The sequence below is a fragment of the Tenrec ecaudatus genome, chromosome 14 (genome assembly GCF_050624435.1).
Source record: "Tenrec ecaudatus isolate mTenEca1 chromosome 14, mTenEca1.hap1, whole genome shotgun sequence".
NCBI classification, from domain to species: Eukaryota; Metazoa; Chordata; class Mammalia; order Afrosoricida; family Tenrecidae; genus Tenrec; species Tenrec ecaudatus.
The window spans coordinates 70,483,227-70,702,427 of NC_134543.1; the positions used below are offsets into that span (position 1 = coordinate 70,483,227).

Below are 219,201 nucleotides of genomic sequence, written 5' to 3' on the forward strand. Positions count from 1 at the left end.
GAGTTTTTAGAAGTCCTCTCACATCTGAGCCCCTTGTTAGTCTATGTTTTGGAAAGTCCCCCTCTTGTTCCATCAGCCCTTTACTTTACCAAGCAGGATGTCTTTCTCTAGGGACCAGCTTTATGGCCCTCCTGACAACATAGTCTGAGTACAGGAGATCAAGTCTCACTTTTAAGGAGCATCTAGTTACACGGCCTCCAATAGTACCCATTTTTTGAGCACCTGTCAGGGCCAGACCTCTGCCGGTCCCACTGTGTCCATTGCTGTCACTAAGCTCTCACCACACTGGCAGGCTGGGTGGCATTGCCCCCTTCTTACCAAAGGTCAGAGGGTGACGCTTTCTTCTCAAGGCTCTCTGCTGATAAAGGGCTGATGCCAAGCCCCACACTCTCTGCCCTACACCCGTGGTCATGATCACTGATCCCCGCCACGTCATCAGTCCCCACCTGGTAGAAAAAGCAATGCTGCTACGGGATGTTATAATAGATATATACTTGCTTGGTCAAACTAGAAGGGATCCATTAACACAAAGCCAAACCTGTTCCCATTGAGTTGATTCTGAGTCCTAGTGACCCCATAGGACAGCGTGGAGTGACCCATCGGGTTTCCAAGGCTGAAGATCTCAATATCAGCCACATGCCACATGCGTCTGCCCGGGAGCAGCCGGTGGGTTCCACCAGTCAGTTAGCAGCCAGCGAAACGCTCCACCTCCGCACTCCCAGACAGAGCTCGTCACCACAGAGGACAGACGGATGCTTTGGAAACACATGATAACTCCGCCTTTTCCACCCTGGGCTTCTTTCTGTTAAAGCCACACCACCTGTCGAAGGACACACGCATATTCTCTGTGCAGGTCCTTCTGTTTGGGACCTAGATCTGGTCGCTTCCCTAGTTGACACACAAGTGTAACTGAAAACTCTAGAGACCAAAATCTGTGATGGTCTCTATTTCCCATTTCCCTCGGCTTGAGCCCTCGAGGGGTTAGAGAACCAAACCAAACAAGCACACAGTTTGATCCTTATGGGAGAGAACTGTCTAGCTCGAAAGCTACATGTTTCCCGGACACCCAGTGACATCTCCTCCTCCTGAGGCCATCTTGCTGTGCTCAATTCGGAGGGGCTGAGAAAACACCAGGAACAGAAGGTACAGAAGGTTCGACAGCCCCTCTCCTCTGTTCTTTTCCCAGTCCTGCCCAGAACACCAGGTTCCAGTTGATACGGATGCAGTAAAACAAACCAGAAAGGAAGTGTCTGCCCCTCCCATGCAGGCGCACTGGGAAAGAGGCCAAGGGACTACAAACCAGAAGCTGCTGCTGCTTTTCCCCGCCCCCACCCCCAGAGACCCATTTATTAAGTCTTAAACAGGACAAATAAAAATCATCCGGACAAGGGAGCCCATCGGCATGAGGTCAATGGTGTCCCAAATGGGAAGCGTCTGATTCCTGTCTGCGAGGCCAGCGCTGGACAGAGGGGACCTGTATCCGCAAGAACGTCGAGCAAGCAGGCGTAACCCCTATCACAGGGACTAACGTCACACAGGTGACCTGCAGTGCCCGAGAGTCCCACACGTTTGCGCCTTCCAAATATTAAACCTCGGGGGGGTGGGGTGGGGGCGGGGGGGGTATGGTCAAGATCCTCCTTCAGATCAGCCTCTGTGGTGAGAGGATTCTCTCAGGATTCAAGGGACCATCTTCCGGTGGATCTCAGCAGAGAAGACTGAACCAAACCCATCGGTTCAAAAATGGGCTAGCATTTCATTCATTCAACAATTACTGAGCACCCACTGGGGGCCGTGCACTGTGTTGGGCAGGGGCAATACTGGTGGCAGACCTGCTGGGGAAAAATAAGAACCAAAAAACCCTGCCCTTCTGTCATATATACATATATATATAATTTTTGTTGTTTTTAAAAAATATTTTATTCTGTTTTGGTAAGAGTTTACATGGCAAATTAAATTCCCGTTAAACAATTGCTGTACATATTGTTCAATGACATTATTAAATCATTTTACTGGGGGCTCGTACAACTCTTATCACAATCCATCCATCCATTGTGTCAAGCACATTTGTACATTTGTTGCCATCATCATTTTCAAAGCATTTTCTTTCTACTTGAGTCCTTGGCATCAGCTCATTTCTTCCCCTTCCTCCCTCCCTCATGAACCCTTGATAATTTTTTTTTCATGTCATACACTGACTGATGTCTCTCTTCACTCACCCACTTTTCTGTTGTCCATCCCTCTAGGAAGGGGTTAAAGGTAGACCATTATGATCCCTTCCCCCTTTCTACCCCACCTACTCCTTCCTGGTAACCCTACTCTCATTATTGGTCCTGAGGGGTTTATCTACACCTGTGTGCATGCTCTGGTCTAGCCGGATTTGTAAGGTAGAAATGAGGTCAGGATAGTGGGGGGATGGGAGAAGGAAGCATTAAAGAACTAGAGGAAAGTTGTCCCAGTGGCTGACCGTCCCCAGCTGCCCCACCAGCGAGACGGGGTCTGCTCCTGTTCTGCTCTGAAGTTGGCTAAGCTGCAAGGGGAACGCAGGCCAGCACTACCCTAAGTGTGGCAGGGCCCTGGGAGGGCCATGTGAGCAGGTGGTGTGCACTGGGGCCTCTGGAGGTTGTGGGGCCTTGCCGGGGACACTCTGGCCTCAGAATAACCTCTGTCTATGTCCACCTTCCAGACTTGGACAGAGCCTGGAATGGCTCCCAGGGCAAAGAGAGTGTGTCTACCTAAGCCTGCCCAGCTAGCTCCCCACGGAGGAGGAGGCCGGGGACTGGCAGCAAGTGGTATGGGCCAGGGGGCGTGGGCAATGGGGCAGCAGCCAGCGGAGGTCTCGGATGCGCAGGGGTCAGCAGAGGCCGTGAAGCCCGGGCAGGGGTGTTCCTCAAAAGCAAGCCCACTTGAAACGCATCGTCGGGGACAGCTGAGCCCTGTGGTCACTTTGGATGCCTCTGGAGGCTTCCGTTGCAGAAATCCCCGGTCAGTGGGGCAGCTGCTGGCCGGAGATGTCCAGCGCCCAGGGGAAGCCAAGTGGCCCTGGCAGCTTTCACTCACCGGGCCTGCCTGGACTGCCTGTGACCAAGGGGCGGAGGGATCAGCAGACAAGTCTAAGGAGAGGCAACCCCGAGGCCTCTGCTCGGCTCCAGAAACCAGTCGTCATGCAGGCCTCTGTCTTAGCTCAGTTGCCCTCTTCTGCTTGGGTTCTGGCCTTTTGCTTTTCCTCCCAGTGGAGGGAGGGAGGGAAGGAGGTGGGGAGTTGAGGCACTGCCAACAAGCGGACAGGCTTGCAGAAGACAAGAGCCTCGGCTGGAGGCAGCTAGGAGCCCAAGCGGGAGTTTCCCAGTTTCACCATGTGGTAAACACCATGGGGTGTGCAGGCCCCAGGGAGGAGTCCAGGTCTTGGAGGAGCGCCAGGCTGGGCGGTCCTGGCTCCGGCTGAGAGCTTGACTTAGAATCCTCGCGGGCATGTATGGCAGGTCCACTCCAGCCAGCGTCCCATGGGAGGGAAGGAGTGGCCCAGGGTCATGCAGCTGGGCTCTGGTGGAGCCAAATGGGCTGAAACGCTTAGAAAGGGTTCTGGAAACCGGCTGGGACCTCGGTGGAGAATGCCCGCCACTGGCCTTTGCATTACCCTGCAATCCTGGGGACTTTCCCGGGATCAGGGCTGCCGCCAGCTGCGGCAGCTGTGTGCTGAGCGGTGCCCGGGCCTAACCCAGCCTGTGCTTTGCTGGCTGGGGCTTTGGCCATCTGGGCAGTGGGCCGCCTTTCCTAAATTGTACAGAGGTGCCGTGTAGGGCACTCTCTGGTGCCAATCAGAGAGCTCCAGGGAAAACTGTTATGGGTCCTGGCTGTCCGGATAGCTGCTGGCCTGGGGTGCCCTTCCCCCCAAGGACGGGCCTCAGCAGAGAGGGCAGGAGTTACACTAGCAGGGTATCTGACCTGGGGCGTGAGCACCTCTGTGTCCTGGGACAAGATTCCCCCGCCCAGGAAGCCACCAGCAGGTCTGCGGGCCAGGCCCAGCTATGTCCTACATTGTTCCTGCCTGTGTCCATTGTGGCAAGGTGATCTCACCAAACCTGTCACATTTCAGCCCAAGGAGCTTCAGTCACTCAGGGTTGGAATGAGGGGTGGGGAGGTCCCAGGCAGGAGTCAGCCCATAGCTGAGTTTGATCTGATCCCTGGAGGCTTCTAGAGGGTAAATGGCCCTCATTAAATGAGTGCCTTGGGGCAGGACCAAGGACTTAATTCCATGTCTGCGCTCACATAGCTCACACACTGCTCTGATGCCTAATATGTTTTTTTCAGAAACAGACATGGAGGCCCCTCTGCTCTGCTCGGGATCAGCAGACACCGCTCAAGTCCCCCCAGGCCCCCAGACCTCAGCAGGGAAGCCAAGGAACCAGCCCCCGCTCACCTGGAGCTACATTCCAGAGGGCAAGAAGGACCAAGAAACAAAAACACACTCACCCCAGAGCACTGCAAGCTGCAAGGCAGCAATGTGGACCGGCGGCATGCCGTGGCTGTGAATAATGGACCTGCGGTCAGCGCTCACGACATGGCCCAGCGTGCCTTCCCTCATGTCTGAAAGCCCATCACGGGAAATCCACCCAATCCTACGTCGGAGGAGAAACAGCTGCCAACTGCCCGCACTCCACAGATTCTAACAGAGACCCAGCAACTGCCCTGCACACCTACCCCAAGGGGCAGCTGCTCACAGAGAGAGGGGCCAGCTGGCCAGGAGGGGCTCAGACCCCCTGAGGGATCAGGGGTCGGGGGACTCCATTCTCTGGGGAACAGGTGAGGGAGCCGAGGTTGGTTTTGAAAAGGACTCTGGATGAGCAGGTCAGGACGAGGGATCCACCCCGGGCCCCAGGAGCTGCTAGGAAAGGGCCCAGTGGGCAGCGAGACCCAAGCCTGGGCCTGGGTGGCCAGACTGCGCCGAGGGGGAGGGTGCCCCATTCCTTCTCGTCCCTGCTGTGGATGTTTCTCCTGCTCCTGCAGGGCTTTCCCACGCCTTCAACCTGGCCAAGGTCCCAAGAGCCCGAGTCCCTCAGGGGCAGGTCCAAGTGGGGCACCTCCGCAGGCCTGGCTGGCCACGCTCCATCCACACAGAGGGCTGTTGTGGGCCTTTCACACAGACCGTTGGCGCCTGGAACTGAGGAGGGCAGAGGAAGCAGTTGCCCCCTGACCCGGGTTCGCCCCAGGTGGCATGCCACTAATTCTCAAACAGGATGGCGCAAGAGCCCACGAGGGGTGGAGGGGCCTGTGAGCCTTGGCGTTGAGGGTGAGATGGTTGAGGATGGGTCTCAGGAATGTGCAGTTTCAACAACACCCTGCAACTGTGGGGCAGAGCCCTGAAGTTGCCTCGAGAGGATCCAGAGGCTCCAGGTCGGCTGGGAACAGGTGGGCCACACAGAGGGCCAGCGGGAAACTCCAGAGACTGGGACTCTCCCTGTGCCCCGTCTCCACCACAGGCTCGGAGGAGGCTTCCCCCCAGTAGTCCCAGCCTCGCAGCTGTCAATGGGACTGAGGTGAATATTCCAGATGGGTAAAACAAAAACAAAACCTCAAAACCACTGGGCAACAGCGAGAGCACACAGCTACTGGGAACCTGGAGGCGCTGGAGTGGGGGTGCATTCTCGGCCCACTCTCACAGCTGGTGGCTGGAAATGCAGCAGGGAGGCCTGGCATCCTGGCTGGCAAGGAGGCCATCGGGTGGTCCAGGTGCTGTCTCACCGGGTTCCTGTCTCCAGGATCAGAGGATGGCCAAGTCGCTGGCTTGTTTGGGGGCAGAAGAGGCTCTTTGCACATGCTTTGGGGCCTCAGTTAAGATCCTTAATCACAGCCCACCCTCTGCTTCCCCGATCCTGAGCTGTATTGGTGGATTGGGGGGAGCCCCATGTTGGGGTTCATCCATGGGGCTGCCCCAAGATGCTCACTGAGCATCTGGACAGCACAAGGCCTCTGCCAGAGCTGTCAAATGGTCTAACCATGGAACGTTTCAGAATCCTTCCATCACGCGAGGCTGGGATTTGGCCCTCCCCAGCCCCACACCCAGCTCTGCACTGTGGCCTGCATCCCACGGAAGTGGTCATGTGATGGCTTGGGTAGGCCTCTTCCCAGCTTCAGGCCGGTGAGACACATGTAAACTTCCTGGCAATAGCACCCAGCAGGAGGCTAGTGCGTCTTAGAAATCGTAAGGCGAAGTTACTCTGACTTGCTCCTTATTTGCTCTATGCCACCTTTGTCCTGCCTCCTGATTTGGAGGGTTTGATCGGTGAGAGTTGAGAAAGCTTCCCCTGCTCTGTGGTTATGACTGCCTGGTCACTGTCCATTCTAACCAGTCACTTCCAGGCTCATCCAGAAAGCTGAGCCAAATCAACTAGGCTGTGTCTCTTAGGGACTCCGGGTAGCCTCTGGGTTTTCTTACCTAGGTGCACCCTTAACGTCTGACTTGGAATCTGAGGTTGGGTGAGAACGCTAAAACTTGGAACTAATTGTGAATGACCTGTGCTGGGTTTGACTGCACAAATGGCAGGCAGCATGTTATGGTTTGCAGCAACTGTGAGCCAGGTGAGGTCACCACTGAACCCCAAAGAGACGTGGCTTTGAATCATCACTTAGCATCTGCATGACCTTCGCCAGGTCATTAATCTCCAAAAGACTCGGGACTCCATCTATCAAATAGGCAGGAAATCATCTGCCTCATTGAATTGCTATTGAGAGCGTGCAAGGAGGCTGCGCTTATTGCTGCTGCATGATAGCCAGGCGTGTTCTCCTCCCTCCTCTCCTCAATGACGTACAGGAAACCTCAAGGATGGCATTCCGTGCTTAGACCTCACGGGTCACCATGGAAGCAGCAGTGACAAGACGAGGAGGCCCGGGAGTGCGAAGAAATCCCAGCAGACCCTCAGTCCAGAGACCTGTGGAGAAATGGGAGGACTGGAGAAAGCTGTTGGAATCAGATGCTGTAGGGTTGTTGGTGTCAACCCATTAAGTCTCAGTCACCATCTACCCAGTCACCCACCCTCTCCCCATTCGCCTCTGGAACTGGCAGTCTATTGGGGCACTCCTGCTTTATCCTTACATACACGGGGAGCACCCCATAGGGACTTTCATAGATCATCTTTCTCAAGTCACAAAAAGCTCCTTGCCCAAGGCTCCCAGGCTATTCTGTCTATGGGGCCATTGTATGGTCAGGATTTCCCACCCTCTCCCTGTCCCTAAAGTTCTCTCTGCCCAGGACCATGGGACATAGAAATATTAGTCCGTGTGTCTTCACTTTCTGCTTCCACCAGTGCAAAGAGCTTCGATGAAATCAACAAAGATCTCAGAACCTACACTACCTCTACTGTAGTCACACACCCTGGTACTGGTTCAGTGACCGGCACAGAGACCCATGGACCAGAACTGAGAACCCAAATGTAAATCCAACTGCCTCTGGACATCTGATTATTGACAAAGGGCAGAAATTCACTAGTCTAACTAGTTTTCAGTACAGGCAAAACTAGATATCCATTTGTAGAAAAATGAAACTGGATCTTGCACTTTATACGAGAAATAATTCATGATGGATTAAATAACTAAATCTAAAATTATAAAGTTTGTGGAAGGAAAAATAAAGGCAAATTTATGGGTCTTGTTTTGGGCACAAATAGTCTATCAAACAAAACTAAAAATTCACAAAGTTCAGAAGAAGATAAACTAGATGACTAAAACCTCCTAAAAATTAAAGAATTATGCACAGCAAAAACTTCTCCAAGGAAGTAAATACAGAAACTCAAACTGAGCAACCCCCCCCCCGAAAAAATGTAACAATATCGCAGATACAGGACTCATCTCTAAAAACGTATAGAAAACAAAAACATAAATACAATCCAATTAAGAAATGGCAAAGGACATGAACAGATATTTCACCAAAGAAGAAATTCAGGTGGCCACTAGCCATTCCAGACCAGAGATTCAAATCACAACAATGAAATTATCATCCCCTCACCCCCTTTGTAATGTTAGGCGTGATCAAAAAGCCTGAAATACAACAGCAGAAAACAACAAATGCTGATGAAGGTGTGGGGAAATTGGAACTCTCCTGTACTGCTGGTAGGATTGTTAAATGGTGTGACCATTGTGGAAAGCAACATGGTCCCTCCTTACAAATTTAGAAATTCAAAACCAAACTCACTGCGATTCTAGACATGGAGGTCAACAGAAAGAAGTAGGTCAAGTGTCATTCTCCCTAAGGGTTATCAGCCATCTAGAGCAAGCAACTTGTTGTTATTCCACAACAAGTAGGGCCAACTCCTTCTGATAAGGATAGTAGGAGATTGGTTCCCTGAAGGAAAACCCGGGGAGGTCAAGCCCACTCAAGGGTGACCAAGGTTAGGCCGCCATCATGAATCTAGGGTCCGCCCTTCTTGTCACATGTATACTTCTAGTTCCACCCCTTCCTATCGTGTCCATTCCTAGCTCATCCCCTTCCTGTTATGCTAATGCCCATTGTACATCCTCCTTTTGCTTGCATTGCCTATGATACAACCCCTTCCTGTGATGTGTGGTTACCTGTAATCATGCCCCCTAAGTAGATATAAGCCTTAGCTAGCAATAAACGGGGTCTCCGGCCAGCCGGCCAGCTCTCTCTGGGTCTCCGCCCCACCTCGCCTTGCTTTCTTGCCCTTGGCCCATGCTGTGCGTGGACCTGGCTGGTAAGATCATGGCCATCCAGGAAGTGAGCATGCTACTATGAAATGTGTCTGATTCCATTACTTCAATCTCTCTTCTATCCCTCATGCTCTCTATGACTTTATTGTAATTTTTATGTATCTCAACCGTACAGTTGCACCCATCGAACCCGTGATTTGTTGGGGGGCGGGAGCTGGCCTTTCTCCCCACAGTTGGAGGGTGAAGACGTATCTATGGGCTGCCTGGTAGGAATCAGCTCCTGGCTGATGTGGATTTGGATACTCTTCCCCGTATAGAGGCAGAGGTCAGGAACCGCCTCCACACCCTTCTTGCACATATAATCCAGCAATACCACTGTGCGGTATAAAGCCTAGAGAAGTAAGGGGTATGACACAAATATATCTGCATACCCACGTGCATTGCAACGTTTTTCACAATAGTAAAATATGGAAACAACCGGAGAGTCCCTCAGTGGATGGATGGAGAAGCCAATTATTAGGATACATACACGGGGACATGTCACCACCTGGACGGACCTGAAAGACATTTTGTTGAATGAAATAAGGCCATCACAAAAGGACAGGTATTACATGAGACTGCTGCTATAAAAAGGCAAGAGAAAGTTTAGACACAGGGGAAAGATCTTCGCTGGTTACCAGGGAAGGAGGACGAGGGAGGGACAAAATCACCAAGTAGCTCTCAGACATGTGGTCCCTCGGGTGAAAGGAGAGGCTGCAAAGGGGTGGCAGCCCCACAGGACCCTGCAAGAGGCAAAGGCCACAGCTTGCTGTAACAGCAATAACTTACCCTCGTTTTTAAGTTGATGTATTGGTGGATCTATATGCCGAACATAATGGAATTTGGGCGTACACCCCCAGCAGATACAGGTTTGGCAGAGACTATTTCTATGTGGCGTTTTCATGTGCTGCAAATATACCCAGATGTGTGGTAGAGCACACCGATGCCAAAGCTACTCCAACTTCTTAGCCATAATCGGACACCATGAGGGACTGAGTCACTAGGCTTAGGGGCTTAGGACCAAAGTCACACAGGACCTCAAGGTCAGTTGGCATAAGATAGTCCATAGAGGAAGGCTCTGCAGCCCCATTAAGATATGCATACAACTATTGTTCTCTTCGTGTCAGGAGCAAAGAGTGAAGACAATCAAAGACTCCATGAACCGATGAGTCCAAAGGCCTCGGGGCCACACGCATGCACCTCTGCTACCCGGAGACCAGAAGAACTAGGTGGTGCTCAGCTCCCACTACAGCCGGTTGGTATCACAAAAGGCCAGACAGAGTAGGGGAAAGTACAGGTCAAGTTGAGGATCCTAAAAAAGACCAGACTTTCTGGTCTGATGGAGCCTGCTGAAACCCCTGAGCCTGTCGCCCTTGGGCACCCCTGAAACTTGGAACTGAGCCCACTCTCAGGTTCACCTGTCAGTCAAACAGAAGACCGGCCTATAAAATGAACAGTGACGCCCACCAGAATGTGCTGCTGAGAACCATCAGTTATCTGAAACCAGAAGATGGAGCTCAGAGGGCAGGAGGGCGTAGAAGAGATAGGAGAATGGAAACGGAGAGCCCAGGGAGGATATGAAAGGGGCTGCCACACCATCCACGTCAAGAAACAAAACTGTGTACAAATGGTTGAATGGAAAACAGAGGAACTCGGTGACGTTTCATTCAAACCACAATAAAATGCTCCAAAAGGAAATAAACAGGGAAAACCAAAAGCTAAGCATAAACTTTAATGCATGCAAGCATCGCACACAGGTAACCTACTTTAATATATGCGAGCATAAAAGCATCGCTACTTGGGTTTCTGTTCATACACGCACGGGTCTATTATAAACAAAGTATGTTGAATCATGCCTCTGTCATCAGTGACGGCTGCAGGTAAGGTCTCTCAGCAATGCACTTGTCTTAGACTTGTCAGAGTGCCTTCCCAAGGAGATCCGATCCAAACAGTGCCTTCCAAGCAAGGGGCTCTGCTGATCCAGTTACATTCAAGGCAAAGAGGCCGGCTCCAAAAGTTAGGGACACTGTTTGGGAGCACTCTCCAGGGGTCATCTTGATGGACTTTCTCAAAGGACACAGGACAATCACAGGGGCTGATGAGGAAGGAATTTTATGAAAATGAAGAGCTGCATTGATTTTTAAAAGGGTCCGGAAAGTTGTGCCAGGCTGTGCCAGGCATCACAGCCCTGTACCTGCTCCTGCCTGGAGGGCAACAGACTGTCCTGGGAGCATAACCTGGGAGAACCGACCTCATCCCCCACAGCCTTGCTCTTGCCTCCTCAGATTCCCTATTGTTCCCCAGACGCAAGTGCACTTAGGAGGAGCGTTCCTTGAGGCCCTCAAGGCTGGCCAAAGTGCCACTTGGACACGGAATATAAATGGAAGCGCACAGAGCTCTTTGCAGAAGGGTTACTGTCTTCAGAGGTATGAGGGGGTACCCCCCCCAAAAAAAACGGAATTTTTTTCAAAGCTATGTATTTAATTTTTTTCTAAGACAACCTTATCACCTTCAAAATACTCTTCATGACACTTAATGCATTGGTCACATCTGTGATTCCATTCTTGGAAACCTTTTTCTTTTTTTTTTGTGGAAACATTTCTCAAACTGCTCTGTTTAGATGACTGACAGCACCTCCCTCATGTCTTTCTTCAGCTCTTTTTCTATGTTCTCAAATCGCTGTCCTTTCCTGTCTCTCTGCACTCGCGGAAACAAAGAGAAGTTGCCTGGCCCGATGAGTAAAGTGCATGGGCCAAGAGAGGCAGGCTGTTCTTTGCCCAAAACGGGTACACTGAGATGGGTGTGTGAGCAGGTGCATTGTCATGGTGGCAAAACCAGTCCCCCGACTGCTATAAATCAGGCCTTTTTAGTCACACACTGTTACACAATCTTTTCAGAACTTCTAAATAGAAAGCTTGATTAAAAGTCTGACCTGGTAGAACATGAACTCCAAGTGCACTGAGTTGACATTTTCACCCATTTGGGAAGTTGACGGATGTCCAGAATGAGGTCTGTCAGCAATTGACATTCCACCTTTTTTGAAACGAGAAAACCACTAGGACACTTGAGTTTTTCTCACAGCCCTGTCCTTGTAACTGTGTTCAACATCACAATACTTTCTGCGCATTTTTTCCAGAGCAGGAAACAAGACTTCACACCTGCGCACTGTTCTCTTAAGTCAGCCATCACATAAAATGAGGTCCGAGGGAAACTGGTTTTTCCAATAAATTCACTGTGAGAGGATAGACCCTTACCAGGTGATACCCCTGGGTGCACTAACTCAGAGCGAGTTGCGCACCTATCCTCATCTAGTGGGAAAGATGCGTACTAAGAAAGCTTCCTTCTGCCCCCCCAGTGCAATTCCGGTTTGTATGTTTGTTTGTTTGTTTTGGGGGGGTATCCCCTCATAGATAAACTTAGATGGGAGGCTAGGAAGAGACAACAGCTTCACATGTTGATATTTTTTGTTTAATAAAAGTTTCTATGATTTTGTAGCAATTCTGTTCAACGTAGCTAATGCAAGCCACGTGTGTGCATTACACAGGGGAAAGACAGACCTGGGCGGATCTGAGGCTGGCTGGCCTCTCCCTGGTTTGTGTCCCCCAGGTTCTTCCTGTTGTTCCCAGGGGCACAGGCCGACCTTTGCCTCTGGTGCTCTCTACGGCACCCACTGAGCCCTACGGGGCTTGTTCTCCGCCACCCCCCACTCCTGGCCAGAGGAGCACAGGCCTACCTCGTCCCACCTCTCAGGTCCCCCCACTTTCGATGTTCCCCCTCTCAAGGGCCCCACTTTCAACGTTCTCCCTAGGTCCCCCACTTTCAATGTCCCCCCCACGCCCCAGGTCTCGTCACTCTCCACACCCCCCACTCTCCATCCCCTCCCTCTCCAGGTCTCCAGGAGGCAGTCTGTAGGTTGCCTGGGCAACCCCAGGAATAGATGTGCAGTACTCGGGTCAAGAACACTTCCCGCGGCAGTTTTGGGAAGAACTGGAAGTCACCCAGAGGCAAGCCAAGGGAAACCAAGGAACAGGAGGCCATGAGGAAGGGGGCAGACCTCTGGGCCAAGGGTTGCTCTCCACCAGGGTACACGGTGCCCTGAAGCCCCCGGCCTCGTCCAAGAAGCAGGGGAAGCAGGCCCTGGCTCAGCCTTTGTGCCTGCGCTGACCTACAGAAGAGCTTGCCCAGCCCAGGTCAGTGGCTGGATGAGGAGGGGCCCGCACAGCAAGATGGGGAATTCCCACTGTGATGCTTCTGCCCCAGAGGTCGCTCTGGGGTGGGGGAGGGGGTACAAGTGGGGCAAGGCCACCCCAGTTCCATATTCTGGCTGAATATGGAAGGGCGCCTTGCAGGGCAGTTGGGGCAAATGTGGCTGGACGGCTTCAAGTGAAGGGAACCAGAGGCCTGGCCTTTGACCGTCCACTTTGCTCCTGGTTTCTGGAACTGACTTGACTGTGGGCCTGTGGGTGGGTGGGTGGGTGTGTGTTGGGCGGGGATGGAGAGGTAGTTAGGAAATCAGGCCAGACAGACCTGTTTTTCATCTAGAGGAGGCCCAGCAAGTCTCCCAAATCAGCTGAGAATCTGAAAAGACTGGGCCAGATGGGCTGAAAGAAAGCAAGCTTCCTCCCACAGGGTAAAGAGTTTAATGAAATTTAAGTGCCTCATTAGGGCTGAGATGCAGATATTTGAAAGGTCAAGCACTTCGGAGGAGCTTTAGTGCTGGGCCTGGGCCTTGGGAATAAACCCGGTCAGCCTGGTCTTCAGGGGTCTCTCACTGAGCCCGTTGGGGAGCGCCCGGCCAGCAGGGAGGCTGCTCGGCTGCAGAAGGCAAGATAGGAATGCTTCGGCCACTGCTCTCCTCAGTTTCTCCCGGGAAGCCTGGCTCCAGGGCGGCCTTCCGTCTCCAGAGCAGGAGCCTCCAGCCCTCTGTGCCCAGGAAGGTAAGAAGACTCCACCGAGGCGTGTCCTCTGGCCACTTGGCTGGTTGCCCCGCAGCCCAGTGCCAGGTCCAGAAGGCCTCCCCGCCCTGTGGGCCTCGGTGCGGGGAGGAAGGAAGGAAGCCGGCCGATAGGGTTTGCCCACCCCAAGCTCTGCAGGCCTCCTGGCTCCAGGCATCTGATAAGCAAACCGGTTTGTTCACTGAGCTGTAGATTTCCACAGGTGAGCAGCGCCACTGGGAGTTTGCACAATCCCTTCTGGTTGAGTGAGCCCCATTAGGCCAGAACCTTCAACCAGGAGGTGGGGAGAGGGCAGGACACTCTGTAGGGGCTCACTCACTCCCCGTCCCCCAACACAGGCCAAGGCAACAGAGGGATGTGGCAGTGTAGATGTGTCACTTCCTCTTCCCTGCAGCTGGCCTGGCTCACCCATTCCCCCAGGTGGCACCCTGTGGCCTCCTCCACCTACTCTGCCTCTTCCCCAGGGCTTTTCCAGAGGCCCCCCTGGGAAGGCAGGCTCTGGGCACAGACCAGCCCCGTGAGCCAGGACCACCAGGGCTCTGGAAGGCACGGCAGGCCCCAGAGTGGTAGATGACCTTGTAACCAGGTTGCCCCTCAGAGCTCCAGGAGACTGCGGGCTCAGGAGGAGGGTCGGATGCCCTTGAATGTCCCTCCATCCAGAAAGAGCAGGGCGCTGTGACAGGGCAGAACCCGGAGCCCTGCGGGGAGGTGGGGGGTGGGGGGAACCTGTGGCCCGAGGACGTCAAGGGCAGGTGAGTGGTGGAGCGCCCAGGGAAGACCCTCTCCATCCAGGAAGCAGGTGTGCTCCCCGGTGGAACCACAAGCCTCGGGCAGTGCCACAGGGCCATGGCTGCTGTGCGCTGGCTGGGGAGGGTGAGACCTTTTAACCCCAGTCTAGCTTCTGGCTTAGAAACCCTGGTGGTGGCGTGGTTGCGCCATCCTTGCGCCATCGGTTGCTAACTGCCATGTCAGCAGTTTGAAACCACCTCGGGAGAAAGATGGGGCTTTCTACGCCCATCAAACCTTGCAGTCTCAGACACTCACCAGACAGTGCTCTCTGTCCCGTAGGGTCGCTGCGCCAGCACTGATTGCATTGCAGTGACTGAGCTCATGTCTTGCTGACGCGCCGCTACCCAGGTGCAAACGTCCTCGGGAATCCTATTTCAGAAGAGCGAGATGCTGTAGGAACATAACAATGTTCAAGGTCAATGTTCAAGTTACCCTCTGCCCTATTGCTGTAGGGACCGTGATGGTGCAATGGTCAAGCGCGTGGCGGCTGACCAGAAGGGCAGCTGTTCCCTGGAAGAAAAGACCTGCACTCTGTTCCCATAAGGCCCGGGAAATCCCCTGGGCAGCTCTCCTCTGTCCCCGAGGGACGCTGAGTCCGGATCAGCCCCACAGCACACTCCAGCACTGTCCCCACAACAGCACCGTCCTGTTGATAGGTGCCGGTGAGTGGGTTCCGACCCATAGAGACCCTGTCTATGCACAACAGAAGGGAACTGCCTGGTCCCGGGCCGTCCCCACAATTGTTCCTGGGCCTGAGCCCACTGTTGCAGCCACTGTGTCAATCGAGCTCCTGTGCTTTTTCTTTAAAAAAAAATCATTTTATTGGGGGCTCGTACAACTCTTTCCACAATCCATCCATACTTACATACATTGTGTCAAGCACATTTGTACTTTTTTTTTTACATTTAGAACATTTTTTAAAACATTTTAGTAGGGACCCATACAACTCTTATCACAATCCATACATACATCAATTGTGTAAAACACATCTGTACATTCTTTGCCCTCATCATTTTCAAAGCATTTGCTCTCCACTTAAGCCCTTTGCATCAGGTCCTTGATAATTTATAAATTATTATTTTGTCATATCTTGCCCTGTCCGATGTCTCCCTTCACACACTTTTCTGTTATCCGTCCCCCAAGGAGGAGGTCACATGTAGATCCTTGTAATCGGTTCCCTCTTTCCAACCCACTCTCCCTCTACTCTCCTAGTATCACCACTCACACCCCTGGTCCTCAAGGGATCATCCGCCCTGGATTCCCTGTGCGTCCACCTGTTCTTTTTCTAAATGCTTTAAATGCATTGTCATTTAACCTGCACATTATCCTTTTGAGGTGGATCCTATTACACCCAACTTTTAGAAGGGGAAGAAAGGAGGCTTCCAATTGCTCAGCAGGCTATTTGTTAGCGAGTTAGCAATCCCTTGTCTATGAGCCTAGCACTGCAATCCCCCGGGAAGGCAAGTCCTCTTCCCCATACCTCTCTAGTCACCTGGGTCCCCTTGAGGATGGGTTAAAAAGGGAGCAACTGCAGAGCTGGCCCTTTGAGGCTAGTCTGCATCCACAGACACGCTTGGGGAGCAGGCTCCTCCCCGCCCTAAGCTCTGCCTTGTTGCCTTGTCCAAGGGCCTGGACAGGGGTCCAGGTGCCTTTTTTTTTTTCTTCCTCTCTGGAAATCCCCTCCCTCCAAGCCTGCAGCTCCCCACCCCTCTGGGCAAGATAGGCCCAGTGCTGGGTTGGTTTTTTTTTAAACTGTGAAGCCAGGGCGGTGAGCATCTGCCGCCCTTCCTGCTTTAGAAGAAACAGTACAAACACCAGGTTACGAGGATGTTTTGTTTTTAAGTACACTTCACAGAGAAAAAGGAACAAAAGGCCCAGAAGGGACACCCACTGCAGTTAGTGACAGAAAAGGAGCCGATATGCCTGCCCCTCCAGGGAGAGGCCCCTAATGGAGCCCACTGGGGCTGCTTTTAGACAAGCTGCTTAGTGGCCAACCTGCTGCTGAGCGCCACACTGCTGGATGCGGACATCGGGCCGAGATGCAATAAGCAGCTCAGCTCACCTCACTATGAGGTGCTTGGTGACGGATGCAGGGGCCTGCGCTCTTGGCCTTGGGGTGACTTAGTCCAAGCCCTCCTCTGTCATCACTTCGGCCCCAGGCCCTTACACAGGTCCTGGCCTCTAGGAAGGGTATACAAGATCTTTTAGCTGATGAATAAAAAGAGCAAAACTTTCCCCAAACTGAGCAGCTGCTACAATACCATGCTCCCCAACATAGGATTTCTGGCCATGAACGTGACCCAGGCCAACGAGGTTCTCTCGTGGTGGCTGACTAGACAGCTTAATCTGGCTGGTGAGGGAAGTGCAGCTCCAGGCCTCTGTCCCTGGAAAGACCCCGTGAGGCTGAGCACTCTGCGGCTGTTAGCTGGGGCTCCCCCTACACCATCCCTACACTGCCAGGGAAACCAGGTCTTTCCTGTTCTGCTGCTGCTTCTCCTTTTAGCCTTCATTCCAGAGCCTAATGAAAGCTTCGCCAGGTCACCGCAGCTCTTGGTCAAACCTAAACAACTGGTTCAACCCTGAAGTCTGTCGGTCACACCTTTGGCAATAAGGTCTGAGGTTGATTTCTGGGCCGAGGACACCTCTAATCTGGACCGTCTTCTCCTGGTAGCTGTTTTAAGAGGAGGGGCGTTGGTGACTTCACTCAAGTCTACACATCATTTGGCACCTAGGACCACAGAGCAGCCCTTTCCTCGAAATGTGAGTTTCTCAGTGCGTCATTCAGATCCCTTTGGGTGGAGGAGAGGCTTCTCGCTGAGGAGTCTGCACAAAGCTCGGATTCTTGAAAGGGAAGTCCCCCAGGATGAGGTTGCCACAAAGATGGTCTGCTGAGAAGGGCTACTTATTATACATTTACACATCTTTCATTTTCTTAATTACAGGGCAGTGTGGTGGTCAGTGGTACAATTTTCACCTTCTCTGTGGGAGAGCTAAGGAGCCCTGGTGGCATAGTGGCTACTTTTGGGGGCTGTGATCTTCAAGGTTGGCAGTTCAAAGCCCCCAGCTGCTCAGTGGGAGAATGGCGGGGCTCTCTACTCCTGTAAAGAACTACACAGAAGCAGTTCTACGCTTCCCTCTAAGGTTGTCATGAGCTGGAATCCACTCAATGGTCATGAGAATTTTTAATGTGTGAAATCTCGGTTTGATTCCAGGCCAGTGCACGTCATGTGCAGCCACATCTGTGAATGCACTGAGGTTCATATATTGATGTTGGTGCTAGTCAGGTTTCAGTGGAGCTTCCAGACTAAGGCAGGCTGAGAAAAAAGGCCCGCCTAGTGATTCGGAAAATCGGTCAAAGAAGCCCCTATGGAACGCAAGGGCACAAGACCATTTGTGGTCTGGGCAGCATTTTGTTCTGGTGCGCACAGATTCCCCAGGAGTTGGAGATGGCTAACAGCCACGCCCTTTCAACTGACTTGAGAGGTCAAGGATGAGGTCAGCAAAGGCGCAGATGACCTGAGCCTAACACATATGGGTCGCTTCAACTCCTCGACACGTTGGCAAGCTGACCAGCCACCAAAGTAGGGCTGGGATGAGCCTCAAATGCATGCCACCTGCATGTTACTTTTCACCGTGCTCTTTAACCAGTAATAATCACCAGATCTTTCTGGGGAATGTTCTCAAATTTGATAGATCAGGGTGGGGCCTAGCTGGTGATCTTTGTAAAAGTTCTCCTGCCCCTTCTGATGTGAGCATGGATGTGGCGTCACAAAGAATCTAAAACCACAGTGAACTCGGTGGTCCCCTTGTGTGGACGAGTCGGGGCGCATCGTCTTTTTGTTATCCAGGAGACTCTTTCTGAGTCCTAACCAAGCACCTGCACACGGGACTGTGCCCTAGAGTTCAGGCTAAGCTGGGCTCACACCTGATGCCAGTCAGATTGATCACGGGTGAACAGGATGAGGATGCGCACAAGGGAACCCTGTAGACAGGGAATTAGAATCCAATGGAATTTCTGTGAACTTTGCTCTTTGTTTTTAAGAAACAGAAAACAGCCTGACGTAGAGGCAGACACTCTTGGTACCCATTGCCTCTTTTGGTTCTGTCCCAGTCTGATGGCTCAATGGTGCTCCGAGTGCTCCGTGCACTTCCTGCTCTTCTGAAGCTTCACATCTCTGAAGTCACAAAGCCGGCTGGCTCAGTGTGGGCAAACCAAACATAGTGGCAGCTGGAACAGGTGGTCAGTGCCCTCATCTCCTGTGGGCATTTCTGGAACTAAATGTGGAGCTCGCTGGAGCTCGTAAGCAGTATGTAAAATTCAGTGTACGTTAAAGAGAAAACTAAAAAAGAGTGTTTGCTTTCATCAGATACCCATGAAGCTGGTGTCCAAGGCCGCCGCCACCAGCAGAGGAAACATGGAAGGAAGACAGAGTGCTCAAGTAAGAGGTGATTACGGAATCTGATGGCAATACATTTCTGGATGGTGGGGAATTACAAATGCCGGGGGTTTAAAAAAGTTGGAAAAATTCTATTTTCTTTTTTTCATTTAATAAATCATTTTATTGGGGCTCATACAACTCTCATCACAATCCACACATACATCAGTTGAGCAAAGCACCCTTATACATTTGTTGCCCTCGTCATTCTCAAAATTCGCCTTCCACTTGGGTTCCTGGAATCAGCTCATTTTCCCTTTTTTCCCTCCCCGGTCTCCCCTCCCCCATGATCTATTATCTTTTCATTTCATTTTCCCATCAACTTTTTGAAGTCCCTTGTAATTTCTAAGTAAGAATTAAAAAATTCTTTAAGTATTTAAAAATCAAAGTACCCTAAATATCTAGCAAAAGAAACAGATGAAGAAATGTTTCCTGTGCTGCCATCAAAAATATTTTAAAACATTTAAAGGCACTGAAAATTATACCATAATTGAAGTGAGAAAACAAACCAAGTATGAGATGCTATATAACATCTGTGATCTTAGCAATGTAAATAAAACATGCATAGGAAAATAATAAAAGCCAAATGTTCATGGTAGTTACGAATAATTTTTCTCCATTTTAAATATTTTTTCAAAACAATCCTTAATGACCAGATATTGCTAAAGAGTCAGAGCAGTGAAGTTCTGGATTTTTTAAATCTGAAAAGCAGAGTGTGGATTTGTGACTTTAACATCAGTCTTCTGAGTAAACAGGTCTGACTTTTCTCAGTAAAATACCCAGAGCTGGCTTTATCTACATGGAAGCGTTTGTGCACACATCCCATGGCAAAACTGCCAGTCCTGCTCCGTCCTCACAGCTGTTGCTGCTCGAGTCCATCCTTGTCGCCAGTGTCAACCCACGGGCGTGATGGTCTCTTTCATTCCCAAGATTTTCTGATGGAGATGAACCTTGCTCAGCTAGTCGCAATGCCAGCTGGTTCAAATCCTCTGTGGGCCACTGTGCCTTCTCATTTCTAGACCACAAGGAACCCCTAGCCCAGAGGACCCTGAACTCTGCATGCAGGGGGGACAAAGCCCTCACTAACACATGGCACAGCACCACGGAAGGGCAGAGCAACCTGGTGCTTTACTGTTGTACATCAAAATTACTGTGCAGACATGTTTTATTTGGAATAAACCTGTGCATGCATGCACTGAGACCCTAACAGCAATACTTCTTGACTTACCCGCTTACTCTATTGTAGTCTAGGACAGCACCCTGTTGCCAAACACTTTGAAATTCCTGCAGATGAAGTATAAATGACTACCGGTTCAGACCAGCCACTGATGTTCAATGTTTATAGTTTCCCGCATTTTGGAACTACGTATAAACAAATCACTCACTGCTGTGGTCGGTTGTGACTTAAGAGACTATAGAACAGGGTAGACTTGTCCCTGAGTTTCTGAGACTCTTTTTAGGAGTAGAAAGCCTCATCTTTCTCCCATAGAACTTAGTGGTTTCCAGTTGGTAACCTGTGGTTAGCAGCCCAACATGTACACGCTATGGCACCAGGGCTCCCGATGAGCAATGAGACTCACGTTAAGTCCAGCAGAGATGTTTGAAGCACTGAGCATGGGGAGTAGGGACTAGAAGTTTGTTAGGTGGTTGTCTTGGTTTTCTAGGTGGACGCTAACCAGCAAATTATAATTTCAACCACTTTTCAATACCTCCTAATTTACTTTTTATGGAAACTGTTAATTTTAGATTTTCCATTTGTAATTTGTGAGGTATGCTGTCAAAACATATTTAGCCTTAGATTTTTAAGGTACATGAAAATACCTTATCCAAAAAGCTCCACATGCATAAATATCTAGTTATAATACTTTGACAATACTTGCCCGCATTCTTCTATTTCTTGGTAGTTTATCCCATAATACCCTTTGGGTAAAGCATTTTTAGATTTCTGCATCATTGTTCATTCTAGGTTTGTTAAACACAAACATAATTTTGAGTATTTTGTTTACCCCCTTTTCTGTTTAAAGTATAAATAATATAATTCAAAACGGGTTTATATGTAATAATTCATCTAGATTATGTATTGCAACGATGTAAAATTTTCTAATAAATTTAGACCACCCTCCCACAAGTTACCTGCTAGTCTCTCCTGCATGAATCCAGAAGGCTCAGTAAAGACTCTAAGGACACCAAAGTTGTTAGGGGAGTAAGAGGTCCCACTTTCAAAATGATGGCAGCATCACTATAGAGCCTAATGGATTAGGACGGGTCTTCCCAGAGCAGCAACCCCTAAACAAAGAGCCCTAGGAAATCTTACTTATGACTCAGCTCTCAAGAGGATGTGGTTGATGACATTTCCTGCTTCTACTGGTCACATGGCCTCCCGACTGTGGGTCTGGTGGCTGTGGAACTAGGAGCAACTCTGAGTCCAGGGATTGCTATGAGAACAGCAGCCACTCACCTGTGTGAGGCATGTCAACAGCCTGGGTCTCACCCAGCACAAATGAGGACATGACATTTGTCCACCTTAGATGCTCCCACATTTTTGTATCATCTGTCACATTACAGGTTCAGGCCACTGAGGACAACTAAAATCTAAATCTAAAACTTAAAAAACAAAACCACTACCGGTTTTTAGTACATTTATAAAGATTATTCTGTACATACTATTTAATCTTTTCCCTTAATTATTCTGTTATCCACACACTTCACATCAAGCCAAGTACTTAAAGATTAACTTACTTAATTTTAAGACAGCATGGAAATTACAAATAGTCTACAACTTTGTTTCCTGAAAATAACAATTTCTCTTCATAAAAATATTGCTTCAACAAAATATAAATTATCAAGGGTTCATGAGGGAGGGGGAAAAATGAGGAACTGACTCCAAGGGCTCAGGTAGAAAGCAAATATTTTGAGAATGATGAGGGCAACGAATGTACAAATGTGCTCGACAGTTGATGTATGTAGAGATTGTGATGAGTTGTATGAGCCCCCAATAAAATGATGTAAAAATTTTAAAAATCGCTTCTTGGTTGAGTTCACATTAGTGATTACAAGGGGGAAGATAACAGGACATTTTCATGACCTATCTGAACATCATTGTGATCTTTCCATTGTCTGTGAAGCCTTCAATGGACGTGAACCAGGAGCTGTACAATTATATGCCAACTTACAAAAAGGAGAGTTTTATTGTGCTATTTACTAATTATGCTACATAGCCAGACTTTGAATTTTGGTTGTTAGAGTTCCCAAAGCCAAGGAAATCTGTATGTCTGTATACAAATGAAATAGGTTTTCATTTCAGGGTAGCGAGCATTTAAGTTTCCTTACTACTAAACACCAGGTAAACAATGAGACAGGCTGCCGTTATTTTCCAAAAGCATTGTTTTTATTTATACAGAGTCCTAACCACGTCAGGAGTAGGCGGAGTGGAAGAGGTTCAACCCAGGGCCTCCACAGTGTTGGTTTGTCGGTGGCAAGCACAGTGGAAGGCGGCAGCACAGACTGAGTAACCCACGTATGTCTAGTCTCTCTCGGCAAGAGCAACAAGGTGGGTGTCAATTTCCGCTTCTGTAAGAATCCTAGAAGGCAAACGGGAAAAGAAAAACCTTTTTTAAACAAAAAATGTACTGCTTTGATATTAAATCCAAAATTAGGTTTTCTGAAAAACAAGCACATAAAACGCTCCAGTTGCAGCGAAAATAGAAACTATTTAACCCGAATAATATAAAGCCAAGTATATAAAATGCATTCCATTTTAGAACCTACGTCACAATGCTTTTATACCTAATATTACTTCAGTCTATACAAGCTAAGAAAATCCACTGAGGAATTTAAGTGTATTTCTTTAAAAAGGAAGAAGCTGCCCAGATTTAGCAATAGGAATCCATGAACATAAACTTAAAATTCTTTAAATAGTCTAGTGGCAAAAAGGACTCCATGACGAACACGTTATTTTCTAAAAGTTTGCCCAGCGTTGAACCAAGTGCTTGGCGACCTTGTTATTGGGACCTAGTGTCATCTGACATTTAAAGTGAAATTTGCCCACAAGGAGTTCTGGCGCAACCAGAAGCACTGTAAGTCATTTATATAGATGTTAAATGCTTACGCAAGATAATCTAGTGCTTTTGGGGAAATAGGGTCTTTAGTGCCTACCCTTGTATTCAAGTAACCAATGAAAATAAAAATGTTAGTGGAGAGCGAATGCTTTGAGAATGATTGGGGCGGGGAATGTATGGATGTGCTTTATACAATGATGTATGTATATGTATGGATTGTGATAAGAATTGTATGAGCCCCTAATAAAATGTAAAAAAAAAAGAAAATAAAAATGTTCAGGTTATCCTAGGAGGCCTCCGGAGACCTGGTGGAACTGTGGGTTAAGCAGTGGGCTGCTAACCATAAGCCCATTGGCTCAAACCTACTAGTTCACTCCTGGAAGTATGAGGCTAGCTTTCTTTGCTCAGAAATGCCTTAGGGTTTAGACTCAATCTCAGAAACCTGAAAGCCTTCTACTCTGTCCTATTTAGGGTTGCTATGAGTTGGAATAGACTTAATGGCAGTGGGCTAGGTTTTTATAGGAGGGTCTCCTGCCTTGGTGGCATCGTGGTTACGCAGTGGGTTGCTAACCACAAGGTCAGAAGTTTGAAACCATTAGTCACTCCGGAAACCCACAGCGGCAATTCTACCCTGCTCTACGAGTTGGAATTGACTCAATGGTAGCATATGGTTTGGCTTTTCAGACTAGAAAACAAAAACTATTTTCCAGTAGTTTAGAGATTTGCAAACTTTTCCTATGGAAATTCTGCTAAATAGAAAAGGAACAAAAGCAGCGGGTGGGAAGGGGTGGGGGGAAGACCAGCCTTTTCCTATGGGAAAAAAGGCAGAAAGAGTGGACTCAATTCTGGTTGCCATTTCTTAAAGACTTAAGACGTGTCTATTTATGACTCAACCAGCAGGTAACAAAAGAACTAAGAAAAAAAAACATATTAAAAAGAAGTCTCAAAGTCTGGTTAAACTTAGTTTGCTATCTTTCCCTCCTCAACCATGCCCTGGTGTCTGTCCTTATGGTTTAAGAACAGAACCCAGAGTAAGTAAAATGCCGGCACCTGTGGATTTAATGGACCACTTTTCACGATTTCCCAGAGCCTGTTGGCCCATGGTATACACCCGATCTTCCTAGGGCTGCTAGAAGGACGGAGTAAGCTGATACACACGAAGCACCCAGTATGGACTTGACTCACAGAAGCTGTACGGCTGATGTGTGGGAGTTTGTCTCTCAGTGAGTAAGAACAGACCAGCACCCAGCTTTTGTAACACTCCATTAGCGATCATCCAAACTGGGGTTTCCCACAGGTCTCCAGATAAAGGTCTGATGTATACCAGTATCTTATAGCATTCGTCAGAGCTCCACTAAAGCTCTACCTGAAAAACTTGAAAACGATTACTTTGGGTTTTAAGTTACTACTGATCTTAAAATTAAAATAATTTATGCTTTCTTTGTGGCTACTTTAATGTCACTCTTCATGATAAATAAAAATCACTCTGAAATGAGAAAAAAACTTACGTATTTCTTAAAGCAGTAGTTCTCAACCTTCCTAATGTCGCGACCCTTTAATATAGTTCCTCATGTTGTGGTGACCCCCAACCATAACATTATTTTCTTTTTTTCCCATAAAATTATTTCATTGCTATTTCATAACTGTAATTTTGCTAATGATATGAACCGGACAACCCCTGTGAAAGGGTCATTTGACACCCAAAGGGGTCACAACCCACAGGTTTAGAACCACTGTCTTAAAGAGACATTCAATACATTCCAAATTTTATCTTTTTAAACACACCTATAATCATAATTCAAGAGTATTTTTCAAGTAGGGCGAATGGACTCCTGTTGCACGTGCCTCGTGCGGAACTTTAGCGTTCGCCGCTGACAACGTGACTCACCTGAACTTAGGGTTTTCGACAGTCACTGCTCCAACTTCAATTTCTGAAGGTTTGAAGTCAATTGATAGCACAGTAGACAGACATGTGATTGCAGTCTGAAAAAAATCACACCAGGATATAGTATTTTCCAGAGATTCCCGGACTTCTCATTCCCTTTAAGTTTATTCAGATAGTATATGTTAATCAGAAGTGATAGGTGCGTCAGTGCTGCGTTCTACAGCCATGTTGTTAATTACTAGACTGCTTGCTTTAATAGGTCCCCTGACAAGGAAAAGAAGCTGGTTCCTCCCAAGTCAAATGAAACCAAACGGATGAGTTTCCAAACCAAATGGATGACTTATACAAAACAGTCTGATTGCTGATCAATATTTAGTGGGTCTAAACAATGCCAGCATTTCAGGCTGAGAGAGAGTGAGGGGAGGAGGACAGGACGAACACGAATCTCTGCCTTCAGGGAACTTTCAGTATGAGCAATCCGAGAATGTTTTGAGTGAATTACTATCTGATATGCTATGTACAAATTATGAACTGAAATTATTAGGAAGACAAAAAATATTGGGATAGTACCTTCTAGATGAGAACTCGCTTTATAGATTTCAAGTTCAAAAAAGCTCATGGAAAATTTCATTAACTTTACATTCTAGTTCGAATGAACTTTTTGAAGCCACGTCATAATGCCGACCAAACACAAAAGGAGTGTTCCCTGTAATTTGCCAAAAGCATGCTGGTAAACCGCCAGAATGGCCTCATCCCAGACCTTATGTTCAAATTATTAAAATTCCATTTTTAATAGATTGTCTAAGAGGCTTCTTTACGGTGCAAAGTAACCAAATATTTTTATTTAGCTTGCCTTTTAGTATAAAACTTTCCAACAATAATGACTAATGCCCCCAAGAACTCTGCAGAGCCATCTTAGTAAATCTTGACCAAGAAGCTGAAGTCTCACCATAGCAACACCTGTCTTGTCTATGAGTCTGCTCTTGAGAGTCCTATTCCCAATTATATTTTACCATTTTGTTTTCTGTTTGGTTGATGGCTATTTCAAATATATTAGGAAATAAGTGAATAAACTAGTCATTACCGGCCCCATTCCAGCTGAAGGACATTGATTTTACTGTTAAGTTCACATTACCTAGAATTCCCTTAGAAAGTCAACTATGCAAAAATCCTCAATATCCTATATACATAACATAAAAACACCAGTTCCTTTTTGCCAACTTACTTCAACTGTCTGTTCAAATGTCCAATCAAATTTCTTCTTCACTTTTTTTTCCAGGAAGCTGGTGGACTCCGTTTGCTTCACCCCTGCTGCGGTGGCTTTGAACCCACAGTAGTAGCCTGCAGGGTCACACTTGTACACCTGAGGGCCTTGTTCTTCATCTATGCCAATCAGGATCATGCCTACGATGAAAAGTAGGGCTCTCAGTAAACACTGTGGGCATCGAACACAAAAGCTTCCACTTTCATGGTGTCATCACCTAGGTGCTTACAGATGCTATTAATCATTACTCTGACCATCAATTCTCATAGGTTTTGCTTTAAGAAAATTGGTAAGCAAAATACCAGTTATCATAGGTGAACTAGGTTATAAAAGCATTTCTTTCTCACAGATTTTCAAGACGGTATGAAATATACAATATATACATATAAAACATATATGAATGATGCAGGGCAATGTAAATCATTCCCCAAGAGTGTGACATGTACTTTAGTTCCCTGGAATCTTAGTAGGCCCTTAAGTTGAAGTCTTTATTTAAGACGTGACTATTACGGTGGACACATTTAAGGCGGGAAGCTGCCCTTCATTACTGTGATTACTAAATAGTTCATACAAACACCAAATTATGTATATACAACTTCTCTACTATGACTAACGTTATCAGACGACAAGTCAAATATCTTTCGAATCAGCAGACCATGTACCAAAGCATTTAAGTAAGAAATGGTCTATCTTCTGCTCCCTTATATTCTAGGTGTGATCTTTTTTTAAAGTGTCCTAAGATTCAGTATTAACCAACTACTTTATTCATATTTATAAATGTTTCAGAGTTTACAAATGAGGCGATATCAGTTTTATTTCATTGATGGGGGCATCAGCTTGGTAGAGAGTTCGTGACAAAGAGGCAGCCCCTCTCTGAGATGGACCGCCGTAGTGGCTGCCTCAGTGAGATCAAACATAATGGAGAGGAGGGCACGGGACCAGGCAGGGCTTCAATCTGCTGCACACAGGTCGCCATGAAATAAGAAAGAAACCCTTCTTTGGTGCACGGTCTTGCAAGAGGAGGAGAGCAGGAAGGCTGAGTAGGTGGTAAGGGCATGAAGGGTGAAGGAGGTAAAAGGGACAGAACACAAAAGGCACTGCGCATGAAAGGGCAGGACACACTCCGGGATGACCGGACACCTGTAGATTGCAAGGGCTTGAGATCAAGGGGAACACTAATGGCAGAGAACAATGGGACTAAACTGGGAAGGACCTTGTACATCACAGTAAGAAGTTTGGAACATACCACATAGCCCACGTGGAATGAATATGTTTAGGGAACAAGAATAAAAGCTAGCTTTCAGAATGGCAGCTCGTACCCATCTGGAGGACACAGTAGGAAGAGGGAGGGAAGCATCAAGCACATTAGACCTGCAGCCAAGGAAAATCAAAGAAGTGATGGAAAGGAATGCGTTTATGCTTAAACTATCTGTGTCTACTGATGACTGAGCTAAAGTTAATCTGGAATCACTGACATGACGACAGTAAATGGAGCCATGAAAGGGGTAATCATGTTGACAGAGGACTCAGCAGAGAACCCCCATGAACCACATTTAAGGCATCAGCAGGAGAGGAGGAGCTGAGAGAACTAGAAGGGGAAGAGAGTATTCTGAGATAATCAAATGAGAATGAACTTTTTAAGTGAGAGGTAAACGGAGTCAAAGATTACAGAAAGACCAGTTCTTGTCAGGGGCCATCGAGTTGGTCGGCCCATAAGCGTAACAGCAAGAATCCCTGCCCGGCACCAGACCACTCTTACAACTGTTCCTAGGCCCGAGTCCATTGATGCAGAGGGCCTTCCGCCTTTCCCCTCGACTGGACCAAGAATAATGTCCTTCTCCAGGGACTGCTCTCTCCTGACAACATCCCCAAAGTATGAAAAACAAAGTCTCGCCATCTTTGCCTCAAGTACAGCACTCTGGCTGTACTTCTTCCAAGACACATTGATCCTTTGAGCAGTCCACGGCACTTCCAATATTCTTCCCTCGCATCACAAATTCAAATGCATTGATTCTTCTTTGGTCTTCCTTAGCCAGTGTCCAACTGTCATATGCATATGAAGTAACTGAAAATGCCATAACTTAGGTGCACCTTAGTCCTCAAAGTAACATCCCTTGCATTTCAATACTCTACAGAGGTCTTGTACAGCAGATTTACCCAATGCAAGGAGTCTTTTGGTCTCGACTGCTGCTTCCAGGAGCACTGATTGTGGATCCAAGCAAGACAAAATCCTTGACAATTTTAATCTTTTCTCCATTTACCATGATGTTACCTTACCTACTGGTCCAGTTGTGAGGATTTTTGCTTTATTATAATCACTGTTATAATCCAAACCTAAGGCTGTAGTCCTTGATCTTCAGCAGCATAAAGATTATGTCACATGATTGATGCTTCTAAGGAGCACTTTGGTTGTACCTCTTCCAAGACAGATACGTTGGCCCCTCAAGCAGACCATGGCACTTCCACTGTTCATCAACATTGTAATTCAAATGCAGATTTCTGATGGGTCTTCCTCATTCAAGCTCCAACTTTCAAAAGCATATGAGGTGACTGAAAGACCAGGGCTCGGGTAGAGCACATCTTAGTCCTGAAAGTGACATCCTCATTATTCAGGTTGCTCAAGAAACAATTAAATTGATTGTCAAAATGTCTTAAATTAAGCAATTTGTGGTAGTTACATACTTTCATATCATCTTGAAAATATATTAAAGTGTACAGGTAGAGTTTAGCCTGTCAATCAGGTCTGATGGTGACTCTTTGTGGGCGTGGGCCTTCTCATAAAGAGGGCCATGGAGCCTCCCTTTCTCTGTCTTCACCTTCGTGTCCGCGAGTCACTCTGAAACCTGCCAGAGCCCTGGAGATGTGTCCACGCCATTGGATCCACAAGACTTTGCACCCACCAGCCGGTGATGATGATATTCCTGCATTCGGCATCATTGTTTGCATGAGTCTGAAGAGGGACTTATGGCCTTGAGTTGGACTTGGCGGGGGTGTTTTTTGGATATAGAATTACTTCTTGATATAAAGCTCTTTCGTAACATATATGAGTATCACTGGATTTACTTCTCTAGTTAACCTGGTCTAACACATTTTTAAAGACCCTCACAGCCATCGAGTTGATACCAAATGGCACCAACCCTACAGGAAAGGCTAGAACGACTGTGAGTTTCCAAGACTGTAACTCTTTAGGGAGTAAAAAGCCCCATCTATCTCGCCCAAAGTGGCTGGTACTTTCAAACTGCAGACCCTGCCGCATCAGGCTGAACGTGTAACCACTGAAGCACCAGAGCTCGCTCACAGACCCAGTGATGTAGAATTGCAGGAGAGCACATCCATCGCCTTTCAACAGCCGCATATGCCAGAGTCTTGGCTCTTCCAAACCACACATTCCCAAACAGAATTATCTTGGTAAAAGCCCACTAGCGGCTAAAGTTTCCAGAGTTGCCAGGTGAAATGCAGAATAGGTAAACCTAGAGACAGTAAGTGGAGTAGCAGTTCCTTGGGGGCAGGGTAGGAGAGGTAGTGAGGAAATGCGGAACTCATAACCATGAAGACACGAAAGAAGAAAATGTTCTAGAGTGGTTTGTGGAGATGACTGTGCAAGCCCGGTTAGCAGAATTAAACCACTGAATTGTACACTACGTGAGCTATGTGCCACAAACCCTTAAAAATAAATCAACAGGTGCCACTTGGGCTCACTCTAGGCACTCTAATTAAAAAAAACTTTCCAAGAACATTAATGTTATCAAGGCTATCCTTCATCTCTGACTTATAAAAAGACTTCTTCACCTTAAATAATCCACCAATTGTAAATCAGAACCCAAGTGTTACTTCAACAATTTTTATATGCTCTTTTAAAACACCAAAATCCATCAGTTATTTTGGAAACTCCACATACTTACAACAACCAAGAGGCCTCATTTCAGCATTCTGTGTGTAGACCTGAGAAATATCTGCAATTCTTTTACACAGCATGTCCACAGGAATTTCATAGCCATACTTGTACTTCCAATTAGCTGCCTCATAGCGAGCCCTCTGTACCTGGGATCTGCTGTCAGCTGATCACATAAAAAAGTAAAGGGTTACTTCTTGAGAAGGAAAGGATGAACCTCAAGGTCAGACAGTGTTCCCACCAACCACATACTAATCGTTTTTGAATTAAGGGGAAAAGAATGGTCTACATTAGCCTTTTCTCCCATCAATGACCTAGCAAAATAGACGTCTTAAAAAAAGGAAACCATATTTTAAACGATTGCACTTTATACACTATACTGTCCTTTTATGCTGAGCCCTTCACCTGACACCAAAACATTTCTACAAGTGTTGAATAAAGTCTCAAAATTGCAAACTTCAAGGAGAATTTTTTTGGGGGAGGGGGAACTTTACGGCTTGAATTTGCCTTTATTTCAGAAATAGAAGTATAAAGTAATTCTTACAATTCTTGTACATTTCTATGAAGTGTCATAAATACAAGGTTTGAGATAATGAATTATCCTAAAAAACTCACTGCCATCGAGTCAATGTCAAGTCAGAGAGACCCTAGAAGACAGGGCAGAGCCACCTCTCTGGGTTTCCAAGCCTGGCACTCTCTGTCAAAGCAGACAGTCCTGCCTTTCTCCTGAGGAGCAGGTGGTGGTTTTGAACTGCTGACCTTACTGTTAGCAGCCCAACACGTAGCCACTAAGCCATCAGGGCCCCTATATTGAGTTAAGTCCCCTAAAATTTTTAACACCATCTGAATTAAGATAAATCAGTGTTCCCGATAGTGGCAAAACAAAACAAAAACATACTAATTACACTACATTTATAATTCCAAAAACGTTCACAATACTGACTCTTGAAAGACTGCAAAACTACTTACTCATTAAGTCACTAACGCCAAACCCACTGCCATTAAGTTGATTCCAACGCATAGTGACTCTATAAAGGACAGAGTATAACTTTGTTCCATAGCGTTTCCCAAGACTGTGAATCAATGGGAGAAGACAGCCCCATCTTCCTTCTGCAGTGGGGCTGGTAAGTTTGAACTGCTGACCCTGAGGTTAGTAGTCAGTGCTAAACCCATAGCATTCCAGGGCAAAGGGGACTTTTAAATGAAAACAAAATGTCAAAAATAATGGAAAGTAAGTAACACCATACGAGTGGCTTACCTGTCATGCCCGTCATCACACAGCCGATGTTCTCGGTGACCTTGAATAAGTGAGTCACTGTGCTGCAGTCCAGTAATTTGTCCTAACAAGCAGAGGAATCAAGGTAACGTACCAAAGGACACAAAACCCAAGAATCCTTTGTTTAGCCCTTGAAAAAGACACAGCTATGGACCTATGACAAATGAATGTCCTAAGACATAATGAATGTCTTCTATTTATTTTATAATTCAAATCAATTTAAAAAAAAAGAGGAGCCTGTTTCCCTGGATAAACAATCTGTTCCCTCTGAGCGAGCGTTGTATCTCATGCGAGCTTGTCTGAAAGCTTGTCTTGTCCCTTTGGGAAAACACCTGAGATCCCACTGTGCTTGTAACTGTTCACCAATGTTCAAGATATTAAACTGCATGCTGATGTTCACACATTGATTATACTAACTAAACTGCAAGTAGACATGCCCAATACATACTTCTCCCGGGACAGGAAATACCGTCCAAGCAAGCACATTTTTAATTTATATAGGCAACAATACGTCTTTGTGCAGACGCAAGAAAACTTCTTCTACTACGGTCTCCAGGAACTGCCCGTGTGGACAGTATTACTTACAGGGACTTTCTTCTGTGTGACAATAACTGCACAGTCTCTCCCCCTGACAGCTACTGATGTCAGGCCACCTTGATTGATAGCCTTAAAGGCATATTCTGAAAAAGAGAACAGCAGTTTTTGTTTTTAAAGATGATATGTGTGTACACAGCAAAATGAAAGTCATTGAGAAGAACGAGGCAGACACAGTGGACTGATACGGTATGCCAGGCAAGAGAAGTTACCCACACCAATGAAAACTATACTCTTCAGGAAAGAGCATCGACATTGGCAAATATCTATAAAACAAAAAACGTTGCTGCTTTCCTCTTTGTATCACTTATGATTTGAAAACAAAATTCTAACACCGTCTTAAGGAATGTCTAAGTATGTAGATGTATCGTAGAAAAAGAGGGAGTAAATAGACTTAAAAGATCTCAGGGTATGCACATTTTACATGAAACATCTGTTCCTGTCTCCCTCTCGCTAGCTCTACCCAGAAAGTGAGTGGCTAGCTGGAGAGGGAAGCTTGAAACTAAACAGGATCAATTTGCCCACCAAGGACTATTGGCCCACTGGTACCCTAGGGGAGAGTTCCAGAAATTCGATTTTAAGCGAGGGGGTCTGTAGGTTGTTCTACAAGGCTTTTCTTAAAGCACGCATACTGCATAAGCATGTTAAGAGAAAATTTTCAATAGCCACCAAAGGATATATAATGGCAGTCAAAAAGTACTGTTGCAATTCATGGATCCCTTTATTAAATGAAACATAAGTGAAGTGAATGTTTTCTGACATACCCTCCCACCTAGCTCTAAACACTTCTGAAAGCAGTGTTTCCATCTCTCTAACTGTTCCTCAAAGAATTCTGCACTTTTGGGATTTATGTGCTGTCAAAATCAGAAGCGTAGGCATTCTTTTTTATTTTTTTAACCATTTTATTGGGGGCTCATACAACTCATCACAATCCACACATCCATCTACTGTGTTAAGCACATTTGTACATTTGTTGCCCTCATCATTCTCGAAACACTTGCTTTCTACTTGAGGTCTTAGTATCAGCTCCTCATTTTACCCCCCTCCCTCACGAACCCTTGATAATTTATAAATTATTATTATTTTGTCATGTCTTACACTGTCCTACGCCTCTCTTCACCCACTTTTCTGTTGTCCATCCCCCAAGGAGGAGGTTATATGTAGATCCCTGTAATCAGTTCCCTCTTTCTACCCCACCTTCCCTCCACCCTCCCGGTATCGCCACGTTCACCACTGGTCCTGAAGGGTTCATCTTCCCTGGAATCCCTGTGTTTCCAGTTCCTATCTGTACCAGCGCACATCCTCTGGTCTAGCCAGACTTGTAAGGTGGAATTGGGATCATGATAGTAGGTAGAGGAATAAAACAGGCAGGATAAACAATCTGGAGAAGCAAACCACAGGACCAATGGTTCCAGGGGGACACGGGAGAGTAGGAGGTAAGGGAAAGGAAGTAGATACAAGTATCCAAAATCGGTGTTGAGACGGGTGTAAGAGGCCTGTTAGGGCTTGATCAAGGGCAATGTACCAAGAGGAATTACTGAAACCCAAATGAAGGCTGAACATGATAGTGGGGCAAGAGGAAAGTTAAAGGAAATAGAGGAAAGAACTAGGAGGGAGGCAAAGGGCATTTATAGAGGTCTAAATACAGGCATGTACATATGTAAATATATATATGATGAAGGAAAAATAGATCTATGTGCATATATTTGTAGACTTAGTATTAAGGTAGCTGATGGGCATTGGGCCTTCACTCAAGTACTCCCTCAATGCAAGAACACTTTGTTCTATTAAACTGGCATTCCGTAATGCTCACCTTGTCAACACAATCGCTGAAGACAAAGCGGGTGTGGTGAAGAAAGCTGATGGTGCCTGGCTATCAAAAGATGTAGCATCTGGGGTCTTAAAGGCTTGAAGGCAAACAAGCGGCCAACTAGCTCAGAAGCAACAAAGCCCACATGAAAAAACACACCAGCATGTGTGATCATAAGGTGTCGATGGGATCAGGTATCAAAGAACAAAAAATCATATCATTGTGAATGAGAGGGAGTGTGGAGTGGGGACTGAAAACCCATTTGTAGGCAAGTGGACATCCCTTTACAGAGGGTCACGGGGAGGAGACGAGCCAGTCAGGGTGCAGTGTAGCACCTATGAAACATACAACTTTCCTCTAGTTTTGGCATTCTTGAGGGGCTCAAATCATGTTCCTTTGGAATGTTTTAGTTTGGGGAATAGAAGTCGAGGGGCAAGATAAGGGCTGTCAGGTGAATGGAGTACGGTTTCCCATTGAAATTCTCTTGGGACAACCCTTACTATCCTTGAAGAATGAGCAGGTGCATTGTCCTGATGGAAAACATGTCTTTGGTGTAACTTTCCTGGCCTTTTTCTCACCAAGTTTCCATTTTCTTAAAACTTCTTCCCAATAAGCCTCATAATAAACTTTGACAAAATCTATCAAGATATCCCTTTGGGACCTCAAAAGGTGCCAAAACAGTTGCCACAACTTTCTGAGCTAACCCCTTTCTTAAATTTAAGTGGCCCAGCAGAGCCCCCCTAAAGTCACTGTTTGATTCCATCTTTTTTGAAGGTTTCCTAACAAAACTAAGGAGCCCTGGTGACTTAGGATCACCTGTTGAACTACTAACCACAAGATCAGCATTTGAACCCACCAGGTGCTCCTTAGGAGAAAGATGGGGCTGTCTGTAGCCACAGAGATTTAAAGTCTCAGAAACCTGAAGGGCAGTCTACTCTGCTCTATAGGCTTACTGCAGTCAGAATAAACTCAACGGCAGTTGGCTGATGAAACTAAGACAAAGAAATGTATAATTGAGAGAATTTGTCTTCCAGTCATCCACTAAAGATTAGACATGAGTTCTTCCTCATTATTCTGGGAGCGACCACTCTCAACAGTTTACAATTAAGGTCAGTATTCTAAATTTAAGTCTCCATTTTTGAAAATCAGTTTTAGACATTAATTTTGTGAGGCCCATCTATGAAAATGAATCACATGATCTTTCCTGTCTCCCGTTTTTGTTATATTATCTGTCCACTGTCAATGATTTTAAATAGCATTTATGCTTGTACACATATTTCACTAGAAGACTCAAGCATGGATGAACCCTTAAAATGGAAATAGTTCATGTCTACATAGCTATTAATCTAATATACACCCAAAATGTGACCTGATCAAAATATGGTAACATTTAATGAGCACCAGTATAGGACACTAGCCCTCTACACACATAACAGTATTTAATCCTCAAAACTACCCTCTAAAAGGAGGCTTGTAAGACCAACTTTGCACATAAAAACTAAGGCTAAAGTTAAATAACTTGCACCTGGTTTGTGTCCATGAAAACAAGCAGGGATCTAAAACCAAGTAAGGTTCTGGGGCCTCAACTCCTCACCCCTGTAAAGCTTGCTCCTCACCCCTGTAATGCTTGCTCCTCCCAGGTACTTTCTTTCACTTTCTCTTCCCTAGCAACATCGAATTCGTGCCCTGAATAGCAATTCAACAAAGAAACCTTAAAATCTTTCTAAACTTTTTTCCAACTACACGGTCTCTTCCAAATCTTTATATGTTATTACTCTCCTTATCTGAGAAGTATTAAAGACTATGCTTTCTGACTGGATTTCACAGTCAATATACAAAAGCAAAGTGTAGGTTTAAATGAGACTTTTCCTGTTCACAAATTAAAAACTAGGAAATATATATGGCCTATAAAACTCTGGAATAAAACACTATCCTTAAAGATACAGTTCTCTTTCATCTTCGATCACATTTTTGAGAACAAGTAAAAAGCATTACTGAGTTATCCAATAGGATTTTGGAAGAAATCAGAATAGTGTTTCTTGCTATGTTACATACAGCTGTAGCATACAGTGGATCCCAACATTTTAAGTTTCCAGGTAATGAGCACTTCATTTATAGACCAACACTCTACTTATGATTCTCAAGCACAAATAAATTACTATCGTCACCAAAGTCCTGAGATGCTAATCTCATGCAAAAATAAAAAATAATGGGCCAGGATGTAAACTGGACTCTCCTAATACTAAATTCTCTGTGGCAAGAAGTCTAAGGTCTAATTTACAATCCAAAACATGACAAAATATAGTTACAAGTAACTGCCAACTAGCTTAGGATTTTAAAGCTGAGCTTCGGTGAGCAGCTAGTTCACCTCTCATCTAGAACTCAGCACCAGCCTTGAAAGTACAAGAATTTCCCTGCAGAGGGGGTTTTGAAAGGGGGTATAAATTTCAAAAGATGCTCTAAAACTGAGGGCCACTCACTGTGAGCCACCATTTCCCCAAAGATGTCCTAACCTCTGCAGATACTTTAATTTTGGCATGTTCCTTTTCTGCACGTGTTTACTATCTGTTATCCCCTTTACAGTGTGAGGGTCATTATGGGAGGGGTGTGACATTCACCTGTGTATCCCTAAGACCTACCCAGGGTCTGGAACACATAGGCTCTGAACGCTTGTGGGGAATGAAGCCGACATGGAGGCCCTTGCCCTTGCACAAGAGGAGAAAAGGGAGAAGAGGCGTTTTAGTTGGGACCTCACGGAACCAATTAACCTGGACTTTGGCCTTGTCCCGGGCTGGAATGGAACCCGGAGCCAGGCCTTCCCGCCCTAACTCCTTTCATCTTTCCTCGTGTCCTACAGTGCGGCTGCTCGCCCGACGAGAGCTAGACCATCAGTCGTTGGGTGTTCGATACCCGCCTCCACTCAAGGGTGGGGAACCGAGGCTCAATCCGGACTCGGTTTCCCCCAGATCAGGTCCTGCTGCGGCCCTCGATCAGACCCCGGGCCGCGACTGCATGCTCCAGGCCGCACCATGACAGGGCAATTAGGACGGCGCACAGGTGTCCCGCTTCACTCACCGACTTGGTAGAGGCGGCCCTCGGGTGAGAAAATAGTAATGTGGCGGTCAAAGCCAGCGCTGGAACCTCGGGACATGTTGCTAACACCCACTACCGCAAGCACCGGCTCCCGGCCCCGCAGCTCCCACACCAGGCAACAAGCCCCTCCCGGAAGTCTCAGCAACTGCTTCCGGGGCACTCACCGGACTTCTTCCGCCCTGGCGCACTGCGCCCACGTCGCCAGCGTCCAGGCGAGCCCGAGCCCGAGGCCCCGCCCCTGTGGGAGGGCTGAGGCGGTTGGCTTCGCTGTGCGCCTGCGCGCGAGCTGTGTCTGCGCGCCCCCAACGTGCCGATTGGAACGCGGGTGGTGGCGACTGGGGCTTTCTCGTCGTGTGTACCCGCAGCAAGCGCGGACCCAGCTCTGCGGGGCCCCAGCATACTGATTCTCCCTTCATTGTGAGCGAAACGGACCGTGCATTCGTTGAACAAATCTGTCGTTCGTTTTGGCAACGGCCCACCCAGCTGTGTCTGGACGGATGGCTGACTGTCCTTAACCTCTTCTTTAGGCTAGCACTTCGTTGCAGTTAGGAAGTGGAAGTCGACCGCAGCCGCCGGCGTAGAGTGAGGTACAAACAGGAGAGGACGCTAACAAGAACGGAATTTTCATTTGGCCAAGCAAGATCTAACGATGACTGAAAGTCCCTACAATATTTTTATTTTTAAAATGGTACTGAGCATGAAATATGTGTGTAATAAGAACATTGCTAAGTTAAGCAGCCTTGATTGGCAATGAACAAAACCGGGAAAAATCAGGTTTAAAGCAGGTTAGTGTTAGATGGGTTAAGGAGATTCATTCCAAGCAGACCCAGTGACTCCCGGTGAACAGCAGATGGCTTTTCAGATTGTAGCTGTGCACCTATTTTCACTCCTAGGCGGAACTCCATTGAACAAATATAGAATGCAAAACGACCTTAGCTTTTGCCAGATAAAGATGGTTGTGCACTAGGAAGGCCGGATTACAGCGAGATTTCTGGCACTTTATTAATGAAATAGAAATTCTTCCTCTTTAATGTAGTTTCCCCTGAACTTTAGATTTTAAAGAAAATAAATACTATAAGAGCCTCCTAAATAAACTCCAGTTCTCAAGAGTGTTTTTGAAAAATATTCCTCTATTTTATTAATCTAAAGAAAATCTAAAACTGAAATCTATTTAACAAAAATACTGAATGCACTTAGTGTCTCTGGTACATACGGTGGTACTTTGAAGGGCTAGCTAATTCCCAAGTCAATCAAAGTTGTCCCTTGTCATGGATTCAACTGTGTCCCCTCAAAATACGTGTCAACTTGCCTGGGCCATGATTCCCAGTGGCTTGGCAGTTACATACTGATAGAATCATTCCCCCATGATGTGCTCTTGTGTGAAGTTGACAAAGATGTCATTTCACTTGGATCCACAATCAAGGGTCATTGAAACAGCAGTCAAGAACTCAGATGACCCACTGCATTGGGCAAATCAGCTGCACAAGAACTCTTTTAAGTAATAAAGAGCAAAAATTTCACTTTGAGGATTAAGGTGAGCCTAAGCCAAGCAATGGCATCTTCAGTAGCCTTATGTGTATGTGAAAGCTGGATTAATGAACAAGGAAAGACCAGTGTATTATTGATGCATTTGAATTATGTTGTTGACAAAGAATATGAAAAGTGCCTTTGACTGACTGAGAACAAACAAATCTATCTCGGAGGGAGTACAGCCAGAATGCTCCTTAGAAGTGAGCATGGAGAGACTTCGTCTCACATGCTTTGGTCATGTCATCACGAGGCATTAGTCCCTGGGCATCATGAGTGGCAGAGGGTCAATGAAAGAGAGGAAGACCTTCAGCAAGATGGGTCGACACAGTGACTGCAAACACAATTTCGAATGTGGCACAGGCTCAGTGTTTCGTTCTGTTTTACATGGGCTTGCTATGAATCGGAGCCAACTCAATGGCACGCTAACCTAAAGGGTGATGGCGCTAGCCTGCCTAGTGGGGTTGCACAAGAAAGACCTGTGGCTGCACTTTCGTAAAGACTACAGCCAAGAAAGCCCTCTGGAGCTCACTTTTCGTTTCTAACACCTACTCTCTCATGAATTGGATTTGGTTCCACAGCAAATGGTCTTCCCTACGACCGCATGCAAGCCTGATCCCTCACCTCTCTCTCCTTTCTTTCCTCGTATCATCATAAGTGCATGCATTGTTTCCCAGTTTCTCCCTTCCTCCCACCCTCATCTAAGCTCCAGGGCAAAGATCTCTGTTTTGGTCACTGAGGCAGCTCAGACAACTCGCACAATGCCGCCATACATTGAGTGCTCACTAAAGGAGCCCTTTAATGCAAGGATGGGGAACGTGCAGCCCACCGGGGCCATCTACTCAAACACCCCAACTCACTACTATCATGTTAATGCTGACTCATCATGACCCCATAGAACAGGGTAAAACTGCCACTGTGCGTTTCCACGACTATACGTCTTTACAGGAGTAGAAAGCTTCGTCTTTCTCCCTCTGAGCTGGATGGTGGTTTCAAACCACTGACCTTGCAGCTAACAAGCCAACTCATAACCATTATACCACCAGGGCTCCAGTGGGCCCTATGAGGCCTGTGAAATCATGTGGTCTGGCCCTGGCAAGGGAACCATAAGTAGGACCTGAAATCCAATAACTCTAGGAGGCATGAAATAAGAGGCAGTGAAGTGGTTCAACTTAGAGAGTTGGGTGGGCTGGGCTTCCTCAAGGATGGCAGAGCGGAGCTGGATATTTTTTCTCTCTGTATTATCCACCCATCCGGCATGAGTTTAATAAACGACTGTTACATTGAGCTGAAAACTGTACAAAGGGAAACAGGATTCAACTAAGAAATGCTTTCTAGCTGGAAAGCACCTGTGGATATTCACTGGCTTGCAGAGATGGGGTATTTCTAATTCCACACTAGGCACTGAATGAATTTACATACTCAAATAAGCTCTGATCACTTCTTTCAGGGTGCATTTACACTGGGTCTTCAAAGAGGCACACAGTTTGTATGGTATGCATATTTTAATATTAATAAAGATACACCCTGGATGATAAATTATTTGCAATACAAACACAAAGTAAAAGCTAAAATTGGAACATCGGGCTTCTTGAAGGCAGTGGTCACTTCTGTTTTGTTCACCAGTGTATCTTCAGACCCATAGTGCCTAGCATGCAGTGCTCAGACCACTCACCAAAAACCTGTTTCCTATGGGAGTTGATCATTGTGTTTTCTATTTGAATGGACTGAGAAGCCAATTCAAACTCTCAAAAACCCAAGCACTCAAAGAGGTTATATTAGATCTTTTCTTTTTCCCAATAGGCAAGTGGATTCCTGTGGGAAATCTTTCAGAAAGACAAGCCCTTATTGATTGCACTGCAAAGGGAAACTCCCTAGTTGCAGACTTCATAAATATGTGCGATAGGGTGCCAAGCACCAGCTAAACTATTTACCTAGGTGGACTTCCCCTTGGGTCAGAGAGGTTGGCTTGAGTGAAAAGATCATTTTCACCAAGGGGGGGGTACCAACCCTCCTGGCATTCTTGCACAATCCTGGGGCACAGGCTTGATGTGTCTGTCTGGAAAGTTTGATCTTCCTCTCTGTGGGGCCACCAACTTAACTTTTTGAAATGACTTTCTGGATTTTTGAAAAGTTTTAGAGATGACTAGACATCTCGTGAGCCTTAGAAAATCTCTTGGGGGCCTCCAGTTGGCAAGACCCACATTCTCCTCTGGGGGTGGAGGTAGGTGGAAGGTAGGGGTTACCCACAGGCAGAGGTTAAACAGTAGCATTGTAGATTCCCAGGGACAGCAGATGTTGGTGAATCACATGGTGTTAAAAGGCAAGATAAGAATTTAGCCCTCAGTTTTAAGATCCTCTGTTAGCAGTTTCAGTGAAGTAGGGAATGTAAAAATGATCTACCTGTATCGGTGGCCCCATGTGATCGTAGCAGATATTGAAATGCAATGTCTTGTGAGTTGGCCATAAAGATTGATAATAGAATATCTTTGGAGAGTGGAGAGTCCCTGATGCTAAGGAGGCAGCAGCCCTGGTGGCATAGTGGTTACAGGAGGCTGCTAACATTGAGGTCAGCAGTTTGAAACCACAAGCTGCTCAATGGGAGAAAGACTGAGCTCTTTACTCCTGAAAAGAGTTAAAGTCTCGAAAACTCACTGGGGTGGTTCTACACTGTCTTATGGAGTCACATGAGTCAGAGTTGACGCAGTGGCAGTGAGTTTGGCTTTTGTTTGATGGTCCATAGGGACTAGGGAGCCTCTATAGGAGCTCAGATGAAGCAACTCTGGCTGAAGAGTAAAGAAAGTCCAGTTCCCTGACTAGAGTTTGTGAGTGTTTCCTCCGCGTTCTCTGGAGGGGAGAACCTATCTCAATTTGCATCTTTCCCATATTTGTCTCTCTCAGACCTATGGCAGTCCTGCATTCTCCCTGCATCCCAGCAGGCCTAAGAGTTGTCATTTGGGCTGAGTTTGCGGGGAAAGGAGAAAGGGTGATGTCGCGGTAGACGTCCTACAACTTATAGGCAAAGGGGCACCAAAAGGGAGGTCGGTGTGGCATTATTTGTGCTTCTACTCACTTGTACGCCCTTCCAACTCTTTACCTGTCCAGGTTTCAATCCTCAGCTATCACATCTCGGGTGGTTCCCTGACCCTCGTGGGTTCAAGTCCATCAACATAACAATCACACAACTATTATAATTTCCCTCTGCTCTGTCTGAAACTTGTCTCAGCTTGACACAAAGGACACTCAATGAAATGATTCAAGAGCCCTTTCTATAGTGAGAACCCTAGAGTCTGGCCTTTCATCCTAGCAAATTGATTCTTAACCTCTTCAAACTTTGTAGATTCTCGTTTTCCCAAAGCCCTCCTTAAACGAAGACCCAAATCACCGGTAAGATTGTACTTTTGGAAACTAAGGGCGTTGAGAAGCCCTGAGAATTCCCGTGGGTCTCTAGCATACGGGGAGAGGTAATGCCGTGTCCCCAGCTGGCTCAATCTTAACCGTTGGTGGTTTCTAACACACAACTTCCCCTTAGGCATGATAACACAGGAAGTTCCTCATAGCTTGAGAGAACAACAAATGCTCCAGTGAAAAATAAGACGAGGAAGGGAGGGGCAAAGAAGCGCCAGTGTCTTTAGCTTCAACATGGCCACGTTCTGCACTGACAGTCAAAACTGCTGTAGACGACCTGGTGACCAATGGCGTGGTTGTCTTCCAGACATGTGAGTCTGCTGTGTCCACCCCTAGTAGACTTGAACTCAGCTTCCCTCTGTGAAAGGAGGGGCACGGGAGGGAGGGGAAATAAAAAAAAGAGGACCTGATGCAGAGGACTTAAGTGGAGAGCAAATGCTGTGAGAGTGATGAGGGCAAAGAATGTGCGGATGTGCTTTATACAATTGATGTATGTATATGTGTGGATTGTGATAAGAGTTGTATGAGCCCCTAATAAAATGTAAAAAAAGAAAAGAAAGGAGGGGCACTTGGTAAATAAGGACAGGGATGCTGGCGGGCGTGTGTGTGTGTGTGTGTGTGTGTGTGTAGGGGCTTTAATCTACCCCTAGCCTAGAGCAAAACCTCCTTTCCCAGGTCTTAGGATCGCTATGGATTTTTGGCCTTTATTCACTTTGCTACCCCGACAATCCCTGGTCCCATGGAGAAAGGGAGGTGCCTGGCTCTAAATGACTTAGTCAAGGACAGAGAGGAAATAAGACTTCAGTCTTCTCCTCAGTCCAGAGACACTTCCTCTTCCTTGAGGTTTCCTAATTGGCTTTCTGTAATTCCTCTTTTGTTACCACAAAATAAAGCTAAGAATTTGATGGCCCAAATTTTCTTGGGGTAAATAAGAAAATAATGAAGTTTCTGATTACTTTAACCAATATTTTCAGTCACCAATTTGGGAACTAGTCCTTAAGGACCCAATTATTGATAGGAACGGAAGAGGATTCCCCTCTTAATTTGGGGTTGCTTTGAGATGACTGAGTCGCTTAGTGGGTTATGTGTTGGGCTGTTTTAAGTTCAGGGTCAGCAGTTTGAACCCGCCAGCAACTCCAAGGGGAAAAGATGAGGCTTTCTGCTCCTGTAAAGATTGCGGCCCTGGAAACAACTCCCAGGAGCAGTTCTACTCTGTCCACACGGTTGCTATGAGTCAGAATCGCCTCTATGGCGAGGAGGTTGATTTGCCAAGCCTTATCTGAGATCTTCTTACCTCACCCAGAGTTCATTTCATCCACTGTGACCACACAAAGGCAATTTTCAAAGATCAACCACAGTCAGCACATCCAGGCCTTAAACTATTTCAACGATTTAAAGCACACACACACCTGTTGCCAACCCCAAGGTCGTTAAGACAGCTCCAAGTAGTGGTGACCCCAGGTGTTAAAGAGCAGAACTGCTGCATGGGACACTCTGGGCTGTACTTTTCACAGAAGAAAATCTCCAGGGCTCCCTCCCACAGTGCCAGTGGGTGGGTTTTAATCATCAAATTGTAGGTTAATGCCAGTGGTGGGTTTCAGCTGGTGCACACCGGTTCGGTAGAACCAATACCTAATTACTGGTTGAGTCCAGCGAACTAGTTGTTAAAATTCTCTCTCCAATGGGCAGCGGAACAACTGCCCAAGGTGGAAATCACATATGCGCATTCCTTCCTCTTTTTAATGTTCATCTGTGCAGCGGTGTACTCTAAGCTACCCATGGGTATTAAACATTAGACAGAACCGTGCTGGTAGTATTTACGTAATCATTTCATAAAACTCATTATACTTTTGATGAGACACTGCATTTTTATTCCCTTGTATTTACTTCATTAAACAAACAGAACTTAGAGAAAAGGTACCAAACAATCAGTGAAAAGATGGTTAAGGATACACTGCACAGCAATGATGCTCAGATAAAAAATAAAGAAGCAACATAGAAATATCTTAAACAATAGTCATTAATTTTTGTCAAGTATTATTTAATATCTTTTCATACATATCTTAAAACTCTTTTTATAACATAATCTAGTTTGAGTGCCTCTTTTATTGTTCTTAAGTATTAACTATTTGAAATATTAACTATTTGAAATAATGAATTACCTTTCAGTATATCATATTTTTATGTTTAAAACAGATAATAGGGCAGCAAACCAGTTGTTATATCATTTAAATCCCACCTTGAGTTATTCCCTGTGGCCCTGAGTCAATTCCAACTCACAGTGCCTCTAAATAGGGTTTCTACAGCTTTGTAAATCTTTACGGGCACAGCCAGCCTCCTCTTTCTCCCGCTGAGCGGCTGGTGGGTTTGAACTGCCAACCTTATAGTGAGCAGTCCAATGTCACCAGGACTCTTCTAGCTGAGAAGAGAAAGCATTCTTCGCCACTCAGGGGCCTCCTTAGGCACATAACACATGCTATTTCAGCTACTACAGTGCCATGGACAGAGTGAATACTAATTAAATAAGTAAATATTTAATACGTTTGAGCCATGAGAGGGATTCAATGGTATTAGAGAGGGCAGAAATGAAGAGTGGTTGTTGTTATTACTATTTTAAAAATCATTATATTGCGGGCTCATAGTATAACTCTTATCATAATCCAAACACCCATCCATCCATCGTGTCAAGCACATTTGTATATCTGTTGCCATCATTATTTTCTTTTTCTTTTTTTCATCATTTTAAAAACATTTTCTTTCTACTTGAGCCCTTGGTATCAGCTTCTCATTTTTCCCCTCCCTTTCTCTCCCACCCTCCCTCATGAACCCTTGCAAATTTATAAATTTTTTTCATGTCTTATACTGCTCAATGTCAGTATAAGATACTTCACCCACTTTTCTTTTGTCCATCCCCCTGGGAAAGGTTTATAGGTAGTTCATTGTGATCGGTTCCCCCTTTCTCCTCTACCTTCCCCTTCCCCTCCTGGTATGGCTACTCTCAATATTGGTCCTGATGTTATTTCTTAAGAACCTACGAGGCACCAGACACTACAGACTATGTTCCTGGGCTAGTCAGTTCTTACACATGCAAAATTTACCAAGGAACAAGAGGGGAATTCTCTCAAAGGAGAAGTGAGTATTACAGGTAAAAATAAGGAAGACATTTTCAAACAACTTCTCCAAAATCGTGCAGCAAACATTCATTGAGCTCGTCCTCTGGGCAAGAAACTGGACAGAGAGATGAGGCAGATGAGGTTCCCACCAGATGTCAAGACAAAGCATAAGCGAAAGCAGCACTAATACAAGGCGGCTCATGCTACTTCTGGAAATGACCGTGGACCGAGCGAGGTGTCTGTCGGGAGGACACGGGGGACGCTGAGAGATGTGGGTGCAGGGGGGTCGGCTCACCCTTAAGTTTGGAATTGCCAAGGAAAGCACAGGAGGGCAGAGGGGTGAGGGCATCTGGTCTGGCTGAAACCAGCCCTGAGGGGATTGCTTTGAGAGAGGGGAGGAGTGGGTGAGAACACAGTCTATGACCACTTACATAGCACCACCTGTTCAACACGGATTTCCTCACAGAAACGTCCTTTGCCATGTCACATAAGAAAGTTATTCATTTATAGAAACGGCAGCTCTTCCTTAGCCAGCTCTTCAGAAACGTGGTCTTTGCAGAGATTATTTCCTGAGCTATTGGAGCTCAGAGGGCAAACCTTGGAAAAGACCCATTTCATCAAAGATTTGAACATGCCGGCCAGAACAGGACAAAATGTCTAAGGAAATGACCTCTAACTTGAGCCAAAAGCAGTCATCGCATTTGGCAGCTTCTTAGAACACGAATTTCCTTCTGAACACAAGCAAGTTTGAATAACATTTTGTAAGTATAAAACTTAACAAAACAAAAAACAACCTCAAACCCATGTCTTTGAGCCCATTCCGATCATAAGGATGCCGTATGGTGGAGCAGAACTGCCCTGTGGGCTTCTGGGACGGTGAATAATTACAGGAACAGACAGCTCCAGCTTTCCCCTATGGATGGCCTGGTGGTTTCAAACCTCCGACCTTGCTGTTAGCAGCCCAATCCATCACCCTCGAGGCCACCGGGGATGTTGTATGTCCTTCCTCACTAATTATGAACTCCTGTTGCCCTTGGGTGGATTCTAATTCATAACAGCCCTACAGGAAAGGCTATCATCTTTTTTTAAAAAATAGTTTTATTAGGGACTCATACACCTATCACAATCCATACATACAGCAATTGTGTAAAGCACAGTTGTACATTCGTTGCCCTCATCATTCTCAAAACATTTGTTCTCCACTTAAGCCCTTTGCATCAGCTCCTCATTTTTCCCCCTCCCCTCCTCCCCCTTCTCTCTGAAGCCTTGATAATTTATAATTATTTTGTCATATCTTGCTCTGTCCCACATCTCCCTTCCCCCACTTTTCTGTTGTCTGTCCCCCAGGGAGGAGGTCACATGTAGATCCTTGTAATCGGTTCCCCTTTTCCAACCCACCTCTCTATCCCCTCCCAGTATCGCCACTCACACCACTGGTCCTGAGGGGATCATCCGCCCTGGCTTCCCTGTGTTTCCAGTTCCCATCTGTACCAGTGCACATCCTCTGGTCTAGCCAGGCTTGCAAGGTAGGATTCGGATCATGACAGTGGGAGGGGCAGGGAAAGGAAGCATTTAGGAACTAGAGGAAAGTTGTATTTTTCATCGTTGCTATATTGCACCCTGACTGTCTCGTCTCCTCCCCAAGACCCTTCTGTAAGGGGATGTCCAGTGGCCTACAAATGGGCTTTGGGTTTCTACTCCGCACTCCCCTGCTCATCCACTATGGTAAGATTTTTGTTCTGATGATGCCTGATACCTGATCCCTTGACACCTTGTGATTGCACAGGCTGGTGTGCTTCTTCCATGTGGACTTTGTTGCTTCTGAGCTAGATGGCCACTTGTTTAGCTTCAAGCCTTTAAGACCAGACGCTATCTCTTTTGATAGCAGGACACCATCAGCTTTCTTCACATTTAGTTGTTTACCCACTTTGTCTTCAGCGGTCGTGTCGGGAAGGTAAGCATCATAGAATGCCAATTTAATAGAAGAAAGTATTCTTGCCTTGAGGGAGTACTTGAGTGGAGGTCCAATGTCCCTCTGCTACCTTAATACTAACCTAATAAATATATGCACATAGATCTATTTCCCCATCCTCATGTATAACTATGTTTGCATATGTACACGTCTTTATCTAGACCTCTCTAAATGCCCTCTGCCTCCCAGCTCTTTCCTCTATTTCCTTTGACTTCCCTCCTGTCCTACTATCATGCTCAGTCCCCACCAGGGTTTCAGCAATTCCTCCTAGTTATGTTGCTCTTGATCACGCCCCACCAGGCCTCCCACACCCTCCTCACCACTGATTTGGATTGCTTGTTGTTCCCTTGTCCCTGGGTTTATTAACACCACTACCTTTCCCCCCACCTCCCCATCTCCCATGTCCCCCTGGAACTGTCGGTCCTGTTGTTTTCTTCTCCAATTGTTCATCCAGCCTATCTTATTCAGACAGACCTGCGGAGATAATAACATGCACAAAAATAAGACAGAGTACAACCAAGCAACAATATACAACAAAACAACAACAAACCAATGACAGAAACAAAACACAAGAAAGAAAAGCTTGTAGTTAGTTCAAGGGTTGTTTGTTGACTTTTAGGAGCATTTTCCAGTCCAGTCTGTTGGGGCACCATGCCCTGGCCCCAAAGTCCACCTTCAGCATTCCCTGGGGACCTTGCCACTCCATTCCCTTGCTGTTCTGTTGCACCCCCTTAATGTTTCGCCTCGGTGTGGCGGGATCCAATCAGGTGCAATTCCTTCACTGTGTCTCTGGTGTTGTCCCCTGTAGGGCTATGGGTCAGTGAGAGGCTATCATCTTTATGGAAGAAGACTGCCACATCTTTCTCCCACAATTAAGTATGACTGGGGATAAAATAGCACTTTTTACTCCCCACAACCCCAAAATTCCATATACAAATTATATCAATCTCGTATTACCATCTGTGGCAAAGGAATGATTAGGCAAGCCAATTAATTGATGTCTTTGAATAATAGTATAAAAATACACTTTCAGAAAATCAACAATTCAAAATAGGATTAAATTTTTGAAAAGGGTATTTTTAAAATAATAGTTTATATATATATATATATATATATATATATATATGGTATGCCCACACCCAGAAATACCTATCTTTCAATTACTTTTGCCCTCTTCCCTAAAATTGAACCTATAAAACATAGGTGTGTTAAGCCAGGTAGACTAGAGAAGCAAATTCAGAGACACTCATATATATGTAAGAGAGAGATTTATATATCAAGAAGTATTTACATATCAGGAAAAATCCCAGCCCAATCCAGATCACGTCCCTAAGTTCGATACTAGTCCACAACTCTCTACATAGACTCACGCAGCCACAAGCAATAATGCAAAATGCAAGACGATCACAGACTGGTGGGTGAGAAGTTGTGGGTCAAATGGCTGTGGAAGGATCATAGGGCTCGGGAAGGGCTCTGAGTGGTTTGTCAGCAGGAAGGCAGAGAAAGAGTGGCCCGCCTCCAAAGAGCTCCTTCCAAATGAGGTAATCAAGCTGGGACCTGATTGGCAGGCTAAACTCTACCTATATCTTTTTACAGGTACCATGTTGACTATATATATAATCACAACTTTGAAGTTGCTCTGCTATAAACGCATCTACCAGATCGGGAACATTAGCATAGGGGCTGACAATATCACTATTTAGTAGGAGCTCTTTGGGGTTCATGTCCTCTTTAGTGGCTATGCATACATACCAGCATACATACACACATAAATACTTATATACATATAATGAGGAAAGACTTAACTGCATTTTCAAATTCGAAAACAGATACCAGAAAGATGTTTTTTTTTTAAAAAAGCCTCACCACATGAGGAGGGTGTAGGAGGCCTGGTAGGGAGAGACCAAGGGTAATGTAACTGAGAGGAATTACTGAAACCCAAATGAAGGCTGAGCATGATAGTGGGACAAAAGGAAAGTAAAAGGAAATAGAGGAAAGAGCTAGGAGGCAAAGGGCATTTGTAAGGTCTAAATAAAGGCATGTACATAGGTAAATATATTTATATATGATGTTGGGGAAATAGATCTATGTACATATATGTATAGGTTTAGTATTAAGGTGGCAGAAGGACATTGGAGCTCCACTCAGGTACTCCCTCAATGCAAGAATACTTTGTTCGATTAAACTGGCATTCCATGATAATCACCTTCCTGACAGGATCGCTGAAGACAAATGGGTGCATAAGCAAATGTGGTGAAGAAAGCTGATGGTGCCTGGCTATCAAAAGATATAGCATCTGGGGTCTTAAAGGCTTGAAGGTAAACAAGCAGCCATCTAGCTCAAAAGCAACAAAGCCCACATGGAAGAAGCACACTAGCCTGTACAATCACGAGGTGTCAAAGGGATCAGGTATCAGGCATCAAAGAACAAAAAATGTATCATTGTGAATGAGAGGGAGTGCAGAGTGAAGACCCAAATCCCATCTGTAGGCAACTGGACATCCCCTTATGGAAGGGCCATGGGGGGGGGGGAGACAGCCAGTCAGGGTGCAGTGTAGCAACATACAACTTTCCTCTAGTTCCTAAATGCTGCTCCCCACCCCACTTTCATGATCCCAATTCTACCTTATAAATCTGGCTAGACCAGAGGATGTACACTGGTACAGATAGGAACTGGAAACACAGGGGATCCAGGACAGATGATCCCTTCAGGACCAGTGGTGTGAGTGGCGATACTGGGAGGGTGGAGGGAGGATGGGTTGGAAAGAGGGAAACTGATTACAAGGATCTACATATAACCTCCTCCCTCGGGGACGGACAACAGAAAAGTGGGTGAAGGGAGACATTGGACCGTGTAAGATATGACAAAATAATAATAATTTATAAATTATCAGGGGTTCATGAGGGAGTTGAGAGTCGGGAGTGAGGGGGGAAAATGAAGAGCTGATGCTAGGGGCTTATGTGGAGAGCAAATGTTTTGAGAATGATGAGGGCAATGAATGTACAGATGTGCTTTACACAATGGATGTATGGTTTTTTTTAAAAGTCTCACCACCATAGAGTCAATTCCAACCCAGAACAACCCTGACAGAGTAGAACTGCCTCTCCCTCGGGGTTTCTGAGCCCATCACTCCTGATGGAAGTAGAAAGTCCCTTCTGTGTCCTGTGGAGCAGCTGGTGATATCAGAATGCTCACCTTATGGGTCGCAGTCCAACGAGTCACCACTAGCCCACCCCCCACTCCGCATGAGCCATGTGAATCATACCATGGGTATACAGCAATGCCCTGGATTAACCTGGGTGCCCCTCTTAAGCTGGGTGCCCTGGTGCAGTTTGACCCCACCAGCCCTTTCTCAGGAGACCGAGGGAGAAAGAGGTGGCACTCTGCTTCCGTGAAGACCAGCTTCACTCAGTCCTATAGAGTTGCGATGAGTTGTCATCAACTTGACACTAACAGCTTTGCTGCTTTTTGTTTAATTCACTTATGAATTTATATGATTAGAGTACATCAGGGAAAATCAGTGGAGTAATATAAGAACAAGGAAAAATGTTCATTTTCTGCCAAGTGTAAAAATAATGTTAAAAAGAATTTGCTGAGAAAGATATTTTTAAAGGGCTACATGTGTAGAGAAAAATAGGTATATTTATGTATGTATAAATATATATATACATATATCTATTATATATATGATTGGAGTGGAGGGTAGAGAAAAATGCAGCTTTAGGCTGTAGGGGCTAAGCTTTCACATTTATTTGGCCTATTTCTCCTTTCCCAGAAAAAATTCCTCAGTGCCCCCTCCCTGCAATGAAAACATTTGTACGATAGCCCATAGTCCATACTAAAGTGCAGGTATGTGCTGGTGCAGGCTCTTTGGATGGCACCGTCCACTTTGGGAAACACAGCTCTAGGGCAAGGTCACTGCAAAGAATACAAGAATGAGCTACTTTACAGAGTTAGTAATAGTGTCTATCTTAGGCAGCAAGTCTGGACGAGTGACTTACCTTTCCAAAGACCTGACATCACTGTGTTTCATGGAGGAGGAAGCTCCACTCGCAGCCCAGGATGCCCCCCTGCTCCTCAGAGCCCAGTCAATACAATTGTCAGGAGATTCTTTTTGAATCTGTCAGGTAGCCAACATCCTGGGTTGCAGTGTCATCCCAGAAAGGACAAGAAATCTGTTGCAATAAGGGACTTTAATATTCAGATGTGAACAAGAAACAGCGATTTCATAATGTTCTAGTCTAGATGAGAGTGATGGGTAATTTGGCTGGATCTCCTTAAAATGAACTTATGTCCCCTACATATTAGGAAGAAGAGCCATCACAGCAGTTCCTTGCACTAAAGCTTTAAAAGAACCAAAGAGGAAGACTGAAGTCATTTTTATGTGGTTGAAACAAATGCTTTAGAACCATTGTTTTGTCAGGAACAACCAAAAAACTTGCACATGTCACTGCTCTTTAGAGAAAGTAATCATGGTTATTGCAATAGCTTAAAATACTTAATAAGCGTGTCTGTCTGAGGGTACTCTGGGAACAAACACTACTTTTAGCTGCCATCAGTGATTAGATCGTTGTCTTCCTGTTGATTCCAAATCACACGTGTGTCTTCAGCAGCATGCTCAGTCGGATCAAATATTGAAAACGAACGAGCTTGAGGCGACTAGGGGCCAGAGCAGCCCGTAACAACATAAAACAGGGATGATGAAGGGAAATGAACGATTACGCCTCGAGTTTAAAGCCACTCGCCTGTGTTCTTGCTGCTTGTTCTTGCTGTAAGCATTTTCTCCTGCTTCAACCAAGTAGGTCGCTGAAGGGAACTCTTTCCATTGATAAAGTGTAGACTTAAGCACGCTACTTATCCTCGTCTGGGCAGGGAAAGGGCAAGGAAAATTGGTCCTCCCTCCTGTCTGCCCTCTTCCAGATGCCCTTTACTCACTGATGCCTAGTCTCCTGCCTCCTGTAGAACTGATGATGCTTTGTGTAGAGGCGTCAGGTAGCACCACCCCTTACTCTTCCATGTAACTCCCACCTGGGACTATAAGGTTTCACAAATAAAAATAAAGGCCACTCCACTGAATTTCAGATCAAGTACAAATATCTTTAGGACAAACTCACATATTTACCTGAAATTAGAATTTAAGTGGGCATCCTTTATTTATTTATCCAGCATCCCCAATTCTACATGATGGGCTACAGGAGACCCCAGCAATTTCCCGGTTCCTCTTACTTAGAACTCTGTTTATATCCAGGCCTGAGACAAGGCACTCTTTCCATCGCGGTGGACTGTGTTCCCATGATCCCTTCCCCTCTGGTCATTCCCACAGAACTCCTTTAGAAGCCAAAGGATGGCCGAGATGCCAGATCTGGTCTGAACTTTGTCCTCAATTCTTGATCACGTGGGTTTTCAGCAAATGAAGACTCAGAGGGAAGGTCCAGAATCCAGAGACTACCTGGTACACCTTCCCTTTTAGAGAGAGGAGCTAGCAGGGCAGGGCGGGTGGGGGTGGGGGGAGAGCTAATATAAACACAGGCTGCATTTTGTAGGATGGAAGAACAGTCAAACAGCAAGAGCCTACTAGAATGGAGGCAGAAGTGACATTTATAGGAAGGCAAGGCACCGCAGGTGAGTGAGGCCTCAAGGAGAATAAGCGCAGGCTTCTCGCAAGAGATTCGCGTTTGCAGCGTCCGAGAACAAGAGGGACAGATGGCTGAAATTCCAGAGCGACAGAGAGAAGCACAAAGTATTTTACACATTTATTTGTTTGGTTAAAAAATTTTTTTAGACATTTTTAAGTGGCAGTGTTTATGTTTTTGCGAAGCCTTTATCTTACATAATGGTCTGACATTAAAGACTTTTTACCAATCCACAGCACAGTTTTTTTTCTTTAGCCAACCAATTACTTATTCTCTCATAGTTTAAGAGGCTAACCGTCCACATACAGGGCACTAGCTCTAGGGGAAAGCTTTTTCTGTCTGCTCTTGTCTTTCTCCCACTTCCCTGTCGGCGCTGGAGGAAGGTCCTTGTCTTTTTAGTTAGTTTCTGGGTTCTGTGGCGATCTCCATTGGCTTGGCCCCTATCTTTTTACATTTCTGCTTTCTTAATCTGCTCCTCTAATTTTCTGCTTAATTTTTTTCAATTGTGAATTGGTTGAAAGTTTTACATTAAAAAATTCATACACATTTTGTTTTATCTCAATCATTGCAATCCCCTCAATGATTGAGTTATACTCAATTAATATGGCCCTCCAAGCTATAATCCTTTATGTGATATATAATAATCCCAGATTTCATACACCTGCGGCTGTGGTCCAATTCTGGAGAGAATCATCGGCTAACAAACAGGAATGGGATGTGCTTGAGCTCTGACCTTAGCAAAGGGTGTGAAATTGTTATCTCAGTTACTATTATTTACAAAGGATATAAGGAATTCTATGCTATAGCTGAGAGGAGAAGAAAACTGTGTCTGAAGTGGCCTAGGAAAAATGTCTGGCTGATTAAGACTAGTAGGAGGCCAATGCCTACTAGTTTCATCTTGCAAGAGGCGCCAGGGTCATAGGTGCATAAATAAGGCACAGTCCAGGAGTGGAGCACAGATTATTACATTTGAGTGAAATTCGATTACACCACGTAACTCCCACCAAATGATCTTTCCCTGCACAGGTCTAGTAAGAAGGTGGAGGAAGACACTGATAGGATTTAGTTGTAAATGTGAACAGGATTCTCTGCAATGCCATCCGATTGTGTATAAGATGAGTCCACAGAGCAGCAAGGGGTGGGATCTCATCACAGGTAAGAGTCAGGATTGGAGTGCATCCTCTGACCCCAGCCTCGGCCTTACCCCTGCTTGACCTTCGGACTAAACCACACGGACCAGAGTGAAGACATTTCCTCAAACTTTTCCCCCCCTCAAACTTCTGTGAGTTCTGTGAGACACTAGCGATTCGCAGGACTCGGAGACAAGAGGGAAAAATACTCAAGGGAGGAGTGGGAGAAAAATGGAGTAGACTATCATCTTGCAAGAATTGGACTTTTGGGACCTTTTTCAATTTCCAGCTCCTGGAGACTGGCTTGGTATTAATTCTTACTGAGGAGACAGTTACCACACAGGAACATCACCCACTGCACCTCCTCCTTGTGTATCCTGTCTCCATTCCTACATCTCTCCTAACCATTCTGAACTTTGCCCATGGGTAAATGCTATTCTTCATCCCAAATAGTTGATTAATCTAAGGAGTACAAACACATCAAAAGTTTTCATTATTTCACTTATTTGTTGACCTTTTTTTTTTGGAGAGGGTGCTGAAAATAGAGCCACAAGGAAAAATTAAATTCTAGATCTGAAGAGATTTCAAAGGCCACAGTTTCTATCCAACCAATAAGCCTGTTCTCCTTCATGGTTTTGAGTTTTGATCTACATTTTCCTCACACTCTATCCAGGGCCTTCTAATGCAATCCCTCCCCATTTGAATGTTCTGTAGCTAAACTTTTGCTTCTTTTTACTTTTTAATTGTTTTTATTACAAATGGACACCTCTGGCTTCCTACTTTGTTTTATAGGTTTATTTTACTTTGGAGACTGTTATATCTGGGTGGTATCATGCATGCTAATCTCACCTTGTGTCTGTCTTATTAGTGCTGTCTGAAGACTTCTGGTATCTCTTGAGCAGTTGGTCTGGTTTTTACAATTTCTTTTAATTTCTGTTTATCTGGAAATGTCTTAATTTCATATCATATCATAAGGTATATGATTCTTAGTTGGCAATAATTTTTTAAATCATTTTATTACGGGCTCATACAACTCTTACCACAATCCATACATGCATCAATTGTGTAAAGCACATCTGGACATTCTTTGCCCTCATCATTCTCAAAACATTTGCTCTCCACTTAAGCCCCTGGTATCAGGTCCTCATTTTCTCCCCTTCCTCCCCGCTTCCCCACTCCCTCATGAGCCCTTGATAATTTATAAATAATTATTTAGTCATATCTTGCCCTGTCCGACATCTTCCTTCACCCACTTTTCTGTTGTTCGTCCCCCAGGGAGGAGGTCACATGTAGATCCTTGTAATCGGTTCCGTTTTTCCAATCCCCTCTCCCTCCACCCTCCCAGTATCGCCACTCACACCACTGGTCCTGAAGGGATCATATGCCCTGGATTCCCTGTGTTTCCAGTTCCTATCTGTACCAGTGCACATCCTCTGGTCTAGCCAGGCTTGCAAGGTAGAATTCGGATCATGATAGTGGGGGAAGTGGGGAGGGGTGGTGGTGTTCCACACTACAGTGCCTCTTCAATAAACTCACTAGTTCCATTTAAACCTGGTCTGATTCTGTTCTGAATGATGTCCCTCATCTGTAATTATTTTTTGTGAGCAGGGACAAGAACCTAGAAAAGAGAGACTCAAAACCGTGAGTTCCTTCCTAACACCAATAACTTTTTCTAATACACTCTCCCCACCCCCTGCTCCCGCTGCAAAGCATAGGTTTTAGGAAAACCTTTCCCCATCGTTCCTTGGATCCTGCCTGACTGGCATCTCTGTCTCTTGCAGGCGATCAGAATGAAAAGGAGCAGTCAGATGAAAGCTGCCTGTGTTCTGAGCACCCCTCCCCTCCCCAGGGTCACTGTGTCACTGTGACTTCCCCCAGCTCTTCCAGAAGGTTCTCTCCACCCCTGGACAAAGAACAGATGCACCTCCATTAACTCTAAGCAGCACCCGTGGTTTTATTTCTGAATAGTATCAGGGGGTCAAAATATAACTTTCCCTACTATGACTTTCTATCTTAGTGAGCCCTTCTGGAAACTTGAGCCCTTTAAAAAGGTCTCCTTTGTTATCTTCCTTTCACTTCCTTTGCTTTCTCTTAAGTGGCTGACAACAAAATTTCAAAGTAAGTTGATGCTCTACCATTCTGAGTTTTAGGAATTACTTTGGCCTAAGCCACAATGTCCAGTGGAATACTTGACTGAAAATCAGAAGGGTGGGTAATGGCTGGAATATCTCCACTCACTAACTAAAATCCAGGGGCCCGCTTCATCTTTCTGAGTCTGTTCTTGGGTCGTGCCCCACCTCTCTGTGCTTCTTGTGAGGAAGCTGCATTAAAGGTTTCAGCCAAGCTTAATACATGACTTTGTAATTTTTCCCCCTTAAAACAGGATACTTCCTTTAAAATAAAAAAGGGTTAGCATGCTGAAACAGTTTTCTAAGTATGGAGTTTTTGACATTTAGGATACAAGCATATTTGATTTCTAAGAGTTTTCTGAATCTCAGCATCATTTAATGGTCTAAATGGAGAGTTCTCTGGTCTAGTCACTCAGCAATGGTGAACTTAGTAAATGGTAAAAACTATATAATGAAACACTTCTATTTTTCATGGTTCCGACCACACCAGTCTGCCCTCTATCATATTCTCCTGCCCAATTAACAGATTAAAAAAACTTTTTATCACATAGCACAGAAAATACCAAGAAAACATAAATATTGCTAAAAAAAAAAATCCCCACCATCCCCAACACCACTGTTATCCAGTGTGGTGACATAGCCGCCCATGTCTGTCTGTGTATAACACACTCCTTATTTATATGAGGTACCCCCCAACAAACGGAAAAAAGCTCTGCTAAGCTGAGCTTTTGTAGTACGCCCACTAGGGAAGTGTAGAGCAATTTGTTCTGAGTTCGTACACCCAGTGTACAGCAAGGCACCTGGGAAGGTTCTCTCTGGTCACAATTTTTTTCGTAAAGCAGAGTTGCTCGAACCTCGTTTTTTGTGATGGCTGATTTAAGAGAACAGCACGTGGCTGTGAAATTTTGTTTCCTGCTTGGGAAAATGCCGCAGAAACTGCTGTGATGTTGAACACAGCCTAGAAAGTCAGTGCTATGGGAAAAACTCAAGCTTTCTTGTTTTGAAAAAGGTGAACCGTCAATTGATGGTAAACCTCATTCTGGACAGATGTCAACTTCCTGAAGGGGCAAAAACGTTGACAAAATTCACGCCCTTGTGCTCCAAGACCAAAGACAGACTACTGAAGAGACCGGGAAGTTAGCTGGACCATTCCGGAGCTCGGTTCAGCCAATGGTAACAGAAGACTTGGGAATGAGAAGGGTGTCAGCAAAACGGGTGCCTCCGGTCTGACTGAGCAGGACAAAGAGGGTCGAGTGGAAACATGCCGTGCTTTGCAAGAACAGCTTTCCAGCGACCTAGATGGTTTTCCCCAAGGTTGGTATTGGGGATAAAACACAGTGCTGTTCTTATGACCCCAAACCAAACCTCAGTCAAGCCAGTGGAAGACGCCATTGTCACCCTGCCCCAAAGAGCTTGGTAATGAAATCAAAGACCAAGACGGTGCTCATTGGTTTTTTTGAAGTGAGGGGGATAGTGCATTTCAAGTTCGGCACTCCACCAGGTCAGAATGTTAATCAAGCTTTTTATTTGGTTTTGAGAAGATTGTGTAACAGGAAAAAAAAAAAGATTGTGTAACAGGGTGAGACAAAAAAGGCCTGATTTGTGGCAGCTGGGGGACTGGTTTTGCCACCATGACAATGCACCGGCTCACACAGCCATCTCAGTGTGCCAGTTTGGGGCAAAAAACAGCATGTCTCTCTTGCCCCATGTTACCTTACTCAGCTGACCTTGCTCCCCGTGACATCTTTTTGTTTCCACAAATGAAAGGACAGCGATTGATGATGTTGAAGAGGTGAAGAACAAAACAAGGGAGGTGCTGTCAGCCATCCAAATGGATGGATTTGAAAAATGTTTCCAAAAATGGGATTGCAGATTTGACAAATGTAGCGGAGAGTACTTTGAAGGTGAGAAGGTTGTTTTTTAACTTAAATACATAGCTTTGAAAAAAAATCCATTCTTTTTTGGTATCCCCTTGTATACATGCTATGCATTGAATTGTGACCCCATCCAAACATGTGTTTTAAATCCTCATCCGTATATCTGTAATCCAATTTGGTCACAGGTTTTCTTTGTCTTGTTAATGAGATCATGTCAGTGTGTGGTGTGTTTTAAAGCCAGTCACTTTTGAAAAACAATAGGAGCAGATTAGGCAGAGAAGAAGCACAGATGAGAGAAGACAGATGTCATGCCAGAGACAAGGACCTCCTTTCAGAGCCAACACAGAGAGAAAGGCTTCCCTTGGGGCTAGAGCCCTGCATTTGGACAGCTAGTGTCTGACTATGAGAAAATAAATACCTTTTCACTAAGACTACCCACTTTTGTTACTTTTGTTACAGCATCCGTAGATATGTATACAACTTTATGTAAATGAAGCTACTTTTAATTTCCTCTACATCTTTTTAATGTTAATACATTTTATTGAGTTATGGTGTTATACAGTGAACCTGGTTATTCTGATGAATTCTGATTAGTATATACACATACCTTTTACTGTCACAGATCAAATCTATACAACTTTTCACCACCCCCAGAATTTTCTGACTTTCCCTCCCTCAAACAACCAACCCTGTTTCGATTTTACTCGTTAGTTTTGCTTGCTCTTGAATCATTCACCATGTTATCATGTGCAACTAATTTTTTTGTTTTTATACTTTTAAAAAACATCTGAATAATAATTATTTATAAACTATCAAGGGACCAGGGGTGGGATCGGGGAGGGAGGAGGACGGGGGAAAAAAAGGGAAACCGAGCTGATTCCAGGAACCCAAGTGGAAGGTGAATTATGAGAATGATGAGTGCAACGAATGTATAAGGGTGCTTTGCTCAATTGATGTATGTGCAGACTGTGATAAGAGCCTTATGAGCCCCAATAAAAAGATTAAAAGAAAAAGAGTTTCAAAAGAAAAAAAACACCAAAAAAACATCTGAGTTGTTTCATGTTGGTTATTTATTATATTGATGAGTAATATACCACGATAACCAATACATTTCAATTTTTAAATCTGTGATCCTTTTGATAGACATTTGAATGATAGTCACTTTTTGGCTATTTGAAGAATAGTAAGAATTCTACCCATAATATTTGAAATACATTTATCAGTAAAAGAAAACATGCTGGTAGATTATAAAATGAGCTACATGAAATGAGAACAAAATCTAACTATCCACTGACAGGAGAATGAATAAGTTTGAATAAATAAAACTGAACACATAAATATAAATAAAACTGAACACAACAACCATGAATAAGTAAAACTGAACACTGTAACAAAAATAAGGTGTAACAATGCTAACCATGGATGAATTTCAACATAATGTTCAGCAAAAGCACAAAGCAAATCAGAGAATAGTACACAGAGAATGATTCCAGTCTTAAGAGATCTAAGAAATTTTTTATTAATACACTAGACTACATAGGGATGTATGTAAGTCAAAAAAGTATTGCTAAAAAAGTCCTAGAAACCTTTACTGGATAAATATATCAAAATGTGAGCCTTTTGTTTCCGGTCTCCTCCACCTGAAGGTGGCGGTTCCATCTCTCTAATCTTTCCCCAAAGAATTCTGTGCTCTGATTGACCCACGTCAAAATGGAAGTCCCGGCAACCTTGAAGGAATCAAACTGTTTTCCTTAAAGTGTTCTTTAAGCTTGGGGACCAAAAAGATGCTAGCAGGGGCAAGATGCGGGCTACACGGTAGATGGGGCAAGGTTTCCCATGAGATCCTCCTAGGGCAGCTTTTGCTGCCCTCAAAGAATGGACAGGTACATTGGAGTGATGGGGAAATTCCTTAGGTCAGTTCTCCTGGTCTTTTTCTCACCAATGCAGTTGTCAGTTTTCTTAAAATTTCTTCATAATAAGCCTCTATGATCATCTGGTATCAAATTGGTCAAGATTACGCTCTTGAGATTCCAAAAAACAGTGCCACAACTTTCAGAGGTGAGCTCTCTTGACCTCAGCTGGCCGGATGGATCCCTTGACTGTTCTGTTTGGACCTTTTCTGGAAGGCACCCTAATGAACCGAAGCCTAGGGAACTACTGAGCCTCTGGCTGCGGCCTATAGCTGAGACATGATTAAACACGTTTACTGGGACTGCATTTGTATGTGTAAGAACTAGAACCTTAGTACCAATACTTTCTGCCTTGCCCAGCTCGATGAACACAACAGAATTTTAAAGACAAGAGGATCAAAAACACCAAATTTAGGAAAGTAGTCACTTTTGTAAGGAAGACATTAATATTCTAGGCCAAATTTTGAGTGTTAAGTATAGTCTTTGTAACGTCTACATGTCTGGATTATATCATGATACAATTTTAAAGTACTGCATTATTACTTGACTATTTGCTATGAGGAAATTTATTTTAAAGTATTCATCCGTGCTTGTGCATACAAAAACTCTCTAAGTTTAGAAATACTGGCAGGACTTTTTTTTTTTGAGGAAGAATATAACTGAAATTTTATTTAAAAAATAATTTTATTGGGGGCTCGTACAATTCTTATCACCATACATACATCCATTGTGTCAAGCGCATATGTACATTTGTTGCCATCATCATTCTCAAAAACATTTGTCTTCCACTTGAGCCCTTAATATCAGCTGCTTGTTTTCCCCCTCCCTCCCACTCTCCCCTACTCCATAAACCCTTCATAATTCATAAATTATTATTTTGTCATGTTATACAGTCTGATGTCTCCCCCTGCCCTCTTGTCTGCTGTCCCTCCCCCAGGGAGGAAGCTATACATAGATTCTTGTAATCAGTTTCCCCTTTCCATCCCACCTTCCCTCCACCCTCCAGGCATCGCCACTCTCACCACTGGTCCTGGAGGAGTCATCTGCCCTGGATTCCCTGTTTCCAGTTCCTATCTGTACCGGTGCACATCCTCTGGTCTAGCCAGATTTGTAAGGTAGAATTGGATCATGATAGTGGGGGAAGGAAGTTATTTAACAACTAGAGGAAAGTTATATGTTTCATCGTTGCTACCCTGCACCCTGATTGGCTCATCTCCTCCCCGCCACCCTTCAGTAAGTGGTGTCCGGTCGGCTGCCGATGGGCTTTGAGTCTCCACTCTGCACTCACCCTCGGCGGGACTTTTCTATATATTTTTCTGATTATTTTCTACAGACGCTCGCCGTCTTCTAAATTATGCCTACTTTGTTCCTTACATTGTACTTAGCACTCAAGATACATTAGTTCACACAAACAAATAAGTCTATGCCTTCATTGAATTTCCAAATTTAAAAAAGTGACATTTCTGCTGAGCCAGAAGGTCGTGGATGCCATGGAGGAGTCTCTGGGAGGTACAGAAGCTTCCGTGTGTCTAACTACAAGTTAGAAGGTCTCTGCTTTGAACCCACCAGACGCACCTCAACAAACGGGCCTGTGGGCCTGCTTCTGCAAGGTCACAGCCTTGAGAACCCGATGGAGCAGCACACGTGGGTCCTCAGGAGTCTGGCGTGGGCTCTATGGCAACCAACAGCAGCGGCAGCGGCAGCTGTGACAGACGGACAGACGGCTCCGAGGGGCGGTGTCCCCGCGGGGCATCAGCAGGAGGGCAGATGAGGGCAGCACAGGCTTCATCGACAACTGAGAAAGGAGCAGGTGAGCGCAGGGGACGTATGCGGAAGAACATCCCAGGAAGATCCCGGCGATGGGCACAGTCCATTTTCCTCTTCTCTGCGCGTGACACACACCCTGATTCAGTGCATGTGTATGACTTCATGCAGCTGGCATGATTGTGTATTCCACCTAAATGATTATATGAATATCTTTGCATAAATAAAGGTAAAGTTGTGGCTCTGTAACATTCCACTGGATATATAAATCATAATTTATATAATTTATACCAATGGATATTTAGCTCTTTTCCATTTTTAATTATCCTAGATTCTATATCACTTTAACTTCTGTCAGTCTTCATGAGTAAAAAACCACAAATTTTTAAGGGCTTTTTTGGCCTTAGAAATGGCTAAGGATGTAGACATGCTGCCTTTGTAGAGATGAATGGCTTTTTAATATAAAAACTGGAATTCTGAAATAATTATAAATGACATTGTCTTGTCTAAAAGATTCTCTCTCCATATTCCTAGACCTGGTGACTAAAGATGGGAACAGGTATAGAGAATAAAAAATACTTTCTTGGAGAAAGTGAATTTCAAAACGAATGATCTGAATAAGAAAGGCCCAGCTATGGTGGACAGCAAGAAAGGACCACAGCCGATGCCCTCAGGTGAGTTCAGGAGATAACACCCCAAAGGGAGAGACATTGGGAGGGGTTTTCTCGGGAAGTGCAGCCGAGAACAGAGACTAAAGGCATTCCGCAGTGAGTCTGGGTGAGCCAAGAACTATCAGAAGGAGTTGCAAACATGAATATTTTGAGCTGAAATCAAAAGCAGAGGTGAGAGATGTAGCAAGGGGATAAAACCGATAACTATTAATTATTTTACTAAACTAAGTCAAAAGGACAAATTGTTCCTTTTCTTTGAACCCATATCATTGGGTGATAAGTAACTAAACTTTATTGCTCAGCCTTTGGTATCTCGATCAGGGCCTCACAGAGGGAGGACTCTTCAGAGTGGGTAGGAGATGACGTGTGGAGAAGGGCTTCAGAAACAGCACGAGTAGCCCAGAGCCAGATGGACTGGCTCTGCTTTGGTGCCCTGGAAGGGGAGGCAGAGTAGCAAAATGGGAGTCAGGAGCACTAGGTGTTGCCCAAACAAGGGGAGCAGCTGGTCCGATAGGAGAAGTGTAGGATCCACACTGCAATGAGTCCCCCCATTCATGGATAAACATTTGACAACAAATCTTAGGAAAAAACATGCAACTCATTATGAAAAGAACGTATATCGCGTTTAATTGAAAAATCAGTTTGTTAGCATACAGACCAACCCAAACAGAGTATTAATGGAATTTTTTTGTCTTCAGGACACAGGCAACATCCCAAACAAGCATCAACCCAAAAGCTCGGCTGCCGCCCCAGGGGGCACTCCGCCACCGGCTCAGCACAGTGCCTTATGTCTTTCGGTGAAGGCAGAGCCATTTGTTCGGCACTTCATAGGAGTATCTTTCCACCAGGTCTTCATCATACGGTATATGCCAAGAGTCTCCCGTTGTCTGCACCACCGTGTCGTATCTGAGGACATGCTGTTGAGAATAACACGACTGGGTTACCTGGCCATTTCCCGTTCCCCGACGACGTCTCAGTTTGTTCCCAGGCTTATTTCCTCACTTGCTTCTCAGGGGCTGTTTAAGGAGCAGCAGCTCAGCAAAGATGTATTAAGACTTCCTTCTCTTTGAGTTTCAGTTTTAAAGTTAAGGACCCTCTAAATGACCATTGCACTTATAGGATACAGAATTCTTTTAGTTGCCTTTATTGATTTTGTAAGTATGAGGAAGAAAATAGGAGAAGGCCTCAAAACGTTACACTGGACCCCATGCACGCATCGACCAGCTTCAGCCATCACCAACTCAAGGCTGATCCTATTTCCTACCTGCTGCCTGCTCCCTCCCACACCCAAGCACACCCTGGACATGCTTTTTCTTTTGTGCAATTTCCACTATGTATCCCCTAAAAGTTAAGGGCGGTAGTTTTAAAAAGTTAACGTCAATACCAGTATTACATTTAAAAATTAATAACAATTCCTTAGCAACATTAAATTACTCCTTACATTTTCTCAATTATATGTGTGTATATGTATTTTACAGTTGATTTGCTTAAACTAGAATTGAAATGAAGTTATTACATGGAAGTATTTCTTAATTTTCTGTTAACCGAGGATTTCCTCTCGGGTAATTTTCTTTACTCTCAATTTTTCCCATTGTTGCTGCAGAAATTGGGCCAGCTGTCCTGTTCCTCAGTCTCCCCTGTGCTCACTTTACCGAGAGCAGCCTGGTCTCATTTGAGACTGCATTTCTATAAATCTGTTGTATACTTTTAGACAACTGAACCATATCTGGCGAGGGCCCAGTGTATTTTTCTGCAATACTTTTTCTTTGCATTTTCTTCCTTTTGCTCTCACAGAGGCATCCTCGTGGTGGCTGCTAACCAAAAGGTTGGCAGTTTGAACCTACCAACCACTCCTCAGGAGAAAGACGAGGCTTTCACTTTCATAGGTTTACAGCTTTGGAAACCCTGTGGAACAGCTCTATTCTGTCCTACTGGGTTGCTATGAGTTGAAATTGACTTGGTGGCCTGGGTTTGGTGATCTGCCTAATAACCAAAAGGTTGGTAGTTCAAACTCACCAGCCCCTCTATGGTAGAAAAGATCCAGTGGTCTGCGCTTGTAAAGACTGTGGCCTAGGAAACCCCATGGTGTAGTCCTCTTCTGTGATATTTGCCGTGAGTCAGAATTCACTCTGTGGCACCCAACAACAACCATACAATCTGGAGTGAAAGAGCCCTGGTGCCACCGCAGTGAAGCGCCCGCTGCTAACCAAAAGGGCAGCACTCTGAACCAAGCAGAAAAGACCGGACCTGCTCCCATAGAGATGACTGCCTACGAGGCCCGGGGGAGGGAGGGCATTCTACGCTGTCATGGAAGGTCACTATGAATTGGGCTCAACTCGGTGGCATGCAATAGCACCAAACTGGATGCAAAGAACCCAACTGAGATCCATGCTGTAGAGTGGATTCAGGGAAGGGGAAAAGAGTTACTTAGTAGAAGTATAAATATGACAAACCAGCTAAGAGAAGCAATTACAAGATGTTACAAATAAGCGCGGGGGTTGGGGGGGGAGGCCATCCATATGAGAACTGATAACTGATGACCCACGGAAGTAAAAAGGGATGACACCCGAGGCGCCTTCAGTATGTCAGTCAAGTGGGGCTTTGATGACAAAACCTTAAGGTGCCCTGGTGGTGCTATGCAGTAGGGGTGGGTGCTAACCACGAGATCCACAGATCAAAACAGCCAACGGCTCCACTGGTGAAAGAGGAGGCTCTCTGCTCCCATACAGATCTACAGTCTACACAGGGTGGCTAGGAGTCAGCATTGACTCGATGGCAATGGGTTGAGTTTACAAAACTTTGGCTAAAACAGAGACTCTATTTCTAAGAACAATTTCCACATACTAAAATCCAAACTAAAATCAAGAAAAATAAGCCACTCAATCTGTAAGTAGTCTTATTATTCTGTTACTATGCCACATTCTTACTATTATTTTACTCTGCTGACATTAGGCAGCGAGTAGATAATATACCTGAAAAGTTATCTTTGATCCTGGAAATCTGCTAGTAATCGCCAGCTGATGTCCTTGCTGCCATTTAAAGAACAGGCGCTGGGTCCTGGCATCGGGCAGACAAGCTTTGTGGTCCCGCATCAGGTCATTGGTGATGAACTTGCAGTGGTTTCCTGAGTGCAGTGTGGCATACAGAAGGAATGGATCATCCTCGGAGCTGAGGCAGCAACGAGAAAGGATGGTCAGCACAAGCCCTGAGGAGGTGGAGGCTAGCATTGGCTTCTCTGCCTTCTATTCCTCTGTTTCCTTCGGCGCTCCTCTGAGTGCTTGACAGATAGGGTCACAGGTAGGCTCTCCTGGACGCCCTTAGAGGGTAGGCGGTGTCATCTGGCACACAGACAGAAAGCTGAGGGGACAGAATACTAAGGATGGGGCGCTAACTGCTCAGCTGGGCTCCCCTAGGGATTGAAGGATTCTAACAATCCTCTCTTCACATTCAAAAGTTAGTTCTCTGTGTTCTCAGGAAACTTTATGTGTTCACCACATGCACTCTAAGGGCACATCTTCTTCCCTTTACATACTACCCTCTTACCGCCTACACACACACCCCACCAAAATGTGAAGCATCCAAAATAGTACTAGCAGGGTAGCACTTTCTTGGCAAGTCATCAAAGAACTGGCTCAAATTGGTATCTTAACACAGCTTCTGGAAAGTCAACAGAATCAGAACCTGAAAGCATCTCCAGCTTTGAGAGGTGCTAGCAACTCCAAGTCTCGGCACTACCTTCATCTCCAGCCCTTCGTTAGCATTGAGGACATCTGCAGTACAAACGCAGGAACCACCCCACTCCCCCCCGTGGCCCAGGAGCATTTGGACGGCAAATGTCATATCCCTTAGCTCAGCTTACTCAAAGTAGGACCACTAAAAGTTCTTGTCATTCTAAACTATTTCAAGTGAAGTGGTAAAACGACTGGAATCGATCTTAAAATTTTCCAGGAAAAAAAAGTGGGGGGCTATTTAAAATAAGATGAGCAAGATGCAGGTAATTGTTGGAGATAGGTGACAGTTACATGAGGTTTCACTATAATATTCAACTAGCATCTATGTTTGTAGCGGCTCTTTATAGTATATTAGTTAATGTTATACATTTTAATATTCAAATTCAAAGCCACAGAAGAACTTTAAATTATCCTTTACAGTTGAGTTTGGTGTTGGATTGGAGCCAGTACAATAAAAACAGAGCCCAAAACCAAGCAACAAGGCCAGGTTCCAACAGGCTTCTTGGTTGTAATTCTTTGCAGTTATTCAATTCTTGATTGAATCAATCTCAAAGACAAAAAGGGTGATAACAACTAACAATGTGTTTACCATGTACTTGGTGCTCTACTGAGAATTTGCGATGTGTGATTTGAACAAAAGTGGGAACTGGAACCTACCTTACACTCTATGAGAGGAAGATAGGACAGTCAGTTTCCATAAAGATTACAGTCTTCGAGCCCGGAAAGGGCAATTCTACTTTGTCCTACAGGGTTCCTATGCATCAGCATCAACTGGCTGGCAACATGTATTGTCTCACTGTATGAAGGAAAGGAGATGTCTTCCCAGGTAGGACTTGAGCCCAGGTGGAATACTTTCCACACCTGTTTTCCCAATGCCAATTCATATTCTCTAAAGTGATTTTCTGAAAAGCATTCCTACTATCATCAACGCTTGGAGAAATGGAAGCGTCCCTCCTCTGAATAGACAAAATAAGAAAGACTCTGAGCGAAGGTAAGAAGAAAGGACAAAGGCCTGGCTTGGCGTCTAGGTGAGGGTTTGGTTTCCTGCTTCACGCATAAAGCGATTTTTGCCTTGTTAAAGAATATATGATTTGGGGGATGCTGACAAATCTTCTTTATCCTCATCTCCAAGCACTGAAGTTCATCTTGCTGTAGAAGCTGTATTTCTATCAATTGACCCAAGTCTTATTTGGAATGATGTTGAAAATACATACATGTATGCCTTTTAAAATACCAAAAATAGGTAACTAACGAGCAGGTAGCCCTAGGCTGGCGCCTAGGTCCATGGACCTAATACCTTCAATACTTACATGTTGTCAGCAAAGAAGCAGCTTGCTTGCCTTTGCACCTTCTCCATCTCATCCTTTCTCCACCGGGGACCCTGCTTTAGCATGTGCTTCCGGCCCAGGACCAGCAGGCGCAGATTCTGGTTGGCCAGGTGAGTTACCACATCCAGGAGCTGAAAAACACAAGGCCAGGACCCAAGGAGGCCAAGGGAAGAATCTGACATAAGAAGTGCGATTCTTTTGGCTGCTCACCTCATTAGTGAAGCACTCTTTTCTGGTAAGGGGCAAGAAAAACATTTTCTTAAAATATTTTTCCATCTTTTTTAAGTCTGAGGAACATGTTTCCTAATTATAAGTTAATGTTTAACATCTGACTGCTAGCTAGGCAACATTGGACCCAAGGAGACTCTCTAAACAAAAATTAGCTGTTTTATTTTTTTTTATTTCTTAAAGATCATTTTATGGGGAGTTCTTACATCTCTTATAACAATCAGTACATCAATTGTATCGAGCATATTTGTACATAGGTTGCCATCATTATTTTCTCAACATTTAATTTCTCTTTGGTCCAACTCCTGTCTCTCATCTGCTGCGGGTTAAAGTAAATGACAGCCACTACATGTCTTGAGAACTGAGAAGAGTCTTTATTCAGTCATAGCGGGGTGGAGTGGGGTGGGGGTGGGGGGCGCTGCCAGGAGGTTGAAAGTGCTTCCCTAGGTTGCTGCCCTGAAGGCATTTACAAAGACAAAAAACCACGAAATTATTTGGCTCATTTATCTGTGCCTTTTCTGTGAAGCATGGGGGTGGGGGGGTGTGACAGAACAAGCATAGCAACGTTAATGTTAACATTCTTTAGAGTAAGTGAATCTTGCAGAGTACATCTATTCAACCGCAATGGCAGGATTGATGATAACATTCTGGTTAACAAAATAAGAATAGTCAGATTAATTATAATATCCCGGTTACAACATCAAAAAGGAATAATATTAGAGAATAACAGAATTAATTACAATGTCCTTATGCCAGGTACACATGAGTACATTCTGAAATCTTTCTGAAATGGGAGGGAGAAAGAGGCAGGTCATTCAGCAATCAACAAAATGGAGTTACAGTGGCTAGTCTGCCTCAATCATCAATATTTTCTCCTCTAATAAGGAATTTTTTCTTCAGGAGTTGATCTTTAATGCTTCTGCTGCCTTGGACAAGATTCAATATGAAAGTCTGACAGGCCTTTCCAAGTTGGAACAGTGGTCAAGAGCTGAAAATCAGCACCACCCCCAGCCCCCAGGAACACACTGGCCCTAGTCCATAAAGGCACTGGCAGGACCAAGGCTGATCTCATTGGTAACCTGGGAACCACTGCCAAGTCTGGTACCAAAGCATTTATGGAGGCTCTGCAAGCGAGTGCAGACATTTCCACAGTTGGGCAATTTGGTGCTGGCTTTTATTTTGTCTATTTTCTATTCCATAGAAAGAGACTGTGATCACAAAGCACAATGGTGATAAGCAGTATGTCTAGTCTTCACAGGCTGTAATGACCACAGTAAGTCCATTAGTCAGGGTTCCAAAGTGATCCTGCACCTTAAAGACCAGACAGAGTAACTAGAGGAGAGGTGAGTTGAAGTAGTGAAGAAGCATTCCCAGTTCACAAGCTATCCCAGTACCTTCATCTGGAGAAAGAACGAGAGAAGGAAAGCAGCAGTAATGGGGCAGCGGAAGAAGATGAGGGTGATGAGAAGCCCCAGATGGAAGCTGTGGGCTCCGATGCGGAAAATGACAGTGGTAAGAACAAGAAAAAGACCACAAAGATTACGGAGAAATACACCGACCTGGAAAAACGAAATAAGATCAAGCCTATTTGGACCAGAAATTCTGATGACATCACATAGAAAGAGCCTTACTTATGACTGGGAAGACCACTTGCCCTTTAGGCACTTTTCTCTAGAAGGTCAGTTGGAATACAGGGCATCGATGTTTATTCCCTGCTGAGCTCCCTTTGACTTCTTTGAGAGCAAGAAGAAAAGGAACAACAGTACGCTTTCTGCCCACCTTGTGTTCATGCATCATGGACCACTGAGAGGAGTTGCTACCAGCGTGTGTCAACTTTGTGTGTGTGTGTGTGGGGGGGGGGGGTGACTCTGAGGCCCTCCCTGCAGAGCTCCCAAGGAATGCTCAGCAGGGCAAAATCTTAAAGGTCATCTGCAAAAACACTGCCAAGGAGTGTCTTCAACTCTTCTCTGAGCTGGCAAAGACAAGAGCTATAAGAAATTCTGAAAGGCCTTCTCTCAAACCTGAAGCTTGGCACTCACAGACTCTACTAACCAGCAGTAACTTTCTAAGCTGCTGTGGAATCCCACTTTCCAAATCAGATGACTTCTCTTTCAGAATCTCTCTCTCACATGAAGGACACCAACAAGTCTATCTATCACATTTCTTGTGAGAGCAAAGAGCAGGTGGCCAATTCTGCTTCTGTCCACAAAGTAAAGAAGGGGGGCTTTGAAGTTGCCTAAATGACCAAACCTACCGACAAGTTCTGTGTGCAGCAGCTCAAGGAGCCTGATGAAGACTCTGAGCTCAGTTACCAAGAAGGGCCTAGGGCTAAAGTGGACAAAAGCAAGGCCAACTTTGAGAACCTCTGCAAGTTCAAGAAGGAAATCTTGGCTAAGACGGTCGAGAAAGTGACAGTCTCCAATAGACTTGTGTCTTCACCCTGCTCCACCGTGGCTAGTAAGTGCGACTGGATGGCCAACATGGAGCAGATCATGGAAGTCTAGGCTGTTTGGGAAAAGCACGTGGACATCAATCCTGACCACCCCATTGTGAGAGGCTGTGGCAGTCAAGAACCGCAGTCATCAAGGATCTGGTGGTGCTGCTCTCTGAAACTCACTGCTTTCTTCTGGCTTATCCCCAGGCTCACTCCTACCACATTTACTACATGATCAAGCTTGGCTTAGGCATTGATAAAGATGAAGTGACAGCAGAGGAACCCAGTGCTGCTGGTCCTGATGAGGTGACAAGGATGTCTCTCTCATGGAAGAAGTAGATTGGACCATGCTATTCTGAAGCCTTGTGCCCTCAGTACAATAGCCTTGAGCAGCCTATCCCACCCGGCTCCACCTGCTGACTACCAGTGGTTGTCCCTTTCCTTGTTCTTGTGTGTAAGACAGTATATAAAGCCTTCAAGCCCTGTCCCCAACCTTATTTGGGAATGGGGCTAGAGGTTGTATATTGTGAGACTTTTGTTTGAATACATTTTAATTTATACTCTATAACAATGTAATTCCAACACTTGGCTGTCAGTCTGACACACTGTGGTGGCTGCGTGTTGCTGTGACGCTGGAAGTAGGTCACTGGTATTGCAAATGCCCGCAGGGCCACCCAGAGTGAACAGGTTTCATCAGTTTCCAGGCTAAGAACAGACTACGAAGAATGAATAGTAGAATTAGCCACGGAAAACTTATAGATGGCACCAAAACATTGTCAGAGACAGAAAATCCCAGGAACAGAAGGAGAGCGTTGTCAGAGACAGTGCCAGAAGACGGGCCCTCAGGTCAGAAGGCCCTAGAATATGACCTCAGAAGAGCTGCCTTCTCCAGGTAAAGTGGACCATACGGATGCGAATGCAGTCAAGCCCGTGGGAGGAAAGCCTTCGTGGGCCTTCATTTGCTGATGGGACTGAACTCAAAATGAGAAGATACAGTAGCAAACATCAATAATTGAACCTGCAACGTGCAAAGCATGAATTTAAGAACGCTGGAACGAAATGGAATGCACAATGATCAATATTTTCTATGTAAGTGAGCTGAAATGGACCGATATTGGCCTTCTGAATCAGAAAATCATATGGTTTACTATGCTGGGAAGGACAGACTCGAGAGGAATGGCGTTGCATTCACCTATAAAATGGACATTTGAAGATCTACTCTGAATATCATTGCTGTCTGTGATAGGACTGTATCTAGCTGCATTCACGGAAATCCAATCAATAGCTTTGTTATTCAGAATTACACCGTGATGCAGGAATTGAAGAAGTCTATCGTCTTCCGTCAGAAATTGGCCAAACATGCACTCAAGATACACTGGTAATCATTGGTGATTGGAATGAAAAAGCTGGAAACAAAGAGGAAGGAACAATAGTTGGAATATGTGATCTTGGGAATAGAAACAAAGCTGGAGATTACCTAATAGAATTTTGCAATGAACAGGACCAACAACTTGTTCATAGCAAATACCTTTCTTCAATGATACAAAAGGTGACCATGCACATGAACTTCTCCAGATGGAATACAGATATCAAACTGACTACACCTATGAGAGGAGACAATGGAACAGCTCAATAACAGCAGTTAAAATCAGGCCGGGGCCAACTGTGGAGCAGACTATCAATTGCTCATCTGTAAGTTCCAGTTGAAGGTGAACAGAATGAAAACAAGCCTGAGATAGTTACTCATTGTGCCAACCTGGCTGATAAACACACGTGGGATTAACTGAAGGGCAGAGAGATGAATGACTCGGTGAGTCTCACCTTTCTAGTTCTCGGGTCTCTTGCTTTCTGATGGTCAGACCAGGGTGCAGCTGTCTTAGCCAGTTCCCTGCTTCAGCTGGCAAGGCTCACTTCCTGGGAGACATACCTGAGGAAGTCACATGGACCTACCCTGATCCAGCCTTGGGTGCTGGAGCAGCCGTGTAGAGACTCCTGCCAGTGCTGAGATGCTCACACACTCACAGATTCGGCTTTCCTCCTGCAGTCGGCATCATTGCAGGTGTTTTGTGAAATCGAGGACTTTGTAGATTGGTGTCAGACATATGGGCTAATGTTGGACATATGGACTTGGACAGCACTGGGTTGGGATGCTTTCTTAATGTACTTACTCTTTATATTAAATATATATGTATGTATGTATATATCTATCTATGAGTTTCTGTGGATGTTTCTCTAGTTTACCCAGACTGACACAAAGTCTATGAGAGTCAAAAAAGGACTTGAGTCTACCCCATCTGAATTTAAAGAACACCTCAAGAACAGATTTTCTACATTGAACCCTAAGGACAGAAGATTTGCTGTGCTGTGGAATGACACCAAGAACATCACTCATGAAGAAAGCAAAAGATCATTAAAAAGACAAGAATGAAAGAAAAGATCTGTGTGGATGTCAGAAGAGACTCTGGAAACCTGTTCTTAGAAATAGCGTAGCTAAGGCACATGGAAGAAATTATGAAGTCAAAGAGCTAAATAGAAAATTTCAAAGGGCAAATCCGGTAGACAAAGTATTATGAAATGTGCCAAGACCCAGAGTTAGAAGAATATTCAAAGTATCATGAACTATCAAAAGAACAAATCTTTCTTGGAAGAAGTATAGCCAGAATGGCGAGACTTCTCCTCATGCACTTTGCTGACACTGTCCCCGGAGAAGAATACCGTGCTGGGTGAAGCAGAGGGGCAGTGACAGAAAGAGGAAGGCCCTCAATCAAATGGACTGACACAATGGCAGCAACAATGGGCTCAAATACAGGACAATGGTGAGGATGGCCCAGTACCGGGGAGGGTTTTGTTCTGTTGTACACAGGGTCACGATGAATTAGAACAAACTCAAGGGCACCTAACGACAACACTAATGTATCAGAAATAAAGAAGTTCTGTAAGTTATATGAATTCCTGGACCACAAAATTCACAAGTTGAAAGTTGACAAATTTTCTTGTGTGTCTGTTGAAAACAGATATTGATTTTAATATAGCCTCTCCCTACTCACAATTTCTTCCCCTGAAAATTTTCAGGATATCAATCCAAATTCTTTAATCAATAAAATTTCATCCATTTATTTGATCACTTATAAAACATTATTTTAGCACCTGTTCTGTTCAACCCATATGTATTCTCTGTCAATCCAGTAATGAATTAGCAAGGCCTCATTTGGTGGTACACTGGGTTAAGCACTGGGCTGCTAATCAGAAGGTCAGAGGTTCAAGCCTACCAGATTTACAGTCTTGGAAATCCCGTGGAGCAGTTCGACTACCCTGACCTTAGGGTTGCTAAGAGTCAGAAGTGATTTTCTGGAAATGGGTAGAATTACAGTTAGGAAGTAGCAATGAAAATAATTTTATGGTTGGGGGGGTCACAACATGAAGGACTGTATTAGGGGTCGCAGCATTAGGAAGGTTGAGAAGCACTGGTGTAATGAATTTTCTTCCCTACTGATCAAGTCTAGGAAAATATATGTGCTGGCCTTACACTTATTGGATGGCTGATAAAACACTTCGTGATTAGCTGGAGAATATTCTCAATTCAATTTTTATTCATCATAAAGGGAGATGACTGAAAACTTGAAAAATATGGAATAGCATATGAGAAACCACAAATAGCTCACCACCTAAAGATTGTTAATATGTATTTTCTGTCTTGGAATTCTATGAATTTTATATAATTTTATAAAGTATTTTTTAAAAGTTAAGCTAAGAAAACACCACATTCAGTCATTCTAATTTCACAGATTCCAACACCTCAGAAGATATCTCCTATGGAATGCATTTCTAGTATTACTTTTTAAAAGCTATGCTGAGATTTCTGATTATTTTCAATGTTCCCAGATACAATTTCATATACAAAATAGTAATTGACTCATTAACTGAAACGATCATTACACTTTTTATTTTTATAACAATTCCTAGAAGCTAATGTAAAATTACAAAACGAACAATGATTTGATACTGATTACTTAAGTTTCTATGCAACTGTGAAGACATGGCTTAAAGGGAAATATAACTGGTCTTCACAGCTACATTCTGGTCTTCTTTCAGGTACTGACTACTGCGCTTCAGATTGAGGGAGTCCAAGGAATGGCAGAAAAGCCTTGGTTTGTGCTACTCAAGAGCACCCTCTTGTGGCTAAGAGGTCTCTACGAGCAGCACCTCTTGGGAAACAAAGAATAAACAAAAGATAGGTGTTGGGCTGGGACCCTCAAGGTCTGAGGTTTGAAACCACCAGCCACTCCACAGGAGAAGATTGGAATTTCTACTCCCATAAACAGTTACAGTCTCGGAGACTCACAGGCCAGTTCTACCCTGTCCTATATTTGCTATGAGTCCTCATCGACTTCACGGCAGTGAGTTCGGTTTGGTTTTGGTTCTAAGAAAGAGAGAGGGCTGTAGCAACGATGAAACATACAACTTTCCTCTAGTTCCCAAATACTTCCTCCCCCCACTATCATGATCCCAATTCTACCTTACAAATCCGGCTGGACCGGAGGATGTACACTGATACAGATAGGAACTGGAAACACAGGGAATTCAGTACAGATGAACCCTTCAGGACCAATGGTGAGAATGCAATACTGGGAGGATGGAGGGAAGATGGGTTGGAAAGGGGGAACCAATTACAAGGATCTACATATAACCTCCTCCCTGGGAGACAGACAACAGAAAAGTGGGTGGAGACATCGGACAGTGTAAGATATGACAAAATAATAATTTATAAATTATCAAGGGTTTATGAGAGAGCAGGGAGTGGGGAAGAAGGAGAAAAATGAGGAGCTGATACCAGGGGCATATGTGGAGAGCAAATGTTTTGAGAATGATGAGGGTTATGAATGTACAAATGTGCTTTATACAATTGATGTATGTACAGATTGTGATAAGAGTTGTATGAGCACCCCCCCAAAAAAGAGTTGTATGAGCCCCCAATAATATGATTTTTTGAATTAAAAAAGAGAGGGAGGCAACCCACAGACTAGGAGAGGATTTTTAACAATGACACATCAGACAAAGGGCTTATTACTAAAATCTACAACACCCTCCTGGCCTGCAAAATGAGTAAAACAGTTAACCCCCTAAGGAAGTGGGCATAAGAACTGAAAAGAATCCCCCCAGAAGAATTTATTTCAAAGGACGGCATTGAATCTGCAGTTCTGGAAGAGGGACAGATCTGATCGGAGCACACGGGAGTAGATAAAGGGAGAGGAGGAGAGAGTGGAGCACATCCTGGGTCACCAGGCCTTGAGAACGATGTTCCCGATTAGAGCAGCCAGTCCACAGTGAGGACAACATGGCTGGCCCCACTATGCAACATGACGTCCCTCACTGACCCATAGCCCTACAAAGGACAACACCAGAGACACAGTGTGGGAATTGCGCCCGATCTGATCCCACCACACCGAGGCAAAACACCCAGGGGGTGCAACAGGACAGCAAGGTAACGGAGTGGCGAGGTCCCCAGGGACTGCTGAAGGTGGACTTTGGGGTCAGGGCTGGGTACCCCAACAGACTGGACTGGAAAACACTCCTAAAGGCCAACAAACAATCCTTGAACTAACTACAAACTTTTCTTTCTTGTGTTTTGCTTTGATTTTTGTCATTGGTCTGTTGTTGTTTTGTTGTATATTGTTGCTTGGTTTTGCTCTGTCTTGTTTTTGTGCATGTTATTATCTCCGCAGGTCTGTCTAAATAAGATAGGCTGGATGAACAATCAGGAGGAGAAAAACAATGGGACCGACAGTTCCGGGGGGACATGGAAGAGGGGGAGGTGGGGGAAAAGGTAGTGGTGTTAACAAACCCAGGCACAAGGGAACAAGTGATCCAAATCGGTGGTGAGGAGGGTGTGGAAAACCTGGAAGGCATGATCAAGGGTAATGTAACCAAGAGGAATTGCTGAAACTCTGGTGGGGACTGAGCATGATAGTGGGACAGGATGAAAGTCAAGAGAAATAGAGGAAAGAGCTGGGAGGCAGAGGGCATTTATAGAGGTCTAGATAAAGACATGTACATATGCAAATATATTTATGTATGAGAATGGGGAAAGGGGAGGGAGGAGGGGGAAAAAAAGAGGACCTGATGCAAGGGGCTTAAGTGGAGAGCAAATGCCTTGAGAATGATTGGGGCAGGGAATGTATGGATGTGCTTTATACAATTGATGTATGTATATGTATGGATTGTGGTAAGAGTTGTATGAGTCCCTAATAAAATGTAAAAGAAGAAAAGAGAAAAAAATGATTAGGGCAAAGACTGTACAGATGTGCTTTATACAATTGATGTATGTATATATATGAACTGTGAAAAGAATTGTATGAGCCCCAATAAATTGTTAAAATTAAAAAAAAAAAAGAATGTTTACCCTTGAACTAACTACAAACTTAAAAAAAAAAAGAGAATGGGGAAATAAATCTATGTGCATATATTTATAGGTTTAGTATACGGTAGCAGAAGGACACTGGGCCTCCACTCAGGTACTCCTTCAATGCAAGAACACTTTGTTCTATTAAATCGGCATTCTATGATGCTCACCTTCCCAACACAACTGCTGACGACAAAGCGGGTGAATAAGCAAATGTGGTGAAAAAAGCTGATGGTGTCCGGCTATCAAAAGAGATAGCATCTGGGGTCTTAAAGGCTTGAAGTTAAACAAGCGGCCATCTAGCTCAGAAGCAACAAAGCCCACATGGAAGAAGCATACCAGCCTGTATGATCACGAGGTGTCGAAGGGATCAGGTATCAGGCATCAAAGAACAAAAAAATCTTATCATAGTGAATGAGGCGGGGAGTGTGGAGTGGAGACCCACAGCCCATTTGTAGACCACTGGACATCTGCTTACAGAAGGGTCTAGAGAAGGAGATGAGCCAGTCAGGGTGCAATGTAGCAACGATGAAAAATACAACTTTACTCTAGTTCCTAAATGCTTCCTCCCCCACCACTATCATGATCCCAGTTCTACCTTGCAAGTCTGGCTAGACCAGAGGAGGTACACTGGTACAGATAGGAACTGGAAACACAGGGAATCCAAGACAGATGATCCCTTCAAGACCGGTGGTGTGAGTGGCGATACTGGGAAGGTAGAGGGAGGGTGGGTTGGAAAGGGGGAACCAATTACATGGATCTACATGTAACCTCCTCCCCGGGAGACAGAAAACAGAAAAGTGGGTGAAGGGCAAGATATGGCAAAATAATAATTTTTAATAATAATTTATAAATTATCAAGGGTTCATGAGGGAGGGATGAACAAGGAAGGAGGGGAAAAATGAGCTGATGCCAGGGGCTTAGGTGGAGAACAAATGTTTTGAGCATGATGAGGACAATGAATGTACAAATGTGCTTTACACAATTGATATATGTATATATTGTGATAAAACGATTAAAAAAAAGGGCTTTCACTAGGGAGGAGAACCATGTATAGCCACTGGTGAGAATGGAGGGGGGTTGGAGCAGAGACCCAAAGCCTATCTGTGGACAATGGAACATCCCCTCACAGAGGGTTTGCAGGGAGGAGATGAGCCAATCAGGGTGCGCTAATAGATCACACAATATACCTCCGATCCCTTGAGGCCTCCTCACCCCCCACTATCATGACCCCAGTGCCACTTCCCACTCTGGACTGGACTGGATAATGTACATAGGTATGGACAAGAGATAAAACTCACAACACATGGGACCCAGGAACAGGAAGGGGAATGGAGATACCAAAAGGGTAGGGGGAAGGAGGGGAGGTGTGGGGAGGGACGGGGGCACCGGATGGCAATGAATGACACATAACCACACCTACCCATCCAGGGGGAAGAACAACAGAAAACAGAGGGGAAAGGAGACAATGGTTGTGTGATATTTGAAAATAATTAACAATCTATAATCTATCAAGGGGCCACGAGGGTTGGGGGGCAGGGGAGGGAGGGAAAAAAAAGAGGAGCTGATCCCAAGGGCTCAATGGAAAGTAAATGTCTAGAAAAGAACGATGGAATATATGTACTAGTATGTCAGAAACAATTGGTGTATGGATTGCAAGAAGAGTTGGGGGAGTCCCCAATAAAATGATCTTTAAAACAAAAGAGAGGGATGTATAGAAAAGCTTGATAGCCCTGCTCTGAGCCCACTTCCTCTAGCTCAAGCTCAAGGCTAGATCCAGAGGGTTTCAAAGTTGCAAGACACCCAGAACGGTAAAGAAATAGGAAAAACCATCTGATTTCTGTTAGATTTTAAAAAATGAAACTGAGGAAGAACTTTTACTTCGAAGAGAATGGAGATGTACTCGTTGCTAGTCCTTCCACTGACTTACAACTACAAGCCCTGAACATTATGTATCAAACCAACACAGGAAGACTCTGAAAGGTAGAGTGACTAAGGCAGACTACTTATGGGCCTTGGAGAACAAGGAATGGCATATGGTAGCACATTCCTTGGGTTTCCCCCACTCTCAGAAATCCCAGACTCAGAGCTCAAGAAGCCAGCACTCAAAAATTCCAGAGCACTGGCAGGGTTAAATTCCCAGGACTCTTTAGGCATACACTAAGCAGCTGGTATCACTTTAAAAAGTGTCCTGACCGTGGTGGAGCTATGTTAAGAAAAAAGGATATTTTTAATATTTTTGCTGTTTAATTCCATTTTTTCCATGAACTTTGTGAAGTCCCTAACACATGATCAGAGAATGAGCGTGCCACCTGCCTACCCTGGTATCAATGGAGAACAGTGGGAATCTTGATTTCCTCTGCCACTGTCACCCACTTCCTGCTGGAGTCAGGACTGAGGTAGTTTATTGTGCCAACCTGGCCGATAAACACACGTGGGGTTAACTGAAGGGCAGAGGGATAAAGGGCTCAATGAGCCTCGCCTTTCTAGTTCTCGGGTCTCTTGCTTTCTGATGGTCAGACCAGGGTGCAGCTGCCTTAGCCAGTTCCCTGCTTTGGCTGGCAAAGCTCACTTCTAGCAAGACATTGCTAAGGAGAAGCCACATGGACCTATCCCGATGCAGCCCTGGGTGCTGGAACACCCATGTGGAGACCCCTGCCAGTGCTGAGATGCTTACACGTTCACTGATTGGGCTTTCCTCCTGCAATTGGCATTGTTGTGTTTGCTTTGTGAGCCGGAGGAGGATTTTGTGGATTGGTGTCGGACATATGGGTTAATGTTGGACTTGTGGGCTTGAGCAGCACTGGGTTGGGATGTTTTCTTGATGTGCACTTCACCTTTATATAAAACTCTCTCTTATACATGAGTTTCTGCGGATTTGTTTCTCTAAAGTATCCAGACTAAGACAGGGTTTTAATCATCACCTACTAATAAATATTAAGGACACCCCAGCTGCAGTGTCAGCAGAGCCTGCGTGAGGAGTAGAACTCTCGAACTCTCCTGCTAGAACTCTCCCTCAGCAGTACGGAGCACTCCCTGCAGGTGTCCGTGGGAAACCTGGCTTCGTCCCCAAGCAGGCAATAGGGGGGGGGGTGCCCCTTCACCCTGCATGAACATTGTCAGGAAAAATCCATTAAAATAGACGCTTTAAACAAGATCCGGACTCTCCAATCAGAACATGAAAATGACCAGATTTCAACTGAAAATCAGCCCTTATAATCAGAACCAGGAGATGACAGAATAGCTAAAGTTACCTGATAAATATTTGAGGCCTCTATGATAAAATGCTTCAATGAGCAACTATGAACATACTTGAAACAAATGTAAAATAAGAGGGGGAGCCTCAGGAAAGCATCTCCACAAAAAAAAGCAAACACTAATTAGAACATGATCAAAAGACCGTTCACCAAAGATATACAGATGGCAAATAAGCCTGTGGCAAGAGGTATACATACCATCATTAGTTCTAGGGAAATGCACATTATAATCCAGTGGGATACCACTACATACTGATTCGAGAGCTAAAATAACCAAGAGCTGTGACACCAAATGCTGGTGAGGATGCAGATACTTATATATTGCTGGCCATAATAGAGACAGTGCTCTGGACAGTAGTTTAGCAGTTTCTTATATAACAGGAGCCCTGGTGGCATAGTGGGTTATGAGTTGGGCTGCTAACCACAAGATCAGCAGTTCGAAACTATCAGCCACTCCTCAGGAGAGAAATGAGGCTTTCTACTCCAATAAAGAGTTACTATCTCAGAAACCCACAGGGGCAATTCTACTCTGTCCTATGGAGTCAGTATCAGTTAGAATTGACTCAATGACAGCGAGTTTGGTTTTGGTTTATAATTGAATATTTGAAGTCCTGATGCAGGCTACAACATGGATGAATATTCATAACATTATGCTGAGTGAAGTAAAACAGACACAAGTGAAGAAATATTATATAATTGCATGCCTGTGAAAACTCTGGAATAGGCAAACACACAGAGACCAAAGTTTATTAATAGCAGAGGCTGGAGGAAGGAATGAGGAGTCCTTGTTCAAAGGGCACTGAGTTTCTGCTTGGGTAGAAGAAGACTTGGTAAGTAGTGGTCAGGGTTAAACACAACATAGCAAATATATTTCATGCAACTGAGTTATATATTTTAAAATGGTTAAAGTAACAATTTTGTTATATATATTTTACTACATAAAATGAAAATATTAATCAAACATGATAAAATGATATTTCCCGATTTATAGGGGAAAAGAGTACTATGTTCATTAACCATTTGGTCTTATTCAACTATAAATCTAATAATCAATATAAGCTTAATGAGCTAATTCTATATTGACATTTAAGTGATATTTGTGTGTTTAAATGATGAATACTTTCTCTCACATGTGTAGGAAATATCTGTCCAATCTAAATGTTTTTGTTAAGTTCATTTGTGCCACAGAAGGTTTAATGTTCAAGAAAAAAGAAAGACTACCACAAAACGAAATCTGAAGCTACCATGCAACTAAATAATGACACTCCTGGGCATCTGTCCCAAAGAAATAAAAACCTGCGTTCATACAAAAACTAGCACACGAAACTTTACAGCAGGTTTATTGGTAACATCCTACAACTGAAAATTAATCAACTGACCTTCAGCAGTGAGTAAATAAACTGCGATACTGTTAAACCATGGACTATTCAACCCCTCCCCCAAAACCAAAGCCACTGCTGTGGAGTGGATTCTGACTCACAGCGACCCTGACGGGCAGAGTAGCACTGCCCCGTGGGTCCCCCAGGCTGTAAATCTTTATAGAAGCCGACTGGCACATCTTTCTGCTGTGGAGTGGCTGGTGAGTTTGAACCACTAACCATCTGGCTAGCAAAGAGCGCTTTAACCACTGTGACACCAGGGTTCTTTATGGACTACTACTTAGCAACAAAAAGGAATGATAAACTGTTTATAATGCAAAAACCTAGACCAGTGGTTCTCAATCTGTTGGTCACGACCCCTTTGGGGGTCCAACGACCCTTTCACAGGGGTCACCTGATTCCTAACAGTGACAAAATTACAGTGATGAAGTAGCAATGAAAATAATTTTATGGTTGGGGGGGGGGTCACCACAACATGAGGAACTGTATTAAAGGGTCGCAGCATTAGGAAGCTTGAGAACCACTGACCTAGACAGACCTCTATCTGAGTGAAAAAGGCCACAGACAAAGGGTTATATAGTGTCGGATTCAATTTAGGTAACATTCTTTAGATGACAAGAGTATGGATCTAGAGAGCAAACTGGGGGTTGCCAGGGATCAGGGAGGAGCGAAGCCCGGAGGGAGAGGATGTAGTTATAAAAGAGCAAAAAGTGGTGAAAGAAATGCCCAGTATCTTAACCGTGTCACTGCCAATTATTGTTACACTGTACTATGTAATACTGTTTTGCAAGATGTTAGCCATGGGGAAAATTGGATAAGGATACACAGGATCTCCCTGTATTAAAATTATCTCAAATGGACAACTAAGCAATCAAAAAGAGAGAAAAGCAAGACAACAATTCCCTCAATAACAATGGTATGTTCTAGAGAAGCCATCTGAATCCAGTGCATTCCTAATGGTCTGCCTGAAAGGCATTCCTCTCCTGGAGACTATCAGCAGGGACCAGGTTCAGTTGCTAGAGACCAGAGCTTCCTTAAGTTCAGGGCAATCCTGACTAGAGAACCCTAGATGCACTTTGAGCACAGATGTACTGGGGACAGTTCTAGGCTTGCCTAAGAGGTCGACATCTCACACAGCAGAGCAAAAATAAACAGGATAGCTCATTCTCGGCAGATCTAAAGTTCCAAATTGATTGCAGAACTAATAGTGTCTCCTGTATGCCAGTACATCAATGTTAACCCGGATCTCGCCGTCCCAGAAGGAAGGGGGGCCTTCTCTGGCCCAGCCTTCGAGAATGAAGGGGTGGCGCCCAAGCACTCCAGTGGGCAGTCACTAAGCTTTCTCATCCCAGTCTCATCGTCTGGGAATTCTTGTCTTTTGCTTCCTCTCTCCGTATTTGAAAATCTTGTTTTCTATAGTCCCTGCTTTTCACTTTCCGTTCTATAAAGTCATTTCTCTTTTGAATACTTCGCCTTTCCCATTATATTTGCCTATTCTGAGTATTTTCTTTATTAAAATTTCATTTTTTTTATCTACCACTATTTCTCAAGGGTTCTATAAGAAATCTTTCTACTTTTTGCCCCCAATTCCAGAAGAGTGAGACAAAAATCTCAGGCTAATATTTGGGACAACCATTTCCTGGTTTGGTTCCGCTTAATTTATCTGCCGCAGGAACAGAAAAGATCCCCCACCCCCACCCCCGGTCAGTGATACACTTACTTTCGGTATGAAAGTGCTCAGTGTAAGCAGGCGGCTGCCAGGCTACCTGTGTAAGAAAGAACTGTGAGTCCGGATGCTCAGGAAGCAGCCGAGCTGCTCGGAGGTGGCTAAAGCCGCTACGGGCAAGAGCTTTCCTGAGTAATGCCAAACAGCAAGCGTAACTTCCTCTCCCTATTTTTGTTTCTTTACACACACTCCCACTCCCACTCCCCACCCCCTGCATTTTCTGGCGCTTCCTGGGTTGTAGTCACTGTAGACCTTCAAAAACTCTAAAGCCTTTGGATTTGAGGGGTACAGAGGGCTATGCCAGTCCTGGGTCAAGATAACCATTTCCAATGTACCTCCTCTGTGAGAGGGCTTCAGAAAGTTCGTGGAAAAATGGGATGTAACACAGAAACGAGCGTAATCAACCGCACTCAGCAGCCAGCTTCCAGCCTTCTCTCGGCTGTGGCTAGTCTAAGGCGGCCTGGTGGTGCTTGTTGCGGGTCAGCATCCACACCCAGCAGCTAGTCTGAGGGAGCCAGACGAAGCTGTAAGAATACAGCCTCAGGGTCACAGTTGACTCGATGGCAGTGGATTTGGCCTTGGCTTGTGGCCAATTTGATTTTGTACATTTTTACCCACTTACCACTCACAAATTATGAAACAAATCTAAGACATCATATACTCTCATCTGTAGTTATGTCAGTCAGTATGGATTTCTAAAATATAAGGACTCTTTAAAAAGAATAAGCATACCATTACATCTTTAAAAATTAACAATTCCTGAATGTCAAAGAATCAGTGTTCAAATTTGTATTTCCCTGAGTCTTAGAATGGTTTTAGTTAATTTTTAATATTACAATCTTAAACAAGCTCCACATAATGTAATTGCTTGATATATCTAAGATTTTTTTCAATCCGCAGAGAACTGGGGGTCAGGGGGCGGGGTACGGTGTGTGGCATTCTCCGTTTTATGGAGTGAATTCCTAGGGCACCATGTAACATGCTCTCTAATCCCCTGTTTCCTTACATGAGTAGTTGAATCTAGGCTTGAGATTCTAGAGACTTGCTTGCATTCAAGTTTGGGCTTGAATGGCATATATATATATGTATGTATGTGTGCATAAATTGTATATATACATATGTATATATATGTATAAGAGGGTTTCAAAAGTTCATAGAAAAAATGGGTTAAAGATAATAGCATTTTCCCATGGGCCTTTTAAAATCCCCTTTCATATTTGTGTACATGTTTTAAATCATGACCCTGGTAAAGTGAAAAAGCCCATTGGCTGAACAAACATTCACTGAACACCTTTGACATCAGTCACTAGGCAAGGATATTGGGGATACAGATATAAAGACCCTTCCAGGAGTTTCTGTCAAATGATTCTAATGTCATAAAAAGGGTGCTAAGAGTGTACCCAAATCATGGGGTGAGGAGCCTGGCCAGGTTTTGGCAACGAATGATGCAGGCAAGGAATGGGAGTTTCCAAAGTCAAGGTGCAGCCTGTTGAAGTTCTTTATCAGCACACTCAATGGGCGTGAGGACAAGCTGTCAAACCTGGCATATGCAGGTCAAAAACCAGGCTACCAACAGTGCAGGGGTCCCTGGAAACCACAATGAAGACTCTCTTCCTGTCCCAAAGCAGAGGGAGAAAACAAATAGCTAAAGCAGGGCAGTGTCATGGCACCAGAGAAACCAAAACTGTGTTGGGAGGCACAGGAGGAGTGGATGCTAAGTGATAATAATGGATACAGGGGATGCGGGGGGAGGGGGGGAGGGGTGATAGGGAGGGACAGGGGATTTCAAGAATAAAAAATGAAGGCGGGAGGGAGGAGGGAGCACTAGAACTGACTGATTACACAACTCATTTTAAAGGTGATTTAACTGTGGGGGTGGGGAGGGATGTTCTAAAATTGGTACGATAATGATGGTACAATTCTCCTTGATATGACTGAACGATTGAACTGTATGACATGTAAGTTACGTACCAATAAAACTGTAAGACAAAAGAAATCAAAACTGGGTTGCAAGAATGCTAGACTGTAAGGGAAGACCGACTGTAAGGCTTCTGTAGTAATTCAGGCAAGAGATCGTGAGAACGGAGGCAGTGGCAGTCAAGACTGCAGGGTTAGTGAAGCAGAATGGACCAGACTGAGTCATTGCATGTGGGGAGTAAAGGGAGGTACAAGTGAAGCAAGATTTGGAAAACGGCACAGACGACTGTACCAAGACAGAGCAATTGATATCCCCAATTGGGAGCTGTCCTGCAAGCTGCCATTTAGGTGGTTCTACCATTTCAGAGAGGGCTCTGGGAGGGAGGGAGGGAGGGAGGGTGGAGAGAGAGAGAGAGAGAGAGAGAGAGAGAGAGAGAGAGAGAGAGAGAGAGAGAGAGAGAGAGAGAGAGAGAGAGAGAGAGAGAGAGACAGACAGAGACACTTGGGCCCCAGCAGGGAACTCATGATGGCGGGCGCCATGGAGTAGATGGGATTACTAGGAAAGTACATAGACTTAGGAGGAAAGGAAGTGGAGAATGCATCCTGAGGGATGCTGTTATTTAAAGAATACGGTAACTTTTAAGAAAGTCTCTACAGGAGACAGAGGAATGGCCAGAGTGATGGAAGAAAACTCAGGAGCCAAGGAGCCAATGATCTCGCAGAGAGAGACTACCTGGAACATTTCAAGAAGGGAGAGCCAAAGTATCAGTGCTACAGAAATATCATGTAGGGAAGATGTAGCCTGCAACCTGGAGAAGAGAAAACTCATTTGTAAAGAGCGGAGATGGTGGGAAGGAGGAATAAAGTTTCAGTTGGCTCCCCAAACTCTATCTCATGTTGCAGTTTGCTTAGCCCAGAGAGACCCAAACATGACCCTATTTAGCTTAGACAACAATAAATCTAGCTCCTCGATGCAGATACAGAGTGAGGGTCTGTTCTTTCATGACTCCCACATTCTCCCAGAAGTAGAAAATACAAATACACTCAAGATGGAAGTAACTTGATTATATTTGTATTTTGAGATCTATTCTGTGGCAAGAAAGGCCAACAGCAGGGTGGAAGCTGAAGCTACAGTTATAAAAGGGATAACTGTTGAAACAAGGTCCCTGAGAAGGGAGGAAGAGCCAGAGTCCAGGAAAGATGGAGACATCGCTTACCCTGAGATGGTACAAGGACAAGCCTGAATTCAACCGCTGAAAGAAGCATCTGCTTGATAGTGCAGGGTTTGTGTATGTGTCTGAGTGTGCAGTACATGGATAGGTGAAACCACGCCCCTTGATGGCTTCTATTTTCTGTGAGCAACAAGAGGCGAATTATCAGTCCAGTGATCACGGAAAAGGCTGAATAGGAAACTTGAGCAGTCAAAAAACAAAATAATATTCATTCCTCGCCTATAGACATGGCTAGGTCCCAAGGACCACAACACTAGGTGAAAATTGTTATTATGTGAATGCTCTGCCCCCCTTTTGGTATGGGAGTTCCCTATGCTTACCACCCTTCAGGCACCCAAGGCATTTCACCTTCACTACCATGGGAATGGGGCTCACTACCACAGGAATGGGGGTCACTACCACAGGAATGGGAGGTGTAGCAATGCTCATGAGTTCCTACCACCTCCAGAGGAGGAAGGACTCACCATCACCTAGCAACAATGCAAATTCTACAAGGGCCTCTGAAGTCTTCACCTTCCTAATCTGCCAACTGGAGATGGGTCTAGGCATCAGGACTCTCCGGAGCCTGCAAATGGATAGGATTTGGCACCTAGGCTTGGTAGAAGCTGTGGAGGTGGCAGACAGAGTTGTGGAGGTGGCAGAATCCCCTCCCAACTCCCGCAGTCCCAGTTCCTGTGTCACTGCCTCCTGGGCCACTGCTGCCTCCTGCCCACAGCACCAGGGCAGTTCTTTTGCCTGATACGAACCCCTGCTAGCTGGGTGGCTTCCTCCCTTTCCCAAACCCCCACCGTGGTTCTTCCTCAATGGCAAAATAGTCAGATGGATTTTTTTTGGTTAAATATGAAAATTCCAGACAAGGAGCTAGTTGATAATTATAGAGTAGATGTATTACAAAACAAGCAATAATCCTCTTTAAAGTGTTATAAATCAATAAAAATAAAAGCACAGATGTCACTTTGACGTAAGATGTTCCTGACATAAGCCATGGTACTTTCAATTGTCACACAGGCATATGAAAGCTGGACAATGTGGCACAGATGGGAACTGGAAACACAGGGAATCCAGGACGGATGATCCCTTCAGGACCAGTGCCGAGAGTGGCGATACTGGGAGGGTGGAGGGAAAGTGGAATAGAGAGGGGGAACAGATTACAAGGATCTACATGTCACCTCCTCCCTGGGGGACGGACAAGAGAAAAGCCGGTGAAGGGAGACATTGGACAGGGCAAGATATGACAAAATAATAATTTATAAATTATCAAAGGTTCATGAGGGAGAGGTGAGCTGGGAGGAAGGGGGCAAAAATGAGGAGGTGATGCCAGGGGCTTACGTGGAGAGCAAATGTTTTGAGAATGATGAGGGTAACGAATGTACGAATGTGCTTTATATAACTGATGCATATATGAATTGTGATAAGAATTGTATAACCCCCAATAAAATTATTTAAAAAAAGAAAGCTGGACAATGAATAAGGAATATAGAAGAAGAGGTGGCTTTGAATTATTGCGTTGGTAAAGAACACTGAATATTCCACGGAATATCAAAAGAATGAGCATATCTGTCTTGGAAGAATGTTCCTTCGGAAAAAGGATGGTGAAACTTCTCCTCTGTGTTTTGGACTTGTTGTCAAGAGACCAGTCCCTGGAGACGGACATCGTGCTTGGTAAGGTAGAGGGTCAGTGACACAGAGTTCCATCTTTCAATGATATAGATTGACACAGTGGCGGTAGCAATGGGTACAAGCAGAGCAACGATTGTCAAGATGGTGCAAGACTGGGTAGTATTTCATTCTGAAGCCTGCTGAGTCAGAACCTGCTCAATGGCACCTCACCACAGTGTGTATTTGAGTGCAGAGTGTACAGAAATGTGAAGTCGTTCCCTTTGATGAGTTTTATTTTTGGTGTGCAACAGCTGGTGAGTTGCTGGCAGAGTGATGGTGAAGAGGGTGGGGCAGGAAACTTGAGGGACTGGTACAGATCAGATACAGCTGGCGGGATGGGAGTGGGAGGGGTGGCTAGAGACCAAGAATTTGTAGAGGCCGCAGAAGTGGGCACCCTGGTGAGATGAAGAAGTATTTAGCACCCTGAATTCAGAATAAGAGAACGCAACTGGAGAGATGGCCAGTGTAGACAATGACTCATTTCTTACACCACTTAACATTTAATAACAAAAGCACAAGCAGCAAAATAAGTACCCAAAACTGACGGCCACTGTTGCCAGTTCCAACTTATAATGACCCTCTAGGACTGAGTAGACCTGCCCCTGTGGGTTTGCAATATTATAACCCTTTACAGGAGTAGATAACCTCATCTTTCTCTCTCAGAGTAGCTGGTGGTTTCAAACTGCTGACCTGGCAGCCCAAAGTGTAATACACTATGCCATGAGAACTACTGAAAATAAATACATGAGTCTTCATAGAAAGGTTTTAACAAAAAAGTGGACATCTCTCCAACTGGGAAAATATCTTCAGAAACCATTTATCCAAAAAGAATTAAAAAAATATGTATCTTCAACAATTTAACAACAAAAAGACAAATAACCCAATGATAAACAAAGAACTTGAATAGACATTTCATCAAAAGGGCATTTAAATTTCGAGCAAGCATGAAAAGATGCTCAGAATCATGTCATCAAAGAGGTGCAAATCAAAATCACAATGAGCCTATTTCACTGCCACTAGGGGGGCTAAGAAAATAAAAACAAGAAACAAAACCACAAAACTACAATTTCTGGCTAGTATGTAGGCATACTGGAATTCTGATCCATTGCTGATCGAAATCTAAAATGGTACAGTCACTATGGAAAAAACGGTTGTGGTTCCCCCTAAAAACCTTAAAACAGAACTATCATACAACCCAGCAAATCTATTCCGAGTAAGACTTACAGTCTCTCGAAGAGAACTGCACATCAGTGTTCACTGTAGCACTACTCACAATACCCCTAAGATGGAAACAAAGCCTATGACCAGGTGAATGGATAAACAAGACGTGGTACTTCCATACAACGTAATACTGCTCTGTGGTAGAAGAAAGGCTACAGCAGGAACTGAGCTTACAGGCATTATGTGAGCAACATAAGCCCACCATAAAAGGTCAAATATTGTATCACGGTAACAAATAGAAGTGTTTCCTGTATAAAAAAAAAGACAAGAAAAAGGCAAATGATGGAAAAATGCATTGATTAAGGGTAGGGTTGCAGAGCCAATGATTGTAATTGATGTCAATAAACATACAGTTGTGAAAAGCTGAACTGGTGAAAGCCGTGCTGTAGAGCTATTTACAACAACAACAACAACAGAGTAGCTGCTGAGGTTGCTTATAAATAACCCCAAACCCCACAGGATTCGGGTCATGGTTTCATGGAACAGCCTAGTCAACTGACCTAACAATATGCTTAAATGTTTTTGTTCTACCTCCTAGTTTATCTGGAGTTTGAAACGCTTACAGGTGGCCTTCCAAGGCACTTCGTCTCTCTTCACCTGGAGCAAGAGAAGAAAGTCAGGCACAGGACGCTATGGAATGTGTGTCTTGTTGCCTTCATGAATGACTAACTGGCTCCTCTGCCATTAGACCAGAAGAACTGGATTGTGTCCAGCTATGATTACTGAACATCTTCCTCAGACTCTACAGAAGAATCTGTAGAGTCTGAGGAAGATGTTCAGTAGTCATCTTCAATCCTGTTCAAAAGGAAGGAAATACAGAATACAATTCCAAATGGTCAGAGTGTAGATTTTCTGGAGCCGTGGATGGTGGATGAACCCTTGAAACTACTGCCCTGAGATAAATTATCCCCTGAAGTCTTTTTTAAAACCAAACAGTAGTTTAGCTTAACTAGTGAAAAACGTTGTGCCTACATGGGATCTAACTGCCTACAGCAACTTGAAAGATTAGGTAAGAACCTTGGGGAGGAGTGGGTTTACATTAAGAAGGAAGAATTCAGAAAAACAGATGAGAATGATCGCACAACTTGAAAATGATAATCAACGCTGCTAAATTGTACATGTAGAAACGATTGCATTGGTTTATGTTTTGCTATGCACAAAATCTCAACACCACCAACAAAATAAATACAATTTAGAAGAAAAAAATACCCATTTTTAATGGCAGTCACAGCTGTTTGGGAGATGAACGCCAAGGAAACACACCTTCATTGTTATGCCATTGCCTCACTAAAGACAGCATTGTCTTTTCTTTCTTTTTTTACAACATTATCTTAAGATGGAGCTTGAACTGGGATGGCGCTGGGTGGAGAGTTTCCTGTTTCAGTGTGGCTGGATTTCAGGATATGATTGAGGTACATCAAAGGCAGACAAGAAAAGTAAATAAAGTTCCTACAGATCTTCTTTCCTATGCATGCATTAACTAAAATCATTATTTCCCACAAACTAAAGCCACTTCAGGGACACACACAGTGACTGATGGCAGTGTGGGACTTCTCGGGAGCCCACAACCCAATGCTTATCAATGATGTCTTGTGCTCTTTACAGCTACAGCAGAAAAACAAAACAACAACAAGCAGAGTCGGCGCGCTATTAGCCTCGCAGGTGAGCTCAGGGCCAGTTTCCCTCCCTTCTCTGCTCCCCTCCTTGTTCCCTGGAGCTAAGTTTGGGAAGAGAATGCCTGTCCCAGAGAGAGTACTCAAGAGACTGCTACATCCGCCATTTTTCTGTGCACTCTGAAAAGATCACAGGAAAGAGTCCCCGAAGCCCACCCACGGTGGCTGAGGGCATCTGGTTTCAAACCCAACCAGTCCGCTTTCATTTGCCTGCTGGCTCCCGGGCGCTGGGCGCGGGGCGCTGTGTCCGTCCGCCTGAGATAGCTGCTGCTACTTGGAGGGGGAGGGGAGGCGGAATGCAATAGACACAGGTAGTTTATTTGAAGAAAGATCAACATCTGCTTGCTGGAACTGGCAGGTGCGAGGTGGATTAACACTTGATGAAAACGGAGGCCTGGAAGATAGCGTCAGAAAGCGTTCTGGATGCGGAGCAGAGACGGGGAGAGGAGAGGAAGCTGGGTCAGGTGGTGCGAGAGACTGTGAGCTGTGGGAGCCTGCTGGTATACTTCCAGAAAGCAGCCACGGAGGTGGCGTGGGAGTCCGGTTTCCACCGCTGGGGCCATGCAATTTGTGCACAGTAGGTTTCCATCTATTTGCTGCCTGACTCTGAATCTCTTGGAAGAAAGTATATGCACTGCACAAAGCATTCCTACTTTATTATGAGGTTACAGATGAGCCCTGTGGTGTACTCTAGACTCACCGTGTTCTACATCCTGCTTGTGTCCGGCTCTGGTGTTTTAGGGAGATTTCTATTATCTCATCTTGTCCTTAGTCAATGAAACAATTCTAGTGAGGAAGAGAAATGCTCTTCCTGTTTGGGAATATCCTGTCTAGTGTGGGATGCATTTCCTTTGTACCGCTGTCTTCTCTGATGCCTTTAGCACCCACACAGCTATGCAGCCTCCGTGAAAATGATGGCACTGTTGACATGGATGGATTCCCCCAGCTAGGGAAGAGTCAGCGCTGTCTAGAAAATAAAACACGTGGCTCCTGACTCACAGTATGCCTTTTCTCCCAATATTTATGTGCAGCCTTTGATCTTTCCAGTTTCTCAGTCAGGAATCTGTGTTTCTTTTATCGCACGAGGAAAGGAAAGATAAGCATTTTGAAGACTGGAAACTAACTCCAAGATGACGCTTATTGTGATGCATTTTAATTTCTAATTTCAAAAAGCTTATTAGATATTTTCCCCAGAGTTTCAGGTCTAGTTCCCTCCCATATAAGGAATAATTTTCTCACCCTGGACAATTATATAAACACTTAAAGGCTCTTAGGATCATTGAATGACGAGAAGAGCATATGGCGAGAGAGGCTCTGGAGGCTTAAGAAGCGGGCACTAGCTCACACGGCTTCTGCCTTGGAAGGAATCACACACAGTTGTCTACTGTGGCTATTAGTTTTTGTCTCTTGGCACAGCCTTGTCAGTTCAAAATATGTAAAAGGCCTGAGAAGATAAAAAGATTCCCTGAATATGTTTATATCTTTGGAATGTGCCCCATACCATCTAGACAGCTCTGCATCGGAAGGGTATACACAGTAAATAAAACTGGACACACAAGAGTGACTATCAATTTCTATCTACTGTTCAATAGTACAGGGATCGTGATTAAGAAAACAAGCTCTGGCAGCAGGCTACTTAGGTTCAAACTCTGGTTCCATTACGTACAAGCTGTATGGCCTTAGGCAGGCCACTTTTCCTCTCTGGGTCTTAGTTTTATCACAGCTAAAATGGAGACAACAATTGGGTTACTATGAAGATTAATTTAGGTAATGCCTATGGATACAGAGCACCATGTCTGACACATTAAAAAGGGCTCAATAATGCCAGCTACTATTAATACAGCTTAGAGTGATGAGTTCAGAAAGCCCCATCTTCAATATTTCTTGCCACTGCTACCACGCCCTCCTGAAAAAAAATAACCACAAAAATTCCTTCTGCATTATCACCAACTTGGGTGATCTGTGTGAATCCCTCTGCCCACATGTGCTAAGAGCAGAATATCTGTATTAAGTTATGAAGACAGCATGAACACATGGATCTAATCTCAATTCCACTTGAAATCCCACTGAATCAGCAATACAGAGAGACTTTCTACAATGATAATTCCACAAGATATTCAGGAACAAGGGGAAGCAATAGCAAGGCCATTTTGGAATCTAAAAGTGGATGGCAAGGGGGACCTGACCTAGTCCATCAGCAGTGCTCAACCCGTGGGTCCAACGACCCTTTCACAGGGGTTGCCCAATTCCTAACAGTTACAAAACTACAGTGATGAAGTAGCAATGAAAATAATTTCATGGTTGGGGATGACCACAACATGAGGAACTGTATTAAAGGGTTGTGGCATGAGGAAGGTTGAGAACCACTGTCTCTAACACAGTCCCCACTGAAGAAGGGCAAGCGAGGAACAAACCAGTTCCCAAGGCTCTGGAACTAGAACCAAAGTAATGAATGGTGGTATGTGGCTGAATCAAGAAGAATTGGGTGAAAAAAAACAAAACAGTTTAAAAAGAATCACATTACTAGATTTGCACCCTCTTCCCAAATCCAAGTGTGGGGGCCAAGAAGGGGCAGTCAGGAGACAGGTCTAGACTGGTATGCCGAGCCCATCTGTCAGCTCGAGTATGCACTGCAAACAGATCATGTGCATGTGATCGTAATGAATGCAGAATGCAGAGAAACCTGGGCCTCTTCTTTTCCTGGACTGCCAGAGTACTGGCAGCAAGGTTTTTAACCTCTCACCAGGAGATGGGAACTTCTTTCAGGAATCTGAGCAGCAACAGGAAATAAAAATACCCTAAAGATTCTGATTGTTGGGAATTTCCAAACAAATGGCCCACCCAGGTCACCCTAACCGGGAAGTCAACAAGCCCTGCCCACACACTCATCAACGCTTCCAATCAGCTTTTTAGATCATTTTTAATCACGAGCTGACAGTCAAGAATAACACACAGCTGTGGAGAGCCTGTGACATGGAAGAGTCTGAAACAAACGGAGGGACAAACAGCCCTGCAAACACAAAGACTTTAAAGAGAGAAGAAATAAGGGGGGAAATCACCAAACAATCCTCTCAGATAATATAAAGCATTCATGAAACTAACAGACCCCCCCTCCCTTTGAAGAGGACAAGAAAGAGCTCATTTTCCTTGATGAAAGAGAATTAAAACGATTGCACGAATAATAGAAAACTAGGAAGAAAACATTGAGCAAGTTTCCCAGGAGCAAAGAGATAGAGAAAAGGAAATACAATAAACATATTTTTAATAGAAAATTTTTTCAAGATAAAAAATAAAACTTTTTGGTAAGAAAAATGAAAAAAAATTTTTGAAAGAAAAAGAAATTTAAAGAGTTTGGGAGACTGGTCATCTAAACCCCATGGGGTTCAGAGAGAGACAAGGGAAAAATAGAAGAGAAGAAGTCAATGGTATAACCAAATCAGAAAAATCTGAGTTTCTAGAATAAAATGTCACTTTGAGGACTAAGGTACACCTGACCCAAGAGCTGGTATTTTCAATTTTCTCATGGGCCTTCAAAAGCTGAACAAAGGATAAGGTAGATCAAGGCAGAATTGATGCATTGAATCATGATGCTGTCAGAGATAGTGACCATACCATGGACTGCCAGAAGGAAAAACTATCTTGTCTTGGAAGAAGTACGGCAAGAATGCTTCTCAAAAGTGAGGAGGGCAAGAGCTCCTCTCACAGGCTTTGGACATGTTATCAGAAGAGGCCAGAACTAGAAAAAGAGATCATGCTTGGAAAAGTAGAAAGCCATTAAAAAAGGCGGCCTTCGACAAGATGGATTACCAGTGGCCGCAGCAATGGGCTCAAGCATAGCGCCGGTTGTGAGGATGGTGCGGAGCAAGGTCGTGTTTCCTGCTGTACAGAGTTGCTGAGTCAGAACTGAACTTGATGTTGCCTAACAATGGAATAGAGACGAGGGAGAAATAGAGGGGAAGAAGTCAATGGTATCACCAAACCAGAAAACTCTCAATGGCGGAGAATAATCCAATACCAAGTCATATCATTGTAAACTGTTAGAAAACTACAGATTCTGGTAACTTCCAGAGATATAAAGAGCAGATTATACAGTTTATAAAGGAATCACAATGTCTTCAGTCTTTAAGAGTAACACTGGAGGCATGTTGTCTTCAAAAGTCTTAAAAATTCTGAAAGACTATCATTTCTAACCTAAATATGTTTCCAGGTACACTACCAGGGATAGGTGTAACATACAGACATTTTCAGACACAAGTGCCTCCTCCCAATTTTTATATCCCATGTTCCTCTTCTTAAGAAGCTCCTGAAGAACATGTTCCACGAAAATGTAATTAAATAAAGAAATAAAAAGATAGACAGTAGGAGATCTCACACAGGAAAGAGGCAGTGTGGAGATTCCCAGGAGGACAAAGAAGGGAGATTCCAGTATGACAGTTGTGTAATCAGGTATAGAGTCCAGGTTATAAAGTGACTTTAAGATAGCTAGCTACACTAGGGACTATGATCACCAAGATCCCCACTTTTTAACTGAGCACAATATGCCCGTGTGAACCTATATTTGGCTCATCTTAACTACAGACTTGACTTCCTGTACTCTCCTCCATGCCCTGCTGTGTGGATCAGTGAAGACTTGCAATGAAGACTTGAAAATGAAAGAGATTTTTGCTTTGACCTACTCCTGAAAGCTGGAGGAAAGCAAAGGATAAATTTAGCAAGGTGGAAAATAGAGAAAGCCACTCTATTTGACACCATATACTTGGTCTAAACTATTGCTCTGTCAGATGCCCTAACTTGTAGTAAGCCCTGTTTCCTAAGACTCGCTCAGCACCTTCAACCCTAACTTGGCAGGAAGGGGCTCTTACATGTCTCAAGGAAGCCAAAGCCATCTAATGAATAAAGACTGTTCAGCTTATGTTTTTCAGGAAACCTTGATCGAATAGTGACAACATTCCCCTTCACACAGCTAGGATTAAGCTTGCTACTTAAGCAATCAAGAAAAGCAATAAAGTTAGTTATACAGAAATCAAAATGATGGTACCTGGTGGTGGTTGGGAAGGTAAGAGGAGAATGCAAATGAGACAGGGGCATATAGGGTGCTTTTTATTCTTAACCTGACTGGTGGATACAGGCATGTAAGGATTGTTTTATTCTTTAAAGCATATATTTACTTTAATCAGACTTTTTATTCATGATACATTTTACATACACACATTGGCTTTATATTAATGTGGAATGATATAAAGTTGCCAATATTCTGCCATTTTTGACCTAAACCCCCCTAGCAACATCCTTTGATTGAACCTCACGTTCAGGTTCAGCAATGTATTTTGTGCCCTGGGGGGAACTTCAGAGCCTAAAGTTCCCCAGATGCAAAATGTGGAATAATAAAAAAAGACAGGAAGTTTCTGTCTTAAAGTTAATGAGCTCTTATAATGTGCTAAGTAAACATGTATGCACAACACAATAACGACTATTCTCTAAAGTGTTAGAATATAAGGCTTTACTGGGGAAATTCCTTTCTGTTTTTCAGAGGAGAGATCTGGAAAACTTTATATTCACACTATAGTCTAATATAACATAAAAACGAGGACTTATGAGCTGTTTGTAGAAATCCCCAAATCCTCACATTTCCCTCACTTCTGCTTTGCTTTGCAGAAGTGGAGACACAGAAACTGGAAATGACAGGAAGCAATAATGAGGATGTGATTTGAGGGATAGGTGTGAGAGGAGGAATTAGAATACAGAGTATGAGATCATTCTCTAATCAAGACAGAGAGACATGGGTACACTGAGCTGGGTAGAAGAGCGGTGTTGAGCCTTTTTCAGCGATAGAGGTTAAAAAAATATGTAAACCAAAAAGAAGAATCTTCTATTTTTCTTCCATTAACTAGGCGCTATTAACCAATTATGATGAACCAGACGTACTTCAAATGTTTATGTACACACCATTATTTAATTCACCCTATGAATTTGGTACCATTACTATCACCTGTTCCTAATCCCACATTACACAGGCGTGAACTGAGGCTTAAGGCCAGTAAATAGGAGAACCAGGTTTCAAACCTAGGTACCTATATATTCTTAATCAGTTACCTTCCTCTAATAGTATGAAACGCTCAGTTTTAACTCCTTTTGTTTCCAAGATTCCCTTCTTAATCCTGTCCCTCATCTTATGACTAAGGCACCCTTACTGGCATAGTGGCTATACGTTCGGCTCCCAGCAAGATAAGCAGTTTGAAACCACCAGCCCCGTCCTACAGGGTCCCTGTGAGTCAGCATCGGCTTGATGACAGTGAGGATCCTACAACTATCTGTGACTATGTTTCTCCTTGCAGTATCTACTACGGCTCCATTCTTCCTAAGTGAATTGTGGGGAATCTTTAGGAACTTTTTGTCTGAAGTCTAACTCTACATTTATCAAACTGGGATATACATAAGTATTATTTGACAATATACTGTGGGTACTTGAAGTCATAGGCTAAGCAAAGCATATCCTCCTGGAGTAGCCACTTTACTTCGTGTTATTTTGGGGAAAACTTTGTTTCTGATGTGAAACAAAGGCAGACATGCTGGTGTCTGATTCTTACACCAAAAGATGTTTCCTTGAAATAAGGTCGGCTTCTCCTCCAACACCTGCACATCTCACGGAGCAGAGGAGAAGTGATACAAGCAACGTAGGTGGGTGGCCCCAAGCTGCCCAGGAAAGTTTTTGCTCTCTCTTTTTTGTAATTATGGGGGTTTATTGTAAGTTTTACATACATGCATTTCAACATAGACGTCTTTGTTCTTTGGCCTGTCAGCCATCAGGTAGTTTTTGCTCTCTTAAAAAAAACAATTCGTTGCCTCAGAAATGGCTGTGATTGTTTGTATGGGCGTGAGCACACACATGGTAGTTATGGATGGGAATAAACAAGCAAAGAAAATAACTGTTTCAAAGTAACGATTTTCCAAAATAGAAATAAGTAATCTAAGAAAACCCACCTGGTTACATTTTAAATAAAAAGAATGGCTGAAAAGCTGACCACTACCCAGGAAGTCATAGCCACGATATTTTTTAAAATGCTAAAGTACGGTGTGTGCAGATGCAAGGAAACCATGACTGAGTAGCAACTTCCGTGGCAGTGAAATGATTTATGAACTATCAACTCTACACCAGCTAGCACAATATTCCTAATAAGCCCTGCTTCCAAAACTTTTCTAATTGTTTCCCTTAGTAGTCAGAATAGAAGACATTAGATCTTTTTTTTTTTAATGTGGACAAGAAGGGCAGTCCATGTGGGTGGGGAACTTTTTTCAAGGTGACATAATTGGTGTGACGATGATATGGTTTTCTATACAATGTATACAACGAAATACTGTGTCAAGTATTAGTAAGCTGTCAAAGGGCTTCCGAAACTCAGGCGGGTTTGTAAGATGTAGGCCAAACATACGCTTCTGGAATCTACTGCATGAGGGAGTTAGTTCAAGGAGTAATTTTATGAATTGTATAGTCTGTTTTGCTCTTTAATCGCCCCTTGCCAGATCTAACCAACTCTCATTTTGCAAAAAGGCCGGCCTGGTATTCAAATGTGACCGGGAAAGGGAGTTCGAGTTCATCATTTGCTTTGACAAATTAGCAAAATCACTTCGCTTCTGAGGCAGTTTCCTTACACATAAAGAGTTTTCAAATTTTGTTTTTTTATATGCTTACCCCATAGAGCTGTGTGGTGATCATATCAAATTATATATGTGAAAGTCCCTGTAAGCTGCAAAGACTAAGCATTTTACTGTGAAGCTGTGAAGGTTTAAATAATTTGTATATTTGTATACAACCTTGACATATCTGAAAAGTTTAAGATTTTTCAGAGAATTCATACATCTTCATGAAAAAAAGAGTTAACATATACTCACTCCTGAGTTATCAATATGGCTATATTCCAAAGACAAGGTCATCATGAATTTATAAAATAAGGATGACTATATCTCAACAGAAAAATAGAGAATGGTATCATTACAGAACTGCCAACCCAGCCAACTGGACCCATTACCTTAACCCGTACAGGCAGTGTTACTCTTACTTCATACCTTGATATCCATTACTGCCAGACATATGTTATTAATGCACAAAATAACTGGATTTTTCCGTTTCATTCTCATAATTTGAAGACCATGTGGACACATATAAGGGGGAGCTTCAAAATTCTTGGAAAAATGGAATTAAAAGATAATGGAATTTTACCATAAACTTTAAAAATCCTCCTCATAGGTGTTGCCAGATAGATGCGCACCTATGGGCATGTGTGTGTGTGTGTGTGTGTGTGTATGCAAGCTTGTACATTCATATTCACAATAAACCACATAAGGGACAAAGTTACCAATACTTCTTACACACAGCCAAACACCTTGTGAGACTGGTTTGAAGGCTGAAATCACAATCTCAGAAAACAGCTTGGTTAATTGGTGTAATGTAGTACATAAAATGTATATTCTACATCCTAATGTGGTAAGTAGTGTCTGGTTTCTTGTAGTGGAGTGAAATTACTCAAAATGGTTCGTCTAGCCATCGTTTTGTAACCCCCACTGAATGATTGGGTGTGTCCAGGCAAATAGGACCTATGAAATTCTGATGGAGAGATTGGTCAGTCCTGTCATTCCACTGGCTAAAAAGTGAGTCTTTCCAGACCAGGATCGGGAATCCCAGGACCACCCAGAGAAAAGTGACCTCAGTGCAGGGGAGTGGTGGTAGCAGCAGGGGCGGCAGAAACTACAGCACTGTGGGCTGGGACAGAGCGGCAGGCTTCCTAGCCCACAGGAGCACTAAAGCTGGGGGCCTTTGGGAAGAAACCTGGCTGGCAAAATAGGGTGCCTTTGGGGCACTTCTCAGCACTACACGAGCTTCATAAAACTGACCTAAGAGAGGGGCAGAGCCAGCCAAGGGACCATGTGGCTGACAAAAAACTAGAGAGAGAAGAGTCTTTTGGCATGGCTGAGAAGGGCTGTTGTCAAAAGAACTGTATCCTTAACATTTTGCAACCTGTTTCCAAAAGAACTCACTACCGTGGAGTACATTCTGATTCAAAGGCTTTAAGGAACGGAGTAGAACTGCCCCTTTGCGTTTTCAGGACTTCAAATCTTTATGAAAGTACACAGCTTCATCTTTCTCCATTTTAGCAAGCAAGGTTATGTCTGATGATTGTAGGCTGTCGCTAAGTCACCCTTGGATACTGATGCCAGACTGTTCATCTAATCCAGTGGTTCTCAACTGGTGGGCCATGACCCCTGGAGGGGTCTAACGACCCTTTTACAGGAGTCGCCTGATTCCTAACAGTAGCAAAATTACAGTTATGAAGTAGCAACAAAAGTAATTTTATGGTTGGGGACTCACCACAACATGAGGAACTATATTAAAGGGCCACGGCATTAGGAAGGCAGAGAACCACTGATCTACTCTATCTTCTCAGATGATTTACTCCGTGGAGAGAGTGAATAAATACAGAGAAAGGATATAAGCCTGGCCAGGTTTCTCATAGGTTCTACATCAGCATAATTACGTGTGTTGGAATTCCCATTATTCATAATTTTTTATGATCCTCAGAGTTAAATGCCTTTGTATGGTCAATAAAATGCAGGTAAACATCTTTCTCTGCTTTCAGCCAAAGCTCTGTCTGACATCAGCAATGAGAGTCCTCATTTCATATCCTTTCTGAATCTACCTTGAATTTCCGGCAGTTCTCAGTTGATGTACTACCCAACTGTTTTTGAATTATCTTCAGCAAAACTTTTCCAGTGTGTGATAATAATGATGTTTGATTTCTACATTTTTTGATTACTTAAAAAAATTTAATAAATCATTTTATTGGGCATCCTTATAACAATCCATACATCATTTGTATCAAGGACATTTGTACATATGTTGCCATCATTTCCAAAACATTTTCTTTCCACTTGAGCCCTTGATATCAGCCCCTCTTTTCTTCCCCTCCCTCATGAACCCTTGATTTATAAATTATTTTTATTTTCATATTTTACAACATCTGCTGTTACCCTTCACCCAAGTTTCTGTTTCCATCTCCCTTGGGGGTAGAGGGGTTGGGCAGTGATACCTCAATCATGGCAAATGGTTCCCTATTTCTCTCCCTTCTACTCCCACCTTCCCCTTACCCTCATGGTATCACTACTCTCATTAATACGTCTTTAAAGGGTTTATCTGTCCTGGATTCCGTGTGTTGAAAGCTCTTATCTGTACCAGCGTACTTTTTTTTTAATGGTTACAAATTAGATCTCTTCCAATCAATATCTGCCAAGTTTCTTGGCACAGACAAGTGAGTGCTTTCCAGTGTTGCATCTGGAACAGTTTGTTGAAACATCTCAATTGGTTTCTGTGAATCCCTGCATTCTTGTTTTTCACCATGCCTCAGTGTAGCTTGGACAGCTTCCTTCAATACTATCAGTTCTTGATTACAGGCTAGTTATGGTTGGATGCAGATCAAGTCTTTTTGGCAGTCACTCTGTTCACCCTTTCCATCTTCTTTTAATGTTTCCTACATCATACAAAATGTTGCCCACCGAATCCTACACTATGGAAACTTGGAGGCTCTATTTTTCCTTCAGTTCTTTCAACGTGAGAAACTCCAAATGTGTTCTTCTGTTTTAGTCTTCTCCCTCTAGGTCTTCACATAATTCAGTATAATACTTTGTCTTCGGGAGCCACACTGAAACTTTCTGTTCTGTCCTTTACCTCGTTACTTCTTTCACTCACTTTAATCACCATATATGCAAGAGCAAATTTCAGTGTTTCTTCTCATTATTTACTTTGGTCTTTTCTTTTTTTTCCCCCAGCTGGTTTACATTTATTATTTTTTTAAATACCTTTATTGAGGACTTTAAAATCTCTTATCACAATCCATACATTCCTCCAGTATGTCAAGCACATTTGCACATTCTCTTCCCACTTGAACCCCTGATATCTGCTCCCCATTTTGTCCCTCTCACTCCCCACTCACGCTCCTTCACGAACCCTTGATAAATTATAGATTATATTTTCCATATAATCCTCTGTGGCCCCTCACTCACTTTCTGTTATTTGTCCCCCCGGGAGGGGGTTCTAGATTGATCCTTATGATCGATTCCCCCTATCTCCCCCCACCCTCCCCTAATCCTCCTGGTATCCTTGTTGGCCCCGAGGGTCTATCTATCCTGGATTCCCTGTGTAACAGGCTTTTATCTGTAGCAGTGTGCATGTTGTGGTCTAATCTGATTTGTAAGGTAGAATTGAAGTCATGATAGTGGAGTAAAGGAAGCACCAAAGTAGAGAAAAATTGTGTGTTTCATTGGTGCTATCCTACATCCTGACGGGCTCATCTTTTCCCTGTGACCTTTCTGATAGGAGATGTCCAATTGTCTACAGATGGGCATTGGGTCTTCACTTCATGTCCCCCCACATTCACTTTAGGTATGGTTTTATTCTGGGTCTTCATTCTGTTGTCTGTCCCCCAGGAGGAGGTTCTATGTAGATCCTTGTCATCAGTTCCCCCTTTCTACCCCACTTTCCCTCCAGCCTCCCAGTATTGCCACTCTCACCACTGGTCCTGAGGGATTCATCTGTCCTGGATTCCCTGTGTTTTCAGTTCCTATCTGTACCAGTGTACATCCTCAGGTCTAGCCAGATTTGTAAAGCAGAATTGGGACCTTGATAGTGGGAAGGAAGAAGCATTAAAGAACTGGAGGAAGCATTAAAGAACTACAGGAAAGTTGTATGTTTCATCATTGCTATACTGCACCCTGACTGGCTTGTCTTCTCCCTATGACCCTTCTGTAAAGGGTTGTCCATTTGCCTACAGATGGGCTTTCGGTTCCCACTCCACACTCCCCCTTATTCACAATGATATGATTTTTTGTTCTTTGATGCCTGATACCTGATCTCATCAACACCTCGTGATCACACAGGCTAGTGTGCTTCTTCCATGTGGGCTTTGTTGCTTCTGAGCTAGATGGCCGCTTGTTTATCTTCAAGCCTTTAAGACCACAGACGCTATATCTTTTGATGGCTGGGCACCATCAGCTTTCTTCACCTCATTTGCTTATGCATCTACTTTGTCTTCAGCAATCGTGTTGGGAAGGTGAGCATAATGGGATGTCAGTTAAATAGACCAAAGTGTTCTTGCATTGAGGGAGTACTTGAGTGGAAGCCCAATGTCCATCTGCTACCTTAATACTAAACCTATAATACATGCACATAGTTCTATTTCCCCATGTTTATATATACATATAAATCCATATATATAAATGCATACACACACACACACACACACACACACACACACACACACTTGAATTTAGCCCTCTATAAATGCCCTTGCCTCCTGGTTCTTTCCTTTTACTTTCCCCTTGTCCCACTACCATGCTCAGCCTTCATGTGGGTTTCAGTAATTCCTCCAGTTACATTCCCCTTGGTCATGCCTTACCAGGCCTCCTACACTCTCCTCACCACTGATTTGGATCAGTTGTTGTTCTCTTGTTCCTGGGTTTGTGAACACCACTTCCTTTCCCCCTCTCCCCCTCTCCCATGTCCCTCTAGAACCATCGGTCCCTTTGTTTTCTCCTCCAGATTGTTTATCTAGCCTATCTTATCTAGATAGAGCTGCAGAGATAATAATATGCACAAAACAAGACAGAGCAAAACAAAGCAACAAAAGAAAACAAAACAACAACAACAAAAATTACCAAAAAAGGGAGAAAAGCCCATAAATAGTTCAAGGTCTCCCTCTTCTTTTTAACAACTATTTTGCTTTCTTCATATATGATGTCCTTGCAAAATTTGCTGTCTTCAGTCATTATTGCTCATTTCATCAAATCTACAATCAAGATTGTCTCTTAATTCAGGCAAGATATAGTACTTTTGTGTACTCATGGATTTGTTTTAATTTTATTCAGCTTCAATTTGAACTTGCATATGAGCAGTGATAGGCTGTTTCATTCACCCCAGCTTTTTCTAACTGATGAAATTGAACTTTTTCATCATCTTTTTCCATAGATGTAGTAAAAATAAGATGTGATAACTGAGAATAGTTAGGTGCATGTCATGTTTCAGTTTTCGTTTGCTCTACTTGCTGAATAGGTATTATAGCTTATGTTCAGAAAAGTACATAGACAAAATTGGAAAAGGGGAATTTTTGACTGAAAGCTCACAGCATTTACCCAAATCTTTTATCTCCCTGTCAATACAAACTAAGGATGATATATTATAATGAACAATAAGAGAGTATTAGCCTATTGAGTTTTTCCAATACAATTGTGTTTGAGAATGTTTTTAATTTCATGTTTGAGGCCCTGTGCTATTTTTCTGAGGGATCCAAAAAACTCACTGCCAGGGAGTTGGTTCAGACCCCTACAGGTCCTATAGGGGATAACTGAACTGCACCCGTGGGTTTCGGGGATTGCAACTCTTCAAGGGAGTAGAAAGCCTTACCTCTTTCCTGTGGACTGGCTAGAGGTTTTGAACTGCTGACCTTGCAGTTAGCAGAACATCGCATAACCCACTACACCACCAGGGGTCCCTTCAGAGGAATAATACGTCACACAGTGACAGCTGAAAGTGTATGGGGGCTTGGGGCACAACATTTAAATCCCAACCGGCTTTTCTACTTTGTCAGTCTTTTTTTAAAAATTTAATTTAATAAATCTTTTTATTGGGGCTCACACAACTCTTATCACAATTCATACATAAATCAATTGAGTAAAACACCCTTATGTCAGTCTTGTTTACTGTGTTTAGAGCCTGGCAGGGGATTAGGGCACTGACCCACCCAAGGGGAGGATATTGTTTGTATCTCCACAGGGAAAGAAGGACCAGACTGAAATCCAGTGTCCCGGGATGCGAATGCAGCGTGCTGGCATGGGCAGGGGAGCCAGTGGAGGGGTCTGAGAGCTCGGCCCCCATACCAGCCATGTGGACAACTGCCCCTCCCCCCAGGAGAATTTACTTTAGAGGAAGGCACTGAAGCTGCAGCTCCAGGAGAAGGACATGTCTGATCAGAGCACACGGAGCAAATGAATGGGGAAGAAGAGAGAGTGGAACATATCCTGGCCCACCAGGCCTGGAGGATGATATCCCCGCTCCGAGCAGCCAATGCACAGAGTGGACCATATGGCTGATCCCACAATGAGACATGACATCCTTTGCTGACCAATGGTCCTACATGGGACAACACTGGAGACTCAGTGTCAGGATTGGCCTTGGACACCGAGGCAAAACACTAAAGGCGTGTGGCAGAGCAACAGGGGGAGCAGAGCAGGGAGCTCCTGAGGTAGTGCAAAGGATAGACTTTGGGGCCAGAGCATGGCACCCCATCAGACTTGACTAGAGGACACACCTAGAGTTCAAAAATAAGATCTTGATCTATTTACAGGTTTTTCTTTCTTTAAAATTTCCTTTTCTTTTTTTAATTAATTTATTCTTTTATGTGTCATTGGTTTTTTTGTTGTTGTTGTCAACACTGTGTTCTCATTCGGTGCTTTGCCTTGCTATGCCTTGTGTTTTGGTGCATTTTATTATCTCTGCAGATCTATCTACATAAGATGGGCTGGATGAATAGTCCGGAGGAGAAAATAACGGGGCTCATGGTTCCAGGGGGACATGGGAGAGAAGGAGGCACAGGTAAGGAGGTGGTGCTGACCAACCCAGGGACAGGGGAGCAACAAGTGATCCAAAATTAGTGACAAGGAGGGTGTGAGAGGCCTGGTAGGGATTCAGCAAGAGCAATGTAACCGAGTGAAATTACTGAAACCCAAATGAAGGCTGAGCATGATAGTGGGACAAGGGGAAAGTAAAAGGAAATAGAGGAAAGAGCTAGAAGACAGGATACATATGGAGGTCTAAATATAGGCATGTACATATGTAAATATATTTATATAGGAGGGTGGGAAATAAATCTGCATGCATATATTTATAGGTTTAGTATTAAGGCAGCAGATGGACAATGGACCTCCATACAAGTACTTACTCAATGCAAGAACACATTGTTGTATTAAATTGGCATTCCATGATGCATAGCTTCCCAACATGATCGCTGACAACAAATGTGTGCATGGGCAAATGTGGTGAAGAAAGCTGATGGTGCCTGGCTATCAAAACATATAGCATCTGGGATCTTAAAGGCTTGCAGATAAACAAGCGGCCATCTAGCTCAGAAGCATCAAAGCCCACATGGAAGAAGCACACCAGCCTGGGTGAACATGAGGTGTCGAAGGGATCAGGTATCAGGCATCAAAGAACAAAAAAATCATATCATTGTAAATGAGGGTGAGTGCAGAGCCCATCTGTAGGCAACTGGATACCCCCTTATTGGGGGATTGTGGGGAGGAGATGAACCAGTCAGGGTGCAGGGTAACAATGATGAAACATACAACTTTCCTCTAGTTCTTTAATGTTTCCTCCCCGCCACTATCATGATCCCAATTCTGCCTTACAAATCGGGCTAGACCAGAGGAAGTACAGTGGTACAGATAGGAACTAGAAAAACAGGGAATCCATGACAGATGACCCCTTTTGATCCAGTGGTTAGAGTGGCGATACTGGGAGGGTGGAAGGAAGGTGGGGTAGAAAGGGGGAACCAATTATAAGGATCTACATATAACCTTCTCCTTGGGGGATGAACAACAGAAAAGTGGGTAAAGAGAGATGTCGGACAGTGTAAGATATGACTAAATAATTTATTAATTAGGAAGGGTTCATGAGGAAGGGGGTAGTGGGGAGGAAAGAGGGGGAAATGAGGAGCTGATATTAAGGGATCAAGTAGTATAATAAGAAAAAGAGGGGGAAAAGGGGGAATCATAGAATTCTAAGACAGTTTCAGGAAGAAAAGTAAGTATTAAGCAGAGAAGAAGCTGATTAGGAGAGGGACTAAATGTCCATTGGGCTCGGCAATGGGAAGTTACTACGGGTAGCCTTAGCAAGAGCAGTTTCAATGCCATGATGTGAGTAAGTGAGGCTTCAGTGAGGCTAGGAGGTAAATGAGTAGCAGAGAAGACCCTATAGACCAGTCTTTGGAAGTTTAGACAAAGAGGATCTAGGAACTAGAGCAAGCTAAAGTTAAGTAATTAAAGCAATACAAGGTGAGAATTTTTTTTAATGTCACCAAATGCCCAGGGTGACATTTCCAGAAAGTTATAAATAAATGGGTAGTTGAAATCTGATGAGCAAACAGTGCATTACTGGGGAAAGGACTTGGGCGACAGTGATTCTGTCATTTAGTGGCCCTGAGGCAGATTATCTAGCCCTTTCTGAGCCCCTTAGGAAGGGGTGCCACTGTGCATATAACTGTCATGAGAACTGAATGAGATGCTGCATGAAACGAGGCACTCAGCGGCGTGTCTGCTTAGCCGAGGAGGTACTCAAGCATTAGCTCTCTTTCCCCTACGTGGTCCCTGGAGCGTGGTGGCAGTACAACTGAGCGGTGAAAGGGAGGTGAGCATGTCCCCGGCTAAGGCATTCAGTTATGAAAGAGAGACGCTGAGAGAAAAAAGGACTTGAGAGGACTGACGGTGTCTGAAGACAATGAGGGGAAGTAAGCAAGAGGGAGGGCACTAAAGGGGCAGGCACTCTCAGGGCTCCTGTATACTTCCAATGGACTGGGACGGAAAAAATGAATTGTACAACAGGGATGAAGTTTTAAGGGGCCAGGTATGGAAAAGATGAAAGGATACACAAAGCCACCTTAAGGAAGAAAGGTGTTGGTGGGGTTGACAGCTATGGTACTAGGCAGTTTAGTCAAGACCTCGGAAACAAAATATTTGGGAAAGTAAGTTTCCAAGGCAGATAGGAATCCAAGTATCCTTGCGTTTAATTATTAATATGAAAAACATGGGTAGGAAATATTCCCTAATTGCATAATATCTAACCTTTTCCATTTGATTTTAACTAGTCATGTGCAAGTAAACATACGTCTCAACTTTTCCTACTCTGTACACACAAAGCATTCTTCTTGTCAGAACAGCTTTCTGAGACGGATTCAAAGTTATTTCAACAGATTGGCAATGAGTATTATGAACAGATAGTTTAGTTCCATATTTTGATCACAAGAAGAACCAAGCTTTAAAGTACAGAACTGAGCAAAGATACAAGGTAAGATAAAGGAATCTACTGGTATTCATTTTCTGTATCTCTTTCCTAAATAAATACACGGATCACAACTTTGTCTTCAAAGTGCAGGGCACAAACTTCTTACGATAGGCACAATTGAGCACCACAAATCTAGGCAGAAAAACCACTGATTCAGAGATGTTGTGATCGCTGAGAGGTAAAAGGAACTAGAGAGAGCACCCAACTTTCACTGGGAAAAATGAAAGAAGAAAACGATCAGAAGACAATCAAAGGCAAAGAAAAAAAATCCTTTAGGCGTCAGGCAAAGAAAGAAGTGAGAAATGCATTTGAGAGTGGCTGACCACAGGTGGGCTGAAGTTAGTTTCTTCACAAAATCCTCTTGTATCCCCCCCCCAAAAAAATCCTCTTGCATCCCATGGGAGAAGACTGCATGCCATCTCCAACTGAAATGAAGGGATTGTGCTGATCCCATTTACCACAGAAATTACATTTGACAAATAGTCAAGTGAACAGGACCGCTGCACAGAGCTGAGCTGGCCACTCGCGACATAACTCTCGTGGCAATATTCACAGAGAGCGCAATGTGACGACTGCTGGCTTGCGTCATGTCACAGAGCAGCCCTGACAGTTGCTGTCGATGAAGTGTAAGCTACACGAGGGCAGGGAATTTTTTGTTTCCTTCACGGCCGAAGCCCTGCTACAAAGAACAGGGCCATTCGCCACTTGCTGAAAGCGTGTATGAATAAACAGTCGGGCAGTGGAAAGGCCACATTAGCTAGCACAGAGGAAGGTTTCGTGAGTTAGGTATGTCAAGAGAAGCTCACCCAATGGCTTTCTTTATTTTTTCTTCTTTTGCAGAGTGTCTGTGGCAGACAAAATAGTACGCTTTTGGGTTTTTTTCCCCAGGCTTTATTTTCAATTAAGAATATCAACAAGGCCAAACCACGCTGAGATATGGAAATCAGAAGGAAAAAAAGTTTTTTCATTAAAATATGATTCCCCTGCAAAAGTATGTTTCTAAACTCCTTAACACCTGATCAGGTGAGATGGACCCTGCAGGAATGGTCTGAAAATGGTTATGTGCTTTCCAGGTGTTTCTTTTAATGTAATTGACCAACCACCGATTGTCTGCTGATGACATATTATACCTTCATAAACAGTCATGTACATAAAGTACATAACACACGATTTCTCACCTATACTTAACTTTGTATCTAGACAGATAGTTGCTCCCTTAAAATTCTCACCTGTGTCTGTACATGATTCATAAACATACAGACTTTCTAAGTATACAGCAGATTTAGTATGGCTGATTGTATGTTATTTTTCATATCATGCCCTTGGGCAGCCCACCCCCCTTTCCAGGTTTCAATTATTTTTCTAAAGCGTCAGTGCCTCTGCATGTCCTATCCTTACGCTTCTAATGACATATCATAAGCAATTCATCTTGCCAAGAAAATCTGCTAACTGGATCTAAATTCTGAGCAATGCAAAGGGGCTTACTGAACCATATTCTTTTCTGCTCATAATTCTGTTTTCTTGCCAAAGCTTCTGGAAAACTCCCTATGTAGTTTCCATTAAAACCACCAAATCAAAACAAAAACATAGAGCTCATCACCACGTAAGGACAATGCAGTTGCCTTCCCTGGGAGGACTCACTCCTCCTACGCACAGCCACTTGGTGTTTATCAAGATCTGCTAGTTGAGAGGAGTGAAAACAACGAGAGGGAGGTTCCCTGTAACCAAAACAAAGAGTGTTGCAGATACTTACAGGATCCTTTAGCAATAGTTTCCCTACCCTTTTTCTAGCCAATGTATGTTTAGGAGCTCAGTGGCTCCCTATACAACTTTCCAAATAAAGAAAACTGGTCTATACTCTCCTCAGATGTGATAATGTGATGTATTAAGGAGCCAAAGCCTTTAGTTTTGAAGGAGTAATATAGTCATATGGTTCAAAACCCCAAAGAAACTGAAGAGTATTCACTGAAAGCTTTCTCTTATAACTTATCCTTCTAGCTCCTTTCCCCAGAGGCAATCAATATTATTAATTTCTTGGATAGCCTTTCGGCAAGTTTGTATATGTTTCCTTTTCAAAACATATGCTTCTTCTAGGAAGGCTTTTAGCCATGCCTTGGATGGGAAATAGGCTTCTTCTTGCATGTTTTCTTTGACTGAATTAATAGCAGCTGCCTCATGTGGTACATTGTAAAGGAGTCAGAGAGGTCACAGACATGGTAGGAAAGAGTGTTGTGATCAATTAGTAATATCTATCACAACCATCTATCCCTATTCTATGTTCTCACAATACCTTCTACATACCCCTGTCACAAGAATTAAGGAGTCCTGGGGCTAACTACAACGCCAGTGGTTCAAATTCAACCCACCAGCTATCCCACAGGAAAGCCATGAGCCAGGCTCCCTGTCTTGGAAACTCTATTTAGTGTCACTCTGAGTCAGACTTGGCCCAACGGCCATGGGTTGGGTTTTGGTTATTATAGGAATTACCAGCTCTTTACTATACTCGAGAAGAGGTGTCTGAGGGTAGAAATGTTCGTACCAGCACATTGCCTAGCTGACAGTAACTACTCAACTACATTTACTGAGTGAAATTCACAGCAACATCTCCAATATTTAAGGAAAAGAGGAGACATTTCCCAATGTCTGAAGGAGCTCCCTCCCTCCCTCCCTAAAAGCAAAGATCTGTTTGACCCAGCCGCATAAGATTTGTCAGAAGGAGCCTTTGGAACCTATGTGATACCGCTTTCCCTACCCCTGTCACAGGGCCACCTGGCACTTTAACTTGCTTAAGAACAAATACCTACAGAAAAGCTTATACAGGCTCCGATCATGCACACCATCAGATATTTTCCAATTACTGCACTTTAAAGAGAAAATAGTTGTATAACATGTGATTTCTGAAACGAAAGAGGGGTACGAGTGTGAGGTGAGGTTAGGGAGAAAGAAAATGGAATGGAAACATCATGAGCAAATAAGAAAGTATATTTCAATTGAACCTTACTTATTAAAGACACCATTGCTAACCATTCTCAATTCTCTTCCAATGGGCTTTTCATAGACGTACCGTCGCCTACAGTACAGGTAGGAATCATGGTATACGGCTTTAGAGGAAAAGACTGACATACTTACTATCAACTAATGTCCCAGACCCCTTTAAAATACATGTATAAGGAGAAGCAATAATACCAAATAGGCTGGTTACTACCTTTTAAAAGTTAACAATATAAAAGAAGAGCCTATGATTTTAAGTCTTTGAATTGCTTAATATTTAACTTTGAAAAAGAATTTTAAATTTTGAGATAGACTGAATGAACAATCTGGAGAAGAAAACAACGGGACCAACAGTTCTAGGGGAACATGGGAGACAGGGAGATGGGGGGAAAGGAAGTGGTGTTAAGAAACCCAGGGATAAGGGAACAACAAATGATCTAAATCGGTGGTGAGGAGGGTGTAGGAGGCCTGGTAGGGCATGATCAAGGGTAATGTAACCGAGAGGAATTACTAAAATCCAAATGAAGGCTGAGCATAATAGTGGGACAAGAGGAAAATAAAAGGAAATAGAGGAAAGATCTAGGAGGCAAAGGGCATTTATAGAGGTCTAAATACAGGCACATACATATGTAAATATATTTATAAATGAGGAATGGGGAAATAGATTTATGTGCATATATTTATAGGTTTAGTATTAAGGGAGCAGTTGGACATTGGGCCTCTACTTAAGTACTCCCTCAATGCAAGAATATTTTGTTCTTTTAAACTGGCATTCCATGATGCTCACCTTCCCGATACGATCACGGAAAACAAAGCAGGTACATAAGCAAATGTGGTGAAGAAAGCTGATGGTGTCCGGCTATCAAAAAATATAGTGTCTAGGGACTTAAAGGCTTGATGGTAAACAAGCGGCTATCTAGCTGAGAAGCAACAAAGCCCACATGGAAGAAGCACACCAGCCTGTGTGATCAGGAGGTGTCGATATAATCAGGTATGAGACGTCAAAGAACAAAAAAATCAAATCATTGTGAATGAGGGGGATTGCTGACTGAGGACTCAAGACCCATCTGTAGGGGGAATGCAGACTGGGGACTCAAGACCCTTATAAAAGGGTCGTGGGGAGGAGATGAGCCAATCAGGGTGCAGTATTGCAACGATGAAATATACAACTTTCCTCTTGTTCCTAAATGTTTCTCACCACCACCCCCGCTGCCACTATCATGATCCCAATTCTACCTTACAAATCTGGCTAGACCAGAGGATGTACATGGGTACAGATAGGAACTAGAAACAGAGAATCTTGGATGGATGATCCCTTTTGAACCAGTGCCGAGAGTGGTGATACCGGGAGGGTGGGGTGGAAAGGGGGAACAGATTACAAGGCTCTACATATAACCTCCTCCCTAGGGGGTGTACAACAGAAAAGTGGGTGAAGGGAGATGTCGGACAGTGTAAGACATGATAAAATATAATTTATAAATTATCAAGGGTTCATGAGGGAGGGGGTAGAGAGGGAGGGGGGAAATGAGGAGCTGATGCCAAGGGCTTAAATGGAGAGCAAATGTTTTGAGAAAGATGAGGGCAATGAATGTACAGATGTGCTTTACACAATTGATGTATGTATGGATTGTGATAAGAGTTGTATGAGCCCCCAATAAAATGATTTAAATATTTTAATGTTTACACTGTGTCCATATTTCTATTTATTCTGTTTTGGAGAGGCAATGAGAGTCACTGGAAAAGGTAAAAACAGTCTCTTGTTTTTGGTGGAATTTCTCTTTGCTGCCCAGGAAGTTGGTCAGCAGGATGAAAGAAGAGGAAAATGTGTGTTGACCAGAAAGATTCAAAGCTAACAAACTAACTCAGATTTACAGGTATAAACTGAAAAAGCCTAAATGAAGGTATCTCAGGGCTTCGATACAGACATCATGCCAATGTGCTGTGCTGTCATAACATAGTTTTTTAAGTAAGTGGAGCTCAATAAAAATAAATATTTTAGAATTAAAAGGATGAAGTTTTATTTTAGAGTTTATTCAAAATAATCAACATTATCATAGGACAGTAAGAGTTTTGTTTTTTAAAACAAACTTTTTAATTGGATATAAAAATTCATTTGTTTTGTCCTCACAATCCTATCACAATTTCACAATGTATAAGGATTTCATAAGTTTGATAGTTTAAAAAAAAGAAGTTAAGCACTATTTGTTGCTTTCTCTCCACTCTGCATCACTTAGCTCCAAAGTATTACTAATATATATGGTGCTATTTGAACAGTGTTCTTGGCTATGAAACTTGTCTCTCTTCATTCCTATCCCAACTCTAGTTATCAAAACCTACCACTCCTCCCCACCAAAAAAAAAAAAGTACCCTAATCGTTGAGGTTCAAATTAAGTACCCAATGTCTTCAGAAAGGATTATTTGACTGTTTCTTAACTAGAAGTAACTTTATTTAGCCTACAAATTTTCTGGTTCTTGATTTAAACATTTCTTATGGCCCTTTTTACATATTCCACATATGAACATTTGGGATCTATGGGGTTACAAGCTCCTGGACAAGCAGAGACACTGCATTTTGCCTCTGCATCTATCTAGCTTAGGCTATATAGTTAGGCTGGAGACGTGTGGCTTAAAATAGCTCAGACTCTCCCCTAGTAATCTAATTTAAAGATTAGATAAGGTTGTTAGATAGCTGCCAAGGAGATGTCACAACTACAAAAAAGAAAAGCAGAAAATAAAATATAAACCCTATGAAGTGTTGAGAAAAAGGGCAGGTATTAAATAGGTATTAAATAGAATCCTTAGCTTTATGTTTACTGTGAATGTTAACTGGCATTCGTTATCAGTAGAAAAGCCCCCTACTAAAACATTCAAATATTCAGATCCTCGGATTTATTTAGAATCCCTAGTATGCATGTTGTATTTTATATTCTGTAATATCAACCACAACAGAGTTTCTATTAAAACAATAAAAATTAATATATTTATGAATAAGCAAAGCAAACCTCTAGAGAGATGTGAAAAGAATTATTTTTGAAACTAGCAGACCCTACGTAGGAAAGAATATGAACATGGATAGGCAAAAATAATTAGCAGGTAATATCTAAAATTAAAAGGAGACTTAATCCATAATGGGTTAGGCATTGGGCTGTTAGCTACAATGTCAGTGATTCAAAGTCACCAACCACTAAGTAGAAGAAAGATGAGCCTTTTTGCTCCCTTAGCGACGCTAGTGGGAAGTTCTACTCTGTCCCATAGGGCCGCTATGAGTCTGAATTATAAGCAGACAGTGGGAGTGGATAATTGTATTTAAGAGATAAATAGATGAAGGGACACCACTAGTCTAATTCTGGATGCAAACAATCTACTTCCCACAAATCCACAACATACCATAATCAACTAAAAGGAGCTTGTAGTCAAAGATATACAAACAAGTGCTATGTACAAATCATGTAACTTGAAAGTTGGGAAATGGGTGGGAGGAGCAAGCACACAATAAATAATGGAGAACACTGGGACAACCAGGACTTCAAACCCGTTCATTAGTTTTTCCAGCTCAACACTGAATCGGAATCGACATCTGGCTAAAATGTAAGTTCTGACACAGTATGGGGCTGGTGGGTGGGGGGAAGCAAATTCTCAGCAAAGGAATGAACCAATTTGAAGTCCTGGGTTAAAATAAACTGATTTTGATAAGTTATAACTAAAGTCAGGGTGGTAAACATTTGACAAAGTCCTTACTTAAAATTCCTCAAAAATAATGTTTTATGTTTATTAACTGTTTTCTTGTATAGGTTGTGGCGCTTCCCCCCTGAAATATAATATTGGAGACATTGCACAACACTGTGTTTAGGACACAAATTCTGAAGCATGATTTCCTAAATTCAAGCTCAAGTTCTCACACTTATAAGCTACATAAGCTTAGTGATGTTTTATAAGCTCTAAGCTTTGGTTTCCTTATTTGTGAAATAAGGATCGTTAGTTTCCATTTTATAGACTTGATTATAAGGTTTAAATGAGTTACTGTTTATAAACTATTTTGAATGTAAACCTCACAGTGTTATACAAAATGTTTACTAAACAAAGTCAGTTCTTGACAATTTAGATTTCATCGGATTAAAAACAAAGTGTATCCCCCCCATGGTTTAAAGAGCCTCCACCAAACATATATCATGATGACAATACACAAGACTTTAAAAAACCCTTTTTTCAACTTTTTTTAAGTCCTGTCCTGTTGCCTTTATTTTCTGTTCTCTTCCCCGTCTCTCTGATTTCCAGTTCTACCTCTCCAATACTAATTCAAGGCAGCAGTACATCTGTTCTTCAGGGTTCTCAAGTAGTAGAGTTTAAATTCTCACTGAGGTCTGTGGAAGACTACGGTTTGGAGTGAGATCCCTAAGTCCATTTCTGGGTCTCTACATAGATCAGAATTGGCCTCCATCACGTTCTGATCAGCAGCCAGATAGGTGAGAGACAATCTTTGCCCTCAGGCAGAGCGCGTTTGAACGTGGCTTGCTACTGCTCCCCTAGCCAGCCCACGGAGGGGTAACTTGCTCTCAGAGACTTACCTGCGTGTACCCTTGATGGATTTGGGGGTACTAGAGTCCACGTAGTCATGAGTCAGATGCTGACTGACTTGGTCAGAGGCCTTGAACCAATCTTGTAAGCTTTTCTATCTACAACTGTGTACATATACCAATTATGGTCCTTCTGCACCCTCCCGCCCCCCCCCCCCCCCACCGGTAGTTCCTCCTGCAAGCTTGCTGCCAATCACGACTTTGCGACAGCTTCCTTTGTTTCCATGTCCTATTTATGTGGTCACAGTCTGTGAGTGCTCAGACACCATTATGGCCTTCTGCTGATGGGTTCCCTTGCCTCTAGGATTTGTCTTTCTCTTGTCTTTATGCTGTTTAAGACTTAATCAATATGTCTTCATAGATTATATTTGAAATTGTGGTCTCTTTATCTTCCTAGGAACATTTAAAAGTGTCTATTTCCTCCAAAAGCTGCCCTGCTCTCAAGGAAATGGGAGGGGAAGAGAGAAAATGTTCCCTTCCCTTATTAGATACATCACAGTAAACACTGAAGTCAACGGTGGAGCAGAGTTTGAAGTATTGACAAGTTTATCTAAAACCAAGCAGTTTGAACATTTAGAAGCTAGTGTAATACAGAAAGAATAACAACAGTACCGTCTTCCAATAATTTGTAAGTGAAAAATCAAGCATCTCACAGTGTCACACTTCATAAAAATTTCTGATGCACAGATCATGAGAAAAGGTAACTTGGAAGGTTAAGTGTCACAGAGAAGTGTCACAATGTGAGAAAAGTTTGTTTTATTCAAAAGATGCTGCTCTATTGGAAGGGAATGCGAACCCAGGGCTCCATGTTCAGCGGGCATCCGGCCAGAAAGAACAGAATCTGTGAGTTTAACTCAGAAGCGTCGCAGAAAGCACTGGGTAGACGAGAGAAAGCCAGTAACACGGTTGTGGTCAGCAGCGGTGAGGCTCTTCTAACAGAGACTACAAGACAGAAGGTGAGTGCACAGGAGGAACGGGAACTGTCGTCCTCCGAGCACTGCGGAGTGGACTCACTCTGGTAAACACGAAAGCACTGGAGAAATGGACATCATGTTGACAATGTCTTTCCCTTAGAAAGAGGAGGAAGCAACAATGAGAACTGCTCTGCAGGACTACGGTGACGCGACGACAATGCGGAAACTGTCGCGATCCCGGAGGGCAAGGAGCATTAAGAAAAGTAATCATGCTTCCGAGCTTGTACTTTTTCATAATAAAGGAGCGAAAACTTTGGCATGGGAAACCTGACACTCCGGTAAAGTAAATTTCAAAATGTGGAGCGGTAGGACAGATCTAATTCCAAGCGAGAAACTCTTAACAGGAAGTATGATCTAAAACAGATAAAGTTAACTAAAAAATAATAATATTGATGAATAATAAAGAAAGTGACTTCTTAAAAAGCCAGATAGAGCTGTATTTACTAAAGAATGAATGCAAAGAGTGGTACAAACATATTAAATAAATATATGGAAAATTAATCGTAGAATGAGGATTTTCCCCCCCTCCACTCACACTGATCTCCCGCACTCCCATGCACATGCAGAGCTGCTGGCCAAGGTCTACTGAGATGTGGAGACAAAGAATCATGAAGGGAAAGGCTGTTCATCCAAATCACACAGGTAAGGGCAAGGTGTGCTCTTCTGAGTCGCTATCAAACACATTGCCAGTCCATGGGACCTAAACAAAACCCACCATTTTCCTTAGTGCTGCATGTCTCTGTGGAAGAAATGTCTTCATAGGCCCATCTCATTTTATCATCAGCTTGCTGTTAATTTTACAAAATGAGCCCAGAAAATCTAAAAGTATTTCACAAGCTTAGAAAGAAAGCATGAATTCTAAAAAGAATCATGCTCTAATATCACATCCTCCCCAACACCCAGTCCAACTGAAAAGACATCTTGGAAGACATCTTGGTTGATGTGGCATCAGTGTTTTTTACATTTCTAAATTCTTTTATAAGACAAAATATCTAAATGAAGTTTTTCCCCCTTCAGCTGAAGTTCCATTAAAATCACTTTTCCAAGCAGCCTAGCATCTGATAGTTAGGCCGCACACAGATCATCTGTGGTGGTAGATCTGAACCAGGTAGCTTTGCTCAAAAAATTTTAATCAGTGTATTTCACCCACTGCCCAGTAGTAGTCTAGTGTGATTAGTAGTATTTGGAGCCCTAGTGGTGTAGTGGTGTAGTCAGCAGTTCAAATCCACCAGCAGATCAGCGGGACAAAGACTGGGCTTTCAACTCCCATAAAGAGTCAGTCTTAGAAACCCACAGGGTGCTGCTATGAGCCAGCACTGACTCGATGATGGGGAGTTTGGTGGGGTTTTAAAATACATTATTGTGAATAGTATACCTTCAGCGTGTCTACCAGATTCCACATTTCCTCAGTTATTTAAACACTTTTTTGAGCTGGATTTTGTTTATTTGGTAATGATTTTTTTTCTCTTCACATTAAAAAAAATCATTTTATCAGGGGCTCATACAACTCTTCACAGTCCGTACATACATCATTTGTGTCCAGCACATTCGTACATATGTTGCCATCATCATTCTCAAAACACCTGCTTTCTACTTTTTGGTATCAGGCTCATTTTTCCCCTCCCTCCCTGCTCCCCCTGAACCCTTGATAATTTATAGATAATTATTATTTTATCATATCTTACACCATCTGACGTCTCCCTCACCCAGTTCTCCGCTGTCCATCCTCCAGGGAGGAGGTTATATGTAGACTCTCCCCCCCCCCCCACCCTGCTGATATCGCCACTCTCACCACTGGTCCTGAAGGGATCATCTGTCCTGGATTCCCTGTATTTCCAGTTCCTATCTGTGCCAGTGTACATCCTCCGGTCCATCAGGATTTGTATCATGATAGTTGGGGGGAGAAAGCATTTAAGAACTAGAGGAAAATTGTATGTTTCATCATTGCTACATTGCGCTCTGAATGGCTTGTCACCTCCCCACAGCCCTTCTACAATATTTAAACATTTAATAAAAGTAAACTATGAGGAAAATCCTGGGCTACTACGGCGAAAACTACCCTGAGAACTGGAAGCACTAGAAGGGGAGTGACTCGTGGGGAAGAAAAAGAGATGTGCATACGTCATTAGAACACAAGTAACCTGGCAAGGATCACATCGGGAGAGGGGAAGAGTCATACAGAAGTCCAGAGGAGGGTGAAACTACGTTTAGTTTATGTAAGAGGAGAGTGGTATAATCAGGGAGGATTATTAATACTGTGGTTTTGGTCTACACAGACATAAATTTATATTCTCACAGTAAGAAGGAGGCTAGAAATTTGAACTCAGGGTACCAATTTTCACTTACTTTATAGAGAATACATACAAAAAAAGTAAATATTAAACCCAACAGAAAAAGTTTGACCTTGCTATTTTTTTCTTAAATGCAAATTAAAATATCATGCCCCGATTCAATGTAATCTCTAACAAAATTCTATTTGGCTTTGTTACAGATGGATAAGATGATCCTAAAATTCATTTTAAAAAATACCCAAGCAATGTGGAAACAGAACAAATGAGGAGGATTCACACTTCCTGAGTTAAAAACTTACTACAGTAGGCAGCTTCCGCAGGCAAGACCATGTAGTATGCGCATGAGGATGGGCATATAGATCAAGGAATAGAATCCAAGTCCAGAAATAAACCCTTAAGCTTATACACAATTGATTTTTACAAGTATGTCCATTTTTGGACAATTCAATAGAGCAAGAATAGTCTTTTCAATAGTGCAGGGACAAATGAACAGCAACGTGCAAAAGGATGAAGTTGAGCTCCTACCATGCTAAAAAAATTAACTCAAAAAGAGTAAAAACCTAAATGTAATAGTTAAAAGTACATAACTCTTGAAAGGAAACAGGCAAAAATCTTTATGACCTTGAATTCTCTGATAAGACGCCCAAAGCACACCATCAAGAAAGTGAAGAAACAGCCCACAGAACGGGAGTAAGACTGCAAGTCATGTACCCGATAAGAAAGTGGGGTGTAGAAAAATGGACAAATCTCGTGCCTAGAATATATAAAGAACTACAAAACATAACAATAAAAAGACAAATAATCCAACTGAAAGACGGGCAGAAGATCTGGAAGGGCATTTCTCCAAAGACAACGTGTAAATCCCCAATAAGTACATGAAAAGATGCTCGATATCATTGTAGCCATCAGGAACATGCAAATTAAAACCACAACGAAATGCCACTTACACTCAGTCCAAACTCCAAACTCACTGCCATCCCGTTAATTTCGACCCAGTGATACTACAGAACTGTCCCTGGGGGTTTCCAAGACTAACTCTTTTACAGGAGTAAAAAGCCTTGTCTTTCTCCTACAGGTGGCTGGTGATTTCTAACTGCTCACCTTGTAGCTAGTACTCTAATACATAAGCACTCCATGACCAAGACTCTTCAATATAGTTATTATAAAAAAGGACAGGTAATAATAAGTATTGGCGAGAAGGTGGAAATATAGAAACCTCATATACTGCGGATGGGAATTAAAATTGCACTGTGACTTTAGAAAACAGTTTGGCAGTTCCTCAAAAGGTTGATCAGAGTCACCATATGACCTAGCACTTCCATTTCTAGTCATATACTCTACATAGACATTTGTACATAAATTTTCATAGAAGCTGTGTTAGTCTGGGCACATTAGAGAAACAAATCCACAGAAACTCATGTATAAGAGAGAGTTTTATATAAAGGTTAAGTGCATATCAAGAAAATATCCCAACCCAGTGCTGCCCAAGCCCACAAGTCCAACATTAACTCATTAACCCATATGTCCAACACCAATCCACAAATTCCTCCTCCATCTCACCAAACACATACAATGATGCCGACTGCAGGAGGAAAGCCAAGTCAGTGAATGTGTAAGCATCTCAGCGCTGGCAGGGGTCTCCACATGGGTGCTCCAACACCCAGGGCTGCATCGGGGTAGGTCCATGTGGCTTATCCTCAGGGATGTCTTGCAGGAAGTGAGCCTTGCCAGCTAAAGCAGGGAACTGGCTAAGGCAGCTGCACCCTGGTCTGACCATCAGAAAGCAAGCATCCTGAGAACTAGAAAGGCGAGGCTCACTGAGCCATTTATCTCTCCAGGTTGGCACAATAAACTAACTACCTCAGAAGCATTACTCACAATTGTCCCAAAATAGAAACAAATCAAATGTCTATTAAATGATGAATGTATAACTAAAATAATGATACATATAATAAAATATCTGGCAAAACAAACAATAAAGTATTAATTCATGCTACAGCATAAATAAACCTTAAAAACATTAATACTAAATGAAAGAAGCCAGTAGCAATAGACCACATATTACATAATTTCATTTATAAAAGATATCCACATAAGCAACCTCTAGAAACAGAAAGCAGATTTAGTGGTTGCTTAGTGATGGGAAGAGCATACATAGGCTTTCATTCTTGGTTGATGAAAATGTTCCAAAATTGGTTGTGATCATGGTTGCACAATTCTGTGAACACACTGAAATACTGGATGATCTGTATGACGTGCAAGTTACTGTATATACTTGAGTATAGGCTGACCTGAGTATCAGCCGAGGTGCCTAGTTTTACCACAAAACTTCATTAGAAATGCGCTGGAAAACTTGGCTTATACACGAGTATATACGGTACATACCAATAAGACTCTTACAAAAAATAGTAGAGATGATTACTACTATTAAATGCCAACTCTTTTCACTTCATTCAGAGATTAAATATTGATAATACTCTAAATATTGATAGTACTCAATGCTGACAAGAACATACTGAGTACACTATTTCAAAAACTACTTTGACAAAATATATCACGACCTTTAAAGTGTTTATAGCTTTTGACTCTGCATCAGAAACCCAAACAGTTATATACAAAACTTACATGCTTACCCCGGTATTTTCACAAGGGAAAAATGAGGAAAAACTCTGAACAACAGGGAAGTGGCTATGTACTCATTTTAAATTATGGTTTTCAAAACACATTTCATGCAACATGAAAGTCAAAGGCTTCAGGTCTCATCAGGTTTAGTGCCGTCAGTGGACTGAAGTGCTGCTCAGCACACCTGGGAGCAATCGGATCCGACTCAACAGCAGCAGCAGCAAGAGGATGGTTTTAAGCACACAAAGAGATAATACAGATGAAGTGCCTAACACAAAGAAGGTAACTACATTTGATATTCCTGCCCCACTGTCCTTTCTTCTTCCCTTTATATATCTTGTTGTGTTTGATTGATTTTGTTAGTCATTTGTGTGCCTGCTTTATCTGCGTAAGGATTTTGTAAGATTTAGTATATGCCTTGTTCATCTTTGTATTCACACACTGCCTATCAGAAAGCATTTAATAAATGTTGTTGAACTTTAAATAACGCTCTGTTGTTGTTAAGTGCCATCAAGTCAGTTCTGACTCACAGCGACCCTATGCACAACAGAGCAAAGCACTGCCCAGTCCTGTGAAATGTAATGCCACAGGCCTCACCAAATGGGAACGGACAATATATATATATAATCCCTTGCTGTCACGTCACCTCCAACGCCAGATGTGTCAGAGTAGAATGGTGCTCCATAGGGTTTTTAATAGCTGATTCTTTCTAGCTAGATTTCTTGAATTTTCTTCCAAGAAACCTCGGGGTGTATTTCAACTTGCAATCTTTCCGTTACAGTTGAGCATGTTAGGCATTTGCACTACCCAGAGTCAGGCTGAAACACAACACACACACACACACACAGACACACACACACACAGACACACACACACAGACACACATAAATTTATATTTGGGTGGTACAGAATTAAGCATATTTAAAATTTTCTTCTTTGAGTCTTTTTTATTTTCTAAAATAAACATGTACTTCTTTTACAATCCCCCAAAAGGTGCTTCAAAAAATGCCAGTAGTATCGATTTATTTATATCATAGTCATATATTGATCTGTGTCACCCCAAAATGTTTGAACGTGACCAGGCCATAATTCCCAATATTATGTGGTTTTCCTCCATCTAGTGATCTGATGTAATTATCTTCCATTTTATGTATTGCAAGCCCCAGGCTCCATGTTAATCAGGAAGGATTGGGGGGGGAGGGGAATGTATACTGACTTATAAGACAACACCTTTATTTAGGTAAGGAGAAAAATCTAGTTAAGATCCAGTGGATCTGGAAGGCTGAGCTGAAGCCCAGGCCTTAAGGGGTCTCCACTCAGATTTCAGAGAACACAGCCAACACCCAGAGTCTGGAGGGCAAGCCCATGGCCTAGCTAATCTCATTTCCAAACCTTGAGAGCTAATATAAATTGTTTTGCTGGGTCTGGGACTGATGTGGTTGTCCATTAACCCCTTTCCCCTCCAATTTCTCCTACTTGTATTAGAAACGTCTACTCTCTGCCTGTCTACCCTTCGTACTTTGGAAACAGGTAACTTGTCTTGTAGATTTCATAGGATCACAGATGAAGAGGAATTCTGCCGCAGTTAGAATATGCCAAAGTTTCACTCAAATTTGATTCAGAAAATAAGACTTTGGACTTGGTGTTGATTTACGGCTTTGGGGATGATATAATGGGGTGAATGTATTTTGCATGTGGCAAGGAGAGGAATTTTGGGGAACCAAATTATGGAATGTTATGGATTAACTGTGTCCCCTGTCAAATATGGATTAATTTGGCTAGGCCATAATTCCTAGTAGGTGTGTTGTCACACCTTGTAACTTGCATGCAATAAAAGGAGAGAGGAGAGCAGCACAGAAAGGGACCTAACCAGCATGAGGAAAGAGGAGCCTAGAGAGGCGTGGAGCCTTAGGAGTCAGGGTCCCTGTGCCTGGAATCCCCAGACCCTGAGGAAGGTTGATTTCAAGACACATGAAGCTTGCCAAGGAATGCATGGCCTACAGATATTAAAAGGCGCACAGAGCCAAGAGAAATAAAACCTTCTTCTAGAGCTGGTGCCCAAATTTGAACGTTAGCCTCTTAAACTGTAAGAAAATTAGTTTCTGTTGTTAAAACCATCCACTTGTGGTATTTTTGTTATAGCAACACTGGATAACAAGCAACTCACCAAAACGAGTTTTTGAAATTAGACACTCTTTCTCATAGTTTGAGTCTGAAGACACAAAATGAAGCCATGAAACAGATTCTACCTCTTCAGTTCATTTGAAGAAAATGCTACAGCAGTCAGAAGTACCGCAGCACCCTTTTTGGAAGGAAAGCATTTCCATAGGAAAACTGCTAAGACACAAAGTTTGTAAGGCTGACCAGGATATTTAAAGACTCTTAATCCTCTCCTCACGTTTTTATAAACAAGGAAATTGTCGTTCAAAAAGGAGAAGAGGCCACCCCAAATCATAAAGAACTTTACAAAACTGTTGTAAGGATTAAATGAGATTACTGTATAGAAAAGTATTTATTTATTTAATCATTTTATTAGGGGCTCATACAACTCTTATCACAATCTATACATACATCAATCATGTAAAGCACATTTGTACATTCATTGCCCTCATCATTCTCAAAACATTTGCTCTCCACCTAAGCCCCTGGCATCAGCTCATTTTTCCACCCCCCCCCACTCTCCCTCATGAACCCTCGATAATTTATAAATTATTATTTTGTCATATCTTGCCCTGTCCGATGTCTCCTTTCACCCACTTTTCTGTTGTCTGTCCCCCAGGGAGGAGGTGACATGTAGATCCTTGTAATCGGTTCCCCCTTTCCAACCCACCCTCCCGGTACTGACACTCTCACCACTGTTCCTGAAGGGATCATCCGTCCTGGATTCCCTGTGTTTCCAGTTCCTATCTGTACCAGTGTACAACCTCTGGTCTAGCCAGATTTGTAATGTAAAATTAGGATCATGATAATGGGTGGGAAGGAAGCATTTAGGAACTAGAGAAAAGTTCTAGGTTTCATCATTGCTACACTGCACCTTGACTGGCTCATCTCCCCACGACCCTTCTATAGGGGGATGTCCAGTTGCCTACAGATGGGCTTTGGGTCCCCACTCTGCAGTCCCCCTCATTCACAATGCACAATGATATGATTCTTTGTTCTTTGATGCCTGATACCTGATCCCTTCGACACCTCTTGATCACACAGGCTGATGTGCTTCTTCCATGTGGGCTTTGTTGCTTCTGAGCTAGATGGCCACTTGTTTACCTTCAGATCTATTTCTTTTTCATCCAAATCTCTTTCACAAATCTTCTCCCAAAATTACTTCTTAGCAACTTCCTTACTAAATCCTCATATTTGTGAATATTGTTTTTCTGTGTGGACACTGCAATGGACTGCTGGATTCTGCAGAAAAGTGAGTGCTGTCGGAGAAACACTTGGAGCTGGTGGAGGTGGAGGCATGTTTAACCTCTGCCTCAGGGCAATAGGCCTTGGGCTAGAGAGGAGTTACATTATTCTCCCCTGTCTCGGTTTCCTTTAATCCTCACCCCACTCAAATCTCACTGCTGGTCCCTTCCCTCCACACTTCACTAGCTCACTAATGTCACCAATGGGCACACCACAATATGCAAGAATGACATTTCAGATTCTCATCCATTTGATAGCTATACGCAATATTTGACAATGGAGATCTCAGCTTTCTTTTCGAAACCTTCTCTTTCCTTCACTGTCATAACAACATATTTTTCTAGTTAACCTTTAACTTCAGTAGCCACTCCTCTACCTTTGAGAGTTTATCCTTCTTCAAGACGGATTGGTTTGTCCTTTTAGCGGTCCATGGAACTTTCAATATTCTTCTCCAGCACCGCAATTCAAATACATCATTCCATAGTTTCAATGAATCATCTATAAGTGTTTGAGTTAAAAATATCTATCTTCTCCTCAAAAACCTAAACTCCAAAAATACTGGGAGGTTGAGGAGTAAAAAAAAATTCATGGAATAAAGGATACTTTTCTCAAGAACTTGAAGTCCTCTGATAAATCTATATATTTCAATATTCCAACTACTTAATGGGCATCTTAAACTTATCACACTTAAAACTAGATGAGTTGTCTTAATGCTCTCTATTTTACTTCTCTGTTTTTTAATATCCACTGCAATAACTACACAGAATTCATTCACTGCCAAGTCAAAGCAGACTCATAGTAACTCTATAGGACAGGGTAGAACTGCCCTTGTGAGTTTCTGAAACTGTAAACCTTTACAAGAGTAGAAAGCTCCATCTTTCTCCCACGGAGTGGCTGGTGGCTTCGCACTGCTGACCAACGCATAACCACTACACCACTAAATTAAAGGGTTTATTAAGGAAGTTGTAGTGAAAGTACGAACTGCTCAAGGTTAAGTTGTTTATCAGGATCTGTTACAAAGTTCTTCCAAGTCTGCTAATAAATGCCTACAGGGGCATACCACTGGAAGCTTCCACTGGAAGCTTCAACCCAAAGGCATTCAGCTCAAGCTCTGTGGGTCAGCAAGCCCGGCTTCCCCAATTAAGAGCCCAGAGGCACCCGATTCCACAAGCCAGTCTCCTGCACTAAAGCACTGTTTGCCTTACTCTGTGGGTTGGAAAGTACACTAGTCTATTCCACGTTCTGCCTTCTGGATCCAGGAAGTTCACTGCACAGGCATCTCAGGTCCAGGACACACCATTCCTGGTCTTGCTGGTAATGAGATCCCTCCTCCTGCTTCTCAGAGGGCTCATTTCATATGCAGCAGGATGGTACTCCATACAATCATGTTCCAAATTACTCACAGATGAATTTTCTCGATATCTTCTCCCACCTTCTTACCAGACCCATTCAGGAGAAGGTTGTTTGGTGTGAGTTAGAGACGCTGGGTAGAAGAATCACATTAAATAACTCACTGGCCCTGCACCAGACTGAAGAGTTACTCTCCAAACTGCTTCCAATAGTCTCTCTCTCTCAGTAATTAGCACTACCATCATCCATCGAAATTAGTGAATAACTTGGTATAATCCTTGACCTCTTTCATCTACTTCCTAGTTAAAAATTACCAACTTACAATTCATAAATTCTTCATTGTGTACAGCCCAGAGTTGGTCCTGTATATGGAACTCATTATTTCAATGATTATTTTTCATTCAATATTTCCACGTGGTTCTTTTAAATATCCACCTGTTACTATTTCATTTCTACCTGCTTTTATTTCATTTTGCTTTTCTTAAATAGAAATTACTTATATCTGAGAAATAACAAGCATACTTTAAAATATTTAAGACTTTCATAGAATTAATGTTATCTGTGAATTGTTTAAATTGTTGATTTTATTGGTTATTTTTCATAGCATTAAATTTCTTCATGTTATGAAATTTTGGTATAAAGACTCAATATCACCTCGAAGAGTTTTTGCTTGTTCTTTTTTCTTTTCTCTTGTAACTCTCTCTATAGTCATCCTTTCCTTTAAAAGTTTTGCAAGTAACAATAAGTACAAGAAAGAGAAAATGTTTTAAACTCAACTGTGGTGATGATTGCACAATTCTTCTTAATGTGACTGAACTATTGAATTGTACATGAACTGCATGTCAATACGATGTTATAAATAAGTAGATGGATGGATGTTTCAGAATTGCCTGTCCTCTAGTTCCAGCGCTGACATGGGGATATCACAGATCCAGTCTTAGATGGTTTCTAAGGTGTTTCTTATTCCTATGGCTTCTTTGTTGGGGGTTGCAGCTAACAAGGCATAACCTCAGATCGTAATTGAGAAAGTATTTTCCTTACTCCTGCTTTCTTTGCCACTTTGAGAGGATCTCTCACCTTTCCCAGCCTTTAGTTTTCAATCTAGCTTTGCTCCCATCTCTTCATTTCTACTATCCACAAGGGGTCAAATGCCCTGATATTCCACTTGTTCCAGGACTGAGCCAAACCGGTCTACCTATGGTTTTAGCGCTACTTAACATTTTATGTGTTCAATATTTTTCTTCTTGACAATATCTCTTTGATTTTCTGTTCCTCTGTTTCATTTCTCATTGCTATGTGTTTGGTGCAGAAGTAGTATAAGAAGGTAAACTTATGAAATCACCTTGCGAGGAAGTCACTAATCCACTTTCCACACTATAGCCAGAATTAAACTTTCAAAATCCAAATTTGATTCAATTTCCTGTTTCTCATCACTGTTAGCAGAGAGACAGAACTCCTTAAATTCTACATGGGCTCAGTCTGTGCTCTCTCAGCCTCGCTGCTTATCACTCTCACCTCCTTCTACAGTCCTTTACACGTGCCAAGCTATCCCCTCTGCTTGCAATAATCCTCTCCCCCTTATTAATTAACGCCTGCTCAGCTCTCTGAGCTCAACTGCTGCTTCTTCAGAGAAACGCTCCTTGATTCATCTAGGTCAGGTTGTCCCCACATACGCCTTCACAGCACCATATTCATTCTCTTTCTTACTTATCATTATTCATATTTATATGCATACTTAAATTTTGAATGTATTCTTAAGATTATTATATTAATGCCAAGCCATAAGCACCTTAGATTCAATAATCCTGCCTACTGTAGTTTACCACTACATTCTCAACCTGCTGAACGACTGAATGAAGATCCAAACTGTCCAAGGTGGCACTTATTCAAAGTACTCCAAATCAAGGCCACACGTGTCTTACTGCTACCACACGAGGGGACCGTGCTGCTTTAGTCAGCCTGCTCTAAAATCTCATGGCTAAAACACTCAATCTGCTTAAAAGATCCCCTCCACTAACTCTGAAATGCATCTCAAATGCCACCTCCTTCTTTACAATGCCTTTCCTAATCTCCTTATCTGTACCTCAGTTAGCTGTTCTTTCTCTTATGTATTAGTGGGGTGTTTTTGTGGTTTTGTTTTTAACCTCTTTTAGGTTTCAATTTTCTCAAAGACATATTACGTATTCCTAACATGGAAGTCTGTATTAGAGACCACCTGGCTATCTCTAGAACCACAAAACGGTCACTCAGTATATTTTGAACTGGGCTTAACCCGAGAAGATGAATCTTATTTGTATTGGCCTACACAGAGATACCTCTGCTAAGAGGGCGCGGCGGTGCCGTACTGAGTAAGGAACCCTGGTGATGAAGATGGGTAAGCGTGCACTGCTGACCACAGGCTGGCCATCCAAGTCCACCAGCTGCTCCTCGAGAAAGCGCGGTAGCTATCTGTTCCCATAGATAGGTATAGCCTCATAAACCAACAGCCATTCACTCCGTGAGCATGGGCCCTGGTGGTGGTGCAGTGGCTATGCACTGGGCTGCTAATGGCAAGGGCAGCAGTTCGATATCACCAGCCACTCTTCGGGAGAAAGACGTGGCTCTGTATGGCCCGAGAGTTAGTTTCGGAAATCCATAGGGTCAGTTCTACCCTGTCCTATAGGGTCACTATGACTCAAAATTGAATTGACAACACTAAGCTTGGGGAGATTGGGGGCGAAGGTTGTTATAAGTCAGAATCAATTCAATGGCAGTGGGGTTTCGGTTAATGGTGCATTCAAATCCCATAAAACTAAGTGTTCATACAATAATTTACATCACATTTTTTTGCATTTTATATAAAACAAAGATGTATTTGTTTTCTGTGTGCTGTGTTGAAATATAAATAACAACACAGAAGGAAGACAAAAGGGTTTCTAAAGAGGCACAAGGCAATGCAAATACAGCCCTGTCAATATGTGATGTATTCCTTACTGCCCGTTGGGCTGCTAACCACAGAATCAGCACTTGGCGATCATCAGTTGCCTTGGGGAGAAAGAGAAGCGTTCTACTCCTACAAAGACGCACCGGCTCGGAAATCCACGGAGCGGTTCTACAAGCGTCCTTATGAGTCAGAATTCACTTAATGGCAGTGCGTTTTGTTTTGTTATCACATCTCTGAGTATTCTAATTTCCAAATGAGGTGCCAACACTAAGATTTTAACTCTTAGAGACTGAGGCATGGGCGGGCAGGAGTACAGCAGGGAGAAGTGGCAGCTGGGTAATTGGGAAAGGGTGGAGCTACTCCCAACTGGAACCAAAACACAAATTAGTAATTATAATGGCACTCTCATCCAGAGACCATGTCACAACCAAGGAAAACCTGGAGCGGGGTTTCCACAAATGAGCAGGTCCGAGGACTCAGGTTAAAGAGAGGAAAGGTTAAAGAAGAGAGAAAAGCTGCAGAGACACATCCTCTCAAGGTGTGTGGCTCAGAAGGCAGAGAACAGAAATTTCAATGGCTATAAAGCAAGAAATTAAGTATCCAGGCAGCTTGGAAAAGCAGCAGACCAGACACATAATGGGAAATATTCCCACCTATCCTTTCTACAATACAGTAAAATAGCCTTATGTCTTTTTATGGAACATACATAAAAAATGTTCTGTGGTCACAATACATTGTTAAAGTGAAGTCTTATCCACTTGGAATAACCATCAGAGAAGGCTATATAATCCTGAAATACTGAAGTCATTGTAATTACCGTTTAAAAAACAAGCAGAACTGCTAATTTCACTAGTACAGCTAAACTAGTGAGAGAAAAAAAAATCAGGCTCACTGCCATCAAGTCAATTCCAACCACAGCCACCCTGTAGGGCAGAGTAGATCTGCCCCCGAGGGTTTCTGAGACTGGAAGTCTTTATGGGTACAGAAAACCCCATCTTTGTCCTGTGGAGCAGCTGGTCGTTTCCAACTGGTGACCTTGCAGTTAGCAACCCAACAGTAATCCACTGCGCCACTAGGGCTCCTAGTGAAAAGCAAAGGCACAGCTAAAACATTTAAGCAGTGTGCACCAAGAATGGGGGGAAAGTTATCAAGTTCTAAAGCATTTCAGACCATAGAAAGAGCAAGTTATTTTCTTTGCATATCCACTGACTCTAAAAATAAACCTTTAATATTTTCCAGATCACAAAAAAGCTCATTATTGGAAACCTCTAATGTTACATAAATACATACTATAGAAAGTCAACATTCTATATAAGTCTGCCCTTTAGAGGTAACTAGCCTTAACAGTTGGGTCACAACCATGCTTTGATGACTGAAGGCACAGTAATAGAAGCTGCTCGGAATAAGTTAATACTAGTTATTTCTATTTCTCCTTTAGCCTGTAACCCTCCTCCTCCAGGGCTAAACAAACAGAAAAGAAAATCCAAAACACATGCTGATCCTCCAAAGCAGGCAACCCACAAAGGAGATTAGACTTGGGAAGAGGAGGGGGAATCAAAAGGCCAAATTGTGACAAAGTGGCAAAAACAAACACACTTACTTTGAAAATGGAGTCAGAGTAGAGAAAATACTAATCAAATGCTGTTGTTATCCTCAATGGTTACCAAAAAAGGATAGCATTTTCTTTTTACTTTCAAAGAATGAAGCATCCTGTGCTTTTTAAGGTTTTAAGACAAAATATTGTCTATCTTGTAGCATCTTAGCGGGCCGGATCAAAGAAGTGCTAAACAACATCCCCCCCTTGCCTCCTCTCTGCCCTGCTTCAAAAATAATGGGCACATTTCAAAGGGGCAAATGAGTCAACCGAGAGAGCTTCTGGTGGCCAAAGCTAGAACAATTTGAACAACAAAATAAATATTGGATTGGATTATAATTGAAAGTATATAGTAAATATTCATGAACCCATAGACAATAAATAAATGTTAATGGCAGAGAACAGGCAAATTTCTCATGCAAGATTTTTCCAAATAACTTATGTAGATGACCGGCTCTCAGGAAGGTGGAGTTAACTCCCCACTGGGTTTCCAGGCTTGCAAATCTGTACAGAAGCAGAGGGCCATGCCACTCTCCCAGGGGCAGTTAGTTGGTGGGTTCCCACTGCCAACCTTTCCTGTGGCAGCTGAGGGCTTATCCACTGTGCCTCTAGGCTCCTCTGTAAAGGTCACAATCTAGGACGCCAGATGGGCAGTTCTAATCTCTCCTATAGGGTTCCTATGAGTTGAAATGCACTCCACAGCAGACAACAACCTATCTTATGAAGGCATAAAGATTACATGACATGTGTAATACTATATAACGATGACTCTCAGCACGCAGCAAGAATCCAAAGTATGTTAGGGCATCTCTGCCAGGGGCTGAATTCTGGGGGTCCAACTCCATGCTCAATGTCAAGACCATGAACAAGTTAAAAAACAAGAACACAATCTATGGTAAAAATCTCTCCTGGAAACACAGGGAATTCAGGATAGATACACCCCTCCCTCAGGACCAATGATGAGTGTAGTGATACCAGGAGGGTAGGGGAAGGTGGGGAGAGAGAGGGGAAATTGATCAAATGATCTACAAAAACCCCCTCCCAGGGGACGGACAACAGAAAAGTGGGTGAATGGGGACATCAGTCAGTATAAGACATGAAAAAATATTATTTTATAAATTATCAAGCATTCATGATGGAGTGAGGGTAAAGGAAGGTGAGGAAAAATGAGGAGCTGATATCAAGGGCTCAAGTAGAAAGAAAATGTTTTGAAAATGATGATGGCAACATATGTACAAATGTGCTTGACACAATGAATGTATGTATGGGTGGTGATAAGAGCTGTTAGAACCCCCAATAAAATGATTTTTAAAATTCTCTCTGTGTGTAATGTGTGTGTGCAGAAAGGTAGGAGTACACAGCTAATGCCTACATCCTGGTTTCCTTGCACAAATGACTCATGTAAACTAGGATTTAATGTGAAATGAGAGTAAGGAATCAAATGCTCTAACGTCTCTGTCATTTTCTCTGTATAATCATACGTCAGAGTGATAATCCGGTAATGGTCATTGAAGCGAAACTTCTAACACAAAATACTGGAAAATAATTAAGAACTGGTCTGGGATTTTCACTTGCAACTTCTTATTTTAGTGAGAGTGATACTGTTAAACACTGCATGTGTATTTTACAGGGTTAGTTTGGTCCACTTGAAGAATTGTTTAAATTTATCCTCCAAATCTCCATCTAGTAAGAGTACCTCATAGGATGAGAAATTTTTCAAGGGGTTTCTCCTGCCACTCATAACATCCGTAGATCTTTTTCTAAGGAGGGAGATATGATTGTTGAAGTGGAGGGTCAGGGACAGGGAGGACCCTAAGATGGACTGACTCAGCAACTGCAACACTGGTCTCAGACAGAGCCACTGTGAGCATGGTGCAGGGCTGGGCAGTTTTGTTCTGTTGTGCACATACATAGGGTCTCTATGACTTGGAATTACTGAACTACAATTTGCCAATGTCCCCCTTCTGATTTTAACTTCATTTTTATTTTTCTTCATATTGTAACATCATTATAGCCATATTTTCATGAGACAAGGCCGAGCAGAAATAAAATAGCAATAAAGAATATCTACTCTGGAGCATGGATGTAGGGGGTGTCTGAATACTCCAAGGAGCTATACATCAATTCTAATGCTACCTAGGGACCAAAAGTATCTAAATCAATCACTGCAATAAAATTTATGATCTGAATGGATCTTAACCAACTGATCTTAGTTTCAATTGAGTAGGAGAAAAAAAATAGACTTTACTAGTGAAATGTTTGAGAGAAACATTATTTTAAAAGGAATAAAAATGTGGGGTTTTCTTTTTTAAATCATTTTATTGGGGGCTCATACAACTCTTATCACAATCCATACATCCATCCACATGTCACGCACATCTGTACATTTGTTGCCATCATCATCTCAAAACATTTGCTTTCTACTTGAGCCCGTTATCAGCTCATTTCCCCCTCCCTCCCTGTTCCCCCCTCCATCATGAAGCCTTCATAATTTATAAATTATTAGTTTGTCATATCGTACCACTGTCTGACATCTCCCTTCACCCACTTTTCTGTTGTTCATCCATCAGGGAGGAGGTTATATATAGATCCTTGTAATTGGTTCCTCCTTTCTACTCACCTTCCCTCCAACGTCCCGTATCGCCTAAAATGCTTCCTCCCCCCACTATCATGATTCCAATTCTACCTTACAAATCTGGCTAGACCAGAACATGTACACTGGTACAGATAGGAACTGGAAACACAGGGAATCCAAGACAGATGATCCCTTCAGGATCATAGGTTTTCAAATAAATATGTTGACACAAAAATGGTTTTTAACTAAGCATTAGCATTGCAATAATTTGATAGAAATAATCCACATAGTTACAATTTAAAAGTTAAGTAATTTCACTAACCACTCTGGAATAACTTTACTGACTTATCAAATACATTTATTAAAAAATTTGGGTATTGTATCTTACCAGGTAACTTACACATTCCTGACAGGGTGTTTAAAACTACTGTCATAGAAGCAAGGTATACACATTAATGATTCACAAAGACAACTATGCCACACCCCAAACAGCGATTATACAAATATTATCCGTGACTCATCAAGACAGGTAGTCAGCTTGACATTAACATTTTGCTAGAGTGATAAAAGATACGGAAGCTTGACAACGCTGTGTTCCTAACGATGCTAAGATACTCAATCACTTGACTAACACAATTTGGGAAACTTTGTTTCAGACACTATGTTACTAAGTGTATCTTTCTGGGACATTTGAAGAGAAAGCGGTAAGAAGCCAAATTTTTTAAAAAATCCAAATTCACTGAAATTTTGCTGAGTTTCATTCATTTTTCTACTCTGTCCCTGATCAGCTCACTGAAAATCTACCCACTGGACAGTTGATAGTTCATTTTATTAGCAGCGGGTACAAATAAGAATGAACAAATCTGTCTGGGAAGCAGTAGGGTCAGAATACTCCTTAGGAGGAAGGCTGGAGACTTGGTCTGAGGCTTTGGCCTTGTGATGTAAACTATCCCTAGAGAAAGACATCATGGTTGGTAAAGCAGACAGTCAGAGAAAAAGAGGAAGACACTTAGTGAGAGGGACTGCTGACATAGTGGCTGAAACCATGGGTTCAAACAGCAACGACTGTAAGGATGTCACCAGACTGGGCAGTGTTTCGTTTTGCCAAACACACAGCTACTGTGAATTGGAATGACGTAACAGCACCTCAAACCAACATGTGAGAATAATGTGGACTACTCTCCAGGTGCATGGCAAAACAGAACTCCTATACGTGTGAAGCTGGAGGAGTGGGTAGAGTGGCCCACGAGCTAGAAGGAAGCACCCGACTTGGTATTGTTTGACCTCCAGCAATATGACCTTTCTGACTTATCACACCATGAATCTCAGGAATCACTGTGTTTTTCAGAGAATTCTGGATTGGCATCTAGTGGCCCATTTTCCCCCCCAGGTCACATACCATCCTTGATTAGCCAGATGATATTATTTTTAAAATAAATTAAAACCAAGATTAGACCTATATTTTCCCCCAAATGTACAGATCAGAGAACTCTTATCAGCCCTTCCTAAAACGCAATTAAATAGGATTTAAATGCTGCTACCAGTTCACTGCCTTATAATTCACCCACCCGCTGCTACGGAGTCAATAATAACTTCCCGCCACCCTCCAGTGCAAAGCAGACCAGCTCCCGAAGCTTTCCCAGGCTGCGGCTCTTTTACAGGAGCAGAAAGCGGATCTTTTTCTATGGAGCTGCTGGTGGGTTTTGAATCAACAACTACTCAATTATCAACCAAATGCTCATCCTACCAGGGCGCTCCCCGTGGAGTCACAGACCTGGTACGTGATTTTCACTTTCGTCAGAGCTGAGACCCGTGAATTCATACAAACTTTGTTTGACTCATATTTCAGCTATCCTAGGAGAAAACATGCAATGTTATTGTTTAAATATTTCCATATAATCACATTCAGACTTCTCCAAGTAACGCATTCTCCTTGGGCTACTTAACCTGATATTATTAGTATACATAGAAAGCTGTGAAAGCTATAATTCGATGGATACGGCCTTGCTTTATCAGATCATGCAAGTTTTCCATCTTTGACAGGGTCTTACCACTATTCTAGTGGGAAATATTTGGGTTTTCCATCTCTGACAGGTTCTGGCTTTCGCAGGTTTTTATTGTATATATTTATGTTACCAGTTTCTGTTGATTAGATTCCAAAGCCTATAGCGGTCCCATATGTTTCAAAGTAGAACTGCACACTAGGGTCTTCAATGGTTGAGAACTTTCAGAAGTAGATTGCCAGGCCTTTCCTCCAAGGCACTTCTGAATGAATTCAAACTGCAGCCAGTAGTCAAATGCTTAACTGCTTTCACCACTCAGGGTCGATCTGTCAGTCTGTCTGTGTGCGGCCTCTCTATATGTGTTTGTGTGTACGTACATATATGTATTTTTAAAGTAGCTATTTTAAGTCATGCTCTAGTAACTTAAGTTACCACACTACTAATGTAAGTCATTGATGACTGTTGACTACAAAAACATGACAAGTTTCTTTTTGAAAATGAGAGAAGTGCGTATCACTCTTAGGACAAAGTCCCAATTCCCTAAAGCGAGTTTTATGGATATGCTGACCAGTAGCATCGGTGATACCTGGGACTGTATATAGAAATGCTCATTACTGGTTCCACCCAAGACCTTCTGAATCAGGAACTCTGGGCGTGAGGCCAACAATCCCTGTTTAACAGACCCTCCAGGTGATTCTAATGTATATAAAAGTTCGAGAATCCCTGTCTAAAATACACTAGAAATATTAATGTTTGAGCTTATAATATTAAATGTTTGTTTGCTTAGCAAAATGGAATAATTCTGTAAAGAGCTTGCAATCTGTCTTTTTTATGTACCATGGACATCTTTCCATGTACATCTAACTTACCTGATGTAACTTCAGTTAACTTCTGAGTACTCTCCAATTTTGATGTTAACAAATGTACAATAAACATTTTTAAAATATCTCTGAACTTATGCAAATATTACTGCAGAATAAATTCCTAGAAGTGGAACTGATAAATGACAGTACACCGTATATGCTTGTGTATAAGTCTAGTTTTTCAGCACATTTTTAATGCAGTTTCTGTGGGAAAATTAGGTACCTTGGCTGGTATTCGGGTCAGCTTATACTCAAGTATCTATGGTACTCTGAACACACATATTGCCAAGATAATCCATCAAAAATCTGAAGTAATTTACATTTGTTTATAGTATTATAGAGTACCTGTTTAATATCTTCTAATATTTACAATAAGAATGACAGTTTATATAACAGAAAAGACACTATCTGTACTAGTACATCATTTGTGAACCTGAGGATAAATTCTGGGTAAATCTGGTTTAAAATATAAGCAGAAATAATTGGATTATCATATTATAATGCAAATAAGCAGGTGACACATTTTTTTTTGCCAACCATGCCCATCTCCAAGTTATTTTCCTAAGCACACTATGCGTTTTTCACACGTTGGAGTGAAAATGAGCATAACACACTTATGAAAATACCTTGGAGGAGGGCATGGTCGACAAACAAAGAAATGAATTTATGAAGTGAGTCTGTGTGTAAAAATTCAGTAGTAATTGCTTAGGCTAACTCCTAGTCCTAAAACATTTATAAGAGCTACCTTTTAATTCTATGTGAAAGAAACTCTTGTTGATTCAGCTTACCAAAACTAAGACAGTTCTTAGAAGTTCTCTCCAATCACCGATCATTACTCGTCAGTAAGACCTCAGATGAAAGAAGACTGGAAACAATGACAAATGCTGTCTCCTAGATCCCAATGCAGGAAAAGAAAATGCAGCAGCATGAAACTAGGCTTTGGAAACCAGTGAACAAGACTTTCTGCCTCCAAAGTCAACCCTTAAGAGATGGTCTTCAAGCAGAGGAACAATTATATGATATGTAGAAGAGCATTGAACAGTTAAATATGCATAGTAAAATTCCACTTTAATATTTATCTAGGATTTGCCAACATAAGCATTATATTTACTTATTCATTTCCTCGCTACTTTACCTTCAAGGAACATAAATAACAGAGCACAGTTGGTGTCAAACCCCACAACATTTCAACAGTTGGGGCAACAAAATATGCCCACACTTATGGACACACAAAAACACTGAACATTGTTTTCTGTATCTTAGGTTCTTTAAGATGTTGAAAATTTTACAAGAAGGTATGTAAATCAAAAGAAAAAATAAAAGAACTTGAGTGACAGAAAAAAAGAAGTGAACGCACGTTCCTTGCCAAGTAAACGGTGCTGCCAAATGACCTTTAATGGCTAATACCCTTGCCTCCACTTTTCTGTCAGAGCAGGAAGTCCAACTACGTGCTGGCGATCAAGCAAATTCCGCGGTGTTTCCAGCAAACTACGTCCTATCCAGTCGCCCGAGCAATGCTGGAAGAACGGAAGCAGTGAGTGCTGATGTTGGGCAACATTTAGATCACATTACACATTTCATTCTGCTGACACCATTGTAACCGATTCTCAGCCATCTGCAGAAACAGGGACAAGAGTCTGAAACAGCTAGAAGATTCACTAAAATGATGCATTTCCCTACACATCCTTTACCAGAGGAGCCAAAGGCAAGCTGCACTCAGAATGAGGAACAAAAGCGCTGGGACTGAATCATGCACGAGTAGGTGTGCGGGGAAGGAAGGAACAAGGAGAGAAAAAAATGCCGGGGAAACTTCCCATTTTGCACCCTTTCGTTTTCTAGGGGAAAGGTTAATCTAGAGTCACTGCCTGCTCAAAGCCATCCCACATAACCAAATATTGATGATGACTGGTGTCTCATAAAAAAGCTCATCTGCTTAAAATGAGAATTGTGAAAGTAGTGCAGCGTGATGATTTTTAGAATTCCCACTCCGATGATTCTAGAGGGGGAAATTCAATAAAAACACCTTTCCACATAAAATTACAGTGAATGAAATACTTGATATTAAAAAAAATCCTGTACGTGATACTGAAAAACAGACAATTGGGACTGACCTATTAAAGTTCATTTCTAGCTCCTGGGCTGAACTTGATGGTTACCATGATTATTCCAAGCATGACATCATCAATGCCAGTAGGATAGTCATCCTAACCAACTTACTGCCATCAAGTCGATTCTAACTCATGGCATCCATACACAGTGTCTCTAAGACTATAAATCTTTCTCCCAAAAAGTGGCTGGTGGATTTGAACCATAGATCTTGTGGTTAGCAGTCCAATACTTACAGGACAGCATCTCCAGGACTCCTAGAACTCATTATCAAATCAAAACCAAACCCACTGCCATCCAGTCATAGCAACCCTCTAAGGCAGGGTAGAACCGCCCCTGTGAGTTTCAGACTGTGACTCTTTATTGGAGTAGAAAGCTCATCTTTCTTCCCAGGAGTGGTTGGTGGTTATGAACTGATGACCTTGCTATTAACAGCACAGCGTGTAACCACTACACCACTAGTTACTACAGTTGTTCAAAATACGATTCTCTCTCTCTTCCAGGTACATGGTAGGACGGACATCCTTGTTCTGTTGAACTCTAGTGTGGCTTTGGAAATTGAATTGGCTAATGAAATCCAAGCATAAGTGAAGTTATCATTTCTGAGCAGAAGCTTTGTCAAGCAGTGTGCATTTCACCACTTTCCTTTTCTCTGTCAAGTATACTGAACCAAGTTCAAAGAGTCAGTCACATCACCGTGGTAGATGACCGACAAAGGGGCATGTAGCCTGAATCAGGGAAGATTAGCTGCTTAAAATCACTAAACTTTTGGATTCTTTACTACTGCCTCATAATCATACAGTCACTTATTTTCTGTATAATGTAAATATTTCTTAAATAGTTACTTTTCAGAGAAGTTGATAATGACATAGTGAGTCAAGTTTAGAGTCTAAGTATCAGTTCAAAAGGAATCAACATCCAAGACTGGTTGAATAAAAGTTATTAATTATTTAAATAAGAAGACTAAACATATCCTAAAGAGCAATTATGCTTTTGCTGCCACAAAGTTAAGTCCATGGACAACAGATTCTTAAGTTTTTGTTTTTCTTTTCAAATGTATTTACCTATATGCCAGGCACTGCAGGGCAAGCGTTTCCTTCACTCCTCCCCACTGAATCATCACACAGGGTGGGCACTGAAAGTAATCTATCCTACATCACTTAGTTGCAGGGTTAAATGATTTAACTCAGATCACACTGCTAACAAGCGAAGCAAGTGGCCAAGAGTAAAACTCAAGTAGTGTCCTAGTTACATAACCAACTTGAGGGTATTAAGAGTGAAGGGGTGGAGTTTAGCCTGTCAATCAGGTTGTGACTGAGCTAATTGGCTCCCTGGAGACGGCTCCCCCCCACACACCCCCACCTGCCTTCACCTCCCTGTTGACAAGCATCCAGAGACTTGCTAAGACCAGCGAGAGCCTCTGCTTCACCTTCCTGTTGATGAGCCACTTTGAGCCACGCTGATGGCAGCCAGAGCTCTGGAGAAGGGTACACCAGCACTGGATCTACAAGACCTGTACCCACCTGTGATCTTCCTGAATTCTGCATCATTGCATGTGGCTGCGTGGGTCTGAAGAGGGATTTATGGACTTGCAATGGGCTTATGAGCTAATATTAGACTTATTGACTTTGATCTGAACTGGACTGGGATGTTTTCTTACTATACAATTAATCTCTGATATAAAGCTCTTTCTTGTGCCTCTATGTCAATGAATTTGTTTTTCTTACCAACCCAGCCTAACACAAGTAGTATTTCAGAGTTAAGCTCGAGAAGCCAATGTAATTTCTAACTGGCTATATAATCTAATGGGCATCCGTTCATTGTTTGATTCACTAAGTACGGAGCACTTATGTACAAAGCACATACCAGTGCTGAGGAGATAACAGTAAGAAGTCCAATCTCAGCCACTGGCATTTTAATGGAGGACATGATAAAGTCACTGAAGAATGGTATAGATGACTGCAAATGCTGAGAGCTATGAAAGAATCCTGGTGGCACTGTTGGGTTAAGCACTGGATTGCTACTCACAATAGTGATGGTTCAAACCCACCAGCCACTGCAGAGGGAGAAAGATGAGGCTGCCTGCTCCCAGAAAGATTTGCAAAGCCTTGGAAATCTTTTATGAGGTTGCTATGAGTTGGAATCAACCAGATGGCAATGAGCTTGGTTTTTGTCCCCGAAGTTATGAAGGGATTAAATCCGTTATGTATTGACTAACTTTAAAATAACCACTTATTTTCTCAGTGCTTTGGATTGGCAGTCTGGGTTGAGCTGTCTAGGAAATTCTGCTTCACATGGCATTCATTGATGGCACACTCATGAGCTCACCATCACTTGGCAGGTTGCTCTGGTCCCAGGTGATTTCACTCACATATCCGGGTCTCAGCTGACCTCACCGGTTTCTTCTTTATCCATTTGGTATCTCATCTTCAAGGAGATTAGCCTGATCTTGTTCACAAGGTTCTTAGAAAGAGCATGCTACAAGGCTTTTTGAGACCTGGCTTAAAAGTCCCACAACATTTCTCTGAAACTTCCTGGTGGTCAAAGTAGTCATAAAACAAATTGGAAAATACATCCCCCCCCCTAATAGTTTCATTAGCATATACTTCACATATCATACAATGTAATCACCCAGTCACATTAAGGAAAGCTGTGGGATCATCACAATCCATTTCAGAGCCTTTTCTTCTCATACCCATTGTTGTTAGGTACCCATTTGTCCCCAATCTCCCTTTCCATGCCCCTAGGAAACTGTTAATTTAGCTACTGTCTCTATAGGTCTACCTGCTCTGGATTTCATATGTAGAAAATGACATAAAACCCAAATAAGAAAACAAACAAACAACAGAAAAACCTCAATCAAAAAGCAGGAAATATTGAAAACGGAAACAACTTTTAAATGGATCAAAAGGGAGATGAAATGATAAAGTATTACCTTTTAACCTAACTACATCTGCCATAATAAAACTGATTCAGCAGCAAATGAAACTAGCACCTGTATTTCACACTCAGTTATTGCATTTTCCTTCTTTGAGTTATGTCATTCTGGAAGCTAATCAATTGTTCTTGAATGTCCATGAGAAGCTGCAGTGCCATGAACTATTGAATGTGGCTCTTCAAGTTGCTATCTCCACCATATATCTCCCACCAAACAACATTTCAATAAGGGATCTGGGTAAGAAGGTGGAGAAAGATACTGATTGTATTGTGTGATTTAGCTGTGCACAAGAACCATCCTGCTGGATATAAAGTGAGCCATCTCATAAGCGGGAAGGGGAGTGGAGTGAGTCCTCTGGACTCACACAGCAAACTCCCTGGGTTTAGGAGACAGTTTGACAATGGAGGAGTAGCCGAGGAGCAGCAGCAGCAGAACCAGCACTACAGCATGAGCCAGAGCTGTCAGCCCACAGAGCAAGTAATGTAGAGTGCTTTGGGGAAGGATGCGGGTATCTGGAGTGGGGTGCCTCTGGACACTCAATTTAGGGAGCTAAGTCCACTGATCCACGGAGCTGCACCTGAGTGTCTTGAAATTGAGGCTCACAGCAAAGCTGCATGCTCTCTGGGCGTTTAGTAAAAACCTCAAGCTCATTGCCACTGAGTCAATTCCGACTCATCGCGATCCGATAGGACACGATAGAACAGCCCCTGTGGGTTACTGACACTCTCACTTTTTCAGGAATGGAAAGCCGTGTCTTTCTCCTGGGTCATTTATTAGCAGCCCTAAAAGAACTCTGTAACATGTCCTGATTGAACAACTGTATCCTGAGCATTCTCAGCTGGATGTCCTGTTGACTTCCATAATAAACCCCATACACATTAGCACTGTGTGGGTTCTGTGTGATTATTGCAATGCGTCATAGAACCTAGTGGGACAGGAGATAATGCTGGGTGAGACAGAGTTGCTGAAGTTGATGGCAGAAAAGTTTGCAGTCAGATCACAGCTGTTTTAATGCAAAACTTTTCACAAAACCTCTTGTGTGTTAAAATGCTGTACACCTTAGTCTGAGCAGCGTGGCAATTTATTCTCCCTTTTACTGCAGTCAGAAAACCTTCCACAGATTTTTACAGTTAAGATTTTGTTTTGAATTGAACTCTGTGTGAAGCTACCAATACTAAGGGGCCTCAAAACCTTGGTGAAAAATTCCCTTATATTTTCATTCAATTTTTCCATTAACTTTTTGACACCCTCACATGTAACTAGCTCAATGACAAGTAGAGGAATAGATATACTCATAAGGCTTAACACTACATGTTGGCTGCCAGCTTTCTTCTGACATCAATTATAAGATACACTTCAACTTAAGAAATATTAAAATATAAAAAAGAAGTATCTAGGGGCTAGATCTGATCTTGTTTGCATTTTTTCTGTATTTTTGGTTTGTATTATTTTGTACAGTTTTCTTTGTTCATTTTAGAGTGTATCTCAGAGGTGTTATGTCAATGGAGGTCACCCTCTTGAAGCTGTGCTTTATGCTTTTCCAAAATGATTTACCTATAGGGACAGTGTGTGTGGGGCGGGGGGAGGGGGAAGAGCGGGGAAGACAATGTCAAGGAGTCGATGTAGAAAAAGATTGTTTGGAAACTTATTGTGGTAACAATTGTACAGTTCTACTTGATGTGAGTGAAATATGGAATTATATATGTATTAAATCCTAACTTAAAAAATATGTCTGAAGACTGAGGGAAAATACAATGAATTCACAATGACAATTTGCTCATCTAATTTCTCTCTCTTACATAGTAGACTCTGAGATCAGGATGTGTTATCATGGTGCTATATATATCCTGAGTAATTAATGTAAACAGATTCCTTTTTCCACTAATGAGTTTACAGAAAACAATGTGGAATACATAATTAATCATTATGTTTGTAAGGATCTAAAATGCACCTGTAATATAATTTATGAAAAACCATAAAGATTTGAACATCATTCCACATAAAAACCTGGTAAAATGACAAAAACAAGACTCACTGAGGCAGAATTCCTAATCTTTTTTTTATGCATGCTTGTAGGCAACTGAACGAAGAGAGAAAGAGAACAAATAAGATGGCCAGGAATAGTTCCCTTCTCGAACCATTTCTTTATGATTCATAAAAACTTAACCTTTTTGTTTCACATAAAAAATAGACAAAATGGGGGGAAAAGATTCAAAAATTTGCCCAACCCTTTTCATTTAGTAGACTGCAATATTTCAAACAATCCTTGAGGAAGGTACTATGATACACTGTTGGTAGACACAGGTGGATCACAATATTTGAAACAGCCATTGAGGAAGGTACTATTATACACTGTGGTAGACACAGGTGGACCTCAATATTTGAAACAGCCACTGAGGAAGGTACTATAATACACTGTTGGCAGGAGATTAAATTGCTACAATCATTTGGAATGCAATTTGGCAATAGGCAGCAAGACCTTTAAAAATATTCAGTCTTTGATACAAGAGTTCAATTTCTAGGAATCTATTCTAAAGAAATAATTTGAAATGTGCAGCGATCTCTCTTCAAAGCATTCCTTTCCATCCTGAAAAGTAGGAAACAGCCGAGTATGCCCAACAACAGGGAAATGATGAAAGGTGTGGGCCATCCTCTGGACATCAAGTATCACATAGCTATTTTAGAATATTTGCCAGGAATGCCAATTACCTTGTTCATTTTCCTGATAATGTGTTTCTTTTTTGTTTTGTAAGCAATATATGCTCACAATAAAAGAAATTCAAATGTCAACAGAATAGGGGAAGAGACGGGGAAGGAGATGGTGAGCCAATAAAGACAGGTACAGAATAGTAAGGGTTGTAAAATGGATGGCGAGGAGGATGTAGCTTTTCTGATGATGTTTGATCAATAAAATTGTATCTGAGAGAAATTAATGAGGGGTGAACAATGGGTTCACATCATAGTGGGGCAGGAGCAAAGAAAAAGAAGAAAAAACATAGATAAGCATATATACATATGTATGTATGCAAACACATAAATATATAATTGTTTAAATATAGGTATGTTTGCTTATATATGTATATAAATGAAAATGCAACAATGGACTTTGGGCCTCTACTTAAATCTTACCTCAGTACAAGAATGGTTTGTTCTAATAAAGTGGCTTTGTATGACACCTTCCTGACACGATCATTGAAGACAAAATAGGTACATAAGCAAATGTAGTGAAGAAAGCTGATGGTGCCCAGCTATTAATAGATAAAGCATCTGGGGTCTTGAAGGCTTGTGGTTAAACAAGCAGCCATCTAGCAGGGAAGCAACAAAGGTCACATGGAAGAAGCACAACAGCCTGTGTGATTATGTGGTGTGGATGGCAAATGGCATCAGAAGTTCAAAAACAAGCAGGCAAACAGGTGTGAAGGGGTGAGGATGCAGTGGAGACCCAAAACCTGCCAGCAAGTTAATTGGACAGTCCCTCTCAGAAGGGCCACACAGAAGGAATAAATCCAGGGTGTGGTAAAGCACTGATGAAGCACATAACTATCCTCTAGTTCTTTGATATTTCCTCCCCTTACTATTATGGTTTTTACTTGTTTTACCTCATTAATCATGTTAGACTCGAGTACGTACATTTGTATAATTAAGATCATTCGAACAGAAGTAATGATATCATGTGGGTAGGGGGATGGACGGGGATGAGAAGGCAGAGAAAGGGGTAACTCATCACAAGGTTAGATATATAGCTCCTCCCTGGAGGGCAAGAATAAAAGAAATGTAGTGAAGGGAGACAATGGACAGTGTAAGATATGAAATAATAACAATGTATAATTGATCAAGGATTCATGAGGGTAGGAAGATGGGTAGGGAGGGGAAAAAAAGAGGAGCTTATACCTAGGGCTCAAGTAGAAAATGTTTTGGAAATGATGATGACAACATATGTACAAATATGCTTGATACAACTGATGTATAGAATGTTACAAGAGCTGTAAGAGGCCCTAATAAAATGATCTTTAAAAAAAAGACCATTTAATCCATGAAAGCCAAGACAGATAACCCTCCAGAAACAGTAACAGGAGTAATGCTTCCCTGAGGGAACTGCAAGTGAGGGGGGTGGTAAGCAGCTGATAGCACTGATGGCTGTATAACCCCACTGGAGGGGAGCGAACAATTGTACATAAAGGGGTATACTGGATGGTGTAAGATGTGGCAAAAAATAAAAAGAAGGGTTATTGGGGGTAGGGTGGAGGAGTGAGGGAATGAAGGGAGACTGATATTGAGGAGCTCATGAGTAAAGAAAATGCTTTGATACTGACTGTGGTAGGTAGCAACTGTACAATACTGATTGATAAGACTGAACTATGGAATGTTATGAGATCTGTAAGATCTCCCAATAAAACGATAAAAAGTAAAATCGAAAGGTAAAAATCCTCTCATTCTCAATTCCCAAAGATAACCAACATTAAGCTTTTGTATGTGTACATTAGCTCATAGACATTTCCCAGGCTAACCACAAGGTCAGGTGTTCAAAATCAGCAGCTGCTCCTCAGGAAAAAGATGAGGCTTTCTACTCTCTTAAAGACTTATAGTTTCAGAAACCCATAGGCCAGTTTTACTCTGTCCATACAATCACTATGAGTCAGAATTGACTCAATGGCAGTGAGGTTTTTTGTTTTTAAACACAAGATGGGACCCCACTAAGCATGTTGTTCTTCCTCTTCAACATTTTTTACCCTTAATATATTTATATCTTGGCTATTGTTTCAATTAAGCACATATAGATTTAACTCATTAATTTAAACAGATGTTTCAATATATATCAGGTCCTAGATTGATAGATATTTATGTTTTTCTACTTATCAAATAATGTTTCAATGTTGTCATTAACATACTTGGAGATCTATATATATATAGCCATTGGGTCAACTCAGATTTATAGCAACCCTATAAAGATAGGTAGAACTGCCCTTTTGGTTTTCTGAGAATATAAATCTTTACAAGAGACGAATACCTTATCTTTCTATGAGCAGCTGGTGGTGTGGGACCGCTAACCTTGCAGTTAGCAGCCCAACACATACCCCACTACATCCTACTAGGGTGCCTTAGATATATAAGAGGGATTTTAAAAGTTCATGGAAAATAAAATTCACATAAAGTGGAATTTTTCCATAAATACCTGTCAACATGGATGTGTCTGGAGGAAAATATGCCGAGTGAAATAAATCAATTACAAAAGAATAAACAATGTATGAAACCACTATTAGGAAAAGTCAAGAACAAGTTGTACACCGAAACATTCTTTAGTCATTGTGAGGTAGGAGGGGAGGGAGGGAGAGTCACTAACCTAAATAGCAGACACAGGTTAACACTGAAGAAGGGAAAAGCAGTAAACAATATGGGAGAAATCAGCAAAACACGACCAAAGCAAAGAAAGACACCGAGAGGTATGTAAGAATAATGGGCAACTACAGTAAATACTATACATGTACAGTCCTGCAACAATGAAAACAATAAGTGATAAGTGGATACACAGGGGTAGATATGTACATGGGAGCCCCCCCCCAAAAAACGGAACGAAAGCTCCGCTGGGCGGAGTTTTCACAGTACGCACTTTCCCACTAGAAAAGCATCAGGCAACTCGCTCTGAGTCAGCACACCCAGTGGGGTCACCTGGGAAGGTTCTCTCTGGTCACAGGGAATTTTTTTGTAAAAGCAGTTTCATTAGAACCTCATTTTTTGCGATGGCCAATTTAGGAGAACAGCATGCAGCTGTGAACTTTTGTGTCCTGCTTGGGGGGGGGGAGGGCGGGGAATGATGCAGAAATTGTTGTGATGTTAAACACAGCTTACAAGGGCAGCACCATGGGAAAAAGTCAAGTGGTTTTCTCATTTCAAAATAGGTGAAATGTCGATTGATGACAAAACTTGTTCTGGACCTCCGTCAACTTCCTGAATAGACAAAAAAAGTCAACTCTTAGTATATTTGGAGTTTGTTCCACTAGGTGAGACTGCTAATCAAGTTTTATATTTAGAGGTTCTGACAAGACTGTGTAACAATGTGAGTCAAAAAAGGTCTGATTTGTGGCAGACGGGAGACTGGTTTTGCCTCCATGACAATGTACCTGCTCATGCAGCCATCTCAGTGAGCCAGTTTTGGACAAAAAAAACAGCATTGCCTCTCTTGTCCCACGCACCGTATTCACCTGACCTCACTCTATACAACTTCTTGTTTCTGCAAATGCACAGGAACATGAAAGGACAGCGATTTGATGACATAGAAGAGGTGGAAAAAAAGCCCACAGGAGGTGCTGTCAGCCATCCAAGCAGTTGGATGGGTTTGAATGTTTCCCAGGATGGAATCACAGATGTGACAAATGTGTTGAGTGTAATGGAGAGCACTTTGAAGGTGAGAAGATGGTTTTGTAAAAAACGATTAAATACATAGCTTTGAAAAAAACGGATTTTTTTGAGTACCCCCTCCTCGTATGCTAAATAGGTATAAGAAGTTGTATGGAAGAACAAATGTATTCATAAATAGGCATTAAAATAAACCCTAAACCCCAAACCTATGGCCATTGAGTCATTTCCACTCAAGAGTGATCCTATTTAGCATTTCCAAGTTTGTAAGTCTCTGTGGGAGCAGACAGCCTTATCTTTCTCCAAAGGTCAGCAGGTCATCACTTAATCAACATGCCAGCAGGTCTTGTTATATGTAGGCATATTTGTGAATATTTCCATATTCATATTTGTATATGATGCATGTATTTAAATATAGATAACAGAGCACATAAGGGACACAGGAAAAATTCCTAGACATATCCAAACACCTCATGGAACTAGTCACTCAGACTGAAGGCTAAGGACTGTACTTTCAGGTTACATCTATGTCAAGTGGCATTTACATGGTTTATAAAGATAATGTTCTACTTCATAGTCCGACGAGTTCTATTGTGGGGTGTTAAAAGCTGTGAACAAAGTGGGTGATGGGACACATTGGTCAGTGTAAGACATGAAAAAAGAATTATCAAGAGTTTTTAAGGGAGAGGGGAGGACAAGGGGTGGGGGGTTAGGAGCTGATACCAAGGGCTCAAGTTGAAAGAAAAGGTTTTGAAAATGATGGCAACAAATGTACAAATGTGCTTGACACAATGGATGGATGTACGGATTATGATATGAGCTGTACGAGCCCCCAATAAAATGATATAAATAAATAAACTAAAAGCTGTGAGCAGCCACATAAGTTATAACTATTGACCTCTTCCCATCTGGAGCAGCAGAGAGTGATGAAAACCAAAGACTCAAGGCACAGTCCAAAGGAGCACTGGCCCCCAGGAACCACAGCCTCCTTTTGCCTAAGACCTGAACTAAATGCTGCCCAGCTACCACTACCAAGGAGTCTGGCCAGGACAACAATGGAAAGTTCCAGCTAGAATGGGGAAAAAATATAATGAAATCAAATTCCTAAAAAAGAAGACTAGCTTTACAATGAGAGTGACTACAGGAAGCCGAGATTATCACTCCCCTAACTTGGGACTGAGGTCACCTTTCAGCCAGACACCAGACTGCTGGTAAAATACTAACACCCACGAGGAATGGGCTCTTTGAGAGCATCAACTGCATGAGAGTAAAGGGCAACATCCGCCCCAAAGAGAAGATAAGAAAGCAGGGAGGTTGCCAGGGAACCAGGCAAGTGGAAGTAGGGAACCCAAAGTGGAAATGGGGAGAGTGCTGACATATTGTAGGGATTACAGTAAATGTCAAAGAAGAAGTGTGTGAATTACTGAATGAGACTAATTTGTTATGTAAACTCTCACCTACAACCCAATAAAATGTGTGTGTGTGTTTTAAAGAAGGTCAATGACTAAGCCTGTAAGAGATCAAACTATCATCGATTACTTTAAAGTAAAAGTGAGAGTGTAAGCAAGCAAGGAAAGATTAGTAGAAAGAGAAGAAGAAGAGAAAAATATGAATGCTCATTTATGACTGAAAAACGTAACCAAGGTTACCGAACAATCTGTGTAGAACGACTGGATGGGAACTAAACTGCTGTGCAAACTTCACTGAAAACATAATATTATTTTTAAAATATATAACTATGTATACAAAGGAGATTCAAAAAGTTCATGAGAAGATTCCTTTTTAAAAAACTCAATTTTTCCACAAAATTTTTGAAGACCCCTCTTACATAGTACTGCCTCCAAAGCTGCTTCAGGTATGTATATTATCAAATATTCTCTACTTCCTTTTGCAATTTTTTCTTTACAATAAAGAATTAAACAATGTAGGTACATATGAAATGGTTTGTTTAACCAAATAAAAAGGTAGGAAATAAAGGAAAAGAATATGAAAAAAATACCTATAAGATTATCTTGTCAGTAGTTACATGTTTTTCTGAGTACTAATGGCTAAGATGAACTAGTAACCTGTCTGAGAAAAAGTTTTTACATCATTGACACTTTTCAAGAAATAACAGTTCAATTGCCATAGATTGCCAACAATAAGGGCCACTAACTTTAAAAGCCCTGAAGCTCCCTACAATCTAATTTTGATGTTTTAACTACCTTCTAAAAACTTACTATAGAATACAGCCTTAATTATCTAATCTATACTATAAAATAAAGATTAAAATCAGAGTTCACAATTGCTATGAAAAAAATCATAATATTCTGATTAGTTACTAGTGGGACATTTACAAATTGATAAAACAAATGATTAATAAAAATCTATTTGTCATTTTTTAACATATAATGTTTGTGAATGTAAGTGATTAATATCTCTTGAATATTGATGTTGGCAATTTTTAAATAAAGGGATTTCCCACAGGGGATTGGTAGAGAAATCCTAAAAAGACAAGAGAGACTTGTAAAAGGTTACATCAAAACTCAAACTCACTGCCATCAAGTCGATTCAGATTATAGCAACCTTAGAGGGCAGGGCGGTCTTAGAGAGCAAGGTAGAACTGTTCCTGCGGGTGTCCAATACTCTACTTACTCTATGGGAACAGAAAGCCCCGTGTGCTCCCCCCGGTGGTTTCAAAGGCTGACCTTGCTGTTAACAGCCAATGGGCAAGCCCGCTGTGCTACCAGAGCTCCTAAAGGTTAGGAAGAAGTATAAAAGAGGGCTGAACCTGCCTCTCTAACACAGACAATCTTTTCATTTCTCACTCTGGTCCCGGAGAGAAGCTATTAGTCACTATGGCACCTTTTGCGACCTTAACTTTAACGAAAAGAAACCTGAGAAGCTAAAGCACCAAGGAAGGTCATAAATGGGAATAATGCTATTTCTAAGGATTGGGAAGAACAAAGATCGTACTTACAAATTGAGATTCCCGAGCTCTGGGAAACATTTTGGCAACATTGAGTCCATCAATGACAATATCAAAAGGAGCACAGTTCTTTACAAAGTTTTTAAATCTCTTCAGTTCCTAAAAAGAAAAGCCAGATAAAATATTAAGGAAAACTTGATAATGACTTTACTATAAAAATGTACTGCTATGATTTTTACTCTTATTTCTGGAATTCACAGTACTACCCAGGGAAAAGTTCAGAAGGGTTAGGCGAGGAGGAGGAGAGGAAGCAGGAAACACGGGTAGAACAGAGATAAGTGATACTGCATTGTGGGGGTACAAACAATGAGATGGACCAAATTTGCATGAATTGTTAAATGGAAATTGGATCTGCTCTACTCAATTGACAAAAAAAGTTTAAACACACACAAAGAGGCTCTCAAAATGAAATCAGAAAAATCCAGCCTAATGGATGTAATTTCATAGAATTACATGCAATTCTGAAAACAGCAAAATGATAGTAAAAGAAGGAAGATAAATAGTTCCAGGCCATGGGGAGAGAGAAGTGACTGCAATGTGAAACAAGTAATTTATGGCAACATAAATACTTGTATCTCTTGATTATGGTGGTTATTACACAACTATATATATTTTTTTTAAACTCACTAAATTGTGCACTGATAAATTCTATTATTAAAAAATGTTATTATTCAATCTGTATGTTGAGCAAATAATACAAGAAGATGAAGAAGAAGGTGGCATCAGGATTGGAGGAAGACTCATAACCAACTTGTGATATCCAGATGACAAAACCATGCTTGCTGAAAGCAAAGAGGACTACATGTACTTACTGATAAAGACTAAAGTATGTTACACCACAAGCTCAAGAAGACAAAATTCTTCACACCTAGACCAATACACAGCATCATGAAACACAGAGAAAATACAGTGAAGTTGTCACACATTTCCTTTCACTTGGAAGGACAATCAAAGCTCATGGAAACAGCAGTAAATAAATCAAATAGCATATTGCATGGGGCTAATCTGCTGCAAAAGACCTCTTTCAAATATTAAAAAGCAGAAAGGCATCACATTGAGAACTTGGGTGCACCTGGCCAACGCCATAGTATTTTCAATTGTTTCATATGCATGTGAAAGCTGGACAATGAATAAGAAAGACCCATGAAGAATCGATGCATTTAAATTATGGTGTTGGTGAATGTGTTACACAGGGTTCTCTAGAGATAAAACCAGATTGCTGATAATTATATATATATATATATATATTTATAAAGATAGATATATAACACAAGAAATGAACAGTTAAATTATAAAGCAGTACAAATGGCTCAGTGCAACTCACTCCTATGAGAGAGTTGTGAGACACTAGCAGTCCTTCAAGTCTTGAGGGCCACCAGGTAGTCCTCTGTAGAGAGAGCTAGGCTATTCCAGCACAGGCAGCAAACAGCAAGGCAGGTCACCAACTATCAGCCAGGTCACCAACAGTCAGTCCCCAGCTCAAGAGATATAAATTTCATTCAAGTGGTCTTACACGGACCTCAACTTACAACGACACAGTCCACAGGCTAGGCGTCCCACAGGTAGTGTACCCTTTAAATTGAGGCACAGAACAAGCAAGGCAGCCACACACTGGTCCGATGATAAAAAAGCAAGAGACAAGAAAGGTGAGGCTCACCGAGCCATTTATCTCTCCACCCTTCAATTAATACCACTTGTGTTTATCGGCCAGACTGGCACAATAAACTATCTCAGTGAATAACACCTTGAACTACTCTTAATTGAAATTACCATGGACTGCCAGAAGAATGAGTCTGTCTTGGAAGAAGTACAGCCAGAATGTTCCTTAGAAACAAAGATGGAGTGACTTCATCTCACATACTTAGGACATGTTACAGGATAGATCAACAGGTTCCTGGAGAAAAACATACTTAGTAAAGTCGCAGGTCAGCAAAACAGAAGACTCTCAACAAGATTGGCTTACAAAGAAAGTGGTTGGAACATTGGGCGCAGGCATTGCAACAATTGTGAGGATGGTACAGGAGGCCCAGGCAGAGTCTCCTTTGTTGTACAAAGGATCACCATGAGTTAGAACCAACTTAATGGCACCCTACGACAACAAATTTTGTTATATGTAAATTATACCTCAGTAAAGTTGATCAAAAGCAAAAGAAAATCCTACCCTAATACATAATTTACTGCATCCCTAAAATAACCATTGATCTATATGCAGGCTTTCATTTCTATTTTGACTTCTCTTTTCTATCCCTGACCACAAATGGATGGGATCAGCCTCCTTTGTTTCAGCTCAAAAACTTTGCTCAAAAATTTCTCTGTTGAAGACCCAAAGCAAACAATCATTGATGCGAAAGAGGGAGATTAGAGTAGAGGCCCAAAGTCCATCTGTAGACAGTTGGACATCCCCTCACAGAAGGGTCACAAGGAAGGGTCAAGCCAGCCAGGGTGCAGTATATCAATGATGAAACTCACAACATTGCTCTAGTTCTTTAATGCTTCCTCCCCACCACTATCATGACCCCAGTTCTACCTTACAAATCCAGCTAGACTACACTGGTACAGATAAGAACTCCCAACACATGGAATCCAGGTCAGATAAACCCCTCAGAAACAATAAAGGGAGTTATGATACCATGAGGGTAGGAGGAAGGCGAGGGGAGAAAGGGGGAACCGATCATAATGTTCAACATATAATCCCCCTCCAAGGGGACAAACAATAGAAACATGGGTGAAGGGAGACAGCGGATGGTGTAAGATATGAAAATAATTATAATTTATCAAGGAGTCACGAGCATGGGAGGGGGTGGGGGAAGGGCAAAAGGAGGAGCTGATACCAAGGGCTCAAGTGGAAAGAAAATGTTTTGGAAATGATGGTGGCCCCATATGTACAAATGTGCTTGATACGATTCATGTATGAATTGTGGTAAGAGCTATAAGAGCCCCCAGTAAAATAATTTATTTAAAACATTTTAAAATTTCTCTGTTAAAATATACATCCTACAAAATATTTAGAAAGTTCCAGTTAAAATCAAATTAAATGCCAGAGGAAACAGTTATATTACTTATCAATAAACATAAGACTATCATGAAAAATTAAAAGTGTATATACAATATGACCATTTTTGTTTCTGTCTATATATGAACTAAGGGAAACAACAAGTGCATTAATGTTTAAGTTCAAATTTCACAGAAAATGAACTTGGAAAGTGTTTTCCAATATACTTCCAATTTCTCATTTTAGTGCTGCTCTTACTCTATGATATTCATCTCACAGGAATGATAAATGAAAGTCAGTCAATACTGGCAAAAAGATACATCTATAAAAATCGAGTCAAATTAGATAACCTATAAAATCCTCATCTATTCTGATATTCCATGATGTTAACAAGACTTGACAATATCTTCAAATCACAGAGTGGAAAGAACATACTTAGGGTGGCTTATTTGAAAAGTAAGTCTCACAGACTGTATATATAATTAACAGGTTATGCATTAAAAACCCTAGTGAACAGAGTGGAGCTGCTCCTGTGGGTTTCTGAGGCTATAAATCCTCTGGGAGCAGAAAATCTCATCTCCCTCTTGCAGAGTGGTTGGTAGGCTTGTGGTTAGTAGTCAGGACTCTTTATTGTAGAGTAACTCTTATTTCTGCCCTCTTTTTAAGTTAACAAATTGGATAAAAAGATAACAAATTGGAACTACCTGCTACTCAGTCCCTAATAAAGGTGAAAATTCCAAATTCGTGTAAATTGCACTGCTCAAATCCATCTTTGGGTCCAAGGACAGCATGTGCAGTATCACCTGACCTAAATACTTGGTATAGCACAAACTATTTTCAGTAACATCAGCATGCACTTCTATCTCAGGTCGGCTAACACTGTACTAAAATATCTACCCATCTGTATCTATGTATATCCCAGTTTCTTTTTTCCGACGAGCAGTGAAGAGTGGTATATGGCACATGCTCTGTATCTCTAAAGCTGGAGGTGATAGGGGGAAACTGGTGCCATTTTTCTAGTCAGCAGGTCAAATATACCCAGAAACAAGTCTAACATCTGAGGCATCAAAATGTGTGTTACTCACTGTTACGTACTGAACAATTTTCTGTTCAGTAAGTCTCTACTCCAGTAGTTTACATCTAGCAGGGGAGAGAAAGGAGCCCAGCTGGCGCATGGGGCTTGCTAACCAAAAGGTCAGCCGTTCGTGACAACCAGGTGCTCTATGACGTGGCGACTTGCTTCTCCAAAGATGACAGTCCTAGCCTGTGAGGCAGTTCTACTCTGTCCTACAGGCTTGCTATAGCCAGAAGCGATCCAACGGCAACAGATTGTTTTTAGAAGAGACAAGCAATGCATAAGTTAATGAGCAAATAAATAATGCAATTTCCAGTAGGGAAAGCTCCCTTGAAGACAATTTAAGTACGTTTTGCAATTAGCATAAGATGTTAACACCCCTCTCCCTATTTTAGATATATCAGGCGGGAAGGCCTTTCTAATGAAGTGACATTTAAAACCAAAAGTGCAGAATAGAATAAAAGTGAGGGAGTAGCCAGGCTCTCTCTGAGAGAAGAGTTTCTTGGAGGAAACAGTGGCCAACGTGCATGTTTGAGGATTAGCAATTAGGCAGGATGGCAGTTGGAAGAATAAAAAGTTGAATTAAAAGTTGTAAACTTTAAAAAAGTTAACTCTTCATTGATATTGCAATGTGAGAAAGAGGAAATAACGGTGAAAGCAATGCTAAAACTATTACTCAAAAGCCTTAGATCCTTAATCCACCGCTTACTAGAAAGTCAAGTAAAACAGGTATTTGTTTTTTATTATTGTTATCAAAACACAAATGAGTGGCAATCAGTTTATAGCAAACAAGCAAGAAAAAGATGACCCTGGCTTATAAATGGAATAAAATTAACTCTACAGTTGAGGGACTCTCATACCTGACAGCTAGATAATTATAAATCATTATCACAACAAACCAGTCAGTAGAACTTGACCCTTTTAGTCATTATGACATCGAAATCAAAAGATGAGAACGGTAGCAAGGGAGGCGAGTATTTTTTTCTCAATAAGTAATATGTAACGACACGCTAAAACTTCTTTTTTACTTCTCTACTCAGAAACCGTTACAGCTCTTCCACTTTCTAGAATGAGGACTCATGCCCTGTAAATGTTTACGATAGTTTACTCTCTTCTGAAAGTCTAATACAAAGCTTACCAAGAAGTTATCCTGTTTTGTTACTGTCTACTCTACCACAGCAACTAAAGGGAGAGAACCCAAACCTACACAAACTCACTGCCACCAAGTCGATTCTGACTCAAGGTGACCCTAAAGGACAGGGTAGCACTGCCCTGCCAGTTTCCGAGACGCCGACTCTTTCCAGTCGCAGAAAGCCAGCCCCATCTTTCTCCCACCGAGCGGCTGGTGGCTTCAAACTGCTGTCACGCAGTTAGCCGTCCAGTAAGTGACCGCTCCGCCACCAGGGCCCCTTAGAGAGAAGAGCAGCAGCACAGCGAGGCACGCTGGAAAGGATGTGCTGTCAGAGAAGCAGTAGCCACGGCCAGTGCACTTCGGTCACCAGAGCAACGTTTTCCAAGTATTTTTGGAAATGAGTATTAAACAACTGGCTTTTAGTCATAGTAAAAGTGGGAAAATAGGGGAATACCAGCTATTTGGGTTGGCAGCACTGCTCTCATCATAAGAACAATATAAAAAACAGGACTCAACATTTAGTGGCTAAATTACTTCATGTGGCTTTTAAAAGCCAGGGAATACAAATAGAGTTCTAAATAAAAAAGCACTAGCATGCTTGCGGCAATGCAGCAGGGGAAAAATGAGGCCGCTTGTTTGGAAACTGTTCCTGAACTTAGCAAGTAACCTAGCAGCTAGGTATTCTAAATACTTCTCACAGTTTGTTAAAATAAAACCTACTCAGAGAGCTTTATACCAAGCTATGTTTCAGAAGATAGTTTTCATTTAGTAGCTAGAGTTTTAGGGATGTAAGATCTTACCTAAAATTCTTACAATCTTACCCAAGTTTTCTTTTTAAAAATCATTCTATTGGAGGCTCATACAACTCTTTTCACAGTCCACACATCCATCCATTGTGTGCCAAGCACATTTGTCCATTTGTTGTCCTCATCATTCTCAAAACATTTGTTTTCTACTTGAGCCCTTGGTATCAGCTCCTCATTTTTTCCTCTCCCTCCCCTCTCCCTTTTCTCTCATGAACCCTTGATAATTTATAAATTATTATTATTTTGTCATATCTTACACTGTCCAACATCTCCCTTCACCCACTTTTCTGTTGTCTGATCCCCAGGGAGGAGGCTATATGTAGATCCTTGTAATCAGTTCCCCCTTTCCACCCCACCTTCCCTCGACCATCTCAGTATCGCCACTCTCACCACTGGCCCTGAAGGGATCATCAGTCCTGGATTCCCTGTGTTTCCAGTTCCTATCTGTACTAGTGTACATCCTCGGGTCTAGCCAGATTTGTAAGGTAGAATTGGGATCATGATAGTGGGGGGTAGGGTACGGGCGGGTAGCATTTAAGAACTAGAGGAAAGTTGTATGTTTCATCGTTGCTACACTGCACCCTGACTGGCTTGTCTCCTCCCCTTCTGTAAGAGGATGTCCTACAGATGGGCTTTGGGTTCCCAATCGGCACTCCCCCTTACCAGAGTTTTCTGATGCCAGATAGGTTTACTGAAAATTCTGCTAGAAATGCTGGATAAGATATAACAACAACAACAAAGATATAATAATACAAACTTTAACATATATATGCTTAAAAATTTTAGTACAGTTTTCAAATAACTTGTTTCTGTTGGTGAGAAAACTGCATAGTAAAACATACATCAATTCAACAGCGTCCATGAATATCCCTTAGTGACACTGCACCATAGAGATTATATTCTTTGGAGGTGGGCAGCCACTCTTTTCAGCCTTTTCTTAGGTGTGTCTCCCCAAATAACAAAACTTCACTTCCTCCACAAGTTTTGACCTAATCTTTCAAGTTTCTGTTGTTAACCTAGCAGCCAAACTTTCTATGTTAGTTTTTCCTTCTTCCTGGGCATGACCATATGAATATGTGGTGCCTCTCTTCCTGCCGATCAAGACTTGGTTTCTTCCCAGTAAGGTAACTGTAAACCATAAGGAGTGAGAAATGCAAATGTACTTCATGAGTTCTACTGTCGAGGAATTCTATTTGCTTGTCTTTTTTATGAGAAAAATAAGGATTGATAGGATTCTACCTGACTGAAGACCTACTGAGGTCACAACTCTTATGTCATAAAATAAATTCAATAGGTCACAACCAGCATTTTTCAAAATAAAGCATCAGAATGCATCATTGTTACAAGAGTATGTAAAATGGGTTTTATATTAAATGTGTTGTTTTTGGGGGGGTTGTGGTCAAAAAACATTTAAATGCCACTGTTAAGGGGACTCGGTCAGATAGAGAAAATATTTTTGTCCTAGGGCGCATTATGAATACACTTACATTGTTGTTATATACCATGGAGTGAATTCTAGCCCCGAGTGAACCTATAACCAACTAAGCAACCAACATACCTACTGCCACTGAAACAATTCTGACTCAGAGCAACCTATACAGGGGTTATGAGGCTGTCATCTTGACAAGAGCAAATCAGTCTCCTGTGGAGCAGCTGGTGCAAGCTGAACCACCAACCTGTAGTTGAAACTGTTCCATAAGGTTTCCTACATTGTCACCTTAACAGAAGATCACCTGGTGGGTTCACATCGCTAGTCTTTGGGTTAGCAGCTAGGCACTTACCCGTTGTCCTGTGTTTGCTCTGGAGAGTTTATTAAAGAAAGGGTCAGAATTATAGCCCCAAGGATTAGCTCTGAAAGGTATTAAGACAAAATAGTGTGGTACTGGCATATACACAGATTACTGACATAAACAGCAAGTCGAGAAACAGTCAAATATACATTAAAAGTAACATCCCAACTTAGCTGAAAGGAAATGGGTTGCTAAATAAATTGTGGTAGAACAACTGAGTAATCAGCTGAAAAAGAAAAAAAAAGTTGAAACTATAGCTCACTTAAACTAGAAAGAATTTCCAAATGGTTCAAAAGGGTAAAGAAAAACAAGGAAAGTAACTACAGGGCAGGGATGGGAGAAGGCCTTTTCTTCTTATCTATTGTTTGTCTTCTTAATAATCTCATAATGGAAAAAGGTCCTTTTACATATAAAATCCTGGAGCCATAAAAGCAAAGCTTGATCAATTTGACTATTTAAAATGCTGCATGAAAAAAACAAACACCATCATCCATAAAAAGAAACCCCTGAGAAACATTTGCCATCCAAATTATTGGCAATTTCTCAAATAAAGTATGTCACTGAGAAAAATGTCAACCCAAATAAAAAATGAGCAAGAGCAAACAATTGACAGAAAATAAACACAGATGGCTCTAAATCTATGTAAAGATGCTCCGCAATACTGAAGAAAAATGTGAACTAGTACTATATTGAGGTTTCACTTTTCACGGCAGAGAGCCAAAGATCAAAATGTCTGATGACACCCTGGATCACAAGGATATGAAGAAACAAGAATCTTCAGACTGGAGTGTTTATTGATAATTTCCAGGGACACCTAATAATAATTGACATATCCCATTGCCCTAGCAAACTCAACTCACAAAAATCTGAGTTATAAGAGAATTTGTAGTTGTGATCGCACTTGTATTAAAATATGTGAGGAATTCCAATTGTGTGGGGTTATTCATAACATTTTTATACTAGAAAAGACTTGATCCTGAATATACTTATTAACAGATGACTGAGTAACTAAAATATAGTAATTCCACACAATGGAAAACTATACACAGCTAGGATAATTGAAAAATACGGAAAAGAAGGAAGAAGATACTCTATTTTTCGTCGTGAATACAAAACAATAGCCTTGTCCTCAGAGTACACTGGAAAGTGCACACCCAGTGCCACCCAGTCAGTTGTGAATGATGGTGCCCCTGTAAGGAAAGCTGAGCGGCCCCTGTGGCTTTCCAAGGCTGTGAACTGTGTGGGAGTGAGTGGCTGCATCGTTCTCTGACAGAGAGCCTTGTGGATTTCAGCTGCTGACAGTGCTGTGCATGCCCACCATGTCGCCTGGACTCCAATTTCAGACACAGTTCAAATTTTACATCTTATCATTTGTTTTCTCTATTAACTCATTTTTATTCATTTTTCACTGTTTTCTGTGTTTTATTTTTGTGGTTCTCAGTTTGTTTTGTGGGCTTTTTTTGGGGTTATGATTTTCGTTATATGAAATCCAAGGCAAGTGAATCTAGAGCAGTGGTTCTCAACCTTCCTAATGCCGTGACCCTTTAATACAGTTCCTCATATTGTGGTGACTCCCCAACCATAAAATTATTTTTACTGCTAGTTCATAACTATAATTTTGCTACTGTTATGAATTGGGTGACCCCCACCCCCAAGGGGTCGTGACCCACAGGTTGAGAACTGCTATCTAGAGACAGTAATTAGATGAATGGTTTCTTAGAGTTATGGGTAGGGGGGGATATGAAAAGCTAATTAATAACGGGTAAAAGAATGAAGAAAGTGTTCTAAAATGTATTGTGGTGATGAATGCACAACTCTTTTTAATATATTTAAACCAGTGAATTGCATATGAATTATGTTGCTAAAACAAACAAACAAAAAACATAAGCCCACTATCAATGACATCAGAGAGCTAAAAGGTTCTGAACCATTTAGATTCACAAATTAAAGACACATGTGTCCTAAGAGTTATGTAACCTTCCAAACAGGATTTTATATTAAACACCAAGGCAGGATGGAATTTACTCAGAAGTATAAAATAATTTCTGAAATCTAGCTTAGACTTTGGGGAAATAGCTATATCAAACTCAGGTAGAGATAGTTTAGAAATTTAATATCTCAATGGAAATACAGTTTTACATTCTTTTTAATACAACTTTCCTCTCCTTTCATATCATATATCCTGGAAGATCTAATAGAAAATAGCTTAAAAAAAACACTCATAATTGCAGAATGTTGTTTCCAAATTAGAAGGAGCAAACCAGGCAAAGGAAGCCAAGAGAAATAACATGACATGGATCCTGCAAAACCAAATATGCTGTAAACCACTCTTTAAAAAATGCAGCGTTCTGAATGTGCCAGGCTATCAAAAGATATAGCATCTGGGGTCTTAAAGGATTGAAGGTAAACAAGCAGTCATCTAGCTCAGAAGCAACAAAGCCCACATGGAAGAAGCACACCAGCCTGTGTGATCACGAGGTGCCATAGGGATCAGTGATCAGGCATCAAAGAACAAAAAGTCATATTATTGTGCACTCACCTCCCTGATATGATTGCTGAAGACAAATGGGTGCATAAGCAAATGTGGTGAAGAAAGCTGATGGTGCCCAGCTATCAAAAGATACAGTGTCTGGGGCCTTAAAGGCTTGAAGGTAAACAAGCAGCCATCTAGCTCAGAAGCAACAAAATCCACATGGAAGAAGCACACCAGTCTGTACAATCACGAGGTGTCGAAGGGATGAGGTATCAGGCATCATCAGAACAAGAAATCATATCATTGTGAATGAGGGGGAGGGTGGAGTAGAGACCCATCTGTAGGCAATTGGACATCCCCTTATGGAAGGGTCGCAGGGAGGAGAAGAGCCAGTCAGGGTACAGTGTAGCAACGATGAAACATACAACTTTCCTCTAGTTCCTAAATGCTTCCCTACCCCCCACACCATCATAATCCCAATTCTACCTTACAAATCTGCTAGACCAGAGGATGGACACTGGTACAGGTACGAACTGGAAACACAGGGAATCCAGGGCTGATGATCCCTTCAGGACCAGTGGTGACAGTGGCGATACTGGGAGGGTAGAGCACAGGTGGGGTGAAAAGGGGGAACCAATTACAAGGATCTACATGTGACTTCCTCCCTGGGGGACGGGCAACAAAAAAGTGGGCGAGGGGAGACGTTGGATGGTACAAGATATGACAAAATAATAATTTACAAATTATCAAGGATTCATGAGGGAGGGTGGAGTGGGGAGGGAGAGGAAAAATGAGGAGATGATGCCAGGGGCTTAAGTGGAGAGCAAATGTTTTGAGAATGATGGGGCAATGACTGTACAAATGTGCTTTACACAATTGATGTATGTGTGGATTGTGATAAGAGTTGTATGAGTCCCTAATAAAATGATTTTTTAAAATGCAGACAGACACACACACACAAATGCAGCTTTCAGTTCAAGGAGCTCATTCATGTTTACGCACCCCGTCTGGAAATCCCCTCTGCCTCACAATCAACCAGGAACCGGGGCTAAAGCACCAACGCAGCGCCTGACTTCCCTTCTGCCTTGGAATGAAACATGTATAATAGTTAAGCCCCGGCACCGGTCCACACCAAATAAAATTAAAACAAAAGACTCACTGCAAAACTTTCAAAAAGAAACCAGAAAGGAAATAATTTTTCAAATACAGAAGACGAAAGACTTGAAGAAAGCAAGCTCTACAAGGAGCACTTGAACCAGAGTGCATTAAGCAAGTTCCCAGAAAAAATAAAAAAGCAATTACAGAGCTGGTTGCCCAGGTTCCTTTTAAGAATCTTTATAGAGTTTTTGTTGTCCACTCTCTAAAGTCCCCCCTTAACAACGCAAGAACACCATATATCTTGCTCAGGTCCACACCTAAATCTCAGGAGAAGCCGCAAGGATACTAAAAGATCCCTGTTGTTGTGGGTCCTCAAGTGTACGCCAACTGAAATGACCGAAACTTCCCCATAGGGTTCCCATGTTCAGCCATCCTTGACGGAGACAGAGCACCAGGTCTTTTCTCCTATACAGCAGTGGCTAGGTTCTAACCACACACTTTCAGTTGGCATCTGAGCCCTTAACCATGCACAACCAGGCCTCCTTTAAAGAGCCCTACTAGCAATTAGCTGATCGGGGTCGACACCTTCTCTATAGGGCGTTCCATTTTCCCTCATTCTCACTGTCCATTCCATTCAACTCGGCAACCCTGCAGGACAGAGGAGAACTGCCCCGCGGTTTCCGCGTCTGCTTATCTTCACAGTAACAGGAAGCCTCATTTTCCTCTGGAGTTCAAGTGATTTCACCTGTCTGGACCTCAGGTTCACCAGGTATAGATTGGGACTAATAATGCCTACTTTAAAGGGCTATTGTAAGGATTAAATAAAACTAAATGATTCAAGTAAGGAAGTATCTTAGCCTCCACCTGTGCTCTAGGCAGGTACTAACAGTGCAAGTTTTACTTACAGCTGACCAGCATTTCATAGAAACCCTGGTGGTGTAGTGCTTACGTGATGGGCTGCTAAACATGAGGCTAACCGTTTAAAATGACCCCTTGCTCCACAGGAGAAAATGAGGCTTTCTACTCCTGTCAAGTGTTAAAGTCTTGGAAAACGGGGGGGGGGGGGGGTAGGGAGAGGGGGACAATTCTAACCTGCCCTATATGAGTTACCATGAGTCAGAATTGAATCGATGGCATTGAGTTTGGTTTTGACAACCATTTATATAACTCTTTGAATTTTAATATATGATACCAGGAAAATAACTTTACTGGCTTCCTGTCCTTTTTCTTTCTCTTCTCTGCTTCCTGTTCGTGGCTGAGAAATGGATTCTCCTGTATTCATAATGCAGTAAACAGATCACTGTAAGACCCTAACCATTGCCATATGTATACAAATGGTGTGTGTACGTTTCAACTTGTTCCCACGTGTTCTGATTCAGGAGCCAATGAGACCTTTGACCTGTCTCTTTCAGGGGTCTAGATTGAGACTGGGCCCATCCCCTTTCTAGGATATGTGGATAGATGGCTCAAAACCAAGTGTTCTCTGTTGGGGACAGCCTGCAGTGCTTCCTTGTGGATTACTTTGTTTTACAACATACAAATCTCTTCTGATTCTATAAAACATTATGATTACATAAAAAATGCAGCTCTATTCAATTTCCAATTTACTCATTATTCCATTGAAGTGAGTGAGCTATTCCTTTTGCGTCTAAAATAGATACAATTTATCAGTCAAGTATCTGAAAAACCAAGTTGAACATTTTTCTCATAGTAATCAAAGAGAATTCACTATCTTCTAACTCAATTATATTGCTAACTAAGAAAAAAATGGTTTGGATTATCTTCTTGTCCTCTTTTAATGAAATATCTATCTATCTCTCAAATATATAGATATTTATATACATGGAAATCAGGTGGGAATAGAGAAGAAATGGCTCTTCATTTTTGTTTGTTTGTTTGTTTTAAACGTTTTATTATGGGCTCATACAACTCTTATCACAGTCCATACATCAATATACATCAATTGTATAAAGCACATCTGTACATTCTTTGCCCTAATCATTTTCTTTTCTTTCTTTCTTTTTTTTCTTTCTTTTTTTTCCCTTTTCTTTTTTTGGCTCTTCATTTTTAAAAATATGGACTTTCTAGTGTCTAGGTTAAATATGGTGTTGTTAAGAGGCCAAATCACCTTGACAACACCCAACAGCAAGTTAACCACCACTAAATCTGACCAATATTAAGCAAGCATTAAGTATTATTCCAATGGCAAGAAAGCAGGCTGTGTAAAGTGCTTTTACTCTACCCGAAAAACAAAATGTGAAAAGAGTCAAACAGTAAACGAGAGAGGCAAGAATACGCAGGTAGTGACCCCGGGGCTATCCCAGGATCACTCCTTCTCTCAAATGACGTGTCTTCTACATCTCTCATCAGTGGTTTTCCCTCCCCTGTCTAACTTATACAAATAGCTGAATAACTCAAGAACAGCACACAACTGGAAGATGACTCATTCCACCAGTAATCAACGAGCTTAAGGGAAATTCTCTTTTCCTGTGAACTTTGACACCATTTGAATGCTTCATTGTTCCTGTTGGCAATCACTGCTAACCCAGGTTTCTAAACCTTTCTTTCCGCTGCTATTAATTATGTAAGTAATAGCAAGGTGGGAAGTGCTTTTCTCCTCTCAAAAATCATTTATCAGTCTAATAAGGAAGTAAAACTACGGATAATGTATTAATGGCATGTGTTTCTGAGCCCAAAGGTCTGGGCTTGAATCTTGGCTTCATGACTTACTAGCTCTGTGTGGCTTTGACAAGTTACTAACCTTTTCTGAGCCTCAATTTCTTCATGCTACAAAGTGGCAATAATTTTCCTTCCCTCATAAAGTTTTCGTAAAGAATAAATGGTATCATTAAATAACTGATAACTATGGCATAATAGAAAGCCTGGTGGGATTGTTGGGTCAGGGTTGGACTGCTAAGCCCAAGGCTGACAGGTCGAGCCCACCAGCCACACCATGGGAGAAAGATGAGGCTATCTGCTCCTGCAAAGATTGACAGCCTCGGAAACCTGCTACTGGGTTGCTGTAAATTGCAACTGGCACAATGGCAGTGGGTTTGTCTTTGGTATGGAATGTTAAGCCTAAACACTGGACTGCTGGATGTACACAAACATTTATACAAACATTTATTTCACCCCTACTGAATGGCTGAGTATAATGAAGAGTGCCCTGTCCTTCAAAAAGTTCATAATCTCACCAAGGAGAAAAATGATACAGACACGGAAAGCTAAGGACCAAAACGAGGACACAGCGAATAGGACTCATGGCCGCAGGACAGGACTAATGGGTGCCAGAGCTAATGAACGGTAGCCATTCGGAGGAAGAAGAGATGAGCGCACACAGTAAGGGTAAGGAATGTCTTTATGACAAAGGAAAGGCAGGCTTCAGAAATCCAAGCCAGATCCAAACGCACTGCCATCTGAGTCTATGCCAACTCATGGCCACCCTATAGACCAGGATAGAGTGGACCAGGCGTCCTCCAACTACGGCCCGCGGGTGTTTTTACCCCGTTTGTTTTTTTACTTCAAAATCAGGTATGTGCAGTGTGCATAGGAATTTGTTCACAGTTTTTAAAAAAAACTATAGTCCGGCCCTCCAATGGGTCTGAGGGTCAGTGAACTGGCCCCGTTTAAAAAGTTTGAGGACCCCTGGAGTAGACTCTAACACTTCACAGGAGTAGAAAGCCTCATTCTCCTCCCGGATTTGGAGGCAGAGGTATATTTTAGATGAGGTGGGGTGGAAGCAGAAGAAGAAACAACAAAGTGGTGAGTTACAGGGCTTTGACCGCAGCAGGTGTTTGTAGAGGAAATGCATGCTGAGGCCTGGAAGACAGGTTGGGTCACACTGTGGAGGAGCTGCTTTCAAGGCAGAACTGGGAAACTGCACATTTGAAGGCAGGGAGTACCGTGATTAAGTCAGTGTTTTGAAAAGATTGATCTTGCAAGAGTGTGGGAAACAAGAAGAAGAGTCTAATGCAGGAAAACAAGTTAGGAAGTAATCACAGCAGCTGAAGTAAAGATGCTGAAGACTATTTTTGTTGTTGGGTCCCTGGGAGGTGATTCCAATTTACAGCAACCGTCGGATAGGACAGAGTCAAACTGACCCCAAGGGTTTCCTAAACCGTAATCTACTGGAGTGACCAGTCCCTGGAGAAGGACATCATGTTTGGTAAAGCAGAGGGGCAGTGAGAAAGAGGGAAGGGCCTCAACAGCTGGATCACCACAGGGGCTACCACAGCGGGCTCCAACATAGGCAACAAGTGTGAGCATGGCCAAGAACCAGACAGGGTTTAGTTCTCATGTGCCTAGGGCACTCTCGGTGGCAACCAATGCGATGGCACCTGACAACAACAACAACCATCCACTGGAGCAGATCCCCAGGTCTTTGCTCCTACAGAGAAGCTGGTGGGTTTCAACTTTCAGTTGGCCAGCACTGTGCCATCAGGTCTCGTGAAAGGTTCATTACACAAAATGGAATTCATGGAAATGGCACAGCAGATGCAGAGACGAAAAATGCACAACAGTTGGATTAGTGATTTCCGAGGCGTCAAAATCAGCTTGAATGTGTTCGACCTTGGTAGAAAAAGGAAAGTCACAAAGGAAACTCAAAGGTGAGATGGGGAGCAGAATTTAGGAAGAGTTTTGATTTTGGCCATTCATATAAAAGTGTCTCACAAGCACTACTCTGGCATTTGAAAGAGTAGCCAGGACTAAAGAAAGCCATCTGGGAGTCGATTGGACAAGTAAGTGCTAAAGCTGAGAAGGAAAACCCGTCAGAGCACGGTGGGTCCTTCCCGGAGAAATATTCATAAATGCTCTCATTGCAGGAAAATGTCCTTCCCGCTGTGGTGGGCAATGACTGAGGAGAGGATATGGAATCTGGATTTAAAAACCAGGAACACTCAGACTGTGTGGTCTTTGTGAACAGGCAGGTATGAAAAGTCTGACGCAGTATGAACTAAAATAAGGAAGAGTCTTCCTCCGGTGGGACTGTGTCACTGGCAGTTGACAGCCCCGCTAGGGCTCTGCAGAGGCTTAGAGAATTTGCTGACATATCCTACACCGGGGTCTCTCTATCGGGCCACTTTGTTTCTGTTAATCTTCTACCTCCTTAGCTAAATAGCAATGTTAGGTTTACATGCCACTGACATTACATCTAGACAAAATGTTTGCTCTCTTATGTTGCCGCTGTTATTGTAGTTGTTCGGCTCCATCAAGTCTGTTCCACTTCATAACGACACGGTAGAATGAAAGACTGTCCAGGCAGGCCTGCGCCAGCCTCAAAATTGTTATGGGGAGCCCACGATTGTAGCCACTGTGTCAATCCAACTTGTCAAGGGTCTTGCTCTTTGTTGCTGCCCTGCTACTCTACCAAGCACGGCATCCTTTTCCAGGGACTGGGCTCTCCTGATAACATGTCCAAACTACGTGAAAGGAAGTCTCGCCATCCTCACTCCCAATGAGCATACTAGCTGTACCTCTTCAAAGACAGATTTGTTTGTTCTTCTGGAATTCCCTAGTATTTTCAATGTTCTTCACCAGCAGCATAATTCAAACGCATCGATTCTTCTATAGTCTTCTTTATTCAATATCCAACTTCCGCACTCACCTACCGCAATGAGAAGACTACGACTTGGGTCAGGCGCACTGAATTCCCTTATTCCTCCAGGTGACTCTCATGTTCTTCTACACTTTAAAGAGGTCTTGTGCAGATCTGCCCAATATGTTATTTGATGTTGTGACTGCTGCTTCCATGAGGACTGTTGACCCAAGCGAGATGAAACCCTTGATAACTTCAATATTTTCTTTATCACACAAGGTGGTACCTCCCAAAAGACAGTAGAAAGAAGCTTCACTGAGTGGAGCCTTCATAGGACACATTTTTCCTGCTATGCGAGCATCCAGCAACTCATTCGGAGTTAGTGCACCCAGTGGCGTTGCCTGGGAAGGTTCTCTCTGGTCACAGTAAATTTTTTTGTAAAAGTAATTTTATCTGAACCTCGTTTTTTGTGATGGCTGATTTAAGAGAACTCTGCAATTTTATTTACTGCTCAGGAAAAATGCTAGATGTCGAACACAACTTACAAGGGCAGCGCTATGGGAAAAACTCAAGTGTACAAGTAATTTTCTCATTTCAAAAACGGTGAAATGTCGCTTGATGACAAACCTCGTTCTGGACATCCATCAACTTCCTGAAGGGACCAAAATGTCGACAAAAGTCATGCACTTGTGCTCAAAGACTGAAGACAGGCTGAAGACCGAAGAGCAAAGAGATGGGGAAGCTACCTAGACTATCTTGGAGCTCGGTTGAGTGAATTCTAATGAAAGATTTGGGAATGTGGAGGGTTGCTTTGAAATTTGTGCCTTGTATTCTAACTGACCAGGAAAAAGAAAGAACAGCTCTGAAATGATGCAGGCTTTTCCCCCAGGCCGTTACTGGTGAAGAGACATGGTGCTAGTGTTACAACCTGAAAGCAAACTTCAATCAAGCCAGTGGAAGGCACCACTGACACCTAACCCAAAAAAACCTCGTCAAGTGAAATCAAAGATCAAGACGATGCCCATTTGTTTTTTTGATGTGGGGGGGATAGTGCAATTTAGAGTTTGTTCCACTAGGTCAGACTGTTAATCACGTTTTATATTGAGAGGGCTGAAAAGGTTGCAACCAAAAAGGCCTGATCTGTGGCAGACAGGGGACTATGCTTAACACGACAATGCATCTGTTCCCGCAGTCATCTCACTGTGTCAGTTTTCGGCAAAAAACAGCAATGTCTCTCCTGCCCCCACGCACCTTATTCACCTGACCTCACTCTGTGCAACCTCTTTTTGTTTCTGTGAATGAAGAGGGACATGAAAGTGATTTGTTGATGTAGAAGAGGTGAAGAAAAATATGAGTTAGGTACTGTCAGCCATCCAAACAGATAGTTTGAAAAATCTTTCCAAGAATGGAATTGCAGATTTGACAAATGCATTAAGTGTAATGGAGAGTACTTTGAAGGTAATAAGGTTCTTTTATTAAAAAAAATTTAAATACACAGCTTTGGAGGGGAGAAATTCCTTTTATTGGGGGGTACCCCCTCATATTGTTATGAATTGGTTCAATTATGAGAATTTTGTTGGATTTTGTTACATTAAGCCACAGTACCCCTAAATATTTGTAAAGTATGAAATAAAAAAGTTAAGTCCTCTATCATTTTTCTCATTGTGGAGAATTTTAATCAGCACATCCAAAAAGATAAGCTATACAATATAAATCTGCAAAGGTGCTATTTTTGTTAATATTGCACAGTGCAATTTTGCCTTTAGTAGATTGTTTTTCAGTCTGCCTGCAAAGAATCACACTGTTAAATAAAGCAGTGGTCTGTCTGTTAGGAGATACGTCAGCAGTCTTTGAGGCAACCCGAGGGATCTGCTAATGCAACAAAGCATCTGAGGACACCTACCACGGGCACAAATGCAGTGAATGACTAATTAAAAGCAACTACTATTTAAATCAGCTGTGTAGGTAATGAAATCCACAAAAGTTCCACTCTTCCGATTATAATTTTCCCAAAGAAAAGCCAGCCTGTCATGTGCAGGAAATCACCTGCTCACTTCCCTGCAGCTGCTGCACAGCTGAGGAAAATGCAAAAACAAAAAGGAACCGTGCCTGGAGAGCTTATTAACAAAGAGTGGAAATCCCCTCACTCTGCATCTCCCAATTAGCACCACCAAGGACACGGCCTCTTGGGTTCCAACTCCCTCGGCGGCATCACCCACAGTAAAAGTGATCAGTAGTTAGCACCTGAGCTAAGGCGGGGTAGGTGCACACTGGAGCAGTCCTGATTGCCCCTTCAGCGACAGTCTTCACTACAGAGTGAATTCACACGAAAGGCCTTTTTTTTCTTCATCCGACGCTGAGCAAACGTTTTTAACATTGTGGACAAAAGGTTAAATTGTAATAAAGAAACTGTTGGTTTTTGCAAAATTCGATCATGCAATCTCCAGCTTCATTTCTAACACCAAATCAATAATCTCACAATTACCGATTCTTCCTGTTTCTAACTTTCACATTCCGATCACCAGTAATTAGTCATGCATCTTGATTTCACATCTGATCAATTTCAAACTAAAGACACTGGTGAAACTCTTCAATCTCTTCATCATTGGCTTTAGTGAATGGGTGTATAAATTTGAAAAATAGTCATTTTAACTGGTCTTCCTTGTTGGCATCTGGTTATTATACGATCATAGGTAGCATTGAACTTCAAGATAGATCTTGAAATGTTCTGTTTGACAACGTATGTGAGGCCATTCCTCTTCAATCTGGCGTACATAGTATGATTATCCGATTCAAAGTTATCGATACCAGTTCATTTCAAGTCACTAAGGCTTGGGAAATATAGGAAGATCCTACGGAGCTCAGTTCTACTGTCACAAATGAAGGCTGCCTACGAGAAGGAACTGAGTCAACAGTAATGTGTTTGCCTTTCTTATTCTCATACAGCGAAACCTGTGAGAGCCTCAAGGCATTGGTTCGGCCTTGTTTCTCCACGTCTGGCAAGTATCCCACTGACAGGATGCAGTCCTACCACTTTTCTATCACTTGTTTTAGTGGAAACTTTGCATTTTCCTCTTGAACAAGCAGGTTTCTGCCTTACACATGTTCCAGCTTTTGCAGAGTTTACTGTACTATGTTGGCTGTAGAGAAAAGACTACACAAAGATGTTGCCTCTGCATACAATTCCTAAGAATATAGGAGTTTATCCTCTCATTAGTCCTTACAACTATCCTACAGGACCTGGTGGTGTAGTGGTTACGAGTTAGGTTGCTAACCACAAGGTAAGCAGTTCAAAACCACCAGCCATTCTTAGGGAGAAAAATTGGGCTTTCTACTCCTGTAAAGAGTCACAGTCTCAGAAACTCAGGAGGCAGTTCTGCCCTGACCTATAGGGTCCTTATGAGTTGGCATCAACTCGATGGCAATGAGTTTGGGTGTTTTGGTGTAAGAACATTTGTGTGTCTTTCTACCCAGTAACATGAAGGGAGAGAGAGAAAGATGTCATCAGGGATCTTGAGAGGCCGGGTGTGGCGTGTGTGAAAATCAGAGCTGTTCCTCCAAGTCTGGGGGGCAGAGTGTCGGGTTTCCAAAGGGGATCTTTCGCCATGGAGTCATCTTTAGCTGCCCAGCCTCCATCTTCCACATATGAGATGACCTCTAAACTCTTAGAATTCCCCAAATGATAAAAAAATCCTGCTTATTCATGTTGGCCCGCTTGACAATTAGATAGTTTACCATAACAATATGACTCATAGTGAGTCCCTGAATAATTTATGCTAAAGAGATGACTCAGAATGTGGGTTGGGCTGGCCATGCCAGCAAGACTAAACATGTGATTACAGATTTGGCCTTTGGACTACTAAATATTAGTCTGAGCTCAAAGGAGAAGGGGTACAAAATAATGAGTTCAACCACATGGGCAATCATTTAATCAATCATCCCTACTTAATGCATCCTTAATAAAACTTTGCATACCAAAGTTTGAGTGAGTTTCATGGCTTGGCAATAGTTTGTGAATAGTGTCACACATCCATGCTGGATGGATAACTGTGTCCTTAACTCTATGGAAGAAAATGACTGGAAGCTCCATGTTTATAACCTCTCCACATTCTGCCCTATGAGTGTTGCTTTAGTTGACGGGTCTTTAGGTATAAAATTGCCTGTAGTAAATGAACACTTTTTAAAATTTTACAACAGAAAATTTTAAATATACATTAAAAATAAGCAGAATCATAATATAATAAACCCATAGATAAACCTTATAATTTATTGCCAATCTTGTTTCAGATATAATTCCTATTCTACCCTAACCTTTTCCCCATCCTTATTCAATCTATCTGCGAGCAAATAATCAGAGAAGCTAGCTTACATGAAGAAGAACTCGGTTTAAGGATTGGAGGATAAAACATACAACTTTCCTCTAGTTCCTAAATGCTTCCTACTCCCCTCCCCCACTATCATGACCCCAGTTCTATCTTACAAATCTGGCTAGACCAGAGCATCTACACTGGTACAGATAGGAATTGGAAACAGAAGGAATCCGGGGCATATGATCCCTTCAGGACCAGTGGTGAGAGTGGTAATACTGGGAGGGTGGGGTGGAAAGGGGGAACCGATTACAAGGATCTATATATAACCTCCTTCCTGGGGGATGGACAACAGAAAAGTGGGTGAAGGGAGACGTCAGACAGTATAACAATTTATAAATTATCAAGGGCTCATGAAGGAGGGCGGAGTGGGGAGGGAGGGGGAAATAATGAGGAGCTGATGCCAGGGGCTTAGGTGGAGAGCAAATGTTTTGAGAATGAGAACAATAAATGTACAAATGTCTTTACACAATTGATGCATGCATGGATTGTGATAAGAGTTGTATGAACCCCTAATAACATAATTAAAAATAAAAGAAAATTTAAAAGCAAAAAAAAAAAAAGGATTGGAGGAAGGCTTAACAACTTTCAATATACAGCTGATACAACCTCACATGCCAAAAGTGAGGAGGACTTGAAGCATTTGCTGATTGCAGCCTTCAGTAGGAATTACAACTCAGTGTAAAGCAAAACAAAATCCTTAGAACTAGGCCAATTCACAGCTAGGTAACACACACAAAAGTGATTGAAGTTGTCAAGGAGTTTATCTTGCTTGGGCCCACCAACATCAATGCTCACAGAAGCCGCAGTCAAGAGATCAAATGATGGGCGCTGGCGAGAGCTGCTGCACAAAATCTCTTTAAAAGTATTGAAAACTGTTACTTTGAATACCAGGTTGTGCCTGATCCAAGTCACGGTATTTTGAATCACCTCATATGCATGTGAAAGTTGGACTTTGAATAAAGAAGACCGAAGACGAATTGCTACATTTGAATTATGGTGCTGGTAAAGAATATTCAAAGTACCATGATATGACTTAATGATTAAATTGTTTGAGATGTGAATAAAAAAGGGGGTAAAGCCATTGGAGGAGTTGTTTTAAATTGTAAACTATAAAACTATGATCTGATATATGGAACCCCCACCTAATTCATAGTGAAAAACTGAAGGAGGGGGGAGTCAACAATGATTCAATGCCCCTTTACTTCGCTCCCAGACTGACACTGTACTAGATAAAGTCTCCACACGTTTCCTTGACTTTTAAATCACAGCTTTCAATCCTAGACTGCCCTGTCTTCAATAGTCTTGACTCATCTGTGCTCCCGAGGAAAAGCTGACCTTTACCTTATCGAACACATAACTCGGTTGCCCGGCAAAAAAAAAAGACAACATTTCAGAGCTGAAAGAGTCCTTGCAGATCACCTAGTCCAGCCCTCTCTTTTCAAAAAGCAAGAAATAGCCAGTGATGAAAGTAATGTTCCCATGATTATTATGAAGATGGTGTTAAATATTTGTAAAGTATTCACATATAGTTACTGGCAATTTAAACAGCCTGTTTATATTGCCAGTAACTATATGTGAATACTTTACAAATGTTAACTTTTTAAAAAGTATAATAAGATTAAGAAGAGGAAGGAGCCAAAATAGCAGCTTAGTCAGACACACCACACTGTCTTCCATCTGAAAAATCAAAGGAGCTAGAAAGGAAAGATAAACAATGGAATCAGCTAGAAGTTGAACAAATGCAGCACACCAAGAGGGGCATGGGGCAAAGGAACTCTGTCAGCCCTCCCAGCTCAGTGTGGCTCTATTGAGACAAAGCCTGCAGTGATCCTGAATGAGGAAACCCGAAGGCAACTTCACAGCACCTCCGAGAAGAAACAGAGAAACGGAGGAAAGCAAGGTGGGGAGAGCACATGTCCAAATCTAAGGTAAGGAAGCACAGAAACAGGGCAAGAGTTCCAGCGATGCTGGCAGTCACAGAGTGGGCGGGGAGCTAAGATCCACAAACAGGTTTATTCAAAAGTGATGGTCTTTGGTGAACAACCAAGCACCATGTAGATTCCTCAGTCTCCTGGACTACAGGACAGGTGCCAACTGCTGACTGCAGCTGTTAAAAAAGGAAAATAAAAAACAAAGCAGGGGAATGGCTTCTGGCCTCCTCTAACTTCACAAGCAGGGAGAATCATCATCAGCACAAGCACCACTGCCAAAGCTAATGTCTATGAGGCTGAGGTCATACAAGCCTCTCCCCTCCAGCACACTACCAAGCCTGACAGCAACTGCCCCTCCCGCAGCACTCTCCACTGCTAAGCTGGGTTAGGAATTCATGACAATGGCCACTTAGAACTCTGAGACCCAGGTGTTGTCTTTAGGTGCTGTCCAGTCAGCTCTGACTCACAGGGACCCTATGCACAACCAAAATCACTGTCCAGTCCTGCACCATCCTCTTAATTGCTGTTATGTTTGAGCTCATCCTTTGCAGAAATCTTGTCGATCAGACGTGTTGAGGGTCTTCCTCTTTTACACCGACCCTTTACCAAACAGGACGTCCTTTTCCAGGGAACGGTTGCTCCAGGGCATGTCCAAAGTACCGCACCATCTTCACTTCTCAGAAGCATTCTGGCTACACTTCCTCCAAAACAGATCTGTTTGTTCTTCTGGAAGTTCATCTATCATTTGTTCCATGTAATCTTCTGAATCCTATGAATGCACTGCTGAAATTGTTTTAAAATGTTGTTCTACAACATTCTACTTGCATGGGACTGTTCTATAATTTCCACATTTGTTTGGGGCCACTGGTCTTTAGAATGGAAATAAATATGCATTTCTTCCAGTTTGTTAGGGTAACTGTCTTTGAAATGTATTGTCATAGACTAGTGAGTGCTTCCAGTGTTGCATCAACAACAGAAAAAAAAAAAACACCAAATACACAGAAACTGAACATCAGCTTGCTTAAAAATAACTACGTAGTAGGAGAAACTAAAAACCAAATCAAAACATTCCTAGAATCCAGTGAGAATGAAAACGTAGCATGCCAAAATCTTTGGAACACAAAAGCAGGGCACAGAGGAGATTTCGTAATAAATGCACTCATCAAAAAGAGAGCCAAAATCAGTAGCTGAACCGTACAATGTGAACAAAGAGAACAACAAAAGAAGCCTACAGTCACCAGAATACCAGGAATAGCAAAGATCTGGGCAGAAATAAATGAAACAGAAAAGAGAAAACAACGAGACTAAATGTTTGTTTTATTTCTTTTAAGAGGCTCAATAAACGGGCAACCACTGGTCAACCTGACACAGGGAAAGAATGCGGTCACGCGAATGACCAAAAAGAGCCAAGGGAGCCTAAAAAGGATCATGACACAACCTTGTGAAAAAGTATCCTAGCAAACTTGAAAACCTAGAAAACGTGGACAAATTTCTAAAGACACATTACCACCCACATATACTATCACAAGCTGAAGTGAGCCATAACTAAAGAAGAAATGGAATGTTTCTTTAAAAGCTCACAACAGCAGCAGCCCTGGCTCAATAGCTTCCCTGGAAAATTCTACCAGTCACTTTAGACCTGATACTAATCCTACACAAACTATACAGAACATAAAAAAAGCAAGGAATAATCCCTGATTCATTCTATGAAGTCAGCACAGCCTGGACACCAAAGTCTGGAAAAAATATCACTAAAAAAAGAAAATTATAAATCATTAGCCCTCACGAATATAGATGCAAAAGATCTGAACAAAATCCCAGCCAACAGAATTTAACAGTGTAACAAAAACACACCAACAACAACCACTGACAGGAGGAGGATGGCCACACCAGAGGTGGACTGAGCTGAAATCTAACTGACTCTCCAACATGGAAGGCAAGAATTCTACCACTGAAATAACAGTAACCCCAAAGCAGTTACCTTCAAGTTGATGCCGACTCCTGGCAATCCCATTAGTGTAAAAGCAGAACTCTGTCCATAGGCTTTTCCATGGCTGACTTTTCAGAAGTCTGCCTTCAGGGTCCCTCAGGATAGGCTGGAATCTTATCTTTCGGTTAGCAGCTAAGCGTGTAAACCATTTGTACCACCTAGGACTCCTCCGCCTCATTCTCATTCTCTCTCCCCCCCCCCCACTCTACCCCCTCACTGCCCTCTAGTCAATGTCAACTTATATGACCCCAAGCTCCTTTCTTTCTCCTGAGCTCTAAGCCACATTAAACTTCCACTCTAGCATCTGCCTCAGTCTTAGCCTCACAAGGTTTTACAAGACTGAAAAATCGCCATTCTGCTGGGGAGACGATGTGGGGAGCATACCTGACCTCCTCCAGCTTCACTAGTGGAAAAGAGAAGCCCAACTTCACATCTGTCCAAGGATGATTCCTATGAGACAGGAGTTAGACCTGCTTCCACCCTCCAACTTCCTTTACTCTAATATCAACCATCCCTTCCACGACACACTACTTCTCTTCAGGGATCGATAATCTGCTGCAATGGCCATACAGAGCTTATAGACAATACTCATTATTATGGGGCTTTGTCAGGGAAGTTAATAGGTTACCAGAAGTGAGGATCAGAAAACATTAAGGCTACAGTGCTTTATTCATAGCAGCGCCTTTGCTCAGCCATACCAGCAGCCAAGTGTCTGTCTAACCACAGTCTCTCAGCTACCCAACCCCAGGGCACGCCACTCTGAAGCCAGCTTCCAGCCTTACAACACTCAGCTTTACGCGTTCAGTGTAAGATCCGCAGTTCAAAACCACCTGCTGACCACTCTACTTCATGGTCACAACATTGCTAGCTCCTCTGCTCGGCCCCACAGTCTTAGTGCAGCTCTTCTGCAGTGTCTCATGGGCTCAGTGCCAGAGCCTCTGGTGCCCCACCACTTCAGGCAGGGTTCTCATACATGCTCCACTGGTGCGTCTTGACAGTCCTGGTATTCCTCCCTTTGGTTCCCAGAGGGGTGGCAACACTAATCCATCCTCTACACCACAAAAACTACGGATAAAAGAGTCATACCACATAATTTTGCTTTACCACACGTACACTAAATACCAGCAACTAAATACTAAAAACTCACTGCCGTTGAGTTGATGACCATAGCAATTCTATGGGACAGAACAAAACTGCCCAGTGAGTTTCTGAGACTGCAGAAAGCCTCATAGTTCTCCTGAGCAGCAAGGTGGTTTTGAACTGCTGATCTTGCCACGTACACCCACACCCAATTCCTACTACCTTGTAAAAGCAATCTCAGTTAGGCTTTGGGAGAAAAGGAAGCCCTCGGCCCTAATTTCACCGAGTGCTTTAAGAGAAAGTGAGAGCTGTTCTAGGGATGGGGAGGGGACTGTCTGAAGTTGAGAAGGGCATTATTAGGAGTCAGTCTGGTTCTATTTTTAAGTTTTCATTCCCTGTATTCTGAACTCATTGATTTTTTTCTAGAAGTTTCACTTTATTTTCCTTTGCCATAATTCTTACACCAACTCACTTGGATAATTAAGAAACCACATACCTTTCAGTGTTTTGTTGTCTTGTGAGTGTAGGTGAGGTAGGAATAATGGGAATAACATTAGTGATGCATTAGCAAGTATCAAACAAGGTATTCATAAGTTCATGACTACTTGAATTCAGGGTAAACTTTTATAAATAAACATGCAAAAATAGTTTTAAAACTGTATTGCTGATCATTAAATTTATCTCAGATTTTTTTCTATCTCCGATTTTCCAAAGCTTACTTTACCACACGTTTCAAATCTGAAAAACAAAACAGTCACAGAGATGAGCAGCTCTCCCAATCTAAACGAGAGAGAGGAGAAGGTTCTAAGGACTGTGCCAGTCCCCACTCTCAAGCCACTGTTGGGATGGCTGTCCTCCAAACTTACACAACAACAACAACAACAACAACAAACCTAAAGGAGATCAGTTCTTTACTGGCATTTCATTTGGGTCGTATGTTCTGTTTTTAATTTGTAGTTAGAGAAACACCAGAGGCCTTCCCACTGACAATTAACTGAAGAGATATTATCAAGCAGAACAAATGATTTGATTTAAACTTAACCTTAAAAAGTCGATTAAATGTATCACATGCAATTTGCCTTCGTCCAATTTCTTTTTTAGATTGCAGAGTTCAAAGTCATTAAACTTTTACGTAAGAAGTTCTACATCACAGGGTTCTGGGGGACTGCTGCGGAGATTAAAGTTTCATTAGAAGTTCAAAAGGGTAGTCCAATGGCAAGCTGTTGTTTCCTTCTTCATTCTTATCAATTTTTGTTCATCATATTTTAAAATAATATATAAATATTCTTCTTATAAGTAGAATAAAAGCCACTTTCATTTTGGGAAGAGGAAGATGATGCAAAAAGAAACCTCAAGCAGTAAAAGCTGAGAAAGAACAGAAGCAGCTATTAAGTAGAGGACACTCTGAGGAGTGGGACTGTTGCCTTTGGTTTACTTTAGCTCACTTTGTGAGTAAGTAATAAAATCCAAGGAAATAAGTCTGACTTAAGCTTCCAGTAGAAATAAAAAGGAGCCACATTTTAAATAGAACAGCACTTCTCTAAGGGGACTGGAAGGTCAAAACCATTCTCATAACACTAAGCTGACATTTGCCCCTCTCTCACGTGCTCACAAGTGTAAAAGGATTTGGGTGTATCAGGAGCGGATAGCCTAAGTTACTGAAAATGCCAATGAAACACTCTCTTCTTTTCTAACCACATAGCTCTGTAATAACGCATTGTCCTTATACACATCAGCCAAAGGAGTATATTGCAAAAGGCTGTGTATAGAAGACGATATAAAGATCCAGTTGTCTCCATTCAGTCATATAATCACCCCCAAACCAGTCAATTCCAGTGCCAGTGGCACTGCAGGGGAGCAGAACTGCCCCAGGTTCCGTGCTGTCAATAGTCACAAAAGCAGACTGGCCCCTCTCTCTCCCAAGGAGCAGTTGGTAGACTCAAACTTTTTGGCTAGTAGTTGAATGCTTTAATCTCTGTGCCACCAGAGATTCTCAAGTAATTAAAGGGATTTACAACACGCAATACAACACTATTCTTCTAATTTTTTTATTTGTTTTGGATAATAGAGTTATTTTTTCATAGAAAACACGAAATTAACACCACAACATGTAACATTAGTGTGAAAGTGTTTCTATTGTTTTTATAAAGAGTTATTTTCAAAGTTCTCTATTTGAACTTCTAATCTAGGATTATCTGGGTCCTCAACAATTATTAGGAGTATAACAGGGCCTGAAAACAAAAAGTTTGAGAATTGGTCTCCCAAAGTATTCTTTACTGTATAAGAGAAATAAAACTCTACAAAAAGAGTATATTCTAAGAGAAAAAAAACTATTTAAAATTCAATGTATAGCTTAAAGAAGAAAAAATTAACACCTAAGTCTTTTCTCAAAATAATTAGAGGGGCAAGGGAGGGATGGGTGGAGTATAAATGAAATGGAATGAACATAAGCTAACAGAAGACGCCCTGGTGGTACAGTGGTTAACAGAACAAGAGGGTGAATTAGAGTAACGCATGTCAGTATCCACTAGAAGAAACCCATGCTGCATCAGACGGCAACTGTAAACAGTAAACAGCAAAGGGGTCCTTTGAGGTGGCCAATGATTGTGGAGAAAGTTAATCCTTTAATTCAAAGCCCAATGGCTAGAAGAGCCAGAGGGTGGTCTGCTGCGTATTAAGTTACTTAGCAGTGTCCTACTAGTCATAGTCTTTGTGAGTCCCACACAATAATTGAGTTGCATTGTGCCTGACATAAGCCAGGGTATTTTCAATCACCTCAAATGCAAGAGAAAGCTGGATAGTGAATAAAGAAAACCAAAGAGGAATTGATGCATTGGATTTTGGTGTTGGTGAAGAGTAATACTGAAAATATCATGGACTGCTACAAGAATAACAAATCCGTCTTGGAAGAAGTACAGACAGAATGCATCTTAGAGTGAGGATGGCAAGACTTTGTCTCGCATGCTTTGGACACGTTATCAGGACCCTGAAAAGGACACATTGCTTGGTAAAGTAGGGGGTCAGTGAAAAAGAGGAAACCCTCAAAGAGATTAATAGAGGCTGTAACAATAGACTCAAACGGCAAAGACTGTGGGGATGGCACAGAAGCAGCAGGGTTTCATCCTGCCGCTCCATCATAAGCCTCCGCTCGGAGGTTTCCAGCTCTGCCTCTGTGGGTCAGCAAACCTAGATTCCCACTCCAAAGTGAGCACCCTGTCCAAAGGCACTCAAATTGATCTGCTCCATGGGCCTGAAAGCCTGCCTTCTGATTTTGGGTTCTAAGGCTGCTCCTTTCCTGTATGAGCACTGTCTCCTGTATCAAGGCAGTCTAGTGTAGGAATCTTGGGGTCCAAAGGGCATATTCCATTCCTGGCTCGTCTTTCTTGATTGTGGTGGGATCCCTGCTTCCTGCTTCTGACATGACTCACTTTATATCCAGAAGAATGGCAAAATTTGACCATTCCCAAGTTTTTACAATCACGATTAAGTTCAAGTTTTTCCGGTCAAAAATGAACCTATTAACAATCACTCACCATTGAATCATACAATCCTATTAGCATCTTTTCCACCTTTTCACATCCAGACCAATCAGGAAACGAAGAAACATACCCAATCTGTGTGACCTCACTCAGTCATTTGATAGGAGTTATAAAGACTAGAAGAAAGATATTAAGGGAATCACTACACATCAATGCCCATTCCAAACAAAGGCAATCCAAGTGAATGCAGAAATTATTGACTAATATCATTAGCATCCTACTTAAGTAACAGTTTGCTGAAGATAATTCAAAAACAGTTGCCGTAGTACAGAAATTCAAGCTAGATTGAGAAAAGGACATGGAAAAGAGAGATAATTTCCTATGTAAGATGAAGCTTGACTGAAGGCTGAGAATACCAGAAACATGTCTACATGTGTTGTTGTTTTTGCCTATACAAAGGTATTCAACAGTGTGGATCATAACAATTTATGGATAACATTGCAAAGCTGGGGAATGCCAGAACACTTCACCATAGTCCTATGGAACCTGTACATAGACCAAAAGGCAGTCATTCGAAGAGAACCAGGGAATATCCCTGCTTTAAAATCAGGAAAGGTGTCTCTCCAGGTGTATTCTCTTACCATACTTACTCAATGTACATGCTGAACAAAGAATACAAGAAGTCAGACTATATGAAGAACACTGCAGCATCAGGCTGCAGGAAGACTCATGAACAATCTTCAACGTACAGATAACACAACCATGCTTGATGGAAGTGAGGAGGACTTGGAGCTCGCCCTAATAAAGATCAAAGACTACAGCCTTTAATATGGATTACACTTCAACATGAAGAAAACTAAATTCTTCACAAGTGGACCAATAAATACATCATGAAAAACAGAGAAACAATTGAAGTTCTCAAGGATTCATCTTACTCAGATCCACAATCAACACCCATGGAAGCAGCAGTCAAAAAAATCAAACAAATACAGAGTCAGGAAAAGTGAAGAAAATGAAATATCCAAAAGTCTAACGGACTACACAACTACTGCCTGAGGCCGGAAGAACTGGATGGTGCCCAGCTACCATGTCCAACTACTCTGATCAAGGTCACAATAGAGGTCCCTGGACAGAGTGGGAAAAAAATGTAGAACAAAATTAAAAATCATTTTAAAAATGCCAGACTAACTGGTTTGATAGACTGATAGAACCCTAAGATTATGGCCCTTACGTACCCTTCAAACCTGGACCTGAACCCTAGCTTGAAGATCACCTTTCAGCCAAATATAGAAGTCTAGAAACTGAAAAATAAAATCCATGAACACAAAAAAAATGATTTTCAAAAACCCATGAACAATATGCTCCTCAAAACATACAACACCAAAAAGGGAAGCATTTGTCCAAATAAAAAACTCAAAAAGCAGGACAGGGCAGAAAAGATGGACAAATGGAAATAGGAAAACCAGAGAGAAGTTTTGAGTGCTGTTCCAGGAACCGATTACAAGGATCTACATATAACCTCCTCCCCGGGGGATAGAAAACAGAAAAGTAGGTGAATGGAGATGTCGGACAGTGTAAGATATGACAAAATGATGGTAATTTGTAAATTATCAGGGGTTTATGGGGGAGGGGGAGAAAGGGGGAAAATGAGAAGCTGATATCGAGGGCTGAAGTAGAAAGCAAATGTTTTGAAAGTGATGATGGCAACGAGTGTGCAGATGTGCTTGACACAATGGACGGATGTATGGAGTGTGATAAGAGTTGTATGAGCCCCCAATAAAGTGATTTTTAAAAAAGAGTGCTGTTCCATTGAGAGGATCAAAAGTAATGTCACAAAACTAAATATATATAAATTGATAAGTTGGGAGCTAATTTGTTTTATAAACTTTCACCCACTCCACAATAAAATGTTCAAAAGAAATCAAATGATACGTGTATTGCATTGGGCAAATCTGCAGCAATAAGACCTCTTTCCAGTGTTGAGTCACTTTGAAGACTAAGGTGTGCTTGACTCAAGCCATGGTATTTTCAATCACCTCATATGCAAGCAAAAGCTGGACAATGAATAAAAAAGATGGAAAACTGATAAGGAAGATGATAATTGATGATGATAATACTATTTAATTATGGTACTGGTGAAGAAAATTGAGTTACTATAGACTGCCAATACTAACAAATCTGCCTTGAAAGCAGCACAGTCAGAATGTTCCTTATAAGTGAGAAAGGCAAGACTCTCTCATTTATTTTGGGTATGTTATCAGGAAGGACCAGTCCATGGAAAACCTCATGCTCAGCAAAGTAAAGCATCAGAAAGAAGAGGAAGACCCTCGCTTCGATGGACTGATAGAGTGGCTGCAACAATGGGCTCAGACACTGCAATGAATGTGAGGGTGGCACAGGACCAAGCAGTATTTTGTTCTGTTTACAAAGGTTACTATGAGCTAGAACTGACCAGACAGCATCTAACAACAACAACTTGAGTTAATAAATGATGCTGGGATTCATTATAGTTTACCTATGTTTGAATTTTTCCCAATAAAAAGATTACAGAATTGAATAAGATTTCAAAAATACAAGAAAATCTGACAGCAAATTAATGTACTATTATTAAGAAAAAAAGAAAATATGAGGAAGAATAATCAAATTACTTATGGAACTAATTCAAATTAAATTATTAAAATAACCGAATTAACATCAAATACTATCTACGTAGTTTCAATTTTTTAAAAAATCTTTACTGATGTCCACTCAATTACAGTAAAACCTGTAAAAGTCACTTATCAGAGGAAAAAGCCAAATACTTTTCACTATGAAGAGCAAGCGGAAAGTAATGTGGAATTGGGAAGAGTACTGCTACATTACAGGGATTGCAATCAATTTCACAAAACAAAATGGGTATGGATTGTAAGTAGGAAAACCAATTTGCTCTGTGAACTCTCACCCAAATCACAGCTTTAAAAAAAAGAAAGTATGAAACCATTAGAGAGCGCAAATCACAGAAGGTCGGAGGCTAGCCAAAGCAAGTCATACTTGTCATTAAGTCAGTGGCAAAGGCATGCTATTGGAAGTTCTGCTGTGCTCACTCACAATTCCTATGCACAGTTTCTATCCTTACCTAGGATCACTATTCTTTATCAACAACAAACAAAAGTGACAGATACTTTTCAGCTTAATAATAAAATCCACTCACCAAATCCTTTTTCACATGATTGCCCTGGCTAGAAAATAACAATTTTTACATGATACATTATTGCCACCTACTGGCTATGTTTTCTAAGTACAATAAACAAATGTTTAAAAAACAAAACTCTGTGACCCTGTAAGATAAAAGCTGCCTCTTTGGGTTTCCTAGACTTTAAAGCTCCATCAGAATAGACAGTCTCATTTTTCTCCCAAGGAGCAGCTGGTGAGTTTGAACCAATGACCTTGTGGTTAGAAGCTCAGTGTGTAGCCCACTATACTTTCCAGACTCCCTAAGTTTAAAAAGGAAAAGCAAAAATGAATCTCATATGACTGAGGTTTTTCCAAAATGAAAATTTAAAACCTGCTAAAAAAAAATTAAAAACCCACCACCACTGAGCCCACCTCATGGCAATCCATGCGTTGCACAGAACTGTTCAACAGGGTGTCTCAGCTCCGATTTCAACTGAAATAGATGACCAGGCCATTTTCCCATGGGATCCATTGCGTGATTTTGAACTGCCAACCTTTAGGTTAGTAACTGAGTACAAACTGCTTGCACCAAAAATGCACCTGCTGCACATGACATAAATGAATGAATTTACACAGTGTGGTGTCTCCACACAACAGAATTCTACTTACCTTCTCAGAATAAAAATGAATCCACCTAATACATATAACATACATGGTTTAGAACTCAAAATAACTATACTGAGTATTAGAAGCCAGACTAAAAAAAGAATCTATATTGTATGGTTTCTAGTGGATGCCTAGGGATGGCAGGGCAGGCAGGGAGAAACAAAGGAGGCCACAAGGAAATTTCAAGGGGCGATGGATACTTTTACTATCTTATGGTGACAGTTTCACACTCATCAAATGGCACACTTTAACTATATGCACTCTATTGTGTGTCAAATACCTTAATAGAGCCGTCTTTTAAAATATCAGACTCTCTAGAGGTGGGGCTCAGGTATAGAGAATTTTAAACCACACCCCCCAAGGCAATACTAACCAGCAAGCAGGGTTGAAAGCCACTTCATTAGCGGGCATTGTCTCATTTAGTTTGTTCGGAACCAATGGACACCAAGTAAGGAAACACGGACGGCTGCAACAACGGAAGGAATGCTCTTTTTTGGGTGCCTGTGGACGTCAGCTGACTTCTTTCTTATCTTAAAAGTAGACAAACTCAACTTGGATTCAACTTGGTTTATATCTCACAATTCCAAATCGTAAGCAAGCTTTAGAAATCACACAATTTCAGCAATTTGTCAAGACTATTCATTATGCACCCAGTACAGCAAAATTTAAAAAGCTAAACACAATACAATTCTAATACATATTTATAAAGAATCGTACATCCCAAAACCACAAGAAGAAAGATCTTAGGGAAAGGTCATTCCTAAGCTGAACTTGTCCTTGGACCCATGACAATACTTGATGGTTCAATTCTAGATCTGGCCAGGGTCTGGGAGGCTCCCCCTCTGAAATTTTCACCTGAAATATCCCAACCACCTCTGTGACCCAGCCTCCCAGTGTGTTGAGCCATTTCCTCCCTGCTCTTCTCCGGAGCTCCTCAACTCCTCTCTCACTAGCAAAACCCTCTGTCATCTCAACCATCTGCATTTTCTCTTCCGACACCACAGTAGCCCCAACTACTGAAAATGGCTCACCAGAATAAATCAACTCCTGACAAAATCCTTCTGTCATTTTTTTTCTACCCTCAATTGGGGATTCAGCACCACTCTGCAAGACTTTCCCCAATCCTCTCACAAAAAGCTAGTTTCTAAAACAGTAATTCTCAACCTTCCTAATGCTGTGACCCTTTAATACAGTTCATGTTGTAGTGACCCCCAACCATAAAATTATTTTCGTTGCTACTTCTTAACTGTAATTTTGCTACTGTTAGGAATCGAAATGTAAATATCTGCTATGCAGGATGTGTTTTCATTGCTACAAATTGGATATAATCAAATATAATTAAAGCATAGTGATTAATCACAAAACAATATGTAATTACATATTGTGAAATATTTATGTGTTTTCCAATGGTCCTAAGTGCCCCCTGTGAAAGGGTAATTCGACCCCCAAGGGGTCACCACCACCCACAGGTTAGGAGCCGCTGCTCTAAACGTTTAGCATTCTCCCCCAGCTCCCTTGTTACCATGCCTCCTTTCCCTCTCCCTTACCAACTTGTGTTAAAGGACGGAACATATGCTACAAACTCTCCGCTCCCACTCCCTGTTCACCTAATAGTATCCACTGACCTAATTCCTGCCCTCTAATCTCAGAAGTGTGGTTGCCATGAATTGGGATCAACCCCACGACAACTGCTTTGATTTTGGTTTTAGTCTTAGAAAAATGACAACTGGTTCCACCTCCACCCACCAGAGATTGCATTTATCCATTCTGCCTTCCCTTACCTGCCAGGCAAAAACTATCCCCTGAATCTATCCAGTCACGCTCCTTCACTGCTCTCCAGCTATGGCCACTTCCCCATCTCCAATATGGGGAAACCCTAGAAAGATTGTTCTAACAGGCCTAGCAGAGCTCGTTCAAAATACAAATCTCAGGTCCTGCTTCAGATAACAACCAGAACCGGTATATATATATATATTTTTTAACCGTAAAGTATTTATTCACACTGTGTGAATCCTCCAGTCTCGAGCTTCCAGAATCTTCAACTTTCATCTGTTTTACAGTTAGTCTTGACGTCTCTCATGGAATTTAAAAAAAATCATTTTATTGGGGTTCATACAACTCTTATCACAATCCACACATACATCAATTGTGTAAAGCACCCTTACATATTCGTTGCCCTCATCATTCTCAAAATTCTCGATTTCTGCTTGGGCTCCTGGAATCAGCTCCTCATTTTTCTTCCCCCGCTCCCTCCCAGAATCTGTATTTTAACAAGACTTTCAGCAGATTTATAGGTACAAAGTGGGATAGGACAAGCCTTATATAAGACAGATGCTTCAGAAAAGTCAAAGTCATAAAAATGAAAAAAGACGGAAAGAGGAGATGTTCTAGACTGAGACATAATGATCAAAGGCAATGAATGCATCTGGATTGAATTGTGGATCTAGGGTAAAGTTATAAAATCTACTTTTGGCGGACAATTGGGAAATTTAAAATATGTACCTTTTATTCAATAGCACTGAATTAATGTTTTCTTAAATGTGATGACAGTATTTTGGTTACATAGAATTGTCTTTTTCTTAGGATAAATGTTGAAAGATCTAAGACACAGTATTACACGCCTGCAGTTTACTTTCAAATTGTTTACAGAAAGCCAGAGAGAGAAAGTAATAGAGAGAGAGAGAAAGCAAATGTGCTCTCTGGACATGAACTCGCGGATACTAGCTAACAGCACACGCCTCAGCAAAGAGAAGCAGTTCCAGCCACCACATGACAGTAAGGTGACCAGACGTCCCGCTTTTAGTGGGGCAGCCCCAACTTTGAACAATTTGTCCTGTAGCCGCGGCATTTTTAAAACGTCCCGATTTTTGGAAAGATTGCATGACAAGCTAGGGTACACCGTTTTCGGCTGCCATGTGGCTATTTCGCCAGGATATGAGTTTTATCGATGGTGTCCCGCTTTACCAAGGTTAAAATCTGGTCACCTTACATTATAGGTGATTTCATTAAATGTAAGATCAAATGTAGCAGACTAATTTTTAAGTTGATACAGTTAATATGACCCAGGAATGATGTCATAAACACCGAAATGGCCCATGGTAGAAAAAAAGGCTTTACACCCCTGCTCTAGGTGCAGGGTATACAGTTGACGACGGTACTATTTTACCCTTGTTTCTGTAAGGTTTTTTGTGCATCTGTTTGTTTGTTTCAAATAAACAGAAACAGAAAAACTATTCAGTGGCACCCAGCAGAAATGTCCAGTCTTCGGTAACAACATGATTCATCGAACCTTGTATCCATCTTAATACCTGAGTCAGAAGGTAGACATGAGTGCTCAATAGATCTATGATGAAATAACTGGGTATTTTGACTTTATTCTTTGAAGTTAAAGGAATAAACAAGTCCATGGGTACTTTCTGAAACTCTTACATGAAAGTGAGGCAGTAGAACACATTTCACATTCAGAAAGATGACTGGCAAGCCTATCCTAGAAGTGACCCACAAAAAAGCATTTTCCTTCAGTGGATCATAGCAAACCTGCATCAAGTATTAAAGATTAGCAAAACAAAGCTTCTATAAGTGCCTTCAGGCCTTCAAATTCAATACACAAACTTTTTTCCAAGTTATCCTAAGTTTCCTTGACTAGAAAGTTATGCGAAACCAGCACACGAACACCGTTTGCTGGGGGCACTATAAACATGGCTTTCTAGCGCATGTTTTATCATCTGTAAGAGGGCTGAGGCCAACAGACAGACAGCTCGATCCCAGGGCTACAACAGCCCAAAGCGAAGCTCTGTGGTCAAGGATGGCGGAGAATGGTCTGGCGAGTTGTTCTGATGAACAACGCTTAGCGGGACACAGCCTTGGCCGTTCGTTTATGCATACTGCTTAGGCTGTTCTTGCTACTGCAGAGGGTTTCAGTAGACACTACATGGTCCGCAGAGCCAAAGTCTTTACCATTTAGCTTTTACATGAAATGTTTACTGAAATGGGATTTTAGCCAGGTAGTTTGAGAAAGGAATTAAAATCTGTTCTGACTCACCTCCGGGGTCGTCTTTTTGTATTGATCACCTCCATCTATCACATTTCTCATGATATTTTCCTTGAGAAATTCATATTCTTCTGGAGTCAGGTAAATAGACTCTAACATTTTCCCACAGCCCAGACATTGACCACTGTAATTAGAATTGTTGGTATTAATGAGTGCCCTGGAAAAGAGCTGTTTCTTAAATAAATAACCCCACGACATAAGGAAATTGAAAAGTAATGAAAAAGAACATTAAAACTTGAGCGATCATCGAAACCCACTAGCGTATTACATCAATGGGCCAGAAAACCTAAGAGACCGCTGGCATTTAGGTGACATTTTTATTTTTAAAGTCAACCCTGAAACACACCCGGCTCCTGAATCCCCAGGAGAAACAGGTGCACCATACTTACAGGGGAAATGTTCTGTAAACTCTCTAATACTAACTATGTTTCTTTTCCTAAGGTCTCAAATGATTAACTCTCAACTATTCCATCGCTGCTATTGTTAGGGGTCAAGTTGACTTAAACTCATTAACAACTCATAAGAACTGCCTTAAAAGGATTTCTAAGCTGTCATCTTTACGGGATCAGATCACCAGGTGTTTCTCTCTAAGCAGCTGAGCACTTAACCATTGCACCAACACAACTCCATCCTATCCCTATACAAAATCCAAACTCACTGTCACCGAGTCAAAGCTGACTCATAGCCACTCTACACAACTGCCCCTATGAGTTTCTGAGACCGTTAAGTCTTTACAGGATTAGAACACTCCATGTTTCTCCCTTGGAGCTGGCTAGTGATTTCGAGCTGCTGACCTTGAAGTTAGTAGCCCAACATGTAATTACTACTCCACCTGGGTTCCTATTCCTAAAGTATTCTTAATTTCTCCTTTTCTTTTTTAAAAAGCCGAAAGCAACAAAACAGATTAAGCCCAAATTCAACAAGTTAAAAGCAAACTAAAATTGTACTTTACCTTTTCTGGATCGTAGTGAATTGTCCTTTCCATTGTTCTCCAGGAATGCTACAAAAAACAGCGTACAACCAAATCATCAAAAGATATTTAGTACGTTTAGAAACTCTGTAAGCAAGACCTCTGGAAAGCTAACGGCATTTCCTAAGTGGGTTCATTAGGAAAGTGGTTGTCACATTGTGATGGCCATAAGGAACTGATGGCACGCTCCTCTGAATCACCTTCTTCCCTTCAGTCCCCCTCCTGTAGTCCTATGCTCCCCTTCTTTGACTTCAAATGTGGTGCTGTATGGAAAGCAGCTGACCTTAGCAGTGTCCTCTGTGGAGCAAACACAACCCAAACCTCCAGAAAGCTGCCAGAGATCACTCCAGCTTAGAATAATTTATCTCCTTGTACGTTATTGCCTACTACAAGGGGACTTGGAAAACTTTGGGGGGGGGGAATTCTTTTAATTCTAATTTTCCATAAACTTTTTGAAGTTCCTCATACATCACTGTTACTTAACTGTCAAGTATTATTATTCCCAGTTAGGTTGTGTTGCCTTAACAAGAACTCAGAACCTCACTGCCATCAGGTCAAAGTCTATTCTTCACAGCAACATTGCAGGACAGGGTTTCCTAGCCTGTAACTCCTTATGGGAGTAGAAAGCCTCATTTTGCTTCCTCAGATCGCATGATAGTTTCAAACTGCTAACCTTGCAGTTGGCAATCAAACGTATAACAGATCTTTAAAAAATTCACCACTCAGCATTCAAAAACTACCTAAATCCAAAAAGTATTCCGACTAGGATTCCAGTTCATGTATGCATTGGTTTCCTGCAAATAAAACAAATTTAAATATATCTCTGTAATCAGTATATGGCTACAGACAAGCTCTCTCCATAATTAAAAAATCACTGTCATTGAGTCAATTGTGACTCATAGTGGCCCTAACAGGGCAGAGTAGAAATGCCCCTTTGGGTTTCTAAGCCTCATCCGTCTCCTACGGAGCAGTTGCTAGTTTTGAACTGCTGCTGTTCTGGAAAGCAGCTCAATGGGTAGCCCATACCACTAGGGCTCCTTTCTCTTAGGAATACACTTGTTAGGGTACCTTCAAAACAGAAGGGGGACAATCAAGACAGTGTCTTCTGAGGGGATCTGCTGGGCCAGTAAATGCAAGGCTGAGAGGTCAGCTCAGGGTATGGCAACTGTTTTCGGGGGGGCTCCAAAGGGTTACTCTTGATAGGACACAAGATAGTCATGAGGGCTTATTGTGAAGCTTTAAGATTCTTCTTTTTGTGGGGAACGTGGTGAGGTAAGAATAATAAGTACGAAAATGAAAAGGTTCCAAAATTGATTTTGGTAATTACACAACTCTTACATGTCTAAGCCACTGAAGTGTATGGTATAGGAATTACATGTCAAAATTTAAATTTTTAAAATGAAAATAAACATTTTTAAAAGATCCTTCTTTTTGTTCCTAAACTCAAAGAATATTTCAAAGGAAAACAATCTGAACCCTTAAGGATGCCAATTACTGCTATTTTGTTATGATGTAAATACAGCAAGATGGAGGCACCTTCAGAAGTGTACAGACCTAGACTGAGGTTACCGTATATACTCAAGTATAAGCCAACCAGAATATCAGCCGGGGCACTTAATTTTACCGCAAAAACTGCATTAAAAATGTGCTGAAAAACAAGGCTTATACACGAGTATATGTAGTGTGTTGAGAAACAATAACTTCATATTTAGATTTTTTAAATAAAGATTTCTATGATTTTGTCGCAATATTTTTTGTATGCATTTGCTCAAACAACTTATCCTTTACTCTCTCCTCTGATAAGTATTACCATCAAATCTTATTAGTTCTATTGTTTCCCCATGTACTTAATTCAGGACCTTGTCATCTCATCTCTCCCTGAAACCTACACAAGTAACCAACAGACTTTTCTACATTCCGTCTTAATCCCTTTCCTATCTAAACTTGGCAGCTATCCTTCACAAACACCCCTTCAAAATCAGCACGCTGGACTTTTTGGTATTCGAAGATTTTCACAATCTGGCTCTTCTTCCATTCATATTCAATACATTGTTAAATGACGGAATGAATACCTAGCCCAAAAGAAATGATGCCTTGTTTTTCCTCTACATGATGTGTAGTAGCAAAGCAAGAGAAAACACAGAAAGGGAAGAAGTATATTTTTGAAACAGACTCTAAAACAAATTAGTGGTGAAAAAATAAAAGACTAGATCAATAAGCAGGTATGAAGCCAATTAGCGAGAATAAAATGGGCAAGTAAAGGAGATAACCTTAGAGAGAACAGTCAAACAATAGTAATATTCAAAGGAACTGGATGTATAAAGGTTTTCCATTTTAGGACTTGCGTATCAGGTTTGATCAGGAACCTCTTGTCCAGTCTAACCATCTAAATTTATGAAGTACAGAGATTAAACAGAATAAATGTCAGCACATTATAGTCACTAGGTTTCATAGGAATTTCTGAATGAGCCACCAAGAGCTCTAACCAAATACCATTACTCTTTCTTCCTATGAACTCTGGCCTCAACTACTATCCAGTAAGTATCAATATCACACAAAAAACAAACGATCCTTCTAAAAGGAAAAAGTGTGTTAAAACTAGTAGTTTTTTCCTTGCTTAGGCTACTTTAAAAAAAGTTTTTCAAAAAAAATCTAAGAGATGGAATATAAACATAATCTGAATAGTAATAATTCTTAGTAATAACCAAAAAAGGGACAACTTTTAGGTATAGGCATTAAAAGTATATGAAGAAAACTCAGAATTACCTCTCAAACCATGTTTTTATACTATGCGCAAACGATTCCCCTGGGTAACGCTGATTATTTCGAAGATACAAAAGGATGTCTTGTAGTTTGTTTGCATACTGATCGTCCTTGATCTCTTTTCCAAAATCAAAGAAAGCTTTTAAGGTTTCCAACATAGGAATGAGATTATAACCTAGCAATTCCTGATACAGCTTCCAAGCTGTGTGTGCGTCTTGATGAAGGAAAGCTCCCCGGATACAGTCATCATAATTCTTTTTTGAAGGGACCATTACTTTTTTGATGTCTTCTAACAGCAGCAAGGTCTCTGGCCATCTGTCTGCAAGGATTAAACCCCGGATGAGGAGCGTGTAACCCCCTTGTTCTAAGATCTTGTATCTGGCTTTCATGATTTCATAGACGTCAATGATTTCTGACGTTTGCTCATGAAAGATACAGAGATATAAATATTTGACCAGTAAGTCATAGCTTACAATACCATTGTTTTTTGCAGCTGCCCAAGCCAGCAGAGATTTGGCCACATTTACAGAGCTACGCTGTTGAGTTAACTGTGCGCTGATCCAAGTCTCAAAATCGGCCCTTCCTTTGAAATCCTCCTTAAGTTTATCCCACTCTTCGGAATTCAACGGTTTTGTTGGGAGTTGAATAGAGTTCCTCTGAGATGGTGAGATAGGATCTTTATTCGAAGGATTCATCTGTGATCGCTTCTTAGCTGCTCCAGCTGCAAAAAGATGAGAATCAGAAGCTTGCTTCTTTCCTTCATCTTCCTTCCTGCCACACCTGGTCTTGGCAATCGGCAGATTGGTTGCTTTGGTACTTTGTGGAGACACCGTGGTAAGGCTTAACCACTTCTGTTGGCTCCTGAAGGCCCAATGGTCCACACAAAAGAGAGAGTGTGCTGGGCCTGACCCAAGGGACACGTTGTTCTTCCAAAGTTTAGGGAAGCTTCGAAACCAAGACAAGTAGAAAGCCATTTTGCAGTGGGATCAGCACCTGACAAGGAGATGTCCAAAAAGTCTCTGCTCCTAAAGCCAAATTATGTGCTTGGGAGTGGAGAGGAAGGAACTGGACGAGGGCTTTAAAAATAAATATTTTCAGTTTCTTCCAAGACACCTCGGGGCTCTTCGTCTGGGAATAGTGGACAGCGACAAGGCAGGTGAGCTATCTCCATTAAAAAGCGTTCAGGGGATGTCAGATCTCGGCGGCAGACCCCAGAACCGTGGGACAAGAACGGGAATCGCCGCTTTCCAAATGAGGATCCTCGGGGGGGCTCGTTGTATTGCAATCCTCTCACCTGAGGGAAAAGGGAAAGGAGGAACCCAGTTTGATTCACGTACATCACAATTGCCCTCAAAAGCGGCAGGATCCCAGGATATTGAAATAAGGGGGACAAGTAGAAAACAGCGACTTAACACCTAGGAAACCCAGACCCCCCCACCGGCAGCAAAACCGGTAGCGAAAAGTCACCATCTAGGGGCCCTCAACCTTCCCCGGCCGCCAGACGGGTCAGATGGGGCACGGGGGAGCGGGGTTAGCGGAGTCAGCTTCGCAAGTAGGCAAGGGAGGGCAAAAGGGCACAAGGGCACAGCCCAGCCTGGTACGGACTGGCCACGAGCGCAATGGACTTCATTCACAACTTACCGCGGCACTCCCGCGTCACGCAGCCGTAGGATGGGCGAAAACTACAGCGTCCACAATGCACCGCGCCACAGGCTCGCGGGCGCCCCCTAACGGACGCCGGCGCTCTGCCGGGAAGTGGTTCTAGTGGCGGAAGGCGGCTGTTGAGAACGTGTACACGAGTCAGGGAGATGTTGGGGCCGCCAGATGTCAGCAATGAACAATGAGACGGAAAAATGAAAGGGGAGAAAGCCCTCCCCCGGAACCGGAAACGCGAGTACGCTCCCGAGTCACGTGGGACGCACGCGCTGAAGCACTGAGACGGGAAAATAAAAGCGCGGGCTTCCTTATCCCGGGCCTTCAAAATCGGGAGGTGACGTTGGGAACCCTCCTTCAGGAGGCTCATTTTCCATATTCCGCCACGTCCGCTCTCCGTCCTTAATCTCCGTATTTCCCGAAGCCGCTCCAGCAATCGAGAGGGTTGGATCTGGGGGCGGGGGGTGGCACCTTTTTCCTCATTAACTCGCACTTCCGCCCCTGTCCAAGATGGCCGGCTGAGCGGCTTTTTCCCACCTTCAGGGGGCTGAGCCGTCGGGCCGCTGCGCGGGTCGCGGGCGTGCCGTGGACCCTGAACGGCACGTGCCGGCGCTGCAGCGCGGGCGTCGCCATGGACTGGAAGGAAGCGCTCCGCCGGCGGCTGGCGACGCCCGCCGCCGAAACGAAGGGTGAGGCCGCCCTCCGGGCAGCCCGGCGCTCGCCGCGGGGAGTGGACGGGAATCGCGGGGGAGGGGCCGCTGGGAAAGCCGCTCCGCGCGTCGGGAGCCTCTCCCGGCCCAGGGGGCGGGGTGGAGGGTGGCTCCGGGACGCTGAGCGGTTTGACCCCCGCCAGCCTCCCTGGGAATGGATTGAGGGGACGGAAAAGCCCTCGTAGACAACCATCCGACGCCCTGACCCAGACTTGTCATGCCAAGTAACGGAACCCACCAGGATTGATACGCCAATGGCCCAGCCGCCTCCCTCTGTTCTCCCTGTCCCGGGCTGATTTATTTCCCACCGTAACCATTTTCGGCTTCACAGTCTCTTGTTTACCGCATCCTTTCCCCTCCACACTTGGCCATTAACCCATCTGCTTAAATCCACCCTTCATCTTCTTCCTGCACCCAGGGCAGCTGAAAGGGACCGGAAAAAAGCAGAGCCGTGGTGAGTCGTTTGCTTTGTGATTCTTGTTCTCCGACTCAAACCAGGCCCTGTCCTCACTTTTCCTGGCGCATTAACTCTTCCTGCACGCTAAGGCCATTTTTGTAGCTCTCCTCCTTCCTCCTCAAACCACCAATACGCAGGGGGTACACCAAGACCGATGCTCGTTTGTATTTTTTATGTGAGGGGCATAGTGCATTTGGTTTTTGTTCCACCGGGTCAGACTGTTAACCAAACTTTCTATTTAGAGGTTCTGAAAAGCTTGAGTAACTGTGTGGCCAAAAGGGCCTGATTTGCGGCGGACAGGGGACTGGTTTAGCCACCACAACAATGCACCTGCTCCCACAGCCATCTCAGTGTGCCAGTATTTGGCTAAATACAGCCTGCCTCTCTTGCCCCGCACGCCTGACTCATCTGACCTTGCTGTGTGCGGCTTCTTTTTGTTTCTGCAAATGAAGAGGGACATGAAAGGACCATGATTTGACGATGTAGAAGAGGTGAAGGGAAAAAACGAGGGAGGTGCTGTCAGCCACCCAGACAGATGAGTTTGAAGAATGTTTTCAAGAATGGAGTCACAGATTTGACAAGTGTATTAAGTGTAATGGAGAGTACATTGAAGGTGATAAGGTTGTTTTAGAAAAAAAATTGAATACATAGCTTTGAAAAAAATTCCAAGTTTTGGGGGGTACCCACTTGTATGTCCTACACATCCCTTACTTTCAGCTGATGGCGTTAGGTTTTATATCATTTAGACAATAGAAGCTGTCTCAAACCTCACCAGTTCTCATTTGCCATTTCCCTCTGTGCCTGCAGCTGCCCTGATATGTTGCCGCCACTTTTAAAACTGTGATGGCCCTGTCTGACACAGTAAAGCACTCCCTTCCGTCTCTTCGCCGAGTTCACGCCTGCGTTATCCTTCCATCGTGCATATTTAGATTTTTTTTGTTCCTGATCCTTTCTAACAGCACGGACAACTCACTGCCATCCAGTAACAGCTGAGTCATAGCGGCCCCTGTGAGTTTCCTGCACTAACTGTTTAGAAAAGTATAAAGCTTAATCCTTCTCCCAAGGAGCTGCCTACCCTGTGGATCGCAGCCCAAGTTGTAACCACTGCACCACCAGGGCTCCATAACATGCAGTAATATTCCCATATCTTTGAAAAATAAAAGCAAAACAGTTGATCCCAAATCCCACTTGTTTTGGACAGATTTCCCCGAACCCTCAAACTCCAAATTCACTGCCATCGAGCTGATTCCAGTTCATAGTATTTCTATAGGACAGAGTAGAATTGTCCCTTGTGTGTTGCGGAGTTGTAAATCTGTACGGGAGCATAGAGCCCCATCCTTCTTTAGAGAGGCTGGTGGGTTCAAACTGCCGACCTTGTGTGTTTAGCAGCCCATGAGTAACCCAAGGAAAACTTCTCAAAATAAGTGTCTCTCCTTGTGCCTTTGCCCACGTTCTCCTCCCCTTCCTTTTGAACCCACTTCACTCTTTTCTCTGATAATCGTTGCATATCTATTTTGTGTCAAATACTATTCTAGACTATGCAGTGAACACAGCAGACAAACATCTCTGCCCCTGTAGAAATTGCCCTTTAATGTGAGCGAGCCCATAAACTAAATCAGTAAATTAGATGTTGTCGTAGTTGTTACTAGGTGCCATCGAGTCAGTTCTGACCCATGGCGACCCTATCACAACAGAATGAAGCCCTGCTTGGTCCGGCCCCATTTGTACAAATTGTACAAATCTCTCATTCGGTCCCACCTTTTGTGCTAGACCCCTGCACTCTGCAGATGGCCCCTCTCTTCTGTGTCAACAGTTGTTCTTCCTCTGGCTGAGTTGTCATTCAACACCTGGTTTTCTTAATACGTGTGGGTTCTGACTAGCTACAAAGTCAAATAAATTAAAACCTCCCCCTCAGAGAATGGTTCCTGCAATATGCACAGTTACTACCCTGAAGCATTCAGGATGGTTTAGGGGTAATCCATTTACTAATAAATTTCAGAAAACATTTATTTAGCACCTACTCTGGTGACACTGTAAGCATAAGCCTGCTAACCTCTAGGTCTGTGGTTCAAATCCACCAGCTCCTCTACAGAAGAAAGATTAAACTGTCTGTTCCTGTGGAGATGTACAGCCTTAGAAACCTTAAATAGGATCGAGTTCATTGTGACTCAAAACAGCCCCAGAGGACAAAGCAGAACTGCTGCCCGTGAGTTTCAGAAGCTACAAATCATTATGCGAATAGACAGCCTCTTCTTTATCCTAGAGAGCTACTGGTAGGTTCAAGCTGCTGACCTTGTAATTTGCAGCTTAGTGTCTAGCTTTGGGGCTAGGCATTGGACTAAGTAGAAATATTGCCTAATGAGACTTCACAGCTGCCTTTTGAACTTACTTGCCAGTAGCTACTTTTTTTTTTTAACATTTTACTAGGGGCTCAGACAACTCATTATCACAATCCATGCATATACATACATCAATTGTATAAAGCACACCTGTACATTCTATGCCCTCATCATTTTCAAAGCATTTGCTCTCCACCTAAGCCCTTTGCCTCAGGTCCTCCTTTTCCCCCTCGCTCCCCACTGCCCCTCCCATGACTGTACTTTTTAAAGAGCCGTGAGTGTGCTTTCCTGTAGTCATTGAGCTGCTAGCCACAGGTTGGCACTTTAAAGTCCCCAGCTGCTTCCTGGGGAAAGAGGAGACTGTGTCCTCCCACAAAGATTTACTAGGTCACCAAGAATCAGAGATGACTCAGGGGTAGTGGGATATGAGTGCTTGACTGGAAACCTAAAGGTTGGTGGTTTGAAATCACCCCTCCATAGTGGAAAGATGTGGTAATTCTCTTCCACAAAAATGATAGCTATGAGGGAGGACTATTCTGTCATGTAAGGTGGCTATGCATTTACATCAACAGCAGTGGGTTTGGCTCTGTTTGTTTCAACAAAACGAATTGAAAATTGTAGTCTGATATGGTGATAGACTTTGTTTTCAGAAGAGGAGCAGATGAAATCCCTGGCCTTGCCACAGTACTCGGTGTCAGAAATGAGTAGATTGCAATTCTTTAGAACTGAGGGGTCAAGATCTGCCACGTAAATGTTTAATTCTCCCTAGATGATCTCAGGACTGGGAGGTGAAAAACACCAGGTACCCATTGCTCTGGTCCATACATAATGTAGAGGAACAGCTGGAGGAGGCTGGTGGATGCCAGCAGCAAGTGGGTTGAGTGGTAATACCTTGTGTCAGCTTCAGAAGGAGGAATTTTGTGTTAGAGATGCAGTCATTTGGAAGGGACAGACTGAAACTCCATGAGGTCAAGGGCTGAGCCTGCTTTGTTCTCTCCAGGCTCTAGTATAGCACTCTATACATCGTAAACCAGAAAACCAAACTTGCTGCCATCTAGTTGATGCTGACTCACAGCAGCCCTGTAGGACAGAGTCGAACTGCCCCTGGGAGTTTCCAGGACTGTAACTTTATGGTGCTCAGTCAATATTTTTGGATGACTGAATTAAGAAATATTTAAGAAGCCTATAGGACAGGCAACATCTTAAGGAACAGACAAGCTATAATGATAGAAGAAACATTTTGAGAAGAGGCTATGTATGTGTGTTAGACCAGGTTGACTAGAGGAACAAATCAAGGGGCATATATGAATTAAAAAGAGCTTTATATCAAAGAGTAATTGTGTATTAAGAAAATGTCCAGTCCAGATCAAGTCCATAAGTCCGATATTAGCCTGTAAGTCCAACACTGGTCCATAAACTTGAAATCTGACTCTTCAAACTCATGAAGTCACATGCCATGATACAGAGTGCAGGAAGATTACAGGCTGGTGGGTGCAAAGTCTTGTGGATCCAGTGGCGGTGGACACTTCTCCAGGGCTCTGGCTGCCATCAGCTTGGCTCCATTTGGCTTGTCAACAGGAAGGTGAAGCAAAGAGAAAGGGTGACCCACCTCCAATGAGAAAGAAAGGAAGTTCACAGAATCTTCATGAAAAGGCTACGCCCACAAGAAGGCATCATCAGGCTGTGACCTGATTGACAGGCTAGACTCCACCCCTAGACTCATTTATCAAGTTGACATGTTGACATAAAATAATGTATCTACCACAATATGTAAGTGAAACTGTTTACAGTGGGAGGTAGTGATTCTGGGTAGTGTAAAGGTGTTAATATAGGTGTTCGGTGTCTAAACATAACTGAGAAGGCCTTTTAGCCCTGTTTTCATTTGCCTGTAGTGCCTAGGTTGACCTGAGTGAAAATAATTACTGACTGGAACACTGCTTGACCTGTCTTATTACCAGGGAAAAAAAGTGAGCAAGAATCAAAAGATGAAGAAATGGATTTATTTACCAAGTACTATTCAGAGTGGAAAGGAGGTAGAAGAAACACAAATGAGTTCTATAAGACCATTCCTCGATTTTATTATAGAGTAAGTGTTATCTAAGCAATTCCTTGTAGCTTTTATCATTTGAAAAGTTGGACCAAAGTTTATATTTTAAAAAATAAATCGAGCATTCTGTTTTAAATTTTATATATGTAGTCTTTCATTGTAGTCTGATCTTCTCACTATTGTGAAACATTTTGGACCTGATAAAATCTTGAATTTTAGTATAAGTTGCACTCTTCTTTTTTATAAGACTCCAGCTTACATGGTTACTTGCGTTACTCAAGGTGTCAATGTTTTTTTACTCAAGTGTGAAATAGTTCAAGAATGGTAAACTTAGAAAAACATTATATATATATATATTTCCTTGAGCCCAAATTGTTAAAATTTTTGAAATGGTGTCATGTAGGATTTAATGTTCATCTTAGGAATTAATAGAAAGATACTCAGATTTATCATACATAAACTCAGTTTATTGCAAAGTAGTGTTGTCAGCAAGGCATGCATGTAACACCTCACAATGTTTAGTTAGAACTAGAGAATCAGAACTAACTGCAATGCTAGTTCAGTGATTAGACTCCACATCTTCAGTGTTTCCTTTGATAAGTAGTCTCAGGCTGAAGGCTTGACCATCGTTCGAACTTGGTGAAGGTCCCTTGTAGCTAGAATCCAAGATCAACACGGCTGAACAGTATGTCCAGCCTACAACTCTGGCAGGGTCTCCTCCTCCTCAGAGAATGTCAGAGCTGACAGGCAGGCACTCTTGACTGCCTTCTCATGGTGACTGAGCTGAAATTCAGAATTTGTGAATTTCTCACCTTGGCTTCATGTTAGGTCCATTGTGACTTCAAGGACCGGCACATTATATTTTTCACCAGGGTAAGAGATTAGTCAAATGTTGCATCTTTTCTGTAAGGCTAGAGATTAGGAAGGTTTTTTAAATTTATGTCTCGAGGCTAGTTTACGAAGATTAACCCTGTTATCTTTTTGTTTGTCAGCATGCTGAGATGGCCCAATTTAAAGGTTGATTACCACATTTTTTTCACATACATTTTTCTCTGGCTAAGCTTAAAGATGTTTTACTTCTGAGTCACATTATAAGTAACTTGCATCAGTGGCTTAAGAATTATTATAGAAGCAACATAATGCCTTAAACATACTGCACTCGTGACTTAAGAGCATTGTGGAATCATGTGACTTGAGAACATTACAAAGAGCACACATAAAGGTTACAGATTTAAAGGATGTTAAGAAAGCTGTGTGTTGCTGACAGTGACATGTAGTGAAAAGAAAAGACGAAATAAATACTAATAGCATGGAAACAGCAACCACGGAGAAGAATTAACTTTGCATTCTTGGGTGGGTTTCTCTTGAGCCTATTCTATACTAATTTAATTTTTAACATTATTTTCAAAGATAGTAAAATTTTGCTTAGCTGGCGTTCTTAAGAAGTAAGATATTAATAAAAGTGAATTACTAAGGTAAATGATACTTATTTCCTCAAGCACATTTTCTAAAATTTGTATCTTAAAAACAACAAAATTCTACAATGTATTTTTAGCTGCCAGCTGAAGATGAAGTCTTACTGCAGAAATTAAGAGAGGAATCCAGAGCTGTTTTTCTGCAAAGGAAAAGCAGAGAACTGTTAGATAATGAAGAATTACAGGTAAGACGAGTGAAATGTTGCTTTAGATGTTAACCATTTCTTACGTGGACTCCTGCCATCGTGCACGGTGCTTCTCACTGGAGTCGGTATGAGTGGATGAAAGCTCAGGCTCTGGCGCGTGCATGCGTTTTAAGTCTCTAGGTGATTCTAACGCAGCAAGATGAGAACCACTGCTGTAGGGTCACACTGTGTCTAGGTGACACTGTCTTCAAATCCTGGCTCTTGTGTATGACATTCAGCAAAAGACTTTCCATCGCTGTGCTTCAGTTCTCCCCTGTGAAAGGGAGAGCATGGATTAAAGAGACAATGTAGGAAGAGGAGCCTTGATAGCATAGTGAGTGGTTCAAGGGCTTAACTGCTGATCCAGATGTCAGCATAGAAGCCACCCGCCGCTCCACAGAGAAAGATGTGGCAGCCTGCTTCTCTGCGCGTCCACAGCTAGGAAATCCTATGACAGTGATCCTCTCTCCCTCCAGGATTACTGTGTGTGTGAGCGCACCTAGGGTGTTGGTTTGGGGTATATAGGAGAACTTAGGACTTAGTAGGCATTCAATAAATGTTAGCCGTTTTTATTGTTATTAATCATCAAAAGAATAACAAGGAATAAGATTCATCTTGTTAAAAACTCTGCTATCAGTCTTTCATCATAATGGAAATGACATGTTTAGTGTGTTTTTAAATTTTGTTAACGTAAGACAACTTCATGTCTGCATTTCTCCTAAGAATTTATGGTTCTTGCTGGACAAACACCAGACACCACCTATGATAGGAGATGAAGCAATGATAAATTACGAAAATTTTTTGAAGGTTGGTGAAAAAGCTGGACCAAAGTGCAAGTAAGCATAAGATCATTAACCAAGGAGTACATGATGTTAAGTGTTTTTAAATGCCTCAAATAAGTGTTAAGGAAAATGTATCCCAGTGGCTTGACATTTGGAGTCAGTTAGCATTCTTAAATGAAATATGGTTTTCTATAAGCATGAAAAATTATTGCTGTGAAGTTATTAAAAGAAATAATATAGATTATTAATAACATTATAAGCCTTGATTCGTAGACAAAAAAGATGCAAAGAAAAAGAAGAATGAGAATATGTATGGCTTAATATTTTAGGTTTTGATATAAGTAGTCTAATTCTCAATGATTTTTTTCACTTCATTTAATAATTCACTTATTTGCTAATTCGTACCATTCAAGCTATTATTTACTAATTGATACAGAAATTGTTTTTATATTATGTTAGCAGATTTTAATCTTTTCTTCCTTCTCTTAGGCAATTTTTCACAGCAAAAGTCTTTGCTAAACTCCTTCATACAGATTCCTATGGAAGAATTTCTATCATGCAGTTCTTCAACTACGTGATGAGAAAAGGTAATGCAGTTTCACTGTGGCTGTATACTGTTTTGAGTCCATGAGTTTATAGTCGCTCTTTCATGCAACTCAACTGATCCAATAGGAATGGCAGAATTGCCTACCTTTTGATTGAGATTTGTTGTGTTATTATTTTGACTCTGTCCTAGCTCATTTTTCTGCCATAAATTTGAGTTCATTATTGGAAAGAAAAACAAAAATCACACTCATGTGCCCTAAAGATACTAGTTAACTACAAATATTAAAAGCTGAACCAAGAGTTCTATTTACTTTTTTAAAAGGTGATTAGGGTGTACAAAACTCTGCACTATACTTCTGATTTTTTTTCTTTTTAAAATCATTTTATTGGGGGCTCGTATAATTCCTACCACCATCCATACATATCCATGGTGTCAAGCACATTTGTACTTTTGTTGCCATCATCATTCTCAAAATATTTCCTTTCTACTTGAGCCCTTGGTGTCAGCTCTTCGTTTTTCCCCTTATCTCCCCCACCCTCCCTCATGAATTCTTGATAATTTATAAATTATTATTATTTTTCCATGTCTTATACTGACCGATGTCGTCCTTCACCCACTTTTCTGTTGTCCATCCCCTTGGGAGGAAGTTATATGTAGATGATTGTGATCGGTTCCCTTTCCTCCCTCAACCTTCCCCTTCCCCTCCTGGTATCGCTACTCTCATTATTGGTTCTGAGGGGTTTATCTGTCCTGGATTCCCTGTTTCCAGGTCTTGTCTATACCAGTGTACATCTCTGATCTAGCCAGATTTGTAAGGTAGAATTGGAATCATGATAGTGGCAGGGAGGAAACATTCAAGAACTAGAGGAAAGTTGTGTGTTTCATCGTTGCTGTATTCACCCTGACAGGCTCCTCTTCTCCCTGTGACCCTGCTGTAAGGGGATGTCCAGCTGCCTACAGATGGGTTTTGGTTCTCCACTCCACACTCCCTCTCATTCACAATGATATGATTTTTTGTTCTTTGATACCTGATCCCATCGACAGCTTGTGATCACACAGGCTGTTGTGCTTCTTCCACATGGGCTTTGTTGCTTCTCAGCTAGATGGCTGCTTGTTTATCTTCAAGCCTTTAAGACCCCAGACGTTACATCTTTTTATAGCCGGGCACCATCAGCTTTCTTCACCACATTTGCTTATGCACCCGCTTTGCCTTCAGCGATTGTGTCGGGAAGGTGATAATCATGGAATGTCAGTTTAATAGAACAAAGTGTTCTTGCATTGAGGGAGTACTTGAATAGAGGCCCAATGGCCATCTGCTACCTTAATGCTAAGCCTATACATATATGCACATAGCTCTATTTCCCCATTGTCATATATAAATATATTTACATATGTACATGCCTTTATTTAGATTTCTATAAATGCCCTTTACCTCCTAGTTCTTTCCTCTATTTCTTTTACTTTCCTTTTGTCCCACTGTCATGCTTAGCCTTCATTTGGGTTTCAGTAATTCCTCTCAGTTACATTGCCCTTGATCAAGCCCTACCAGGCCTCTTATACTCTCCTCACCACCAATTTGGATCACTTGTTCGCTTGTCCCTGGGTTTGTTAACACCCACTTCCTTTCGCCCGCCTCCCTCTCTCCCACAGAACCAAGAGTTTTAATGTATGGTTACATGGAAATAAGTTAATGTTGATTTGCTGGTAATTTTCCCTCACCACTGTATTAGATTGCCTGAAAAGTAGTTTCAAACCCATAACTGAAGCTGACCAGTTTGAAGTAACATTTACTTAAAATTAGAGAGTCGTGATCCTAATAAGTACCCTGAAAGTCTGTGAAGTGCTGTGTTTCTTCTTTAACTAATAATTTGGCTGCTCTAATGAGTCTCAGTAGAATAAAATCAGCTTCATTATAGGTATGATAATACATGAGCTGCCCCTGTTTGGTGCAGTACCAAGTATAACAGGTAAACAATACCCTCAAGGGCCCGAGTTTCATTCTGCCATTAAACACGGTAGAATTGTTGACATCTGCTGTTAATTCTATGGTATGTTGGTTTTGTTTTGAAAATACGGAGTTTATGAATAAGTAACGTGAAAAGAGTTAGGTTTATAGAATTATTGCATTAGCTCTTTCTCTCCCTTCATCTGTATATGCTGTTGGATAGCTCTTAATAGTTACATTTCATTTTATTTATTGTCAGTTTGGCTTCATCAAACCAGAATAGGACTCAGTTTATATGACGTTGCTGGACAAGGCTACCTTCGGGAATCTGTAAGTATTCGCCTATTTCATTGGTTATACATCAAAATGTTAACAGTAATTACTGGTGATCATTATTTGCTTCTCTTTTTGAATTTTTACAATGTGTTACTAACAAAAATGTGAACTTGGTCATTAAAACTTCTCTTTAGGAAAAAATATTTTCATTTAGCTTTTTCTATAGCTTTTAAAAATGCTGTTAAAGGTCAAGGTACAAGAATAGGATTAAAAATTGTTCAGACAGGAAAGACTCCATTATATGATTATTTTAAATGTCAGGACCACAAATTTTTCCTTAGAAAATATAAGAAAAAATAATGTGACTGTATGTCACCTATAAATTAGGTGCTAATGTAGATGGATCCAGGTTGTCAATACATAATTATAACTTCATGATTCCAATGTCTTTGCTTCTTGGAAATGTTGTTATCTAAACTACATAGACGTACTCCCCTCCCCCCCAATATAGACTCCTTTTTAGAGATGTGGGGGAGGGAAGGGAGTTGAGAATGAATATAAACAAAGTAATTTTAAATAGTGGCAAGTCGTACAGAGAACATACAGGATGATGAAGGAGCAGAGTTTGGTGAGCTAAACCTAAGAGGGCTGCTTTAGTAAGCTGGGGCTCTTTCTCTGAAATAATGCGTGAGCTGTAGCGATGCAGAATAAAACATCCTAAGCTTTTTGAAGATACTGTATAAAGGAAGCTACAGCAAATGGAATGTCTCCAAGGCAAAGTCAAAGTTATTCTATTCTAGGCAGAAGGAAAGTGTAGAGAGTCTGAGCACATGAGCAGGGGTTAGAGTGAAGGAGATGAAGTCAGAAAAACCAGAGAGAGTCACACATCGGACCTTCAAGACCACAGTAAGGAGGTTGGACGTTATTTTGAGGTTAACGAGAAGCTACTGAAACGTTTATGCTCCATTTTTCAGGATGTGATTACATGTTAAAATACCACTCAAGCTACTGTGTAGAGCAGGCCCACCGAGGACAGGTATCTGGCCCACTGGGGTTTTTTGCCCCGTTTGTTTTTTTACTTCAAAATAAGACATGTGCAGTCTGCATAGGAATTTATTTATAGTTTTGGGGTTTTTTTAAAACTATGGTCCGGTCCTCCAACGGGTGGGTCTGAGGGACAGTGAACTGGCCCCCAGTTTAAAAAGTTTGAGGACCCCTGGTATAGAGAATGGATTGTAAGACATTTAGGGAAGGAGTCATGAGGAGGCAGCTGCAGTAGTGCAGACATGAGACCCTGGGCCGAGGCAGCTGTGGAGAAAGCTAGAAATACATTATTCAAAATACAGAATAATTAGGATGCCTTCTCCTCCCGTGCCTTATCCTGACCTCAAAGAAAAAGACAAAAAAAACTTGCTACTAGATTGGGGGCAGGAAGTAAAGGGCAGATAGTAGCTAAATGAGGCTTAACATTTTAGTTTTAGACTTCCAGCAAGATGGTGAACTAGACAGACATCTACCCAGACCCTCTGTGACACAGACACAAGAGACCAAATGAAACATACAGAGGAAAAATATATTTAAAATAAATAAATAAAACATGATAATCTTAGAACGCTAAGTTAGAGGTTTCATAAGAGAGAATGCAGACTAGGAGAAGACACTAACTAAACCAGAGTTTGTGAGGAGAGACAGATGGGTAAAAATTAAACTAGCTGGACACACAGACATCTTCAACTTTTGCATGAAGCATTCAATCGTCCTGGCACATGAGTGCATGGTGACAAGAAAGGAGACAGTGGCCATGCCCCCGCAACCCGCTTATACCTGTACCTCCTGCAGCCCCACCTTGTAGGGGAGGGTCACTGTCCACTCCTGTACCACCTGGTCATCTGTAGGCAGCAGCCCACACCAGCCTGACCTGCCTCTGTGTGCAATCAGAGAACTGCCAACACATTCACATTCGCTATCCCATCTACCAAAAGACAGATGAGTGCCTCAGAATAAATACACAAACTTACATTCATCGATTAAAGAGAAGTAGATTTCCACGATGTCTCAGACTACAGGCAATTTCCGTTCACACGAAGGAAAGCTAGAGTGACTCAAACTGGTGGCCAAAATACAAACCCAGAAGAGCTCTTCTCAAGAAGAAACTCCAGCGAGGACCGCTGAGTCTGAATTGGCCTGACGGTCGTAGATTTGGTTTGGGGTGTTTTGATTAGGGAGAAGAAATAGGTGAGGGTATCATTTCACTGAATTACCTTTTAAAATCATTTTTAATTTTGAACTATGTAGGAAGTTACTTAAAATAAATAAAAAGCTAATTAGAAAAAAATAATATAACAGTTTCATGACCAGCATAACCATGAATATACTGTTAATGTTGAAAAAATTTTAGAACTGAAATTATATTCCAATAAATTAATGGAGAGTCATGGTTGAGCATTGAATGCTTTAAAGTTTTTTCCTTTTTTCTCTTTCAGGATTTAGAAAATTATATCTTGGAACTTATCCCTACTTTGCCACAATTAGATGGGCTGGAAAAATCCTTTTACTCCTTTTATGTTTGTACTGCAGTTAGGAAGTTCTTCTTCTTTTTAGACCCTCTAAGAACAGGTAAAAGAAAATCTTGTTTTGGAGATTACCAGAATAGTATTATTTCTAAGTCCCAGTCTCTAGAGAAAAATCTTGAACATGCCGTTGTAGTTATTTTCCTAATATCATTATCATTAGCAAGTGAGGTTCAAGGGAGGATAGAAGTACTCAAATCAGCAACAGTGCTTTGGCGTAGATTTCTATCTCTCAAGCTCCCTGTCATTCACTGGGACCAGCTGTAAGCAGCTGTGTCACAGTGGGAATGTCACTTAACCTCTTAGTTTCTCTTAGGAACTCAGTAAACAACCGGTGGGGCTTCTTCTGGTTCTCATAGAACTAGCTGCCCTTGATTAGTGATATGCTGTAGGACTATTCCCTTTTTGAGGAGAAATATGCAAGAACCATTTAACCATGATGTCTGTCTCTCTTTCTTAATTAAGTGCCCTGTATGGAGATTTGGAGTCCTGCTGGTGTTGTGGTTACAAGTTGGGCTGCTAACATGAGGTCAGCAGTTTGAAACCACCAGCTGCTCTGTGGAAGACCAGGCTTTCTACTCTTGTAAACAGTTACGGTCTCAGAAACACAGAGGGCCCGTTCTACTTGTTCTTTAGAGTTGCTATCAGTCAGAATTGGCTCAGTGGCCAAGAATTGTTGGATACTGGGGTTGGGAGCCCTGATGGCACAGTAAATTACACATTAGGCTGGTAACCTCAAGGTCAGTGATTCAAAACCACCAGCTGCTATGCAGCAGAAAGATGCCTTCTACTTCCTTCAAGATTTATAGCCCCCAGACCCCACCAGGGCAGCCCTCCCTGTTCCAGAGAGTCACTGTGAATACGAGTGGGCTTATGGAAGGGAGTTTGACTTTTCTTAAAATGTGGGGATTAGAGGCTTAGTAATTTGACATCATGCACAGTATGCTTTATCAATTGTCCCAACCTGCTCAGATTTAAATGTGTTTTACCGGAGCAGAGAAAGGCATGAAGGAGACCCAAATCCAGGTGCTGAGCTCTCCTTCTGTTAAACACCCAGCTGAGCCCATCAGTCTTTTTCAGTCTCCTACACTGCAGACACATATGACTCTTTTCTCCTTGAGGTTTTACAAAGTAGTAATACTAGCTACCAGTTTTGACTCTTGAATATCAGACATCTTTCATTTGCTCCTTATAATCTCATAAGATACAAGTATTATTCACACTTTATGCTTAAACAACTGAGAATTAAATAGATTACTTATCTAGAAGTGGCACACAAATTTTCATCTGTCTGCTCTTAACTATGCCTCTATTGCTTCCAGAACCTTCCACGTGAAAATGGAGATAGTATCCTTATTTGATTATCAGCATTATCATAAATATAGCCAGAAAATAATTAACACTATGTTTTGGTGAGATTTTCATTTCAGTGTAAGTTGGAAAAGACATCACTTGAATGTACACAGGGGAGTGTACAAGTAGACGTCCATGCAGTGACGTCATTCAATATCCCCACAGCCTTACGGAGTCAAGGCTGCAGAGCACAAGAACTGACAAGCTTTAACAGAACAATTGTGTCATACCTTCTCAAAAATACGTTTTAAAAATTGAGTTGCTCTTGTTTGAAAGTGAAATCAAGTAACTGTGTTTCCTTATATTCTATAAAGGGAAGATAAAAATTCAAGATATTTTAGCATGCAGCTTCCTAGATGATTTGTTGGAGGTAAATATGTTTTTATGTTGGTGATGGTTTAATTCTATCACCTGACAGCTGCTATCCTCTAATTGTGTCTCTTTGTTTAGCTCAGGGATGAGGAACTATCCAAGGAAAGTCAAGAAACAAATTGGTTTTCAGCCCCTTCTGCCCTAAGGGTTTATGGTATGTTCCTATCTTAATGGTAAATTTAAAGTTTTCTATTCCTCAGTTAATTGGCTTTCAGCAATTTTATATAAAGTGTAATTTACCTTAAGATCAATTCTAATTTTCTGAAGCTCTAGTATTCAAGATTATTGAAACTACCTTGTTTAAATACCAACACATTTGTATTTTGGTAAACTCTTTGTAACTTCTTTAAGGTACTACACTTTCTTACTTTCCAATGGAACCAGAAAATGTTCTTTGATCCTTTCTTGCTGACTCAGATCATCTATTTCTTGCATTGTGATAAAATGCTGTTCTCTGGCCAGAGGCAGGTAGGCTAGGGCCTGGTTTGCTCTGTTACTGAACTCTATTAGCCTGTTTTCTGTGCTATATTATCCAGTTAAGTGGTTCTTCCCAGGATGCCTTCTTTAGGGCATCCCTGACCTCTGCTTTCAAGTGCCCGCATCGGTGCTACTTGTTGACCCCAACCTCCAGCCAGCTGAGAACCCTGGGAAAGTCCTAAAAGTTTGCAACTGAAAACAAGTAATGGCATAAATGAACTAGCCCAAACACCGTGGCTTCACGTCTGCTTTTCTCTGACTGTTCTAGTGTAATGGTTGTCCTGATCAAGATCGCAAGGGTAGCTGATAAAGAGCACTACTGTTTGAAAAATGAAAATACCTATCTTTTATTATTTTAATTCGTTTGTTGTGGTAGAAGTGTCTTTTCATGGTCTCTCTTCCCCAGGTCAGTATTTGAACCTGGATAAGGATCACAATGGCATGCTCAGTAAAGAAGAACTCTCCCGCTATGGAACAGCGACAATGACCAATGTCTTCCTAGACCGTGTCTTTCAGGAGTGCCTCACTTACGAAGGAGAAATGGTAGTAGTCTCAGTCTCTTGTTTTGTTGAAGCAGGGCCACTGTTTCAACATTATTATTACTTCATTTCACACCAGGGCTTCACTCAAAACATTTTTTAATAATGCACATTTAGAAAAAAAATGACACATTCTTCTGCAATCCAAATACACAATAGTTTGGAGAACAGCAGAACACAAAGCCACATAAGAAAAGGAAGAAATGCCCGCGTAAAAGGACAGGCTACAACGATAAGAAAGTGTAGGTGGGACGGGCATCGCTTCTGTGGTTTTCTTACTGAGTCATCAATGTCAGACGTCTGCTCGTCAGCTGGCTCCATCGCTCAGGGCTTAATGACATACCTTTTCTGCCTGGTTTCATTTCACCTTCTTAATCCACCCAACATTCTCTCATCTCCATGAGGACTTTCCTTCGCAGTCTCAAACACCGACGTTCCGCGGCTCCCAACGTGGAACCTGTTTTCATCTCTGATGCTGCCCTGCTGGGAGGCTGACTAGCTCTGGAAGGGGCCACAGGCCTGTTTCTCTACAGGGGTTTCAGCAGCAGCTGGATCTGTCAGACTCTATAGCCTTTTGCCAATTTCACTATTGGAATAACTGCCAGATGAGCTTGAAGAAACAAGTTCCTTTGATTTCGGCATTGCTCTGTTCAAGTAGCCAGACAGTCTCCTGCTTGGTCGCTCATGACTGACAGAGAACGAAGTCCAGATGCCGTTTTTTATGTGACCCCGTAGCATTTTTGCAAGGTTCCCTGGAGGTGCAGCAGTTACATACGAGGCTGCCATATAGCAGCACAGGGGTGCAGGCCTCCCATCTCCCGTGGGGCACTGCTGTGGCAGCCTGACAGATGCTTGCCCTACTCCATCCTGTAGGGCTGCTCTCTGGTGAGACCCACTGAATGGCAGTGAGTTTACGTTTGGAACACGTCTTGAAAACAATGGGCACACACAAAGAAAAGTATGCGCCAAGTAAATCATCTGAGATTCAGATCCTGTACTACTAACAAATTTGCCTAAATGTCCTAGTTCCTTAATGGGCTCAAGATAAGTAGAAAATGTAATCATCAGTGTACCTATTACAAAGGAATGCCAAGTAGTAAAAGGTGGTCTGACAATCTTGGAAATCCTGTTGACTTTTCATCTTGATGATAATCATTAAATTAGATCAAATAATTTTTAAAAATTAGATCAAGTAATAGTACCATATCTGCTAGGACTTACATCTAAGAATCAGCATCCTTCTAGAGAGGCTAGGTAAGTTGCTAAAGGTTACGTAATATACTTTTAACCTTTGACCACTGTTAGGCAACATACTTGAGAGAAAATTGTAAGTAGCCTTTAAGTCACCATTTTTGCTGTTAAAAACATAGGTTACAAATCTGGCAAATTTTCCAAAGCAAATCCTTAAGTCATATTGTCGGAAAAAACACAGTTTTAAGTGTTACGTTTCCCCTTTAATAGTTTGCTAAACAGTCTTGTTAGACAACTGCAAAGGAAGAGGGGCCAGCCTCCCAGACTATTTTGTGCCTCACAGCTATTGACGTGTGGCAGAGGGGAGCCTTTAGTACACTGCTGACTGCTGGGTAATAGAGAAAACTAGAGGCCACCACCAGGGTTTGAATTCAGCTCTGATGAGGCTGCATTCCTTCAATTTGTTATACTTCAATTTATATAGAAGTCCGTGATCATAACCTATGCACGCACCTTTCTAAGGATACAGTCTGATTTTCTAAGTGAGGCTTTCCCAAGTCATCGTCATCTTTTCCCCCTGCAACAGATGTCACGTGTGAGTCTCCCCTTGGGGTAGGGAAAGCTCTGTTTTCTTCATGCCTTTATTCCTCTTATTTGTACCCTGTTGCCTCTCTTTTGAATAAGAACAGTTTGAGTTCACTGCAGAATATCTGGCAGGCTAAAGATGGGTTTCCTAAAAAGCAACCTTACTGAAAATCATCTAGTTTGTAATATTTAAACAGTATTTCAAAATAGTTTCTTAAATGTAATATCTTAGTTCTAGATAATTGCCAAAATGACTATGCTTAAATTAAGATACCAATGTGTAGTGGCTGTGTAGGAAACCTTAGGCCCTGTAGCCTGAACAGCTTCAGATCATCAGATGCTCCCCTAAAGATTAATTCCAGTCAAGTGTCCCTTCCTTGTTGTAGGACTACAAGACCTACCTTGACTTCGTTCTGGCATTAGAAAACCGAAAAGAACCCGCCGCGCTGCAGTATATTTTCAAACTACTTGATATTGAGAACAAAGGATATCTGAATGTCTTTTCCCTTAATTATTTCTTCAGGGTAAGTCTCAGTCATGTAAGATATTTTATACCACTTGATTTCAAATACCTCATGAAAGTTTTACTTGATTTGTAAATTTCTCACCAAAATGCTTTCATATAACAGATTTCAGAAGGGAATTAAGATATATATCAATTAAGATATATATATAATTTATATACTTTTAAAATTTCCTTCTGAAATATGTATATCATAATTTCTTTCTGATATATATATATATATATAAATGGATAAATCAAAGCTAATTTGGGATGCAAAATACTAAAATGTATGTTACGTATGTGTCAAGGGCTGTATTCCTCCTTGAAGACCCAAATGTGCATAAAAAATCCTGTGTTCTCATGGAATCCAGGAAAGGAATGGGAGTAGTGATACCAGGAGGGTAGTGGGAATGTGGGGAGAGGAGAAAGGGGGAACCAATCACAATGATTGGCACATAACCACCAGCACCCCCAGGGAGATGAACAACAGAAACTGGGGGAAGGAAGACTGTGGTTGGTATAAGATATGAAAATAATAATTTGTAATATATCAAGGAGTCACAAGGGTGGGATGGAGGAGAAAAAGAGGAGCTGATAGCAAGGGCTGATAGAAAGTAAATGTTTACAAAATAATGATGGCAACATGTACAAATATGTTTGATACAATTGATGTATGGATTGTTATAAGAACTCTAAGAGTCCCCAATAAAATGATCTTTTAATAAAATAAAAACAAATTCTAAAAATAAATTCCTGTGTTCTTAGTGATCAAAGTTATGGAAAGGGTGACAACCCTGGGTGCAGTATAGCGCCTATGAAGCACATAACTCTCCTCTAGTTCTTTAATATATCCTCCCCTTAGAATTGTGGTTTTTATTTGTTTTACCTCTTTAATGTTAGGTTTGTGTATGTGAATTGGTATCATTCAGTACGTGAAAGCCAAGACAGATAACCTTCCAGAAACAGTAGTAGGAGTAATGGTTCCCTGAGGGTGCAGGAGGCGGCGCGGCGGCTGGGGGAGGACAGCAGAGTGCATAGCACTGGTGACTGTATAACCCCACTCAGTGGGATCAAACAGCAGATTTTTATGGAAATGCATACATTGAATTGTGTAAGACATGGCACCAAAAATAAAACTATTATAGGGAGGGGAAAAGGGGGCTTCTTGGGGTAGGGTGAGGGAGGGAGGGAATAAAGGGGAGCTGATATCAAGGAGTTTAAGAAGAAAGAAAATGTTTGAAACTGATTATAGTAGTAATTGTGCAATACTGTTTGATGTGATTAAACTATGGAATGTTATATCTTTAAGATATTAAATAAGTGTGTAATATAAAACCCCAAACCTAGTGCCCTCGTGTCAGTTTTTATTCATAGCAAACCCCTATATAGAATTTCCAAAATAAAATCTTTACCAAAGCAGGCTGCGCATTTTTCTCTCTTTGTAATACAGCTGGTGGCTTTGAACCACCAACCGTGTTGTTAGCAGTCTGACATTTGATCCACAGCACCACCGGGACTCCGTAAGATCCTATAGAAACTTCAGTTTAACAGATCAGGAGAGGTAGCTCTTTCCACATAAGTTTTACAGACTTACATAACTGCAAAATTTTTAATTGCCACACTCTAAACAGGCGTCCTCAAACTACAGCCCTCAGACACTGATCCGGCCCGCCGGGTGTTTCTGCCCCGTTTGGTTTTTTACTTCAAAATCAGATATGTGCACTGTGCATAGGAATTTTTTTTTTTTAAACTATAGTCCAGCCCTCCAGCGGGTCTAAGGGGCAGTGAACTGGCTCCCATTTGCAAAGTTTGAGGGCCCCCTGCTCTAAAACGTTTAACTTACAAACTGGCCAGAATTTTGTGCTGCATTTCAGAATGAAACATTTATAAATAGCACCTACTTTGTGCCTCAGTTGGTCTCAAATTATATTTGGTAAGCATTCATAAACAGCAAGTGTGAGAGCAGGAACGTCTTGGAAGACAAACATTGTAAGAAACCCTTGAAAGACAAGATAGTCCTGAATTTGAATAGTGACTTTTCCACTGGATAGAATAGTTTTATGGTAATGAGCCACTCCATCACCATATTTCCAGAGCTAGTATTTAGAAGACTAATTTTTATCAACAATAAAGATTTGACAGTAGGAAGAAATTTTGTTTTAAGCAATGAAATGGTGTTCCCCCATCTTTATCATAGCCTGTTTGCCCCTGGAGGCCTTTGTTCCCACATTTAAAAATATTTTTTGTATATTTAAATAGGTATTTGTTTACTAAGTTTGTCCTTTTGAGTTTCATAGTATAAATTTCATGGTAAATAGCTTAAAAGTATTCCCATTATGAAATTTCAGTTACGTAGTTACAAAATATCATAAGGATGCTAATCCCAGTATTAGCAAACCTTTAAAAATTGACCACTGTATAGGCTTACATCAATTGCTAATCCGAGAAGATAATAGCAGTTCCTCTTAGGTATGTCCCCACATTGGATCAGAATTAAATGAACATTGAATTGTAGAAAAACAAAGTATCTTTTGGACACTAAACTCTCCACCCTGCTCACAAAGATGTTAGCGTCTGCCGCTTGTTAGGTGCTCCGTTTCCAGCTCATAGCAGCCCTCTGTGCAGCAGCAGCAGCAGCGGACACTGCAGTCGTCACACCTGCTGTGTCTTAGTCCTTCGTGGCAGCCGCTTGTTTCAGTGCAACTCGTGACGTTCTTCCGCTTTTCACTGATCTACTTTTCCAAGCTTGATGTCCTCTATCTGGTTTCTCCAGATAAGATGTCCAAAATGGGGGAGAGGCAGTCTCACAAACCTCACTTGTACAGAGCATCTACGTATCAGAGCTTGTTAATACACCTTCCTCCAAGCTTGATGCTTTTTTCTTCATATATTCCAACTCGTTTGGAGATTGAATATTCTTAGAATATTAAATTTTGTTTACATTTGTTATTTCATATATGAACCTATATTTTCAAAGATTTGTATTTATGTTAGATTTCATGGACTAAAGTTAAAAGTCCTAGGGGAGGAGATGAGTCAGTCAGGGTGCGATGTAGTACCGATGAACACAGCTTTCCCCCAGATCCTGGATGCTTCCTCCCCCCAACTCCCATGATCCAAATTCTACCTTGCAGGACTGGATAGGGCAGAGGTTGTACACTGGTGCGTATGGGAGCTGGAGGCACAGGGAATCCAGGGTGGATGATACCTTCAGGACCAGGGGTGTGAGGGGCGATACTGGGAGAGTAGAGGGTGAGTGGGTCGGAAAGGGGGAACCCATTACAAGGATCCACATGTGACCTCCTCCCTGGGAGATGGACAGCAGAGAAGGGGGTGAAGGGAGACTCCAGATGGGGCAAGATATGACAAAATAACAATCTATAAATTATCAAGGGCTCATGAGGGAGTGGGGAGGGAGGGGGGGAGAGGACCTGGTGCAAAGGGCTTAAGTGGAGAGCAAATGCTTTAAGAGTGATTAGGGCAAAGAATATACAGATGTGCTTTACACAATTGATGTATGTATATGTATGGATGGTGATAAGAGTTGTATGAGTCCCTAATAAAATGTTAAATAAATAAAGTTAAAAGTCCTGGCACTGGATCCTGGAATCCTGGCCTGGTTGTAATGCAGTTGTTCATCTTATGTGAGTGATAGAAGGGGCTGGATGTTATACTTCCGATTCCACCACTGGGATCCAAGAGAGTACTCCGATCCTGACCTTGTTAGTCTCTGTAGATATTCTGAGACGGGCAACCACCTGATACAGAGTAACATTTGGGTCACAGTTGAGTAATTACCAAGAATTTTAAGTTTCACATTTTGCATAGTAAGTGATTTATCACTTAAAATATTAGTTGAACTGGGTTTTTAGATAAAGTTTATACAAGGGAAGAATTTGAAGAAAAGTCAGCCTTTTTTTCCTGTCAAATAGAAGGCAAGATAAAGGAGGCTTTATGTTGGAGCCTTGAGAAGGGATGACATATGAGCAGTATTTATGGAAAATGGAGGAGTGTAACAATTGTTCTGGTTCTTTTTCAGTCTTATCATTTCCATCTGAAGTTCTCAGTAGCTATACTGTAAGATTAGAAAAGGAAATGGTTACGCTGATCTGGTTTTCAGGTTTTGCTGCCTGGATATGGAACGATATCAAGGAAGCTGAGCATATTGGCAAGATGAGGCTTGTTATCCAATAGAAAAGGAAGTGAACCTACGCAAGGCTGAACTAGGGCAAGAGGACAATTGTCATGTTTTCTTTTGTTTACACTTTTCTTTCTTTTCAATGCAGGCCATACAGGAACTAATGAAAATCCATGGACAAGATCCTGTTTCATTTCAAGATGTCAAGGTTACTTTTTCCTTTAATCTACATATTAGATAATTATCTATATTAAATGAATTTTCTTTGAAAACAGCTTATGAGCTATGAAGTATGTACTAAAAATAAATTATTAGGTGTTATTCTGATACTTAAATCATAAGTTGAGACATTTGGACTTGCTGCTTTGTATAACTTTTAGTTTATCAGTCTTGTGTACTCATTGGAAGCATTAATTCATTTTTCTTGAAAATTAAGAGAATCAATATAGCCTGCAAACTTTCATAGACTGTTCAGCTATTAACTGGATTCTTTACTCGGGAACTATTCAGATTAGAGCATGTTTTTGGTCTGCTAGGAGTTGAGAGACGTTAATCCTGCCACATGGAAGCGACACTATTTGGAACATCCTGCTACTCAGTCAGACTTACCAACTGTTAAGCACTCAGTCTTCAGCACTCATTTAGTTTCAGGTTGAGTAACATAAAATGCCCACTTTCATGCAAGTATAAGGGAAAGGCTATTTTGGTGTAACATTAATGAAATTTAAAAGTTTGCATTGGACAATTTTAGGAACAGCCCTAGACAAGGTGGTGTTGCAAACATATAAAATTAAAAGTTTACACATTTACCTGAATTGTGCTAGGGTTAGGGGCAGAGGATACCTATAGTAAAAAATAAACCCAAGTTTCTACATGTACAATTCAGTGGCGCCGACCACATTCAGAGTGTGCTTCTAATCTTAATGCAGTTTGTCGCTTTTAGATACTATTAAAATACTGAGTAATCTTACTATGAAAAGTTTAGAAGCCATGTATTCCTGAGAAACACTCATGATACTATCGGAGTTCTTCCCCTCTGCGACCTAAAGCCTGGAAGTTGATATCAATATTGGAAGGGAAGCTTTATATCTCGACTCTGAAATGTTTGGTTTTAAGTAGTAAATCACCATTTAGAAGAGAGCAGGAGTATGTTGTTCTTGTTACGTGCCCTCAAGTCGGTTGACCCACAGTGACCCTGCGTACAACAGAATGAAAGTGCACAGTGCCACCATTCCCAAGTGTCGGAAGCTAAAAGGGCAAACCGCACTGCACTAGATCATTCTAACTAGCAACGTAGCTCAGATTAAACTCTGAGCCGCTTTCTGCACTTGTATAATTTAGAAGAGCTATCGCCTAGCTAAGGAGACTTTCACTAAGAAATAATTTTGTGATTGCAGGTAAAGGAGATTGCCTGCTAAGTGAGGACAGAACAAGGAGAAAACGCGAGCGCACAGACACTTCACATAAGCACAGTGTCCCCCTGAATTTTAGTTCATGTCATGGAAAGTCTTAAAGTGAATAAGCTTTCACCGTTTTTTCCCCACTTACAGGATGAAATATTTGACATGGTAAAACCAAAGGATCCTTTGAAAATCTCTCTTCAAGACTTAATCAACAGTAATCAAGGAGACACGGTCACCACCATTCTAATTGATCTCAATGGCTTCTGGACGTATGAGAACAGGGAAGCCCTCGTTGCAAATGACAGTGAAAACTCCACAGACCTCGATGATGCGTGATCTGGGAAACACGAATGCTGTGTGAAAACCTTTCAAGAGTTCTCAGAAATGGTCTAAATAAAATGCTTCCGCATCCCTGTATAATACAGCAAATGTGTTGGTTACTGGAAATTTGGTTGCAGTGATTTAGAAGCCTCCCCTGCCCACACATCCAAAAAACAAAACAAAACAAACCTGCCGTCGAGTTGATTCTGACTCATGGCAACCCTTTAGGATAGGTTAGAACTGCCTCAGTGGGTTTCTGAGACTGAAACTAAAATGTTTTACAGGAGTAGAAAGCTCCGTCTTTCTCCTGCTGAGCTGGTGTTTGTGACCCAATGTGTAACCACACCACCAGGCTCCTTAGTTTGGAACGGTAGGGCCAAATAACTGATTTTTAGGAGAGAGTAAATTCTGATCTCATTTAACTTCTCTGGTAAGTGTGGTTTATGCAAAAAAGTGTCCATTGTAAGCTTTTGAACTATGTAGAAAAGTGGTTTTTCTCTCAATGTTGCTGACAATGTACATAGCAGAACATATACCATTAGCGTGTATAACCATCTTCACCCACCTTCTCTGAGTTGTTTGTCCACACAGGTCTCCCCTGAAGTTCCTAATCTGAGAGGCTGTGACAATTTGATCCCAATATAAATAACTTTTAAAGAGTATAATGCTCATGACAGACCTTTATTGGTAGTTAAGCTAAACTACTCCGTTTTCAGACTTCAGGGGATATTTCTGGATTAAGGTTGAAAGATGATCTCAGGGCAGTAGTTGCAGGGGCACATCCAGCCTCCGTAACTACAGTCTAGAGTCCACGACAATTTGGCACTCTGTTCTGCATATTTCTATTTCTCATCCAGGACGATTCTTTGATCAAAATGTTCAGTAGTGTTAGCCAGCTCTGGTCTCAATGGACAAAGTGGCAGTTACTCACGAAAGTAATCCCCACATAGTGGATAGCCTCCTCTCTTCTTAACACTCCTTCTACAGGTCAGACTGACGTTTCTGACATTCAAAGTTTGAATATTAAGGATAATTTACATTGTCATTTAACTTCCACTCTTATTCTATAAACTTACATCAAAGACAATATACTTTTCCCTATATTAGCATTTTGTGACTATTCCAAAGAAAGGTGACCCAATAAAATGCTCAAACTATTAGAACACTTACTGATATCACAAACAGTAAGATTTTACTTAAGATCATCCAACAACGGCTGCAGCAGTACATGCACAGAGATTCAGAAGAGGACATGGAACAAATGACACAATTGCTAATGTCAGATGGATCTTGGCTCAAAGCAGAGAACACCAGAAAGATGTTTCATTGACTGCAAAGACATTCAACCGTGGACCATAGTGACCTGGGTAACCTTGAGAAGAATGGGAACTCCAGAACACTTCATTTTGTCATGAGGACCTTGTGCATGGATCAGCAAACAGTAGTGTTAACAGAGCAAAGAAACACTGCATGACTGCAAATCAGGAAAGGTGAGTATCAGGGTTGCATTCTCTCACTAGTTCAATCACAGGCTGAGCAAATCATCTGAGAAGCTGGACTATCTGAAGAATGGCCTCAGGATTGGAGGAGGGCTTATAAACCACCTGGAATATGCAGATGACACAACCTTGCTTGCTCAACGTGAGGAAGCACATATTGTTGAAGATCAAGGATTACAACCTTCAGTATACATTACAACTCAATGTAAAGGGGACCAAAATCCTCAACTGGACCGAGGTAACATGATAAATGGAGAAAAGGTTGAAGTTAAGAATTTTGTCTAGCTTGGATCTGCAACCAATGCTCATGGAAGCAGCAGTCAAAAGGTCAAAAGACATTGCATTAAGTAAATCTGCGAAGGACCTTTTTAGAGTATTGAATACCAAGGATGTTATTTTGAGGATCCAAGCTATGGTATTCGCCATTTCATCATACATATGTGAAAGTTGGACACTGAATAAGGAAGACTAAAGAATCGATGCATTTGAATTGTGCTGGAGAAGACTATTAAAAGTACAAACTAAAAGAACAAACCAATCTTTACTGGAAGAAGTTAGGCCAGACTGCTCATTAGAGGCAAGGATGGCGAAACTTGTCTTTACAGTCTTTGGACATGTTGTCGAGAGGCGTTTGGTAAAGTTGAAGGGCAGCGTAAGAGAGGAAGGCCCTCAGCAAGATGAATGGACCAGTGGCTGCATCAATGGGCTTAAGGATAGGAACCATTGTAAAAATGTTTCATTCTGCGCATAGGGTCGCTATTGGCTGGCGCCAACTGG

General features: G+C 42.3%; 3 protein-coding genes and 1 pseudogene across 7 annotated transcripts; 2 read left to right on the plus strand and 2 right to left on the minus strand.

Annotated features, from left to right (window-relative positions):
- Positions 1-22,246: 22,246 nt before the first annotated feature.
- Positions 22,247-36,903, minus strand: PSMA6 (proteasome 20S subunit alpha 6). Its single transcript, XM_075531024.1, has 7 exons — positions 36,735-36,903; positions 31,841-31,935; positions 31,238-31,319; positions 29,990-30,145; positions 26,049-26,227; positions 24,827-24,921; positions 22,247-22,461 (listed from the first exon to the last, which is right to left on the minus strand). The coding sequence occupies exons 1-7, from the start codon at positions 36,808-36,810 to the stop codon at positions 22,404-22,406; spliced, it is 741 nt and encodes a 246-aa protein (XP_075387139.1). The 5' UTR covers positions 36,811-36,903; the 3' UTR covers positions 22,247-22,403.
- Positions 36,904-60,336: 23,433 nt separating this feature from the next.
- On the minus strand, positions 60,337-193,395 carry PRORP (protein only RNase P catalytic subunit). Of its 2 annotated transcripts, XM_075532394.1 has the most exons (8): positions 192,697-193,395; positions 191,059-192,349; positions 188,275-188,322; positions 187,314-187,446; positions 149,692-149,799; positions 66,928-67,076; positions 64,859-65,054; positions 62,167-62,803 (listed from the first exon to the last, which is right to left on the minus strand). In XM_075532394.1, the coding sequence occupies exons 2-8, from the start codon at positions 192,027-192,029 to the stop codon at positions 62,672-62,674; spliced, it is 1,737 nt and encodes a 578-aa protein (XP_075388509.1). In that variant the 5' UTR covers positions 192,030-192,349; positions 192,697-193,395; the 3' UTR covers positions 62,167-62,671. The 2 variants fall into 2 exon arrangements, with proteins under 2 accessions (XP_075388510.1, XP_075388509.1); XM_075532395.1 differs by lacking the exon at positions 64,859-65,054 and having other exon boundaries at positions 60,337-62,803.
- On the plus strand, positions 67,915-69,966 carry LOC142426088 (heat shock protein HSP 90-beta pseudogene; annotated as a pseudogene).
- Positions 193,009-217,033, plus strand: PPP2R3C (protein phosphatase 2 regulatory subunit B''gamma). 4 transcript variants are annotated; one of them, XM_075532403.1, is made up of 13 exons: positions 193,009-193,397; positions 198,173-198,300; positions 199,817-199,921; positions 200,645-200,757; positions 201,193-201,290; positions 203,455-203,525; positions 205,955-206,087; positions 207,709-207,764; positions 207,845-207,920; positions 208,650-208,786; positions 210,945-211,082; positions 215,350-215,409; positions 216,599-216,736. In XM_075532403.1, the coding sequence occupies exons 1-13, from the start codon at positions 193,340-193,342 to the stop codon at positions 216,617-216,619; spliced, it is 1,194 nt and encodes a 397-aa protein (XP_075388518.1). In that variant the 5' UTR covers positions 193,009-193,339; the 3' UTR covers positions 216,620-216,736. The 4 variants fall into 4 exon arrangements, with proteins under 4 accessions (XP_075388518.1, XP_075388515.1, XP_075388516.1 ...); XM_075532400.1 differs by lacking the exon at positions 216,599-216,736 and adding an exon at positions 216,752-217,033 and having other exon boundaries at positions 193,010-193,397; XM_075532401.1 differs by lacking the exons at positions 193,009-193,397; positions 216,599-216,736 and adding exons at positions 193,550-193,872; positions 216,752-217,033.
- The last annotated feature ends 2,168 nt before the right edge of the window (positions 217,034-219,201 follow it).

Bases quoted from the DNA above. Each gene is read 5' to 3' on its own strand.
- PSMA6 (XM_075531024.1), bottom strand. From the start codon at position 36,810: ATGTCCCGAGGTTCCAGCGCTGGCTTTGACCGCCACATTACTATTTTC. The intron at 26,228-29,989 runs GTAAGTATGTGG...TTTTCATCGTAG, and splicing joins AATGAGGCCTCTTGGTTGTT to GCATGATCCTGATTGGCATA. The intron at 22,462-24,826 runs GTGAGTCACGTT...TTTGCCTTCTAG, and splicing joins GTCGAAAACCCTAAGTTCAG to GATTCTTACAGAAGCGGAAA.
- PRORP (XM_075532394.1), bottom strand. From the start codon at position 192,029: ATGGCTTTCTACTTGTCTTGGTTTCGAAGCTTCCCTAAACTTTGGAAG. The intron at 187,447-188,274 runs GTAAAGTACAAT...TTCTAATTACAG, and splicing joins TTCACTACGATCCAGAAAAG to TGGTCAATGTCTGGGCTGTG. The intron at 62,804-64,858 runs GTATATTATCTA...TATTCTCAACAG, and splicing joins GATCAAAGATAACTTTTCAG to CATGTCCTCAGATACGACAC.
- PPP2R3C (XM_075532400.1), top strand. From the start codon at position 193,340: ATGGACTGGAAGGAAGCGCTCCGCCGGCGGCTGGCGACGCCCGCCGCC. The intron at 201,291-203,454 runs GTAATGCAGTTT...ATTTATTGTCAG, and splicing joins CAACTACGTGATGAGAAAAG to TTTGGCTTCATCAAACCAGA. The intron at 207,765-207,844 runs GTAAATATGTTT...CTCTTTGTTTAG, and splicing joins TCCTAGATGATTTGTTGGAG to CTCAGGGATGAGGAACTATC.